At 41.8% G+C, this 288,358-nt stretch overlaps 3 protein-coding genes across 3 annotated transcripts in view; 2 read left to right on the top strand and 1 right to left on the bottom strand.

Annotated features, from left to right (window-relative positions):
- Positions 1–84,238: 84,238 nt before the first annotated feature.
- Positions 84,239–209,816, top strand: TMEFF2 (transmembrane protein with EGF like and two follistatin like domains 2; the record flags this gene model as incomplete). The annotated part of the gene is made up of 11 exons (XM_080347056.1): positions 84,239–84,416; positions 85,801–85,910; positions 91,399–91,528; positions 93,865–93,891; positions 156,998–157,094; positions 178,231–178,379; positions 180,021–180,080; positions 202,427–202,550; positions 203,550–203,708; positions 209,228–209,314; positions 209,720–209,816. The coding sequence occupies 11 exons, from the start codon at positions 84,239–84,241 to the stop codon at positions 209,814–209,816; spliced, it is 1,218 nt and encodes a 405-aa protein (XP_080203182.1).
- A 28,939-nt stretch (positions 209,817–238,755) lies between these two features.
- On the top strand, positions 238,756–247,279 carry CAVIN2 (caveolae associated protein 2; the record flags this gene model as incomplete). Its single annotated transcript, XM_080346703.1, has 2 exons — positions 238,756–239,201; positions 246,485–247,279. Exons 1-2 carry the CDS (start codon positions 238,809–238,811, stop codon positions 247,277–247,279), a joined length of 1,188 nt encoding a protein of 395 aa, XP_080202829.1. The 5' UTR covers positions 238,756–238,808.
- A 41,034-nt stretch (positions 247,280–288,313) lies between these two features.
- NABP1 (nucleic acid binding protein 1) overlaps positions 288,314–288,358 on the bottom strand; it is a 6,910-nt gene continuing 6,865 nt past the window's right edge. Inside the window, exon 6 of the mRNA XM_080346637.1 lies at positions 288,314–288,358. This exon is cut by the window's right edge and continues 380 nt beyond it. The gene's annotated coding sequence lies outside the window, so the exon portion shown is untranslated.

Below are 288,358 nucleotides of genomic sequence, written 5' to 3' on the forward strand. Positions count from 1 at the left end.
TGTGTGAATGCCGCGCTCCCTGACCTGACTCTGTGTGTGTGATGCGGGATGCTCTGTTGGCTTTGAGGTCTTGGCTTTCTATCTCTGTCAGAGCCATAGAAGAGAGTATAATTTGCATTATATGGTCAGTTATGTAGGGTGCAGCATATTGGAACATTATAGTATGTAGCCACTGTCTCCTCAAAAGACTCAAAATTCTCAGTTGATTTCGTTAGCCTCTCCTGACTATAAAATGATGGGCTAGGTAAAAATAACTGCTGGTAGCATGTATGTTCATTCAGGATGGCAAACAAGTTTTTGTTCCAGATTTGTGAAGTTCTCATTTTCTTTCAGCTCTATCACCCACATTAGGAATGGAAAAAAGGCTGCTTCTTTCTCCAATACCACTTTTCTTAGGAAATAAAAGGAAAAATCAGTATAGGGCTATATTCCATGAGTGTATTTTGTTTAAAAGGTAACTCTCATGTATAGAATTCCTACAAGGCATTTTTGTAATGATACAAATTTAGTGAAATAAAAAATTAGATAAATTGATCACACAATTCAGAATATTTTTGGTGGGGTATTAGTAGGATTGAAGGAAATGAAGAGACATAGGAGAAGAGGTTTTGAGGAAGACTAATAACTGCCGGTGAAGCAGAAATACTGGGAAGCTCCTTCAGAAATAGGATGAGAGAAGAGAGGGTGGATCCACCCATTCAAAAAGCATGAATCAACAGGGCAAGACAGAAGAAGCAGGCAGAAAGTTTAAGTTCATCAACTGATTAAGCTCATTAAGGTTCTCTTGTACGAAACAACCTCCTGCTTCTATATGCAGAGCTTGGACCTCAGTGGATTAGGTGCTGTTTTGTGGTCTTGCCATCTTAATTTTCTCCATAGTATTTGGTTATGGAGGCCTTTTGAATAAAACATTTATTGAGAAAGCAAGCTCTTGGTTCTAAATTACTGAAGGAGGGAGGATTGCTGTGTACAGGTAGTGGAACTCTATTGCTGGGAACAGCAGCAACGTACATGCACCCAATTATATAGCACATGTGCTGTATTTTTCTTTTCTCTTGGCAGCTCAGTTTATTGTCTAGTTTGTTGTTTGTTGTTTTTTTTTTTTTCTGTATTGCTTGTGCACTAAATATTTTATTAGGAAAAGTGCAAAATAACCTATTGATGTGTTGTATCAATATGTGTTAGAGAAATCCAGTGATCCAGTAGCTATATTCTGCCTTTGGTCATCGTGCATGCTTGTTATATTAGCAAGTTCTGCCACATTTCAAGGTTCTGTACTGGCTTTCAGGAAAAAGATTGGTCTGTGTGAAAGCAGTTGACATTTGAGCAGGATTTGGATTGATCGCTAGGACTGGGATGCTTTAGTTTTTATGAAGGAGTTTTTCAAGCTGCACTGAAACAAATTCTGCTGAATTTCTTTCATTCCTGGTGGAGGGATTCCTGGGGAAAATTCAGCCAGCTCTGTTACAGAAGAGGTAAGACTAGACCTACATATTGGTTCCTTCTGGCCTCAAAATGATAAAAATTTCAACTACTGGCAATAGAGGTTGTTCTGCTCAAGTTATGAGCGCTGTACTGATAGTAACACTAATAAGGAATTAGTCATGTATTTCAGGTTGTCGATTAATTTTGAGGTCAAATTTTAAAAGACTTTTGCTCAGGTATGTAGACCTACTATTTAGAATAGCTTGGCTTCTAGCCATGGATGTGTGTGGACATATCAGACCTGTAGCCTTGGGACTCATAGGCCTTTCTTTTAAGACATCTCTTGAGGAATAGAGAAGTTTGAAAGAATAATTTCCTATCTAAAACCCCAGCCACAGATGCCTCTATGAAACTTAATAGAGGAGATAAGGGGTTCCAATCCTCTTTTATGGTAAATAGAGGATATTCCATAATTAATATTTCAAAATATATTTTTTTCTCCTGAAAACAGGAGTCTATAAAAAAGCAGCTACCTGCTCTGTATGACTTCACAGAGGTTCTGTCCTTTCCCATCTGCTTGCCTGTCTGGGTAGTCGTTACAGCCCTTTCCTTTCTCTGCTCCAATTTTTTTAACATTGAGCTGCATTTAAGCAAGAACGGCGCTTCACCATGCAGAGCTACTGGAACGTTCTCCCTTTCACAACATCAGCTCTGACGTAAGACACTGGAACTTGTGTTGTTCTTGATGTCATGGGCATGCATGGCAAATGCTTGCACCTCATTCATGGGCCATGTATAAACTCAAGTCAATTCCAGTTATATTTTTCAGCTGGAACATAATAAGTGCAGCTTTTTTTTACTGGAAAGGGAGCACTAGTGGTGAGACACACCAAAGACTGTAGCATCACAAAATAGTTTGGGTTGAAGGGGCCTTCCAAGCTCATCCAGTCTCACCCCTGCCATGAGCAGGGACATCTTCATCCAGATCAGGTTGCTCAGAGCCCCGTCCAGCCTGGCCTGGGATGTCTCCAGGGATGGTTCATCCACCACCTCTCTGGGCAGTCTGGGCCATGGTTTCACCATTCTCAGCGTAAAAAATTTCTTCCTCCTGTGCAGCCTGAATCTCCCCTCCTTTAGTTTAAAACCTCTTGTCATGCTGCAACAGACCCTGCTAAAAAGTCTGTCTCCATCATTTTTACAGGCCTCTTTTAAGTAGAATTTGCTGTCTCAGCAAAGCTTCAAAACCAAGAGGTTTTTTGGCTGTGTTCAGTACACCAATGTCCCTGAGCTGTACCTTATAAACCCTATACATTGTGCAAGTTTGCACTGAAGCCTCTTCCTGAATGTTTGACCAAGAAGTTAAATGGATGACTGGTGTCTGCATCCCTACCAGCATAAATGTACTCCCTTCCTTCTAAGTAGCATGCTTATTATTTTCACCAATTAGCACATATTTGTGTTTCATTAATGTTTCTCAAGTATCTTGATGTGTGATGACAAATCACTGACAAGAAAACAGAACTGCGCAAATTAAAACCATCTGACTTGTAATGGGGAGAAAGCAGACAACCATTTATACACTTCAACTGGGAAAACAATAAAATACTGACTACAAAAATTTGCTGGTGCTGGTACCGTAGGCAAGGCTGCTAGCTGAGCTTGTGGCACCAGCAGCTTAGCAGGCCAGGATGCTGTGCTGAGTACTTGTCATTCCTGCTAGAAGGTGTCATTTTTGAGGCTGGTCTTTGCTTTTGTGGAAGGTTTTTCTTCTGGCCAGTATTTGTGTTCAATGGGAGAAATCATCCAGGCAAGAACATTACAAGTGACAGTGACTGCTGTGTTCAGGGAGCCCTGTTTCAGGAAGTCTTTACATTTTAGCAGAAAAAAAAAAAAAACTAAAGGGCACATATAATCCTGTCAGTGTGGCAACGGAAAAGCAGATCACAGGACGAGGCCCTCAAGAGAATGCCTATTACTTTTCAATAGGCGCTCGTGGTAAAATATTGAAGTCAGCAAATGCTTAAGTACGGAGCTTCCATGCATGCAAGCAGGACAAAAGGCGCTTCTAGCTCTGGTATAGGGTTTTTTTGGTGTGTGTTTTGGTTTTGTTTTAAAGAAATCAAAACATGTTAGAAACTGTAACTCCATATTTTTAGTTGTAGACGTGAATGTAAATGTGACTTTTGCTTCCATTTGGTTGTTTGACTAAGCAGTTCTGGAGTGTTAAGGGTAAATGATCCTTGCTTTAAGGACCTTTCTCTAAAACAACCTAAATCAATCAATTCTGAGCTAATGTATATTTCTGAAAATTACTCTCCACAGTATCAGATCCCCAAATGAGTAAGGACTTTACTTCAGGTTCGTACTTGTTTCTCACAGAACCGTGAAGCTTCCATAAATATTTGCAGGTTTTTTTTTTCTATTTTTATGTTGCTACAAGACAAAGCACGAGGGTCTTCAGTTTGCCTTTGTGTCATGAGATGAAAAACACAAGAGTTTTTTTGAGACCGTATTTAATCAGAGTCAGCACTAATTAGGTGTTGTCTGAATCAATACTGTCTGGAGAGAGTATGGTGAGAAAGAGCAGGACACACTGTTTAATGCAACAGGAGCTTGTCCCCTGGCTTTGTAAATCTGCAAATATTTAGGTTTAGAGTCTGAGCACCCATGAGTTGGTGCCTGCTGGAGATGATGTGCTCAGCTTCTCTTTGGAGACACTTATTTCTCTGGTTTCCTTATCTCCTCCATGAAGTTTATCAGACAGAGAGGAGCACAGAATTGGGAAAGGATGAATGAGTGGACCGCACACCCTCAGCCTGGTAAGCCCAAGACAATGGCTCCCCTGCATTCCCTTTCTCCTTATACACGGCTTGTTAAAGCATTTGTGAATTAAGACATTGGAGAACCTGCTTTTGTGGCTAATGAAAGTATTCAAACTGAAAAAGAGGAGGTCTGATGGTCAGGTATACAATACCTGTGGTCCACAATTTTGGGGTAGGGGAAGAAGTGGCACAAAATTAGAGGAATTGCATCTCAGCAAGGAGTCTTCCTTCTTTCTAGCCAGAAATGTTTCTGTTCCCTGGGTTTTTTCCTTTATGTGTTCAAGGCACTAGTGTTATCAGAAATGCTGTTGGTGGAAGAGGCTGAGGTTTGGTCTACATGAATTTGTGATTTTTTGGGCAGTCGTTTGTGCACACACAAACCAGTATGTCTGTCTGGCTGCCACCCTCCTTTAGCAGCCTGTCACTGTGATCACTCTTATGGCTTTCTTATATAGTAACTGTGGGCTCCTTAAGTCAATTTACAATTAAAAAAAAAAAAAAAAGGAGTGGAAACATGGAAACACTTTTTTTTTTTTTAAAGAACACTCTTCGGCTCATTTTGTTAAGGCATTGTTCTTTCTTTAGCTTTAATTTCATCATACTTCTTCCCTAATTAAAATCCACTTTATTTTCCCCAAGTTGCTCAAGATGAAAGATCACTTTTCTCACTCTCTAGCCTAAATTGGATTTTAAAAACAGAACTCCCTGACTTTTTTGTCTAATAGGATTTATTACACTATTTTGTATCATCATTGTACTTAGGAATTGCGTATCACTATTTTAACAAAGCTTCCACTCAGAAACACTGGAAATCTTACTATTCTTATTCATTATGAATGGATCCTACTCTGAGCCACTGTGTTTACTTAGACACAGCAAATCTTTCATGCTGCATTTTTTTTTCAGTGACATGCAAGCAATTTATTAGGCAGCCCCTACTAAAGGTAGATCTTATCACTCTTTATTATTATTTAAACAAAAGGTGTCAATCTCTTCATCCCACAGTCTTTACTGATGTTGGGGATTGTCTCCAGTGCAGGACCCAGGTGCAGAACCTTGCATTTGCCCAAGCTGAACTTCAGGAGGTTTGCACAGGCCTGCTCCTCAGGCCTGTCTAAGTCCATCTGGTTGATCATCACTTCCCTCTGGAGAATCTACTGCACCAATTGGCTTGACTGGGAGGATAGAGGAGACCACCACCAGTGCTCCTGATCCTTTTAACATTGTTCTGAGGAACACATGGTCTGTTTTGGTGGTTCTGAGTTGCCCTGTTGCAGTATCACTAGACACTACATGGCACAGCGGGAGCAGATGATGCTCTATAGTGTTCACTGGGCTCAGCAGCCTCTCGGTGATGCTGCAGATGAGAGCTCCTACCAGGCAGCAAACTTCTCTAGAAGTTTCTGACCTAAGCAGAAACAAGGGTTGGGACTCCTTCATTTCCTGAGTTCTTTGTGTCAGCCAGCTCCAGGCTGAACTCAGGCTTAGGTTCCCCTTGCGCAGCCTTAAGGCAAGGCTGGGACAGTGCACGGTACCATGTTATCAATCTCCTGCTCACATTCCAGATCTGGCACTGCCTGATGAGCTCCCCTCACAACATTGCCACTGGTTTGAAGAGTTGTTCCAGCTGGGCACACTTGCAGCTATGATATCCACCATGGTCTTTGAGTGCTAGAGGGACCTCCAGATGCTGGAGGTCTGTGGAGCCCAGGGTCTGAACAACCATTTCAGTCCATGGGAGGCCTGTTTGGGTGGAGGTGTCAGCACAGCAGGAGGTGAGGTGGAGGCTCAGTCCCTACACAAACCCAGACTTTTTGGTCTTTTGCCCTCTTCACGTAACGTGTAATCACCTCACGTTTCCAGTGTAAGCCGTGACACCAGTCCACGCGCAGTGCGTGCCGTGCTCAGGGTCTGAACACCAAAGCTGATGAGGAAATGCTCCCTGATTTTTAAAGCAACCAGAAGCATGACTAAAAATGTCAAGTTCCTCCGTAAAACTACTATGAAGCTTTTTATTGGATAGGCAGTTAAATGCGTTACAGTGAGCATACCAGCTTATTATCTGCTTTATGATGATAAGCTGTCCCTAGCTATGCGGAAATGCATAGCAGATACATGCTTTGGCTTTTTTTGAAACAAGAAAATACACAATTCAGTCTCAACTTTTTTTTTTTTTTTGTCCATCAAACTTTGAATGCAATCTGCATGCATACTATATAGATTTACAGACTCACCATGCTCCAGAACTTCCATAGCTGAAATGAGAGTCTAGACACCCTATTACTATCTGAAAAGACACTTACTCATGCAGGCCAAATTGATTCAAAGTGTCCACTTCTCATTTCAAAGGCATTATTTCTGAAGTGGTAGTTGGGGTTATTTTCGTGTGCTGTGTCATGACTGACTGTTGCATAGATGACTTTGGGTTTGCTGCTGCAAATCTTCCACTCGGTAGGGAAATCAGCACAGAATCCTCATCTCCTTTTCTCAGCAAGGACTAATGCTTTTGTTTAATTACCCAGCTTCTACTAATAATGGATGGTGAAACCTTTTCTAAAACCTTTATGAGTGATTGCAACTGGGGTTTTGTCATAGGACCTCAGCAGACATAGTTAGTAATTAGTATCTTTATATATAATCCTTAACAATTTCCATATACTGTTTGTAGAAGCTGTGTGTTGGAGGCTGGTGAATAATCCATGGTATTGAAGATATATATGTACTATAATTACAGTGTTCTTTCTAGTGCTGCAATCAGATAAACAGAGCAGGTAATGACATATGTGGAGCCTGGTTCCGTGTTGAAAATGAACAGTTAATCTGTTGTATATCCTGTCTGCGACAGGTTTTCCAAATTGTTAAGTGTGTTGGTGATTTCCTTCTTTCAAGGATCTAGTGCTGTATCTTTGTAAACTGTATCTTTTGAATACTGGACATTTTTGAGATTCTCACTCCTGCTGAGGAACACACTTGGGAAAGGTTATCTGAATGCTGGAAGTCAGAATTTCAGAGCTCTAAATGCCCAAGAAAAAGGCTCAAAGAAGTTGTCTTTGCTTCAGCTGTCCAAATCTCAACATATCCTTAAGGAGAAAAGATATTCTAATTAGTTTAATTTGTATAGTTTTAGAGGATGCAATGCATCAATAAGTGATGTTTCAAGGTCATGCTGCTTCTCTTACTGGCCTGATTTTTGGCTAAAAGTAGGAAGCTATCTAATTGAATTTGAAGCTTCTGTCATTTCATTAAGCAATAATATAAAGTGAAATCATCCTCCTTCTAAAATTTTGTTTTTCACGAGTTTAGCATTGCATATCAATACATAGATCAAGGTAAGAGTTTTTAAATAATTATAAGGTGCTGAGTCATAAGACCGAAGACCTGTTTCACCTTCTCACACTAATTTTAAGCTGCCTCTGAGATCACTTTGTTGCCTTGCAAACCAATTAGTAAAACATTATTAGAAAACAAAATTATGAGATGGCGGTTGTGGTAGGACCCACTCCGGTAAAAAGTTTATTCAATTCTGATAAAAATAAAAGAGTGTGCAACAGAGGTGTTGTTGCCCACAGGATCTTAACTCAAATCCAAAACAGATGCTTGGAATTGTGGAGAAGAACAGAATCAGTGATGAATTAGAGGCACAGAGTCCAAGTCTACCCTTGGTGTAAGCTGTGCAGTAGAAATGAATGCGTTAGAGCTTGTTCTGTGAATAAAATGTTAATGTATGTGACGTGAGGGAGAGTTGGTGGATGTTTTATCACTCTGCTAAGGAAATCCTCTTTATTATTCTCCTTATTCTCACACCAAAGGCTCTGAAGTCTCTGTCACCACTCGTGAGAGCACCTGGGTGACGTTTCAGACACTCTGGTGGTGTTTGTCCTTGTCATGGTGGGTTGTCTGAGGGAGCATGAGCTGCACTGACGTGAGTGGTGACCGCTGAGAGAGCTGATCCCGCTTCATAGAGTAGTGTTCTTGTAATGAGATAGATAAAAGTGCAAAATAAAATAGCTCCAACTTTTTAAATGAAGTGGGTGGATGTAAGAGTGGTCACCACAATTCATTTGGTTCTGGGAACATGTTCACCAGACAGCTGGCAATAAAAAAATGGAGACATCTCAGAGGAGAGCAACAGGAAAACAAACAAACAACAACCAAAAAAACCAACAAAAACAAAACAAACAAACAAAGCATCACCAAAGCGGAAGAAATGAAGGGGAAAAAAAAAAAATAAAAGGTAAAGTTTATATATCTAGCCAAATAGATGTCCCCTAGAGAGTGACAATTTTGGTTCTGATTCAAGAAAGCACTTAATCATTTACTTAAGTGCTGCTCTGAATAAGAATGCTTTCCTGAGCTGAAAAGCAAAGGAACTGGTAGCAGTTTATCTCACATCCTGTCTCTGATGTAGGGAAGGAACAACTGGGGAAGATGTAAATATTAAAAGGCTCCATTTCATCTGTTCAGAATAGGATTTTTGCTATTTCAAGTGAAACCTTTCTTGGAACATTCGAAGGTAACAAACTATGATAGCAGTAAGTATTTTCTTGGGAATAATTCGAACCTGGCAGGGAAATAAATTCATTGACCCTAGAGATTTTCTTCTATTGTTTCCTCCACTGGTACAATTAAAAAATAAAACTGGGGAAGCAAACTGGAATTTGCAGAAATGGGAACTCACTGCTATTTCAGTGTTAACTTTCCACTAATGATCTTTGAAGGCTGCTGAGTGAAACCCTCCCTCTTCTCTTCCCGCTTCCTATTACCCTTAATATATTATTATCCAATTTAGCTCCCCTGCCAAGGGAATCTTTTGCTCTCTGATCTCTGCTGTAAAAGGAATGAAAAAGCACAAGTAAGCTGACAAAGTCTGAAGGAGCAAACTACACCAGGTTCATGCATAATGTAGCCATCACATATTCTGTTCTTTTAATATTACAGAATTCATATGATATTCAGCACTCACAATCAGAAGAGATAGAGACATATCTGTTCCTTACTTATGGATATTATTTCTATATTCATGAATTATCTTTTAGTCAACAGATAAAAATGCAGGAGCCAGGGAATTCCTCTTCTCTCAGGTGAGAGAAGAGGAATTGCTTACAAAACATTTTACATAATTACCAATAAATTATAAGAATTTAGTTTTCTTAGAAAATAAACATACTGTATTGTAATGCTCTTTAATACTTCAGCTTCCAAATGCAAATATAAGCTAAGTAGCATTCTGGATTAACACTAAAAAAAAAAAAAAAAAGATGACTGAAAATGAAATTAATTACAAAGCAAATTCAATGGCATAAAAAAATTAATCTTATGTAACTTTAAAATGTATGTCTACTGCACCAAGTCCCAAGGCAGTACAGTATCGAAAAGTATGAAGTGGGCTTATTTCAGCCGTGAGGGAACAGCTCATACAAACTTCCGAGAGCACTTACTGCTAGAAGTAATACGAAATGTTTGCTGAAATATCACTGTGTTTCCTTCAGATAGATGCATTATAAACAGTTAATATCAGGGAGTCTGCAGGGAGAGTAATTCTGTTTCTTTAAAAGTGAAGAGTATCAAGCAGCCTGTTATAGATATCAATATATAATTTAAAAAAAAAAAAAACAACAAAGCAGAGCAATGAAGAGGAAAAATGCTTCTGTTTCTTACTTCTGTTAAAGTCCATTTTCCGACGAATGTAGCAACTCTTTGCCATTGCCAAGTGACATGGTATCAGATTGTGAATTCTTATTAATCAGTATCATTTAAAACTAAACAAACCGCCATGTATGATCTAATTCAGTTTGATGAGAAACCCAACATGTTACAGAATTTATTTCCGAACAATTAGGTTTAGTGCTCAAGGTAGCAAAATGCAGCCTGGTCATCAGCTGATGTGCTGCAAAGTGGGAAGGCTGAAAATATTACACAGAAATTTGTTTTTATAGAAAAATCAGTGGAAAGTGTCTGCAGCTTTGTTTTTAAATACCTGAATGAATGAGATGTGCAAATAATAACACAGTGTGTAGTGGCTGGAAAAGGTCTGGAGGGCTCCTTGCACAGGTATTAATGGTTTAGTGTGAGGGACAACCTATAAAATATATATATATATATATATATATTTAAGATTATACTTAATGCATAACTCTTGGCCAGTAACTCCTTGTTCTGAAAAGTGTAAATTAGCACTTTTTCTTCCCTCTATATTGGCTAGAAATTCCTAATTTGATGTATTGAAACTGTCAGAGAAATTATGAGGAAGCGTAGAATGGGGCGAAATCCTCCCACACAATGCAATACGCTCCAGGCTCAGCAGCGAATCTCTTGTGAGCCAGGAAAAAAAATCCTTCTGAGGGCTTGTATGTGTGAGGGGATTTACTCTGAAGGGGGATTATTTGCTGAAACTACTTCATACAGCCCAGTGTTGAGCTATGTAGCAGCCAAGTTTCCCAAACCGTCAGATCCTGCTTCTCAGCACATGGAAAAGACAGGTGGGAGCTGGGCACGGCTGCCCAACAAAAGAAACTGGACATGTTTCCATGTCCCAGGGATTATTGCTCTAAAAACAAGGTCTCAGGCACTTTGTCTTCGAAGGCTTTTGAGAACAGGTCAGACAAATGTGCCGCAGATGGTCCTTTGGAGATGGGGTAGATTAGATGACCTCTCAAATTTCTTTTCATCCTGTTTCCTGCAGCTCTGCCGTCTATCTTTTGAGGAATGGCTGCTGCTAATTTCAAATCCTAAATAACCTATGATGAATGAATCTTCATGATGAAATGTTATTCCCTCAGTCCTGCTCCACGTCTTCCAGCCTGTTTTGTGAACACAGCATATTCCCAGCTTGGCAGGCAAAGCACAGGGACCAGAGGGACAGCTGGTGAAGACAACTATGTGTAGCTTCTTATGGGAAGTGATATAGGGCAAAAAAGTGGATTTGGTGTGAGCCACTACAAAGTGAGGGGATTAACTCTTCCCTTCTCACCAGCTGCAATCCCTGTTTGCACACAAAAGAAGATTGGGAGTTGCAAGAAAGGGTGGCTAAATTTGGGAGGGTCTTTTCTCACATCCGCTCACCACAATGGTTATCTTGATCAGAGGAAAATGATCAGTCGTATGTGATATCACACAATCCTGTCATTACGACAGCAAATACAGCAGTTCTTATGAACTGCAATCTCTCTTGGCAGTCCAGAAGATGTTCTCAAAGGGAGATTCAAACTGCATTAATCCCCTCTGCTGGCAGGGACGATTTAGGCCTGGGATGTGCATAAATGCCTGTGCACATCTGGACCATGATGTATGTGTGCTGCCACTCCCCAGCTGGTGAGGGAGCCCAAGGCCTCAGCAGGGACCAGGTGGAGGTGTAAAGGCTAAATAAACCCTCCAGATGTGCTTGGTCAGCCTGCAGGTTCATGGAAGGGTGTGAGTGGAAAGAGACAGGACTGAGCTCTGCAACAACACTTCCAAGAGAAGGTGACACATAGTCACAGAGGCTGCAAGTCCAGCGAGAAGTGAAGGCACCAGCAGAGCAAAGCGGTGTGGGAAGATGGCAGGAGAACCAGCAAAGAGGTTCATATATGACCATGATGTAGCTAAATGTGGTCTGGAAATTATGCATTTGACTAGGAGAGGTGCAAAATGGAGATTTGACAGTTACATGGTTGTGACACGCTGCTTGTTGTGAATTCAGATCACTTTGTATCCAACAACTAGTTTACATTGCCCGTATATTTTCAGGCATTAAAAAAAAATATCTTCCATCTCCTGATCTAACTACAGAAACAGTTTCACATTATATCAATAGTGCATCCTGAATAAATATTACTCATTTCTAAACTGAGTCATATAGAGTTCCTGTCAGCTATCATGGAACATCAACCAGGGCACTCAACCCATCTCATCAAACAATCCATTATTGCTCTCTTTTTTATTCAGTTCCCCAGTATGTCTTGAGAGGTAGGATGTGCTTTTTGTACATCCACTTTGTGCATGTGAATTAGATATCAAAATCATGTGTCTTATTTCTCACTATAGTGAAAGGAGAGAGCCCATTTCACAGCAGAATGCAGAAGAGGGACCTCGTTATGGGGGGACTCCCCAGAGCAACTGCCCCGTCCCCTATTGCAAGCCGTGATTGACAGACAGAGTGAGTTGGCAATAAGTGATTGATTAGGGCTTAGGGAAAACTGCGGCCCTCTGGTTGGAAAAACAAGATTTCTACTTTGGGTGGAAGCGAATAGGGCAGCAGAAACAGACCAACTTCAGGGCTTGCCTAGAGAGGAGCAGGTGAATGCAAACAGCTCAAGTCAATGGGCATAAATAAAAGCCTTTAAACTAGAGTTGTTTGGGGTAAAGCACTCTTAGGTTAATGCAGTTTGAAAGTTGCCTTACTCCCAGAGGAGAAGCATGTACACGGTGGTTTAACAGGCCTCAATATATGCTCATTAACTTTATACTCATAGTTGGCTCTTCATAAATTTCTGATGTATTGACTCTTTTGGGAGTTCTGTTGGATTTATTTTAGTTCTTTGTTGTATTAAGAGTTTTACCAGAAAAATAACAATCTCAGTGATTTCTCAGCAAATAAACAACCCTCATTCCTATTCCAAAAAAAAATAGACATCATCAAAATAGATATTTTTTTTTTTAAAGGCAGAACAGTTAGAAATGGTAGCAAAGACAGCTGTTCACCGGGGACCCAGTGTACCTGTCATGAGAAATGCTGATAGCTCCAAAAAAGCAAGGCAGGGTCAGTGACTAGAATGTGATTTTGTATGAAAGTATGTTGTGTAGCTTAAAGGTCCAGTTTTGACAATCTTTATTATTACTTTATGCAGTTTTGTATAAAATGTTGAGCTTAGTATTGTGCTAGTAATATTTATTAAATGGTATTAGAAGATGTGATAAAAGTTTACAGGGAAGTTATTACTGTAACCATAAAGCAATGGCTCAGCCAACATATCACTGTCTGCATCTGATGGGCCTTCAGGGGACTGATGCCAATCCAGACACCCCACCCGGGAAAATGGGGCTCTGTGGGGCTGGGAGAAATAAATAAAATATAATAATAAAACAGTGGCTTAATGGGGATTCATTCAGAAACATCTTCTCCTGCCCTTGTCCCTGGTGGTCGCGGAACAGTTGATGCTGGAAAGAAAGGGGGATGCAGCGCCTGGGCCTGGGCAGGGGGGGCTCAGCCCGCCCTGAAGCCGGGTGTCAGTAATTATTAACTGCTAATGGCGAGAAAAACCATTATGGCACACAATAGCCTTTCCTTTCACACCGCTAATTGCGTGATGAACTTACTTTGGCAGTAAATTGTCACATCTGCTGTAGAGAGAGATTACACTTAGGGAAATAAAATAAATACAGTTGTCGTTTCTTTATCCCTGGATGATTGAGGCATTTAAAAAAAAAAAAAAAAAAAAGAGGACTTGGCAGATGGAACATATTATTTGTTAGACAAGCAGGGGGAGGTAAAAACTTTTTTTTTTTTTTTTTTTGACAAAAGATAAAGTAGAAATAACAGGCGATCTTTCACAAGCTCTCCTCAGTTTGTTCTTTTTGCTCTGGTGGCACTTTGGAGAGCACAACCCTAAGGGCCTCAGTGAAGGCCCATGGCTGGTGGCAGCTCTGGAGGGACTTTCCTCCTGTTCGTGTCCTTCCACTGGCTCCAGCTGGCTCTGGAATAGACTCAGTATGTGCAATAAGAAAATGGATACTAGTTTGGGGTGGGGTTTTTTGTTGTTTGTTTGTTTGTCCTCAGGGAGGGAGGTAGCTGTGGGACACTGAGGGTCACTAGAGCCTGGGCACAAAATGTGTCACTAAACTAATATCTTTGTGGGCCCTGTGACTTTTAGTTTCCATTTTGAGCATCTATTTGGTATTTCTGGAACAGCTGCAGGCTTTTTTATCCTGAAATGTTCTAGAATTTAACAGCTCTAGTCTTTTTATCAGTGAAACAACGTTTGGAAAGCAGAGCGATGCTTATTAGAGACATTGCAATATGATATTTTCTTTTCAGTTAAATCTGTCACTGGTCTTCAGCTCTTCTAAATACTAGTTCTTATTACTGTTTACTTCTACATACTAGTTCTAAATATCAATGTCCTAGCAGATATTCTGCAGGTTTTTTTCTGAGCTCCAGAAAATGTTGTCTATTTTTCTTCACTTTCAGAAGCTGATCTGTAATTATTTATTATTTACATTGCAAGATGGATGACACTTCAACAGACCAAAATCTGTTAAAAAGGCAGCAGAAATTTGCATTCCATGTGTACTTCAATGACTTAGGAATAAAAAAAAAGGAAAGAAGAAGAAAAATTTGCAGAGGGAAATGTAATTATCATTTCCTTGGGCTACAATAATCTGTACACAAGAATTGGATATTAATATCTTTATTTAGATATGGAAAGAAGATAATGTTATAATAGCAGCTGTTGTACCTTTGGAGATTGAGTTATATGGTATAGATGTATCATATCTTAAAGAAAAGAGACAACACACATAGAAATTACATTTTTATTTTTTATAAATAAATATGAAAGGGAAGGATGGTTGTGATCTATACAGCCATATTCAACAAAGTCTTACAGTCCTCAGTCCACCAGAATTTCAGTTAATGGAAAGAGAAATTTTGGCTGAAATGTGGGCAATAGTATTACCAAAACATTGTTCCTAATAGTCCTGAACAGTATTTCTAGAACTGTCAGTGCAGTGGCAGTATTTTCAGATATGCCTGCTGATAACTAGATGTCTCTATTTTAGAAAGATGAGACCTTAGCGTAACTTTTTTCTGATGCTTGGTGTGATGTTCTGTATAATATGAGCAAGCCGATTGTCAAAAAATCACAGTGATCTTTGAGATGTCTTAGCAATAATCTCAAATTGCTTGAGAGGAATGACAAATCTTTTATTTAAATGTCCTCTAGCGAGAGTCCTGCTTTCAAACATATGTCTATGTCACGTCAGTCCCACTTTTCAATGCCAACTGCCTTTTTAGATGTCAGGTCCGTAACATGGGGTTTGCGTTGCTCAAAGTCACATTTACAGGATCTTTTTGTCAGTTTGATTGAGACAAATGTGGAAAGTGACAGATGGGTTAATGGTCCTACCACAGTGTCATCACATCACTTCAGGGAATGGCATCAACACGCAATCATGGCCTGATGTACTATTACAGTTCATTTGTCTTTAGAACGGTTTTGGAGAATCAGTGGTTGTCCCGTAGTTCAAAGTCAGACATAAAACTGCACATCCTGCTCCTCCCAGTTACTGATACATTATTCTGTGCTTTAGTTCCTGTGATTGATTCTGAACCCCAACACCGCCTCTGCTTCTGCAGTTGAGACTAAAGTCAGAGGTTTAGTTTTGCAGAAAGCTTTTTGTTTCAGTTCGGGGCGGGGTGGGGAGGGGAATGTATATTCACCCTGAATCCCAAATAGGTTTTCTCCAGGAACTAGAAGCATCTTTGCAATTACCATTGCCAGTTGCTTATGGAAATAAATATTTTTGGAACTTTCTGTGCTCCCAGTGCCCAGGGGTTCAGTGAGCATCCACCAGCCTGCAAAGGAGGCTCCTGCAGACTTGCATTTTCTCGCAGGGCTTCATGACTTTGAAGTCTTTAGCAACAGTACTACACACCAGGCCAAACAGCCATGGTCCTGTAAGGCTCACCCGTTTATTTGCATTCTGAATTTTGCTAGTTATAAAGCAAACTCCTCATCTTCAAGACTTTTCACATCCTACACAGTGCTCTGCTGTCTCCCTGTACCATTTTTAGTGTTCTAATTACAGCCTTCCATCAGTCCAGCATTGTGTCCTCTTCCATTTCCAATCTATGTAGCGGCTCTTCTCCTCGCCTCACCTGGCTCTGCACATCTCTGCCCTTCCGCCTTCACTATTTTTTAGAAAAGTTGAGATTTCTCATGCTGTCTACAACAGGCAAGTTTCTCTTCATTGCCAACTCCCTACTTGACACCAGTACCCTCAATACTAATGCACAAACTTTTTTAGCTCAATTTTTCCTTTGCATTTACACCGTTTCCTTCTCATTGAAGCACTCCACAATAGGATGCTTCAGTATTATATAACTTCTGTGAGTAGCGAGGTATTTCTGTGAAAATGCATTATGAAATAAATTGTATTGCATTGTATAGGAGACATAATACGACATTCGCTGGAGGAAGCAATTATTTGCTCAATGATGTCTACCACATTCAGCTCTTCAGTTTATGGGACATTCTTCTAAGAGCAGAAGGGTATGTTTCTTGGGAAAATAATTGTGTTTTAATTTAGAATATCCTCTTTCACTAAACATGAACATTATATAAAACTCCATAAAAGCAGTCTTATCATGGTCATAAGAGAAGTGGACTTTCCTCATTTAATTTATTTGGAGAAAATAAGTTTTCTGCTTCTTTTCAAAATTGTTATTTCTAGATGTAGATGCCCATATAAATTAGACTTCTTCCTGTCTGAATCACAGATGTAATGCAGTGTTTGGAGAACACAAATTGCAGAAGGTATTTTTGTAGAAAGCTGTGACATGCCATTCTTTAAAAGGTTATTTTCAATTCTTTTTTTAGGTCTTTTATGGATTGACTTATAAACAAAAGTCTGAGTTTGCTTGTATTTTATGTAATCAAATTTAGTCATCTTTTTCTTCAACGGACAAGTGCTAGCAAAATGACAAGATTTAAATGGTACCCATTATGAGTTTTATGTTTCCCTGATAAGTTTGGTTAGCTGATCTCATTTAAAAAAAAAAAAAAAGCTGCAAAATATTAGAAGGTGTTCAATAAAAGGCTTATTGGTTTTGACCTCTTTGTTAATAGTCTTGAACTTTTCCTTAACGTTAATTTTGATCATTGACTGTGTGTAATCACCTGCCTATTTAGCAGAGGGCACAGCAGGGTCCCATCTTTGTGCAATGCGACTAGGTCCAGGTCAGCCAATAAATAAAAGCAAATTGAAACTGTATTGTGGTCTTCTATCAAAATGCATAGTTGTGTTTAGACTTTTAAGGATAAGGTGCACTACATGCCATCAAAAGAAGATTTATATAAATGTAAAGTCTCCATTAAGTGCCAACTATTTCCACTTAAAAAAACCCAAAACCCTTAGTGTCTTTACTTTGGCACATTCAGATGTACAATAATACCTTTTGTGTAGAACTGAGTAGGTTTGGGGTGGGGTTTTTTTTTTCCTTTCTTCCTTTTTTTAAGTCAGTTTGGACATCCAAAATGGGTCCTATCAAATCTGGTTGTGAGCAAACTCATGCAACTTTCCTCCTGCTTCTGTAGGATGGATTCAGGTAAACATGATTCAACTTGTGATTTTTCTTTTGTCAGAAGTGGAAGGAAGGTAAAGTCAGTTATAAAAATATTTCCCGCTCAGTAAAGTGATGACAATCTGACAGGGTCTATGTGGAGCTCTCCTTTGGCAGAGTCGGCTTGCCATTTGAAGAGTCCGTTGGATAATCTCTGGTTAACTCAGACAAAAAAAACCAATATTGATGTTAAGTAAGTTGTGGTGGGCAAGTAGATTGGAAAATGTCTGAAGTTTAATATAATTGACCTATATAACACATTAAAAAAAAAAATAAAACTTTTTTTAACAATAAACACACACACACACACAAAAAAAAGAACCTGTAAAATTTTTCAGGGTCTCAAAGTACAAGAAAGGAGTAGCTTGCTGCGGGCCATACAAACGTCTTTCTGAATATCTATCTCACCTTCCCTGATGAACTGTCTGGCCACTGTTTTGCATTTGTCAAATTCAAACTACATGAGTGCCCTCCACTTCAGCATCCAGTGCTTTTCACTTCCACATTAATGCATTGCCTATCACAGAAAAACATCTCTTTGAATTCCTTTTTTTACTTGAGATTATCTCAAGTACCCTCAGCAATGTACCTTTTCCATTCTCTCTTATAAAGAATTTTCATCTAGACTAATCTAGTCCAAAGCAGTAAATATGTATATATTTATGTATTTCATATGCATGTATTTGATCTATATCTTCTTATCCAGAACTGCCCTACAGTTAAGAGCCCTGATTTACAAAAATTGGTTACGTTAAAATTTTAGCTGTATGATTTTCCATACTTAAGAACGTTCATTGTTACTTGTTAACTGTGAGATGGGATAAAGTCTTTGTTTAGATATTTGTCATAGGCATCCCTAGCATAGAAATCACAAGAGATGCAGGAAGAATGATGTCAGGTTAAAAAGAGCAAAATTTTTACTGCAGATTTTTTAATTGATGTGTGTAAGAGTAAATGCTGGAGAACACCAAAGAATCACATTGCTGGAAGACTCAGCTCCATGACCTCCTCCTGCTTCTCAGGGATATATCCTCTGAAAAGAAGTATAACAAAATATTTAAAATCAAACTATTCAAAACCAAGGGTGGAAAATGGTTTGGTGACTGAAATTTCACTGGATGTGACCTTCTGCTAAGAGCACTCAAAGCCTATATACCACCAGATCTAAAAATAAATGATAGACAGAAAATTGGCAGGATGGTCCTCAAGGTCTAAACAGTGTAATGTAGTTTGTAACTGCATGGATATTTGTCACCACAATCCTGCATGAAGGCCATGTAGAGTGCAAACTCTTATTAACATCTTACATAGCTTTTTGGTTGTGCTTGGTGAGTCTGATATTCTCCCTTTTTCTTCCCTGAATTCATTGTGGGAAGCTATCTGATACTTCATGAATTGCATAATAGTGTCTGCTGTGAAGTGTGCGACTACCTGATTATAGCACACACCTGAACTTGACAGCTCCATTGACAAATTTGTTACAACTATTTTCTCTCTGTGTCTCCTCCAGGATATTATAAGCTGCTGATGCCGCAGGAGGTCACCCAGGAAGACCTGCGTGCTGAAGAGGATCACCTCGTTTGCTGGCTCATTCATACCTCTCAAGATTTTTAAGATGAATTATTTATCAAAGATGCTTCTGTCAGAAGTTTGGACAGCAGATGTCTTCTTTAATTATTCCTGACTTTTTTTTCTCCAGCACAGCACATAGTGAGTTTCTTGAAGAGAAAGTAAAGATGCTTCATCTTCAGGATGCTAAAGAATAGACTGAAGAAAAATGTTTCTGTACTGGCTTGCATGCCAGCAGTGACTAAAAGCAATATCATCCTCATATCCACACCACAGATCCTTGCCCAGATATTCAGCTCCCTTCATACAGGAGGCTCCCACTGGTGTCAGAGGAGCTGAAATGTGCTGGACTGACAATTTGGGATGCTCAAGGCCTTTTTGTCATGTAATGTGCATTTAATAGACCAGAAAAGCAGCTCTCCAGTATAATCGCAACCTTGGTAATGAGAAGGAAGATGTGTGAGAGGACATGAGAATTAATTACACCCACTGTTGAGATTAGGAGAGGGGAAGATGCTGGTGGGAAGGCTTCTTGTGCACCCAGGCTGCGGACTGAGCTTGCCTGTTTGAAAATCAGCCTCAGAATTTCCTGTTACTCCAGTATTCAAAAGAAGACTTCAGTGATGCAGGCTGGTCCTCTCCAGAGTAGTCAAACAGCCTGCATTTAAAAAGCAACAGCGTGCAGAAATACCAAAGCACAAGATATTTTTTTAATTTGAATTTACTTTACTTATGATTTTATGCGAACATTTGCATAAGAAATATATTGTTTACAAGGATGTTTCTTTTAGGACCTAAACATATGCGAAAACTCAAACACGTATCTGAAGAAGCCCTGGCATTTAAAGGCTCCCACAAACCTCATAAAATACCACCACTATGGTACATGCTCTTCTAACAGGTGAGAATACTACTAAATAGGGAAAGTCACACTAACAAGAAGAATTTCCCATCAGGTCCTAAGCAGATACTTATTTCAGTGACTGTTTTGTGAAAGGCAACTGCAAAAATACTCCCTGGTGGAACATCAACAGTTCCTGCATATGGGTTTTAATTTATCAGAATAAACTGTGCATTTTTCAGCAAGGTCAAAAATACGCCTTCAGGTTTTCATTTAAGCTTAATCCTTCTCAGGAAATTGAGGCTATATAAATGCTTGATGTAAAAAAAAGAAAAAAAAAAAAAACACGCAGGTGAAGAGGTGAAGGCAGCTAGAATGGGAGAACCATAAAGAAAGAAACAAGAGTGAGGTGGGAAGGAAAACAGATAAATAAAGAGAGAATTATTTTCCCCTCCCACCCTGAAATGAGCACTGAAGTTTTTGCCAGCAGTTTCCTTTCAGAACTGAGTTACCAATGCTGCCACCCCACTTGCCATTGGCTCTGTGCCATGGTCAAGGCTGTAATTAGCTGCAGGGGGCTAATGAGCCCCAGGTGGACTCTAAATGAGCCCCAGGTGGGCTAGGTGGCCCCTCCCAGGTGGAAGGCTTGGTTGCTCCTTTGTGCAAGAAGACAACAGTGAACAAGACCAAAGAAGAGCTCCTTCTTCTCCTCCTGTGGACAGGTAAGAAAGTTTTTCCTTTACGAAATGGCTGAAATAAGTCAATGATATTTCTGTTTTAGTGGGGAGTGTGTTTCCCCTCCTGGACTGAGCTGAGGTCCTGCTGCTTGTGCTCACTTGTGTTTGCAGCATCACACATTTAGACAATGGGAAGAAGAGCAAGTGAAGATCTTGTGCTGCCTGTGTGATAGGTTTTTGGTGAAGATGGTGCTTCTGGTGTAAGGAATGAGCTCTGTCAGGGTGGAATGGTTGGATCTACCTTTGAAGGTCCTGTTTGATGTGAGCTTTTGAGTGTAGCGTATGGTCTCGGGTAGCAGATCAGTGTTTGGTTATTTGTACAGTGTCTGGCTTGGGTATGTTAGTCAATGGGCCTGCATGAGCTACAGGTGAGGTGAGGATGTTGTGCTTTCTGTCTGCTATAAAGATAAATGTCTTTCCATACTCTTAGTTTATGGTGTTTGTAGTCTGTTGGTTTATCTTGTTTCTTCTGGTGGCCTGTGGTTATTAAAAAAATAGTTTGGGGAACAGGATTTTGTTCCCAACAGATTTTTTTCACTAGGAATCAAGTATTGATAAAGATGCTGTTATAAACATTGAAACTACCTTATTTTCGAGAATCCTGTTACTTGTGATGCAAAGCACAAGCACCGATTGCCCTTTAAAGGTTAGGATTTTTTGTTGTTGTTGTTGATTTTTAAGGTTTATTCTGTATTGCTCCTCACTTAGTGATACAAGTAGTCCCTCTTCTTTGATTTCTTCCTCTTCTCATGTTTCTGTGCTTGTGACTAACAGACTCCTTTAGTATGTATGTTTCCTTCTATATAGGTTGTGTCTATGTCACACCACATGTTTTCTTTTGAGCCTTCTTTAGTACTTTGTCACCTTTCTGATATCCTTATTTATTGTCTCCTGTTTCAGGGCACTGTTATGGCTTCTTGATGAGTTAAAAATTTGGAAACTACCAATATATGGATGTTTGAATGTGGTTTCAAAATCTCCTTCTTAATCTGTGTGAGCAGAAAAAGGAAACCTATTCCTTACAGACTTTTTAATATCAAATTACTGATAGAAAAAAACCTGTGTGGTATTCTGCTTCTACCAAAACTTGCTGAGATGTGAGATGGGGAAGCAAATATGCTTTAGTTATCCATTTTAATAGCAAACATCTGACCATTTGTTTTTCTTGTGGGTTTTGTGCCACTTCTGCATATGTGTTCTGCTTTTTTATGATCTTTCGGTGTTTCATGTACTGCTTTTTTTTGTATTGTATTTCTCTGCATAGAGTACCTGAATTCAAGTTTTATGCCAAGAGAACTCTGTTACCTACACCAATAGAGCCCCTTAACAGACATTTCCTGCTAAACTATATTTACTGTACATACTGGATTTTTCAGCAGCAAAATACTTATTTTGAGTAAAAAAAAAAAAAAAATAAAAAATACTTCATTCTATTAATTAACTTTTTATTGAGGGTTTAATGCATGTTCATTACAGAAATTGCAGCTCTCCTCTGAAAATTAATTGTAGAAAAACAAAAGCAAAACCAAAAATCTCTTCTTTCTGGGGTTCTGTATTTATTGTGCCATAGTGATTTTTCAGATCAAATACATGCCGTTTGGTAGTTAAAAGATGTTTTTATTTTTCTGCCTGGCAGCCTTATGCATTCAACTGGGGCTGTAGCTCCAGCTGGGTTTTTCACCTTCCCATGCATCAGCAACAGCAGGGCAAATTACAGCTTCTGTTTCCACCTGCCTTTGCAGGGGGGTTGTGCAGGTGTGACAAAATACAGCTTAGCAACCAGTTCCCCTTGTTAGAAAAGAAACCTCAAATCTGCTTTTCCTGCTGTTGTGTTGGCGCTGAAAAACAAACAGGACTTACAAGGGGAAAATGAACTTTTTGTCGTGGTCACAAGTACGTTTACACTTGAGGAATAGGTCTGGTAGACAGATAAACATGTGGTTGATGCCTTCACCTAGTCATATCCTGAAAAACAACTGTGCTTCCAGCCAGGAAAGGAAATCCTTTTAAATGAGACAGCCGGTTGTGTTCTTAGGAGCTTCTATAGGTAAAGTTGAGGATCTTTCCCTGTTTTGGAGAGGCTGTAGCGTTGAGTCGGTCCCTGATCCCCAAACAAAAGGAAGTTCTGCATTGCAGAATGTGGAGCATCTTCACAGACCGGGGCTGTTGTGTTTGCTGAGTATTGTGTAGATAGACATGGTGAACACATGCATTCCTGCAGTAGGGCAGGGGAAGAAATACTTTACCTAAAAATTCTGGTGGGTTCTAGTGTGAGATGCGTGTCATGGAGGCAAACAAGTCTGAGAAGATTTGCTCCCTGGAGGGCAATTGGTCATCTACGTGTCTGCAAACATTGTGGTAACTGGTCTTCTGGACATAGTTCCCTACTTCGTGGATTATAGTTGATCCAAAGTGGAGATGGGTAAAAGTAAGTCTATCTCAGGGTACAAACTTGAACCTGTTCACTAAAGTTTTGGTAGATCAAGCAGAGCTTCTCCTCTGCAGCCACCAAGACCTTCATGTACATGGCTCCAGAGCTGCCACTTGCACCAGCAGACCTCGCATCCTAAATCCATGTATTCAGAGGCTGCACCAGCTTCTGTCATGCTCAAGTGTCTGGAGATTTTTGCTGCTGCTTTGCCATCTACTATCTGGAAAGTAAAATCTGGTGGAAAATGGAGAGCAAAAAATTCTACCAGTTGCACTGTTCGTTTTTTAAGAAATCTTGATGGTTATTAAAGTAGTTCCATCTCCCTCCACTTCACTCCCTTGAAAATACTATTGACTCTAGCAGGAGCAGGGACAAGCGGATTACTTGTATTATTTCCATATAAAACTTGTAATTTTTTTTCTAATTACATTTTAGCTATGCTTAAATGGAAGACAAGTGTACTGATCATTTGATGATAAGATCCTACGTGGTCGCTGTATTTCAGGTTACTGTAGAATCCTAATGTGTGGCAACAACTATTTTGTTTCATCCCTGTGCTTTTCTTTTCCTACCACACACTTTTTGCTTAATTTCCTTCTTATAACATCTTTGTGTGTTTGTTCTACTTGAGCTTGCAACTTTATTAAACCCCATTATAGTCCATCTTGTCAGAACATCAGTGTATTGCCACTTTTAGTGAAAAGGCTTTGCATACATATTTTTTTTTAATTAAAGATGATGTATTTTATTCCTTGGAACTGTAAAACCGTACGTAGAAAGACCAGCATAAAAACACTGAGAAGTAATTAATTACAAATGGGCTTCTCGGCGTGTAACAAAAGGTTTTCATTTTAATGTTAATATACTGAGGATATGGTTAAAAGCCATCAGGGAAAAAAAGCTTATGCAGTTAATTTGAACTGTATTGGGTGTGAATAGCAGCTTCACACTTCGGTGGAAAATGTTTATCTGGAATTTAAAATGTGTGCAGCTTAACACATGGCTCTGAAGTGGTTTCTATAGGGCCCTCTGAAGTAAACATACAAAAGAGAGACATACAAAATAGATGGTCTGGTTTAAGAGCTCTGATATATTTGTTTTCAGTAGATGTCTAATTTGGAAATCCCTCTGTGTGTTTGAGCTTCATACCACTTTAGGGGTAACAGGTTCCTCAGGGCCCATTGTGTTTATGATCCCTGTTTCCCTCTTTATTCCTTTGAAACTTGGGGGAAGGGGAAAAACAGCTCTTTGCCTTTGTCCTCCAAGTTTTCCCTGGGCCCTGAGCCCTGCCTCTGTAGAGGCATTTGTAAGGGCAAGACCTCTATTGTGACTTAATGCTGACAACAGGGCAACAGTATCAGAAGCTTTTTTTATGGCTATTAACTGAGATGGTGTGTTCTGCCTTTCAGGGAGTAGATTAATAGTCATCTTGTTTTCCTTCTTTCATGTTGCCAAAGTACTGTTTTCATGGGCTAATTATCTGCATGTAGCAAGGAGCAAAGGTCAGGGTTCTGTGCCAGTATTCTGAATAAAAGTTGATTTTCTAAGTAATTGCTGAGCAAAGCCAAGAGTTAAGAAAACAAACTGGACTTTGGGCTCACACAGACCATAATCACTTATGTCTTGCCTTCTGAGATGCTATTTGTCTAAAGGTTGTAAAAAAGTAAGCTAATATTAATAAGCACAGCCTCCTTGATGTCAGGAGATGTGGAGAGGCCATAGGACATGAAGAACATCATGTTTCCCTTCCTTTTGCTTGAGCTGCATTTGTTGTGGCTATGAGTGAGCAGGTCTCAGAAAAATGGATGAGCTACTGTCTTGTTAAACATGGTAGAATTTAATGCAAATGTGTTCTTAATTTCTGGGACCCCATTTTTTTTATTTCCTCTCTAATACTTGTTAAGGAATTGTTTGTTAACTTGCTAGTTGCACAGGGATGGATCGTAGGAGTAGTGAGATGGCCAATGAAGGACACAAATCTAATATCCCCATGTTTATAATGGGGATTATTTTCCATGCCTAGTAACCTGTTTCATCATATTTGCTATGTAGAAGCAAGTATCCAACTTGTTTTAGTGTTTTACATTGTTGTGCACAACTCTGAGTGTCAGAGAACATGGATAAGAGTCTTCATAAAACTGGCTTGTTCACTAGCGATTAGAACTAGAAATTATAGTGCTTTTGCTCCATTTCAAGGTGGCACCTCTGAGAAGTGACTTTCCAAAGACTGTCTTAAACAGGTCAATCTTTTGATGAAAACTCTAAGGCTGAAAGCAGTATGTTAATTAGTATAGCAGCAAATCAATACATGTATCAGTGTTGCCTCATCTACTGTCCAAATAAATGAGTTCAGTATTTTACACAGACATTTTCTTTCTTTTACCCCTCCTTCCCCCAAGATAAAGAATTTAAGATTTTTGCTTCACTTGCTGCTGTACAGACAAATTAGAAAATGCTACTTTCTGTGAATACAACAGATTGATGTATTAAGAATTTATTTCTGAATATGGCTTTCATTGGTACAGGCAGATAAAGTAATTTATTTTAGATCCATCTTGCAAATAGGTCCTGTTGAAAAGGCTGACTGCTAAGACTGTTTGGCTCTCAGAATGAATCTTCCTTTTGAAAAGTGTTTAAAGATTTAAGCTTAGCCCTAGACATCAATTTCCAAAAGCTTTTGGACTTCAAACAATGAGCTTAACTAGCCTCTAGAATAACATGAAAGGTAGTACTATGTCCAGAACATCTATTGAAAAAGCTTCTAATATCTCTAAGTGCCAAATTTATCTCTGGATTTAACTTGAAAACTGATGGAATTTTCAAATGAGGAAAAAGTTCTCCTAAAATATAATCATAAGCTGCTCTAAAACACTGTCCTGAACTGACCAGGACAGGTTTAGTTCCTGACATACCTATATGCAGTAAGATATGCTGCTGAAGGGGATGATTTACTGTTTCTGTCAAAAGGAGCTGCAAAATAGTTAGAGGCTGAGTCTAAAGGGATTAGCAGATTTTAAATTTAAGCTCTTTAGTGTGTCATTTGGTTAATTTATGTTACCTCTTTCAACGGCTGTGGAAATGGTCTGCTTTCTAATATGGTACCACTGATAGAGAATTTTAATTGCTTTACAGTTCACATTTTTAGCTCTCTTCTGATTCTCTTTGTTGTTCTTTCCAGAAGTGAGGGCTCCAGCTTTCTGACTCTGGTATATCTATTTTCTCCTTCTGTTCTTCATTGTAACACACGTACATTTTAGATGTGGATAGGAACAAGCAGGTTTGTCAGAGTAATGACACGTCTTCCTCAAATGTCTCCAGTGCCATAACGATAAGGAGGCCACAGAGGATTTGCCAAGACATGGCTGTGTCCACACAGCCACAGCAGTTGTCAGGTTTCCATACCATTTTAATTTGCATTAAGAGAAAAAGGAAAGAAACAAGCTTTTCTTCATTTATCACTACTCTTCAATCAAATTTCCTCCTCTGTGATGACTGCTTAAGATTTGGTTTAAATGGTTTTCAGTTTCTGGGCGTCTTTTGAAATAGTTATTCCATGAAGGTGGTATAACCTGGCATGACACATGGGAGGATATAAAAATCCTAAATTGTCTTCCTTTCCCTGTAGTTTCTCCAAACGGGCACTGAGCTCTTCCTATAGGTAGTTCTGGATTTATAAACAGGGCCATATGTGTGAATGTCCTCACAGGGGCACAACGTCTGGAACTTCGTGTCTGTTGAGAGCCTGAGTTTAGGAGACCAAAACCTAAAGTTCCAGCATTGGTTTGTTTTCACCTTTCTCCTTTTCAACTTTTAAAGACAAGGGAGAGATGTATGTAGCCTTCCACTGGCTTTCATTCAGCTCTTGGCATAGGTGTGCTTTCTGGGACTTTTTAATTTTTCTTTTAACTCTACTAAGACATGGATGTTACATCTACATATAAATATTGAAAGAAAAAACTTCAGAAAATGAACAGATTTTTTTCAAGTAGGCAGTTTAAAATAGAATTTTTTTTTTCTCCGCACTTTTTCATCTGTCGTGATCTGCTTTGGTGGATAAAATCTGGATCTTTCACTTTCCCATGTCAGGCATCCACATACAAATGTATCTACCCACGATGTCTCTAAATGGCATTCTTCCAACAAGCGTTTGACCGTGTCCATCATAAATTTTGTTGCCAGCTGTGCATCAGTTGCTGAACAGAAATTGGAGCTGCCTCTTACAAGCCGCTTGTCCTTCCCAGGCCTTTGGGCTAGTGATCGTTGCCAGAGAGGTGATATTCTGAGGTGTTAATTTTGCACACTTGTAACATATTTCTTAGGCCTACCCTCTTCCAGGGATTAAAAAGATGGAGCTCTGAATCCCAGTTTTCTTCGGGAATGTTACAGAGTTTTTTCCAAGCCTGAGCTAGCACCAGATACGCGTGTCTCTCCTTATCACAGAAGGTTGTGGGTGAAATTAATTTCCTTCTTATAGTCTCCAATTAAAATATAATTTATCATGATATATTTTATTGTGACTGACATGAAAAGACTTCAATGCATTATTTTTCAGCAGTGAAAATACTTTGGGTAATTTCACATGGCATTGCTTATACATATGGGAGGAGAAAGAAAATTCTTGATCAGTTGACGGATTATTTCCAAATTGTCTTTGTCCTTAATGTTACAGTTGCTAATAATGATTTATAATGCTTGACCATTTTCCCTTCCTTTAGGAACAGATTTTTAAAATTGCTGTATTTAAATCTTTGTTCCTCGAACTTGTTTGGTTTTTTTGGTTTGGTTGGTTTTGGGTTTTTTTGTATATTTTGTTTTGTTGTTGTTGCTGTTTGGGGGGTTATTCTGTTTGTTTGTTTGTTTTTAGCATTTTTGTCTCGTTCTGTTCTACAGATAGACACAATATTGTAGTATGACGGATAACCTTGATTGCTCCATACTCACTGGTGACCATGAGTGTTATTTGTATAACCTGAAGAAACCTCAATGTAATTATTAGCTATCAGGGAATGTTACTCTGATACCCATAAGCATTTCATAAATAATAAAGTTTCAAAGGATAATAGGAGAAGTTTTCTATTGGGATTTTTAATCTGCTGAAACAACAAACAAGTTCACCTTTCCAGAGCACTTAAATGCATGATCAAACCCATTCATTCAAGAAAAATAGCTAAATAGCTAAATAACTTCCTATTTTTAAGAATATTCTGTAGTATTGTAAATATTGGATACCTAAGTTTTAATATTAGGAGCATCACCGAGGTTTTGAAGACTTTGGTGCTAGTTTGACAAAGGCACCTGATAATCCCAAATCAATTTCTGTTAGATTAGAATAATTTGACAGGTTTAGGTGTTGATGAGGGGGGTGGGACCATTTTGCTTCAGTTATTCTGCCCAGCTATTCTAATTAAACTCCACTTAATTTAAAGAAATTACTTACTGTATCTGATAATGAGTTAATTTGTAATTCAATTAGCAGTACCATTTGCAAGCCTTTAATGTGAACAAAAAAGCACCTGCTGAACTGCTCGGCCTGTGTTATACCTGAGAGAAGGGAAGATGAATCTCTGTCCTCCAGCACACCAGGACGGGCAAGGCTGGGTCATGCCACTGTCCACAAAGGGGGACTGGTACCACCTGTCTCAAATACCAGTAAAATTTTACTCCTTGTAAGTAGCTAGGATGGGCTTTTTCCTGTAGTGTTTTCTTATTTGGTTCATTATGTGAATATTGAGCTTTCAGTTGCTATATAAGTGAAAGAAGTAAACTCTATAGGTGAGGGTGGTGAGACCCTGTCCCAGGTTGCCCAGAGAGGTGGCAGATGCCCCATCCCTGGAGACATCCCAGGCCAGGCTGGACGGGGCTCTGAGCAACCTGGTCTGGGTGAAGATGTCCCTGCTCATGGCAGGAGTGGCACTGAATGTGCTTTGGAGGTCCCTTCCAACCCAAACTATATAATGATTCCATAGAACAACCTGTGCAGCCTCTTGCAAGCAAGCAGTGTCCTTGTGAATGGATTGTTTTGGCTCAGCTGTTAGCAAGGAGGTGCTCTCCTTCTCCTGCAATACTAAAATAACATGCTGTCATGTGTCCCATCCATACGTTGGGTCATCGTTTCCCTCCACCCCAGTTCTATGGAGATTTCTGGTAGTAGCCATTTAGCAAAAAAGTTAGGCTTAGGTTTAATTTTATTGTCAATAGTGCCACTGAAAAGGAAAGGATGCACCACAGGGTTTTGATTGTTAACAGCGGCCTGGAAGTTCTTTTTCTGGAAAAAAAAATAAATAAATAAGGTGAATTTGGACAAATATATCTTTTCAACTCTAATCTTGGCTAAAGTGGAAGAGAAATCGTGTTGTACTACGTGCTCTCCTTGATATATAACTTGTATGGTATATTTTACTAATATTTTTCTTACTTTAAACAGAAAATAAAGGTATTGTCTTGAAAAGTTTGTAATGACCATTACTGACAAAGAGCAGCTCCATCTTAAAACAACAAAACCTCAAAACAAACAAACAAAAAAAAAGCCCAAACAAAACAAACCCACACCAAGTTGCTTTTGTTATGGAGCACATATTCTGCAGATCAGTCACTTTCTAAAGCTTTTTTTACACCTGGTTACTTCAATTAATTGAAATTAGGAAACAAAATAGGAGGCATGCTCCTTAGCTGTGTTAAGCTACAATGGAGCAAAGAAGGTAGATGTAAACAAATCTATTCAAAATCCCTTTACAAAAGACAAGTCACTTGGTAAATATAGTTGGTTGTTTGGTTGGTTTTTTTTTTTTGTTCCGGTAGGTATGATAGTATGATTTAAAATTGGGATAATGACATAACTAGAGTAGAAAAAGCAGGACTGCATAAAAGTGGCACGACAGGAAGGGTGACATGGGGTATCACAACATTTAGTTCCCTGGAAAAAGAAAGGACAGAGATCGAGTGTCTGTATTTTCTACTAGACTGCGACTCAGATGGGTTTTAAGCCAAATGCCAGATTTAGCATTTCTAATAATTTTTTTCTTCTAAGGTTCTTTTTTTTTTTTTCCCCTCCATGACTAGCACCATTTAAAAAAAGACCTAACAGGCCAACGTTCATCTTAATTATTCTCTTTCATGTTTGTGCACGCTCACAATGCCAAGTATTCAAAGCAATCCAAATTTTTTCTGCCTTTGGCAAAAGGAATTAGATGCTTGCCCTGACGCTTTCATCCTGTGTGCTGTATGTCCAAAGTCCCATTGCAGTAACAGTGACAGTGTTAACCTGAGGTTAGAGCTTCTGAGGTTTTTGGATATTTAGCATCATGAATAGGTGACAGTAGAGGCTAGCAGGAGGAAGGTAGAGAAGAGCTCGACAGCCAGTCGAAGACTGGTAATATATTTATTGCATTAAATAGAAGAGTTGCTGGTTCATGTAGTAGTGGGTACACCACTGTAGTGAGTCCTACACACCTTTGGTATGTTTAGGAATTACACCAGTTGCCTCTTAGAAACTTATATTTGAATGAGCATCAATGTAAAATGACATGGTTTTTGATTGGTTTTGGAGCATTCTAGGGACTTGGATGTTTTTTTGTAATGTGGTTCCCAGGAACTGAAGCTGTTTAGCTGATATCTGGAAGGACATGGCTCTGTGTTTTGCTTTAAGAACTCTTTATTTGTGGCTTTTGGGAACAGCAAACGTAAACCCACTATAATTTTACCTCTAAAATTTACATTGGATTAATTGAATAGGCTGGGTAATGTAATTAGAATATCGGTCACATCTTTTTTTTTTTGCCACTGGCTTTTATGACTTTCCATATTGCTAAAAATATGGGTTCCTGAACTGGGATGCAATATTTAGAAATGTATTTCCCTTGGTATGCAACTCAGAATGACATTAGCTCTGCTAACTTAATGTTAACTAACAACTCCTCTTGAACAACTTTACTTTGATCCTTAGATACTCTGACTTTCCAAGATTTTCTGATTTTTATAGATACAACTAGTGTCTTTTTCCATTATGGCTGGATTAAACGCATAGTCTTGGCTTTCTGCCAGTTTACCAGGTCACTGAACTATCACCAGTTTACCTACTCACCTTTTCATCTTACTACTAAAATGATTTTTGTGCCCTCTCCACTTCCACAAGTTTTTCTTGCTATATGTGTTTTGTTATTGAATTACATCAAACCTGATCCCTTCAGGACACAGCATCTGGTTTGCTAATGTCAACTGTATCTGGTAGTAGCTGTACAACTCTAAGTCTTGAAATTTAGCAAGGAACTATTTAACTTGTTATGTAGTTCATTAATATCTGCATTATAAAGATTTTTAATTATATTGTGAGCATCTAAGTCGCAGTAATACTATGGCAAAATGCGAGCTTGTATCATCACTGTTGTCTGTATCAGTCAAGTCTTTGGCCTTCTGTGCTTGAAAAGCAGAGGGGGAATTTTCCAACTCAAATGCATTTGTTATCAAATACTTTGATAATCCAGTAGTAACTTCGAAGTTGTTTGGTTTAGCGTTTATGTTAGCTAATTATGTTCACAGGATTGTGGGATAATTCGGGTTCAAAGGGACCTCTCCTCTACTCCAGCCTCCTCCAAGCAGTGGTGGTTGTGAGACAAGGCTACTCAGGGCATTAACCAGTCGGATGTTGAAAATTTTTCAAGAGTGGAGACAGCACAGCCTGTGTGGGTCCTCATTCCTCTGCTGAACTGTCTTCATGGTAAAAAGATTTCTCCTCTCCCTTTCTCCTTCACACAGTTTATATGAATTTCTGTAGTGTTTGAAGTTAAGGGAGTCTTTTCATCCTCTCTATTGAGCTGGCCTAGCTTGTTATTTTATAAAAGTGAAGAAGTGATGGGACAACATAAAGTTATTAAAGCAATGCACGATACTATTGCAAACCTGAACTGGAAGGGTTTCATCTAAGCTTTCTGCTTTGACACCGAAAGTGGTGTTGTTAGTGGTTTTGTTGTGAGAAGAGTTTTAATACAAAACTGAAGAACTCTGACATTTCAGAACAGGGCAATGGAGCTGGTGAAGGGTCTGGAGCACAAGTGTGATGGGGAGCAACTGAGGGACCTGGGCAGGTTCAGCCTGGAGAAGAGGAGGCTGAGGGGAGACCTTCTTGCTACCTGCGACTATCTGAAAGGAGGTTGGAGCATGGAGGGGGTTGGTCTCCCAAGTAACAAGCAACAGGACAAGAGGCAACAGCCTGAAGTTGTGCCAGGGAAGGTTTAGATTGGATATCATGAACAGTTTCTTCCCGGGAAGAGTTGTCAGGCGTTGGAACAGGCTGCCCAAGGCAGTGGTGGAGTCATCATCCCTGGAGGGGTTTAAAAGACATGCAGATGAGGTTTTTAGGGACATGGTTTAGAGGTGGACTTGATAGCGTAAAGTTAACAGTTGGACATAATGATCTTAAAGGTCTTTTCCAATCAAAATGATTCTATGAATCTATAACATTTATTTTGTCTGAAAAGTCATAATACATTGTTCTATAACAATATAATGCTTTATATCTTCAGAACAGATATCTGAATGGCTGAAAGTTGCTACTGCTAAACATAGCTGTCACTGTGCAGTAAGTAGATGCTTGAAGTCTAGTTATCACAAAAAATACACTGCAGTAGATAGCATGGGTTTGTGCTTCAGTTGGCAGAAAAAATGTACTGTCCCTGGGGACCCTGGTCCCAGGCAGAAGGAAAGCTTTTCCAGAGCCAAGCTCCTTCCAGTAGAGGAAATGACATTTGCTTGTTTTGTTTTATACCTGTTCTGAGTGTCTCTGCTGGATAGTCTACTGCCTTGGGAATTGAGGGACACTGTGAGAATCACTGGGAAGGAAGATAGGAACCGCGTTGTTCTAGTGGAAGGACGTTAGGAGCAGATACTGAGTGTGGGAGATGATACCCACACTGATCATAACACCCACGCTGTTCTGAAATGTTGTCCCCTTGTCTCCCACCGCAGATTTAAGTGAGCGCTTTGGTTGTTAAACTTCATTTATTTCCCAGCTTTTTCTTCAGTTCTTCTCAATCTAGTGCTGAGGAAAACAGAAACCCACATGGGAAAATACTTGGTTGTTTTTTTACCCAGTGAATGTCCAACAATGTCGTTAAGAGAAGGGGACCCAAAATCACACCAGCATATGTGTTCATAATTATGGACTTCAAGCTGTCGTGATGACAAAATTACGACTGCTTTTCATTGCAACTTTAGAATACTGGTGTCCACATTTAAAGTATCAGCCCCAATCTAGAGTAGAAAAAAGGTATTTTAATGTTTAGGTTTTCAGTTTAGGCCTTTGTTAGGATATATGAAGTCATAGATAATGACTGAAATGGGTCTATAGGTTTGCTAGCTTGAACACTTTAAAAGTCTTGGTATAAAGCCCGAAGCCTATGTTCTAAAAAGTGTGATTAAAAGTACTGTTGTTGCATGAGGTCAGGTGAAATGTCCAGCCAACCTCTGTCTTGTTTCTAACAGTAGCCACTTGAGGATACTTAAGGAAAGAGCATTAAAAAAGATGTGAGGCAAAGGATGATCCTTCTTGCCTGTAATCTCCAATTTAAAGACTTCCTGGGGCAGTATACATTTTTCAGTGCTCTGAAAAGTGTCAAGATGGCATACTGATGTTGATAGGCTTGTTTTGATCACTAGTTAGATAAATATGGTGTTAAAATAGAACTAGTATTTGTCATCTCTTCTACCCTAATAATTTCTTTCAAAGTATATCTGATAAACTGTATTCAATCTTGGAAATTCAGGCTGATAGTTCAAGTGTAAAAATCTCAAGAATGGGAATGTTCAGCTAAGGCATTCACTAACCTAAACCCAGTCCTTGATGAACAGTACACATTAATTACAATTTAATTGTTTTGATACAGTCTTAGTTTGGATTAACTGCAAAAAATGCAGCTTCTTTTGGAAGACTCATCCAATTGTTCTTTTATTTATTATTTCCGTCACTGCGGGGCAGAGTTAAGGCTGTTTGGATGCCCTCAACTGTAATTATGCAATTGCAAGCAATTTATCCAGTGTTTACATGCATATAATACATTGCATATTAACTTCATTGACCCTAATGCGCTTTGGATCAGGTCCAACATACATGTGCTGCTGAATTCTTAAAATGCTTTGGGATACTTCAGATGAAAGGCACTGTGATAAAGTGGGAGTTAGTAATTACTGTAAGCACAAGGAAGTGGTTATACTTGACTCTAGCCATTGACCCATAACTCTTGGAAAGAAATTGAAAGCTAAATGATAGATACTGCGGAGTAGCATCCCATCAGAACAGCTATGCAATTTCATAGTCTCTAACTACACAGTTCTGAAGGCAGAAGGTGAGACATTTTTGTCTAGTTACAGTTAAACAAAAGCCAAGTATTTATTTTTCCATCTTGGTCTTAGCATGCTGAAGCATGAAAATTTATTCCCAGAAAGGGTTGTCAGGCATTGGAACTGACTGCCCAGGGAAGTGGTTGAATCGCCATCCCTGGAGGCATTTAAAAGACATAGAGATGAGATTCTTAGGGACGTGGTTTAGTGCTAGAGTTAGGTTATGGTTGGACTTGATGACCTTGAGGGTCTCTTCCAACCTAAATGATTCTATTGTAGCCTCCAAAGTGTCAATATGACCAGGTACGTGGTTTTAAAGACAATTCAATTATTCTGATGAATAACAGTCTTTGTCATCCTTCTAGTAATTTGGTATTGGTATTTATCTTTGTGAAACTACTCGGCTAAGTGTCAAGAAGGCTGCAGATTGACATGGTCAGATACCAAGCAGAAGAGGAATTTGCAATGCCTCAAATCTGGGCATCATCCATTTGGCTGCCAGTAATTAAATCTGATTAGCAAGAGACAAGCAGAATGTATCTGAGAAGTTGTAGCACACTGTGTCTCACTAAAACCAAATTAAGAGGAATGTGAGTGTTTTTCTAAGTGTGTGCTTGTGTGTCAGTGTTAGGAAGGTAAGTGCATTGCTTCTGCGGCAAGAAAGGAAGAGAAAACTTGTCAGTGTGGTTTGTATAGGCAGCAAACTATTAAGTACATCTTGTAATTTTCTTGGGATTTGTATTTCTTTTTTATAGTCTTTTTTGCCTGATTGTTCAACCCGTGTAGCTTTGTGTAGAAAACACTATTGAAGATGATCACAACGGTAACTCTCAGTAACTGCATGTCAGGGTAGCATAGCCAAGAGCTTTCTGTACAGTTGAACAAACATGAAAACACTTCCAGGGTCTTACATTAAATAAATAGCTTTAAAACAACTACTGACTCTTCTATCAAAACCAGATAGTGGTTAAAAGAACCTGAGGAACAGGGCATGTCTTCCAAAGACTTTGCATTTGGAAGAGCATCTGCTCCCGACAAAGTGAAGCAAGTGACTGAAATCAGCCTATCTTTCAAAATAAGGTCCTAAGTTGATGGATTAATTCCATATCTCTTGAAAGGATCATGAAGAAGAGCAGTGGCAGGTGCCCTTTGGATTGTTGTTTGGCTATGGGGTTGTGGAGGGGCCTGGAGGCATCACAGACCAAAGCACTTAACTTCTTCTCCATTTCCTGGTACTTAAGGACTTCACCATTGCATTGGAAATCTGAATTATTGTGTTTCTTATATTATAAAAGAAATAGTTGTCATGGTGAGTAGCTAGCATGTATGTCATAACAGAAGCTATGACAAATGTATCTTTAGAAAACAGATATAAACCATTTCTTTCCTGGAGTGCCAGTTTTTGTGTATAAAAGCTACTCCTCAGTGATACAGGGATACCAGTGGAAGTCGCTAAAATGCAAATATCCTTAATAAGAAGGTAGGTGTCAGAACCATCCACATCATTTACAGGGAAGCTCTGCTTCTGGACAGAAAACACGCTTGATGTATTTAAAAACAAAACAAAAAAAGCCCTTCACAGCAATGAGTTCAAATGTTTCTTTCCCAATGAGGAAGAAGTTAAGTGTGCTGTGTAGCAGTAAATATAATCTACTTACAAAGAGGGCATATTTTTGCCAGTGAAGCAATTTATTTAGAAAAACAGACATATCAATCTAAGGTAATTACAAATTGCAACAGGAAAATTAAAGTAAGTACCTCAGAGGCACTTGTTGTGGAAGGAATTTTCAAATAGAAACATACAGAGTGGAAAAATACAATACATATTGTTTCTGTCCACAGTCTAGATTAGTTGCTGCATTAATGTGCACTAATGTACATTTATGCACTTGTAATCATATCCAGAGTCCTTCTGAACTAAATAAAGACGCTCTGTGTTCCAGCTAGTCCTCTTACACAAAGCATAGCACTAATCAAGTGAGTTATCAGTGTAATTAGGGAATAGAAATCACTAGGGCCATCATGCATTGTGATTTGTCTGCTCTATTTTAAGATCCCAAAATGCAAATAGGTAATAAATTGTGTTAGTGATAAATTGTTTTTACTTTATGTTGAGATTAGGATGAGCCAGGCGCCCAAATGGCACATCTTGACAGAAACTGCTGGCTTCTTGCGTCCCTTCCCCCCGTCCTGTTGCCCATGCACGATGTGTTAGGGAAGCACCTAAATCCGATTTCCTTGCCAGAAAGACAAGAATGGAGCTTCTGTTGGTACCCAAGCTGTCCCCAAGGCAGATGCTTTTCTCTGCCTTGCAGTGCAGGGAAGGGAGGGGGAGAGGGGAGAAATGAGAGGGGGTCGGGAAAGCAGGTGCAGTGATCCATGCAAAACACCCTGCAATGCCCGCTCTGTTGGGGGACATCTCCAGGGTGGGAGGAAGGGATAGTGGCCTCAGGCTGGTACCAGGAAGTAAGAATTTCCTCATTTTACTTGACAAATTACCAGTAGGAAATGTCTGTCAGGAGCTGGAGCCTGAGCACCATCTTCCTTTTTGGAGATCCAGAAGTGGCGTAGAATAAAGTGTGTGATGGTGGAGGCTGTCAGCGCAAACTAAATAGCTATGTGCCTTGGCTTGGGTGGGCTTAGGAGAGTGACAGTGGCTAAACTTATTGATTTTAAAAGCAGGAAGGTCATTGCATATGGGCAACAATCATCTCTTCCAAGTCTGCTTTCCTAAGCCATTCATGTTTTAGCTAGAACACAGGATTAAATCCCCAAAATTACTTATTGTGGCTTCTTCTGTGTTTCCATTAATAATCTTAGAAAACTCTTTACAAAACCACTTCTATGTCATTTGGGAGGATGTAGAACCACATCTTCTGGCAATTGGTAACAAAAATGATCTGCACACGTAGGAACAGAGGAGATGTGGTCTGAACCAGGAGGAAAACTCATGTATCAGCTTGGGGAAAAAAAAAAAAAAATTAACTATTACTTAATGGAGAAATTTAATCAAATATCCTTAGTCCCTCAGACAAGTCTGTGCAAAGCCATGATGGAAACATGCCACACAAGAGAATAGGAGATCTCTTACCAGAGCCTTAGAGGAAGGTAGTTGTAAGAGCAAAGAAGGATCTGGCCTGTAGTACTTGTGATTTCAAATATTTATCATAACCTATCGGTTTTCCATAAAGTAATGAAAATGGTGATAGATGATGACTAATATTTTTTAATCCAAACGTTGGCATTGAGGGTGCAAAATGAACAGAGTGAACATCTTCATCCCTCTGGAGAGTGGGATTTCTTTTCAAAACACAAGTAATTTTGAAGACTGAATGCATCCCACATGCTTTTACAAGTAGGAAAATAACCTAAATATATTTGAATGCACTCCAGTTTCTCCAAATTGTTTGCTTATCTCCAAATGGTGTAAGGCAAACACATGTTGGGTTTTTCTAGGTGATGAAGAAAGGTTGGTGTTTCTGTGTCATAAATAGCCCTCCCCAAATATCCAGGCCTAACAGCTCTGAATAAAAAATAGTTGTTAAAGGGTACACAGGTGGATGTAGACAGCAGGATTTCCACATTTATCTCAGAAGAAAACTGTCCTTCCACGTGTGTATTGACCATAGCATCCCAGGAGTATCTGCTCTCAGGTAATCTATTGATTGCAGATTGTTGCAGGAAACAGGCGAAGTTATCAGTCAAAATATGGTGCTCTTAAGAAGATAACAGTGACCAGAGCTGATCAAAATTATTATCTGGTAGTACATTAGCTGACAAGTTTCATCATTTCCCTCCTCACTTTGTTCTGACAGCCCGATTCCTGAAAATATGTGGTGTTCAGACCTATTATTTTCAAAGTGCTTGAATGAAGTGGAATTGTGGGGTGGCATGTTTGGGGGGGCATTTTTTTTGTTTGGTTGGGGTTTTTTTTTAGCCTTTTAGCAGCAGATAAATCAATAATTGTCATCCTGAGGGAAAGGAGGTAACACTAGCCATGAGTCTTGAGCCACAGCTTGTGGGGATCACCTGCTGAGCTAAAGGGGATGCAGGTAGAAAATATTCAGACTGTGGTGAAAGTGAAATGTGAGCAAAGAAACTAAACTTTGCAAAGAAGTTAGTGGAAACCATAAAGGAGAAAGGGCTGTAGATGCCAGGCAGACCGTATGAGCCAAAGGGTGCTATCTATCTGCTGCTATCCCTCTGCATTTACTGTGTCTGCTGGTCTTTGGACATATGTATTTTTACAGAGGTTTTGCGTTCATTTTCTTTTAAAGCTATTTTCAGAAAGAAAAGCCTGGAATTTCTTAAAAAGAAGGAAATACAAATATTATTGGGCTTTTCAGTATTGCAGTGTTTTTTTCGCTAAATGAACACACACCTGAAAAAAAAACCATATGCTAAAATAATACCTCAAATGGGTATTTCTTGCAGTAAATACTCAGTTCCATATAACGTATTGATACTATTAATGTATGCAGAGGAAGGTTTTTATTCTAAACCAAGTCGTGATTTGTCAAGAACTGGGGAAACAACCCTGTTAGATCTGGTTAGCATAGTAGCCGTATTTCTGCTGCATCGCACTTCTGCCTCCACGCTTTGTCTCTATTCCACAAGGCTTGTTTTGGGGGCTTATTGGCGAAGTGCCTACCTAAATGCATTGCTGAATTGGAATTAAGATCTTGTAGGTGTCTTAAGACCCTGATTTAGCAGTTTCCACCAGCAGTACACCTTCAGCATCAATAACAAAGCACTTTAGAGCACTGATTAAGCAACTCGCACATCGAAGGCAAGATTAGCTTCAGCTGATTATATCTTTAGCAGCTTCTCTCTCCTTTATACCTTTCTCTGCTCCTTTAAACAGTAAACAAAAAGAATGTGTTTTTACACCTCTGAGAGAACTGGATTGGGTTTCTCTGGAAACATTACCCCCCCGTTTAGGTAGGAACCTGGAATAATCATCAGTGTATTCACATGTGCTATTCTAGTCATCAGTGCCAAAAGGTCATATACTTATTTCCCCTTCATTAAAAAGAAGGGGAGGTAGAATTATATGTCTTTAAAAAAACTCCTTGATTTAAAAAGAAACAAAACAAAAAAAAACCACACTACTTTATGAAACATGTACCAGTCGGTGCTTTATTCTACAATCTAGTATACCACTATAAAACTCCAGTGTCAAAGCAAAAAGTGAGACTAACTTCTCTCCACCTTTTGTCTTCTTCCCACATCCCCTTCCTTTAGTTATCAGGTGAAGAGCAAAGACCAGGCTACCAGGCTTGTGTAGCAGCCCTTTTCATGCTGGACTTCACTGGTTTCTGCAGATTGCAGCTTTAATGGGTGCAGGGATAAAGACCAGAGGCAGGATTCGGTGCCCACGTTTGCCCCAGGATCACCATCAGTCCATCATTTTCTCTCATGGTGTACTCATGGTGTTCTCTCATGGTGGGTAGCTGAGAGCAGCCTTTGACATGGTGAGTAGTTGTTCTTTTCCACTTGCATCCAAAGTATGTGGAGCTACATGGTCACAGGCTTGAAAAGCAGTTGCGGTTAATAGGTTAATATAACAGGTTAATACTTACACAATATCTTGGATGCAGAAGGACAGAAGTCTTTAGGATTTGGGACACTTAAAGGGAGACTCTTGTCCCTGTGGTCTGTGATGTTGTCTGCCTTATTTCTTGGATCCTCCCAGTGCAGTATTTCTGAGCAGATGCTGCAGGATTTGCAAGGCAATGCAAAATGACATTGGAGATACCAGTCCCAAACAGAGACAGGTGAATGTATGATAGATGATACCGAAAGGTCAGATTGTTCACTGACATTTACAAAGATGTCTCTGTAGGTCTTGATATTTTTTCTATTATCCCTATGCTTAAATTTTATATTCATGTTTTCTAGATCCTACAGTTCTTGCCTCTAAGCACACCTCTTATTTTAATAATCTCTTTATACCTGTTCTCTCCCAACGTGTGTCTATATATTAAAATAATTACTATGCACGCAGCTATACATTTATACAAGGTTATTTAAAGATGGTCAGTTGGAGCACCGCAAAAGCAAGAATATGTTTATAGGTTGTTGCAGAGCTTATTTTACTTAAATAAATAAATTTTACAGAGACAGATGTAATTTTGTAAGTCTCAAGTTATGGAGCTTTGTAGATACCATAGAGTTAAAAGAAGAGTTGTCCCATTTCCTACTGCTAACTAGTTAAAACTAAGATTATTAACTGCAAAATAACCAGAAGACCAAGGTTGTCCTTAAGCAAAGAATTTCTGAAGGCCAGGAAATAGTTGGTCTGAATTTTAAAGTCTCTGTGGTCTCACGTTGTCATCTTTAAGTTCTTCAAACATCACCTTCTGTGTTAGAAAGTCAAGGTCTAATTTATTTGGACATGCTAAAGGTCTGTGTACTCCTTCAGTTCGCTGCCTTTGTTCATGCTCTAAAATACACTGTTTTAACGTATCTATCTGATAACATGCATTAATGTGCTGCTTCTCTGTCTGCCTGAATTTGAATCCCTGCCCTGGGTTGTGAGAGGATTTTGCAAAGCAGGAGGAGTTTAAGACTTAGAACTTAGTGCTGGTTTAGGCTGTAGAGGGGCACTTGCCTTGTCACAGCTTCCTGATGGGCAAGTGCTTAACAGGGTCACTTCGCGTATCTTCCTTTAAGTGAAATCAGAGGGACGTCTATGGCTATTAGAATCTAACATCTAAAAAATGGTGTGAACTGCTAGTGAAGTTGCATGTGAAACAACTTCAGTTAAAGGTATTTCTGTGCTTTTTTTCTTCTATTGTAAGGCAGAACCTCCTTGCCCTCGACATGAATGTGATAGTAAATTAAAAGCATTCACAGGCACTGCAGGACAAGATAATGTACCTGAAGTGGGAATAATCCTGTCGTGATTGCAGTGCTCACATCAAGAAAATCAGATCTTCTTCCTTTTCTTTTCCACCCCTTTGTGGTTTAGTTGCTTTGTCAGCAAATCTGACTCACATGGAGTGTTAATTCGTTTTTCAAAACATTCTGGAGTTAACAGTGCCATAGAAACTCAAAGCATTCTTATTGTAGTAATATTGCTAATAATAAAGTGATATGTGATTAAATGCAGATTAAGTAGTAAAACTAAATAATTGAGTGAACAAAAAAAAAATAACTGAGCAGAAGGTGATATTAGGAACAACAACTGAGAAACAACTTTTGTGTCAGAGTAACAAATAGGGTCTCTAATCTGAGATCTGTATCTCATAGCTTGTACTCAAAAACCTTCTTCACTTGTAAGGGAAGCAGATCTTTAGAATCAGATCTTTAAATACTGACAATGTAGTAGCAAGTTTCTCTTCTTGTCTGTCTGTGCACAACGAACACAATTGGGAAAGAGATTACAGATAAATAAAGGGATATTGAAGTGTCAGTGATGACAAAGTATGATCCGATTCTGCTGTTGGGCTTTCTAAGTAGGATGGTAAAACTGAATTTGTATGTAAAGTGACTTTCCCTTTTTTGTTCCTCTCCCTTTTTAAAATACATATGGAAAATAACTTGCTCTGCTGGTGTTGTTTCCTTTCACAGGTGAGTTTTGCTCAGAACTAAGCTGTTGATGTCAGGTAACATTTATTCTATTTCATTCACGCAAATGACCACAGAAAGCTTCCCAAGTGTGGAAATAGCTACATGATTTTTGCCTTTGCTTACCTTAATCTGCAATGTTACTGTTAGAATTAGCCCCAGGTGTTCACGAATCAGATCTCTGAACTCTGGTGCATCCAGTGTGCAAATGCAAACCTTTGTGTATGTGGAGCAGTTCTGTAGTTTTTTATCTCTTACCTCACTGGATTATTTTTGCTATTCCCATGCTGCCCACCTTTTTTACTCTGGGGGATAACACAGCTAGCTTCACTTCTAACGTACTGGAGTTTGTGTGTTTGCTGCTGCATGAGAGATTTAGTATTTCACAGATTTTAGTTTTCCACACAAATAAATGACTCTAGGTCATTCTTAAATAAGACTTTATTTGGCATGACACTGCATTTACTGTAAAAGGAAGAATAGGACAGGTATCCTTTTTTTTACTTGAAATAACAAAGTATAATATAGAAAAGAAAAAAAGTTTGTGCTAATATTTCAATGAAGCCAGCAGTAGTCTAGTTAGCTACCTGAATTAGAGGAAACTTCTCCATGATAACATCAAATGTAGAAGTTATGGACCAATGTTTTACAGCAGGGATGTCAAACTCATTTTTACCAGGGGCCACATAAGCTTCATGGTTGCCTTTGAAGGGCTGAATGTAATTTTATGACTGTGTAAATGCAGGAGTAGTTTGAGAGGGTTTTGAGGAAAAAAAAATAATTTTAGATCTGAGGATTATGTTTGCAACAAAAAGATGCTATAGTCTTGATAATAAAAAACAAAACATTAGACGATTTTATAAAGCTCAAGCAGCTGTGCACAACTGCAAACCAGATGTTGATCTAGCTGCTAAGCCAATATCCACATTGGAGATGAACACCTCCTGAAAATAGTTTTCAGGAGGGGAATATGAGGTTCATCCATTCTCTCTGAATAAATACAGCTGTCTTTGCTTGTCTCTCCCTCATTGTTCTCATCCTCTGAACTAAAGTATGAGGGCCAGCTCTTTTTCTATGCAGAGAAGCAAGGCTTGCTGCTGGCCTCACTAGCTAAGACACGTCTGTCTGTAACAATTTCACCAGCACTGAGGATGTTTATTGAGTAGATACCCACTAGAGGTTGGGCATTTCAATTACAGAACATAGCTTCTTGCCAGAGCCTTCCCTAACAGATGTTTCATTTCCTAATACAGTAGTGAATTCTCCCTGACATCTGAATTTTCATCATGGAAACGCTCTTCTGCAGATATAAAGGCAATCTCAATTAATGTGCTGTTCTCTGAGTTGAAGAAAAAGGGTCTGAGCCTTTTATTTTTTTCTTTTTGTCATGTATAAAACATAGCAAATAGCAAAACTCTTGATGGCTTTGTTATGTCTGTTGTTTGTTTTTTTAAGTAGTAGAAAAGTATTCTGAAGACATATGGAAATGTAAAACAGGCGGCTAAGCCATGAGAACTATCTGATGGGATATGTGATAAAAAGCAGGTGTACTGTGTAGGAGGACAATGGAATAGCCTCCAGCACTCTATTTATGAGAATATCCTTTATCTCCATCTCTCTACAGCAGACATGTAGCAAAACTGTCTTTTCAAAAGTGGATCAAACAATGCTACCAACACATTCTTCTCATCTCCCACTTATCCTTCCATGTCCATCATACAATACATTTATTTTAGGCTCAGAGGAAAGTTGAGAAATTAAATTTCTTGATTTCAATGGTACCTTCTTTTGCTTCAGATGAGTTGTTGGGCAAAGTGTGATATTTTAAAATAAGCTGTTTTCTAATGCAGTGAGTGAAAGCAGTGGAGAGGTAAGTGATACTCTTTAGTGACATTACAGCTGCTGCCATACATGAATGCTATGGATTGTCAAATGTGACTTCTGGTCTTGTAGTTCTTTTCAGTCAAGATCAATTTGTGACAGTCCCAAGAGCAACTAGATTAAATAGATGTGGGTACAGGAACATAATGTGTCGCTGTACTAAAATACTCTGTCCAGAGTCATCAGAAAGACTAGTTTGGCAAGTACTACTTCAGTGCCCTGGACACCCATCAGGGTATTTTCTCATGTCATGGGCACGCTGAGATGCATCTAGAATCTGAGTTGAGACCTGGGTTGTCCTTTGCTGAAGACATTTAAACATCCTCCTACATTTTCCTTATCCAACCCTATTTTGAATAGAAGCATATTACAGAGAAGCATCAGCTTCTGTTTACTCAGTGATGAAGAGAAACAGCCATTAATTGGCTGTTTCCCCTCAAAAAAAGAACCAATCTCTTGTTTAAAATACCAATGAGACCAGCCTTGTTGTTATTATTATTATTATTAGCCTTTTGTCAAAGGCTCACTTATCATGTCTCTAGGAAGAAAAATCTGGGGGAGTAGGAGTGGACAAGGGGGCAAGTAATGAGGGGATAGCTGGAAATTAGAGTCCACAGAAATGTGGCAGCTTTGGTTCATCCAGGGTCCATCTCTGTTCTCACTGAAATCGGTGGCACAGCTCCCATGTCCTGCAAAAGGATGAGAACGAATTGCGAACCTACAGAGCTGGCTGTTTTCTGAGGATGCACGTTTTGGAGATGAAAGAGAAATGGAAAATCATCAAACATGCTGTCAGCAATTGTATAATTGACTATTTGACCACTGCTGCACGATAGCTGCGGGCAGAAGTGTTGGGCCTTCATCTTGCTCTAGGTCAAACGTTGCTCTTCTGCCAACAGCTTCGTGAAGATGTAGAACAGACTTTCCAAGACAAATGTGCGAAAAGGAACAGAGTAACACGGATCAGCTGTGGCCATGAATTTTATGAATGGTTTGTTGGAAAGAGCATCAAATGGTAATGTCAGTCCAAATATGAGGTCTGCATTGTTTCTGTTCCAAGCCTGCAGATGGGTAATTCACTATGCAAGAGGGTTTCATGGCCAACATTTCAAGCTGTCCTATTTGCCTTGGACCAGCTTTCTTTAAAAAGAGAACTTTATGTATCAGGAAGTTTTTTTGTTTCTGTTGGATATAGTGTCAAGAGAGGAACCAAGGAGAAAAGCTGCCTGAGGAATTTTTGTTGTTTTTTTTCCTCCTTTAGTGAGGTAACACAGGCATCTTTGGTTAAACAGAAAAGTGGCACCTAAAGGTTGAATGGGAATGCTTCTCTCTCAAAATATGCACTAAGCTATGGTAGTCAATGCCACAATATGTCAACCTAGCTAGAAATGTAGTAAGAGCAAGGAAAATGGCTGAAGTATTAGTAAATTTTGAAATATTTAAGAAAAAAGGCTTTGTGGCGTAAGCTCATTCCTAGATGATAGTGAGAGAACTTCTCCTTGTATCATCCTTGCTTTTCCCTTCCATCAGTGTCCATTGCCCAGCTCACATACTGAAAAACAAAACTAAATTAAAAGACTCCGATTTTTCCCCATTTCAGACAAACTGAGCCTGCTTGTCATGAACAACAGTCTCAAACACATTGCTCATGAGATGATGTTGAATTATTGATATTACTCCACATTTTCTATACAAGGAGGTATGAGTTTATGTTCTTAGGTGTCCGCCTTTCTATTTTCTTCCAATTTCTGTTTGTGTTTAGCAGACAATGAAAGTCGGTGAGGATCCTTTTGGCAAAATCCATCACACTGACTTAGAGCAGCTGTCTTGCTAGAAGTGTTCTACCTTGGTATTCTTGGCAATCCTTCCCTCATTTTATTCCGGCCTTTCTTGTAATTGGGCAAATGAGTCTTCCTAAAGAGGATGGTGCTTCACCTGATGCTTAAATGACTGTGAAGCTGATGAGGACTTCTCATGTGCATGTTCAACATGCATGCATACTGCTTTTTACATCCTAAAATGCTATCCCACTCTAGGGAATGTTTGCCTTTTTCCCAGAGGGAAGCTTTTAAATATCTGTATGTAAATAAATGTAAAAACCTCTGCTAATTAATTCATTATGAAAAAATGTATGTTAATTTTCTCACCCATGTCCACTTAACATTGTGGATAATGAAGATGGATGACATGAGCAGCACTAAAATTTCTGTCTAATCAACACCAAGTTGTATGCTTATAAGAGTGAGGTGACACAACTGTGTAACCATGCACATGATACCCCAAGGATTTTTGCCCCAAAACGGCAAATTTTTTTTCAACAAAAAGGTCAATATTTTTGCCTTCTCTTTTGTCCCACAAGCATCACTGGTAAAGTTTAGAGGTTGCTTGCCCCTTTCAACTGTAGCCTTGAAATGTGAAAATGCGACATTGCCATGGTAACAAGCTGCTTCTACCATCCATAAAAATAAAGGGCCAGCTATTTGTTTCCAATGATAACATCTTATGTTTAACTGCCTTGAGCAGTGCTGACAGGGTCAATCCTTGTTACAATAGTTGGTTCTCCTTGGTCAAACAAAGAAAAACACTACCTGGTAAAACTGACTGTGATGGACACAACCATAAATCCTTAACATTAGTAGATTTTTTTTTTTTTAATGTTGTAAATAATTAAATGGGTAAAGTACCCTCCTGTCCTAATCCCATGTGAGGTGCTGAGCACTCATGTTGGTTTCTTATTTTGAGAAAATATGATGGTGAATTTTATTATTATTTTTTTCTTCTTTTTAAAATGAAGCTTCACTCCGAAGTGCTTTACTGTCTAAGGTGGAAATGTCCCAGTGAGACAGGAGTCTGGTGAGAGATACCAGCGATTGCCATCTAAGGCACTTCATAGCAGCAGAAGCAAAACACTGTCATTACGAAAATATACACACCCTCTGGTCTAAAAGATCATTGTGTTGTGTCCTCTGCTTGGATTTCTGGCAGCCTTCTTGTTGATCTTCCTGCTGCTGTGCCCAAATGCCTCACACACTGAAGGACAACGCTGTTGTCCTTAATATACAGTTGAAAAATGAAACGAAACGCAGAATGATAAATGGAGGTATTTTCGCACAAATGTGTTTTCATGTATTTAGAGCAGATTGTGTCAGAAATTACAGGGAAATACCTACCGGGGTTGTGGACTTTAGTCAAACATGTGGAGCTGAAAATCCAAATGTGTCTCATCCTATCTCTAAGTACCTCAGTATCTCTTCAGAGTGATGATATTAAGATTTGCTTTCATAATAAAAGGATATCGACAGTTGAGAGGGCCTGAACAGCCTATGATCGTGATGTTGTTTTGAGGATGAACACCACCAGCTCGCTGTACTGCTGTCTGACTTTAGGATCGTTTCCATATGAGCTCGCTGGCGGTAAAACTGAATCTAGCTACCACATAAGGACTTGTCCTCCTAGAGTCAGTAAATGTAATCTTCTGGTTAGCACGAGGAATTATATCCAGGCATTATATTTTGCTAGTTTTAAATAATTATTATTTTCTGTTTGTTTTTAACTAATTTCAAGGCATCTTAGTGTTCAAGTTTTCCATATTCTGAAATGCTTGATAGCTATTCTGTCTGTAATTGAGGTGAACTTGGGTACATCAATCTTAAAACTTGGTCCTCCCCAGCATAGGCACTGTTTAGGATGTGGATGCTTTGGAAAGATTGTCTGGAATGACAATGCTTTAGGACTTCAGTGTACATCGATACCTGTTGGAATCTGTACGTATTGTTCTTAAAACATAAATAATGTACAGATATCTAAAGCTTGGGACAGACTCAATGAGTCAAAGCAATTGTATTTAATGCTGAATATTCATTACAGGACCTGGCGTTGTGGCAAAATGTAAAGAATCTGTACTTTTGAAGTGTACCAGATGTTCCAGTAATATTCCAAAATGTATGTGTTGCCAATATGTCCGTATTTCACAATGAAAGTTAAGCCTTGCTTAAGGTCTGAGGGGCGTGAAACCATGTTACTCGTTGGCTAATAGCAGGCTTCATCCTCTGGCAAGTCAGCCTACTGATACACAGCATGCAGCGATAGCTGTTACTGCAAATGGACAAAAAATATAGGTTTAAATAACTTATATGGCTTTCTGCGCTCTTGGCGTACGAGCATTATCTTGTGCAAAGGTTATTCAGGGCCATTCCATCCCTTTCTGTACTTTGCTTAATTGGACTCCAGAAGCATTTGATAGATAAAAAGATGCTTCTGCAGGCGCATTTGAATTGAAGTCTCTGAGATTTCAGAGAATTTTCTCCTCCCTTCACCAGTTTTTAATCGAAGTCACCTAAGGAGCACTTTTAATTCCTCTGGCCGTACCTTGTGGGCTTCATCGGTGGCAGGAGGAGAAGAAAGACAGCTTCATGTTTGCGAGGAGTTCCCTTGGAAGCAACGGTGCTGTGATGGGGAGCCCTTAGGAAACCCATCTTTTCAACAAACTGAATGAAATAAGTGGTTTGCAGTGGTTGCCGACAGTGCAAATGCCATGAGAGGGCTCTTGTGTGGTTCTCAGCTCAGTGATGACTCCATCAAACTACTTTGAATGATTCTGAATGCACCTGGGACAGCTTCATACTCCTTCACAGCACCTCCTCTGCATGTGCTCCATCCAAGCTAAGTTGGACTGTATCACTCCTAGAAAAAACATTATCTTTTCTTAAGCAGCACTGCAGATACATGATGTAGGTCCACACTTGTGCACCTGATCTGTACATCTCTTCTGCACTGACCAAAGGATTCTTAATTGATAATATTGTTGGATGTTTTCTTCAATGAGTGTTCAAATGGACAAGTCTGCCAACTATCACCTTTTCTCAAGGTGAATGTTTTAAATAATGGTAGTTAGCTTCTGCCTCCTTGCTTTCTTACCTTACAAAGTAAAAGTATGTCTTTTCCACAGTATTCAACATTGAAGTGACATACCAAGATATAATATTTACCTTTGAACCTAGCAGCTATTTAAAGAAAACTGCTCACTGCTGTGTATGCCACTTCCTAGGACTTTACCATCATTACCACGATGGAATATGTTTCTTTCTGTGGAGAAACGGAGAATAAGGCATGGAGAAGTTTGATCAAAAGTAGTGTAAGTTTTGAGTACTCTTTATTGGTGTCCTCAGTTTCATCTCTGCTCCGCAGTAACAGGACAAATGACTCCAACAATTATGCTCTCAGTTGATCAGCTTTCTGGTGGTGAAATACTTAGTGAGCTTACTTAGATAGCAGCATGTGTTACATACAAGGTTCTTTCCTGTGGCACTCAGACTTTGAGTCCTGCTTATTCCAAAAATCAAGTTTTTGCCTTGTAGAATTTGTCCTCCTCTGCCCCTTCCCATTTTTCTTCCCCTCTTTTCTTTTTTTTAAGGCAGTTGCAAAATTTGAAAAAGACTGAAGAGCAGAAACTACATGAAGCAAGCTGTTAATCTGTATGGATTAGTCCTGCAAATTTGAGACAGACTGAATCAGCCTTTAAATGAAAATTTTCTGCACTTTTGTGTGATTCCCACTTTTCTTTGAGATTTAGTATGAAACTCCAACTTTAATGGGCGAAGGTCAGGCTGGCTACAACAGATAGAGGGGTGGGTTTATTGTGGAACATTTTCCGCTGTGAAGAAGAAAAAGCAAAAGGGAGAATGACCTTTCTAATTGTATCTTGGCCTTTACTTCTTGGAGACAAAACACACCAGAAAAAAAAAAAAAAGAGAGATCTAGGTTTGCAAAAGAGCATTATTAGAATTAAAACAGGCAAAACTCAACAGACAAATTATCTTCATGTAACTAGTCAGCTACAGGTGTAAATGTAGATCACATCATGCTTTTCTCAGGGCAGCACCGTAATATGCGACCGTGTAAAATAATTTTGCTCTTGAGATAATTTTACTGAAAATAGAGAGGTTTTTGAGGTTATGATTAAGCAAAGCCTTTGGGGGGTGGGGGGGGCAGCATTTGTGCTTCTGAGGTGTGGTGGCTTTCTGCCTGGAGGTCCCATTCTTCTGCTTTAGAAGCCCAGAGCTATGCAGATTCCCCCTCCCTGCCTGGCATTGCTGCATTAAAACAAAAGGGGCAAAAAAGGTAATGAAATACACACACACACAGACACTCATAATTTTGTTTGATTTGGTTTTTTTGGGGGGATAAGGGTGGTGCTAAATGAAAAACAGGCTTTCTGTCCCTGTAAAATGAGTAATAATTTATGGACTTTTAACTGCGTTGGGCCTCATTACATAGTAGTAAATGTTGATGCTTGTGTCTTACAGTCGACATACGTTTTAAAGCCATGCACATTTAATTGTAGGGTGCCATTTAGAAGGGAAACTCTCTTCAAAGACCACACGTGCATTACTGGAAAGGATATTGTGGTGTGAGAGAGATCCAGTGGTAGGCATCCTATGGTTTGCTTCCACCTGAACTTAATGGATGATAATGTATCTTTTGTGTCGTGTATAATGATAAATTTACTATACTAATAGGTCCATATGCCATAACAATAGACCGCTGCTCCAGTAAGTTGTTCTTTTACATGAAAAATTGCTTGTGTATTGAGAAGAGGTTGACAGGTAAATTGCTGGTTGCTACCATCTTGAGTACAGTGAAGAACTACGTCTCCAACAAAAACTATTAAATCAGTCTGTTAATGAAAGCAGGAGGGAAAAACAAGAAATTAGGAAGAGAATCACTTCAGTTCTCTTAAAAGTAAATACAAAGAAAATAGGGACTGCTGTAAAGAATTGCTCTGCTGGACTGCTGATCTGCCAAAAAAAATTTAAAACTTTTTGCAAAATATAAATATTCATACATTTATTTCAAATAGCTTGTGTGCAGGTAATACACTTCCCAGGCATTCTGTCAGTAATAGGCAGCTGTGGATGCTTTAGTTCTTCTTAATACTTCAGCGTTCAAAATACATGTGCAACTATATATTCAAAATATATTGAACTATGATCAAACAAGTTATTCAAACTCTTATCCTTCCTCTTATTTCCATGCCCCATGTCCAGCGTGGCCCCAATCTGGTGTCAGCAGCAAAATATGTTCCGGAAGTAGCTAAAACCACCTCTTTACATACCAGCTGCAGATGGCCTTCCATGTTTTTTTAAAAGAAACTATTATTTTACAATAGAAATTTCATGATTCTGTTGTTTTACAGCATGTTAGAGATATTTTTTTTTCCATACATATTTAGAGGGGAGTATTTTATTTTTTAATCATAAAGATCACCTGTGCTATACCAGCAGAACTGAAAGCAATGCAATTTTCAGGGATGCTGAAAAAATAAACTCACTGAGTATTTGCATTGCATTTTGTCTGGGTAATTTGTCTGGCAAGCAGTGGAAATAGTAGATGGAAAGTGATGGTTGGATTCTTCAGTTGTGTTAAAAACAATTGGTAGAAGAATCCACCTTTATTTAAAACAAAACAAAACAGGCTTTTGTGTGTGTTTTGAAAGGAAAAATCTTTCTTCTCAGTGGGAGCAGAAATTGGTTTGGGTTCATTATGGCAAAGGAGGAGCTGAAATTAATTGTCAGATTCCTGCTACATCAGCCCCAGAGCGCTAATCCTGAGAAGAAATTTCCAAACTGGATTTTAAGTCAACTGATGAGGTCTTGATGTTTTCCCTGAGTCTAGCACTTAATCACACAAGTATATTTATTAGAAATGTAAATGTGACATCCACAGGACCATGTCAGTCAGAGATAATAGCATGTATTTATCTCAAAAGAAAAGAGTGTTTATGATGATAATCACTGCACATGATTTGAGAATATATTGTGAGAGCAAATTTTGTGAAACCTTCTGTTAGTGAAGGTAAAGTGACCACAGGTGGGCTATTGTGGGAGCAGGGGAATGAGCGTGGGGTAATATGGACCATTTTAAAATCCATATTTCTGAATATATATCCATTGCTTGGTTTTCTCCTGTGCCTGTAAATTATCACTGTAACCTATAACTAGATACTGCAGTTCATATATATAACGCATATATACATAGGTCTTCCAGAATTTTTTTTTTCCTTTGGTATTATAATGGTGTAAAATTCCTGGAACATTTTTGGGATAAGTGTCAGATTACTCGAAGCGGTGATAAGAAAATCATCTCCTTAAACTGATTTATTTTGTGTTCTTGAGTCAGGCATAAATAGTGGCCGTCTGCACTTTAAAAGAAGTTTAAAATAAAAAATAATTTAAGAATCCCCTTCTCTCACTGCTAAATATTTCCCATTGTCTTCTGAGATAAATTACTCACTGACACATTATCTGGTACATTCCTAAGTAACATTTCTAACCTACTTCATTGGTTACAATGAAATTCAGTTGCAAAACTTTCTGAAAATGAGGAGTTCACTGAATTTCTGTAGCAGGACACTGGCATATAGTGTTGGCATACACATATCCCCAGCCAGTTCTGGGGGTCCACTTTTCTTACTGTATATTTACAGAGGAGACAGCACACAAATCCTGATCTGAATGTCAGACTTTTCTTGAGTGAACCAGAGGGATTAAGTGATGTGATGAAAATTGATCCTCAATATTTTGAGCTTAAATCAATGTTTATTGAAAATAGACAACAAGTCGCTATTAGTGACCATTTGGGCAGAAGGACCTCACAAACCTTGACATAACTTCCCACATAGGGTTAATTATAGAAGAACAAAGCTTTTTGAAAGAGGATCATAAAGGGATGTTCATGTTTGCAAAATGCAAACTCTTACAAGTTACTATTGAAGCAAAACCATCTTCTAAACACACAACAGTTAAAGATAGAATCTGACTTCAGTAACAAGAATTGCATGGGGTATTCCCCTAAAATGGGGCAGTGGGGCTGCTGGAGGAGGGGAAGGTGCTGGCAAAAAAAAGGCGTGTTTAATTTTTGAAATGAATTCTCCATTGAATAGGTGAAGGAGCTCTGCAACAGACACAAAGTAAATCCTCTGCAACAGGAGGATCTTAAATGCATCATTAGCACGCATTATTTCAGCTGATCTTTAGCTGAAGTATTTTAACATAAATTAAAGGTAATGGTGTTCTTAGAGGAGGTCTATTCAGCAATGAGAAAAACAAGGAAAAAAAAAAAATTGCCATATTTCAGCAGATTGTTGTGAATCTGGGCTGGCTGATCCTTGTAGAGGCCGCAGTGCAGGCCCACTGCACAATGGGACTGGATGGAGAATGGGTGACATTTGTCCAGAAGCAAAAATAAACACAATGATTATCATCATTACAGTCTCTTTGTTTGCTGCACCAGAGAATGAATGTCACAACTGGTTTTTTTTGTACTGGCTATTATGAGAATTTGACCCTGAAAATGCATGCCAGAACTCAGCTAAAAAGAGCATTTTATTTGAAAGAAATTTGTTCTCTTTAAGCAAAATAAAAGCATGAATTTAAAACTCAGCTATTATCTTGGAAAAGGCGCAGGAGAATTTCGTTTCTGTGAATGACAAAGGAAATGGACTTGCAAGCCAACTTCTGCTCTGTGGGCTAGTGTAATGAAAAAAGTCTGATTAACATCAGTAAGTGCTGGGTCAGACCCATATTTTGTAGGGTATCTTACTCGTAGAGTCTGCCCCAATGCTTCTAAGCACATGGGGCAAAGTTTATTATACCTTATGAGTAACAGGGAAAAAGTTGCAGACAGAACTGTATGGATTGTGGTTTTGCTCTCAGAGCAACCTCAGATGATGCTATTGCACTGCATTAGGACTGATTTATTCATTTCTAGGGCCAAGGAATTGAAACCCTAAATCACCTCAAGGACTGCGAAACCAGTAACCCAAATATCTTCATTGACTGAAAACCCCTGTAAGCACAGAGACTAGATTTTTTTATTATTATTATTGCTATTGATATTACAGTAGTACCCCATTTCCCCCAAAATAAGACAGGGTCGGTATTAATTTTTACTCTAAAAGATGCTTACTTTTTTTACTTGTATAGCTGCCTGGACACTATTTAAATTGACTTTTTCTGTGAACTGTAGCTAGGGCTTATTTTTCGAGTAGGGCTTATATTTTGAATATCTTCAAAAATCCTGAAAAATCATGGTAGGGCTTATTTTTGGAGTAGGTCTTATTTTGGGGGAAACAGGATAATACGGCTACAATACATCAGATCCCATGCAAACATATGCTTGGAGGCAGAACCAGCTCACAGTGACGATGAGTAAAGGCTTTTTCTGTTGCAGAGCGTGCTGTAGCACTGAGATTCCTGAGTAAGCTCTAAGCTAGACAGCCTGGGTACCAAAAAAAAATGTTTTCGTGACTATGGTGTGGAGTCACCTGGTGTTTTCTGTGTGGGCTGGAAGGTTATTTTATTAGCTGGTTTTCTAGTGACTTTGACAGTAGAATAAACAAGTAAGGAAGAAAGCAAATACAAAAATGAATATAAGGCCTCATGAGACTGAGGTTGCACCAAGATTAGAAGCAGTTGAGACCTGCTGGAGGCTCCTGAATCACTTGGACATCTTCGGGGCCCACTTCTGATTTTATTAGCCAGTTCTTTTAGTGCTCGGGCTGTCTCAGTCATCACTACGTTTACTCTTTGCTTATTCCATCTATCGCCCCAACCTTGTGATGATCAAGATGGCTAGCACCCTGCCCTCTGTGATCTGGGTGAGTTTACCCATTTCACCTGTCACCTGGGTTCTCAGTCTGATATGGTATTTATTATTTGGGATAATAGAAAAGCCAGGCATTCATCTCTTGGTTTTACGCCGTGTTTGCATAACGGGGCCACAGTTTCCAAACGTAACTCATGTTTTAGGCTTACTGTGGCTACCCACCCTTACAGAGTGCTGGAGCAGTAGCCAATGCACATACTATTGAATGCACAGCCATTTTCCAGACATTTTTTGGCAAATCCTACTAAAACACTCTTGAGAATAAAAAGCTTAATTAATTACACTGAGTTTTTAGGCACTGGATCCAAAATACCACAATAGAGAATTTAAGGGAGGAAAAATATTTTAGAAGAAATCTTGTCACGTTCTTGTTTATGCCAAAAGCCATATAATTGTTCAGCTTTATTTGTGAATTTAAAAATGGAAGTTTTATTCCCATGATCATTTTTGCAAAGAAAATACAGATAATATTTGTCAACCGTAAACAACTAATTCTAGTGGGAAGTAAAGGCTCTAAATTGATGAAGACATGAGCACGAGATAGGAGTTTATCAAGGAATTGCAGGGGATTCTGCCTGGGACAACAATTAAAAATAATTAATTTCACAGAGTGTCGTTGCCAGCTAGAACAAACTGATGAGTTAAAGAAAGCTGTCTTGCTTTCAAACAAATGCTGCCCTCCTTTTGCTTGCACTCAGTTTCAGGACTTTTTCTTGTGACAGCCTCTCCAAGTTGTCTGGCTGTGGCCGGATGCTAATGGAGCTGGTGCTCAGCAATATTCAGAATGTCCTGACAAGTTCTGGAGTTCCGATGTCCATTATCTCTGCGATCCCTCCCTCTAAAAACCTGCTTTTCATGTGAGAAAATAAACATAATAAGAGTACAAAATGCAATCTTCTGTACTACTTTCCTATTTGTCCAGAAGAAGTTTTACAAGCTGCTTGGGGAACTTTATAGTCACTTAATAGCTGTTCGTTCAGATTCTATTTTAAAATATTTAAATATTATACCAGAATGGAAACTTATGTATCCATTGGTTTGCCTCTGGTATGAATAATATCAAGTTTCTAGTGTTTTCCATTGGTTTTCTTTGGAAAGAAATCAGGTTAGAGGCAGCTACTACAATGAGAGATACTACACTGCGTCTAGAACAGACATGGGGGCTACATCTAGTTGTGTGATCCAGGCGTTCAAACTTGGACATGTGGAGGAAAAAATACACTAAAACTTACTATTAAAAATAGACTGATTCTGTATTTCTTGCCCCTCGTTAGGGAACAGAGATGCTATGGAACCGCAGAATTGCAAGACAATTTTTACGTGAGTTGAAGTTCAAAACCATTCTTGAAAACAAACAGCTTCTAAGTTTAACATGCTTTGTCTACTCTTTTTCAAGCTCTCTCGTCACCACTTTTACCCATTAGGCTGTGACATCTATCATACCCTCAGCCCAAAGAAGCGAGAGGTGAGGAGGGAGAGCCTGACACCATCAATGGCTGCCCACCCAGGTAGAGGGCTCTGATCTCACGCCGCTTTGAAATATTCAATTAAAATAGGTGTAAAGGATTGACAAAGCCCACTGAAAGTGACTGAATATTTCAAAGAAAAGAACGCGTCATGCTGGGCTGCAAGGTGTGGGAATCTACATAGGAGGGCAAAGAGAAAAAGATTTTTAGGTATAAAATATTCAGGAATATCTTGGCTCAGCTAGGGAAGGAGGATAGGAATCTGCTGCTACTGAAAGAGAAAGCTCACAAGAAGAATATTTCAAATTTAAACATATCTGTATTATTCATCCTTGCTTGAAAGAGATCAAACAGTCCCTGTGCTTGGAGAAGCTGATATTTTTGTTTGTTTGTTTGTTTTTGAAAATCATGGGTTTAAATCGTGGCCCCTTTGAGCAGCTTGCCCCCAGGGGGTGGGCTGTTGTGAAGTGGGTGCAAAGCCTCATCAGTTAAAAAGGTTGAATTTGCGACCACAGGCCCAGAAACCACAACCAGCCTTTGCGCTGCTGGTTTGGGCTAGTGTCTGGCTTTTCAGCTATGTGTTTTTCCCACTATCTAGCTGGAGATTTGCTTTATTCAAGTTGCTTTTGAAGGCTGGTCTGCTAAGGCCAAAGGAGGAATATTTCCTCCTCCCTTCTGGTTGCTTTTTTCCTCCCCTGGCTCTTTCCACTAGGATGATAGCCAGTCTTTAGTCACAGAATTACGGTTTGTAGTTCCCTCCATGCCCACTAAAAAAGCATTGAAAGATTTTTGGGGATGTTTGAGTTTCATTTTCTCCACCCTTCTGTATTTCAGGCCCCACCTCAAATGCCAGCCCAGGGATGTGAAATGCTGTTTACTGATTAATTGCTCACAGCCAGCATGTACAAATGATTTGCAGGAATTTTTTGAAAGCGACTTGTACACATAAATCTTGAGATGATTCCTACTCATGCTGGTTTGCGGGTGCTTGTCTCTGTGAATTTATAGTTTACAGGAAACCTAATGTGCACCCCACTAGAAATTACTGGAAGAAAATGCTAGTCTGATTTAACTGGAATGAGGAAAGCAGTTTTTCTAGCACCTTTGCATATTTCCTAAAAAAAAAAAAAGGGGGGGGGGGGGGCGGAGCAGTAGAAAAAATTATTAATACTGTATTTCTCTTTTTCTCTCTCTGTAAGTGAAGCACACAGACTGCAGCCTCTATGTGGCTGGATGTCTGTCATTTCTGACTTCTCTTGTAACTGGTGCTGGTCATTTCCAGCTTGAGTTATCTTTCTCTAGGCTTGCATTTTAGGGTCTCCAGTCTTCTGCAACAGGGATTCAGGCAGCTTCCTCGCTCCTGTGGTGGGAATTGCCAGGAAATCCCACACCACACTGGGCATTCCCACCCCTTCTCAAGGTGGCTGTCCAGGGGCAGCTCTTGCAGGCATCTTCTCCTGAGATGCCCATCAGGTTCTGTATGTGGAGTGGAAAGCAGCATTGCTGAGAGGGACCTGGGAGTTCTGGTAGACAACAGGTTGACCATGAGTCAACAATGTGCCCATGTGGTCAAGAAGGCCAACGGTATCCTGTAGTGCATTAAGAAGAGTGTGACCAGCAGGTTGAGGGAGGTTGTCCTCCCCCTTTACTCTGCCCTGGTGAGGCTGTATCTGGAGTTCTGCGTCCAGTTCTGGGTTCCCCAGGAGGGCAAGGAATTACTGGAGGGAGTCCACCAGAAGGACACAGAGGTGCTGAGGGATCTGGAGCATCTTTCTGATGAGGAGAGGCTGAAAGAACTGGGTCTGTTCAGCCTGCAGAAAAGAAGGCTGAGAGGGGACCTTATTTGTGCTGATAGATATCTCAAGGGTGGCTGTCAAGAGGATGGACCAGACTCTTTTCAGTGGTGCCCAATGACAGGATAAAGGGCAAAGGAAACATAGGAGATTCCATGCGAATATGAAGAGAAACTACTTTGAGGGTACCATTGCCCTGGAACAGGCTGCTAAGAGAGGTTGTGGAGTCTCCTTCTCTGGAGACATTAAAAAACTGCCTGGATGCAATACTGTGTGATCTGCTCTGGTGAACCTCCTTTAGCAGGTGGGTTGGACTGGATGATCTCCAGAGGTCACTTCCAACCCCAGCCATTCTGAGATTTCGTGGTTGGACAGACAAGCTCCTGGCACCTGGTTATGTGCCAAGTGTGGCCTCCAGCCTCGTCAGTACAGCCTGGAAGAGGAAAGAGGTTTCTCTTACCCACTGCCTGCTCTGCTGGGTCAGAGCCTGTATGGTGGGGAGGAGTGCCACCAGTGAGCAGGGCTGAGCCCTACCTGTGGAGATGAGGTTCTTAGGAACATGATTTAGTGACAGTGGTAGATTTACAGTTGGACTTGATGACCTCGAGGGTATTTTCCAACCAAAATGATTCCATGCTAAGAGAACAGCTCATCCTTTCCCATGCCATGCCAGAGGCCTGGCAAGCAGGCAGGAGCTCCCACTGGGAGGTTGCATTATATAGCCCTGGCTGTAATTGTCGAAGCTTTGTGTAATTCTGAGATTTCTTAGTAAACTCTCATTAGTGGGGAAGAGCATGGTGATTCATTGTGTTACCGTACGCAGCAAGAGCAGTTTGCCAAAACCACACTGGCTGTGAGCCTGGCTGAGGTGGGCCTGTGCTGCTCCTGTATTTCCATTGATGTCTCCTGCTCCAGAAAGCATCTCGGGGCTGGGCAGTTCAAGCTTCAGTGTAGGAACAAGGGGAGGATCTGCTGGACACATTGTCTTTAGAGGACTATTAGGGATGCACTGGTCTGAGATTTCTCCTCATCTGGTTGTGCTGCATCTTAAGCTGAGCTTAACGGAGTTGTTTCTGGTAGCTCTCTAGTGCTCTCCTTCCCTTTATCCTGACATGAGGGTCACAAGTGGTTCTCTGCCCTGTATTGAGAAGAACTGGCTAAGAGTTCAGTTGGTAAAATCCTGCAGCCTCTTCAGCTCTGGGAACAGGTAACAGTGCATGGAAGGGTTGGGAGAAGAGCTGAGGGGACTGTAAGGTCAGACAAGTTCATGGATATTGTCTCTCTCTATTAATCTTAGCCTATGTTTGCATGTAAATCGCAAACCATCAACTGTGTCTTTCCTTCAAATAAGTTATTTTTTCCTTCAAAAATACATAGTGTTTTCCCATTGAAATACTTACTTTAAGAATGAGTTCCTGCGATTTTTACAGCATTTGGGTTTTGGCACCCCAATAGTCTTTAGAACTTTGCGGCCACTATGTTGACGTCCTCCCTCTGGTTCATTCATACAGCGGATACAAAGCAGATACAAAGCTCTTGTTTTCCATGATATTTCAGCATAACTTTATTGTTGACTATGCAGTGGAAGTTGCAAATACTGGTGTCATGTCCAGCTTTACAATCAAAACCTTCTGTACCTTCCAACATGGAGGGCTTTGTTTTGTTATTTAAACAACAAATGGGGTCTGGCATTCTGCTGAGTGACAACTGGAGTCATCCCCGACATGTTTCCTTGTGTTTCACAATGGAAAACAAGCAGCATGAATTGAACTGTGTGCTCATCCCCTCTCATGTACACGTGCAGTGCCAGTATAACCTTTTCCAGCATGGCAGTAGGGTTGCAGCTACCGCAGGGGTTCAGGCCTAGACCTTCAGGTCCAGGCCTTCGTAATTGTGAGGGAATGCAGATCCTGATATTCTGAAATGTTGGTAAAACTTGACATAATGGGAGAAGCAATTATGTCATGGCAGCTTCCTTGTAAATAATTAAGAGTGGGAGTTACACTCCTTGGCTTCTCCCTGTCTCCCAGCATGGACAGAGGATGACAGCTGGGCATGTTCCGAAGTTCAAGTTGGAATTTGTTAGAGACTGCTGTTATTAGCTCTGGTGTTTCTGTTGACAAACAAGTGTGGGAATGTGTCACCTCACTCTGTCACAGGAGAGCGTTAAGCATAATTAAGCCTTGGAGAAGATTGTCATTAAATACAGTTCTGCCATATCTCAGAAACTCCTGGTTACTCATCTGCCATGGAGCTGGTCTGTGACATGAACATGCTGCCTTGTTCCCTGAGCTGCTATATTCTATATGCTATATAAGACTATATTCTGAGCTGATATAGCTGCTTAGCTCCACCGAAGCATGTAGAATATGGTGATACACATCCAAACAAGTTGTGACTTTTAGACAGGTCATTATGAGTCTGCTTCCGAATTCACCAGCTTCAGTGGACTTTTGCTTAGGCCATATGTCTACAAGAACATGGTTCTGTAACACACAGTAATTTCTGTAACAGCAGATTCCTGGGGAGGAAACAAGTTGTTCTGTTTTCATTACATCTACTGTTGTGTTTCAGCAAACTAAAAAAGGGTTCTGAAATATTCCAGTCAATCTCATCACATCTTAAAATATCTCTCCCTAATTAAACAATATCCAGTTTGCTCCTTGGATAGAAATAGAATGAAGCAATTAATCTGTGTCATGGATTTGAGTCCACTCTAGACAGTGTTTTTTACTGTGTGGATTGAACAAAGACATTCTAAATAAATTATTTCAAATTCTTCAAGCTTAACCCTTGCCTGCCTCTCCAAATACAAAAGATGCCTTTGAAAAACAGTATCAAATATCGAAGAGTTGTCTAAAGTGTTGTATTTGCTATGGATGACAGTTTCTTTTGATAGCTTTTGATGTAATCCTGTGTAACTTTGTCAGAAATGTTAATATTGTCTTATATGTGATCTAACATCACCCAGCAGATACATATTCAACAACATAAATTCCACCAGGACAGTATCTTGGTACCAAATAGGGTTTGATGAATGTATTGCTACCAAATCTGAGGATGTTCTTGAGAATTAAATGAAGCTGACAACATGGAGTATTTGGCTGAAGTTACATGCAACTCCACAGAATATTCATGGTGTAACATTCTGTGTTGTAATATTAATTATTTAGCTTATTTCACAGTTGTTGGAAAGGATCATAAATGAGAAAACTGTGAGCAAAAGTAGTGGAATTCCACATAACTGCCCTTTCTTAACTTTTCTTTGAGATCTTTCTCCATCCTACTTGTTTCTGCAAGCAGTGTCTTAAAATGAGTTCAGATCACTACTAAACTCTCAGCGCTCCCCAGCTCTTATTGAGGCCCAGTTTATAATCTTATTTTTAAAATGTGTTCTGTAGTGTGCAATTACTTCAGGACAATGCTGTTAAATTAAGCAATACATAATATTTGGAAAGGTTTATTAGGTAGGTACAACCACTCAAAAAAATGCCAGGTGTGAAGATGCAGCCTGCAGAAGTTGCCATCTAAATTAAAATGTGATGTGAGCAGCAAAGGTCAGGAACAGAGTAGGGAAAAAGAACTAAAGTTCCAGTTACTCCATAAGTCTATGATCCTTCAAAACTTAAGCTTTCCAGCAACATTCAGTTGAGCAGTTGTTAAATATAGCGCTCTGCTTTCTCCTTGGATGGTGGAAAGAGCAGCTATTTTGCAGCCTGTTTCATAGCTTTGGGAAAGAGATCAGAGAATGAATGATAAGGGATGCTCTTTTTTTTTTTTTCTTTTCTTCATCTCAATGCATCCACCTCCTATTTTTTTTTTTAAATCTGCAGCAAGAGACTGGAAAAAAAAGAAGTTTTAAAACTATAACAATAACAGGTCTCCAAGAAAAGGGCAAGTCTGGCCTGCTTTCAGCTGAAGTAGCCTGTGAATTGAATTCTGCCAAATTCTTTGATCATCTCACTTGCCAGCAATGCCCTTGTCTGCCCTGAGCACGATCCTTGACTTCTTTTTCTTCTTTGACTATCCCCACATGTTGGAGGAATTCAGGTTCTTATTTAAAATGCTGGTATTGCTGGCTCTGACTTCTTATGTTTTCTCTTCTTCAGACACTTTCAATACTTGGATGTTTTTTTCTAGAATCCCAGGGTTGTATGAAAAGCTGGTTTTACTTAAAGACAGTATTTTTCTGGACTTCTTGAGTACGAAGAAAAGTTTGCAAAGTAATGTAAATTTTATCTACAGGCTCAAAACGCAGCAAGGATGCAATTCTTTGCTTATTAATATCTTGGGGGTTGACCAGCCTCGTGGTTTTAGGCAACGTGACACAGACTGTTTCAGAGCTGGAGGTTAGTAAAGCTGAGCATGGGGGCTGTTTTCTACATCTACAAAGAACAAAATCAAGACATCGCATCCCAACAACCTGAAGTTAGATGTGGATTCTCTTTTCTGGGCAGAGGCACCTTGGGACCTGTGTGATCTGAGGTACCACACTCATGGGAGGAACTTTTTGCCTGGAGTCTCATCAAGCCCAGGTGAACTGGGGGACAGCACGTGTTCACTTAAAACCCAGAAGCCAAAAAATGAAATATGCCCATTAACAATATTTCCTTCCCATAGCAATGCATTAAGGCTGTAGTAACAAGGACTGAGAGAAGGTAATCATACTAGTATAATAATTTTATTTCTCTGGTAACAAACAAAAGCTCTGCTCACCTAGAGCAACCTTTCTGCTGTCTAAGAGAGAAGCAGGAATGTGGTGGGTCAGGACACTTGTGCTGGGGAAACTTTGCAAAGAGCAAAGACAGTATTCTTATTTTTATTGCCCTGACAGTTCTCTGTCAGTGGACTACATCAGTGCATATTAAGCAGTGTTGTTATATACTCCAGCAGTTTCTCTCCAAAGAGACCTCACTGGTTGTGCTGTGCATATAGATTCTAACCCGTATTCCTTCAGAGGTCACGTAACATCATCCAAAGCCTTGGGTGTCTCTGCCTTGTTTGCAGTGGGTGAGAAATGGAAATATCTAGGCTGTTCTGTGCACCTATGCTCAGGGAAAAAAAAAAAAAAAAAAAAAATCTGGATTTACTTTCCCACTGCACCAACTGAGAGACTGAAGTCACCACGGCTCTGCCTGAGCAGTGACTGCTGTTGCACAGACAGTCTACTCATAGATAAAACACAGTTTGTTCCCAGATCATTCAGGTGGAGGGAATACACACAGTATTTTACCCTCACGTGCTCCTGCAGTTTCTTGCAGAATGGTAAAAGCACAATGTGCTAGACCTGCATGGGGATCTTCACCCTAGAAGTGAAGCTCAGCGACAATGCAGCCAGTACTGTGGAAAACAGCCTGTTTTATTCTGCTTTATATGGCTTATGCTGTTCTTGGACCCATAATACTGAGCACCTTCCACCAGCATATCGGGCAATCTAACCAACAATTGGGGTTGAAACAGTTACCCAATATTTTTGCCTGAAATCATAGGCTGTGTACATTTTTTTGCATAGTCCCTGGAAAATGGAGCCCAAATCCTTAGATGCACTAATTCAGTGAGTGACATGAATAGTTTCTTTTAAATTATGAGGACTCACATGGTGGTTTGATGTACTCAGACCTACGTTTATTAATAGCTTTCATTTTATATTTGCTTCCTTATCTTTTTAATAAAGTGAGCATATTACTGAATAAATGTGGTACGGTTTCTCTGATACCACCAGAAATGGCCATGATGACTGAATCATAGCCACAATTAAAATAGAACAGATAAGCCCAGAGACTCAACTGAGCAAATCGCAAGATTAATATGGCAGATAACTTGTCAAGGGTTATGCAAAAGGTATTTGCTTTGTGGTGCTTTGGCATGAGGGAAAGTTGAAGGAGAATTTTGTTTCAGTCCAGGGTTTGACCATGTAGGCAGCATGGTGCGGTGAGCCAGACAGCAAAGATAGACCAGTCCCTTCTGGTCTTAGACCCATCCCTTCTGGTCTTAGACCCTTGCCAAGTGAGGCTGCCCAAAGCAGATGGTAGCCCATCCTGTTAGTTAATTTGCCCTCATCAGCTCTATGTGAGTGCTCTCACCTTAAGTCTCACTCTTGTTACACGTTTCTAATTTATTGGGGGTTTTTTTGTTACTTCCCCCTTCCGCACAGTAAACACAGACTCTGTCAACACAAAGATGCTATTTAAATCCTACACATTGGCAGGTTTTAAATAACGTCCCTTGTGAACTGCAGACTATAGGCAGCTGATGGTGGCAGACGCAGAAAGGGAGGAAGGGATGGAGGGGCACACGTTTGGGAAAAGAGAACAGCTCAGAACTAACCAATATTGAAAGTTCCCTAAAATCCATGTGTTTGCATTCACTGCAGAGACATGAAGACATTTTTTCATAGTGATTAAAACAACAAAAGCCTTTGCATTTTCTTTACCTTTTTTAAAAATAAAGAAAGAAATATTTTTTGGCTCATTCTGCTATCACCAGGTGTTCTTCCAGAAGCGCAGATCACAGGGAGGTGGTGGGGCTGTGCCAGGAGGAGGAGTGTTAATGCCACCACTTAGGTTAATGGGCATTAGTTCTGCTGACTGTGGGTCTAATGATCTAATCTGCACAGTCACTGCCTTCTCCTTACAGTTGTTATTCCTCCATCTAAATTAGGAAACTAATAGTTGTAAGATCATAACTTGCTCTAATGACTTTTAACCTAGAATCAGAAGCTACTTTTTGCATATCTCAGAATAGATTGCTCTTCTTACTAAACAATTAAACATTTCCCAGCTCAGCTGGAAGCTGAGCCTGTCTCCCTCATGTGTGGTCTTAAACTGTATGTAATGATTTCTTTAATTTCTATTAGAATATGAAATGGCAGCTTAAGGTTCATCAAAGACAAGACAAACCCTGTAACCTTTACGGGAGTGGTGGTCGTTCAGGTTTTGTGTGATATCAGATTGTGGGCACAGTGACAATTTATACAAAAATTGTGGTCACAGTGGCAGTCTATTAAAAAATAACACCAGCTTCTGGTTTTCTCCTAAAATAATCCCTGTTTAAGAGAGCTGACACTTGGTGATGATGTAAAGAAAAAAACCCCTACCGTGGGGTTCCTGGTGGACAGCAGGATGACCATGAGCCAGCACTGTACCCTTGTGGCCAGGAAGGCCAATGGCTTCCTGGGCTGTATTAGAAAGGGGGTGGTTAGTAGATCAAGAGAGGTTCTCCTGCCCCTCTACTCTGCCCTAGTGAGACCACACCTGGAATATTGTGTCCAGTTCTGGGCCCCTCAGTTCCAGAAGGTCAGGGAACTGCTGGAGAGGGTCCAGCACAGGGCAACAAAGATGATGAAGGAAATGGAGCATCTCCCTTATGAGGAAAGGCTGAGGGAGCTGGGTCTCTTTAGCTTGGAGAAGTGGAGACTGAGGGGTGACCTTATTAATGTTCACAGATATATAAAGGGTGAGCGTCACAAGGATGGAGCCAGACTCTTCTTGGTGACAACCAATGACAAGACAAGTGGTAATGGGTACAAACTGGAACACAAAAGGTTCCACTTATATTTGAGAAGAAACTTCTCACTGAGGGCGACAGAACACGGGAACAGGCTGCCCAGGGAGGTTGTGGAGTCTCCTTCTCTGGAGACATTCAAACCCACCTGGACACGTTCCTGTGTAACCTCATCTGGGTGCTCCTGCTCCTGCAGGGGGATTGGACTGGATGAGCTTTTGAGGTCCCTTCCAATCCCTGACATTCTGTGATTCTGTCAGAGAGCAGAAATCAAACTCTCCTTCACAGAGGGGATTGTGGAATGGTACACATTGGCTTCTGTATTCAGCTTCTTATTGCAATTACGCATTTAAAATATCTTCTCAGCCTTTGGTACCATAAATATTTAGATCAATTATTGTGTTATTATATTTTTGCATGCATCTTATGCAGTAGGCTGACAAAGATTTTGAAAAGAAATCCATAATGTCAAGAAACTGAGGAGAACCAAAGAGGTCCATGGGGTCTTGTACACATATTTGTGTTGTGTGTAGCACACTATGGGGTTCACTATACAGCTAGACCATTTCAAAATTTTCTCTTGCCGCAACAATTACCTTACTAATTGTAATTTTTCATTATTTTTCATTATTTAGACTGCAGTAACCCACTTGTGCTATCTGCCTTCCAGAGACAGAAGCTTAGTCTCTGAGCCAGATAAAATCTAGAAAGGATGTAGAGACAGAAACACTGGGAGCATGTAGAATCAAATGATCACAGTAAAGGCTGGGACAAATATCATCATTTTAGATGTGTGTTTGTTTTTCTGTGTTAAATACTTTTATTTCCCTTTGTTCCATCATATAAAATCAAATCAGATAAATACACTGCTAATGTATATTATGCCAATTCATGTGGATTTATTAAACAGGCTTTCAACTAAACTAATGTGAGCAAAGAGACTTCTTCATCTGTCATAGGAAAAAAAAATCCTTCTAAAATTTTCATTTTAAAAATATTGATTTTTTTTTAATTTTTATTTTTTTAGTGAATAGTGAATGCTGTTGTAGGGCCAGGACCTAAGTCACCCCTTCAACTTCACAATAAGTCAGGAAAGGTAAATAGCATCCTTATTTTTCTTAAAAAATGTCCTTTATTAGTAAAAATTGATAGTGTATATTTTGTATATTTTTAAAAGATCATCCCAATAGCCCATGTTACGCTGTTTCAAGATGTTGGCCTTTGTTTTGTCCCAATTCTTCAGGGTAAATCTAGAGCCATTTGACTGAGGCCAGGGGAGTTTTGCTGATACTGGGACAGTCTAAATGACAGATGAATCAAACCACACAGCTAACTCAGATGAAGTTTCTGCATTGCTTGAGTTGGATATGGATTTTTTTCTGATCTCTCTGCACACAGATGAATTTCGTTTCCAACAGTCATCTGCTGGGAAAATAGAGATGCTGTATTTAGCACAATCTCGCTCAAAGTGCAATGAAGTGTGTAGAGACATTCCTGTTGATAACTGCGAGCTTTAGGTTGGACTCATACAGTTTTGAACAAAATTCACATTATATTGATTAATCAAACTCTCAAAAGCAGGAACACTGTGACACCCTCCAAAATCGCATGACAGCTGCTTGCAGAGGTGGCCTTCCAGCATATGGGAAAAGCAATATCTGCCCAGCAATCTCCTGCAAATTGAACCTGTATCACACAGCCAAAAATTGCCTCCAGTGAGCACCCTCTGACCAAGGCGAAGGTAGCGAAACAACAGCTGTTTTCCAGCTGACTCAGAGAAAACAGCTGCTACCAAAACAGTCGCATAGCGCTCAGCAGAAACACAGCCAGGTTTTTGAAGTGCCTTCTAGGTATAAAGCCAGAAACTTAGCAACACAGCATCTGCAATAGGTTTATGTGTAAGGAAACAGAGCCAGCAGGAAAGGAAAGGAGAAAAAAAAAAATCACCACCACCAAAAAAAAAGTCAAACTCTATTTGCACAGTAGGTGCAAAGAAGCGAGTCTATGTTCCAAGATGGGGGAGAAACAGAATGTCACTTCTCGCTTTTGGGTGACTATATATCTGACAGCTGTTGTGTCCGCAAAACTTGGTGGAAGATGTGGCTACCTTTCAGAAAGCAACTTAACACCAGATGTCCTCGAGGAATGAGCAATTTGGAGGTGTCATTGGAACCCAACTTTGTGAGCAGATGAATGGTAATTCAGTGGTCCATCTAGAGCTGGCAGATAGACCTTGTTTTGCTACCCAGATTTTTTTTTTTTGCTGGTTTGGGCGTCATTAGTTTGGCACTTTAGGAGACAATGTTACCCAGGTATAACACCAGGAGCATTCTGCTGTTTTCAGATCCACTTAGCTGTTAGCAGCCTGTGTAATCTGTTGATCTGCTTAGATACGAAAAATCAGGGATAGTTAAATCATTAAGTATGCATTTTAAGGGGAAGACAAGCGATCCCGCAATATGGGAGTGCCCTTGTTACTTTTCATTCTCCTCTGTACAACAGTAAGATGATCTATGACTAGATATAAAGGAATCTGTGGGGAGCCACTTAGTTTCTGTCTTTGTCCTGGGCTGCCTACTGTATATGAAATGGGTAATTCTTTCATTTCACCTAGATGAAATAAACAGAAATCACCTTACTTAAGCATTTGACATTTCAGATTTTTTTTTTTTTCAGAAAAGGATGTGGTTTGAGAATAGCAGAAGTTGAAGAGAAAATTAAAAAGATGATCCCACATAGAATTTCCACCAATTAACTATTTAATTTTAAAGAAAAGTTAATTAATTGGAAGAAGGAGAAAAGAAAAAACTGTATGCTATACATTTGAGGATATATTTGTAGTGCATATACCTGACCAGAGAAGCTACTTCTGTTCTCCTATTGCATCCCATTGCTGAAAACTTAGTACATTAATAGTGAGTGTAGCTATGAAAGGATACTGAGGCTTAGGAAGATCTGTGCTCATCTACATGTAATGACTTTTCTCCAGCTGTTGGAGATTAGTGGATTAGATGCCATGCCTGTGTCTATAGCTCTTAATAGGCGATTGCCACATATATGTATTTATTTTCCTTCTTGTGATGCTTTTGTTTAGAGACCTGTTCAAATTTTAAAATTTTGGGTAGTTAATTTTATGATTACTAAGTCTCAAGAGACTTTTATATCCATCAACAGTGGATATAAATCAAATTGTAGGCTGAGCAGTGGTTCTCTGAAATCCAGCTTGCCCCCACAAGTGTATCAGCCATCCTGGGATGCCACCTCTTTAGATGCTTTGGGCTCTTTCCTAATGTCTTATTCTGCAGCTACAAGCCTGTTCCTCTAGTGCTTCCCAGGCTTAATACGTGTATTGAATTATCTGGAAGGAAATAATTGGTGACAGAGATATTTGGTAAAAACAAAACAAACAAAACCCAAAACACACACAAAAAAAGTGAAAGGTAAAAAATAACGCAGCTAAAATCTGGAAGACAAAGTATGCAAAAGCAGGATAAAAAGAGGCCTGTATGATAATTTTCTGCTCAGCTTTTGAGGACTTTCTGTGTACGAGGAGCTCTAAGAGCATCAGTATTAGATTTGTGTCTACTGGTGTCTAATGGTCTTTGACAAAGGTCAAAGTTTTACATGGATTTTACCTGTAGCTGGGAGCATTCAGGGATCTCACGAGGTCTTTTGGTATCTATTAAAAATGAGCTTAGCTCAGAGCATGTCTAGGGTCTCTGTCCTTTTCCTGTTTGTCTACTTCAATGAAACATACAGGAATGTAATTATTTTTGAGAAATCTGTGATTCTCGAGAATGTAATGCCTATAGTTCCTTTGGAGTCCTGCATGAAGCTTTTTCCCCTGAAGTTTTCACAGTGTGCTGTTATGAAATTATTTAGCCCAAATGGGCACATATGCTCAAAGCAGCTTAAGGCTGCAGATACTGTGATAAGGTTAAATAATTTGTCATGGCAAGTTAGTTTTCTTGTGGTTAGTCCTCCAGTTAGACATCAGTTAACAATGCTTTTATTGTTTGCAGCTTTCTAGTACTAGTGGGAGTCCCGGTGTGACTTAGCTTTTCTAGCAATAGAGAGATGATCTCATTATCATTCAATGAGCCCAGCGACTTCTGCTGGTTTGAACTGCTCAAATTGATGGGACAATGATTGTCATCGGTTTGAGTGCTCCTGTGATTACTTCCTGAGAGTATTACCTGGGAAGACGCTCTCAACATCAAACACCAGTTACTATTTCGTCCACAGTTGCATGATAAATAACAACAAAGAAAAGTCTGTAATCTTGCTAATCTACCCTTTGCCAAGCTGCACATTTTATAAATAGGGCAGGGGGAAGACAAACCACTCCTTCCCATTTCTCAGCATAGATCAAGTGACACAGGGTGAAGTGATTTCCTCTGTATTCCTAAGGTTTCATTACTTTTTATAAAATACACTGTAGCCTGTTAAGAAGAATGATAAATTATTAAACCTACATTATAGTACTCTCAATCAATATACAATATATATTTCGATCACAGTATTTTTTCTTTCTTTCTTCAGTTAGTAATTAACAAAATTCTGTAACGTGCTATGGGTCTCCTAGGTATTACAAACAGAGAGAGTGTGTGGTAATTGCAATTGAAAACCCCAAGCTAGCTATTTACTTAATGCTGATGTATCTTCATGCTTTGTCACTATCTACAGCAGTGCTGTAATTTTGCTTTCATTTTATATGTTTTCCAGAAATGTTACTTCTGAGCTGTTTGATGGGCTTTAACAAACATTGCGTTTACAGAAAATGCAATAGAGCGTCTGCCTCTGGAGCACCATCTCTTACGAGTAGGGATGGTTTAGATATGTAGTCTTGGCTCTGTCTCTCTTCCATGGGCTCATACGTGCCCTTGATCACTGCTGAGCTGGTCAAACACAAAAATAGTTAGTTTTACTTCAGCAAAACAACCCAAATGTGCTCATAACAATAATAAAGAGGACCTGGCCAAGCAGTCCAGACCTCACGCCCTTCATTTTTGGGGCAAATTTATGTTCTCTGAATGATACATACAAAAGTCATGGATATATATGCAGAATAGATGAATATGACTTGGAGAAGGGATTGGATATTAGGAAAAATTTCTTCCCAGAAAGAGTTGTCGGGTATTGGAACAGGCTGCCCAGGGAAATAGTGGAGTCACCATCCTGGAGGGGTTTAAAAGACACAGAGATGAGGTTCTTAGTGATACGGTTTAGTGGTGACTGGGTAGTGTTGCATTAATGGTTGGACTTGATGATCTTGAGGGTCTTTTCCAACCAAAATGATTCTGTGATTCTATGGTTTCCCATTACTATTACAAAACAATACAATGTCATGGCAAAGCAAACTCTTCACAATGGTTAAGTCTAAAACAAATATAAACAAGTATTTTATTATCTTCACATAATCATTTACTTGAAATAAGCATTATTGGCACAACAGAGAAAAATAATAATTCTAAATAAAACTTGCTGTTTCAGGTGTAGAAAAGCCTCAACGCTGTCAGAGGCCTGTGGTACAACACCTAGTACACGAGGCATCTGTCCCTGCATAGGCTCAGTGTCCGTTACTGCAGGACTACAGAAAAAAATACTCCATCTGAGTTCAGGAGCTCTTGAGGATTTGCATTATGACACCGCATTTAACAATCGGTATAAGAGCAGAGCTGCGGCTACCAATAGCTCTGCCCTTCGTGCGCTGAAACCCTTGATTACCGTGATTATTTTGCTTCATTTGCTGAAGCCACTGGCACTAACCTCAGCTTTGATGACATGTGATGCTCTAGAATTGTGTATGCAATGTTCAGATCCAATCCATATTGTTTTAGCTTTCTTCTTGGATAGAAATTAGAAGGTGCTAATCACCTTTGTAATCTCCCAAACACGTTTCGTGACAGCACATAGTGTTAATGGGCCCCTGACGTTTGATTGTGCACAGTTGGAAACTGTGCACAGTTTTGGTATCAAAGAACATTTCAGGCAGTAAGTTATTAAGACAACTATCGTTTAAATTAAAAAATATGCTTTGGGTTAAGTGTGGGAAATAGGCACTGTTCCCAAAACAAGGAATATAGGTCCCTGATGCCACCCTGCAACGGAGGCTGAGATGTAAGCTGATACAAGGAGTGTTTCCTACAGTTTACATTTCCCTTGTGTAAATTTGGTGTCGGATGTAACTAGGATGCACTGACTTCAGGAGGGTCAGCAGACTGCAGATGGCAGGCACTAAACGATGTCAGGCAGATCAAACCACTCTGATCCCTAAACGTTGCTCGAATGATCTTTTTTAAGTAGTTTGGTGTGCAGAATTTCTGCCTTCTGGTCACTCAGAAAGTACTTTTATTTTTTGCTTGCCTTGTGGTCCCATGTCTGTTCAGAGATGAATTCAGGAAGTACCAAGATAAATGAAAGGGTTTTACTTGACTGCTAAGTAGGCTTTTCTAAATCTCCTATGCTGTACAGTTTGCATTAGTTTTAGATTAAGTTTATTTTATAGATTATCCACACTGGTTCAGCAATCCCTTCTAAAGCCCAAATGATGCAATAAATAATAGCTGAGGAAATCAGGAACCTTGTGGAAGAATCTTCTTCGTAAGGCACACCACGTGTTCAGAATGGGAGATTGAATCAGGGTGCATGGATCCATAAAGTGGGAAGCATACTAAGTGAGTTTCCTTTTTATCAAGTTTCTGTTCAAAAACTCCCATCATCCCTCACCACTGCCAGAACAGTTCTGTAGGAGAAGCCATTAATTCATTAGATAGCCCATATTTGCAGAACCACCCTCTTGTCTTCTACACTTCAAGGTGAGCTTTTCTTTAATAGTTTCTAGTGCTGTAATAAAAAGAAATGAGCATGAGATTCTCCAAAGTTCATTGGGAGATAATGGTATGTAAATCAAAGAGTAACTATATCAGTCATGAAAGCTGATGGAGAAAAAATTCCGGCTAACTAAAATAACTAACTTACATTTATTTCAGTGAGATCAGAATGTCATCCTGCTTTCTGCCAATGTTAATACCAGTCTCTGCCTCCTGTATGGGAGGAATTTTGGAAAAAAAAAAAAAAAAAGATAAATTATGACTTTGTGGAAGAATGGAAGCTTTTTTATATGATTCTCAAGGCTTATGGTACCCCTATTAATATGTTAAAAACTGCGGTTCAGGGTTGTAATTTACATTGTCGTAGTTTTAGTTCAACAGTTTGTTTTTAAACCTGAGAGGAGAGTTTCATACAAGGTTTTGTAGCATGTCATGGGTTGAGTGATACTCATCTTCTGTGAAAACATTGGATGGGGCTGGTACTTGCCCTGTGCCTTCACCCTTATTTTGCTTGTGGCTGTGTGTATGTCATTTTGGCACACTGCATATATCATACTATATTATTATATTATTCTGCTATATGCTATAATACTGTAATATTCTATGTAGTTCCACTATTACTTCATTGGGGGTTAAAATACTACAAGCCTGCATTTCTCCTTCCTATGATAATGGGAAGCAGCAGCTCTACAGCTTCACTTCTGTAGCTGTGTTTATCAGGCAAGACTGAGAGAAAAAGGTATCATTAGTCTAATAATGAGTATGTGAGCTTTTAGCAATTACATTTTCTCCCTACTTTGCTCCCAGAAAGTGCCAGGTACCTATAGGGAAAGAGATTATGAAAGTAAGTTACATTTTCTCACTAGCCTAATGAGTACAGATACATACAGAGAAAGTGTTCCCTTGGCTAATTATTTAGTCAGCAATCACTCCAGTTGTCCCTGCCATGAAACCAAGAAACAGAAGGAGTATAATAAATATAGACTGGGGTCGCTGACCAGGAAAATATACCACAGTTGGGTGGTGTAGGCCTCAGGACATGCTTTGTGGAAAAACTGCATTCAAAGCATAGATAGAAACAAATTTAATTAAAATTTGAATACATTTTCAAGTGGAATTTCTAGTTCATATGCTACATCACCAGCTGTCTGAATAAAGTTATGTTGTACAAATCCTCTCCCTTGCTTTAGGAGTGATTAAATAGCTGGAAGAATTTGATTGCTTTTGCTTTTGTTATCTGTCTTTGCTCAATTCACAAAATTTAGGCCTGGGATATAAATCACTGCCCAGATTGAGAATAAAAACTCCTCTCCTTTTCTTTAAAAGAAAGCAAAAATGGCAATTAAATGTTATCTACTGCACTCATACAGTACTAAAATTCATTTCAATCCTCTGTAGAATTGCTAACTGTGAGCTTCCCTCCTGGACCCCCTCCCCTTAGGGGTGTTAGTTCATATGCTTGCGAAAATCAACTCTAAATAGACATAGCTCAACTGTTTAGTTAAGAAAAATCTAACTTATTAACTACATAACCCTGCTGGGACTGGGGCACAGAAACAGGGGTACTGCAGAAGTATTCCCTCAGCTTTTTCCAGTCTGCTTAAACAGCCCTTAAATCTCACTGAAAAATTAAAGGGGAATTTCAAACCTGCTTTACTGAAAGGGGGTTGCATTTTTGCCTTGAATTATCAAAAATAACTGATATTTTGATATTTTGAGGCAGGTCTGGAGAGAAGATGCTGCAGTTTCATGCAAGTTCTGTCCTCTCACCTTCCCAAAATATAGTCAAGTGGTTCTTTTCTTCCCGGCATGCAGCAAAAGCAGCTATTACTCAATAACCAAGAAGTTGTCACAGTCCTATGAAAGCCATAGGCCTCATATCTTGAGAGCCATCTACTGGCACCTTATCTATTATCCACATATTCTATATCCACACACTCTTCTCAGTTACAGAGCTGACATGTAGCAGATTTTACATCTTCCTGCTATGATGGAAATAAGAACTATTTAGAGCAGTCTAAGCTCATAAATCATAATAAATCAGCCTGGAGAAGGTTCCAGGGATACCTTATTGTGGCTTTTCCCTACTCAAATGGGGTCTGTAAGAAAGATGGGGACGGAATTTTTAGCAGGGCCTGTTGTAACACAAGGGATAACAATTTTAAACTATTTCTATAAATTGAAGATATTAAACTTTCTATTTAAGGAAACAATGTTCTCTTTGTTATTACAGAGCTTTGCTTGATGTACTTTACAAGTATTTTTTTTTAAAGTTCCATTTATATTTATCATTTGACACCAATTTTTTATCTAGTGAAGCATCTTCATTTGCATATTTTACCGTTTTGAGTTGCTATGCCTTCAAATAATTTCTAAATAATAGTTACTTTTGCCTGACTGATCATAAAAATGTTTCTATCGCACACAAGCAATGACATTTTGAATAAAAAATTAATTACATGATAGGGAGTGATAATGTTTTCAGGTTTCAACTGTGCTTCTCTGTACTGCTGGTTTGTTTCATTTAAGGTAAAGTTAAATATATATGTGATAGCTTGCAAATCACATAGATTAGTGTGGCTTGACAAAATACCTGTCTAAGTATTGGTGCTATATGTTAAATGGGAAACAATATTAGTTTTCCTTGGAACATCATCTCTGTGCTAGCTGTTGGTTGTCTATTGTGTACCGTGTCAGTCTTGACAAAACGTCCCTTTCACATTCTTAGAAAGAAAATGCCAAATGACCTGTTTTTCACAACTATAGCTCCTCTGGGCCTTTCCCTTCTCAGATATGGAACCTGGTTTTATAGTGAATTTCTATACACGTATGTGAGTGTGTGTATAAAAAACTTCTAAGGATATTGACTTCTGATTCTTGTGAGAATCCTTCTTATGCAAATCCTTCAAGACTTTTAGCATGGACCTTGTTGGAGAGGGTCCAGAGGAGCCCACAAAAATGATCAGAGGGCTGGAATACCTCTCCTATGAGGACAGGCTGAGAGTTGGAGTTGTTCAGCCTGGAGAAGGCTCCGGGAAGACCTTATTGCAGCCTTTCCGTACTTAAAAGGGAACGATAACAGAAATGGGGACAGACTTTTTTACCAGGGCCTGTTGCAATAGGACAAGGCGTGATGGTTTTAAACTAAAAGAGGGGAGATCCAGGCTGCACGTGAGCATGAAGTTTTTTACCCTGAGGGTGGTGAGACGCTGTCCCAGAGAGGTGGTGGATGCCCCATCCCTGGAGACATCCCAGGCCAGCCTGGATGGGGCTCTGAGCAACCTGGTCTGGGTTAAGATGTCCCTGCTCATGGCAGGGTGTCAGACTAGATGAAAGTCCTTTCCAACCCAAACTATTCTATGATTCTGTGATTTTTTTTTTTTGTCTTTCCTGTTATACTTGTCACTGATGCCCCATTCCCAAAACTAGTCAAAACACTCCCTTGACCTCTCGTTCTCTGACCTGAGACAGGCCAGATGAAGGCTGTCCATCAGCCTTCCACTATGTAGTTCATGGGACTTCACCACCACTCTGACAAAGTCACTTGGGCATGATACCATGACAGAGTAGCTGAAGCGAAGTCCACATTCCTGCATATCTTGATATGCGCCTGAGGCTTACAAGTGCCCGTTGCTCTCAGAAGCCTCATGTGCGACAGGGAACAGTCTCTTTGGGTGCACGCTCTGGTACCCGTGCCATATGCTCGGTTACTGTGGCAAGGACACTCATGCTGGTAATGCACAAAATGGTCAGACATTGCCTATCGATGCTTCTCATAAGCAGGGCCATTGATGCTAGATCTCCATCCATATGCAAAAGGAAAGCGTGGACAGGCTGTTATCTGTTAGAATGATTTAGGAATATATCAGGAGACACGGAGCGGGGCTTACAGATATGGGCTGGCACAAGGTGCTGAATACAAAATGATTGTTTATTGTTTCATAATGCATGAAGGAGGAGTATCAAATGGTGTTAGCAGGTGCCAAGCTTAAGAAAGTTATCTTCTCGCACAGTACGTGAAGTTCGTGACCACAGGTCCTCCTGGCTGCCATATGTTTGCATGGTTCATGGGAAATTCATGGAAAGAAAATCTACCAGGAGCTATTAACCGCAGAGACAGTAGGTCTGTTCCCTGAGCAGTCCCAGCCCCCAGCTGCCTGTAAGAGCGCAAGGAAAACACTACGGTAATCCCACTCTGATCTCCTACTCTTAGCTACACATCAGAGGACCCATATGAGATATTTCAGGTAGTTTCTGTTGGCAGCATTGCCATGCAGAAACAGGACCAGTTAAGTCAGACTGCTTGGCATTTGTTCAGTTAAACTATAGTTCCCCTTGGTGGTTTGCAGGAATCCTATCTAGGTAGAAGGTCTATGTGGTCAGTTGAGGCGAGCTGAACATAACTTCTGCAAGATCCACCTTCGTAGAAGGTGAACCTAAAAGTTGACTGAGAAATGCCATTTGAAAATGCTGGTTTGTGTCACCAGGTTGTTTTTCTTTTTCATCGAAAAAATTCTATTGCCTGCTAGGAGAAAAAGCAACCACTATAATTCCAATGAGGTAGAGTAGCTAGATAAAACAGTGGTATGCTAAGCCTGCACTTAGTCTTTCACATTATAACACATTTGTGCTCTTTGTCTTAAAAACAACTCTGGGCAAAACAGCCCAAAGATAGAGAATGAAAATAATGGGAAATAAGAGATGAATGTCACACTGCATCAGACAGAAGAAATAGTTTGCGTGGCCAGGAAGCTGATATCACACAGAAATTATACAGGTGAAGAGCTGCTTTGGGTTTTCTCATTGCAGGCACCAGTCCTGCATCTCCATTCAGTACTGCACTGGGGAGAGAGCTGCAAAAATAAAATTCTAGTATCTCCACAATGATAAAGGTCCCCACCACCATCACCTCATTCTGTATCTGACTCTTTGAAGAGCTGTAAAGCCACTTAATCCATCGTTGTGCTGTCTGTCCTGGGAGATGGAGGTGATTGCTGCTGCTGGTAGCAAAATGTCCAGTGCTACAAAGGTGCTTGTAAGAGCAAAGCTCTTTGTAAATCAATCATGAAATAAGACTGTTAAGTTGGCTAACCCTGGTAGTAAACCAGAGTTATGAATTTCTTCTTCTCCCTTGAAGATGTTTTGTTGCTCTTCAGGAATAAACACTGCTGAATAACCATGACTTTATATATAAATAATACACTTCCTCCTACAAGCTGCATGAAATGTTAAAACTCCAGGATGGACTATAAACGGATGCATAAATCTTTAGGATTCATGCATTCCAATCCATCTATTTAAAACTGAAGGTAAAAGGCTCACAGTATTTATTTGCATTTTCCATGCCTTTTGTGCAGTTTTTTCTGACATCAATTTCATGTGTGGCGCAGCACAAAATAGCGTTCAAGTATATATGGCAATACTTTGTTCTGTTTCTTGGCATGTGCCAGCACGTTCAGTTGAAAGTAAAGTGTAACACAAGACAGCTTTTTTGGCATAACAGGTCACCAAAGTAGTGGAATGTTTCAGTCAAAACTCAAAGTGTGAGACACATTGCTGAAAGGCAAGTTGTCTCTCAGGAAAAGCTGAGACCTTTCTTCATCTTTATACATGAGAAGTCTTGCTCTGAAGCAGTTAATTACAATGAAAAATAGAGCACACTTTTCTCATAACTGGCCATGAATTGTACTTGGATTACACACTAGTTCAAGTGAAGAATAAGAGTCACATTTCTCTCACAAGTAAAGGGGGAAAAAAATCTGACAGTATGTAGATGAATGTAATCTACTTGTTGTTTATAGGCCCAAAGGATCCCTCAAAGCACTAAAAATCCATGTGATATCCAAGAGTGGTATACTTTGCATTGAGATATGTGATTTAGCTGAAAGCTGTATAAAAATCTGTAAAACTGCATGTAGGCAAGGAGTACCCTATTGCCTGTGCGTCTGAGTGAAGCCATGTGTACTTTTTCCTGCACACATGAAAAATAGATGATTGTAAAATCTGCTTGAGACTCTCAGACTTCTGGCAAATGTGTGTATGCTAAATATGCCAACTTTCGGTCAAATCAGGCCTGAAAATAGACCTGAAATAAGGATTTTTCTTCCATTAAGCTGGAGTTTCCCCACTCCATACACAGCAAGTCCATACAGGTTGTGTGGCCTTTGCTGGTCTTGTGCTGGGTTGGGTCTTCTCACTGCAACTGTGCTCCCAGGACATTTCTGGTGAGCTCTTTGGAATCAGACCTGTTCTTTTGTCAAGAGACCCCCTAGCTCTGTTCTTTTTAGTACTGGCTGGGACCTTATTTAGACAAGTCTCATGTGGATGAAGTAGATTTTTTCACTTTTTGCTCTAGAAACTAACACTGGTGGTGGTATCTCATGGTTGCTCACTCACATGGTGTGGATCTCATTCTTTCAAGAATTGTGCAGAGTGGTTGTTTTTTTTGTTGTTTGTTTGTTTTTTAATTCTGTATAGGTGTTTCATAAACTTGTTGCAACATAGCGTCAGTGGTGAAGAGGATAACTCAAATGTGCCTCGTGCATTTGGTGGGATATGTTCTTAGCAGTTGTAGAACCTTTTCCTGTACTTTTAGTGCTGACTTGTTGTCACAGTCCATTCGATGATAGACTCATGATGGTTCTTTCAACCTTGATCTCAGAGTACAAAATTAAGGTGACCAAAATGCCAAGGGGTTATAATTCAATCACGCAGTGTTACTTTATTAATTTGCCCATAAAACAGCACGCGATGGAGAGAGAGAGTAAGAAAGAGAAAAGGGAAAAGAAACGGGGAAAAGTAAAGGTAAAAGTGAGAAATGAGGTTGCGTTTATCACCAGTCCAGTTCCAGAAGCGTCCCTCTGGTCTCCGGTCCCATGGAGTTCTGCCAGTCCTCCGTCATGGTTCGGGATCCTCTGGTGGGAAGATCTTTAATGGTGTCCATTCTGGTCTTATATTTTATGCTTCTTCACCCCACCTTGCTCCCATTGTTTTAGGCCAGTCTCTGCGTTGATTTCACAACCAGGCTCATACTGTGCAGGCTCGAAAGGTTCCCGCTTTCTTTTGCCAATGCTTACGTGTCCAGCATTCAGGGGTCTTTCTCTGGTTCATTGGGTGACTTAGGAGCCTTGTCGAGCTTCTGAGCATGCTCCTTTTCATTGGCCATTCTTTGGGGGAGCAGTTGGGGGACACGTGTAACTGAGACTGCAGGTGAGAAAACATCTTCTGGACAGCAGCTATTGTCCCTGGGTCGAAGAGACCCTCATAACAATAGCCTTAGGACGCTGGAGTTGGTTTGGCTGGAGAAGCAGGCAAAGTCCACACAGCAGCCATTGTTAGCAGCAGCCCCCATATCGGAGAAAACATTGCAACACAATGCTTCTTCTCAGGCCTCTATCCAAATCATTGTCCATGTGTTCTTTCTGTCAGGGCCTCAGTTCTCTAAGTTCTTGATGGCAATGTTCAGGCAAATACAGCTTCATCTTCGGACCGACTCCCACACTTGTGGAAAACATTGTTGATAAATATTAGCAGGACTGTAAGAAGCCTTTTTTTATTGGTATTCTTGACCAAGGTAAACTTCCTAGGATCTTTAGAGACATCAGAAACAGGCCCAAAAGTGTTTTAAAGATAAGATAAGGATCCACAAACTCAGCTTTATAGTCTTTGGGTAGACAGTGCAGAATGAGAATGGTTATTGTGGACCTGTAGCTTGTATTGCTGAGGAGGTTTTGCTTGGCTCGTTTGTAGAACTTGGCTTCTCCTAAGTTCTGGGAAACTTTTTTGGAAAATGCAGGCTTCCAAGAGCAGCACAGCCAAGATATAATACAAGTGTGAATAACCAACATTGTATAATTCCTCACTAGTACACCATCTCCTAGCCAAGCACAGCAACAGAAGGCATTACTCACAGACGTGGCTATGTGGGCCTGGGACCAGGTGCAGCCTGGCTTCTGGCTATTGCTGCTTGGACATCTCCAGAGCACCTGAACCTCTCAACCAGCTGCTTTGCATCTGGGAGCTGATGTGGAACACTGGCATGGGTGGCAAGACCATCTGTATTGGATAAAACTCTACCAGTGTCAGCTGCCTTTGAGGTTTCTCATCTGCCTGTTTCTTGTAGTATAAGTATCTCAAAACTGCACAGGCCTCAGAAAAGCTCCACAAGTAGCAAGTTTAATATTCGTGATGTGGTCTTCCCTCATCATGTACTAGAAGAACCCTTCCAAGGAGGATTCAGATTGCTTTTGATGCTTCTCTGGCACTGAAGCCCAACAGGTAACCACAAGGAACTGCTGTTGGTCTTTGATACTCGGTTTGGACATAGGGTGCATGTGTTGTGACCTCCCTAAGAAGATGCTGGTGTCAATTTGTACGTCACACTAGTGTAACGCTGCCTGCATGGTAGCGAACCCATTGCCTGGTTTATGAGCAGTAGCTCTTGTGTAGCAGTGAGATGGGATGGGAACATTGGGGAGCACAAGAGTGCAGGTGTCAACTAGCCTAAGTGTTGAAGTATAGCTGGGAATAATGTGTTACCAAGAGACTGTGCTTGCAGCGTTGCATTAATAGGGCAGAAGAATGTATGCTTTGGAACTAGGAACTACGTGAAAAAATGATTGTATCTCAGTCTATGTAATTCAAAAGAAATTTCTAGAGAGTGTAATGGAGAAATGAGGCCCGTGGGTCTAGCTGTCCCTTTTGCAACACTGACAGAAGTATTTTTATCATATAAATGTTTTTATAAGTAAAGTTTTCGTATCAACAAGGAACATATTTTTAAATAAAACACCAGGGCTAGTCACAGCAAAAATTGTAATACTGTGCCATAACCAGATTGCCCTTCAGACAGTTTCAGGTTCATAGTTCAAACATCACGTTGTGACAATTACAGGATCTCTGGTGGAGCTTCCATATTGCGAAGTCAGAAAACAAGCACAAAAATCAAGGAGCTTCTTTGTCTTCTCAGGCAGTGGCTGTTATCTGGGTGGCTGAAAATAAAGTAGGAGAAATGTAAGTCAGAACCGTGTGCCTGAGACTCAGTCGCTGCGGTGTTATACGGCACTCTGGGGAGAACACAGGCCGTAGCCAGGTTTCTGCTGCTGTATTTAATGATACTCTGAGAATGCTGGATACACTTGCGGTATCATCTTGGGCGTGAGTTACAGCGACAGGAGAGACAGATCAGAAAAGGGCCTGGTTGCGAGACTGGGAAAGGCTTACCTAACAGTTTCATTCATATGGTCTGGTTAAACTGGTGTTTAAGTGAGGAGGCCAGCCGTGCCTTTGTGATCTGTAGCTGTGGAAAGGAAAGTGATTTGGGGTGGAAGAAGAGAGGAAGTGGAGAAAAAGTAGAAAAACAGAACAAGAATAGAAACTGTGGGTCATGGTCGTTGCAACCAGAGGAAAACAGAGCAGTGAGACCACATAGAGGAACCAGGGAAGTAGGAAGAAAATCAACAAGGAAGGGAGGAAGAAGAAGGGAGAGAAAGCAGGACATTCCCCTGGTGAGGCTGTTTGACTGTGGTACCTGGCCAGCCAAGACACTTTTTATTTTTAAGCACTTCAGTGATCAGTAAAGCAGACAGATGAGTTTCAGCAAGCAACAAACAATGAATATGAGAAAGAAGAAACAACCTAAAAAAAAAAAAAAAATGAAAGAGGAGAAATAGAATATGATCGTAAATGGAATAACGGAATGGCACAAAAAAAAAAAAAAAAGAGCTAAAGGGAAAGAAAAAGATTGATCTTGCACCAGGTGCTCAGCTGGCAGATACTCTGTAGTCCCATAGAAGACAAAGGATAAGATTCAGTGCAACCACTAGCAGGCAGTAAAAATTAGTGTTTCCTTTCTGCTAGGTGCTGCTTAGGGCTTGATTAGTCAGTAGGAAACGGTAGGCACAGAGATTTTTGTGGATCTTTATCAGAGGCTTTGTGCATATTAGAATGTGCAAATTGATACTCTTTTAATTGTAGCAAAGGCTTCTGGTGAGTAGATGAGGTCAGTACAAATAGCGGCTGGTGGGCAGAGCAGGGAGCAGACATAGATGTATGGAGCTGCAAGGTGACAGAAGAAACCTGTCGTATAGCTTATGGAGGAGCTAAATAGGAATTAAATGAGCTGAAAATATTTTTTGGCTTCAGTGTACCAGACCTCCATATGAACGGGATGCTAAGCAGTAGTAGTGTTGTTGTATGGATTTGGGTAGACCCCTCAAAGTATGATTGCATCAAATATGGCAGCTGGTATTTTTAAAGAGCAAGTCCTAAAATCTTTAACTTTGGGGTCGAAAGAGAAGTCATGCTTTTGGGAATAGTGAACTTCCAGCAGGGCCTCCATACACTCATTCGGGGGTTTCTGGTGTCGCTCCTGCCCCTTGGGAGTCCTGAGTTGGACTCCGCAGGGAGATGGGGGAGGAAGGATGGGGGGGACAGGGTCAGCCTGGCTCCTGGGCTGCCGCCCCTCCTGGGCCCCGCGGTCCTGTCCGGTGGGACGGGACGGGCCCCGGCGGCTCCCACCTCCCCGTGCACTGGCCGAGCATATGGCGAGGGAGCGCCTGTGTCTAGAAAGCGCTTCCCTGTTGCCGTCTGGACAAATTGATCCGTTTTTGTTTTGGTTTTCGTGGTTTTTGTTTTTTGTTTTTGTTTTAATTTTCCAGTATAACGCGTCCTTGCCGCCGGCAGGGCCGCACGTTAAGTGCCGGGAGGGGGACGAGGGAGTCCCATTCACCTGGCAGGTGTCTGTCGGCTTCGCTACGCCCGGGCACCGGCGGCGAGCGGGCGCGGAGGAGGAAGCGAAGCTGAGCCGCCTCCAGCCCTGCGGCGAGGCTAAGGCAGGGGCCGAGGCGATGGCTCCGAGCACGGAGCGGGAACGGTGCGGGGGGGACTCTGCTACTGTGCCCCCGCCGCCCCGGGAGGGTGGGCGAGTCCCCACCGTCCGTCCTGGCCGCCGCCTCCAAAAACTAAAACCCCGGAGAGGAGAAACGGAGATGGATGCGCGGCAAAGGGCGCATCGGAGAGAGGCGGAGAGAGGTTACTGCGGAGCTTCCGCGCTCTCCGAGCGTGGGTTAGGCGTTGGGGGGCAGAGCAGCCCTCCGTGCCGGCGTGATGGTGCAATTTTTGCTTCGGCTCCGTCGCGGGGATGGTGCTGCAGCCCGACAAGCCCTTGGCTGCTGCCTGCCGAGGCTGGGCAGAATCTCCCACCCTCTGTTCTCCCTGCTTACCCCCGCTGTGCTCGTTTCTTCCCCTCGGCGGCCGTGTGTCCGCTCCAGACCCCACTAGCCGTGAGAGTGTTTTATTTCCCTAACGTCGCATCCGCACGTGATTAAATACCGGCACTCGGCTGTGCGGCCAGCAACTTCAGCAGCGCCCGGGTTTGAGAAGCGGGGAGGGATCACGTCTGTACATGCCAGCGCACCCAGGTGAGCCTGCGGCTCTGTGCTGCCCGGGCTCCGGGGTGCGCACGGAGGACAGCGGCGCAACGCTGCCCGGTCCCCGCCCCGTCGAGGGTGCCCGCAGCCAGTGGCGCGGCATGGGGGTCGCCCCGGCCCTGGAGATGCCGAGCACGGGCGCAGCGCCCCTCGGTCCCCTGTCCGGCCCTGCCCCGGGCACTGCCGCGGGGCGCAGCAGCATCACCGGCGGCCCCGCCCGCCGGGCCCCGCATCCCGCTCGGCCAATGGGGGCGGTGCGGCGGCGGCACGTGACGCGGCGGGCCGGGACCTGCTGCTGCTTCCCCCGCGCAGAGGGATGCGGGCGGCAGAGCGGGGCAGGCGGCGGCGGCGGCTGCGCGGCGGCGGCCCCTCCGCGCCCTCCCCCCGCTCCTCGCCGCCCGGCCCCTATGGCAGCCGCTCCCCGCCCCGCCGCCGCCCGCACCCCCGCGCCGCCCCGCCGGCTTCCGCCGCTCCTCTCCCCAGCGTCGCGCCCGCATTCAGCCGCCGCTCGCTGACCCGCTGCCGCCGCCGCCGGCCGGGGCCACGGGATGCCCAGCGGCCCCGCCGCCCGTCCCTGCCGCCCGGGGGGCACGCCGCCGCCGGAGAGTTGAGTTAGGAAGTCATGGTGCCCTGGGAGCCCTCCCCGCCCCGGCAGTGCGGCGGCGGCTGGACGCTCTGCGACTGCTGCTGCTGGCTGCTGTTGCCCGCCGTGCTGCTCGTCCTCGCCCGCCCCGACAAGCTGGCGGCCTTCCCTACCTCCTTAAGCGACTGCCAGACGCCCACCGGCTGGAACTGCTCCGGTAAGCACCGGAGCACCCTGCGCCCGGCTCCTCCGTGCCCCGTCGGGTGCTCAAAGTTGCTCGGGCGAGCGCCGGAGGAGGCAACTTCAGCGGGCGATGCCGCGTCCCGCTGAATACACGGGAATAGAGAAGGGGAAAAGTCCCTGGCGTCGGGGCTCGCCCCTGTTCCTGGCGCGGCCGCAGCCCTCGGGCTCCCCGGTGCCCCTCGCTCCGCGGGTCCGGGCGCGGCAGCTGCGCCCTCCGCCGGTGCCCAGCGCCGCGGCTGCGGGCGGTTCCCCCCCGGTAAGGCTACCCCCGGTAGAGTTCCGCAGCTCCCCGCCTAAACGGGGCAACTCGGCGCGGGGATACGGGAGACGGGCCGCGTGTGCGCATCCTGCGGGCGGCTGTTTCCCTGCGCACCGAATGGAGGGCAAACCGAGGGATGGACGCCGCGACACCGGGAACCTGGTACCGGTTCCTTAAAGTCGGGCTGACCTTTATAATGAGTTTCCCATGTAGGTCAGCAGCCGGTCCGGCTCCACTATGTAAATTTTGAAATTAGACTGTAATAGTATTCTAAGGGATTGAGTGTTATTCACAATAATGTGTGCATCGCACATAACATTGGGGGGGGAATTTCTACTGTAAGCTCTTTATTTTAAACATGTAGCGATACGGTTAAGAGTGCTTGGATTTTTAAAAAAAAAAAAAAAATCGATGGATTTAAATCTTAATGGGTTTGGAGTCTGATATAGCTGTTTTGTTTAATACCTTGCTGCACGCTGTTGGAGTGGGAAGTCAGCTAGTGAAATCTGAAATTCATGCTTGTATTCGTGAACTGAATCTTCAGTTAGATCTGTTGGATTTTCCTGGAGAAAATGAAGGCAAAGAGCTATAGGTTCACTCAGTGGCTTGTGAGGAACCTGGCACTTCTGTTAACTTAGAGGTGATCAATCTTCATTGAGATCAGGCAGACCATCACAGAAAACACACAGCCTGTTTGTCTTTATTATTGGGGGCTTTGTTGCATCATGGACTGGAGAAATTCCAATTTGGACGTTTGTCCAACAGATTTGTGATCGGATGGGGCTAAGTTGATGATGTTTCCAACCCAGAGCCATGAAAGAGCGTAATTACTGGGGCACTTTTGAGGAAATAGGGTCTGTGAAATAGAAAAAAAGAAGAGAAAGTGTGTGTGTGGCTGTGGGGAATAAGGACTAATAGGAAGACCGAGGGAACAACTAGAGAGAAAGTGGAGAACTGAGGACAGGGAAGGACAAAAAATATCTGAACCGAATAATTTCATCAACAAGGTTATTGTGCTGCATGCATTCAAATGCAATCATCCTATATTGTTTGTCTTGCTGGACCAAACCTGACTTTTTTTTTTTCCTTTACATTTGAGGTTACGATGACAGAGAAAATGATCTCTTTCTCTGCGACACCAATACCTGTAAATTTGATGGGGAGTGTTTAAGGATTGGAGACAGTGTGACTTGTGTCTGTCAGTTCAAGGTAAGAAGATTGATATTTCATTCTGTAATTCACTAATGAGAATACAAATCAAGGATCTCCCTTTATAACCTATCACTAGGCAATTTATTTCTCTACATGCAGAGAAGTTAGAGGGAAAACCTGGCAGCACGTATAAAAGCTGGCAGGAGAACCAACTGGTGTCAAGAAGACATAAGTTTCTCTGGGAAAATGCAGATGCTGTGGCTTTAAACATCCCTTCGGGTCTGCAGTTTCAGGTTGCGCATTTCTGATTTTTTTGTCTCTGCCCTTTTAACAAGGATTTAGAGTCCTTTCTAAATTCATTTCTGATACAGATCATGGCTTATTGTATTCAGAGTTCTGATCTAGTTAAAGAAATGGATCTGTAATGTGCTTATGCAATATTTTCAGGAAGGGCTGCATAGTGACAATGCTTCTGCCTCTTTATCTGCTCAGCTGATCAGATTAAGGAGCAATCCCTCTGTTCCAAAATCATGAACTTCCGTTAGGTTTTATATAGTTTTAAGGGGGTTGCTACTGAGTAGTAGGGGTTTTTCCTTCTATTTCTTCTCTCTCCCTCTTGTAGATACATCTAAACCTCAGGCAGTCTTAAAGTCAGACGATTTCATTATGAAGGATTCCATTTAATATGTTTTAGCCAACTCACAAAACAGCTGTGCTTTACATAACGACCTGAATAAAACCTGAGCAAATTAAAGGAGTTTTAAGCATGTACCAGCACGTGTTGTATGTACGCTTATGCCCCTGTGGTTTTTCGCATTTTAATGTGGATCTGTGAAGTTGTGGAACTTGTAACGTTGATTTGAGTGTTTACAGTAGAGCAGGCCAAATAGTGCACAGTTCAAGATTGTGCACATCTGTAATGATTAATTTATTATTGAGCTTTGATAGACTATTCGCTTTGAAGCATGACAAGTATTGTTTATGTTTCTAGAGCCAAATGTGTCTTTGGAGAAAAAAAGCAAGTTATAAATTCCATCATTTAAAACAAGGAATTTTCTGTAATGAGAACAGGACAGCTGTTTGCTGAAGTGTTTGTGTTTCCCACATTGGGAGAGAATTCATATTGACCGTGGTTGGTTGTTGTAGTTTTGTTTGTTTGTTTGTTTTGTGGGGTTTTTTTTAAATTTCATTTCTAGTTTGCATGCAATCAAATATTCAATGTGAGAACTCTATTTTAAGTACTTGCCTTGGCTCAGCATGTGCAGCGATTTAAGGGCTGGTCTGCTTTCCCTTTCTAAGAAAATTCTGTAATGCAGTGAAATGACTGCGATTTGTCCGATTGCCTGGGGCAGATGTTGTGCCGTGATCATGGGGAGCTTAGAGTAGCCACAGAAAAAACTTGGGTCTTGTCTTTGGTCCCAGTTGGGTGTTGACATTTGGCATAAAGCAGTGGACTCATAGCCTAGAAGAAGCAAATCCAGATGCTGGGGAAGAAGGCACTGGGAGCACTGTTTTCCCAAGGCAGGGTGCTGGTCCCTGCTGATTTGGGGTAAATGAAACTCTCCAGGTTGTGTTGTCTCCTCTTTGAGAGGTGAATGCTATATATGTGCTGAGTTGAGCAGTTCTTTAGGGCGCCATTGAAACAGCTTTAAGGAAATTGGATAGTTGTATATGAATATGTAAATGAGATCAAAAGAACGAGTTGGGCCTTATCACTAGTAAATGGATTAAAATCGGCAGCAGTCTTTGGTTTCAGTGGCCTTGGATCGAGCCCTGTAAACATCTGGGAGCTCTTTGTCTTGCTTTGAATCCTCCGCATTGCCAGCTGTGACCTTGGGGGGCAAATTACCTGTGGCCGATCCTGGGAAGGGTGGTGCGGTGCCGGGGGCTGCTGGAGTCAAATGCATCGCCTTTGATACAGGCAGAGCTGGGGGGATGTCAGCTTCTCTTGTAGCATCAGTGGACAATGTGATAAGCCAAAAAGATATGCCACCAAAGTAGAAAATCAATTTCTAGTGTGGCATCTGAAGCTGGCTAAGTAAGGCAGAGCCAGCCAGGTAATTTATGTCATGAGTAAGGGGATTCTCCATCAGAATTCAGGTCCCCCATTTCAGTGACAGCTCTCTGGGGTGATAGTGAGCAAATCAATAGCAGACTCCTCATCACTATAATTACTTTTTATGTTTTCTCCAGAATTTGCCAGGGGCTTTAACTGCAGCTTGAGAGAACAGACAAGGACAGAAAGCTAATTTTGTTTCTGCACTGTTAAAAAGTCCTGCGCTGTCCAGCCCATGTCTTGAGGGGCTGGGAGAGGCAGAAGTGGGGAACAGGGCTGCTGCAATCTTGGTCTAGGATTTTTTCAAACCAGAATCACAGATGCATCATGTCTGTCCAGGTGGAGTTAATAAAATTAAGTTATTGTTATTTGAAAGGCTGAACATGATCAGAATGATCTGCAAAACCTGAGTTAGGCTTCCATTGCTGGAGAGCAGACACATGTGCTAAAGAAGGGATTCATATTGACTGTCTCTCTCTTAAATTTGATGAACATAACCAAAAATATTCCATCAACGCTGCAGGTCTTTTCACTTCAGCCACCAAGACTGGTCACATTCACTGGTTTTAATGTGAGGAAAGAGTCCCGTTTTCTGGCATATTGAATCCTTCATGTGCTTCAGTGTTTGGGGAACTGGAACATCACCTGGCCAGCTTGCAACTTTATATTTCTGGACCATTTGTGCTAGTTCATGACATAGGTGGCATTTTGTGAGTGTTTAATCCATGAGAGTGGAAGGAGGTCAATCTTTTAACAGTGTCATCTTTAGAAAACAAACCTTATGCTTTCAGTGCTCAGCACTGACCCCAACGTTTGCAGAACTGGTTTGTCTCTGGCTGTGACAGTGGGCACTTGTGGCTTGCTCTGCAGCTGTGTTTTAAAAATGTGCATGTATAAGAGAGAAGTGGACAGTATGGTATTGTGCTGCTGAGTTTAGTGGGAGTTTTGACATGGATTTCCCAGAGTGCTTGAACAGTTGAGGAATGGAGAATCATTCTTGCATCCAGGGCTTGGTCTGTTGAGCCCTAAACCAATGCCAAAAATGTGTCACTAGACTGAGGAAACTGGCAGTCAGTGTCTAATGTTCTGTAGTACCAGCAAGAAGTATTTTATAACGGTGAAGAGCTGAGCATACTGGATTCAGCATGGTCAAGGACAGGAGTCCAGCTCTACTGGATTAGGAGTAACCTGTGGGCTAACACCACAACCTTCTCATCGGTGGTCTTCTCTTTACTGGGTAACTTCCACTATGGTTTCCTGGTGGGTTTCAGAGCCATCCCAGCTCAAAGCCAAGGCAGAATCGGTCTGGAATATCTCGCTACTTTTTTGTTCCTTGTGACTCAGCAGCAGCTCCTATGTTCCTGCCTTTTCCATCCAAATACCGGTTGTCCAAAGGTGGTGCTGGGAAGAATGGGCAGCAGATGAAGAAATACATCTTTGACCAGCACAGTTTGAGAAAGAAAAGACCGGATCACCTGTGCTCATTGTGCCCTCTGACCAAAGCCATGTTTGAGTGTGGCTGGAGCCACAGGAGAGATGAGGAAGCTTCTGCCATGAGAGTTAATCTTTCTTGGAGCCCTGGTGTCTTTCAAACGTGTTTGAAAATTGCCAAGCTTTGGAAGAAGTTCCAGCCTAGCTCATAGCAGCTCTGTCACTTGTTTCTGTGGCTCAGGATGTCACCCTTGATGCTGGATGCTGTGCACGGAGTGCTGTCTGGCCTTTCAGATTTGCAGCTGAGTCAGTGTAAAAGATCGTCTCTTGCTCTGGGCAAAACCAACAGAGAGTTTGCCACTCTGGTGGGAACAGGATCTAGCGTTGTTTCTACATGTAACAGAGCCTGTTGAGATACTTTGGGCCAAATTCTGCACAGATTGCTCTGGCAAAAAGTCCCGGGGTGACAAGCATGTCTGAAGCAAGCATGATTTGATCCTTCATGCTTTAGAAAATTCACATGATTGTGTTATTGTCCTGGTTAAGTATTCCAGATCAGCCTCCAGCAATTGCTGTTGAGCTTCTGGACGAAGTTGGCATTTTCTGCTTGAAACGCTGCTCAGATTTGGAACATAATGGTGAAAATAGCAGAGAAACACTTTTAAATCGACTGTTTAAAATCTCTGTGTGGAGGAGCCCTTCGTTGGGAGGGGAAGGAGAGGATTTCTGCTGTTGTGGCTGCTGGTTTTCTTTCTTGTTCCAAGGGAAGAAAGCACTGGGGGTGGGCAGCAGCTTGGGAAGATTTAAGAAAATACAATGCACGAGGAAAATGTCATTTGATTTGGCCCAATCAAAATGTCACTCTGACCAACTATGCATAATTTCTTGGCAGCTGCTCTGTGTGGAGGCCTGCAATTAACGCAATCTATGCAATTGTTTGTGTTAATCACTTCTGTAGTCATTCACTTTGAAGCACATTTGATGTTTATATTCCTGGAATTTCAGTTCTGCGTTGCACATTGTGCCTCATGAACACACCTCAGGCACTTCGTGGCTTAATACAACTAAATAGGAAGTAAAATTTCTTTTTAATTTTTACTTGGATTTAAGAAGAGGTGAGCATTTGTAAATAATAATTGTGATCATTCCATTTGTTATAATTAAACAATGAGGCGTACCAGGAGTACGGTAATCATGAGATAATCATATCCCTGGTATAATTACCATGTACAGGGTACATCCAAGTATTTCTAAGCCTCAGAGTGTGATTATCTTATGATAACTGCACCCGGTAGGTTGTCCAATTTTCCATATAAAATGGAATTATTTTTATTGAAATGAGCAAGAGAGGGCAAAGCTGTCTTTTCTGATGTAGAGGGAACAAAGCAGGTAGTTTGCAGAGCCAAGCAGGAGTTTGGGGTGAAGGAGGGGTGCGCGGCATGGGGAACTTCTGCACTCTTCGGTGGCAAGGAGAGCTCGGAACTCTGCAGAGCATCCCGGGAACAGAACTGTCTTTGCAGAAGGAGGCTGGATTTTGATCGTAGGTCTCTCAGAAATCATTTCCCTCTGTGCAGTCAGTTCTGATAATAGCAGAAGTACTTAAGTAGAGAGTTATATGTACACAGGCAGATGCTTGTGTGTATGCAAGCGGCTGTCTCTGTGGCAGGCAGGTGTGTGTGCAGAAGGAGGGGAAAAACAAGCCTGTTCCTTAGGACTTGTCTGTAGCCACCCAATGGAAACACATGAGCTGCTACTGCAGATGCGAGGAGCCCTTTGCCTTGCCCATGTTTCTTCCCTGGGAATGCCCACCCCTGCCTCTTTGGGGCACTTATTAAACCCTTTGGCCACTCAGATTATCTTTTTCCTAACCTGTTTAAGACTGGTTTATGCTCCTCGGCCTTTTGTCTTTACAGAAATCCTCCTTGGTATCTGTAAAGATTAGGAGGAGGGTCAGTGTGTCCCTCACCCATGGTTTTAACACTGGTGGGGGGTACCCAAAAGGTTGTTGTGCCACCCCACATGTGACTGACACCTCTGCTCTCTGTCCCTTCCCCTCAGTGTAACAACGATTACGTGCCCGTCTGCGGCTCCAACGGGGACACGTACCAGAACGAATGCTACTTGAAACAGGCTGCCTGCAAGCAGCAGAGTGAAATTCTCCTGGTGTCCGAAGGATCGTGCGCCACCGGTACGTATGAATGCACCCCAGGCTGCCCACATACCTTGCCGTGCCCCTGGATAAAATAACCTGTGGATGGCAAAAGCCATTTGAATCCCTGTTTTGAATTAATTACGGGTTAATTCTTTGCAGTTTTAGACATGAGAAGATGCTGCCATCCTTCCTTTTTATGTAACTAATTAAGTGTAGGCTTGCAGTCTGTGATACATTATACCCTTGACTCTGTTTTGAAGAGCTCAGTACAGAGGTTTTCTTTTGTTTTTGTTGGGTTTTTTTTTTAATACGTATCTTGTGCTCCTGATCATCCTGTGCGCTGTGTACACTTCTGAGCTGTTACGAGAAGTAACTGGAAGTAGATTAAACAAGCAGATGTCTGATAAGTGGGCATCTGGATTACCACAAACCTCTCCGCAATCTGGAGAGAGAGAACTGGAGCGTTATTGCCTGTAATCCAGTTTCTTAGGTTTTTCCTTTTGCATGTAGGACTAGGTTCCCAGCTGGGGTGATTCAACAGACCACTGATTGTGATGAGCCAGTTTATACCAGCTGAAGATTTGGCCCAAAACACACTTAATGAACAAGTCTGTGCAACAGGTGGTTTTGCTTTTGTTTTTTTCTGGACTTGTTGGAAGAACTAATTAAATAGCATATATGTAAATTGATGGACATTTGGGACACCTTTGCTTAACTCTGGGCATCATGAGCTGTTTGTATCTCTGCTTTTTTGACACACAGAAAGGTGAATGAGTAAAATCAGGAAAACTGAGTTGCTTATGTGCAGGAGTTCTTCACATTCTTCTTTTGTGCTCAGTATCTGTTAGAGGTGGGCAGTGAAGTTAACTTGAAAAGAGCAGGAGAAGTCAGTCTTTGTCCTTGAGAGGGTTCTTTAGACTTAAAGCAGAACTTCTTTTTGGATGAGGATGGAGGAGTCAATAAAAAGTGCATTAGACAAACTTTTTGCAGTGCCGTAATTTTGTCTTACGTACACCTGAGAGAAAATAGATTTCTTCCTTGGAAATGTTGTTTTTCTCTGAAGCTGTTACCTGACAATTTTGAAGAGGAAAAAAACATACACTGCAATTTTTTGTGTATAAATTGGTATTAAATGGAGCTCAGGCTGACAAAATCTATTGTGGTGTAGGATTTGTTCAACTTAGTAAAGTCTCTCAACACAGCAACTGGTCTTTTTTGGCTTAAACTTTTTGATTAAAGGGGTCATTTTAGTGCATTGCTACATCTTTCCTTGAACTTGCTTGCTAAGGGGCAGTGATCATGCTGGAAGCATTCCCTCTGACACACATTGTGGGTTCCAGAAACAGAGAAGGAAAAAAACAGAGGGAGGGAGGTCCTGGAGTCTTGATCAATTTGGCTTCTTTTTCCCCATGGGATGGGGCAGAGCGTGGGTGTTAGGAGGTCTGGCAGCAATCAGGCTCCTGGCCATGACCATTCAGATTCACGAGACTTTGCTGTCAGAAAATTAGATCTAACAGTTCATAGCATAATTGGATCCCAAAGCAGCCTTTCCAAACTGTTTCTATTAATCCTGATGCAGATCACTGAATAACCCCTCCACTAAGGCGGAGGATGGGATGACAACCTCCTTCCTTGCCAAAGAAACTCCGCTTGCGGATTGTTTTTGGTAACCCTACATGTGTGTGCATTTCTGTGCTTTGCTTTGCTTAGGAAGTTTCGTAATGAAACACGAGGCTTGGCAGTTTGGTGATATTGCTCTTTCTAAATTTGTGACTCTCATCATTCCAGCCAACAAAACATTGAGCAGAGGAAAAACAAGGATAAAGCACTCCATTTTGAAACTCAGCAACAGCCTTGAGAAAAATGGCTTTTTGATCTTTTATCTGAAGACTTTGTATAATAATAATTTCAACAGTTTATTCCATCTAGTTATGATCTGATGAGATTTCACTGTTTTGTAAAGAAAGTGACACGAATTTCTAATTGGTCTGGCCTCAAAACAAATGGGTTTTAACAGTTGTCTTTGGCGGCGAGGGTTAGCAGTGGCCAAGTGAAGTAACTTTGCACAACTATTGGGAGCAAAGCTTTATCTGTCTCGGTACAACAAAACGAGGCAGAGGCTTATGAGGACATGACAGCACTCCAGGGCTTACGTTATTTTAGTCCGATATAGAGACTTTAAAGAAAAAGAGGTGGGATGTGAGAAAGATGTCTTGAGTGAACTACGTTCAGATTAGTTCTCTATCATTTATCTAGGGATGCCATAAAACATAAGGTATACTCTAATATGTTTAATGGGGCAGCCTTGCTTTGCATGCTTACAGGACATACCGGAGCACATGAATATGAATTTCTTTCTGTTCTTTTCTCAGATGCCGGCTCAGGATCTGGGGACGGAGGTAAGAGCCATCTTTTAATTTCTATCTGCTATGTGTACACATATTGTCTTTCATCATTTCAGATTGTAAATGGATATGCTCTGCGGTTTAGTTGTTACACTACATATTGTCTTTCGTTTAGCTTTTTGTCTGACAAAAATGACATTTTGCATTTTAGTCAAACTGGAACCTAATAATGACATGCTGTTTTCTAGGGAAATTTAGAAAGCTCCGCTATTTCTGCTAGAACTTGGAATTATTCATAGGTTGTGCTAGGAGCTCTATCTCCATCTACTGTTACAGTTGCACTTATTTGTTTTATGCTTAGGGTAATATTTCTTTTGTTTTAAAACATAAGCCAAACCCTTGGCTTCTCCTCACCGGAGGATTGAAGCCAAATATTTTGTGGTAATGGAGAGCACTCTTTCAAAGATATGAAGAAATGTCCTAGGGAAAAACAATGTGTGTTTGTAAGAACAGCAACAGCAAAAACGAATGCGAAAATAGCCCCAACCCTTTGCCGCATCCAGGGGATATTGGAAAATGTAGGCAGACTTGCATTTAAGTTTTGTTTTCTGGCTTTTTTTGATTGGTTGGGTTTTGGGGTGGTTTTTTGTTATTTATTAGGTGCAGTCGTTTGTGGGTTTGCTCATTTAACACTAGTCCCTAGGCTTTGTGACTGATCCATCTTGGAAGTTTAATGTTGGGTCTGGGTGACTTTTGGGTTCTACTTGTATGGTGGGGCTGGTGGGTCAGGCTTTCCTGGGGGCTGGTCTGGTTCCCAAAAAAACCCCACAACCTAAAACATTGCTATTTGTTATCAAAAATTTTGTCCAACTATTCCTATTTAATGTGCTTTTTAAATTGTGTTTTTAAACAGTTACACAAAGGAAATTCCTTATTCAGTGTTTAACATACATCTATAATTTAATTTATGTTTATGATAGCGTTTTCACGTATACGGTCAGTAAATCGGTTTTCGGATGAAGTTGCACAAAATTCGTCATGCAGGTACCAAAGCAAACGGATAAGATTTCCAGTTTGTTTTGTAACTGGGAAGGTGTGGAAACAAACTTGGCCACTTTCTGAAAGCAACAAATTCCATACTCAAAAAGCACAAGAATTTAAAAGTATGATTTTGAAACAGTTTCATTTTAAAAGCTAAGGTTGACAAAAGATGAGCAGAACAGGACCTTTGGGACTGACTGGGCAGACAGTGAGGAAGCAGATTTGTGAAGGAGACAGAACCAAGTCGGTGCGTGTCTTTAAAGGTCTACAAAGCTGCCGTGCATTGTTCAAGATTTAGTAGGCAGCTATGGCTGTTCTTAAAGTACAAAAGTATATTTATGTGCCCTAAGAAGCTAAATCCAGCTGAGTGAATGTTGTCACTACATCACTCTTTACTAGACACGGTCTGGTTGTAAAAGCTGCAATAAATTTGGGGTGTCATTACAGCAAGTCTTGTGAAAAACACTTCAACAATCATGAGTGGGATGTTTTTCTTTGAGAAGCCCGAGGTCTCAGGCAATCTTGTGTGTTTCTGTTTTTATGAAAATCTTCCTTTCTTGCGCATCCTCAGGCAGCCTTCGTTATCAAACTGCTAACCAACGCAGCAGCATTTTTTGCAAAACTACAGCCATAAGGGCCCTCCCAGCTGACCATACCTGTGCCTAAATCAGCAGAATGGGGCTGTGCTGCCTGCTGTCAGTATCAGAGGTGCTGGGCACATCTGCAGCAAGGTACCTGAGATGTCTCAGATGCAGGGAGCTCTTAGGAAAGAGTGTTGTGGCCAGCAGGACCAGGGCAGTGACCGCCCCCCTCCACTGGGCACTGGTGAGGCTCCACCTTGAATCCTGGGTTCAGTTTTGGGCCGCTCACAACACAAAAGACCTTGAGGTGCCGGAGAGAGTTCAGAGAAAGGAATGAAGCTGGTGAAGGGTCTGGAGCACAAGGGACCTGGGGGCTTCAGCCTGGAGGAGGCTGAGGGGAGACCTTCTCGCTCTCTGCAACGGCTGGAAAGGAGACTGGAGCATGGAGGGCTTGGCCTGTTCTCCCAGGTAACAAGTGACAGGGTGAGAGGAAACATCCTCAAGTCATACTGGGGAGGGTTCAGATTGGATACTGGGAAAAAATTCTTCCTGGAAAGGGCTGTCAGGCATTGGAACAGGCTGCCCAGGGAAGTGGTGGAGTCACCATCCCTGGAGGAGTTGAAAAGACACATAGATGAGGTTCTTAGGGACATGGGTTAATGGTGGACTTGGCAGTGCTGAGTTAATGGTTAGACTTGATGATCTTAAAGCTCTTTATGCTTACGTGACACAGGCTAGCGCAATACTTCGGCTTTGCTCTGCGTTGCTTCTACATGTTGTGTTTTTTGTAGCCGGCAGAGTTTCTAGAAAGGTTCAGGTTTGTGCAACTGTTGCAGTCTGGTTTTGGGAGGTCCCTTGCAGCCAGGGAGAGCCAGACCGGGAAGTGAACTCAAATTGTGAATTAGTAGAGGACATAATGTTTTTCTGTTATCTTGGAACACAGCAAGTTCCTTGCTTTGAGGTGGTTTACCCCATGACTGATGGCAGTTCAGCTCTTGGTGCTGTGTTTCCCTTCATGGAGCTCTTTTCAAGTGAAATTATAACTGGGTGATACTTCAGAAACTGCTGGAAAGGAGTTGGTGCAATGGTCAGACCTACACAAACACACCACGTGGTGACACAAACCTCCTTTTCTCAGGAAATCGAACAGAGCAGGAGCAGAATAGCCAGAGGTTGCGTTTTTCCTGCCACGTTTCCCTTCCACGTGTTTCTACCTGGGTTTGCAGAGAAGTCTTCTCCATTTATTATTTAGGATTTGGGGTTTTCTGCTTTCCTGTCAGGGATGCTGGGATCTGAGGGGTCTCAGCTTCTTAGCAATTTAATGATCTTGAGGGTTTTCCAGAGGTGATTTAATCCTTCTTTATGCAGCAATAGCATACAGAAGTCCTCTTATTTGTAAAGTGATGGGGGAGTCTTAATCTCATTTGATTACTGAGCCTTCAGCATGCACTTTTGGGGATACCCAGTAAATGGGTAAGAACAGTAGGTGTTCAAGTTTCTTACTGAAGCAGACATTTTTCCCTGTAAATGAAGACTAAAAATGCAGAATCAAGACCCGTTTCTGTGTTTTGATTGCAGAAGCTGGGAGTATGGTGTGGAATTATTTAAAAACCCATATCCCAGAAAGATACTAATCAATGGCAGAAAGAATGAATGTGAAAGAGTTTATACAGAGAGTAATTTAAAGAGATTCCATTCATTTTCATCTATGCCATTCTCTAGACAACTGGGTTTTTTTAGAACCCAATGATTCATGTTTTGGTCTCGAGCAGCTTCATAATGAATTCTCCCTCACTTCCTAGCTTCCTTCAAACAGCGACAACTCAAGATGCAGTATTTCATTATAGCTCTTAATGTGCTCAGAACATCTCTCTTTGATTTCTTTTTTACATTTAACACTTATTTCCCCCTCCCTGTGCTGTCTGTGTTTTGAGCTCTGTGGATTGGCTTGCGTTCACAGCCCGATGGATTTACGGTGGGTGCCTGTTGCGCAAGGTGTTTCTGTGATACGGCAGTGTATAAGCACCTACATTGAATTAGTTTCAGAGCCTCATTCAATTTACCTTCAAGTCCTACTGACTTCAGTGGGAATTGTATGGGGCCCTTGGGTACGCAGATCTTATCCTAGTTTGATTTTCATGTTAATTCTTTATGATCTAGACAAAAGCAGAATGAAAAAGCAAGTCATAATTCATCAATATCACCATCACCATTTATTTTGCAGTAGCATCTAGAGACACTAATTATAACATTAGAGCTCCAGCGTGGTGCACCCTGATACTGTGAGGCACTTCTTCACAGCAAGGGAGAGAATAAAATCTGTGAAGCAGGGTCTGGATATCCAAGTTGGGCAAAGGCTGGAAGTTGCATCAGAATCCAGTGACTGAATTGGGAATAACAAATGCCATTTCAGAGCCAAAACAGTGCTCTGTCTTTTGAACCATGCTGTTTGTCAGCAGACCCATATGTAATCCAGAAAGCATCTGCATTTATACCGTTCTTAAAGTTATTCTAATTTGTCATGGTACACATACCTGAAAATCGGCAACCTTACAAACCGTATTTTTTCCCCCATCTCTCTTTGCATGCTTATTTTACGGATGAGAATGGCTTGTTTGTTTGTTCTTTTGGTTTATCCCTTCAGTCTTATCCAGAAAAATTGAAGTCTTGCAGCTCTTTGTAGATGCCAGCACGTAGATTTAATGATAGATTTGGAATTCTACTCTGTCTTTCCTCTTGGCTTAGAGACGTGTGAGTAAACACATACATATTATAAATCGGTATGGAGCAGCAGTCGTCTTGAGATGCTAACCCAGAGAAAACAGGAAGGAAAAAATTAACACTCTGTAGCCTATATTATTTTTTAAGGCAAACTATAATGCAGCACGTGTATTTTTTTCCCCCGCTTTAATCAACAGGCAAACGACTACTTTGACCCAATTGCATTTGTACTTGTCTCCATAGGAGTTTTGTATGACTAACTTGAATTCAGCAGCTCTGCTGCTTTTCCACCAATTTCCCTTTCTGCTTTATTACGAGGTTGATTGATGGGCAGGGCTATGCAGAACACAATGAATATTGCTGTAAACACTGTCCTAGCAACAACACTTGAGGCAAAATACACCATAAAACTTGGAGTGTGAATTGGTTTGAATGAAACAACGTAAAAAATGCAATGTTGATAAGCACACATATTCTCAATATATGGGAAAATTCTGGGAGAGTTCTGGTTTAACCTCTGCAAGAAAGGGAATTCATATTTTGAGGTACAGATCCTGTCCTTTCTTTGCCTGCGTGTAATGGGTGATAACAGGCTTCTCTCATGTGAATTTAGAGTATCCGCTGACCCCATGTGCTATCATGAACTGCAATAAGGCAACAGGAAAGCTGACTCTACTCTAATTTCATTTGGGAGGTATAATTTAAAGCAGCATCCGAAGGTACAGGATCAACTATAAGCGACGTGCACTGACAGGGTAAATACCTCTGGAGGGAATGTTTAAATCTTCAGTGGTTGACCTGACTGGGTATGGTCAAATATACGTCTCCTTTGTTAAGCAGGTTTTTACCTTGTTGACCTCAGCATGGCACTGAGCCCAAACCAATAAGCTCTCTGAAAGGCTGGGTTTATTAGCTCAGGCTCTTCACTGTCCTAAGATGATTACATGACTTCTAGTTCAGGGCTGGTGCACATCTGACCTATTTAAGAGTTAGGTCGGGGAAAGGCAGTTTACGTCTCATTGTGGCCTTTAAAAATTAGGAAAGGATGAAGTTCCTATGTTTTCGTTGGCTAGATGAGAAGCACTTGGGCATTGGCACGTGCCCACCACAGGCATTTTGTGCAGGGTAGGAAGCATGAGGCATTTTGTGAATCCTAGGAAGGAATGGGAACGATGGAAATACCAGCTTTTGGAATCCTCCTAGGCTCTTATTTGAGCTAAGTACTTGAGCTAATTGACCCTGCCTGCCTGAGATGTTCCAGCAAATCCCCACAGCTCCTGTGGACCTGAAGCTCTCCAGGTTTATCTATAAAGTACCAGCCTGAGAGACTCATAGAATTATTTAGGTTGGAAGAGACCCTCTGGATCATCAAGTCCAACCATAACCTAACTGCAACATTAAACCATGTCCCTAAGAACCTCATCTAAACACCTTTTAAATCTCTTCAGGAATGGTGACTCCACCACTTCCCTGGGCAGCCTGTTCCAAAATTCTAGTTTTGGATTTAGCTGATTGGGTTCTGCCTGCATTTTGCTTACTCCTTCTGCTGCTTCTGAAATCAGAATGCAAAAATCATGTAAAAAGTGGTGTGTTTTATCCCTGCACTTGCTTTGTCATTAATGGGCCAAAGTCTTTGCTGTGTTCTTGGTGTAAATGCACAGCTCCTCTCAAGCAGGCTCTCAGCTCTGAGAATACCATGGGAAAGAGTTGACCATAGTGAATGATTTATGACCTATTTTCAGCCATTCATGCAAAACCCAAGAAAATGAACAGAAGATGCCATAAGGATCCACAGACTTTTGTAGGTGAGAAGTAGGAGTGACATCCATTCATACCCTCTTTCCTAAATTATCCAGTCTTTCATGGTTTTTAGCACTTATTTTAAGTAGTTCAGAGCTACACAAGGAGACGGTGAATGGAAGATGTTCACCTAAATCAAAAAATGCTGAGGATGCTCTGGTTTTGCTTCAAAGTCAAAATTGCCTGTCCCCATCAAAGCAGAGCAAAAAAATCTAAAATATGCTGTCTAATCATATGCAATCTGTAAATCCACAAAAAATTAAGTCATCAAAATCCTTTGATACTCTAGTGAACAGATTAAAAAGGGGGCATCTGATCATAAATACTCATTTATTGGTCTGTTATTGTAAACACAGCAAGAGAGGGATGTAGTGGACTAGATTTGTGTGCTGCTTCTCTGTTATCCTGGATTAATTTTCCCTGTGACAACTGCAGAGTCACTGGAGATTAGCTGTGATGACAGTGAGAGGTGAATCTAGCCCGTTTCGCTTTCCAATGCAGGGGGTTTTTCCATAGGGAAGAAAATTGCTACTTGAGCTTTCACATGGCTCCATCACGCTTAGTTCAGGCTGGACATGAAGAAGAAATGTTTTACACTGAGGGTGGTGAGACCCTGGCCCAGGTTGCCCAGGGAGGTGGTGGATGCCCCATCCCTGGAGACATCCCAGGCCAGGCTGGACGGGGCTCTGAGCAACCTGATCTGGGTGGAGATGTCCCTGCTCATGGCAGGGGTGGCACTGGATGAGCTCGGAAGGTCCTTCCAACCCAAACTGTTCTATAATTCTACTACGAACACCTTAATTCCTGGGATAAGCACACGTGTTCAAGCACATGCTTAATTCTTATCACATGCTTAAATGCTATGGACTTGAAGTATTTCTTCTGAATGTCTTGCACAAGTGGAACCTAAGGCAGCCTTGGAATGACCAGAACTACTTCAGCTCCTTGTGCATCTCTTGGTTATATATTCTGTGGTTTAGTGATTGAAGCATCTGATTCACTTTGTGCTTGCTTTGAACTGTTTTTGGCGTGACATAGGATTTTATTAGATGCTCTCATGAGATCTTAATAAGAACAAATAGGATGAAAACTGCCAAGTCTTTCTCAAGGTTCATGTACTCGCTTTTCTTTAACTCTTACACTTCAGACCTCAGCTGAATCTGGCAAATCTAATATATTCTGCACTGGATATTTAAATTCCCTTTTGTCTGAGAGGCTTTCTTCCCTTTCAGAGATTGAGAAATAAAACCAGATTTTTTTGCCTGCTCTTTGAAGTCAGTGGGAGTTTATCTTCAGGAAGGGCATGACTGATTTCCAGACACTTAGCAAACTGAACATTGCCACCTACTTTATGTAAATGCACATACAGGACAAGTTTAATGAGTGTGGTGCCAGCCCAAGAACAATTCATAATCAACTCCAGAGAAGTTAAAATTTTATGGTACAGTATCACCAGTCCTTAAGATGTTGCCCCAGGTCTTTCAGCTTGAGTTTTTTGAATAGTGTTATAGAAGGTGCTTAGTTTTCCATTTAAAACAAACACATAAAATGTGGTTTAGTACTCATTGCTCAAGAGAATACTTGAATAGAAGCCCAAACTGCTGATCAATAGGAAGAACTCCAAATTGTATTCTGAATATATGATTCGGGGAAGAAGAGGTAAAAACTTTTCCATGATATTTCACGTGATATTTTTTAATACTTTGCTCTTCTTGATCTCATTTGTTCTAGCTGCATGGGAGTTAGATTATGATGGTGCCTAGTTAAACCCATTAAGAAAGCAGCTACTGAAGCAGGACCCTTTTTACCTCAGCAGCCCCAAATATCTTTCTAGCAGGAGTTTAAAGAGAGCTAGTTAAGGGACTTTAGGGTTGTTTTTTTATAAGTTTGAGAACACGGGAAAGTTCTAAAGGTCTTAGAGGAGGTAGGTGTGTGAGTATTAAAAAGAGTAGAGGAAAAAAAAATCCAGATATTTGTAGGCCTGTCAATCTGATGTTGATTGAGGTAAAGCAGGACATGCAGACCTGGACCCGCTTAATAAAGAAATAAATGAGAACTTAATGCTGAGCAATATGGGCCAATGTAATAGATTTTGTCAACTAATTGAAATGTTATTTATGAAGCTGCACATTTGCTTGTTAAAGACAACAATATTGATATATTGTACGTGGATGTCAGTGAAGTATTTGGCATACCACTACATGACACTATGATTAAGGAACAAGAATCATGCAAAATTAACGTGGTACACAATTAGTGGAGTAAAAACTGCCTTTCACAGTGTCATTACAAGTGGATTTGTTATTGTTATATGGACAGCATGGGGGTCAGCCTCATGCTGTTTGTTTGTTTGTTTTACCAGTGACCTGGGTGGGCACATACTTTCTTCATAGATGAAGTTCTCAGCAGATATAACTGGGGAAGTAAGAAAGGAACAGTCCATTGACACAACACAATGTGATTTATCTGGTACAGTGGTGCAAGAGCAGGACTTCTGATGGGGCCAAACGTCAAACCACAACCAGAGGAGAGAGGTCAGGAAACCCTCCCTGGAAACAGTGATGCTACAAAGAAAGCTGTAGTCTTGGTAGAATCATAGAATAGTTTGGTTTAGAAAGGACCTTCAAAACTCACCTAGCCTGACCCCCTGCCATGAACAGGGACATCTTCACCCAGAACAGGTTGCTCAGAGCCCCGTCCAGCCTGGCCTGGGATGTCTCCAGGGATGGGGCATCCACCACCTCCCTGGGCAACCTGGGCCGGCGTCTCACCACCCTTGGTGTGAAAAGTTTCTTCTTTATGTCTCACTTGAATCTCCCTTTAGTGATTAAAAGTTATGTACAACTCTGCGTCACTTGAGGTTTTGACACTTGGATGTTTAGATTGCTTTGCTGAAACAAAGATGAATTTGAAAGTCTCTGGACACTGTTGTGTGGTAGGTGACAACAGATGCTTAGTGGATCCTTAATTCTAGGTACCATAAATTAGTTTACACAGGAAATAGGCTGAGTTTAGCCTATTTTGTTCAGCACAACTTCTGAGTGTTAAGCAGTCTGGAAAGGCATTGATTATGTGGGTATGTTTGTTCATTTCAAAATCCACACAAGTGTTTTTCTCTCTGCCCCCTTCCATCTCACTGTGTACATTTACATATGCAGGTAATGGAAAATATGTGGGCTTTAGCAGCAAGTGGAAAACCTCATGCATAATGCTCTGCTAATTGCTCTGTATTTAAAAATAGGCCACGCTACACTACATTTCATTCTAAGGCTTCTTTATATTGTCTAGCACTGGGTAACTGCAGCTACTCCCAATCTCATCCAAGTCATGGCAGGTCCCTTTGGGCTTCTGTCTGTCCCACAGTGCTGCTCTGGTTCCCAGTGTCATTACTGACCTGCACCCAGATAGTGCTTGGAGGGAGTCCTGAGGAGGGGGAGGATCACCAGCTCTTTCTGGAGGATCCATCCAGAATCGTTTTCCTTCCTATTTCTGCTGGTCTAAGGGCAAGAATTGCACCCAAATTGCTCTGAGGTTGGAACCCACCTTGATCATGATTAAATATAATTTGATCATCATCTGTTAATACAAAGAGCCTTCCCAGCTTTGATGTATTAGTGTATGTGATGGGGTTTGGGAGATGAGAGAGAAGGTACCCAGAGTAGGCTGTAATTGCTTTGGCTCATACACGTCGTCCACTAGATTCAGACAGAGAGGCATCTTCATCTTTGTTATAATAGAGCCTTGATAAACAAATAACTTATTGTCATGGTTTAACCCTGTCTAGCAACTAAGGACCATGATAGCCACTCTCTGATTCCCCCTGTCTCCCCAGGTAGGGAAAAAATCGAAAGGGAAGGGGGAAGCTTGTGGATTGAGATAAAAGCAGTATAAGAAGACAACAAAATATTAATAATATGCTAATAATAATATAAAAGGAAATAAATTCTACTCAGTGCAATCCCTCATGATACTCCAGTTGCCATGAACAGTGCTGGAAAGGAGAGCGCTCTGGTCCCGAACAGACAATCCCAGCAAGAGAGCAAAGTGAGGGGACAAAAGGCAGAAAAGGCAGAAAGGTCCAAAGACCAACTGCGAAATGGCAGAACGACAAAAGGTGAACTAACGCTGAACTCCCAATAGAACAGAACTAACTAGTGGGAAAAGCCGTAAATTATTTAATTGTATAGGTATATAGCTCCAGTTATATACAAAGCATCATGTTAATGGTAGGGAATATTTCATTTATCAGTCTGGGTGTCAGTCTAAGGTGCTGTCCCACCCGTGGCCCTCTCCTACCAATATGCACCTGTAGCTGGATGGCTGAAGTCATCTTTGGTCTCCCTGACAACAGCTAAAATATCACTAAGTTCTTAAATTCTTTTTGTACAGCCTCAAAAACACAGCTAGCTGCTGAAAGAAAACATTAACTCTAGTCCAGAGAAAAGCAACGTTATCTCGTACTAAATCCAAAACAAAAGACCGTGCTAGCTACGGGAAAGAAAAGTTTCTAACTGAACTCCATTTCAGTCAAACCAACACACTTATTCTTTTGTAAAGTGCCTGAGATTTTTCATGAAAAGAAGAGGGAGCCAGTTATATGCATCACAAGGCTAGTGCAGGACGAGTCTATGCTGTAATTCATTTAGACAAACGTTGAAGTGAATTGATGGACTCAGGTTTGTTTAGATTAGTGGCCTTTTGAAAAATGAGTTGTCCTGCGTGTACAATTTTTCAATCTGTTTACATCTAATTAGCTGTTCAGATTGGCTAAAATTAAGCGATGTCACTTGTAATGCATTCAGGGGTGAAGATATGATAAAACAGGCTTTTATATAATCTCTTCAGCAAGCGGCTTGGAGCACTGGCATAGTGTGAACTGAGGGCGTATGAAAGATCAATCTGTAATGCGGAATCAAATATAATCAAGCTGCAATCTCACAAATGTAGTGAATAGTCTATAGCATCTCTCATATACTGATTCAAAGAGGGAGCAAGTCTTTCTGTTGTCCTCTCCCACGACTCTTTTTCAGTGGATTTGCCTGGCTGGGGCACGGTGTTGGGGTGGCTGCCCCCGTTCACTGGCATCTTTACCTGTTTCGCTATCGATTCCTGCACACTAGATATTCCTCCCTGGAGACAAGTCATTTGAACAGCTTGAAATCTAAAAACTGACTGCTGCAATGTCAGGTTTCTAATTCTGCAGCTCAGCTGACAGCTCTGGAAAGTCCCTATCAAAGGCAGAAAATACAACACTCTTCAACAGACTTTGTTCTGCCACCATACGACCCCAATTCTCTTTTACTGCTCCAAAGCCTACAGGCTTTCACATGTTCCTGACTGAAAATTCTACTATTATAGGTAAGCTTCTCAGCAATTAAGCTGTGCTTATTGCTGCATCAGTGCTTTTAGACCGTGACCAGCAAGCAGCACCCTCTGTACAGCAGCAATTTAGTTCTGATGCTTAGTCATGGATACATGTCTAAGGAGATTTGGTGCAGGTTTTCTCAAAATTTTTAAAAGTTTTTGTTAGTCTTTTCTTTCTTCCTTGGCTCTCTGAAGGCTTTTGCTAGCAGTGTGCAGAGCACTCCCCTGCCCTTGTGTAACGACCCCAGGACTTAGGGATTTGAGTATTTGCCAAACTGTGAGCTTTCCCATGGTGAGTATGAGGTGCCATCAGGGGCGGTTGGACTAGAGGACCTTTGAAGGTCCCTTCTATCCCAAACTATTATATGATTCTATACATTTCCCAAAAGGAAGCGAAGGTGCTCAGCAAATTATGAAGTCAAACCATGAGATCTTGGGTGCAAAGCTTGGCTCCATCCTTGCTGTTGGAGCTCTTTCTGGTTTCTTCCCAAGGTTTTGCTCCTCCTGCCCTGCTGGCAGTGGCTGTTCCCTCACCATGGTGGTGGCTGGCGCAGGCAGGGTTGCCTGGTGTCAGCAGGGGGAGCTCACATCTTGCCTGTGCTGGGTCCTGGAAAAACGCACTTGGGTGTTTTCCTTTTCGTTATCATTTACTGTTCATACGGTATATACTCCATCAAGCTGTATCCTGTGGAGTGGATCAAATCTGGGGCCCTCAGTCTCAACACTTCAGCATTCTCCTAAAGGCGGGGGTGGCAAACGGCTAAGTAGTGTCTATAGACAACAACAATAATGGGGTTTTTATTCTTTTTTTTTTTTTTTTCCCAAAAAGAGAACATTTTACATGGAGAGAACCAGTAGAATAAATCTGTATCTGAACATATTAGTGTTACTTAAGGATTTGGGTTGGAAAGCTGCAGTGTGCTCTAGTTCCTCTGCTATAAAGTACTTTTTTTTTGGATGTCTTCAGCTGGGTGACAGGTGCTTTGGGGCTGAAATTCTCCTTATATTCTTCAGGAGGATTTTCCTGGATTTTTCTTTTTTATTTGAAAGCAATACCATGAGCCATTTTTTAATTGACAATAGTGTGTGTGAAGTGAAAGGTTTTGCTTTTTGGACATTTGTTCTTACTACTTGAAAACAACTGTTTTAACAGGCATGAACTAGTGCTGGGCAATCTCCCACAGGTATTTCGATGTTTTCTTTGTGCCTATCCATCTGCCTTCAGGTTTAAATATCTCCTCTCCATCTCAACTCCTGTGCTACATAATTTGCTGGTTAAGAGAGATCCTTTTGATTTCACCGGCAGTTGTGTGAAGCTAAGCCTGTTTTATAGAAGTCAACTAGATTGAGAATAATCTATTTTTTGTTACAGTCTCAAGCCAGTGCTAGGGTGGGCAAAAAAGTACACTTAATTTGGAAGTAACACTGAGAAAATCTGTTAGTGATTTATGTATGGGAAAGACTATCTGATGTAATCTTCTAGAGCACTATAGTTATTTGAAAACAATTATAAACATAGAACACAGGAAGGTTCAGAGTTGATAAACAATTGGGAAGAAACCTGTACATATAGTAACCTGGAAATTTGCCAGCTATTCCATCATATTTTCCTGTTTTTATCTTTACATCTTTCTGCTTCATTCCTTTTAACTTAATTAAGAGGAAGGAGGAATTTTGCTTTATCTTAACTAAGGAATTTAACAGCTGCTGGGGGCAGGAAAAATGGTGGTACAAACCATCTTTCGTTTTATTTCATGATTGAGACATTTCAGAAGTCTCTTCTTTCTTGAAGAGATTCCTTGTGCAATCCATGTAATTAAGAATATGCAGCCCCGTTTTAGGTGATATGTGGTGGTGAGACATATAATTTGCATTTTCTGCCTTCCTCTAAAAGTGCTGTGACTTCAGGATCAGGGCCTCAGAAAGTCATCTCTGCTGTTTCTGTATTTAATTGCCTTGTAATCCTAACTGGTGAAATGTGATTAAATTGAAGGGATGTAGAGGGGGAAAAAAGATCCTTAGCAGACTCTGATCTGACAGCAGGTGAACAGCATGGGGAACTGTCAGATGGCACAAGTTGCTAAGGTCAGGTTAAATTAATGCCCAGCTACTTGTAAAGTGGTAGTAGGTACTAGCGTGTATGATACAATCCCTGCAAATTCCAGTCTTAGTGGCATGGAGAAGTCACTTATGTCATTTGTCTAACAGCAGTGTCTTGGTATGGGGCAGGCAATAAAAATTCTTTGTGTTTTTTAGGACCTAGTGTCACTTTTAGTGTAAACTGTAAGGGGTTAGAGCAGTTCAGCTTGATGTCTCAGCTGAACTTACAAACATACTGAAAGTTCCAGCAACCCCCATGAGGGGGGAAAAAATGATGATGAAGGTGCCATCGTCCCTTGGAGACAAAAGTGCACACACTCTCATGATTGTGTCCGTACATAAAGCTGTGCTAGGGGAGGTTTAGGTTGGACATGAGGAAAAGGTTCTTCACCCAGAGGGTGCTGGAGCCCTGAACAGGCTCCCCAGGGAGGTGTCCCGGGCCCAAGCCTGACAGTGTTCAAGAAGAGACTGGACAACACCCTCAGACACATGGTGTGAACTGTGGGGTTGTCATATGCAGGGACAGAAGTTGGACTTGATGATCCTTTTGGGTCCCTTCCAATCTGGACATTCTTTGATAAAGAAGAGAGGGAGAAGATGTAGCAGAGCACCCTGGCCTGGTGATCAGCCTTTGGGAACGTCGCTCAGGGATGTGTGCTGGATATGAGTGACAGTGAAGTACAGAAGAAACAAACAAACAAACAAAAAACCCACAGTAGCAAGGGAGAGAAAGCTCTTCCATTAACTCTCATCCCCCTTGCTATGGTTGCATTGTCATTGACTGGAAAGATTTAGTGCCAGAGGGCTTCATAAAAGACATCAATCCCGGAAATGGAGGGGAGAAGGTTGCGTTACAGAACTTCTCTTCCTCTAAGGTGAGCTGTCGCACAAGGCAGCCGTAACGCAGCTCTCAGCAGTGGCAGCCAGTTATGCCATAAACACTGGCAAGACAAATGTAATGTTTTACCAGAGGCAGCCAGCAGACGCTTTGTGTAAACCTCAGTGTGCTGCTCAACAGGTTAATTTTTGGTATATTTTACACTGTGTTTTCTTTAAACCAATACATGTAGAATAACAATCCTCTGCTAGCTTGAGTTTCTTCAAAGTGCTCAACAAAGATTCCCCTCTGTTTGAAGGAAGGGTGAAATGTGTGCTTTTTAAAAGCTCCTCTTGTAATCACCAATTCACCATGTAGTTTACAGACATTGTAGAGGATTAGCTGCAGAGTACTCCAGAGGTGCTCTTCAGTTGTCATCCTACAGCTGACAATGTCAACTGAGGGAGAAGAGTGTAGGTAAGAAATGCAAATAAGCCAAAGCGAGTGAAAATGTTGTTTTCTCCTTTGGCTTGTCTTTCAAATACAGAAGATATAATTTCTGATCCTTTAAACCTACCCATGAATGAAAGCATGTCAGTGGGTGCTCCAAAACATTTGGCTGCTCTTGTCATCTATGCAGAACCTATTTGGCGTATGAAAAGCTGCACCTCTGCTTTTACCCTCAGAATAGTAATATTGTAGAAAATTCAAGCTTTCAGGCCAACCACAGTGTCCTCGTGATGAACAGAAAGGTCAGTGGAGCTTGTATTTGATGGGAAACAATCCCAACTGATGTTGAGAAAACTGAAATGGCAGACTAAGCCGTGCTCACGTGTGGCAAACACGATCAAGCTTCTCACTCATTCCAGCTGCTTCTGGACAATTCTTTTCAACTAGATCTAGTCTTCAGCTAGACTTAATTGAGAAGCCGGTCTTGCTAATAAATTTGTATGAGTTTACTGGCCCTGGCAGTTTTCACTGTAATGCACTCAGTATATTATATTAAAAATGTATATCACAACTGAAGCAGTTTTGTAAAACAGGCTTTAATGCAGCATCTGCTTATTTGTGCCTTGGGGATGTGAGACAGCAGCAAAGTGCTTACTGGCTGAGAAATCAGCACAGCACCGCGGGCGCTGCTCCGGTGTTAGAAGTCAGGGCAATGCCTTAATCGGGATGCGGATCAAATTGTTGTGTTGATAATTAGAAGACAATAAGCCCGCACAAAATTGAACCAAGATGTATTAAAATCAGGTAGTAATTCTCCTTAATGCTGACTAGAAGTAAGCCATGTCAGAAGGTAACCAGAATGCATTATTGTTTGCCATTATAAAAAGGTCCATTTAAATAGCTCTCTGTCACCTAGGGCTATTTAACCTTTTGTAGGTATGAGCATTACAAGGGAGCCTAATGCATATTTTGTGTGCATTATTGTGCATAAATGCATGCCCACAGTTTTTATGTTCCTACATGCATATTCATCATGAATCAGAGCAGGGTCAGTGTATTTCCAGATCGTGTCACCAGGAGCAGCTGTTCCCAGAGAAGGTGAGCGAAGCTTCATCCTTGAGCTGCCCTGATAGGAAATGGCTTGCTAAAACCTACCAACAAATGGTGGGAGCATAAACATGGACATGGATGGTCTCATATCAAAAAATGTGTTTGTATGTGACGATCAGCTGTGAATATACCTAAATGCTGGGGTCTGGTAATATGATCATTAGCTTAATAGTGATCCGTTACTGGAATGAAACCTAATTGTCCTCTTTTCCTGGGATTCTGGAAGCTGAACATGAGAACCTTCAGGAGGTTCTTCTTCAGAACTCTTCAGAGTTCTCTTCAGGACTCTTCCCTGTGCTGGCCCATAGTTTGTTGTTTGCTTCTGTCTGCGCCTTTCATCTTCATCCCCCATGTAAAAAATATGTGTCATTTTAGGGAAGCACATCTATGCTCGAGAACATTTTCTTTCCCAGCATTTCACCTTCTCCTTTTGCTCCCTGTGCTTTTTGTACACTATTTTCTGTGGTAATAGGACATTGCTAGTTTTATTCATAAGGTGTACTGGTACTAATTGTTAGGTGACTGACTGTGTTGAATTCCCATAACCTGCCATAACTGGCTGCAGTTTGGTGTAATTTTTAATAGCTTCCTTCAAAACAGATGAGCTCTGCTTGTGTTGATCAGTAACTAAAAAGGAAAAAAAATAAGGCAGCATTTGAAAGCTCACAGATAGAGTATGCCTATGAGCTCTCTCTTGGTCTGATGAACCTCATGGTGGGTTTAATTTGGAAATTGTTATTTGCACAAAACCAGGGCAGAGCTGAATCTCAGCTGGTCCTGAATAACTTCACAAACATCAGCTTTTCAGTGTCTGCGAGGCTCTGACAGCAGATGCACTGCTTATTTACAGACAGATGTCACCAGAATCTCTGGTCTACACTTAATTTTGCACTACCATAGTGAACAGTTTTAAAAAAAACACTGTCTGAGCGCCTTAGCATCCTGCAGGCAGCAGGACAGGAGCTCGGCCCCCCTCGACCAGTGATGCCAAAATAATGGAAAGAAAAGAAACTTCCCACTGACCTCTCTCTTGTTCTCAGCTCCAGCACCTGAAGTGGTCTTGGCAGGTTGGGCCAGAGCATTAAGAGAAAGTGTCATTTAGGACGGGAAGAAGGGGTCTCAAGTTGCACCAAGGAAGGTTCAGATTGGATATTAAGTACTGGATATGGGGAAAAATTTCTTCCTGGAAAGGGTTGTCAGGCATTGGAACAGGCTGCCCAGGGCAGTGGTGGAGTCACCATCCCTGGAGGGGTTTAGGGACACGGTTTAGTGCCAGAGTTAGGTTAATGGTTGGAATTGATGATCTTGAGAGTTTCTTCCAACCAAAATGATTCTGTGATCCATAATGTCTTGAAAAAAAACAAGTGTAAGGTAGCCTCATTAGATCCAATGGCTTGTGCCATTTCTCAGCAGGTTCTGGATTCAAACATGACTGATGCTCAGTGCCTTCTGTTTAAAGGCATTTAAGTGGCTGATCCTTTACCGGCTTTGTTCTTCTCAAAGCTCTCTTTCTTTAAATTTAAGGGTAGAGACTGAGGCACTTTGTGGCTATTGCTTAGACCAGTAACAGAGAGAGTGAAGATCTGTGGAGTGTCACTGATTGTATATGTAGCACATAATATATGGACATACAACATAGAAGATTTGGTTACTTAGATTTAAAAAAAAAATGTTTATTTTAAAGCCATGGAAAGTCAGATTGTTCTCTTTTCTTTTCTTGTCTTTCCTTTTTTTTTTTAAGGCCTGCAGTATGCACAGGCTGTGAAAACCTGCATTATTAAAATTGACAATCACAATAATGCTCTAAAATCCATGGGAAGAGGCTCTGATGATTGAAAAGCCAAGGAAATCATCAGCAGTCAAGGGCAGACAGGGATCCTAAAGGGATTCCAGCTTGTAGAGAAGAAATAATACACCAGGAAGGAACAAATGGAATTAATTGGTTCTTCAAGTAGAACAGTTACAGGAGGAAGGAGGATTATACATATGTATTATTATTTAAATAATACGAATGAATAGAGGACTCCAGACCTGCGGGTAGCACACAAACACTACCTAGAGACCTCGGGCTGCTGAAATAAATCTGCATTACAACGGGGCAAGGAAGGAAAAGAATAAGGTACAGCAGCTCCACTTGAACTTATTTCAGCTGCTGCTGAATTTGTTAAAACATTAGACCTTCAGGTTTAAAGTCACATTTTTGAACACTGAAAAGTTCCATTTGTTTTTTCATTTGTCTGTTCATTCAGAGGTCCTTGGCTGCTCGGAAAAAAGCAGCTTCAGAGTAGGAATTCTGCAAGCCTGACATTTAAATGGCAGTTTCAGTTCTTTGCAATTCTCGTCTCCAATTCTTTTGGGAGTATTTTAGTGTCCTATTACGCAGTGACTGTACTACAAACTCCAGTTGTCTGTGTACCGTGGATTGTGTGTCCTCCTGCCTTTCGTGCCTGGCTCCAGGCACGAGTTCTGTATGGGGAGCTTATGAGATTTGAGAGATGCTGTTGTTTGTAGTTTGGCTGTGTGGTCTTTAAGCATGAAGGTATTGGATAAACATAAAACACCGTTTTAATTGTGAAGTGGAAAATCTTCAGCAAATTTTAAATCAGATGTCGTAGCAGCTATACTATTTCCATTAGAGGAAATCCCTGTAATATCTTCCAAATAGACTCGGTGTGTTTCTCCTAAAAGGCATAAACCAACTTTTTGCTTTTCCTGGCTCTTATAATTAGCAGAGATAAAAATATTCAAGATTTCAACAAGCCTCTCTGCTGGAGTGCAGATGTGATTCTTGGTGACTCAAACATTTCCCAGAACTTAGTTACTCTCTATGTAATTATTCCAAAGAATTATCCTTCCAAAATTAGAAGAAAAAACCATGTAATTACAAGTGCAATATTAACATACTTAATGTCTGCCTAATGTCTGAGCATCAAGTCAGAGGCTGTATTTTCAAGCAATATACACACAGTAAGCAAAATGAATCGGGCCACGCAATTTCTTGAACAAAGATGCTAAATATGTGAGCTCCTCATAATTTGTGCCATGATTGGCTGTGGCACTTGAAGAGAAACTGAGCAAAGTAATGTTTCTTTGTGATTACTCTTTTTATACCCTCTTTCTCCTTTACATATTGATCTGGCTGTTTTGTCAAGCACAGCAAGCTCAGCTCATCTCACCGTGGGCTTGCCCAGGTCCTGCCCTGTGTTTTGCTGGCCTGGCTGTTTTCTTGGCCCCTCGCTGCGCGGTTTCAGGACATCACCCAGCAGAAAACAGCTCCTGCATCTGTGACTTCGTCCTCTGCTGACTCTTTTAGTGAAGCAGCTCAGCTTGGCGCCGAGAACGGGCCAGAAGTGCCTCGGGAAAGGGGCTGAGCGCAAAGCTGGAGACAACGGGTGAACCCGTGTCTGATGCGATGCTGCATGGCTAAGAAGTGATCTGCAGGCATTATGGTTGTCAGTCCCACTTTTCCTTGTGGAATGATTTGCTTTTTAATCAGAGCAAGTGTTGCAGCCAGCAGCCCTGAAATGTTGTGGAAAATGGGGAGCAGGAAATGGATCAGGCCAGAGGTGTATGTATTAGCAACAGTGGTGGAAGAAGAGATGCTGTGGAAAGCCCTAGAGATGTGTTTTGTTTAAGTGGTTAGTTAAACAGAAACACTAGAACCTTAAGTAAAGTCAGGTGGCATAAGTTGTGCATAATTTGTGAGTTTGTTTGGTTTGATTTGGGTTTGGTTTTTTTGTTTTGAAATGTAGCACCTGGTTCATCTGCCTCTTTTCTTTTTTCCAGAGAACTTTCTTTTGTGCTTTATACCTAATTTGACTCCACCTATTTAAAAAATGATTTTTCAGGTTCCTCAGCCTGATTAAATTCTGCTGTACTTTGGTTCGCAAGGAGCTGTGAGCTGAAGCAAGGTGAAAAGAAAAAAGGCGGCAGCACGTTCATATTCGTGATAGAAAATGGAACTTGCAGCACAGTGTTACGTTTATGTGACATGACATGCTCATGTGAATCAAATGTGCTATTTTTATGGCATGTATTAAATGTGAAATTGTGACTGGTGTTAGTCAGAGCAGTGCCAGAACTCCCGCCAGTGTGCCATGTAATTTTATTTTAAGAATGAAAGGTCTTGAATGAGAACCTTGTATTTCCAGCAAATTTATTCCATTTGTCTAGGGTCAGCTATGCCCATAGGTCATTGCCCCTTTTTGTTTGATTTCTTCCTTACATGACATTTGATTTCATCTCAGAATATGAGCAGAGTAACCTATATGACTTCTGGAGCTGTAAAATCACATACAGCTCAAGGGAATGTCCCTCTTGTACATCATGTGGTCCACATCTTCAACCAGAGTGGACTGAAGTCGCTGGAGCTGTGTTGTCCTACATACATGAAGGAAGAGCCCAACCCAAGAGATGTTTTTGCTCAGCAGCACCCTTGGCTATGAAATAATCATAGAATCACAGAGCAATTTTGGTTGGAAAAGACCCTCAAGATCATAGAGTCCAACCATAACTCTTGCACTAAACCATGTCCCTAAGAAGCTCATCTACGTGTCTTTTAAACCCCTCCAGGGATGATGACTCCATCACTGCCCTGGGCAGCCTGTTCCAATGCCTGACAATCGTATCAGTGAAGAAATGCTTCCAAATATCCAATCTGAACCTCCCCTGGTGCAACTTAAGGCTGTTTTCCTCTTGTCCTATTCCTTTTTACTTGGGAGAAGAGACCAACCCCCTCCATGCTCCAGCCTCCTTTCAGACAGTTGCAGACAGTGATAAGGTCTCCCCTCAGCCTCCTTTTCTCCAGGCTGAACCCCCTAGTTCCCTCAGCTGCTCCCATCAGATTTGTACTCCAGATCCTTCAGCAGCTTTGTTGCCCAAAGAAGGTGAATTGGGTAGGAATTCATGCCAAAAATCATAGTACTATCTGCACTGCAGACTCAGGTCAGAGGTGCATTATTAGTATAGCAATTAGTCCCAGAGTGTGGCAAGTGGGTACCCAACTCAAACCAGTGCGAAGGGACCTGTTTTGCCCAAAAAGCTTGAGATTTCAGAGGAATCCGCTCCTTAAAGTCATGTCATGCTGTGCTGAGGAAAATGCCTCTCTGTTTTTAAAACGTAGGCATGGCTTGAATCCTTCTTCATCAGGACGAGGGTGTTACTGCCAGGACAGACTGATACTTGAGGAGAGTCATGATGGCCATCAAAGTCCTGCAGGTCCCCACTAGCTGCCACCATGTGCTGTGGCTTGGGCCAGGTCAGGCGGCAGAGGAGCAGCAATTAATCACCATCTCGGCTGACTGGGGTCTGTCAGGTCCCAGTACAAGACAGGGTCACTGGGGCCAAAAGGAGGCAATAGGCAGACGAGCTCAGTGAAAATAAAAGTGAGGGAGTTTTAGTCTTTAACTCTGAAGTGTTTCTCGTCTCTCATATGTTCACCTGAAGTTCATATCTCTACAACTCAAAAAAAAAACCACCACCACAAATATAACTTATTATTTCAGGGAATTATTTTATTGTAATTACAGCTAATCCAATTAAAGGTGGTTTGTAATGACTGCAAATTAATTACAGGAATACTGGATTTAATGAGTGGATTGCTATTTGTTTTGATAAAAGAGAAAATGCGAATACCAAGCCAGAATATTTAGTTCACTTTGATCATGCTGAGCTCGATACTGCTGGATTTACAGAGCCATTTGTTTCCAAAACGGGATGGAGCGTAGTCCCAGCTGAACACGTGGAGACAAATATCAAGCTCTTTTCCTTTCCAAGAGTGTATCTGTATGACAGGGTCCGACTTTCTTGATTTTTCTTATAATAGAAATCAAATGTGATGTCTGAGGTCAGAACTGGGTGAGATGCATTGGGAAGCAGAGAAGTATCTCTCTCTTTTTTTTTTTTTTCTTAGTAGGTTTTTATCTGTTTTTCCAGTACAAGCTTGCAGTGTAGAGGTGTTTAAAAGACGTAGATGAGGTTCTTAGAGACGTGGTTTGGAGGTGGACTTGGCAGTGTGAGGTTAACAGTTGGACTCGATCTTGAGGGTCTCTTCCAACCAAAGTGATTCTGTGATTCTGTAAAGGCAGGTACAGGGTTAAGCTGTTCAGGGTTTGCTGGGTAGTGTTTTGTATAAAGGTGTTGGCTGGTGGACACAAAGCAGATACCACAGCTCTGTTTCTGCACCTTCCTGATCAGAAGTAATGCAGGGTTGCCCTGCTTTGCACAGGACCAAAACATGGGAGAAGAGGTTGGCACTGAGGGCTGCGTGTATGTGTTGAAGGTGAAAGAAATGCTTGTTGATGACATTCAAGTCTTGAGAAGTCACCAGGTTTATAAAGCCAAGAGGAGCCCCCAACATTAGCAAATACAAATGTCTTAAGGCTCTAATGGGGGAGTCTCCCAGTTTCTAAGTATTGCACAAGTAGAAATGGAGAGTTGCATTCCAGAGATGTGCGCAGATGTTGCCCAGGCGGTTTCCTTAGTGGTCATGCCATCTTCGTTGCTTTACATCCCTCTTTCCCTGCCTTTTGCTCCTCTCATCAAACTCATCACTTCATTTTGACTGTCCATCTGCTTCTTGACATAAGTGCCACCACCTCACTGTCCATGTGGCTCCGACTCACTTCATCCTCAAAGCCTTTGCTGCTCTGTTATCAACGGTGATTGACTAAGTAAATGGAAATGAGCTTCCTTCCCAGCAGCTCTTGCAGCAAATTAGGTACGGAACAAAGTCTGGTTCCCAAGGAAGTCAGAAACCACTGAGCAACCTGTAATCAAGGTTCTCCTAATGTTGTGCTTTAAGTAGACCCATTATCATAGCAATGTCTTCCTGAAAGCATTTAGACTTCATTACCCCATTAGAGAAATTAACATATTTTAGCTGATAAGCTTCTGGCACATTGAAAAATTTGCAATAATGCTGGGTGTTGAAGCTACTCTAAAACGTGCTTTCATTAAAGGGGTCTTGTGCCGTATAGGAAATACATAAATAGAAAAACCATAATTAAAATGCCACATTATCTTGTTCTAAGCTTGGTGTGTCTTGAAATTTAAATATACAGTTCTATCATTAGAACTTTCCAGCAGAATTTTTCCAATTTTATTAGCATAGCAAAAAAGAATCTGGGTGGGTTTTTTGGTGGTTTTGTGTATGTGGTTGGTTGGTTGGGGGTTGGTTTGTTTGTGGGGGTTGTTTGTGTGTGCTTTTTTGTTTGTTGTTTTGGGGTTTGTTTTGTTTTTAAAAAAGAATGATTTTTCAAGTGTGACTGTAATAACTGTCTTTTTAATTAAAGTTGGGATAAATCTTTTTAAACCACTCACTGATTCTAAGAGGTAGCTGATCATCGTTGCCGTGTTCAGAGCAGAGATTGCACAGGAGCAAGTCAGGAAGAAATGACAAGAAGGATCAGCAGGGTCAATGTGGAGCCAGCATAAGCGTTGTGTGTAATTACAAACTCAACAGAGAAGAGCCAGTTTATGCCAGAATTTCATCTCAGACAAAAATGAAAAATAACAAAGTCCATAAATACAGATGTAAGGAGACTGCCTTTTTTACTTTTTGCAAAAATAGCCAAAATTCAGATTTCAAAATGCTTTTGTGGTCAGAAGAATGTACAAAGCCAGTTCCTGTGGTTTGGATTCACAGTAGCTCCCTCTTCCAAAGCTCCTTCGTGTTTCAAGTACAGCCCAGTTTCTAGTCCAGCTTTTCCATCAGTGGGGGCTCCGGCTGGGGTATCTCATCTCAATGAAGCTGCTTATTCTCATGGGGCCTGTAAGGAATTAGTATCCTTTTAAAATTTGATCCAAAAGTTGTGGGAGTCATGCAGAGACCAACAAAGAGAAAAATGAAAAAGTTATTGTGCTTCTCTAGCAGCGATAGAAATGGCTTGTGGTCTATGAAGGGCGAATTTAACTTTAGAAGAACGAAAAGATTTTTGTGTTTGTAGGTATCTGTGGAATTTGTGGTGCAGGGCTGCCTCACTGTGTCCCAAATCAAATTCAGTTCCTTGGTGTAATGGAGCTGTGAAAGCTCAAGCTACAACCTGTACAGAGCGCAGCACACGGGCCTCGGGGTAAAAGGCAAAGTATCCAAGGAGAGGTGATCAATACGGTGACTTGATTAGCAAAAGGGTGATGCAGAGCGTAAGGCTGCATGGTTGGACAACTCAGATTGTAATTACTGTCACCTCTTCCAGGTCGTTTCATGCAAAGGGAGAGGTTTTTACAGGTTTTGCCTTTTGAAACATTCTGCAAGTGTTTAAAATTCAACAAACAAACCAACCAACCAACCACCCTGCCTCTTGGTTCATCCACAGACTCTTTATTCTTTGCACATTTCTGTAAGTTAAATATCGTTCTGCTTTTTAAGAGGGACTGTAACAGGCAGAGGGAGGCATCGCACACTCCTGCCTGCATGTGCCACTGAGGAATCTTACAGATGCAGACGGAGGTTTGAGTGCTTGTACTACTTAATGGACCCTGGGTAATTGGCTGCCTTATTAGTCAATAAATGACCTTCTGTATGCTTCTAGAAAATTATACCTTGATCGATTGTAGGCATATTGCATATTTTTTGTTTGTTTGTTTCTGCTGATATGGAAACACCCCAGAAACGTGGTCGGAGGCAATCAAGATGCCATTGCCTGGGCACAATTTTCTGATATATTGGCTGAGGTGAATGCCAAAGGAACAAGTTCCCATTCATCAGACTGAGATTCAAAAGCATGGCAGGGAGAGGGGGTTGTCTCTGTACTAATGATCTAATACACACTGTTTGTATCAAACCTGTCATAGCAAGGACACTGGTGGGAGTAAGAATGCAATCAGCTCAAAGCTGTGCTTCTGGCGTTATCTGGCACGTTTGCAAAATGCATCCTCAAAAATGTAATTATCCCAAATTCACAGAGGTCTTGTGAAAAATGTGTCAAGTCGGATGTTTATTCTGATAGTAAACCAACTCTGACATTCCTCTCTATGTTGAAATGTGATCATGCGTGGGTGTGTAATGAGATGTATACATACACACGTAGGTATCTCTGCATATTATGTACAGATAGAAAGTGTATTTCAGTGTCTGTGTATGTGTTTATATGTTTATCCTCTCATGGATGCAGTGAGGTGGTGATTAGATACCAAGGATGGTGAATTTTCACAATAATGTTATAAGGCAGGGGTGTCAAACTCATTTTCACCAGGGGGCCACATCAGCCTCACGGCTGCCTTCTAAGGGCCGAGTGTACTTTAGGACTATAAATGTAGGAGTAGTTACATTTATACAGTCCTAAAATTACATTCAGCCCTTTGAAGGCAACCGCTAGGCTGATGTGACCCTCGGTGAAAAGGAATTTGATGCCCCTGGTATAAGACCAATCTGTAATTATTTGATACTGCATCTTATAGAGAAGTTACCATGTGGCTTAGGTCTAAATCCTGCCTTCCTCCTCTGCTCTAAAAGTTCGTAAATTTCGTGCGGTTCGTGAGGTTTTGAGGTCATGGGAACGGCCTTGCAGATGCGTCACCACTGGCTTACCTGCGGTGGGCAGAGTGTCATCTGCTGGGTAGGAGATAGCCTGGGGACCCAATCCCAGGCTGGAGCAAAGACCCAGCTACAGGTAGTACAGGGAACAGGTAGTCTTCTAAATGCTGCCTTTGGCCTCTCCAGGCTTGACTTTTAGCACAGCATTTGACCTGCATGGCCTCTGCTAAATTTATAGATGTGGTTATGCCAGGAAACTCTCCAAAAATGCTTAGGGGTTCCATGGAGAAGACAAGTGAGTGGGCAAGCGGAAAGTAGTAGTAGCTCTCCTTCCGTTTTACAGCTAAAGAACTGAGATGCAAGAGATTAATGGGTGTGCCCAAGGTCATATTGGAAATCTGCAGCAGAGCCTGGTGCTGAATCCAGATATTCTGCATCCCAGCTCAGGGCTGTAGCCATATTTTTTTTCTGCTAGTATTTAAAAGAAATACTGTTCCTAGAGAGTGAAACAAATCAGAAAAATAAGCTGGTAGTGTGCGAATGAGAAGAGGTCATTTGTCCTGTTCCATCACTTTGTTGTCCAAAGATCTAATTACTTCTGGAATTATCTCAATGGCTTTCAATCAGTGCCTGTCTGTCTTGGGTCATTCCACACACATCACCTTGTCAGTTTAAGATGCTTTCCAAAGATTTTTTTTTTTCCCTCCTCTTAATTAAAAAATAATGCTCCTGGCCAAACCTGCACAGGTTTTTCAAACCTATGCATGAGGCTGAATACAGGTAGAACGAAGCACTTCTGACATCTGATGATTGCCGTGTAAGAAGCAAGGCGGTTTTACCTGTAATGTACCAGAGCTTTCCACAGATTGGAGATGACTTATAAATTGCACCGTGGAACTTCTTCACCTGCAATTGAAATGTAATTGCCGTGGTGCTGGGAGGTGCAGACCATTTGAGAACAGAGAATTTCTACACTGCACAGTCCTTCACAGAACATTTCAAAATCAGGAATGACTCTAAATCAGCTTGTTTTACAATAGTGTGTTTCAGTTCTTTTATTCCCTTTTGGTGTCAGGATCTTTAAAGGTGCATTTATACTTTCAAGTATGTTTTCCCTGCAGGCCTAGATTTGGACAGGACTCCTCCCCAGTCCTTCGCCCACCCACTCCACAAAATCCCTTGTGTGTTCTCTTGGTTCCAGCACCCAAACCCTGCACAAAACCAGCAGGTATCACACATATCACAGCAGAACCATGACAATAACTGGTTCTTTGTATACAGCAGGTTATGCGGGCAGCTGACCTGGAAGAAATAGAAAATCAAGAAGAATGTGCTCATTCTCAGCAAATAGCACTTTCAGCCTGAAAGACAGTTGGGATCATTCCCCAAGAGGTCTTCCCCACTCAACTTTGTAACTCTTCCAATTTTTTTTTTAATTTTAATTTTTTTTTACACTGACCCAGATTCTGGATGAGTGATTTTTGGGTAGGGCTATGTGTATATACCTCTGAGTTCTCAGGAAAAGCTTTGCCTCTCTTGGCTCCTGACTCATGCTGATCTCTGCACAGAGAGGATAGTACCTTATTATAATGCCAGATATACTGGGATTTTACGAAAGGATCGACTTATTATTAAACCGAAAAGTTTGATTCTTCCCACTATATCTCACAAATCTGAAACCACGTTTTGGCTTGCCAGCTGTTAACGCCAAGTGAGAGCTTCATAGGTCCTTGGGCATAGTGACGAGCCCAGGCTGGCTCACCTTTGTGGTGGCGTAATATGCTGGGATGGGTTATTAGACTGGTGTGGGTTAATCTACTGGGGTGGCTTAATATACCAGGGCCCAGGAACTCTGGTCGGGGACGTGGACCACCTTGTGCAAGGCGCACAAGTACGGAGAAGACCAAGTCTTTGCCCCCAGAAGTTTACAGTCTAAGTAGGGCAAATCTCAGTTAATGGCTTGAAAATGATTTTTACAAAGCCATAATTAGGTTAGATTGTACCTTACCCTCCTTTCTTTCCCCTTTCTGTGAATGGAGTCAGTGACCTAAAAGCTCTGCTAGATTCCATCCCTTTGTTTCTATTATGGGCACTGTTTATTTAGTATTTTTCTTGCTGCTGAGGGGGACAAAAGATATTTTTGTTCCCCTTAGATGCAATTTGTATGATACTGTATTTATTTAGAATTAAATGACAATAACCATGTCCATTCTAGGCCCTTTTGCAATTAATCAATCTCCCTCAAATTCTGCGTGCAATAATGAGCTCTACTTGGGTGACAGAGAAAACAGAAGACTAAAACAGCCTTGTTGCACAGCTTTCCACAAAAATGTACCCTTGTTTTCTCTTCTCTGCGTCCTTCTCTCTCTGCTCTGGTTTGCAGAGCAACTTCCTTTGCTCTTTGTCTGCACAGTCTGCTGAACTAAGCTTATTAGTGTATTGCAAACTGATCTTTATCTAGGAGCATAGTTGCAAATTTAACCCAGAATAAGCTTAAAATGCGTTCTGAAAGAAAAGTAGAGAGCAAGACACTTTTTCAGCTACACTGACAGCATTTGTTCTGTCAGGGACATACAGGAATACACTCTTCAAAGGAAAAAGTTTGGCTGTTTTCTCAGACTTCTTGCTTATTTGGTGTTAGGGTATTAGCTTTCATCTGAGATCTTAAAAGTGATGAACAAGCTGGTTTGGTGGAGACTCAGTAGAAAGGAGCAGCAGGTGAAGTCTAGCAATTCTGTAACAGCTTCTGTCAGTGTGAGAGGTTGTGGATCCTTACTGCTCTTATTGCAAAGAAAAGCACATGGGCTGGGTTTTGTGAGACAGGACCCAGCTCACCCAAGCAAAGGAAACACTGATAAAATATCAGCCAATGAAACAAAGATATGAGCTCTTAGCAGAGTCCTGCAAAGTGCCAGACACCAGTTGGCAGCCCAATGGGACTGACAGTGAAATGCTAAAAATGTTGAGGATGAAAGGTGTAAGTCAAGGATTACAGTAGTGTTCTGCTGAGGTGTACGCATCTGTGGGCAAGTCTGTATCAGATTTACATCAAGTCCTAAACTAGCAAGTCCCAGATTGTATAAAAGATGCGTTACTCTGCATTTCCTTTTTTCACATCAGCAGCTAATTCAAGTTACTGTTGACTAAAGGTCCTTTCGCAGTCACCTGGCAACTTATACTGTATCATGTAAATAATGCTCTTAAAGATGTGCAGAGGTGAAAGAGCTTTTAATGGCTTCAGACTCAAAGTGTATCTTGAAAGCACAAATGGAGTGATTTTACGGTGTTTAAAATACCACAGTACCCACGCTTCAGTCTGCACGTCCCTGGGTGAGTTTAGAATTGTCCTTGCAATAAGCACAGTTGATGGGTCTCTTTAATGTGCCTGTAACAGTCTGTTGCAATCCATACAGAGGATTGCTTTATTCCCCCCAACAGGACAAGAGCAGCAATCTCAGTTTTGAAACTTTTGGACTGATCTTTCAGTTTAATCCTTTACTCATCATGACCTTTATCATCCCATATCTCATTAGAGCCAGAGATTAGTGATTTGTCTCTTGAAAGATCAAAATCATCATTTTTAGATGCTGTTTCATATCTGTATATTTATATCGTACTCTTTTTCCTTGGCATTTTGGTACATCGTATGAAGCATTGGTTTTTAGCTCTAACAATTCTGAGAGGAAGAGCAAAACACTAGTAAAATGTCAGCATTATTATGGCTTAAAGAATATTACAGTATTAGCAGTCAGAGTGTACATCTTCTTGTGATGAAGTTAAGTTCCTGTATGAGAAGAGTACAGTTATTTTCATTTTACAAATAAGCAATTGAGATATACATAAGTATAAAAGTATTCCTGAATTCACAGGAGGAGCTTTGAGAGAGCCAGTTCACCCCTCTTAAATCTAACCCTGACTAAATGAGCTAATGGAAGGAGAAGATTTATGCAGAATAGAGAAAATGAAAATCACCAGATGTGTGTAAGAAAACATCCAGAACCCTGCCCCAGATGGGTGCTTTCAGAAGCATCCTTCTCTGTACCTGGAATTTGGTTTTGAAGCATTTCCTATAGTGGGGTAGAACGTGTTTTGGTTTGTTAATACTCTTCCTTGATCAAAATTATGTAGTAAGAAATATTACTGGTTCATTATCACCATAAACACTGGTATGCATGTACATTTTCACATAGGCATAGCAGCAGGATTATATTTTGCCTTTTGAAGTGATGGTGCATCGTTAACCAAAAAGCAGAATCACAGCTCCTTACCTGCTTCTCCCTTGGTAACGTGTTACTTTTGATACAATACTGATGCAGGGAAGATGACTTGTTAGGATCCCCGCTTCCTTTGCTGTAATCTGGGGCTTGCAGAAAGGATAGTTCGTCCTACAGTGGTCTGCCATATGATGTTGGGGATAAAGTTGCAGCCTTTTCGGTGCTGTTATCAGGAGGTCCACGTGGAAATAATGCTCAAGGTCTTTGTGGTGCATCTGGGTTTACCCACGGGATACAATGGGCAGAGAAATATGTGCTGATGTGAGTTAAAGTCAGTTTTCCGTAATCTGTAAGGATTACTGTGTATCAGTAGTATGCAGGGAAATTGAACCTAACTGCAAGAGCTAGAACATGCTAGAACTCTTTTTCTTGCAACTGTTCATAACTAACGACGGGCAGAAAAATAATGCAGTTCGTATATTAAGGATGGTATTTTATGAGTGTTCAGCACAGTAATTCTCATAGTATAGAGGGTTAATGTTTAGGCCAAGTGATAAGCCTAAATACTGATAGGAAACACCTTTTTTCCTTTTAGAAATTATGGGGTTTTAACAAGGCCAAACTTTGTATTATTTGTTGAACAAAATGCATGAAAATTTATTAGGCAAAATAAATAACAGAAAATCAAAATAGTTAATCACGCAATGAGAAAAGGAGGAATGAAATAACTTGGCAAATTCCATTTTCAGCACAGTAAAATGTGTACTGTATCTGCATAAATAGTAAATCAGCATTTTTATAGCAATACTACGTGAAGCCACAAACTAGGTATTTGTAAATATTACAAAGTACTGATATATTTGAATATAAGAAGGTAACTGCACCAAACCAAAGTCCAAAATTAGGCGATCACCTCCTAATAATTATTTGTAAACATCCTGTTAATCTTGGAACTCTTTATTTGATGTTTTAATACTCTGTTCGGTGATGATACATTGCACGTAAGGTTGCATTCAAATAATCATTAGTTTGAAACTTTCTGTTGTTAGCAGGATACCAAGAAGATAAATGATGAATTGTGGTTTTCTGATTCTGTCTTGTTTTTGCTCCCTGAAGGCTTCATACTGTCTCCTCTTGATTTATGCCAAAAGTCAGACTGGTCTAGTCCAAGTACAGGCTTATTTTTGGGTCCGTGTCAGGGAAATAGAGACTTGTGGGAGCTGCCACACGTCTTGCCCCGGAGTCTGTGAAAACCTCTATCTCAACAGTGTGGTTTTCTCTTCTGTGGCTCAGAGCCTGGCTGTCTCCAGAGACTGCTCCGGAGATCATTAAAAGCATTGGGAATGCTGATATCGGCTGAACGGGCTCAGGGGCGGGTATATATTGTCAAGAGAGACGTAAATAAATGCTTAGGGAAGGTGGCTTCTTTACTGACTGTGCGTAGCAAAGGTTCTGCCAGGTTCTGTGGTTTTATCATTGGCTCTGTGGTATTTTAAATTTATACAGAAGCTTAGAATCCCCTACATGTGATTTTTTCAAAGATCGGAGCTTTCTTTGATTGTTTTTAAGGAGATTCTCTTGCCCCTCTATGGTGGAAAGCAAGCTGGCAATGCAATCTCTAAACCCAGGGGGGGAAGGTGCGCCTCAGATTTATTAGTTTTGATAAAAGATATTTTCAAAGTCAGTCTCACAGTTCCTGGGTCCTCCCTCATCAGTCTTGAGTTCTTTTACTCAATTGCTGAACCTTTGCTGTGCAGACACGCTGCTTTGCTTTTCTCTCCTCTTAACAGTGCTGGATATTAATGTATTTTATCCTGCGTTCACCTAGTTTATGGTCATCCAAGGTAACTACAAATTGTGGAAACACAGTATGGCCTAAATGAAGCCCATGTTTAAAATGGAGAAAAGTAGCTCTGGAAAGGCAAGTTCAGGGATTCAGTCCAAACGTTCAGCTCAACAGAAATCTTTTAATTGCAGGTCAGACCCTGAATGCAGATGTCTTGTTCTCTTCCTTTGAGTCTGAACCTTGATAAAGTACTTTCACATGAATAAAATAAACAGCAGGTTCCTGGTACAAGGCAGTTTTTCCAGGAGCGGTGGAGGGGTTGTTGTTTATCGCTCATGGACTCTGCTGAGGCTTTGACTAGGAGAGTACTAAGAAGATGAAGAGCCAAAGGAGGGTGGAACCTGACCAGGAACTTGCTCCAATTAGCAGAAGGCATCTCATCAGGCTGAGCCAAGCATGGAGCACACACGGGGTGAGCTCCAGCCTCACCTTTCCCATCAAACAGTTACATAAGTATTTGGAAAAATAACTTTGCTTGGCAGAACATGCTGTATGGAAAATGAACTCATTTCTCATGATGATTTAGATGCCACAGAGATTATGATGTTAAGGCTCTTGTTTAAAGGGCTGCAGACTTTTAACAGAGATCACAAGGAACATCTTGCTTTGGGATTTAACATTTATTCATTCAGTTCATCAAGTACTGATACGCACACAGTACTTTGTTGCAGGCATCACAGTGCTGATAGTAGCCTGAGGTTATGAACAAGGGATCTCTAGACAGTATAGAAAAGGTTGGCCTCATGTTAGTTCCAACCCAGTCGTTGTGTAATATTTCCTTAGATCTGACTGGCACGTTTTGTACTTTGAACAAATAGATGTAGCGCTTTTGCTCACCTCCCCTCCTTTCTGTTTATAAAGGACTCTACCAATTGATTCTTGAAACAGCTGTGAGATGGGTGATTTTTCTTTCCAGTGAGTTTCAGCCTTACTGGGACTGTGATAAAATCACCAGAGCCCATCTGTTCTGAACACCAAAGCAATCAAAATGAATATACTACTAATTTTAGCAGCAGTCTTTGAGTTATAATTATTAAACACCTTCCATTCTTTTGAAAACATTAACCCAGCCTGGATCTCATTATTGCAGAGGCCATGTAGTAGCCGGAGCAGGGTTTCAACTGAGTATCAAAAACTATATCTGTTGATTTCAGCAAGGAATAATAATTCCATGTGTGTTTCCTTTTCTTTTGAGTTCTCTTTTTTCCTCACTTTGGAAGACTCTCTAGCATGTTTTAAAACCTTCCATAACTGCTGTTAATTTTTCCAGCAGGATGAAAAATTTAATGTAAAAATTCAAACAGGAAAAGTTGAATCTCGTGGCAATTCCTGGGTGTGGATCTTCTATCGGGAAGGAAGTTGGCCAAGGTCACCCTTCAGATCTCCTACGATGAGAGCCAGCTGAGTAGCTACATAGAGAGGTGGCAGAGACCAAGTGGTTCATCAATCCTAGTTTTTTCCACTTCCTGACACATCTCTTGTCTCTCCACACCCACAGTATCCCACAGTAGCCATCACACTTCTTCTCAACCTATTTCTTAGGTCAAATAGGCTACAGTCACACATAATTGCTCTGTTTCCCTGTATCTATAGTCAGTTAGCTTCAGAAATGATGATTCTTTGAGCATGACTAAGTAGAGTTTAACACAGAACTCCAGTAACAGCGTTAATATTTCTCTTTTTCTCCTGGTGGTGAAAATATGTGATCTCAGAAATCCTGAGGTTTTGTCACCTTGATCACACAGGCATCGCAGCCAGACGTCTTGTGGTCTGTCTGTCACTGTCTAATTACCTCATGATGTTGCTATAGCCAGAGTGTTTCTCATGACTAGGGGAGTTGTGGTCATTGCTGCCACTGTCTAAATTTGACTCTAAAGATGCTTGGGTATCACTGGAAGTTACTTGTTGCTGGAAGTAACTTTCCCGTTGGCGTTGGTTTGGTGCTGGACAGTGTGTATTACAGTAAATTTGTTAGTGTCCACCTACCACTTTGGCTGGCGGCAAGTTGTTCTCCTGTGTCACTTATCTCCAAGGAGGGAAGAAATGCATATCAGGCATAGGATTGCACATGGGGGTGTCTTAATTTTGTCACAGATAGTTCCTGATGGATGACACAGGCACTGGGCTGTGCATTGACACGTGCTGTGGCTGTTGCTCATAGAAGCTTTTTCAGCATTTTGGTGAGTTGAGGTAGAAGGGTGGAGATAATGTTGGTTTTTAAAGTCAAGAAACTGATGATGGTTGATGAGCTGGATGGCATCAGGCTTGTTTTCCACTAACGCTCTTTGAAACTGTGCTGCACAGTACCAGAATCTGCTCTATGCAATGTGTTTTCATTTGTGCTAAGCTATTTGTTTTGTTTTTTCTTAGAACTGAGCTCTCTATATATTCACAATAACTATTATCCTAAATATCTTCATGAAAGGTTATTGCAGTTGTAAGTTAATTTGATGAAATGGCACTCTTAATGCAATTATTCATGGTAGTGATGATCATAGAAATGAAGAAAATATATGTTGAAAAAATTTATTATAAAACTGGTAAAAGCAATATTGCTGGTATTGTTGCTTAACAACATTCAATTGCTTTGTGTTGCTTGTTGCATTGAAATCAATGGTCTTGTTGACTTTTTTTTTCTATTTGTGTAAATACAATTTATGTTAATGAATATGATATTTGAGTACATCCAAACTAGTTTGTCTTGGAGTCTATGAGTAACAGTGTATTTATAAACTCATCGGAAGCAGATCAACATCCAGGCCAAGCTTTTTTTCTCTCTGTCTATTAAGAGAATGGAATAACTTTCATACAGTAATATTTATGTTGCTAGAATAGAAATTATGTAGTGCTGGGAAGCTCATAGCACTGGATTATTTGCCATGTAACTAATGTTTTCAGCAGTGCTGCAAGCTAACCCTTTAGGAATCAGTCAGTGCTTTTACTGAATGGTAACATTTAATTTTTGAGTGCTTTTACAAAATCCACATGGTTGATGAAAGCAGATTAAAGGAGCATGAAATTAGTGGGGCTTACATCTCTTTATGGTTTGCGAGCTGAACCCTTATTGGTCTCCAGACCTGATTCTGCATCCCAACAAATGAAGGCCAGAGTTTCTTATATTTAGATTTTCTAAATAAAAGAGCTTTAAAATTACCTTCTTCACACCAGATGGACACCAAATCTCCTGTACATTTGCGTATGAAATTACCCTCTGTCCTTTTGTTTAAGCTGTAACAAAAAGTCTTGAATGAACTAACACTTTGGCAGGAAATTTCAGGGCCAATAGCAATCACTAGGGCCTGGGGGGAAGCGTTCCCCGGGGCCGCGTTATTGCCATGATGTCTAATGATGGGCTGGCGCTGACTGCGTTTGGAAATCAAATAATGCATCAGACTGTTAAACTCCCATTAAAACCACACTGTCTAACACGTCTGTGGATCAGTGCTTGCATTACTGTATAAATTCCAGTTCAGAGTTAAAGAAGAAATGCTCAGTAGGAGCTCCGAGAAAAGATCCGTGCTTGTCTACTGATCAAGATGACTATATTATATGGCTGGTTTATTATTTATTATTATAATATCCATACTGTGTTAAGCTCCTTTCAGCTGAAAAAGAAGTCCCAGACAGTTCTTAAAGCAGAAAGGGGAGTAAGTGGAGATTGTCATTACAGAAAGGCTGCAGGATGTCAACAAAGCTGTAAAAATTGGTGGTAGTCACGCTGTAGTGTAGTAACATCACTCTTATCGCATTGCTGATTTTGTTTCTCTTCTCAACTCTGATTCACGTCAGAAAATGCCGTTCAGGAGAGTGTCAGGAAGGTTTAATGACTTTATAGGTCTTCTTGGAAAGGAACAAAGCAATGGATGAATGGGTTTGTGATGTTTGTAGGAGCTGGAGGGATGGGAAGGGAGTGGGATGGACACCAGATGACCAGTGATTCAAAGGCATGGAGTGGAGCCAAGGAAAAGTGTCCTGCTGCTGAACGAGGTGTCACATAAAAGCGAGATTGCACCTGGAAAAGGGGAGGGTTGGTCAGAACTCTGTTTTGATAATGTTTTCACTGGCAGAGAGTCTTGTGTGTGCAATCTTGGCTGTTAGAGTTCTTCTAGAAGCAGGAAAAGGTGGGTGGAGGAAGATCCTCACTGTGTGATGCAAAAAAGCGAGAGCTCAAAAAAGTTCTGATCAGTGGCAGGTTTGGGCAGGTGGTTTCTTTTCTACTGGGAAGTGAGAGGTCTCTGGGATTCATTACATTCTCTGGAGTATTATTCTTTTCCTAAAGTTGGTGTTTAAAGAACTGTGTAGCAGACTGACATATCTTTTTTTTGCATTGGTCTTCATATACATGGAAGCTCTGTTGACATTTTGATATGTTGCTCCCACTTTATACAGCAGAATATATGGTGCACACACTTCAGAGGTGTGAAGGGAAAGGACCACATTAATTCCAGTCACATCTGAAAGGAGGTGCAGTGACAAAAAATGTGTTGTTTGCTATGAGGTTTAAAACTGATGCTGCCAAAACTTCAGTGTTTAGATCAGCTGCTTTCATGCCAAAATTAAAAATAAAAAAAAAAAAATAAAAAAACCCGTTTCCAATGCAATCAGAAGCAGAACAATCTGTGATTCCTAGAAAGCTCAGCTAAGCAAGGTTTCCACAAACAGTAGAGGCTATTGTTTAGGAAACAAAGGGGGAGCAGGGAGAAAAATAATTTCCAGATGTGAAGTTACACTTAGATTTTGGCTTCTGTTATTGTTTTCGTTTTTTAGAAATTCTTCCAATGGCTTGATCACAAAAAAAGATGGTTTTAAGTTTGAGGCTCTTGATGAACGTGGATTCTCAGCCACTCTTAGATAGTTTTAGGTTTTGAATATAAAGACCTTTATTCTTCTGCCTTGCTCTAGTTACAGTTCTGTAATTACTACATTTGAAGAGAATAAATACTTTCTCATCTTCATTGTCTGTACAGGTACACAAGTGCAGGTCCAACCGGCATCACCACACTAAGAAAATACGTAGCACAAAATTGGATCCCAGATACTTCTAATATAAGAAAAATGCCAACTGAATTGCTGCTTATGCCTGTTCATTGGCTCTTAGCACAGCAGTAGAATAACTATTTTGTCATGGCAGGGAGTGTTATCATTAAGAAGGAACCCTGAAAACACCAGTGATTTGCAATGAGCCTGACACCATTGCAGAAATGTATGGTTAGAGTCATCTAAATTAAAAAATAAGCTTAAGTTCTTGCACACAAAAAAATCGGAAAGTTTTCATTTGAGGCAGAAACTTTTGCATTGAAAGCATCCCTCTGTGGGAACTTCACTTTCATGAACCATTTTTGATTAATATTAACCTTAGGTTTTAAATTCTCAGTTCAGCTGACAGAAGAGACCTTTGAATAAAGCTTGGCTGCATTGCCTGCATACTTAAACATCTTCATATATTTCAAGACCATGACCAAAATCAGCCCACAGAGGTACTTTTGAGGTGGGGGCTCGGAGTAGGACCAAGAAGTAACCCCTGAAGAGATCTCACGGAACAGACAGGGCACCGTGATATTATGCAATATCACAGGGAAATAAATCTGAATGAATCCTTTTAATCAAATGAAGATCAGAGTATTAGGACCAGAAGGTGACTTTTTTCATCTACAGGAAATTATTTCCCAGATGAAGAATTCCTGACATATATTCACAAATGTGTGCTCACTCCCAGCTAATGTAAGAGCAAAGATCACATTTACCATTTCACCTGTAAACAATTAAACAAGTGAGAACTCAAAGAATCAACTACTGGTGACCTTAAAATGTGTCAAAACCTGAAATTCCTGGGAAACTTGATGTGAATCTCAGCTCCATAAAGTTCTCATTAGGGCTGCAAGTTTGATGTTGGCACCAAGAAGTAGTAACTTGGTGAATGATGGTATAATGTACTGAGTGTTAAAATAACAGTGAAGCTATTGTACAGTTTGCTTAGAATTTAATGAATTAACACAAAATAGAACCTACAGGCTAGGTTCTTGGTTTATTGATGGCCATTGAGATCTTAATGGCTGGCAGAGGAGCTCTCTGAGAAACTGCCCTGACTTCTCTGAGCCTGATTTATTTTGCCTTTGTTTGTTTTAGAATACTAGATATTTTGAGGCCAGGCTACCATGATTGTTGTGCTTTCTTTATCTAATATCCTGCACAAGAAAAGCACAAACCAAAACTTTTTAAAAGGTCAGTTATAGTATCTCATTTACCTAATCGGATCAATACTCAACAAAGGGACATGGGACAATGAACTGTGCAAATGCCGTTCTGCATATGATAAAGCTGTTATAAGCTGGTACTTGAGGGTCAAAGCATGCAGAGATCAACATAAAAACCTCTGTTGATGAAACCCTTGGTTTCTAAGGCTTAGTGGCACATGCAGTTTTTCTATTTGGTAGCAAAGAATGTTATATATGTTCACCAGCATATAATAACTGATGGTTTGGTCTGCATGAGCAATACTCAGGGTCTGAATGGAAGATTAAAAAGGCTATTGAGATTTCTACTTTTTCCATTCCTCTTTCTTAAAGTAGCATTTGTTATCAAAATTAAATTCTTTGTTTTATTTTTAATCATTTGTCTAGCAAACAATTGAAAACACAGGTCACCACTTGTCTGAGTGAATGGTCTAGAAGCCCTTTTAAAAGAAAGGGATTGTCCAACATAAATTCAACAGTATATGTGGCAAAATAAAAATTTTGCATTATTTATTTGTATTTTTTCCAGCTGGAGGTTTGTACTTCAATATTAATATCTGAAGATAGGAAAATTGGTGCAAAGAACATACAGTATCTATTGTGTTAATCACAAAGTTGGCTCGCCATGGACTATTTTCTAATAGTCTTGTTTGATTTGCAGGAGATTTTTTGATTGTGTCACAAACGGTTATGTTCTTACTGATTATTAGTAGTATCTCTGATTTGATGGATTAATACAGAATAGGTTGCCAGAGTCCCTTTATTCCTTTAGTAATCTGTGTAACTTTTCCTGCTATAGTCCATGGTAGTCCAATGTGGTAACTGTGTATTTAGTCTTAGATTCTTCTATCACATAGCCCAAGAATATTAGTATTGCAAGTTACCAGAAATTTCATGATACATTTTTAAGTATTGAAGGATGTTACTAAGCTGAATTGATCATGGGTCGGTGTAGCTGCTTTTGTGAAAGGTACTAAGTTTATTTTATTTTATTTTAAGTCAGTCTGGAAGAAGGTGTATCAAACTTTCTGGACTCAATACCGATGATGTGATTATGTGTGTTATATCTCTTGTGATTCTGGAGAACTGGACCTACTGACTCACTTGATCCCTTCTGAACTCATGTTTCTAAGAGAAGCAAATTTCTGACGTGGTGGGAATGGGAATGGTGATTTGGGATTTTCTCATTGGATCTGGTACCAGGCCGTTGCTTCAAATGATTGTAAAGGCCACTGTAAGGGGAGAGGTGTTGACTTTCAGACACAACATCATTAACTTGTGGTCATTAGAAAAATCCCATGATACTTTTTGAAAAAGTAGAGTAGTTAACCTTGGTGGCTTGGCCAGACTCCAGCTTTTGTAATTGCATCCTGCCTAACTAAAATTGCATTGCACACATTCAATTGGATGGGTATTCTTCACCTTTTACCCTGAGCTGCTGAGTAGTTCTGTTCAACATTTTCTGTATTTCAACCCAGAAATGTCTTCATTCAGCATTATTTGTTTTGAATGATAGTTCACAAAGTGCTTTGAAATCCTCCTGGCTGAAAGTTGCTGTCTACTACAAATGTAAGTTTTCTTTGTTGCCAACTGTAAAATCATACAGGATTTGACATCAAAAGATCTATGCCTTGCACCATTACAATTTGGCTTGAAGAGCTCCTGAAAATCCAGGCAGAGCGTGCATTAAACACAGACATTTTCTGCAGGGGTGCCAGCGAGACAGCGCATATCTCCCAAAGCCAAGCAGCTCAGATAATCTCCCTATGGATCAATAGTACGTCCTTCAGGGACACCGATACTCTGAGGCAGTCTGGGAATTAGCTACGCGGTGTGCGAATACTGTGCTGGTAATGGTGGTGGGAGCACCAAGAGACCATGGCCATGCTTGAAATACTGCCAGAGGTTAAAATTCATCACCGCGGCAGGTGACTGGTTTGTCTGAAATGTAACTTTTGTAGTCAGCCAAGGGAAGCCTTTGCTTGTTTGCACTGAAACCTGTCAGGGGACTGTGGAGTGGACTGTGATCTAAATATAGTGGTGATTGTTTTCTTAGCAAATCTTAGATTTTTTTGACAGAAGTCTTCCATCCGTGCATCAAAGCAAGTGCACTTCAAGGGGCTTTATCTGTGTAGATAAGGCTATGTGATACAGGAATTAGGAAAGGAATAAAGCAGGAATTAGTGCTAAATCCACAGTAATATTCTGCTGTGAGATACTTCGACCTGCAGTTCTTTTCAAGTTGTACTGTGGGCGCTGCAGGCTAGCTGTATGTGCTTGTAATGAAACAACAAGGAAAGTTTAAGGTTTCTCCGGAGGCGAAAATCACCTGTTTATTGTTCTCCCAGTAATATCTACCCCAAGAGTCAAAACCTGCCCATGACCCTAAAAAAGAAAATTCAAGGGTGAATATGAAAGGAGAAAGAAAAGATCAGCTTAGGGAGAAGGGAAATAAAGACAAAGCTTTGTGCTTTGCCCAAGTGTAAATTAAGAATTATTTTCCTTTTAGATAATTCTCTGTGCTTCTCTTTGATGTTTTTTCTGGTGAGACGTGGGCAGACTGCACCAGCACAAGCAATGTTACTCTTGGGATGGCTTTTTGGCATCTGTGGCTTGATGCAAGGCTGACCAAAGGCAGTGAGCTCCCCGTGGTCTTCAGGGAGTCTGAGAGTAGAAAGCTCAAGCACTCTGATGGTGTTTTTGTTCTGCCCATCTCTTCAGAGGAGTGATGTTTAAGAACACCTTTCATCCAAAAAAGTCTGAGAGTTTTCAGACTTCCATGTGCTCAGATCAGGGAAGTTTTCTCCTGCGAGCCTGTGGCCCCTCTTCATAGACATGTCACCTGTTTGGTGGTTGATGTGTCCAAGCAGCGTGTCTTTCTGAAGGATTTATGTGGAGCTCAGCAGGTCTGCTGCCTGGAGAAGGGATGCCAGCATTTTCCAGGCAGTGCCCTCTCCTGTCTTGCAGAGTGTTGCCCATTGCCACTCAACAGGCAGCATTATATTATCTAAGGCACAGCTTATAAACATATTTAGAGAACTGTCAAGTGTAACAACCACAGCCCAAGGAGCAAGGATAACGATGGCTTTACAGGGAATGTGGGGCTAATCAGGGACCCTTGGCACAGAGGGTATTTTTGGAGTGCCTTGCCCTGGCAGCCTGCCTGCAGCCTCCATTACAGCAGTTTTTGGGAGCAGGGAGACCTTATTCCATCCATCATGCTGCTTTCTGGTTAGAGTGGAGCAGGCGGGGAGAGGGAAATACATCAGCAGTTGAAAAAACAAACAGCCGACCTCTTCAGTCTTCTGCCAGCACGGCTGCAAATCTGATTTTGGATCATGTTCCAATCTATGCAGTGGCAGCCGGCTTTCATTCACCCATAGCCAAACCCCCTTCCTGAAGGCAATAACTTTCCTTCTCTACCCAAGGAAACACGGTACCCACCTTTCTTCACTTCTACAAATAGTTCAAATTGAGCTTACAAGGTTTATTTACTCAGCTACATGCCTAGATTCGTGAAATGCTGAGTCTACAAAATGAATCATAGGCAGAGGTGAAGATTTTTGGTTTGGTTTTGTTTTTTCGTTCTTGTTTGTTTGGGCTTTTGTTTCATGTTTTGTTTGTTTGCTTGCTTATCTTTGGTTTTGATATCATAATTAACTCTTGCTCTTGGACCTCTTAATAGCTACTTGTATTCAGAGGGTGCAAAATCGCTACCCAGACAGCGTAGCTACAGTAGGCTTGGTTGTGTTTTCTGTAATTTTATCAAATTGGTGGAAGTTTCCTGGATTGTCTTAGAGATGCAGAATTCCTAGAAGTATGAACTTTATAGTTGTACTTAGTAAGTTAGTAGTTTTAACAAGTGAACATCTATGGTCCTGTTGAGTGGGGCAACACACAAATCTTGGTGTAGCTAGCATTGTTCATCCAAAACCTAATGATGGAGGCTCTGGTATGTTGTCCTTTCTTATACACTGCTTTCTGTGTGCTCTGGCAGCATAGGCCAATTTTCTAGTAATCTACACACCCACCTATTTTTCTCCAACTATACCTGTGAAGACAAGTTTGCATTGGGCCTTACAGAACATGCCGCTCTCCTGAAAAGAGCTCTTCCATCCCTAATGAAATTGTGTGGTGTTGCCATAGTGATTTCTTCCTGCCGGTCTGTAAAACATCTACCGAGTTTCATCACTACAAGCCCGATCTTCTGCAGAGCCTTCTGCTTCACACTGTGATGCTGATCTTCAAGAGGAACGGTGGTGAGAGCGTTAGCCTGGACTTTTGCAAAGTTGAGTTTGAAGTCTTACTTCCAAAGGCTGTGTTGAGTGTGGCCGTGTCCTGTCACTGTATAAAGATGGTAGATGGTGCTTAATCTGAGCCCCTACTCTTAATATGTGCGAAGTGAGAAAATCCAGGCATCTGGCCCCAGGAAGAAGACAAGTGCCCTCAGGCTGGGTGGTGGGAGCACAAAGCACGGCAGTGCCCATGCAGCGGGCAACCTCACATCGCCTCCCTGTTTCGGTCCCTTCATGTGAAATGTGGACAGTGATTCTCTTCTCTCCAGGAGATGTTGCATGTGGGTAGATACAAATATTTAAGATGTCCAGTGGAACCGTACAGCTACAAGATGTGATGCGATAGAAAGCTAGGCAGTAAAAACACAACTAAGAGCGAGTGGGACACCATGAACAGCCATCAAAACCATCCTCTGTCCCTTTGCCGTGCCTTCAGCATTCAGCTGCCACTGTTCTCCTGTGCAAAGCCACCTCTTTCCTCTAGGACTCACCTGGCTGCCTCTGGTGGTTATTGTGTACATCAGACTAGGTGTTTCCATGATGCTATTGCTGAGTTCTCCTCTGACACTCAACAGCTTTGAGGGCAGATGACAGGTGAATGAGAATGTGGTGGCTATGTTTTGATTACCATAGCCATCCTGCCAGAATAAATGTCCTTGAGCTCGAGGGACACCTCCAGTGTCACCACTTGAGTGGATGAGCTCTTAGTGTGGGTCCATGGCACTTAGCCTTCGTGTGGTAATAGTGGGATCTGCTACCACAGATCAACAGGTGACATCTTTATTTCTATTTTGAGCTTTTCTAGCAGATTCTTCATCTGGTACCAGAGGGGTACTTTTAAAGCTTACAAATAGCTGACTAGTCCTAGGAACGATAATTTCAGCACCTAAAATTCCAAACCAAATTAAAGCGTGGGGATGGGTGCTAGAATACGTAGACAAGAAAAATATATTAGCAATAGCATGAAAGCATTTTCTGCGCCCCTTATCCTGTTCTGTGAAGACAGGGTACAAAATTGCTATGAGTTACAAGTGTACTTAAGAGGTCTGAAAAAATAGATCTGCAACAAATACTGTGTTCTGAGTAATTTGTGGAGCTTGCAGTTCGCTCCTTCCATCTAACGAAGAGGCAAGAGTGATGTTTAAAATTTGAGGAAGCAATGAGGGAGGGAGCTGTAGTGTCATGAGGCCCATTCAGGATTGCGGCACTGGTTTGTGATGGGCTTGCTGGAGAGCGTGGGCGGACGGGGAGGCTGGCGGCTGCTCAGCCACAGCGGCACGGAAAATGGAAATATCCAGTGAACAGCACACTGAAGCGTTATATAGGTGCTGGGGAATGTCTACTGCTGTCCGGCCAGTTGTAAAAGATAAATAAGAAATGGAACAATGTGACCAAAGGCACCCTGGGAATAAATCACTGAACTCTGGTCATATTTCTGGGGTCTCAAGCCAAACTAGTGCAAAGAAAGAATGTGGATAGGCTGCAAGAAATTAAATGTCTCATAGAGGGGCCTTTATAATTTTTTCTATTTGTTAATGTTACCTTTGATGTGATTTAGAGCTCGGCTGGTTGAAATATTTAGATCCGTCCATTTGGGTGCTGGTAACAAGAGGGAAAATTAGCTCCCAAGGACACGGTGTTCATGGCCTAGCAAGGATATTTGCAGCTGACACCTTGTTTCCCTGAAAACAAGACAGGATCTTATTTAATTTTTGCTCCAAAAGGTGCTTGCTTTTTTACATGTATAGCTGCGTGGACGCTATTTAAATTGACCTTTTTTTATGAACTGTAACTAGGGCTTATTTTTGGATTAGGACTTATATTTTAAGCATCCTCAAAAATCCTGAAAAAAATCATGCTATGGCTTATTTTTGGGGTAGGTCTTTTTTTTTTGGAGGAAACAGGATATAATAGCATTTTTCAGCTGCTTAATTCTGAACCAAATGTTAGAGAAGTAAGGATAAAGCAGGTGCGCTGTTTTACCTTGGCAATGGTGAAAGAAAATAAATTATTCAGGATGGCATTTACTCAGATGCTTAGTTTGCCACTGTTTTACAAGGATCAGAAATAACATTATTCAAAGCAAAAGTTATAGTACTACTGGGTAAGTAGTAATATATTTCAGCATCAGATCCTGCATTCGAATAGAGGTTGATTCAGAGCAAGAATAACTTATTTTGAACCTGTCAGAGGGGCAGGGACGATCAGTAGCTATAGATGGGGCTGTACAAAATGGGGAAAAGATGGGTATTTGTCCCACAGGCACGCGTGATCCAAAGCTGAGATTAAGCTTTCTGATACTGCATAATTCTGTTAATCTATTTACATTGTAAAGAAAAGTAACCATTAAAAAACCTTATGTTTCCAGAGGGAAAATAGATGCTCTGTAAAGGTTAATATCCTGAATCAAGTCTAAATGTGGACTTTTGTTTGTAAATATATTTTGTAAAAAGGGCAAGAAGAAAATGAGTAAGAGGAAAAAATTAGAAGCTGATAGAAAAAAATAATGCTGTTTTTTTAATTTGTTCTAAATAATGTTAGTGTGGTAGAATAGCTTTATGGATGTTTTTCCTTTGATCAGATGCAAATCCAAGAGCAAAATGGAATCCACTTAAGTAGGATAGGCATATATGTCTTGCAGGTCACATACTGCAGGGGGTGTTTTAGTGAACCTGACCACAAGACCCTAGACACTACTTCCGATAGCAGAGAGTGTCTAATGCACACTGTTCTGGAGGGTAATTACCAGGAAATGCAGAGAAATCAATCATGCTTGATGCACTGAGCAATTATATTTTAACCCCTGAAAAGTCTTTTACTGTTCAGGGTATGCAAAGTGTGTGAATTACATTTTAGCACAGAAACATTGTTAGGAAAACACCAGCGTTAACAAAGCAGAGAGGCACAGTGTAAGACCATGCAGCTGCTTAGGTGTTAGGGAGATGCTCCCCATAAAATAAACCAATTTTTTGGAGCTATGAAATAAGAAAGAAATAGCACTATGGAAATTTGCAAGTTGGGAGGAGGTCTCTGAGAAGAACCATTCCCTACATGCAGACCCAAACCCTACAGGGACAGGCATTTTGTTTCTGTTAGCCTGGACCCTGAGGTGGGAAATGGCAAAGAAGTGAGGACATCCAGGCGAGAAGGTGGGATGTGATGAAAATAGGCTGTGGTTCATTTGGGAGTAATAAATACTGTGAGAAAAGAGAGAACCATGTTTTGTGCTCCACTACAGGGTTTTGGATATGCTGGTGGGGACTTGGAGCTCCTTGTCGGCTTAGCTCCTGAAAAGGGCCCATCTTGTTGGCAGAGTTGGGTCGCCCGTTCTGCAGCCAGCTTATCCACCAAGTGTCAGGGTGCTAGAGGTTCCTATTCCTCTGAAGTACTTGTATTGAAACTAGCACAATGCATGGCTGTGTTTGCCGTGCTTGCTTTGTTAGCTCTTTGATTAAACTACCTGTGATGATAGGGCTGAAAGAGAAAATTTCTGTTTTCATTAATAAAGCAGTAACACAGAGCTGAGCAGAGTGTCAGGTAGACAGTGTTTGTGTGGTACAGCCGAGGTCTTCTCAGGTGGCCTCCTGCTGCCCACCAGCCTTCTCCTGTCTTCTGCAGCCGTCCATGGCATGCTGTTGATGCTTTCTCCAAAACGTTGGAGAGCAGGGGAAGAGTTCTGCTTTACTATCTGAAAATTTCATGCATCCACGGTTATCTTAGATAGTCAGCTTTGCTTTGGGAGGCCAGGAGTTTGTGGCCTGTCTGGCTCCCAAGCAGCGATGCAAAAACCTGTGCTGTCCTCCCTGAATGGGTCCCCCCATGGGCGTTCAGACTGAAAAGAAACTTGAAAGCATAAATCAGAAATGGTAGTTGTTCCTGTTTTGTTTGGCCAACGTGATCGGAGTATCAGAGCCGATGGCAGGCAGGGACTGACAGCACCCCCAGGGTTTTATCTGAAAACCCGGGAGGAGCGATCTGATACAGATGACAAGTTTTGTTAAGCTGAAAGAAGCTTTTTCAGAGGGTGGGTGGGAGATTTGGGTGGGTTTCATTAATCACCTCTGTGTGGAAGGCCACAGCTGGGGAGGGAGACACATTCCCTGCTGCTCTAAACAAAGCTGGAATGAGCTAACTGTGCCTGTTCACGGATATCCCCTCGTCACTTTTTACTATCTGCACCTCAAACAGTGGTATTTAACCAACATTCCACATTCCATTTTTTCCCTTCTTGTTATTTTTCTTCTATTCTTGCTCTTTGAAGTTTGTTTTTCTGAGGTTTGTGATGAGGTATCCCAAAAGTTCTTCCTCCTGCTCAGCCAGCCAAGGCCAGGGGGAGCTCATTTAGCCCCACCGATACAAAATTAGGAGAGAATTCACAACTCCCATGGCAAGAACTCACTGCAAGTACGTCTGCAAAGCTGAGAAATGAGGCAGGCACAGAGCCCATGCAAGTTCTGTTAAGGGAAGAGTTGAGCCTGGTGTGGCTGTGTAAACCAGATCATATACACCAGACAGTGTCTGAGCCTGTGTTTGCACTTCACCCCATCAGTCCATTAATGTGATTCCACTCACATCTAAAATGGAAAAGCAGCATAAAAAAAAAGATTGGAAAATAAAGCAGGCAAATAATCAGGCTACAGAGAAGATGCTTCTTTTTTTTTTAAGTGTATTCACAAGTTAATTCAGGTAGGAAATTATTCTGACAGGTAGAGAGTAAAGTGTACTCCTGTGGGCTATTTGTGCTTTATTTAGGGCTTAAATGAAGCGCAAAAGCTCAGAAAAGACAGAAAATCCTTCAACGTGGAGGACAATCCTCTGGAGGTGAAATACAGCTAATCCAACACCACCTTCCCCCTCGACTTTCGCAATCACTGCCCAAGAGCCGTGTGAGGGGTCGGTAGCCCCTGTTAATCCCAGCACAGGGTCAGAAAGCCAGTTTCTCCAGCACCTCTCTCCTGGTGTAAATGGGGACTTTTAAGCTTTGGGGATGCCAGGCTCCCAGAGAGTATAAACACCCTTTGGAGACACACACAGTTGTTTTTAAAACTATGCGTTGGGTTCTAAGCAAAGGCAGGCACCCAGCCGAAATTGTGACAGCCCTGGAGCGCTGGCAGAGAGCTTTTTAATGTGTGGTTTTTCCCCTCAAATGAGTAGTCCTGTGTTCTTCCTATGGTTAAAACACAGACACGAGCTATGCACCTTGCACTTACATTTTAATGTGGAAATATTATTGCAGAGTCTGAGGTAATTACCCAGTTGTTCCTTTTACGGCATGTAATTACAACAAAATACTACGGGGATGGTTTATAGCAACTCAGTGTAAAATAAGGTATGTGAAAGCAGTGGTTAGATGACGTTTACACTTCTTCTCCTCTTAATAGGCTTTTGCTAAGAAATGTACCCACATCTACCTTCCATTTCTTTGCCTAAGAAATTTTCATGGTGAAAAATTTTCATACTGAAACCGAATTTACACAGTGCTTTGAGCAAGAACAACATTGCACCTTCTATTGCAAATACTTAAGATGTGATAACGTTAAGGCTTTTCCCCACCACACTGGGTCTACGTCCTGTTTTTTATGTCTCTGTGTATGTAGACGTGGGGTTGCATTGCTTAGCTATGTTTACATTGCTTGGTTACACTTACAGGATCTGGCTGCCTTCTGTGTGATTTTGTTGTGGTTTTTTTTGTTCACATTTCCTCTTTGCATGTTTAGGGGTAAGACACAAGGGGTTTGCTCTCTGCTGAAATAGCATCCATACCATCTGTATGCATTCTATATACGTTCGTGCATACGGATTTCCTGCATCAGGGTGAGTTCAGGTAGTTCACCTGATGCTTCACTGCTTTTTCAGGGATTAGACTTTCTTGTTTCTTATCTCTGCTCTATGTACTCAAGCAGACATAAAGGGTTTAATGTGATTGTTAGTAGAGGTAATGGAGAGAGTCCCATTGATTAGAACAGGACCTGAATCAGATCCTTCATTATTCTTGGCTGTCACATGGCACACATTTATTATTCTGGCCTTTCTTTCTTTCTTTTTTTTTCTTCTTTTTTTTTTTTTCAGCAGAATTCTCTGCAGACATTTTTTCCATCCGTTTCTAAGAGTTTTTGGAAGGAAAAGTTGCGTTTTAAAAAGAGCCTTGCTGCAGTTTATTCAGCTCACTGTTACCTGACACCAGTTGTGCCCTCTTCCTCTAAGAGGGTTAAAGAGGTTGAGTTCCCCCGATGCTAAGTAGAGAGAAAACCTCAAGGTGATCAGGAGCTGTGCATGTAATATTCTTAATCGTTCCGTGCATCATTAAAATGTTCATGCATTTCATGCACTTCTGGCTGAAAATTGCCCATTCAGCTTTAACAGCTAATTACAAGAGTGACCGGGCATTCACATGGCACACGTGTGCTTATTGGACATGACAGATGGATCTGTCCGGACCTCTGATTCATCACTTTATGTTTCCTTTCTGAAAGGCTACGTTATCCCTGTGCAAATGAACTGTAATTCTGAGCAGGAGCAACCCCCCAGGTTCTATCTACATAGAGATGGGCTGAGTGATAACACTGGAAACGCAGCGCTGGCCACACGGGGAAATGCAGTGCATTACTCGTATTTCTGTATTAACGTACATTTTGCAACCCATTGAACAATTATTTTGGAAAATGTTTTCCCTTTAAAGAGACCTATGCCTTTTCTCTAAAAGGTATTTTATTGTAATGGGACAAAAAGCTTGATCAACTGGAACAGATATTTTCAAACCACCATGTCTGAAAAAACCCTTCTCTCCTGAGGGAGGAAGAAGACACGGTTGGCTCCTCTACCTCTTCAGGATCAGAAGAAAAGCTGAAATCTTGTCCACAAGGTGTAACCAAATCCCCCAAATTTGCAGGAGTCAGGAGCTTTTAGAGATTATGCAAAAATATATACTGGCCCCATGCGTGGGTAGACACCACACATCCAGCTGACGTGAAAATGTTTTAACTACATTACCAAAAATGCCCCATGATTTCACTGGGAATTTATACAAGTAAAGACCGAGTCTGCATAGTGTAGAGCCCAGCCATTGCCTAACCTGCAGAAAAAGGGATGATGCATGATTCTGTGATACAGTCAGAGACATATTATTCTAGAAGTAGCTTCAAGTGATCATCTCATCCATTCTTCTCAAGTCAGATGGGAACAACTATAGTTAGACGGTCCCTTCTGGAGATTTGCATGAACTGGTCTCAGAAGCCACTTCTGGGCACATCAGCTTCATTCGGGTGCAGCCTGTTCCAGTGCATGGTAATTCTTAGAAGTTGGGGAAAAAAAAAATCCTAATAGCTAACTTAAATCTCCTTTGCTGTAAATTATATCAATTATTTCTTGTCTCAGAAATAGTGGATGTGGAGAACGATTCATTATCCTTCTTTTTATAGAAGCCTTTTTAACACTCCTTTCACTATCAAATGACCGGTCTTCTCTTTTCTCAAGCAAAAAAATTCCATTCCCCTAAGTTCACCATGGAAGTTGTGTTTTCTGAACCATGTCATCCTCGTCGCTCTCCCTTGGACTCTGCCAAGGTGCCTGCCCCTTCTTAAATGCTCTGCTGGAGCATTTCTCTGTGTGATACCAGGGCAGTATCAAGCAGAGTGGGTTAAGAATGTCTTACAAACATGTCAAAATGGGGCAGGGGAAAAGAATAGATAACAGACTAGCCAAAATGATTTATTTTTTTTTAGGCCCAGAATAAAATTGGGAGTGAAGTTTCTTCTACATTACACGTATTTTTCTGCCAGTTGTCCTGTTTCAACCTTTCCTGTCCCCAGGAGGCTTGTACTGACAACTTCTATTGTATTAAAACAGTCTGATCCTAGTTAATCAATGAGCAAGGCTCTTGGTCTCTAGTAGGCTACATGTCTGCATTTCCTCCTACAAATCCTTCGCACTTTTTCTGTGTTGATGTTCAGCAACTCAATTAATAAAACTTCTGAGAAAATTGCTTACCCTCTCTGTCAAAGGATAGCATCTTGCATCTTCCAGTATCTTGTGGGTCTGAGTTTCTCCTAGATAATTGTTCTTTCTATGGCTTGGATTTCAATCTAAAAAAGTGTTAACCCGATATTTATTCAGCATTGGCAGCAATAGACCATTCATAGGATTTTATGTCCTGAGGGTAAATAGCTCGTTCCCTTCATTGTTCATTAAAAATAAATACAGTCTGCGCCCTTTGTCTGTTTCCTTAAAATGAAAAAACAAACAACCCTTTGCTATATTACCCACCAGCGCAAACATTTCATTATTTATTGCTTAATTGCTCTTTCATACTTGACATAAAAGATGTAAAAATAGGATGTGACTACTAGAGGAGTAATTATTAGTGGGGAACAGGACAAAAAGACCCAAAACATCAGCAGTTGCAGAAATGCTATTTCTCACCCGTCGGCGTTGGGTATCATTAGCCGCTATAGCAAAGCCTCTCAGCTGGCGTGGTGAACCCTCGCACCACGAAACACTTGTAATCGCTCCTCTGTGGCACCACGCCATGGAGAGATACCATTTTCTCACTCATTTCTATTGTTCTGAAATGAGATCTACGGTTGGCAGACATGACCTCTTGAAAGGAGCTCCATGCTCGATCATCCTCATTGTATTTAACTGGGGTTTATAGTGTCCACTTGAGTCTACTGACACAGTAGGGGAGGAAATGGAGAATTAATCTTCTATCACATTCCCTTCTGTAGAGAAATTTCCTAATTAAACATAGCAGAAAATTACTTTAAAAGTAACAGGAGGAGGGGGGAAAAAAATCCTTCCTCTATTGTAGGCATGGACAATATTAATTGGAAAATTTTAATTTATTCATGCAAATCTTCTAACTGCATCTCATGTCCGCAGTGATTTCCCTAAGTTGGAACTAGCTTTGCCCCCAACAAGGACTTGTGTTAGGAAAACAGAAGAACGCACTATAATTACTGTTTTGCTTCTGCTTGGTTTGCTTCAGCTTTTCCGTTTGTATTTCCAAAGTTGAGAAAAATCCCTTGATAATTGCCTCTTCTCTAAGATCTTTTCACTGTGGCAGTTGTCACACACACTGAGAATTTTCCATTTTAATATTCTGGTCTATTAGCTGCTAAGAGCACAGATAAGATAACGAGAAATGAAAGTCCTCTTTTTAAGCATTTTTGTTTTGAAAATGACAACTTTAAATGTATTACTCTATTTAGGAAGAAAAATCTGAGTGGATGGCATGATGGGTAATGATATGTAAATGACCATTCATGTGTGAAAATCAGGGCCACAGTTGAATGTATTAAGCAATGACTGATATAATCATTATTTTGGATTTTGCATCTGAAGAGGGGGGGATTGCATACATTGAGTGAATTGCATATTTAAATAAAACATTCATGTGTGTGCAGAATAAAGAATGTTTTCAACATTTTTGTGTTAAGTATCCTAGTGGTATGCTGTTTGGACTTAAATAAGGTCAATGTGTTGGGTTTATGTTTTTCGTATTATCTCTGGCTCTCGCTTTGGCCGCTCCTCCCTCTCCCTGTTTGTGCAGGGGTGCCAGGTTTGTAATGTCAACTCTTTTCCGCTCTCTGTAATGCTTTTATCTACAGCTGCCTACAGCTCGCATTGCAGGGAGCGCAGGGAAAGCCAGTCACTGGCATTTTAAATAATATGTAAAAGTTCATCATTGCTGTGATCCCTTTGTCACTCTTTACACTTAAACGCACAGGGAAGTTAATGCTGCAGGTCTGGTGGAGCCCATCGTGGGATGGCACTGGTCCCTGTCACCTCCCATCACAGCTGTGACCAGGGTCATCCCTTAACCAGCAGTTTATTTTCGAAGGGTCGGAGTGGCGGCCGCGGAGTTTGGGTCTGTGGTGCTGGCATCGCAGGTGGGGAAGGTGATGGGCAGCATGAAGGCATCAAAACCTCATACAGATGCTCCATCATCCCCCAGCCCACGCATTGGGGTGCTTGTGCCAAGAAAGGTTGGACCAGACAGAATCACAGAACAGTTTGGGTTGAAAGGGACCTTCAAAGCTCATCCAGTCCAACCCTTGCCACGAACAGCGACATCTTCACCCAGACCAGGTTGCTCAGAGCTCAGCCTGACCTTGGATGATGATCTTTGGTGTTCCCTTCCAACCTTGTAGTGATTCTATGATTCTGCTGTTTGGAGTAGTGCCACCTAAGCATAAACTACAGATGCTTTATTCTGGGGACCAGGGGAAGGCTGGCTGAAGCTGAACCCAAAAAATGAGGACAGTGTCCCTGGGGGTTGTTGTCCGGGAGGTGACACTATAACTCACTTCTTTGCTTCCCAGCCAGCACACTGCAGCTGTTCGGCTTGTAAGCAGAACTGGTAGTTAAGGCTGAAATAAGAAAAGGACATGGTATCAGTAGACATGTGAGATGGTGATGTTTTCTTGTCTCATTTTGTGTTATGAATTTTAAAGAAAATGCCATTTTGGAATAGGAGAAAAATAAGCTGCTGTTATACAGTACCTACATTAATGAATTCCTTCTATCAAAGGCAGAAAATAGCTGTGTTAGTAAATATAATTAATGCATCTTGAGTTTGGAGATTATGCTAAATGTCCATGATACATTCTCTGTCCCCTTTGGCAGTAGCATATGATCAATTTTGCTACTTTGTCCTTACCTAATTATTGCTGTCGCTAATGAAGGGAAGTCGAGAAAAACATGTCTTAGTAGGTTAATAAGCCATTCAGAAAATTATATTAGCATGATCAATCCTTAATGATTATGGTTTCTCTTAATATTACATCACCTGAGAGATGTTTTTTGTGGGAAATGGGAGGGGAAGAAGATATCATTTTGCAGCTATTCTCCCAGGTGTGCTTAGTTGGTTTTTGGAGAGAAAAGCAGTCAAACTTTGGCTCAGGAGTTCTGAGTGCTCTTGCAAATGTTGATTTACCTAGCAGCGCTGGTTTATTTTATTGTCCAAGCGTCTGGAAGAGCAGCAAGTACGGGAGGTTTTCTACCTTCCCTCTTTCCATGGATATATTTAATATTGACTTTCACTTGAGCTGATCGTGTGCAGGTTCTGTGTTGCTTTTTGCAAGTTTTTGTGAATAAACTGGCAGTCTTGGATCAATCTGAGCAGCTTCAAACTGGCTTTTCCCCCTTCCTCTCTCTATGGTGATGCACCTTCATTTACAATTTCATATCTGCTTTAGCACCTGTCAGGATTTCTTTTGTTTGGTTGGTTTTTTGTCTCATTGAGGCTTCTTCAGGTACCTGTGTATGGCAGTACTGTGGCATACCCAGGACATGTTCGTTTTGATGAAAGCATTTATCTTAGAGCCTGTCCAAGACATAAAACTGAATAGCAGAGGGCAATGATCCTCAAACACCAGACTTTTTTTAATTATTATTATTTTTATTTAAAGATTTTCCCCAAATTAGACTGAATCACAATCCTCCCTTTTAATTTGTTAATTACACTTCTGCAATGGTAATGCAATCAGTGAATATAGCTAAAGTGTTTGTGTGTGGGAATCAATATTAATGAGAAGGAGCATATTTATTTGCAAAGCATAATATGTATTAGCTATTTCCTTTGCATCCATCTACCCGTGTAAGGCAGCTCTAAACTGGACCCACCTAAGCCATGCCTGGGACTCCAGGTTATTTGCTCCCTGTATTCCCTTCTACACTTTCCATACGTGGCAGCTGTGGTACCTTGGCCAGAGCAAACAGCCAAGGCTGTCACAGCCTGCCTGCCCTGAATGACTTCGCAGGTGACAAAACTCTTGAGCGAGCTCATAAAGGTTAATCACGACTAAGTGAGAATGAAATCTGGCATTTTCCTGCTGGGCTTCCAATTTTCTGTATATGCAGTGTATTGAAGCTAAGTGAGATTAAATGTTTAAACCTTTCATGCCATATGGCTCCCCCTATATCATAAACACATCTGTAAAATTATACTCAGAGGGGCAACATTGTGCTGGTGTAAATGGATTGAAATCCACTCTTCTCTGCTGCTCGTCTCAAGGCCGAGTTTGATGGATCACGCTCAACCTGTTTGTCTTGTTAGTGGAGGTCTGGGAGGTTTTTCCCTACACAATCACATAAATTCTGGGTGATAGCACAAAAATAGATTCCTGGTTTATCCACAGACCTGGCCCATGGAGGCTCCTTCTCCTAAATCTTTGCCACCTTTCCAGGAGCGACTGTGCTACTCCTGAACTCCCTTGCCTTTCTGCTCAGGCTGTCAGCAGTGCCATCAGGATTTGTCATGGGTTTTGTACTGTGGACACAACTATTCTACTGCATAAACCAAAGTGTACAATAAGCCAGTAATGATGCTGTTCATGCAGTATCTCAACTTCCCACTAATAATGGATATTAAAAAAAAAAAAAACAAACCTTTTTTTTTTTTTCCCCATTTGTCTTGAAAGGTCATCTTATTACTGGAATTTCCATGCAATTAAGTGATGCAGTGTTTTTTGTTGCTTACTGAAGAAGAGGGTTAGATAAAAGATAGGATCTATGGTGTGTAAATATTTTATCTCCTCCTGCAGGACTTTAAAACTTTGTAGTCTCCCTCATCTTAGCTTCTAGCAAGTTCCTGAGGTGCCCGCACCTCCTGTGCACCCTAAGCATCCATGTCTCAGTTACACATGTGTGTAACCTAAATTAGCACCACGGAAAGGAGTATAACCTGCGAGGGGAGGGTGGAAAGCAGAGTGAGAGAAGAAAACTGCACTCCTCTTGTTGAATTCAGTGAAAGGTAGATAAGAGTAATTTTTACAGTAGAGTCACTTTACACCACCCTGATTATGTAAATGGGACATAAAGCAAATTGGACTTTTACTGGCTCTGACACTCCCTTCCATTGCCGGAGTGATTTACAGAAGCCTTAGTGTAAATTAGAACTGGGACCAGTGTCTGTGCTCTGCACTTTAGGATTTAAAACCAGTCATTTCCCAAGATAATTGTGGTGCAGTCAAGACTAGGAGAAGCTTCCTAAAATTGGTTAATACCCAGATTTGGGTTTCTTCAGTGGCTTAAATGGAGTGGTGTATTATCTTCTCTATAGTCTGCCTAAAAGATAGATTTGATGTCTGCGAGCAAAGACATGAAATTGCTATAGGCTTCCACTCTTATAGCCTGCCACCTATTTGATTTATGTGATAAGTGATCTCAGATGACCCTCCAAGGCACTGAACCATTAGAGAGTTATGCTGCACAGAGATAAGAAATCTTCAGAGATACCTAAATCTTCTTTTACCACTGGGAGTTTCATCTGTTCTGGAATAAAGAACATTTTTATGTATGATGTTGCTATCTTGCTAGCCATACTAATATTCAAAAGGATACACAGACTTAAATCAATAGCAAAGTGACAAAGACCTTAAAACTGAAGTAGTCACCAAGTGGATGCTAGACAGCTCTTTTAGGTTTTATCTTTGTTCCTTTCATTCTGTTCCTTGAAAGATGAGTAGCTGTAAGCGTTCACATTCGAGTTGTCTGTTAATCTTTCCACCAGGTAGGAAGCTGGCAAAAACACCCTTTCAGTGCAGAAAGCCCTGGAAAGTTGCATAGCCCATTTGGGACTTCCCTACTGTATGCCTTGTAAAACCACGGATTGGATCCTTACTTATTTTTGTCACTGAATTTGGTGATCCAAGTTCCTCTCTGCCTAGAGTGAATAAAAGCACTAGGACCTCAGGTGGGATGTTAATTCTTGATAGAGGTCAGGGAAAGCACAGATGGGTAATTTATGTGGTTTACATCCAAGTGTAGCATCTTCCCCTGCAAAGGAAGGTGCTGCTAACTCGTATTCCTCCATCTGAACCTCTGACAATAAGAAAAATTTTACGATACTGGGTACTTTCCTGGAGTGCAGCTGTGGCCAGGCAAGCCAGCCTGAGGGAGGAATCAGCCACCATTGGTTTTTTCTTTCTCCTTGATCCTGAAAAATCTCTGGTCCTTGCAATTAGGACTACAGTAATCTTCTTCCAGGCCCTTTAATAATCACCTTGATTGGTGACCCGTCAGGTTGCATCCATCGGGCTGTGGGCATGTCCACTTGGTGGTTTTGTTTGTACTGTTGGGCATATTGAAATACAAGAGAGGAGGGACTGATGCCACAAAAGCTTTGGCAGCATCACAGGCATGTTTTTGCAACAAGCTGTATCTATTCCTTGAAAAATCCTCCTGCAAGGAAGTGATTTCTCTTTAAAATTAAATTAACGCAAGGCAGAGACGAATAGTCCCCATGTGCTATTTGGCTTTTTACTCAAAGCTGTTTATGAGGGGAAGCTCTTGGCAAAATTAAATGAACCTCCTTTTCCTCAAGCTGGCAAATACTGTCGGTGCTGGTCATCGTACACCTTCATAAATCTGCGATGTTGGCATCCCACACACACCAGGCAAGCATCAAATTTTGTAGGGGGACTGCACAAGGGTGCAATAATCACAGCTGTTTCATGTCAGCATTCGCAAAGCTTACAATGGAGTTTTATTCAATGAGCCGTTCCTTTTGAAATGCCATTAGAGATATTTGCTGGGAGAAACTGGCCTCGACTAATCGTATTTAATTTTTTATCTAATGCACTGTGGGAGCACCAGGGATATGCGTGAGACGGAAGCAAGCAAATGGTGTTTATTTAGAGCAAATGAACTTTGAGTAAGAACTGAATCTGTTCCCTTCTGGCCATGGTTGGAGAACTACAGGCAAGTCCCTATAGAGGTCTGTGGGGTGTCATGTCCTGACTTTAGAGCTGGGTGCTCTTGGAGACCTTCAGGAGAGAAGTGCCATCTGATAGATGCAGAGGAGCATGTTCCAGTGAAACCAAAGCCATCCCATCCCATCCACTTTTAGCCACGATAAATGAGGTTCAGAGGGCGTGAAGGCTCCCCAGCTCACCAGGGGAGGCCTCCAAGCCTGGATGACAGCTCGAGAAGGCTTTGAAGACTTGTAAGGTGTTAAGCTGTGCAAAGTGAGAAGCCCATATCCTTCCTCATGGCAGTAGAACCTCATCTGCAAGGCTGCCGGAGCTTCCCCAGGTGAAAAATTATGGGCGGTGGGAAAAGGGAAGAAGCCACAAGAGAATAGGAAGGAAAGTGTTACAGAAAGCAAGACAGGAGGTAAAAAATAAAGCCAGACCTAGAGAGAGCAGCCACGCTTAGTAATAATGTGAAATGATTTTCATAGTAGTTATTTACTGAACTCAGGGCACTTCCCAGATGCTGTTTTCTTGCGCTCATTAGCCTGTATCCAGGGCAGAATCGGAGCCTTCCGCACAAGGGTCTTGCATAAGAGTGAGCTGTTTCAGAAGCACTTCTTTCCTGTCCAGCATAAACTCAGCATTGCACAGGACTGAAAAATTACATGTCAGCCCTACAAAAATAATTAGTTTTTAAAAATTATAAACTTGATAGTTTCTGGTATTTATTATACCCACAAGCTTTTTCTCCACAGCCCTAAGGCTTAGACATACCTTTTAAAGCAAATATATATGGAAACTAAGATCCTTTTGCATTGAAATAATCCACCAGCTGTGATTTAAAGAAAAAAAATGTAACCTGAGAGTCACAGTAGAAATATGAGAGCTGGAAAACACTGCAAATTGAGTCTGGCATCAAAGCAGTGCCAGGCTGTATCTACATGGTCTTTAGCGAGAAGATAAGAGCACATTTTATCAGCAATCTGAGCTGGCTGGGTACATCTAGTTCCTCTCTGAAAACCCTGTTAGGTATTTGCATCATGCTGAAGTCATCCCGTTAACCTTTTCCAGGACAGGCTGGCAATGCAGAGGTACCTGAGATAGGACATGTAGTGATATAAGTACTGAGAAAGGTTGTTTTGGTTCCTGGGCTCGGGTATGGCACAACCCTGACACTGTTGAAATAACCTGCCCATCAATAGACAAGTGGTGGCTTCAAGGACTTGATCTTGGAGAAAGTTAGTATGAAGAAGCATATTTCATGTCTCCTTAAGAAGTTCTGAGTGGTATCCTAAGCTGGGTAGAGACACTGTTTTCTTGTGCAATAAGTAATTTCCCCAATGTGTTTGCATGTGTGAGGGAGAGTAATTCTGTATTTATTGAGATGGAGCCACAGCAGGAGTAAAGCAGAAAAAGGCATGTCAGAGTTGGGATTTATTACCAATACAGTAGTGCCATTTTCTTTTCATTTTGACCATAATGCTGTCCTGAGCCTCTGCCAGACTTCAAGAGCAGAGTCATTCATGAGTCGACCCCCTGCTTTGCACCCTTCATTTTTCTCACTTTGCAGGTTTTGACTGAGCTAGTGCTTTCAGGGAAAAAAAATTTAAAAAGGCATTGATTAGTATGAAGTGGCTTGCAGCATCTGGGCTTTTATTCGTTGAGTTTGTGAGGTGTTTTTAGCCATTTGGTAGAGGTGGAGGTAGTGTTTGTTCTAACACATTTAGTAAATTCTGCTGGCTTCTCTGCCCGGGTTTCTCAGTGCCTTCTGGCTTTGTCTGATCCCCTTGTTATTGGCCCAGAGCAGTCCTGGTAGGACTGAAGCATCTGGCCAGGTCACCTCAGCTGCTCTGAAGAGTATTCTCCACATTTTAATTTGCACCTTGTCTTTCACTCAAAAAAAAAAAAAAAAATAGCCATCAACCCTTATCTCCACATGATTTTTGTTATTACCTCGATTTTATAGCTAAAAACAAGTGGATATCCTGTTAGGATGAACTAGGGCAAGCTTTGTTTCATCTTCTTCAAAGATGTCCCACCACAAGAAGTCAGAATTGGGGATAGCGATGAGCATGCATCCAATGACAACAATCAAAGGAAAGCTTCAGAATACAAAAAAAAAAAAATCAGAAGAAATCTTTATAATCATATTTCTGTACACTCAAGTCTGTGGTGATGATGCTTTATGCTGTTTCTTTGTTGTATTCTGTGGTGTAGTTAAAATATATCGAATGAGGATTATGAGGATAGTGTTAGTGATGCTACAAAGCCACATGAAAACTGAACTGAGGCTCTCTGGAGTTTTTCCTGTTGCCTTCAGAGGCGTGTTAGCGAAGAGAGGTTGAGAGATGTGTGTTTAGCTGATGCTGCCACCTAATTCTTTCTCCCTCATGGCTCACCAGCTCCTCTTTCCACTTCTATTTACACCTCACAGTATGGTCCATCAGGTGAGGTATGTGCAAGTCACTTGGGAGATAGGTGACACTTTATACCTACAGAAGAGTCTTGACACAGAGATTGAAGTGCAAAGAGAAAGTAGAGCTGTCTACATCCAGGAGCACAGTTTGGGGCTTTTAGATTTCTTCTAATATTACAGGAGATAAGCACAGAATCAGACCAATCTGATGATACTTTCAGTCTGTTTTTTCAGCTATGGAAACAAAGTGAAATATCTCCAAAATGGTTTCTCTCTTGTGGGACTTGCAAGCAATACAGATATTCTTGAAATCACAACTATCTGATCTGAGTGCAGTGAGAACACCAGAAAAGGACCAAATGATTAAAACAGAAGCTGTTGTGGTTACCACAGTCCATTGATTCTGTAAATTGTGTGTGTGGTGCCTTCCCAGCTGAAGAATTTGTATTGCCTAGGAGATTGAGATAGTCTCCAAAGTGACTTTCGGATAATGTTAGTGACCTTCTAACTCGTGTTAGCACATTTCCTTCAACTCTGGAAGTTGCTAATCTTGCTAATACAAATAGCAACCTGCAGCTTAACATTTCTCGGTTGTGTGAGTCATAAGCGGTGGGTTTCAGCAATTAGCCTCCCTGGAGCCCTACAATGTTCATACAGGGTCTTGGTGTTAAACATCAATAGTATGAGAACTACATAACGTACATGAGGAAAAGATAATCCTACTCCTTTTATTTTTAGAAGAGGAATCTGGAAACTAGATTGTTTTTACTAATATTTTTTTTCAGTTGAGATACGAAAGCAAGTGCAAATCAGCAAGCGCAGCGAGATTAAAAAAAAAGTCACCTTAGAAAATGAGCATCCACTAGTCCTCAAGCTAAAAGGCAGCCGGAAATATTGGGAAAATAACTCTTTCTAGGATGCCCAGATTTATCAAAGCACTTATCTACACAGCATGGAGAAAGCAAGCCCCTGCATGTGTCAGTCTGGGGTATGTAGGTTTGTGTAAGGGAGAAAAAACACATCTTAAGGAAATGTAAGGAATAATTTGTCTGTGGTTACTGACAACAGAAGAAGAGAGAGATAAACAGCTGTCTTTTTTTAATCAAAGCCGCTGCGTGCTCAGACATTTAATGACAATGTGCACATTGATTATGGAGTGCTGGGTGCAGAGCTTCTTCGGAAAAATATGAAGGAGTGAACTATTATTTTCTAGTAAAAATTAAGAACTGCTTTGTGCCTTAATGTGGATGTTCCTCTCTAAATGACTTAGTTCTCTTCAGAATGCTTGATCTTGCAAATGCCTCCATTTAATGAGTTAAGTAGTTGTTTTATTCAGCTTGTGATGTGGAACTGTGTGTAGTCCCTGGTCAAACCACACATGCTGGACAGTTATAAATAGAAATATTACAAGGAGAAAAAACAATAGGGTGTATGGTTTTAATTAAAAGGAAATATAGGGAAAGTGATTTGCAGAATAAGGAAAAAGATATAGCTCTTTTCCATAAAATTATGTTTTCACTTTCCTGAACTAGGGCAATTGTTAAATTCCTGGTGAGGAGTGTTCAGCTGTCATAAGTAGTCTTCTGCCCAGAGGTCCCATTGTACTTTATATACAGTCATTCATTACAGCTCCCAAAGTATCTGTTCAATATTCTGTTTCCCCTTCACAGATGGTGAAACTGTGGCACAGCAAAGCAGCATGACTCGATAAATCCAGATCATGTGCCCTGTCTAACATCTTAAACACTGGAAATTCCCAGCCAAGATTTGCTGACAAAGTTATCTCCTTGGGAAAAAAGATTTCTGGATTTAAAATATAGATGAAACCCAGTGAAAGAGCCAGGCCTGGGTGCAGCTGCAGAGAGTTTGGGAGGAGCTGTATGGCAACCTGAGCCTCCCAGTGCTGTTTGGTCAGGATCACACACACACGGCACATGGCAATGCTAATGGTGTGAGGATGTGGCCCTTGAACACCCTGTCCAGCTTTGTATGGTCGCTTTTATAAAATAAGTGCCTAAAGAGTTCCTCAGTCATTTAAGGAAACAGAAATACCACAGCTCAGACTCTCCCCACAAGACCTGACAATGCAGTAGAACAGAAATCCAGACAATGATTTCTGAGTTTCCCCTTTGGATTTTTTTTGTGCATAAACTTTGTGGATATTAAGGTAAACAAAGTTCCGCAAATAGGGTGAATGCCTCAGAATGCTCATCATAGTTGTTTTGGTTTTGTTTGTTTTGTTTTCATTTTAATATAGTCTAAATTCAAGCCAGACTGAGATAAGAAATTGCTTTGGCATAGCTCATACCTGAACATTACAACTCTGACTATATTAGGCCTCAGGAAAAAGCTTCTGAGACAAACCATCTACCTTAGATATTTCTGTGGTCCATATCACTGTGGTATGTAACCATATCATGATCTTTAATAAACTCATCTCCATATTCTTTGTTGATAGAAAGTCATATTACTCCCATGTTACACAGTGGGAAGCAGGACAGAGGTTAAATAACTTGTCTAGAGTAAGAAAGCAGGCATTGGGTCACACTTTTAGGGGCAAAAGCCCTTTCTCCTCCAACAGCGTTGTGAAAGCTTGAGACTCTTCTTTCTGGTGTAAATAACAAAAGCAGCATCTTTAAAGTCGGAGCACTCCAACCCAAGAACCTTCAGTAACAGCCAGGTTCACGGGGTCTTGTGCAGCAGATGCACGACATCAGGGTGAGGCCGTGTCCCATCAGGGTGTCACTGGGGCTCCCCACATGCTTCAGCATGTCCACCAGCCTTTGTAGGCCAGACCCAACTGTGCAGTAAAGCCTACACCAAAGTCCTGACTCCGGATGAAAGGATGACACTGCAGAGGCTGGTTAGGCAGATGACATTGGGTTGGCTTAATTATTCTGTATCCAGCAGAAGGGATATCTTTAGGTACTGTGTCTTGCTAGAAAGCAGCACCTTTTGAAAGATATGAAAAGATGCTTATATACTTTAGTATAAATGTAGATGGTGTTACTTTTAGATATTTTAACAAACCCTCTTCTTGATGCCTACCTTAGCAGTCTCTTCCTGTACTCAGCCATCAACATTTTTTCACAGTCCTCTTACACCTGTATTTTTATTTTCCCCCCAGTCCCCTCATGTTTTTGACTTAAGGGCCACTTACAAACCTCACACAACTGCAGACAAGGGTGTTGACTTTCCCGGGTTTCAAATTTAACCTATACTGGAGATCATCCCCTCCTCTGGACAGCACTAAATCTTTCCTGCCAGAGATAACTAGTCCTTGGAGCCCATAGCTGTACATCTGAAAAGAAAAATGTTTTGCCTCTGGAATGGATTAGATTGCACCACACGGCAGGTAATTTCAAAACATTTTCGAGGAAAACATCCCTTTGGGTCTGTCACAAGGTCAGCACTGGCAAAGGACACAAGGCAGAGTGTGATGCTGTCGATGCACCTCCAGGATTTCCAAGTAGTGAGGCTGGGGGACACACAACCTGCCTGGGCTGCAGCTTGAAGGGCTCATTGTTTAATTGGAAAAGGAAGAGGAAGGGTCTTTCTCCCTTTTAACTCCATAATTCAGGGGATTTATCACACAACATGGAAAACTAAAGAAGGGGAGATTCAGGCAAGACACGAGCAAGAAATTTTTGCCCCTGAGGGTGGTGAGACCCTGGCCCAGGTTGCCCAGAGAGGTGGTGGATGAACCATCCCTGGAGACATCCCAGGCCAGGCTGGACGGGGCTCTGAGCAACCTGAGCTGGCTGAAGTTGTCCCTGCTCATGGCAGGGGTTGGACTGGATGAGCTTGGAAGGTCCCTTCAACCCAATCTGTTTGATAATTCTCTGTGTTGGCCCATGCAGAAGTCCCGTCTGTTGGCCGGGCATCAGCTTGGTGAGCAGCGTGTTCAGCAGACGTGGTGAATCGATTTTTCTAGAGAGAGAGAGAAGTGCTTTGCTACGGTGCTGTCTTTACTAATGTATATTCTTCTGCTTTCCATCAAACAGTCAATGAAGGCTCAGGTGAAACCAATCAAAAAGAGACATCGACCTGTGACATTTGCCAGTTTGGGGCAGAGTGTGATGAAGATGCAGAGGATGTTTGGTATGGTAATTTGGTCTACTCTTCTATTTTAATGAATGTTTTATTATTTAAAGTACCGTGGTATAGAAAGCATTAAAAATATTAGATATTAAATTTTCTGCACCCAGAGATTCATCACATAGTGATTGAGGTGATTATTGCTCTGAAAAAAAATGTATGAAACAGTCTGGTTTATAATTTTGGAACATGCACAATTTAGGCAAAGTCTAGAAACACAGTTACCCATTTTGTTGCTGTTATAACTTATGTTATTCCATCTGGGGTTTTATAGCTTTGTACTTTGTTAAAAATGGAGTTGGGAAAAACAATTGACCTAAAGCTTTTCCGGTTAAAAAGTATCATTAGTATTATCATCATGCTAAATCATGTGTGACATTAGAAATGCTGGGAAAGCTGTCTTGGTTTTTCCTAGTTGCTGGAGTTGAAGGGCCTAACTCGCAAGTGAAATAATGAAATAATTAGTGTACATTTAGACATTTTCTCAATTGAAATAGTTTCATTTTTAAAAAGAAATTTTGAAAGTATTCATTATTATTATTATTATTATTATTATTATTATTATTATTATTATTATTATTATTGTAAACCTTGACCACATAAGCTGAAGTGAAATAATTCTGTCTACTCAGATTTTTTTTTGTCATTGTGCCTAGAAACTACGTGAACATATATTAAGTCAATTTTAAGCTAATTTTGTTTCGATTTTGGAACAACCAATAGATAAAATAGCTGCTATTTAGAGCTGTATTTCTAGCACTGCCTTAATGCCAAGCCTCATATTTCTATCTAAGTAATTAATACAAATTTAGAGAAACAACAAAATATGGCGCAAACATTAGAGCTGTTATCTGGATGATGCTCCAGAAGCTATGGGCTGTTGGTAGGTAAAGGATGGACACAGAGACTGGGCAGTGAAGTGTCATTACAGCAATATTGCCCAAACTTGAACTTGGATGGTAGGAATGGAGCAAAAAAATAAGACAATGGATGAAGGAAGGAAGGAATGAATGAACATGATAATTGATCCCAATATTGGGCAGCTGTCCTCATCCAGGAAAGGCATCCATGCACTGGTCAAGTATGAAATTACAAATATTTCTTTTGTTCAGTGAAGCAGCTTAGGAATATGGTCATGTATTTGTGGTTGTTTTGGTCTTGCCAGGCTTTTAATAACCTGTGGTCCTTGTCTTTAAAAACCACCAAGTAAACAAACCACAGAGGCCTTGCTCTGGCTCCAGTCATCAAAAGAACTTGTGATTTTGAAAAACAGGAGCAAGATGCATCATGGTCATAGGTTTGTAATAACATAATGAGATTTGTGTGGAAGAAATTGCTTGATTTTGATTTTGCTTAAGGAAATTAGCCTAGGTGCCAAGATTTTCATTGTCTCCTTGACCAGTTGTCCTTGAGAGTTTTGGTGGTGCAGTATAGCAACAAAACCATGGTAAAATTAATATATCAAAATTCACAGTCTAGTGCTTGTGTTTTCATAATTAAGTGCACTTCCAAATTGGAAGGCAGGAGAAGAGAGGGGCAAGGAATAAAATTAGCTACAAGATAACATTATTAATCATAAGCACTGAGTAGCGGTGTTGATTTTTTTTTTCCAGAAATAGCTCGATAAAATTGCCTGATCCAACTTACCCCAGTAATGTTCCCACTGCAGCTTTTTCACTATCTAATTCCTCCCCTTTGAAACAACTTGACTTACCCAAAGCAGCATACAGACTGCGGGAGCTGAAGGTCTCAATCGTTATTGACAGGCAGTCTTTCTGCCGGGGAAGATGCAGGGAAGGGCATTTACTGAGAAGATGCCACCAGCCAAACTGTTAAAAGGCAGGAAAGCAGATTTCCAACCACAAGTACAAAACCCGTGTAAAGCCTGTTAAAGGTCTGCTTTGAAGTACACAACTTCACATGCCATAACAGAGCCCTGTTTTCCTGTCCCTACTCCCTGATTAGTCTTGGTTAAATGTCTTTCTAAAAAATGAGCCTTCTGGGTGTTAGCTCTTTGTTATTCTGATTTCTAGAATAAAAGAGGACTATGTATGGGGCGCATAGATCCTTCTTTCAAATGTACATTAATTGAATTTCCATGTTTGGCACCAGATAGACATATTCCCCCACTCTCCCTGCCAAGATCTGGTGTGCTGAAAATGTCCTTAGATTAAGTGGGAAAAGAAATTTCAGCTTATTATTTGATTGCTGGTTTTTTTCTGAGGATCAAATTTCGGATGTAAGTAGGGCTCCTTTAGCTACCTCACCTGACTGATGAGCTTTGTAAAATCTAAATGGGGTCAGTGGGTCCTCGCAGCCCTGGGACCTGTGGTCACAGGGTGACACTGGCATTGTCCCCTATCAGTCAGCAACGGTTTGAGGCTGTGGGGTCGGTGCCTGATCCATCCCAGGTAAGAGGGATGCGAGCTGGTAGCAGAGCCAGAGCACAGAGAGCTGGAGATACAAGGCTGGCTGCTTGCCTAATATTTCTAGGGTGCCAGAGCAGATCAGAGAAGAGAGCACAGGTGTGATGGCAGATGTGGTTGGGCTGCTGATGATTTAAAGCGACAATTAACATTATTCTGCATTGCCACAGTTTTATTCTGCAATCCCTTATCTCTGGTTTAAGTCTTTTTTTTTTTTTTTTTTTGGTCATTCATTGCCAGTTGTCACTCAGCTAAATTGTGCTATTGTACAGTATTACCATTATTTTTAAATCTCTTTTATTTGCGTAAAACCAATCTATTAATGGCTGGCCTCCTAGGGTTCTGATGGGGGTTTGGCACATAGAAAACTACTTGAAGGGGTAAGATATGTGTTTGAACATTCTCTGGAAAGTGCAAAGTAAAAGCAGAAAAGAACACACTGTAATAACAGGTTTTCTGCAACATGGTAAAGCACATATGTATTATTATCCTATTCTGTAGTCTAATATCACAAGAGTGAATGCAGTTTGGCATTCCATTAGTGAATCTCTTTCTCTAGGTTAAAAACAAAGACTGTTCCGTTGAAAGTCTTTAACATCTTGCTTCTTTAATATGTGAAAGCTTCTTGTCACTAAGAGGATCGTGCATTACTGGCATTATTCCCACCTTTAATGCATTTTGCACCAGTGGGCTTCATGAATATTTAAAGCAGGGCAGTGGCTATGCTCTTTAGCACTGGATTGCAATCTATTGGTAAATCAGACATTTGGTGTTGCTTACTTTGGGTTTTATTTTCTGAGCTGGCTAAGGAATAATTGATTTTGCAAGGCAGGGCTACTCAACATAGCACTCCGAGAGATAGACTTAAAAGGAAATGAAGAATGAAGCGTAACATTCTGAACCGTGGTGTATTTCTAAGATCTTCCAAAAAGCATCTATGAAATACTCACTGTATATAAATAGTACTCAATAAATTGAGTGCCTACTGATCTGCTAAAGTGGCTTAGTGTCAGTGCAGAACAATGTCAGAAACCTGGGTTCCCATATTAATCTCCTACTTATGGACCACTGAGGAAATAAGAGCACTCTCTACACTGGGCAAGCCATGATTTGAATGGATGCTGGGCAATGATTTCAGAGGCCCGTGATGAGTCCAGATAAGTGGAAGGAGATAAATAATAGGAAAAACCCTTCTGTTGAATTTCCTGTTGGAAAATTCTGGGAAGAGAGGACAGGAGTATTTTCTTAATACAAGATTAAAGCCTGCAAACCTCTGACTCGTAGAGTTAATCAAAATCAAAATGATGAATTGGAGTTAAATATGCATGCTTTGCCTTTGAATTTTAGTATCAGCAGGTCAGCCAGCAGCAGTCTCAAAGTGCAGGATTGCCCAGAACAAGATGAGGAGGCCATCTCCTCAGATCGTTCCTCTGCCTTCCTCTTCCTTCCTCCTGGAGGCTGCAGGTGGAGGAGAGAGGCAGGAGGTGCCTGACCTGGAATGGGCCACTCAAGAGTTTGCACCAGTGATAAAAAGGGGCATAAATATCCCTGTTGCATCCCACAACAGGGTCCCACACACCCCAAGGACTCCTTCTTGGTTTGGGCGTAGGGGTTTGTGCTGTGGTGTAGTTACCATGCTTGTGGGTAGGCAACTTTCCTCCCTCCTTGTGAACCTGATTCACGCTGGAGTGACCTTTTCCATTTCTCTCAAGTGGACATGGATCCCAGGTGGGCAGGTTCAGCTCAGGAGAAGATCCTGAAGCCATTCTATGGGGGCACTGTGTCCCTGATATGATTATGAGGAGAAGCCTCTTAATTGTGAGGGTCCCAGAGCCCTGGAACAGGCTGCCCAGAGAGGTTGTGGAGTCTCCTCCTCTGGAGACATTCAAGACCTGCCTGGACACCTTCCTATGTGATCTGCTTTGGTTAACCTGCTTTAGCAGGTGGGTTGGACTGGATGATCTCCAGAGGTCACTTCCAACCTCAACCATTCTGTGATGGTCCAAAGCTGGGAGCTTGGAAGAAGACATCTGGGTTGGAATGAAGGATCTCAACATATTCAGTGTGTAGGTCAGTGGGTGAAGGAATGAGCACCGGGCTCTGTTGTTGTGGAGCTGGGTGGTGTTCCCAGGTGAAGTGGTGACATTGAGCCATAAATACAGCAGGTCCCTTGTGTCCTGCACTTCTTTCCACATGACTGGGACAATAAACTCCACATCCCCAGAGCAGACAGTCACACAGACACATAAAACATGTTAAGATGATGAACAGTTTCTGTCCTTTATTTCATATATTCCTGCTAATCACTGATATGTCTGCTTGGGGTAAATGTTCCTATAAGGCAAGTGAACAGTCTGCAACACTTTCGGATGGCGAAACTGCATTCTCATGCAAATAAGTGGCACTGTACATGGGAGATATTTGTGCAAATCATGCAGCTGCCATCAGCAGCAACCCCTGCAATCAGTATTGCTCTTGCAATCAATATTTATCTTTATTATGGTATAGAAAGAAAACATATAAAAGAAAGTAATGATTTTGCAGGCTTCTCAATCCACACAGCAATTAGGTCAGTCAGCTTTGGGTCCCTTCCCCCTTCAATCAGTTGCTTTCAAACAGAGCATCTGCAAACAAGATGCTCTACTACGATGAAGTACTAAAAGGTAGTTTGAAAGCTCACACACGTTGCATGGGTATTGGCTGCTTCGTGTTCAGCCATGTATATAATAACTATGTGTGACCTACTTGTTCCAGATGCAGAAACAATGAGCTGTTTTAACATCTGAAATGTCCTGTGCATTATACGGTAGATATATTGCTGTTTCCTTTTAGAGAAAAAGTAGATTTTCCTTCATGGCTACATATAACACATGGACTTGTGGTTCAAATAAACACAGTAATGGAATCATACAGTTTAAAAACGCAACCCTGCAAAGACTTAAATTTCTGCTTAACTTGAGATCATACCTAAGGCACAAAGTGAAGCTGCTGCTGCATAAATCTTCACGTGGAACTTAGTAGTCACGTCTAATAACAGTTCAGGCATGGGATTGCAGAGGAAAGTCAAGGAACTGCAGGGCCAAATCTCTGCCTTGCATAACAGTGGACAAGTGGCTTACACCCTCCTACAGCCGTGCTGCTTATCTTAGTCACAGCCTAATAACAGAACACTTTCCAGTGCCTGCCCAGAAATTAGCCCAGTTAACTGTAAACATTTCATTTGGTGCATGTTCTGTGGTTAAAAGATTTTGAAATGAAAGCAGCTGACTTCTAGTGCAACCATTGAGCCACCTTATTGAGATAACTGTAGGGATTCTATGCAGTGGGCTAAGAGTCAGCAACACTGTAAAAAATGTGGCCCAAGCAACAAGATTTGAACTGGAAATTGGTCAGGGAAGGATTTGCAATGAAAGGCAAACCATCAGGAACATTAGAAAAAGTGAGATGACACCTACCTGTTCATACATGACATTTTAGTTATTAAACCTGTTCAGAGGAAAGGCCAGGTTGGTGACCTTCACAGGAGGCTGGTCAGCCAGATCTGCTGTCTGGGGCATGAGAGCTGAATAGAAAACCTGGACATGGCCCTTCATTTGGGCTCTGGAAAGAAATGCCATGTGAACTGGCACCAAAGCAGGAAAAGGAGCAAAGTTTTGTTGTTCACAGGACAAACAAGAAAGCTTAAGCAGTTCCAGCTTAGGTCAGAGCTTCAGGCTTACTTGCAACCACTGTCTAGACATCATCTAAGAGTTGGAAAACAAGGTCTCCAGGTGAGCACTGCATGAACACCACAATTCCCATCGGGTTTCTCACTGATGAGCTACTAAGCTATTATAGGACTCAACTTAAAACTGGTCCAGATGAAGAACTGACTTTATGCCCAACCATGGCCAGAGAAAGATCCCCACTGGCTTCTAAAAGACATTAAATTGAGACAAAAATATGTGTTTTTTCTCTTTCTCAGCAACGAGTCTGCAGAAAGAGCAAGGAAAGAGATAGGAACAAGGAGTTAGCTTTATGTTCAGAGGATGTTTCTGCATGAGCGACTTATAATCCAGACTTTTTGAGGAGTATGAAGCAGGAATGAGCACATATTGTATTTCTAAACTGAATGTGCTACTAGAAAGTGCTTGGCTAGAAAGTTAATGCTTGGAAAAATGATGGCTTGTTTGGCCATCTGGTGAAATTGTTGTGCTCTACATATATTTTATTTGGTTTTAGTTAAAAACAGCCATTTTTCCCAGTCAGGTAGGTTTCAAAAAATGGCCTTACCATCTTTGCATCCTTCATCCTGTGCCAAAATAGCCTATTTAATGTTAAAGTGAGACTGATTCTCAACTCCCTTCGGATGGTGGTTTGGAGAATTTGACCTTTTCATCCATTGAGTCAGCTCAATCCTTCAGAGGCTTATGTTCATTTGACAAACTCTTGCCTTTCCGTATTTGCAGGATTTATTTTATTAATAACATTCTAAAAAAAAAATGTTTTAACGTAAGCCAAGATTGTGTGGACTTACTTATACTTCATCGTGTTTTATTACCAATACACTTTGGAACACTCTGGTAAATAATTCAGCCTACACAAAGAAATTGGCTATATTTTCTCTATACATCGAGGAAATCTGTCATGTAAACTGTATTTCACATCTCTAAATGTTCTCAGACAAATGCAGCTGCACATTGTGTTCCATTTGTATCACTCACCCAAGGAGGTCTTTGAGGGACCCCATGTGACACATACATCTCTTATCCAAAACCTGCAATCCCTAATGTTTGGGTTTGTAATAAAAAAAAGATCTTTTGCAATTACAGCAAAACTCGCCGTGTGTCCAGGGGATAATACCCTACACAGTCGTAAAGCCTACAGGCTTTTTTCCTCGTGATCCTCTTTTCAGATGCTGAGCAAAATTTTCTTTTCAGTTTCAGAAGGTGAACTTCCAGCTTATGGAAGTCAGTGAAACTTATTCCACTGACTTCAAGGAAACAAAAGTTCTCTCCTGCTATCATAACCGTGGAGTAGCTTCTCGGTAGCCAGTGGAGCTTTTTGCTGGCAAACGAGAGAACAGGCTCTGTCAGATTGTAAATGCACCGTCATTTACAGAGTGCAAAGGAATAACTTCAAAATTGTGATGATAAAAGCAGAATTTGGCTTACGGACTGCTTCAGTTGCTTCAGAGGAAATATTAATTTGTGAAACGCCAAAAATAACTTCTGAGATTTTGGGGGGCTTTTCTTTTCTTGGTGCTGTGCTTCTGTAGGAGCAAGACACAAATTATTCTGAAATCTAAGGGGAGGAAGGCTTGTCAGACATGTAGAGCTGTCACTTGTCTTAACATTAGTCTGTCAGCACTGGAGTTGGGGAAAAACAAAACAAAACAATAATTTTAAAAGGCGTGATGCAAAATAGCCAAATTTTCCTGTTAGGTTTCCATGGCCAAGATGCCAACCCCTATGTCTGGCATGTGGTGTGTGGCCAGGAGGCATAGAGAGATGGGTGTGCATGGCAGAGAAGGCTGGAGGGATGGACCAGGAAAGGAAGGAGGGGAGGGGGTTTTGGAGACAGACCTGAGGAGTTTTGTGGACAGCCTGTGCCTGGTTCGGAGGCTGAAATGTTCCTCCCAGTGCAGAGCAGATGAATTCAGTATTTATAAGGCGGGAGCCAGCTGGAGGACGTGTTGGGGTGGCAGCTAGGCTGGCATTGAGGTGACGTGGCCGTGGACGGTGCTAACACCAATCTGTGCATGTTCCGAGAGCACACGTGCATGGCTGGGCATTGTGTGAGACACCAGCAGCATCCCTCTCTATTTCCAGCAATTTTCCATGCACAGATCAATGTATGCACATGACATCATGGTAGAGAGCAACCATTTTATGCATCCAGTTTTGCAGTTTTCAGTCCTAGGTAGGAAAATGTAGCAGCCTTCCGAGCGCACACACCTTTATTTGCATTTGAAGGGATGGCTTTGGCAGTCTGATTTGTGCTCTTGCTGTAACATGAGGTGTTGTAAAGATCATTCCTGGCTCCTGATGTGCCATGGGAGGAACACAAAAGGATCCTTTTTGGTTTTGCAAGGTGGCAAAGCCACTGCTGGGCTGTGTATCCCCATGGCTGGGAGAGCCTGGGCTCTCCAGGCTGTATGAGTGCACGTAAGGGATAATATGACAACGCACATCAAATATTAATGTGCATTGACACATAATCGTCTGCGTATATCAGGGCATTACAGCATGAAAGAGCGAGTGCAGAGACCTTGGAGGGCAAAACGCTTTTGGACCTTTTCTTTCAGTTTTCTTTCCTCTTTTCCGTTATTTAAAAATAAGCTTTCCTCCCTCCATGGCCCCCCGTTTAGCCAAAGTCATACCTTAGCAGTAAACCAAGCAGTGCCTTCATGACGGCCTATTTAGTCGCAATAAAAAGACGATTGGCCTAATGCGCAATCAAGAAAGGAGTGACATTTATTGCTTGGGTTTTATGATGCTGTGAACCGAGCAAGATTTGGAGCCTTACAGTGCCTTCAGGGGGCAGGAGATCACCAGCAATGAATTGTATTTATACCTTTTCCAATTTCCTACTAGCATTTTAGCAATAAATAGGCTGTGTTGTTACTGAATTTTATGTAAGTATGTTTATGAAAGCAGGAATGCAACTTTGTAGCTCAGAATTACATGTGTTGGCTAAGTAGATCAGCAGAGAGAATAACTATGTAAAGCACTGGGAGAGCACTTTCCAATTTATTATCAAATGTCTTAATAGAATGCTTCATCTCTTCCATCCCACTTTATGTTAACTATTAAATTAAAACTGCATCCATTGCCGAAGGTCGGAGGCTCCTTCACACAACCATGTTGGAACATCAAGGACACAATTTGTTCACATACCAAATCCATTAAAAATATATCCCACGCATTAAATACAAACCCGAGAAAAACACAGTAGGAATTGAGGCGCAGGGCTGACCTCGGCTGTCTCAGCCCCTGCGAGGTTGCAGGTGTCCTCTCCCCACGGTGTCCCCCTTTCTTGCTCTGGTCCTTTCCCACCTGCAAGTCACAGCTGAAAGCCCGTGTGAAATGTGCCCAGGCATACAGACTTAATTGCAGCCCATTTTGTAATGAAGCTCTCCCCTGTGGAGGAGCAGGGGTGCTCTTGGGCACGCCTGTCCCCAGGGTGCAGTGCTTGTGGCACGTCCCTTTGGGGAGCTGCATCCACTGATCCCTGCCCCAGATCTGTAGAATCACAGAATCACAGAACAGTTTGAGTTGGAAGGACCTTCAGAGCTCATCCAGTGCCACCTCTGCCATGAGCAGGGACATCTTCACCCAGATCAGGTTGCTCAGAGCCCCGTCCAGCCTGACCTGGGATGTCTCCAGGGATGGGGCAGCCACCACCTCTCTGGGCAGCCTGGACCAGTGGTTTATGACCATCTTGTTAGCTTGCTGGCAAGGATGTGTCCTTGAGATTACACATTTCATTCATCTGTTCATCTTCCTTTCCCTGGCAGCAGTACTTTCCCTCGGGGCTTGCTCCCAAAAGCCACTGTGGTCAGCATGAGGCAGCATCCTCAGCCAGTAAAAATACCTAGTTTTGTACAGGAACTTTCATCTACAGACCTGAGTGCTCTGAGGAAAAAAAGGGTCCCTACTGCTCTCTCCTTCTTGCACATGCAGCAGTTTGCTCAGGTCCCAGGCTCATACTCACGGGCTAAGATCTCATCTCACCACTGTGCAAGATGATGTGACGTTATCTCGCCTTATTTCTGTCTGTGCAGGAGGTGGAAGCAATGCCTGAAGGAAAGCCTGGAAGAGTATCCTCCTCAAATTTCGTTAAACAGCTAGCCTAGATTTAGTTTTGTAATTTATGGCATCTTACTGAGCAGGGCAGCCTGGCACACACAGCCCATTCAGATGGTGCTGCCTCAGGCGTGTCTCCTCAGAAGCGGAGGGAGATGGAGGTGTTTGAGGACATAGAGCATCTTCTAGTGAGAAGGAGTCTGATTTTGTATGAGTGGAGGGAGTCTTTACAAGGAAGAATTATTTTACCATGGTTTTCTTCTCACTGGTTTAAGGAAAGTCACTCCTAAGCCTTGCCTTCCCCACTGACAATAGATATCTCACATGCTGCATGGTTTTAGACTGGATATGAGGAAAGATTTCTTCCCAGAAAGGGTTGTCAGGCATTGGAACAGGCTGCCCAGGGGAGTGGTGGAGTCACCATCCCTGGAGGGGTTTAAAAGACTTATAAATGATGTTCTTAGGGACATGGTTTAGTGTTAACATTTGGACTCGATCTTGAGGATGTCTTCCAACCGAAGTGATTCCATGATTCTAGTGTTGGTAACAAAGGCATTACCAGACATTTGTCATTCGTCCCAGTCACTGCCACAATTCTTTGTGAGCAGACTGAGCCTTCCTGGGTGGGAAGGTCTGCACTTGGACCTGCACCTAGATGGTGTCCTGTGGTTCCGACCAACTGCAATATTCCCACTGGTGAAATGCTGGGATGCAGGGGAACAATTCTCCTTATTCTGCTGCCTTCAAGATAGGAGTGAACAGTATCAGCAGGCTGAGGCACACAGTGATAAAGTGTTCGTGAAGGACAGCCTGAAATGTTTACAGAAGGAAACAGTCAGCAAAGCTTTGTTTTAGCACAGACTACAGAGACGTGAAGGACACCGAGTGTAGGCAAACCATAAAAAGGCATTTATTTTATTCTATGTGCTTTAAATAAACTTCACACATTAGATACCTGCAGACACTTGAATTGGCTTGTGAACAGAATTAGAATTTTCTTCTGTAAGTCACACAGGTAGCACGAGGATTTTTCCATCGCTCCTCAAACCCTGTCATCAGCCTTGTGATCCTCTAGTTTCTCTGTTTGGGTTTAAAGCATCCAGTCTAGTAAAGACTGCTTTACACAGTTTAGTTCCTTTTAAATAGGAATTATATTTTTTAAAAAATGAGATGTGTGTTTTGCCCTAAAGGTGTTAGCATCCAGTTCAATGTGTGGTTGAGGGCACTAGAGGCATCAGGAAGCCAGATGAAGGTTGTATTATAATTGGTGCTTTGAATTATAAGAAGGAAGCAAAGGTGAAGTTTGTGATGTTTTTGGTCAGAAACTTAGTAAAGAAATTTTGAGGGAAAAAAAAAAAAAAAAGAAAAAGAAGGCAAAGCCTTGAAAACTGGTGGAGCATGGGACCAGCACCTCACCGCACTGCTCCAGCTCTGGGAAGGATCCAGTGCCTGGGCAGCTCTCCTCACAGCTGCAAACGCTTTTGACATAACCTCCATGAGCCATCCTAACAAATGTGCTCTGAAAAATCTGAAAAATCCGTATTTTTAAGCCTTGGTGCCCAGCAATTGCCCTAGCTGTTGGCTCTGCGCTCTAGCTAGTCTCCCAGATTGTTGCATTTGGTATGCGAGGAAGGGCAGTAATAAATATATTCACCACTTTAGTGCATTTTAACTTGACATATGTCCAGTAAACAGTATTTTGGTCTCTTGTAGTCCAAAAAAAAAAAAAAAAAGTCACTTGATTATTCAGCGCTTCCTTCTGTTATGATGCTTTGGGGTCCTTCAAATCATTTTCATTATGCACTACATAATAATAAATATCTCTATGCAGCATGCAGATAATTCTGTGCATGGTCTCTGTGATTTCTAATTGTTTGAATAACAGGATGCTATTGAAATGCCAGGCAGAAACGTTGCGTCACCCTGAGGGTATCAAGCTTTTATTCTCCTTTTACTCCTGGTGAAGATAAACATTTGCACAGTTGAAATAGGTAAAATATCCCAGGGAAGCCACTGTGAAAAGTAGATGTGCTAAAGCCCTTAATGCAGAAGTTGGGCTGCAAAGGACAAAAAGGAAAAATAAATTAGATAAATAAATAAATAAAAATGAATGGGAGGCACTCAGAATAAGCTATGCTTTTTCTTCTCTTGTGATCTTAAAGCAGAAGAGAAGCACTAGCAGACCCAGCAAAGAAATATCGCATGCTATTTTTGCGCTGCCATTATAAAATATGTATTGTGTATTGTTCTGCACTGCAGCTGAAGTTCTGCATCAGCCTCAAAACTACAGGAAAGTTTGTTTTGAAGGAGACACACAGCGTCTCTATTCTTTAAGCCTCTTAATGATGTTTTTAAGAGTGCGGTGATAGGATTTCAATCTCCTGGCAAGCACAGGCAGGTCGCGGGGTATGTTTCATAGAAAGCGTAAAATACTGTGTGCCTGTGTGCACTGTGAATATATTTTGTATATACTATTAAATGCATATGTTGTTCAGCTGTATGCAAAACCACGCAGTGAAGCCAGGCAGTTGTGTCTCCTGGCTGGAGGCATCTTTCGGTGCTGTGCTCAAGAGACCAACACAGGGTGCCTGGGCTTGGCCAAGCTACAGAAAAATCTGTGGTGGATCTTTATTGAGGGTGGCAGGACTTTGCACTTAAATTTACCTCTGTAAAATGCGTATCATAGCACCAGGTTATTGCTGCTATAGGGCTGATTGAGATGATTGTAAAGCTTCACGGTGTATTTATAAGTAGGCTGAGGACCGGGGAAGTAAGTTGGTTTTTATGTGGTCTTGTTAAGACTGATGTCAAAACAGGGATGCGTGCAAGCCCCTTGCAGCAACCAGTGTATTTTATTTAATGCAAGGCGATAAAGCAGCACACAAACGGAATCACTGAGCTCCTGGAGGTGTACGAGTACAGGTCTGCCCAGTCTGCTTAACCTTGCCAGTCCCAGCTTAGAGCTAGTTCAAGTGTCTCTGCATGGCCTTGTGTTGAGACATCTTAAACATTCCCAAAGCTGCTGGGGTAAATGAACGCCTCCCGACACGCAGCTGAACCATGCTATGATTTCAAATGCTGAGATGCAATGTTAAGCCTGGCTTTATTTCCACTCACCTGCTGGTAATGTCAACAAAGAAGCCCTGTGCACCAGAAAGAAAAACCTTGCAGGAATCCAAATGATACAGAAGGCACTTGGGACCAATTGCCGGGCTCTTTATGCAGGCAGATACTGCCAGGTTAGCTTAAAATGGGCATTTATTGGCCTACCGAGAGGGGCAGAGGGCTTGGAGAGGACCATACCGACATACAACCAGAAATTCTGAGTTTCTGATAATTGTTGCCTAGTCAGAACAGAGGAAGATGAGACATGTCTCTGGTGGAAATATCATAAATGTACAACAACCATATTTTTATTTTTATGCTGTTTCATGGCAAAAGAGAAGGCTTTGGGCTTTTTTTTTTTAATGCTGCAAAATGTTGTTTCGTTTTTTCCTTGCTTTTTTTATTTCTGCCTGGAGAAAATATACAATGTGTTTAAAATGATTGCAGAATGGAGCATTGCTTTTCTGTAAAATAGTGCTCACTGAGACATGGTGGGATCTTACACTTGACCAAATTACCATATGTGCTCAAATATCGGAGCTCTGACTAGTAAAAATAACACTAGATTTGCATTTTCACATTTTTAGCTCTCGCTTCCCTGTCTGTTTGGTTTTATGCCCTTTTTTCTTGACTGACAATTCTCTTTGTGGCAGATTTATTGCTGTTCTGCTGTTTGGACCCTGTAATCAACTAGACACTTGGCTGAAGACGTTAGTCATTTCATTAAGTATTTTTTTGCAGATATCTCAGACGCAATTTTCTGTTGCTCTGGTTCCAAAAAGCAAATGACCCATGGCCGGCAAAGTCTGAATATGAATCTTTAATAAACAGAGGTAGTACCAACAATGCTCTCAGGTTTCCAAACTGCAGAAGGCTAATTAAAAGATGTTAAATAGGGAAGAACTGCCATTGCCATCCCGCTCTGACAAAAATGTGCCAGCATCTGTTCCCAGTAAAACCGCTCTTTTAGAAGCCTTGTCTCATTTATCCTCTTTCTTTCCCAACACAACTACATATGAAACCTCGCTAAACGCAGATATTGCATAGTCTTTTTTTAAAAATTGTTTTTCAGTAGTACATTGCTAAAAACAAAGACTGTATAGTTATCTTAGGAGTAGAGATAAAGCATGGAATAGGGTTCTTTTTATCATCGCTGTGTCACTAATGATTATACTTTATTCATGAACTAAGGAAATATAATTATAGTATTTCCCTACACTTCATGGGCAAAGAACCATTTCCTCATTTTATTGAGATACCTCCTTAAAATGCTGTTCCTCCCTCCAGCGACAGTCCTTCATGGCTATGGATCCTCTTTGGCGTCATACTCTCTTCAGGCAAAGAAACTCTCTGTGCCCGGAAAATAATACCATATGTTATTTGCAGAAGAGTGGGGAGTTAGGAGCCTGTGTGCTCACCGATGTACTCACCCGTGCCTGGTTTATTGACCCCGTTAATTTTTACAGAGTCTGATTGAACAGAAAGCCAAGTTGGCTGCTCCAGCTTGGCCAAGCAGCCTGGTGCAACACATTTCCATCGCTGCTGGGGCGCAGACCTCGCTGAGGTCTGGGCAGTGGTTTTTTTCCATAGTGAAGATCTGTGTGGGAAATAACCACTGGTCTTCTTCTACGCTCTTAGCCCTTTTCCCTGGGAAGAGGAGAAACACGTTATGTGGATGGAATAGTGACAACCACTCCCAAAATTCACATGTGTTCCCCTGTGCTTGTTTAGGAACATTTATCACAGTTACTACCTTGACAGAAGCTCCGAGGCAGAAGTGCTGCGACTTGCACCCCACAAGTCAGGACTAAGTGCCCATCAGCATCTTACCTGCTCCAGGCTAAGTTCAGCTCTGCCAGCCCTCACTCTCTTGTCTTCTCCAGCGTGAGAAAGAATTTTTTTACCGTGAGGGTGGTAAAACATTAGCTGAGGTTGCCCAGAGAGGTGGCGGATGCCTCATCCCTGGAGACATCCCAGGCCAGGCTGGACGGGGCTCTGAGCAACCTGAGCTGGGTGCAGATGTCCCTGCTTATGGCAGGGGTGGCACTGGATGAGCTTTGAAGGTCCCTTCTGACCCAAATTATTCCATGATTCTGTGATCCCCTCTGTCTTCAGAGACCTTCCCGTTCTGCCTTGACATCAGAGGGTCCAGCAATGCCACCAAGCTATGCTACAGGATGCAGTTGGGGGAGATAGCCCAAAATCCCCCAAGGAGGTGCCCAGGTTTGCCTGTTGTCTTTGTAGTTTGTTTGGACTTTTTTTTTTTTTTTTTTTTACTTTTGTGATCACCAAAATGACTAAGTGGATTGCTCAATGTTTAGCTCCTCCAAGATTTTCATCCTATGAAATCAAATGGAATAAAATAAAGCATATAAAAGAAGTGGAATTCATCAGAGACCTGGAAGAACAGACATAAGAAAGTGAGCCTTGTTTAACGATTGTTTACAGTGACAGCACAAATTTTAGTCATTTAATATATAAGCCCGTTGCTTGAAAGATGTGATGGGCCTGTGGGATAGCATTCAGTATTTCTTACTTTCTCAGGGGACTTGTGGGGTATTGGCTGACATCTTAGGAGCACTCCTTCCTCACAGATGCTTTTAAAGCTGATTTTCTGACTGCAAGAGTCACATGTATTTTGTGTATAGTCTTGGGTCCAGTTTCATCCTGTGACCCCCTAGGAGACCTCATTGACCTTCTCAAAGCTTCTTGAGCCTAAGGAAAGCTCAGTCAGCCTTTCTATTGCCAAGCTTTCTTCAGCGCTACACTTAGGCACACAGAAACCAAATAGATTTATTGATATAACTATAATCAGAAGTCATAGCCAGGGTGATAAAATTGTCAAAGGATCTAATTGCTTAAAATTAGAATCATAGAATCATTTCAGTTGGAAGAGACCTTCAGGATCATTGAGTCCAACCATAACCTAACCTAACTCTAGCACTAAACCCTTTCTCTAAGAACCTCGGCTAAATGCCTTTTAAACACCTCCAGGGATGGTGACTCCACCACTGCCCTGGGCAGCCTGTTCCAGTGCTTCACAACCCCCTCTCTGAAGAATTTTTTCCTGATATCCAATCTGAACCTTTCCTGATGCAACTTGAGGCCGTTTCCTCTTGTCCTGTCACTTGCTACTTGGGAGAAGAGACCAGCCCTCTCCATGCTACAACCTCCTTTCAGGTAGTTGTAGGCAGCGATAAGGTCTCCTCTCAGACTCCTCTTCTCCAGGCTGAACCCCCAGTACCCTCAGCTGCTCCCCATCACACTTGTGCTCCAGGCCCCTCACCAGCTTTGTCACCTCCTCTGCACTCTCTCCAGTATTTCAATGCCCTTCTTATGATGAGGGGCCCAAAACTGAACACAGGATTCAAGGTGGGACCTCACCAGTGCCAAGTACAGTGGCACGATCACTTCTCTATTCCTGCTGGCCACACTATTCCTGATACAAGCCAGGATGCTGTTGGCCTTTTTGGCCACCTGGGCACACTGCTGGCTCATATTCAGCCGCTGTCAATCCACACCCGCAGATCCCCCTCTGCCCAGCAGCTTTCCAGCCACTCTTCCCTGAGCCCATAGGGCTGCCTGGGATTATTGTGACCCAAGGACCTGGCACTTGGCCTTGTTAAACCTCATACAATTGGCCTCAGCCCAATGATCCAGCTGGTGTAGATCCCTCTGTATGACCATCCTACCCTCCAGCAGATCAACACTCCCACCCAATTCTGTGTCATCTGCAAACTTACTGAAGGTGCACTCAATCCCCTCATCGAGATCATTGATAAAGAGATTAAACAGAACTGGCTCCAATACTGAGCCCAAGGGAACACCACTTGTGATCAGTTGCCAACTCTGGATTTGGCTCTGTTCACCACAACTCTTTGGGCCTGGCCCTCCAGCCAGTTCTTATCCATCACAGAGTGCACCCATCCAGGCCATGAGCTGCAGCTTCTCCAGGAGAATGCTTTGGGATACGGTGCCAAAAGTTTTACTGAAGTCTAAGTACACAACATCCACAGCCTTTCCTGCTTCTACTGGTTGGGTCACCTTGTCACAGAAGATCAGGTTGGTCAAACAGGATCTGTCTTTCATAAACCCATGTTGATGGGGCCTTAGAGGCGTGCTGAAGTGGCTGAGGGGCTGGAAAGCTTCAGGTTGGCAGCAGGATGTATGTTTACAGCCCCATGCAGGCAGGGGAGGACGTGGGGGGCCCTGGGACTGGTACAGTCACCAATCAAAGAGATGAGGCAGCTCTGATTTTGTCACATGTGAAAGAAGGACAAGGTGCCAGGTTGCAGGTTGAACGGGAGAGGGGAAGTGTGGGTGCTTGCTGGGAGCAGGACAGGATTTCTGGGGATGAAAAGTATTGAGACAGGGCTTTCTTTGGGATAGAGGATTCCTGTGTCCCACAGGATCTGAAATCTTGAACACCATCAGGACTCTCTCCTAATGTCTGTCCCGAGGGAGAGGTGGGGACATCACACTTTGGTTCCGTTTGTTTAACAGGACACAGTCCTGCTTCTGTGTTTTATAATGCTACAAGAAGTGAAGGCGCCTTTGCCTATGGCTACGGGATTTGATTCAATCAAATGGGCTAAGTGCCATTCATTTTTTTGTATTTATTACATCGCTGGTGGATGCTGTGTAAAGATGATGTGTGCTCTGTGGCCGTGTGAGCCTGGACATGCATGTTTAGAGTAAATGCCCCACCTCTTTCTCTGTATTTTACTCTTCTGGACTTTGGGGGCTTGTCTGAAATGGCAGTCTGCGTGTTCCTCTAATTTAAAAAAAAATGTTTGAATATACTGTCGTTTTCTCTGATAAGACGAATGCTGTAAGTTAAACAGAGTCAGCAACACAGGCACATTAATCTTCCTGATGCAATCCCACCTTTCGCATTTCCTGGCATATATTTGATGTGGACTTAATTGTGCAGCCTTAAAGCAGAATTTAAGTATAGAAATGCAAGAATGGTAAGAAACTGCAGATGCAAGCTAGAAGCTCTCAGCCAAAAACTGAGTGAGGGATGGATGATGCACAGATCCTTGCAGCAAGGAGATTGGGGTGGCAAGTTTTGTGTTGTGTTTTTCCACCATCTATTTAGTCAGCCCTGGAAATCAGTCTTCACATGCAAGATCCTGTAAGACTTGAGCATATATAGTGTCATCTCCAGGTTGTCCCTTTCTGCTCTCCCTCGTACATCAAACATCTAAGATCAGCACAAGTAGCGCATGGTTCATGGTGCATCCTCTTAATCTCTGAAAACAGAGATCTTCCCTGGAAAGAAAGGCTGGTCTCACAATTAAGGTTTTAGTTGGTAAAAAAATCTTGGTTCTCTCCTTACTTTTACTGAAGGAGGTCAGAAAAGTAATTTTGGAACTTTGTTTTTTTGGAAGATATCAAAAGATGCAAATAAATGCCTAATGGGCTCTGAAATGGTCTTTGAAATCAGTGGGAGACAGGTCTCTGAGATTTCAGAAATCCCACACAAAGTGTTTGCATGCATCTTTAAACATCTAAACACCTTTAAAAATATGTCTCTTAAGTGCCTAACTCTGAGCATAGGTTCCTTCATCCCCTAGGCATTTTTGAGATTGCATCCAAAGTTGCCTAGATTTCCCCTAAAGAGCACCCTTTGCTTTTGATTTTCTTATTGACTTAATTTTCTCTCGACTTGAGACATAATGTGTATTAACCTACACTCATTTTTTGTAGCAAAATGTAGAGAAGTGAAGCTGTTTCTGAGCTGGTTTATTACCAAAAAAAAAAGGAGCATATGGCTGATTGTGTCCCATCTGAAATGCAAATGGTGGAGCTACGTGGAAAGAATTGCTATTACTTGAGCAGTAAATGTTTCTTGATGAAGTGAGTTTGACTAAGGTGGGAAGCTGGAAATGGCTGTGGGAAGAAATGACGATGGTTAATATTTCGGTGGAGCAGAACATTCTTATTCCGCTGATAAGGAGGTTCTTAGGAAATTGCCTGGATTTTTTTTTCTTATATTCTGTATGTTCATCAGTGTGAGGAAATTGTTACACAGGGAGCCAGACTCTTTTCTTCCACTAGTTATGAAATCATGTAATTTAATTTATAACCACAGCTTTTCACTGCTGGCCTCTTCTTCAGCTGAAGTTTTCTGTATTTTGTGAGCATTTGGGGAAAATAGACCTATCCAGTGTAAAGAAAGTCTAAAAGAAGATGAGTACTGTTTCCAATGATTTTCATGACCATGGGCATGTTGTGGAGGCCAGAGGCCAAAGGGCATGATGGAGAAATCTGACCCCCCTTGTTCTCCCTCTTTTCACCAACAATTTTCTCTTGCATGGATCCCTCCACACTTCTAGTACTCGAAGGTGTCCAGATTTCTGCTGTGAATGGGAGGTGAACTGATTTTTAAGCACTTTCCTAAATCAAGCAGCGAGGCTGGAGCCTGACATTTCCATTCCTTGACTTTCCAATGGGGAGGGCTGCAGGGTTGGCGCTGGGAGGTTCAGCACAACCAATGGGCTGGAGATAGAGCATCACTCGCGTTGCTTCGCCTTAAATGTCAGGAGGAGCCAGAAACAGTTTAGAAAACAGCATGGGCACAATTACGTGCTCGGAAGAGCTGAAGCAGCTGCCAGGTTAGACCTCTGGCTTTGTCCCCGAGCAGAATCACATCGGTGTTGATGTGAACATTGCTGTCAGATGGCACAGTCAGGGGGACGGAAGATTAGCCTGCCTTTCCCTTGCCAATGCTCAAGGCTGTTTGACATCACTGATGATCATAAAATAGGAGAAACCTGAAGAAAGAAAGGCTGCAGCCTGCTGTTGGTGAAAGTAATTAGGTTTCTCCATCTTCTAAGCAATGGTGAGGCTTTTTGGGATCAAGATGTGTCCACATTAGAGTGTTAATTCAGATTCAGACCAGACTTTGGAAGTGAATCTCCCACTGTGCTTCAGTTCATGTCTCAGGGCAGCCCAGGAGCTCTTGAGCCCAGTCGTTGTGGCTCTGGAGGTGCCCAGGAGTTCCCCAGGTACAGGACCACTGCCGCCCCGCTCATGCTCAGCTCCTGGCCATGAGACCCTTGTCCCCCGATGTCACTGGGTCAGGTGTGGGCACTCATCTTCCTGGGTGACACCTGAGTCAGGTTTTTTGGTTCAAATGTTGCAAAAAGTGTTTGTGCTCAAAGGCACTCCTAAAATGAGCGTTCCCCTGGTTTCAATACTGAGTTGTCCCATGGTGTCCAGGAGCTGGGGGAGATGCCACCACCCTGGCACAGTCACATTGCTGGTGCCAGCCTCAGTCTTGGCAGGTGGTTTTATCTCAGTAGGGTGAGGTGAGGCTTCAGCATCATGTCTTCTGTTATGATCAGAGTGCCTATAGATGCCATAATTATAGTCAGAATTAAATCATAAATCAATAAAAAACCACAGTTTTGTGGTGTTACATACAATAGGCAACGCCTCAACAGAGGTGAATATTGTGGCTTCTTTAATTGCAAGGGAGCACAGCAGCTTGAATTATCTGCATATCTGCTTGAGTCTTCCTTGATTTACAAGAAATTGCAAGTGGTAATGCTGTGGCATAGTTTTCTGTGCATAACAGTCTTTTTTATCTTTCCTTTTGCTTTCGCTTTTCTGCATCTCTTCTCTCTCCCAGCATTTCATTTCCATCCAGAAACACAAATGACCTCTTGACAGAACGTTCCACTTTCATTCTGTTGATTTGCATTGTGCAGTCAGAAAAATACAAACACTTTTATTTCTGAGATGTATTTATGATGTCATGAGAAAACTTTCTCATATTAGACTCTTCTTTTTCCTCTTTCTTTATCATTTCAGGTGTGTGTGCAACATTGACTGTTCTCAAACCAACTTCAATCCTCTTTGTGCTTCCGATGGGAAATCTTATGATAATGCATGTCAAATCAAAGAGGCATCATGCCAGAAACAGGAGAAAATTGAAGTCATGTCTTTGGGTCGATGTCAAGGTAACTCTCATAACAAAACTCATTTCAAAGAATGTTTTCAATTTTTGCTCGTGAGAAAAAAAAAAAAAGAACCAGGACTGGCTTCTTATTTGGCACTTCTTACATTTCCATTAGACTTCTGCAATTTATATTGTAGAGCAGAGGTTGCAGGAGGGGCAGAGACCTCTATGGTACCGATGCCAAGCAAGGCGTGATGGATGGTGTGTGTAACCCTTCCCACACCCTGCAGGACATGGGGACTGTCCAACCCTTCACCAGTGCCAAAATCAGGCACCCAGTTTCACAGGATGACAGAATGATATGGGTTGGAGTGACCTCTGGAGATCATCCAGTCCAACCCACCTGCTAAAGCAGCTTCACCAGAGCAGATTGCACAGGAATGTGTCCAGGTGGGTTTGAATGTCTCCAGAGAAGGAGACTCCACAGCCTCTCTGGGCAGCCTGTTCCAGGGCTCTGGCACCCTCAAGGTAAAGAAATTTCTCCTCATATTCAGATGGAACCTCCTGTGCTTCAGTCTGTGCCCGTTCGCATTATCCTATCGTTGGGCACCACTGAAAAGAGTCTGGTCCCATCCCATTGACATCCACCACTGAGATATTTAGCAGCATAAATAAGATCCCCTCTCAGCCTTCTCCTCTCCAGGCCGAACAGACCCAGCTCTCTCAGTCTTTCCTCATAAGAAGGGTGCTCCAGATGCCTCATCATCTTTGTAGCTCTCCACGGGACTTTCTCCAGTAATTCCTTGTCCTTACCTGGAAAGCCCAAAACTGGACACAGTTTTTGCCCGGAGCTCTGGAGGAGGACAGTAGGAGAGAGCCCCTCAGATACCTTTTGCCACCCAGGATGGATCCTCTGTTGCTCCCTTAACTGAAGCAGCACAAAGCAATCTCAGGAGGCCACAGACATGTTCCCAAAGATGTGCTGCTGCTTGTTTCTCCTGTGACCTGTGCTGGGCCCACGAGCCACCAAAGGTGCCTGGAAGGACACATTGCCAGTAGCAGTTCGAGATTCTCTGTGTTTCTTCACAATACCTTCCTTCTCTGTGCCCAGCTCATGGGCTGCTACATCGCTGATAACCTTTAAGTTGACTTTAAAAACTCTATTTTCTTCTAAAATAAAAATTAAGAAAATTTGCCTTTAAATAGCTCCCGTAAATAAAGTCTCTGCTGAGGCTCAGACTCTTAATAGCTTTTTTCCCCCTTAGCTTCTGACCTATAAATTCTCAGTACATTCATTTACAAGGCCATACTATACAGGTGTGTTAAGCACATTCTAGTTTCTTCCTATATTTTTTAAAGTTAACTACCCTACGTGGCAGTTCATTTCAGGGTACATATTAAAACTCCCCAATTACTCCAAATAGAGCAGAAATGACAACTCCTGCTTCATACTGATATATTTATCCCAGCTGCAATCTGTTATCACATATTGTTAGGGGAAAAAAAAAATGTGTTCTCTTAATGGAAGATGTTTCATGTTCTGTTCCAAAAAGCCAGATCCTGCTGTTTTCACCTGGCAGGCCCAGGGGAGTGTTGCAGCCAGCAGCGATGCCGGGCGTGCAAGCAAAGCTCCGTTTGCCTGGGCACAGTCTGTATCAAGTACAGGCTTCCTAAATAATTCTGCCTATTTCTTTTCACACAGATAACACTACAACCACTACAAAATCGGAAGATGGGCATTACGCACGGACAGATTATGCAGGTACGGCTCCTATTCTGTGAGAATCTCAATTCGCAGGAACTGCGTAAGTCTCTTTTCTCCTCCATTCGCTAAGGTGAGGTGTCCTCATCTTCTAGTATGGTTCTCTCAGTTTACTTTGAGAAAATGCTGTCTTCTCATTACTCTTTCTTTTGCTAAAAACTCTTTCTTCTTAATAGATGGTCTTCTTCCATTTTTGTCAATGTATAGACATTCTGACCATAAAACACCTGTTCTGACAGTGAAAATTAGCAGACATGATTGAAAACTCTTGAATCAGTGCAGTGGATTATGCATACCTTTGTCACAACATACAGGTTCAAGAAAGTGAAAATCCAGAGCATAGCACAGAACATGAAATGTTGCCGTAATAGATAATATCATCTGTCGGTGTTTAACTATGAAGTTAATATGGTTCTTAAAATATTTTTTTAAAGTGATAAATGGTTTTAGTTTATTTAGAAGCTACAGTAAAATATAATGGCTGAATAGCCTTATATGGCATTTGAAATTAAAAACATGTAAATACTAGTGAGGTTTGGGAGTTATTTTTTACACCCTTTGCCTGGGAGAATTGATTTAGAAATTGAATGTGTGTGCGTGCGTGCACGTGCATGCAAATATTCACAGCTTGCACTGAGAATTCCAACCTTTGGGAAGGTATTGTGAAAATGAGTGGGGTGATGCATTCACTGCTTCAGTTTGTGATTGTTTTTGTGTGTTTTGAAAGTGTTTAGAGATAGTAGGTGCAAATAGCTGGGTTTACCTGCTCACTGAATGATTTAGGTGAAATCCAGCTGATGGTTTCACAGGTCTTAACATTTATTACGGGGAGAGTCCTCTGACATCAGTTAATTCAGCGGGTCATCTCTTGTGAGGGCGCTTTGTGCCTGACGGCCCTGTGTTAATAGAGTCCCCCAGGCATTAGAAGTGATTGTTCTGTTCCTACTTAAAAATAGTGCGTGGTGATTAAAACTCAGAGCTATGAATAAGTGATGCCTCGGTGAGACAGAGGAGTTGCGAGGTGTTGGTGGTGGCTGTGGCACGAAGCAGCGAGGTTAGAAATTTCAATGGAAAGTAAACACTGGAATTAATTTCCAAAAGATCAAAGGTGAGCCATGGTCCAGATATTTCCTACTGCCAAAGAGCCCTTCCACGGGTGAAGTCTCTTTGCCCCAAATCCTTGATTACTCTTAGCTTTTTTCTGGGAGGCAGCAGTTTTCTTAAAAGGCTGGAAAGGTTGAGGTTGTATCATGTGGCAGGCTGCAAAAAGCACCAGGTAGGCCAAAATTATTTATTTTAAGGATGCCTGGGCATCCTCAAAGCAAGATGAAGGCCTACAGCCCCTTTTATATTAATGTGGTGCAACCTGTCCTGCTCTGCTGCTGGCTGGTGCTATAGCTTTAGGATGGCAGTGACCCGCATCAGCTCGAGAGGAGACAGCGCATTTAAGCATGAAGCAACTGAGTTGTGACAAGAAGGGAGGAAAGGCAGGTTGAGGATTAGGGAGGAGGAGATCGGAGCGATGACAAGAGAAAACCAAGTCATGGGTCATGGAGGAAAAAGGGCATGGAAAGCACCTTCAGCTCAAGTGGGAAGCAGGAAGAAAACAGCTCTTGCTTAGGAGAGAGATGATAGTTCAGTACACACTTGACAGGAGAGATTGTGGGTAGAAGATAATTGATTGCAGCAAAGTATGCTCATAGTATCATAGAATAGTTGGGGTTGGAAGGGACCTTCAGAGCTCATCCAGTGCCACCTCTGCCATGAGCAGGGACATCTTCATCCAGACCAGGTTGCTCAGAGCCCCATCCAGCCTGGCCTGGGATGTCTGCAGGGATGGGACAGGACTTGGCAGTCAGGAACGGAACACAGGAGGAAACTGGGTTACTGGGCAGATTTGGGCAGAGCTACCATACAGAAGAAGAGTTCATAATAGAGACGGGTCTCTGAGAGGTTAGAAGAAGTGGGGGAAGGGATGGTCCAGCAAGACGTAACTGAGGCCTGTGTAGAGGAGAGAGGGCCCCTACTCCTACATTTATACAGTCCTAAAATTACATTTGACCCTTTGAAGGGAACTGCAAGGCTGATGTGACCCCCAGTGAAAATGAGTTTGACACCCCTGCCCTAGGGGAAAGGGATGGCTGTATCAAAAAGCTGTAACAGCTCTAGTCTTTTGGAAATAGTTGGTGAAAAGACAGAAGTACAAAACTGAGCCTCAACGAATGTTGGGGCTTCAGCGTTTGCCAGGCAGGAAGCTCCCTGCCACTCTCACGTTCTTTCAAGTGCAGAAACATTTGATGGTGGCTATTATAGGAATGTGGTATGTGCTACTTTTTTCCCCACCTTCCTATCTCCTGAGAAGGGAAATGCTGCCCTGACCATGGGAAGCCTTGTGTGAATAAGCTGCAGTTCCTCGACCGTTGTTCCTCTGAAGCAATTTCCCTGAGCCTGTGCCTTTCCAGAGAATACCTTTGTTCTCTACCATTTAACAGCACTAAAAATCGCCGAGACCACGAGCACTACAGGCTTTTTAAAACACTTACTTGTAAGGACTGACTTTCCCAGGGGAGAAAATAGTAGTGGGCATAATTGATGTTGTCAATTATGCTAACGCGGCAGTGCCAAATGCTGTTTGCAGAGACTGAGGTAGCTGAGCGGTGTGGGATTTTCCATAAACACCCCCACATGCTCCATGTGGGATCCCAGGAAGGCAGCAGCTTTGCCAACAACCACGAGTCTCAACACCCAGCTGATTTTTTTCATATCGAGCTATTCAAACCGTCTGTTCAATCAGTGTCTTTGCTCCCTCCTGTTCTTTCAAGCCCGTTGATCCTTGCAAATAACACACAGAAATCTTTCCCTTTGCAAAACTGAGAGTGCTCGTTCCTTTGGAGCATAAATCCTTGCATTAAGTTTACATTGGCTTGTTTTTTTAAGGGCTCTTACTTTACTCTGACTAATGTTAGAGACACCCAAAAAGCGGCATCCCATTTTTCAGCAAAGCAAACATGGGGAGAACAAGCAGTAGGTGGCCCTTCTCTGATGGTGTCCACCTCTCCAGGTTCACCAGTCTTCTCTTGCAATAGTTGCATCTACAGGCGTTTGTGTCTCTCTGCAATTCTGGCCTCTCATTTTGCTGAAGCCCCAAAGTATTTATCAGACTTGGGGAGGGTGATTTTCACTCTGTTGAACAAATGGCAAATTGTTGACGTTGATCAAGTTTGTGAAATAAGATTTGGTTTTGGTCAATAAATGAATGGGTGGGATTTTTCCCTCAAATCCAATAGAAATACACTTTGTCTTGCAATTGCCATGAGAGAGCATTTTAGGCCTTTTTAAGTGTAATGTATGTTTTGGAATGTAGTGTCTGAGCTGAAAGTCCTGTGATTGATGTTTTCTTGAATTTCCCCATTATATGCATAAAGAAGTTGGCTGTTTCAGTGGCTTTTTTGCATTTAGAGTCTAGGCAATCAAGGAGTTTTCATCCTTTTTATTCATTTGCCTATTTATTTTTATTCTTCAATATTTATATTCCCTTCTTAAGATCTGGATATTAGCAATTATCCTCCTAACTGATTTTATCCTTTCTCATTATCGAATTACAGAGATTTTTTTTCAAACCATTTTGAGCACTATAAAGAATAAGTCCGTATGGATGAGCCATATTTCAATGTTATGTATTCATGAAAATTGTCAGCGAAGACACTGACAAATTTCATAGACCTATTCAATAAGATCATTTTCCAGGCCAGACAAACCTCCCTATATGAGCATTGATTAGATCAAGTCCCAGCAGTGAAGCTGATGGAGAGGGGAAGGTGGCATTTTCAACCCAAATAGTCTCTTTTGGTGAAAAACGCACATCTGTAAATGGTCAGTTTGAGATGTATTTTTGGGTTCCTCAATGGCAGTAAACCCTCCCTTGGGTTGGGTGGTGGCTTCTGTGGTCTTGACTAGTCCAGGGACCCTCTTGCTGATGCTCTTACTGTGCTCGGGAAACACTAACGAGCACAAAATGCTGCACGTCTGCTCATGGCTGCTCTGTTCCCTGCTCTTCCCGCTGGCTTCCCGTGGGATTTCAAATCTACGTGACAGTCTTGGATCTTTTTCAGATCGCATTCTGGCACCGGGGCCTTGCTGGCACTACCGGAGGTGCTCGGGCGAGTAATCCAGCAGATGGTTGCGCTGCCCAAGCAAACGGAATGCTCCACCAAAAAAGGGCAAAATCCATCTGTGTCAACACATCATCTTCCCTTGTCTGGGCCAGGGCTGTGGGATGAGGGCCAGGGGAGCCACTGCAGATTCCTCGCTCCAAGGATAAAGAAGAGTCTTGGACTCTTCAAAGAGTCTCTCAAAAGCCTGAGAGTCTTTGACTCCAAAATAAATACAACATAATGTTTATGTTTGAGAAAACTATCCTAAAACTTTACCAAAACCTGCCACTCTGCATCATTAGTTTCTAATCCCTTTGAGCGGGATAACAAGCTGTGCCTATCAAAGCAAACATGGAGAACTGGCTGCGGTGCCGTGACCCAGCCCAGGGGAGAAGCACCAGGGTGTGATGCATCCTGTTCTTCATGGGCTCAATACAAAGCCCACCAAATTCAGTCACAGTTGTCTTCAGTGTCTGTAATGGGCCTGGAGAGCAGCCAGGAATCAGAACAGCAGCACTGGATTCCTATAGACAGTGAGTGGTTGGGGGTTTTTTCTCCCAGGAATAAAATATGAGAACTTCAGGCTAGATTCCTTCTCTGGATTATGGATGGGGTTACATTAGATGACCTCTGAAGGTCCCTTCCAACCCGAACTATTCTATGATTATAACATTTTAAAAATAGGTTAAGTTTTGAGTGTAAACCACTTGCCATTGTCCCTTTAAATTAAATTTTATGTCTACTACCATGTCAGCCATTTCCTAAACTGGTGCAAATAATAAAGCCCCAGAGCTTAGCTACGGGATATAAACTATCATGCAGTTTTGCTCTGCCTTTGTGAACCAGGCTTTCCTTTCTTCTTAATGGAATTTGCAAGTGAGGCACAGAGCTGAGCACCGTGCATCCATTACAGCTAGAGAGAAACCATCTCTCATCTGCAGCTTTTGTAATAATGCTGGAAAAATTGCATCCCTGCACATGCAGATTTGCTTGGCTTTCAATCTCGCAGACTCCAAGTCAGAGGTTGTCACACTACACAAATAGATTACTTAGGAAGTGTTCCTGCTTTTCCATCAAATCACTTAAAAATGGAAAATAACCCCACATTTTAATATTTTGACAGCTCTGTGGCAGCATGAATGCTGCCTAGCTGGGGCCTCCGCCTGGGATCACACACACTCCTGGTGTTTGGGAGTGTGAGAATAATACCATTGATGCATTTCTTAAAAATTGTGAAGCTTTTAAATGTTACTGCAATTGTTAGTCGCATTTACAATAGCAAGATTTTATGAAAATACTTTTTAGTTTTACACACAGTAAAAGTCCACAAAAAATGGCAGATGAGCTCTAAAAAACAAAGAAGAAAAAAGTGTAGATTGTATTTCAGGCCATACAATCTATGTTATTTTGGCTTGTGACTCGAGGAAAGCAATGAGGGCATCTCCCTTCAGGACATGTGACCATATGGTGCCTCAAATGCCTGGATGTCCTTTAAGATGTCTGATTGTTCGGAAACATAGATGACAACAAATGGCTGAGGTCTGGAGCACATAAATTCAAGATCATGTAAGAAGAGAGTTGGTCTCCACTTGTAAAATAATTTCCTCATAAAGACAGGTGGAGAAGGCATTTTGGTCTTGTTTTGCCTACCTAACCTGGGCACTCCTGACAGAAATGTTTTCAAAACATAAAATACAGGAAATGTCTCAGCTCATTGCGTGGGACCTGGAGGTTTCCAGAATCAAGCTCAAATATACCATCATGGCAAATAGTATAGTGTTTACTCATGAATAGTAGTTATGTGTAGCTTAGTTTAATTAGTGGAGTACTATAAAACACAAATTAAAAAAACTATTCTTATTCTGGGATTCTTCTGAGTGATTTCCAAAGGTGAGAAATCCATCACCAAATTCTGATAGCGCGCTGTTCTCCAGCCCTTCTGCTGCCTTGCAGCTCCTCCACTGTTACAATCATACAATCATTTTGGTTGGAAAACACCCTCAAGATCATTGAGTCCAACAGTTAACTTTACGCTGCCAAGTCCACCTCTAACCCATGTCCCTAAGAACCTCATCTGCATGTCTTTTAAACCCCTCCAGGGATGGTGACTCCACCACTGCCCTGGGCAGCCTGTTCCAATGCCCGGCAATCCTTACTGGCAATAAATTTTTCTGGATGGCCAGAAGAAAATGTAAAAAAATAGAGATAGAGGCCAGCTGGTAGGTTAATAAGTTTTACTGTCAGCTACTTCTGAACTAAAATCTGAGTAGCCAGCAGTGTCAGCCCCAAATACTCACTTGGCCCCCAAACTTTTACTTGTCCCAGATGCTTTTTTAAATGCAAAATTGCAGCAGCTTCTTTTTTGAAATTTAAATTCTGGTTTTAGAAAGATGGAGTGCAGCAGTCCCACTGCAGCATTTTTCCGTGTCATCAGGAGGACCAGACATTTTATTTCTAAAATATGAAAAACAGGGGCATTAATGCAGCGTAGTCTACCCTCAATGTTTTTCTTCTACAGAACATTCTGAAATGTATCTTAGGATCCTGATAGGCTCCATCTTCCTAAAATATATGTAATTTTCTTTGGTAGAGGAGATGGACACTGAGACAGAGGTCCCATAGGAGCCTCACAAACAGGAGCCAGGAAGGATGCTGTAGCACTCCAGAGCGCCACGCCATGTGATTTAACAGCACTTTCTCCTAACAGCCTTTTCCTGAGGAGCATGCAAAATGAAAACAGGCTTATGAAGATGTTAAAAACAAGCAATAAGGGGAGAGAAATATTGCTCATTTAATCTGCCAGCCTCAAGAGAATACCTCACTTTTTATGAGAGTTCTCCTTTAACTTGGAATCGCATATGGTAGGGTTGGTAAAAATGTGCCTTGTTTTGGGGATTTCTGTTTCCTTGTGGTTTTATAATGAGGGAAATTGTGCCTTTTCATTACTTACCATTTCCCAGTGTCATGCTCATGGAACCTGTAATTGTTAGCATTAAAACTTAAATTAGGTCTCAGGTGAACTGCTAGGCATCTCTTTACCTAGAATGATGCAGCTCAAGGAAAAAGAGCATTTTGATTTGTTGCCTTTAAAGCTTAGCCCTTAATTTAGTCACTAATGAATGGGAATCAAAAGTTGCAGAATTCATTTGTGCTTTCTTCCCATAGTAAGCAGATTCAGTAATGTTGTGAGTAGACATTATAAAGAATGCTATTTGATTTGCCCAGAAATATTGACATGGGCAGCCTAGCATATACAAAAATCGGACCAGGCTGTGTTACTCTTGGCAGCACCCCTCAAGTATTTAAGTCCTAGAAATGAATTCAGGTGTCAAGATTTGGGGTAAGGGTGGAGTTTGCAGTGCAAGGATATTTTTCGATCTGGGGTTTACATCAGAACTGTGCTCCAAACACTGGCTCCCACTTCTTCTGCCTTCCCCAAGACTGTGTACCTTACTGGTTGTTTTTTCCTTTATAGCATCATGTAAGCAGTATTCTGTAACATTTTGTTCTCATAAAGGTTATGGATAAAAACAGAAATTGTATGTGAAATAGAGATGAGCAGACCTAAGTTCATGTAGGCGTTCCTACAGATTCTTCCATTTTGTGTCCCAGTCCATGAACACATGTATCATTTACACGTTTTGTCTTATTTGGAGCACGGAAATCCATCTTCCTGAGCAAATCTGAGCCTTTCAGTACCCACTGATCTTTTTGTCCTCCACTCAGTGTCTGTGTTTTGATCAGAAGAATGAATAAGCTCAAAGGGAGGCAGAGCTTGCAGAAAAAAGAAGACACTTTCCTTCTCACAGCTAAAAACGTGATCCCTAAAACTCAACACAACTTCAATTGTCTCCGATTTCTCAAGTTGTCTTTAATCAGATACCTTCTTTCTAAACTGGACCTCTAATGGCAAGGGGTACCCAGGAAAAAATGAATGCAGGAAGGGACCCTCAGCAAAATACACTTTTGTGGTTTGCGGTCATGCTAGTTGTTATGCTCTAGTTAAAGGGACTCAGAGAATTTGTTTCTCCCAGCCTTTGTTTTCAGAAGTTTACGGAAATGAAGATCCAGCAACATGATCTACAACCACTGTTTGGCTACCTTGAGCATTTGCACCGTAACACTTGGCCCCGAAGAGCATAGGTGAAAGGACTTGCAGTTATCAAAAAAAGGTCGTTTTATATCTGACCGAATCACACTGTGACACCTCTGTCTTTGCCATTACTTAGATGAGATACCCTCCACTTGCAGGCCCCTCCTTTGAGATATATCAGCCTTAAATAACAGGGCTCTATATTAACCCCATCTGGCAATGCAGGAAGAGTCCGGCCACAAAGTGGCTTTCAGGGGTCTGTACTTAAATTTACTGCAGACAGCCCCAAACCCACTTCACATCAGAAGTCACGGAGAGGCTTCAATTCTTCTCCCTTCAGGGTCTAGAAAAAACCTGCAGCCTAATTCTTCTGTAGGACACGTGCCAGGAAGATGGTAGATACCAACTGTCTTTCATGTTTTAACATCTTGGCGAAGTCATTTCCCTTTTGATAACTTCTTCTTTCCCTTCTTAATCCACCTGCAAGAAAGGACAGTGAAAAAAGTATTTGAGACTAGAGTCTGTCAATCTTCCTTAAGGAACAGGGTGGGAAAATGAACCCTGTTGTCTGGATTTGGGGAGGAGGTTCCACTGTTCTTCGGGCTCCAGGCGCTTTGATTAGCTCAAGAGCCATCCTTGAAGGCTGCTGTTCAAGATGGTGCACAGCAGCTGTTTGCCATCTACAGCACTAGATTGAATTAGTTAATGGATATTATGGAGTACTACAGTGTATTTTTATGCCTGACAGCTCTATTTTAGGACTAGTTTCTGTAAATTTGCTGTTAGGAATTGGAGAGCCTTCCCAATGATTTGAGAGTTAAAGTTATAATGACATGCTAGACTCTCCATTTTCAGGAAACATCAACATTTAAATATTTGTGTTTGATCTAGTCTGAAATGTAAAAAAAAAAAAACTATTTTGAAATATTCATAGAACTGAATTTCTTAAGAATTTTGTTTCGTGGGATGTTTTGGCATTCTCTATGAAACGTTAGATATCTAAATATCATGAGATGAAAGCATATGACAGTTATAATAAATAAGTTGTATGGTAAGGAAAGTTGCTGCTTAGAACTGACTAAAACATCATCTTTTCTAGAAGGAGTATCATCATGTCAAATTACAATACAAACACAAGATAATTTGATCATTTAGACATGTGAAATGGTAACCTGAGCCTTAAGATAACAAAGGCTTTCCCCTAGACTTGGGAAGTATAAATGCATCTGGTAGAATGAAAAGAAATACAGTTGGGGAAGAAAAGAAGGAGCTGGTATATTAATTTTTAATAGACCTTCAGAACTGGACCACATGCAGCCAAGTAGCAATTTTTGCCTAGTTTAATAAATTTGAGTAAAGACAGCTAAATATCTTGCCACATCAGTTTCACTTTGCTGATGGTTCCACTTCTTTTCATTCAACACATCTGCTAAAACCCACATCTCGCACTGATTGTTCGAGCAATACAATATAACTGTTCTTTTTATATTTCTTAAAATTTAGTGTATTGAGATATTGAAACCACAAGTGACAGAAGTTTGTTACTTAGGCAAAAAATGGAAATGGTTTATAGGAGATAGGAAATGCTGTGGAAGGTGCAGCAGTTTGAATATCAGCTACATGTTCTCCCATACCTCTGTCCATAGGAGCATTTCTCTGCACTGGGGAGAACCCAGCCAGGCACACATCGGTACCACTGAGTAAGCAGAAGGGTTTTAATTATTCAAGTTTGAACCACAGCATTTCCCTCCTTAGTGCGGTGACTTTTTACATACTTGGACTGTCATCTTACCATGTATCCACGAGCGTTAAGTTAGTGTGAAACTCTCTTCCCGTAAGTACAACAGCTGTAGATGAAATGTGCTGTTGCAGAACCAGTGGCAGCGTGTTTCAGAGTGTTATCAGCATTACATAATGGCAAAATACTTTTCAGGAGGAAAAAAAACCACCACCACCACAAAAGACCAACTCCCTATGGTTTTAATCTCCCTCTTTTATTTTTTCAGTGGTTTAAAGCTCTGTCAGGTGTACGTCAAAAACATCCCCTCCCTGGGGTATTTAATTTACAATTTCATTTAGTAATGGAAGTGTACTTTCATCTAGCTAGGATGGGAAAGGATTAAATAAAAAGCCTGTTCTAAAATCAAATAGCAGAAGCCTAGCCTGTGCTCTGCAAATCAAGTAGCCATGGAAGGGCTCGTTATTAGTCTATAATATCAAAACTGATAAACTATTAGTGTTTTGTCAGGCGTAATGTATGCTAAACATTTTCCTCTGCCGATTGCCTCAACAAGAACTGTGACTGTTTTTAGACACATCTGGCACTGCGGATTTTTTCCATCCTGCATTTCAGTGATTTAAAGGGCCTTGGCTGGGCAGAAGGATGTCAGCTGTTTGGTTTAAAATACTGTTATAAGAGTGAGTAAGATTTAAAGAGGCAGTAGGTAAAATTCTGGCCTCGCTGATGGCTTAGTGATTTCTCTGTACAGCTTTTTCATCCATTTTTATTCTTAGTAAATTTTCCATTTCCAAAAGTTGCCCTTTTCCATTCAGCTTCTCCATATCAGCTCTAGGAGTGAGCGCTGGGATACAACACCAAACCCTGTATTTACACAAATGCCATCTCTACAGCTCATTTGTGTGGTGCTTCTAGAAGACAATAATGGGTGAGACCAGATATTGCCTGATAGACCTTTGGCATTTAAGCAATATACAAAAAAATTGAATTTGTATGGCAAGATTGGACCCTTTTGTTGCAAAACCAAGAGCATGCAGAGGTTTTGGCTCTGTCCTGCTGTCACACAGTTTCATGACAGATGGGAATCAAAGCATATCTTTGGTAATTAGGTAAAAGAATACAGCAGGTTTTGCTGCAGTGGCATTTTATATGGCTTTTACCATTTTTTCCAATACTTAAAACTGGGAATAGTAAGAGATGTCCTTCCAGCTTCAGGCATGGGAAGGGAAACATACTGAGCTCCTCATTACTGAGTAGGAATTTCTAGTGTATAGTCTGCTAAAAACTGATCCTCTGAGCAACCACAAAAGGTTTTAACAATAGAACTGGGCATATACAGAAAGCAAAGTTGTAGACTGTGTGGACCCATTACCATCACAATTTTACAGTGCAGCACTCAGGGGAGCCAGGTGAGTAAAAATAGAGGCAAACTGAGCAGGATTCATCCGTCAGAAGCTGTAGTGCTTTGCTTTGTACAGATGAGTGATCATAGTTTTGCAACATGCCAATAAAATGTATTTACTTTTCTGAATAACCCAAACAAAAGCAGTGAAAAGCATGGCTGAAAATGTGCTTTTAGCCAAAAACAGGCATATCTCTTGAGCAGTCACAGGCCATTCAGGGTCATGTTCTGGCAACTAAAATAACTAAGATTTGCACAAGGGATTTGCCAGGCATGGGATTCAGGAAGCATTCAAAATACCATATATAGCAGTTAGGTATTTTTATTTCAGTCTCCTGTTTTCTTACACATGCCTCCCCCAAATCCTGCAGCTCTTTCTTCAGTTTCCTGGATGAGTTCTCTCAGGCAGTGTGTTCTTACAAGCACAGATGCCACTTGGGAAAAAAGAAAGGAGGGAAGAGAGCCAAATAGGTGTCACACTCCAGCTTGGCAGCACCTTACTGACGTGCACTGCCCCCCCCTAAAAAAAGAGACTGCTTTTAGTAATCAAAACTGAATATAAAATTAGTGCAAAACTAGGGCTGTGAAACCTTCAGTTTGTCAGAAGGGCTGAAGGAAACGCCTTGTGGCCAAAATGCCGTCCCTGCCATGCTTGTCCGCGCTGTCATGTACCGGGGTAACCTTTCTGTCTCTGTACCTCCCGTCAAACTGCTTTGACAATTTTGTGATTTATACTCGCTTTCACTTGTAGTTTTTTGAGTTTGTTTGAAATGTGCAAACAAAAAGTAAATTCTCGTAATGTCGTGCTGGCAGGCATAAAAATAAATCGGAGACCTTTCCAAATACTACTTCTTGCGATCCATTGATCTCTGCGGAAAACAATCCATTCAGACCCAGAGTTCCGATTGGAAATTAGGGGGTAGCCTGTAATTGGTTTAGGGTGCACTTTTACTTGCAGCAATTTCTCAAACGAAGCTCCTGTTTTGTCTCATTGATCTCCTGCTCAATCTTTCTGCCAGTAAAAGCCACTCACATCACTGAAGAGACAGGGCGAGGATTGATGGAAAACGCAGCTTCGTGTTACAGAAGATGTGTGTGTTCCTCTGAATACAGTCAGTTGAATACCAATGATAAGTGCATCTCCCTACAAACATGGAAGCATGCTTTCTTAATCCACAGTTAAATTGCTTAAAAGTGATTTTTATCAATGTAGTCCTTAGAAATTGGAAGGGCCACTAGTAGCATCAGTACTTAAATTCCTGCCAGCCAGCTGTGTAGGTGCCAAAGAGGAAGTCGCTTCAGGACACCGGGACTGCATGTGTGGAGACCTTTGGAATCTACATTATTGCAGGAATTGGAGGGGAGAGGGGAAAAAAAAAAGAGTTTGACTCCCCCATTTTCGAAGTTTGGAAATCCTAAATTAAATTTACAGAGTGTACCCCAGAAGCACCCCAGGCTTGAGCGTGAGTTAGCCTGGCGGCAATTGCGAGGCCGCAACTTAGGGCACTACAGTGCCCTGTTTTGCTAGGTCTCCAGAACAAATCTGTATCAAAATTGTTGTCTGTAACTCTTACCGGGTCTATCATTTTCTTCCATCAGCCTGTGGCCAGGAGACGGGAGACATCGTTAGTCATGAGACTGTCCCCCCGGGCCATGCGAGCAATGCGCTCTTGCTTCCTCCACAACATTAATATTCTTGACACCTGTCTTAAAACTTAGGTCATGCATATCCATCTACTCTCAGAAAAGCATCAGAAGGGTACAAATTTCCCTATTTTTAGGGCCATATCAAAAGTATTTATCAGCTTTCTGGCACCTCATCCCATTTGTCATATTTGATGCTATCTACAAGGAGATGGGGGAGGAGATTGAAGTCCTTTAGAAATGCAGAGGCAGATGGGTGAAGCTCCATAAGCTAAGACCACAGTGATGGTTAAAGGTGACCCCTGGCAATTGTTGCACCTGTTGTCACCATCGGGAAGTGCGTGTTTCAGTCCCCAACAGCAGGCGGAGATGGGGCCGAAAGACTGCTGCCTTCACCTTACCCCTGTGACTGCGCATCCCAGCACAAATGTGTATGAAGACAGGGCTCAATCTGTGTTTTATATGTAACTTATAATACGTATGTGAGAGGTGTTGAGATTGTTTTTCCATACACACGTTGCCAACAGGAAGTTCTTCCAGCTCCTCCGTGACAGGTTCCTTGAGGCTCCGCGTTGGGCGGCTCTTTGATGTGCAGGTAACATGTTTGTCTGCCTCGTGCCACAAAATTGGGATGTTTTCCTTAGCACTGTTGGTTTTTAGAAGGCAATGTATTCAGGTTGAAACTTTGCCCACATACCATCTGCTTCAGCCTTATCTTTCTTTGACAAGAAAGCTGAATATATAATGTCCATTTGGCTCTCCCAGCATTACATAAGGTTGTGGTTTTGTGTTAGGTTTGCAGTTTTGGAGCTCCCCAGCAGCTCTTGTTTTCAAGTGAAAGAGCAGTGACAAAAATCAATACCATCTTCATAACTATAATGAATGTGACCCACAGCCTTTTTTAGGATGACCACAGGCTTCCGTCATACGTCTGAGGCCCATTTGCAAATATTGATTTTTATTGCAGATTATCTGTAGCCATTTCATATGAAATCTTAAGGTCTTGCAGTTTTGCTCTCTGTGCTTGTTTTGGTATCAAAGGTACAGCTATAAATTAAAAGACCTACCCATAGACACCATTGATAGCTAAGGTTGCCAAGTCATGAAAATGAGGTGTTTCAGGGTTTTTTAAGCTTCTTAAGGAATATGGTTGTCAGAAAGCTCCAACTGAGTGAAAGCACTGCTTTGGAGGCACAGCAGACTCTGTTTACTCGAAGAAGTGGAAAAAAAGAAGTGGAACCTTCATATGCAAATGTATGGCATTTGGAAATGTCATATAGCTGCATCTACATATAAATAAGCCACTCTCGGAGTGCTGCACTAGCAAGGCTGCTTTGCCATAGAAATTGCATAGTAGCACACAAAGCAGAAACAGCAGGACACCACTCAGTCAAGTTCAGGGAGTTTTGTTCCTTAATCACCACTTAACTAACTTAACTAACATTGTGTGTGGCTGGGTGGAAGTTGTGATCAGCTGCTGTTTGGTTGTGTGTGTGTACACGCTGGGTGGGGCTGGGCAGTGGGGATGATGTGCCCCAAACGTAGATATGCGTCCGATGTCAGCATGCCTTTTAGCCTCGTTTCGTCCATCCCTGCCTGCTTGCTCTGAAGACACGATTTGGTCACATAAAGGAACATCTGCTGCTGCCAGCATCCACATACTGGGACGGTATTTCCATCGCTGTTTAATCTGGTATTAAAGAGTAAATTGCAACTCTCAAAACTACTTTTTCAGAGGGGAGGACACAGAAAGGAGCATTGGTCTGGTGCCCACTCTCCACTTTTGGCCACGTCTAGCATTGGCACTAAGAAATAGCTCAAGAAGAGATGGATGGGAGGGACGTCGAGCCAGTGGGAGGAATTTCCCGTGGAGGGATGCCACCCGCTCTGCTCTTGCCGTGGGTGATGGATACAGCATCGCCCCTCTGCCTTCGGGCGCACAGCCTTACTGCCAGAAACCTCACTAATCTCTAAACTGACACCAATATTTTTTTTTCAACGCAGAATTACAATAATAATAAGGTTAACTCATTCTCTAAGGGCCCTGTCATGAGCTGCCTAAGGAAACATATGCAAGGAGAAAAAAACTGTGACTTTACTGCTTCACATGGCTGGTTTCTGAAGGGGAAGGAACTGCTCCGATGGGGCCAGTGGCGAATCTCTTAGACAGGGAGATCTGAGTGAAGGGAACGTCAGCGGCATGCCGAAAACAAAGACTAGCTGAGTTAGCACAAAGAGGGTTTTAATCTATTCTAGGAATGGGGTTAACGCAGATTTATTCAATCCTGGCACAAAAGGAGGAAGCACACACTCTAAGGGCCCCTTTACCCAGGGCTTTAATAAATCCATGATAGGGCCCTGCATCATTAAATCACATCCATAGCAATGATTACAGGCCTGGAGACCAGCCCCTGCTGCAGTGGTCTGAAAGAGCTCCATCTGGGAGGTTTATCCACAAAAATGATAGAATTATTGAAACATTTTGCTTGGAAGACATGCTCAAAATTGAGTCCAACCATAACCTAACTCTAGCACTAAACCATGTCCCTAAGAACCTCATCCCTGCATCTGTTAAACCCCTCCAAGAATGGTGACTCCACCACTGCCCTGGAGAGCCTGTTCCAGTGCCCAACAACCCTTTCCAGGAAGAAATTTTTCCTCATATCCAGTGACTTGGTGAGAGCTAACACAGAGATGACATGGGGAAGCAGGCAGGTGCCATTTACAGGCAGCCATGAACCGCCTCGTGAAGCTGCTGAAGGAAGACGTTGGTGTGTCACCTCTTGATGTCCCCAATTCAAGTGTGAAGGCACTTGAGCAGCATCTGCTTTGAGCAGCAGCAACCACTACTTTTACCAACAGCCTGGGTAGGGGTCAGTGGATGCAATTCTCCTGTCAGCACTTGAACACTGAGAAAACGCTGGTTTGAAGCAAGACTTTAGCCCACATGGCATTTATTTTCTTTTTCAGCCTGGCTAATATTGCCGGGCTTTCGTGTTCAGACGCATGAGCAATTGGTGCTGGTGTGTACTTGTATCTCCGTGCTATTTTGGGGTTGTATTTTACTTTGTAGTGCAGCAGCTACCTGGTAGCATCTGTGCCAGTGAATACAGGTGGAATATGGCCAATGGAAAAACAAATGATGGTCAAAAAAAAAATTACATTTAGTTTTGTGTAGATAAATGGTCTTGTTATGTGCAGGAAAATGATTACCAAGTTGTCTAATTTCAAGCAGTTTTCTCAAATAAGGAAGATATGTCCACAGATGTTGTAAACAAAAGCACGTCTGTATTTCAAAAGTTCAGAGATAGTTTTAACATATATAGCATAGCCCACATATATATGCTGACAAGCTGAAAGTATTTTTTTCTCCATTTGAACATCTGGGGATTATTAGTGTCTTAATTCATTGGTTTCTATTATTAATAATGGCAGCAGGCTGAATAATTACGATACATTGCTGCAAAAGACAGAGCACAATATTTTTTTTCCAAATGCACAAGGACATCTTGCCATCATCTCAAACATGAAAAGCACTAGATTATTTTTAAAAAAGGGAAAGTGGGTGTTATCTTATTCCAGGGAACTCATTTGCATAGGGACATTTGAAATTAATAAATTACTGTGTTGAGCAAGCCTATTTTGCGCCTGAGAAAAGAAGTGAATGTAATTTAATTCACAAAGTTCTGTTTCATTTTTTTTTTCTCTTGGTGAAGTAGCTAATATGGGGATGGTATTTTTTTAGTGCAGTTTATATAGAAAGACGAGCTTGAAGTTTGTACTTGGTGTGGCCGTGGGATGAATTTAGCCTGGGGCTGCAGGATGGTGGTGCCAGACGTTTTCAGCTGACATTTGGTGTCTCACTTTCCACTCGCTCGTGGGGCTGGTTGGGCTGGTGGGCTCCAAGCTCTTCCTGCTGAATTCCCACTCCAACACCCACCCCAACAGGGATGTTCAGGCAAATTGCCTTTTGCACATTTTCTTCATTGGAAAGAGACACTCTATATTCGTAAGATCAAGAGCAAGGTTTTAAAGGTTTTCAAAGAGAACATGCTGTGTCAATATAATTAATAGGACATATCTGAGCAGCTGTTAATGGTGAGGTATGGCTGTGGTGGTAGACAGCAGCTTTGTCAAGGGTGTCTGGAGCATTTGAGCAAAGACTTGGGAGAAATCTCTTTTCTCTCATCAGAGCTTGGATTTATCAGCACGGTTCTTCATTATGAGTAAGCAGAACACCTGCCGAAGGGCTTCATCCTCATAAGTTGCTGTGGCACCTCAATTCTTGTTAGATGCTATTAGAGAAGAGTAAGTACCGGAAAACCTGCTGAAGCAATTCTGCACTTTCAGGGGGAGCAACAGTCTGACCACCCCATTCCTCCTGACTTTGCAAAGGGACTTTCAAACCTCTGCAGATGTTGCAAACATTGCTGTGCTGAGGAAGCTCTCTTTTCCCCAAAAGAGCAGCAGTTGCTGACCCTGTGAAGACCACAGATGAGGAAAGCAGACTCTCCCTAGGGTCATCCACAGGACTCAGATTTCCACCCCTGGTCATCCACAAAACTTCAGGGCATCCTCTACCTTTGCTGCACAGGTTGATACCTTCTGGACCTTTATTTTGATTTCAGATGAGAATTGCTGCACCAAGAGTCTATCACCCAGAAGAGCTTTTTTAAGTTCCCAATGCAATGCTCTGCAGCAGCTCTTTGGGACAACTGCCAAGGAGGTACAAGGAGTGAGGAGGACACACTTCCAAAAGGGGTTGAGAAGGTTAAGGAAATACATTTGAACCAAGAACGCCTTTCCCCCTTCAGAAATCCTCGGAAAATGTGATGTGTAAGGAGTCACTACCTCAATATTAGTGAGAGCTTTCAGCTGCAAAGTTGACTGACCTCAGTGGTATAAAAGATTAAATTATGATCCAAGTCAATTCTCCTTCACCACTGTTTCCAATGAGACAGGTGTCAAAATAGCTTTTGCTGCGCATCGCTCACCATCCCATCCCTTATTTGATTAAATATATGTGTATATATATGTATTTGCAGGACCTCCCTCAGTCCATCATGACGTACACAAGGTATTAACAGTGTACATCAGCCAATATTTTCTCATATGGGCAGTTATTACTTCCATAAGCTCCAACACTGCACACTGTACAACAGTGAAAATGCAAACATGCAAATTTACAGGTTGTGACTCTCTGCTTTGCTTGCCTGAAAGCACCTACAAAGTCTCACTGCTTCAAACATAAAGAACAACAGAATTATCAGCCCAGCAGAACTAATGGTTAAGTGCCTGGCAGTCAATTCTTCGGACATAAGAATCCTATTTTTGCCTAGATTTTCATGTAATTTCTCCAAAGGGGACTGCAGGAACTTATGTCTGGAAAGAATTTTCTGGGCACTCCAGGCAGTACTTCATATAATCCTCATCAAGGGCACTAATGAATTTACTTGTTTGTCAGCAGAGCTACTCCACATGTTCAGTTGTGTTCCAGAAGCTCCGCACTCGCTCTGATGGGAGCTGGGGACCGGTGAGGGCTGCCCAGAGAAGAATCTGTTTGCATCGCTTGCAGAGTCAGGTCCTGTTTCGGCTTTGGAATTTCAGCCTTCACTGAGATATTTACCTGAGATTTCTAATGGTGCACATTCAGCACCCAAAAACTGAAGGAAAGACATGTCACTAAACCAGAAATTACAAGAATACAAAATATACTTCTTCCACTGCTTCTTAAGGGAGGATAGGAACAGCCGTAGATATTAAGGAATTTAGACAAGATAGCTTTAAATAATTGATTTAACATGTCAGAAGATAGTGCATCAGGAAAAGCACGATCCCTGAGTGGGTGGTCAGTCACACTGGATGATTTTCAGTATCCAGTTTCTTACTCCAGCGAAATAGCTCATCATCTCAGCATCTCACTGAAAGGCTGGAGAGCAAGTGTTCAACTCTGAGTCTTCTAGTAAGCAAGACGATAAGCTGTTTCAGTCTACACAAAGTAGCATCTGGCCTCAATGCATTTAAAAATAATCTGTTTTGACTAGTGTATCTTATACGATAGGCTATCATGTCATGTTCTGGCACTAACAAAAGACGTGAACAGTATGAAATGTCATGTTAGGCTAAAGATGCAAAAAATCTTGCAGAAATGCAAAAGATGTCGGCTTCGTCAAAGTGACGTTTTTCTATCAGAAAAATGCTTCAAGATAAAAGGATACAGTTGATCTGAAGGGTGAGGGTGTATTTCTTTTTACAATAAAAAGGAGAAGCATTTTGAGAAATGCAGCAGGAATTGCATTTGTCCAGAGATAGGAGAGACTGACCCAGTTAGTCTAATTTTAATCTTTAGTTTTTACAGCTTCTGTCTCAAATTCTAGCCACCACAAAAAGGTACAAACCTTTCTTTTTGGTGCAAATAAAACTCTCACGCATAGTTGCCAATAACAATGCAGCAAGTCTAATGAGCTACTGAAGAGGAGCTACTGAATTTAACTTAACCGAAACCTGTCTTGGAATTTGGTCTGTATTTTTGCTCTATGAATACGAGTCTGCTGTGCTTGTAAAAAAGTTAGTAACTTTGTATTTAAGCTTTGTTTTGTTTATATATAAAGTTGGTGTGGTAGAGGGGCTCCCTAGTTTGGTGTTACTATAAATCAATTAGTGACAATTGCCTCCAGTATTGAATTTATAAATAATCAAAAAACACAATAAGGGGGAAGTCTTAATTTCATTTGGTTTTACTTTGTTGAACTTTGTACAGTTCTTATTTCATTCATAATTTAAACGTGGTTTTTTATTCATATCCTCTCTTTTTAGAAAAGATTTATAGTTCTTGTTTCAGAGTGATGTAAACCCTGGGATGCATTCATGACTGTATCTCACCCATGGCTGGATTACTGAAAAGTGCTCAGATCCTTCAGGAATGAGAGCAGTCAGTTTTAACTTGAGGAACTTTTAAAGCATATCTTGGTATTTGGGTTTCTGTTTTGAATCTGAAAAGATGTTTTGTGCAGTGAGAAAACTAATCTGTTTCGAGGCAGCGGAATTCTTTTGGGTGAATTCAAAATGTGCCTGAAGTAAGTGATGCTTTCATTGTGGTCTGTCTTTAAAACGACAGATTGAACTAAACACAAGTTTTTTTCCCCCTTTCTGCCTTTATGTTCAATTCCTGACTCTTTTAGAGGAGTCATCAGTCAGAGTGACTACAGACAATTCCCTGTCTAAGTTCTGTGGTTTCTTCCAAGCCAGATGATGTTGCCCCTATGAAGTGCTTGCAAAGGTTGGGCCATCTCATTTTTGATTCAGTAACGCATTTTTCATCATAACATCGCACTTAGAAGTGTAATTACAAGTTCTGCAGGATCCTTTAAAGTATGCTGGAGACCTTTTTGAAGCAAACATGGTTTCTACCCACACGATTGCAGGAGGAGGAAAAAATCATTCCTCTTTTTACCAGCCCTACAGCCTACACACAGCAAGAGCATCTGCAAGTCTGGGAGAGGTCCTTGTCCCCCTTGCAAGTCCTGGTGGATTAGTCTGTCCAGAAAGTAACAATTTTCCTCACCATCTTGAAGCACGCCTTTATAAAAAAGACACCAAATGGTATCTTACCATTTTAGAAACACTGATGGCTCATCTGAGAGGAGGGATTCTCATGCTGGGGGGTGGTGGTGCACAGACATCGCAGAGATGTCTTGATACCTGAGAAGAAGATACACACACCAAGAAAACTTCCTCTTGGTAAGGGAAGTTTTGGAGGAAATGGCAGAGTATTTTCCACCATAGGAAAAAAAGAATGCATATTAATAAGGATCCCATATTTCTTGCTGCAGTTTCTTGGGCCATAGCAGAGGTCCAGCATGCCCAGGAGCCACTGGGCATGGTGCACAGATGACCACTACGCGTGTACGCAGTCCAGCAAGTCCCAAGCACATCAGGATCTCCCTGGGTGCCCTGGGCAAGCCCACTGGTAGCTGGCAGACGTCACACACATTTTTTCTGTTCTGGGAAGAATTCCTGGTGGAAAAAAGGAACATACTTGAAGACCTGGTGGGATAGTAACTCTTGTGTATATGTAGTTAGAGGTTGTCCTGTCATTCTCATTTGCTGGGAGCTTGTCTTTGTCTGTTTTAACCTAAAGACAATATAACCAACATTATCAGTGCAAGTTGTTGGAGACTCTTGAAACTCTCCTTGGACAGCAGTGATAGGAAGGAAATTCATTATGAAAATTTGAATCTTGGAGCTGCTGCACACACACTTTTTCCCAAAGGTGGGATAATACCTAAGCGTACCTGCTGCCGGCACGACTGGCTTGGAGGCAGAACACAAACTGCAGTTGTTTCATAATGCTCAGGGACTTCCTTTGGAAGGTACAAATGCTTCAACTTATTTGTGTGCAAACTACATTTCCTCAGCCATCTATCATGAGATTTTTGTCTTCTGTTTTTAATTAATTGTGCCTTGATAATGCTATCACAGGAAAAGGATTTTTATAATTTGAGATATCATAAGTATTGGTTAAATGGAAGAACTCGCCAAAATTACGAAGATGAATTAACACATTGGTGGCCTACAAAATTTGTGTGAGTTTATTACAAGTAATGTTCTGCATTTCAGCCTGTGATATAAAAGTCGAGCACATACCTGTTTCAAAACCTAACAAAACCCTCGTTTTCCTGGCCACATGGAAGGAAGTATTTTCCAGGATTCAGGTCTCAGTGACTGTTTAACAGCTACAGAAGTAGCACCGAAAGTCAAATTATAATAGTCTGAAGGTACCCGTGCTGTGGGATGGGGAGGAGGCCAGCAGGCACTGGGACACAGGCGTTCAGCACTGCTGCTGATCTTCAGCTCTGGACTCCTGCTCCTCTGCTTCAGCCATAAAATTGTCTTTCTGAACATGTTGTATTGAATAACCACATATAATTGTGATGGTAGATTACATGCAAATGCCTAGGTTCTTTGTCCTAGTCTTGCCTGGGAGTGAGGAGACCATCCGAGAAGGATAGCGGAAATGATCAGGCATTTTTATGTGCTATTCTCTGATCAGTTTTGAACAGACAAGTTCTTTTTTTGGTGCCTCATTTGCTGTTACTTGCCAGGAATGAGATATGTAACAGGCCAACAGAAAACCTTGCAAGGCTTTGAATCTACATTGACCTACCTGTTTCAAGGTGCAAAACCACTCTTATAAACAACATCTTCTACATCTTTTTTCTTCTGATTTTCCTTTCTTTTATAAAATGTGTTCTTTCCATCATTTCACCTTATCCTGTGTTGCCGGTTTAATGATCCCTTCACCTGTGTTCACAGAGAACGCAAATAAACTGGAAGAAAGCGCAAGAGGGATCTACATCCCTTGTCCAGAGCATTACAATGGCTTCTGCATGCACGGCAAGTGCGAGCACTCCACTAACATGCTGGAACCGTCTTGCAGGTAACCCTTCTCTTGCCAAGGAGGAAAGGCTACACACAGGACGATGTGGACTTACAAAAACACTTGATCTGGATAAACTGCAGAAAATAATTATAACCGTGCCTCTTTGTGCTATAAAACCCATTAGACTTAAATTATTCTACAAGTTCTCCCCGCCTTTTATGTGGCAAAAGTGTGTTGAGTTACACACAAAGTGAATTGATTGTAAAAACATGCAGTAACCTTCAGTTCTATTTAGATATATTTTACAAGCACACACTTCGGAGAGGAGCCCAAGCAATCTGGCTCAGTCTCTTATGGTTGCTCCTGCAATCGACCTGGATTTTCACATCTCCTTGCTCTGGCTTTTTGAGGGAAATGGGGCAAGAGTTAAAATGGGAAGACCATGTTTGTTCCCCAGAATCGCAGAGGGGAGACATCAGGCTGCAGGATGGGAACGGGTGGATGGTTGCAGCATCAACAGAGGGTTTTTTATAGCAACCAGACAAAATGTAAATGATGCATCCACTTGCAGGAACATCTAATCACATTTCATACAGAGCTCAGATGATTGCTTATCACCTCCTTAGGGGTAATCTGCATAAGGAGCCACAATGAGATGGCTTTTCACCCTCCCCCACCTCCCCAGAGAAAGGGAGAAATCGAAAATATGTTGTGCAAGGAACTAAATGGATTCTCACCACAACGTGCAAATAGTTCCACTTGATGCTGTAATAGATAAGTCCCAGTCCCCCTGGCACCTCCTGGCACTTCCACAGTGTCGTTCACTCTCGCAGACCTTGGTGATGCTGAGGACCTGAAATTTTCCCTCTGAGAAGTCAAGGAGGCACCAGTGCTCTTTCTGGGGGGCCAATTCTGAAAACAAAAAAAACACACAAAACAAAACAAACCCAACATATAAGTTTATGCTTAAGCTACTGATTTTTTTTTAAGATCCATTTTTTTTTTCATTCTTTGAAAGCAGCAGGTATAACCGGAAAAAATATTTTGTTGTTTCAGATGTGATGCCGGCTATACTGGACAACACTGTGAAAAAAAGGACTACAGCGTTTTATATGTGGTTCCAGGTCCAGTACGATTTCAGTATGTCTTAATAGCAGCGGTGATTGGAACCATCCAGATTGCTATCATCTGTGTTGTAGTCCTCTGTATTACAAGGTCAGTAGCTCTGGTACTTTGCAATAGGAAAAAAACATAAACAAAAAAACAACTTATTTTTCCTTACTTTGTGCACTGATTATACAGATTCCTGCTGATAACCAATGCTGTTTAATTCACCAACAAGCCAAAGATATTGTCTGGTCCAGCCAGCCACTGTTGCTTCATTATTATGACTAAATTTTTACCTCCATCTTAATCAAACTTAGGTAGCAACGATACCTACAGCAAATGGAGTTCCTATTTTGTATTCAGATCCTTGGACAAATATTGTTCATATAAATAAGGGGAATATAAACACAGCAGCTGGATCAACACTTAATAAAACTAATCATATCTCCATCTGGTTTCCTCAAGGGGCCATTCCCTTAGTCCTAATCAGGCAAAGCACACAAACTTTTAAGCCTGTTTGCAATCCTATTGATTAAATGATTTCATTAGGCTTATATACATGTTCAAAGGTACGTACATGGTCTTCACTAGATGGTGGCACTCCAAGCCATATCGTATTTATTTCTTTTTTTCTTTAACTGAGGGAGAAAGGCTTGTTTGCATGGAAGGGACAGCCCCAAGGTAGTTCAGAACCAAAGGGATTAAATGCAGTCCTTCCCCTCCTACACCTGCTGCTCTGCTTCCTCCTCTCTGGGAGGGCTTGGGGTAAGTTCTGAATTCAGATGTCTGCAGTCTTCCCTCAGAAATCACAAGGTTAAATTTATTCAGTTAGCAACACTGATAAATCACTCTTTTATAAATGAATTTCTTTTTAAAATACTAAAAAAATAGAAGCCAGGCATCATAGCACTGTAGAAATAAAATCTCTGCTATATTTCAGTCCCTGTGTTGCACTACCTGGCTGGAGGACAAGTGTAGCATTTGTTCCTGGAAAAGACAAAAAGAAACAAAAAAAAAAATCATAAATCCTTCTCTGGCCTAAAGGCATAAAACAAAACCCTCTGATGAAAGGTAGCTGCTTTTCTGGCCAAGCTGAGTCCATCAACGCAATGGTAAATGCCGAATGAGGCAGTAGATTATGGCTGTATTCACAGAAGTAATTCAAACAACAAAAATGTAGCGTGTAGTAAGAAAAAGAAGATGGTGCAGTAACCGATAATGGAACAAATGCTGTGCATCATTTTGTCAAGTGACTCGTTTTGTCACTTTGCCGCAGTAACACAAGTACTTTATACTGAAGAATGAAGACAGCATGCTCTGAGTGTCCCGGTACTGTGCTGCAAATTACCCGTCACGCTGTTTTCATACAGAGATGGTACCTTTCCCCGCATGCTTTGTAACCAAGTTAATTTATGATCTTTTGACTTTTTTTTTTCTGTAATGCATGTAATTACTGCAGAGCATCCTCCATCCCAGCATAATGACTCAAGATACATTTGCAAAAGTGTACCCTTAAGTGGCCTGAGAGACATCCACATGACAAGCGAGCATTGTGGGATTGTATGCATAAGTAATTGAGTTTTTGAAGTCATCTGCTTTGGGAAACCAGGTTTGAACTCGACACCCTGGACTCTGGAAAGTGATAAAAAACCCCCTGCCAGGTTCCTGGGAGAAAGAAGGGAAACTTAGCTCCAAATTCTTTGCTGCTCATTTCAGTGCAGCTTCACCTAATTAATTTGTCGAATTAGTTCGGTGTGCTGGGTTCAAACCCTGCCTTTGAGCCACGTAAGACTATCACTGTAAATCCTTTAGCTACCGTTATTGCTGTTGCTCTTAAAATCATACCTCTAACAGGAGTGCAAATATTCAGGGTGTCCTCCATTGCTGGAGGGCTCTGAGCAACTCCTGGACACTTTTAGGTGCTTTAATCTGAATAAACGAGCTGTGCTGCTGACAGGGGCCCTTGCCCCTTCCTCTGGCTCCCAGGCACTTGGTCCTGCCAACACTCTTGAGCCATCTTGGCATTTCTGTAGCCACACAGTGAACCCAGTTGGGGAACGGATTCAGCTGAAAATTCAACCAACAAAACCGATTATTTGTTTTTAAAGTGGCTTGATTCCTTGATGAGGTTGGCCACCTGGCTACTCATCGTTAGTGCCAGCAATGGCAATTAGCAGCTGGGATGGAGGAGCAGGGGACCAGAGGCCAAGAGATACAGAGGGAAGGAGGTGAAGCAGTGGTGTACAGTCCCTATGCCAAGGACTTAGAGGTAAGGCAAAAGAGAAGCAATGATAAAAGTGAAGGAGGATGGTGAATAATATAGGTATGGCCTAGCGTCATAATGATTCTCAGCAGTTTTCTGTACAGCTTTGCATTTTTAGTGCTTCCCTAATGTTTAGTCACAGCAGCTTATTTATGTGAAGAAATAACTTGATTAAAAATGAATGCATAATGTGTTTTACCTGCTATGAATCACATTGTGAGTAACTCAAGCTCGCGAGCAAGCTTCAATGGAGGGAGGGCAGGCAGCCTGTGCTGCGCTACCTAGTTTACATTGATATAACTGCTGCGTTCATAAATGAATGCATCCCACACACGAAGCACTATAAAGAATTTTTGATTAAAGAGTTAAGGACCAAGGAAAAGCTGTCACTCAGTTTCAGCAGATGATTAAGTCTAAAAAGCTGGTTAAATGCCAAACCCAGACGCACTTCAGACACAAGCTAACTGTAAATGCAATAGTATTGCTTTTAAGCAGTCACGGTGTCAGTACTTGGCCCTAGGACTTTCCCAGGCTTCCATCAGTTGGAAGCATTGTGTATTAGGCAATTAGAACACGAGTGGTTTTGGTTAAAAGAAGTTTTTTCTCCCTGTACTCAGCACTGGTGAGGCCGCACCTCAAACACTGTGTTCAAAAGCCTTGAGGTACTAGAGAAAGTTCAGAGAAGGGCAACAAAGCTGGTGAAGGGTCTGGAGCACAAGTGTGATGGGAAGCGACTGAGGGACCTGGGGAGTTCAGCCTGGAGAACAGGAGGCTGAGGGGAGACCTTATCGCTGTCTGCAGCTGTTTGAAAGGAGGTTTGAGCATGAAGGGGATTGGTCTCTTCTCCCAAGTAACAAGTGACAGGACAAGAGGAAACAGCCTGAAGCTTTGCCAGGGGAGGTTTAAATTGGATATCACGAAGAGTTTCTTCCTGGAGAGGGTTGTCGGGCATTGGAACAAGCTGCCCAGGGCAGTGGTGGAGTCACCATCCCTTGAGGGGTTAGTGCCAGTTGGCTTGATGGTTTGACTTGATGATCTTAAAGGCCTTTTCCAAACAAAATTATTCTACAATTCTGTGATTTTTTTCATCATCCTAATTGGGGTAATCACTTCATTTGAATCAATTTTTCTTGACTATGTACTAAGTGACCGGATAGATACTGTCAGTGTGCTTTTGGGACAGTGCCTGTGAGATGTTCACCTCCTTGCTCCCGGCTGGAGCAGTCAGTGTCGCCTGTTCTCTGGGAATGCACGGCTGCATCCCCTGGGATTGCTGACCATCCTGGTCATCCCCCAGCTACCTCCTACCTCCGTGTTTCTTACAAAACCAATCTGTTTGTGCCCACTGTGTTTTCCCACAGTTGTTCCCCAGCCCTGCTCGGCGTGGCTGAGCGCTGGTTCTTCTGCTGTAAATCCCCATCCCAGGGGACTCAGGAGGAACCCTCGGTGTCAGCACTGTCTTGCTGCGAGGTCCTGCTGTGCCATCCCCGGTGGCATGGGCAGGAGAGGACGCCTGGGGACACTCAGGCGGGGAGGCTGTCAGCACATGACGTGCAGCTCGGTGAATCAGCCCTGTGTTTGCTAACAACAGCTCCCTCGGAAAGTTTGATCGCCTTTTTAGGAACAGGCAGTGAATAATGAGTTTGTCACAAAACGGCAAAGCAGCTCAAGTCTGCATGAGTTTCATAATGAACGCTCTGCCGTGACCTCCGAGAGCGCTGGAGATGCAGGCTGATTTTTCCCGGAGTAATGATAGCAGCCTACTTTGCTGCTTCCCAGAAAGGAACAAGGCAAAATATAGCACACAGCCATACAGTTTCTCATGAGGGGGTGGTCCCGTTGGCTTAAAAAGTGAGGCAAGTCAGGACAATCTGACCCATATTTTGTTAGACACTTATATAATTGTATTTCAGCATTTTGAAATATCCTTATGCTCTTGTTTAGCTTTACAGTTGGCGTCACAGAGCTATAGCATTAACAGGGGAAAAAAAAATGGCCTTTTTGATTTTAAGGGGGTCAATAAAAAGTTCTTTCACTCTGTTTTGCTGTTAGCTATTTGACCTGGAACATTGAGCCTCCCACTGCATGGAGAGGGTGGGCTCTCCCTGGTGCATAACCCATAGGGTTTCACAAGGAGCTGCTGAAAGCCTCCTTGTAATGGAAAAACAAAGTAGGGATTTTTTTTTTCCATGTAAACGTGGTCTGGGGTATCATAGAGCTTTGTGTCATGCCACTGCAAGCAGGTGTTTCAGTCCTTCTCGTGTAGCTGCCCATGCAGAGGGCAGAAAGAGGCGCAACCAGGCTAAAAGCTCACACTGGGCTTAGGCTAAAGGAAGAGGACAAACGTGGCCAAATCAGGAATAGCTTCTTCCTCCTCCTGTGTAAGAAGTTAACCAGGTCACCCTGGGAAAAGGACCATTTTTATTGCTAGTTGGTATTCTGTAGCTCACCATTTTCCTGAAGTGTGAGCGTTTTTGGTGGGTGCTGGTGAATCTGTTGGTTTGGTTCTGCTTGCCTGACCATTTCTGCCATAACCTCCTTGGCTTTCAGCTGCTTAGAGCTCTCTGGAGCCTCCGGGGGCTAAATTCCTCCATCATTTCTGTCCAAGGGTGCTTCTCCATAGGAGAAAACCAGAAACATTCTTATTATCTTTCCATTATTGGGGAAACACTTCGTAGCAACGTGATAGCCAATAATATAGTGAAATGTGCCCTTGCTGAGGAGCACCATGAGGTTCCGAGGTAGATTTGTTTTTGCCACCATCCAAAGGAAAAGTAAGATTGATTTTGTCTTTCCTGTGTGATGGTTTTCCACACGAAGCCCAGCAGCCGTGCAGGGTGTAGGCGCCTCTAAGTAAAGTAGCTGCTCGCTAATGACCTGAGCACAGAGCATTTCCATGGAGACTCATAGGGATTGCAGGTGCTTTAGCCCCCACATCCACTTTGTAAATACTGCACGGGCCCAGGACACTGAGCAGGTAAGCATGAGACCATCCTAAATCTTCCACCCAAAAATAAATGAAAATAAAGCTGTTATTTCAACATGAGCCGAACAGCAACCAAGAGATGTTTTGCAGTAGGAGCTGTCGCAACGCAGCTCACCAGTAAAGAACAGGAATCTTAACATTTCCTTTGCCGTATTTGTGGTTTGTTTTTTGTGTTGTTTTCTGTTTGGGCTTTTGGGGTTTTTTTGGTTTGTTTGTTTGGGGTTTTTTTTTGGTGGTACCATTGCCCTGAGCCAACCCATTTCATGTCATTGAAGAGGGAACGCGCCGAAGGCCAGAGGATGCTCTTCTTGCCCACCACCGCCTCTTGAGCAGATGCATTATTAAGAGCCCTGCATTCTCACAAGTCTCTTTTTTCAGGAAATGTCCCAGGAGCAACAGAATCCACAGACAGAAGCAAAACACAGGGCACTACAGTTCAGACAACACGACAAGAGCATCGACAAGGTTAATTTAAAGAGCGCATGTTTCCACAATGGCAAAACTAACTGCAGAGAGCTTGGACTACAAAATACAGTATTATAGACAAAAGATTAAGACAAGATCTACACATGTTGCCTTGCATTTGTGGTAATCTACACCAATGAGAACATGTACTACAGCTATATTTGATTATGTATGGATATATTTGAAATAGTATACATTGTCTTGATGTTTTTCTGTAATGTAAATAAACTATTTATATCACACAATATAGTTTTTTCTTTTTCATGTATTTGTTATATATAATAAATACTCAGTGATGAGAAAAAAAGTGCCTTTCTTAAATTTGCTGTATCTCATAGCTGTGTATAGTCTTGGGATATTGTATATGGACACTAACAAATCTCTTCTTTCTTTTTCTTTTTCCAGTTCTAGTGGCAATTTTGAGTCTACTGAACTCAGTAGTAGGGTTTTGAGTTGGTCCAAGATCAGCGACAATTATGGATGTGGGAAAGGTGAAGAATAATTTAACCTACATTGAGGAGGGATAAAATATTTCAGATCCGGAGTCAACAACATTTCATCAGCCGCCTTCTCCCATACCATCTATCTTTACTCTCCCATAGCTTAGGAAGTCTTTACCTTCTAAATTAAATCCTAACCGAAGGGGAAATGGAAATTCTCGGTAACTGCCGTGGGAGTGTTGGGGGTGACATTTTGATTTGGGAGGGAATTAGGTGTCTGTCAAGGTGAACCCTACAAGACCACTTTGCAGAATCTCCATCTCTGGTCACTGGAGAGAGTGAAAATTGCTTCTTACTGTTGATTGAAAATTATAGGTTAAAAAAGTTAATAACATAATAACAACTGAAATGCCAGCACCATTTGTACCTCGTGAACATGCTGATATAATTTATTTTTTCAAAGAGAAGGTGAAAACTACTCAGAAAATACCTTTATGGGTGACCTTACTCCATTAAATGTAATGAACTCAAATGTTGGCTATACCTCAGGAAAATAAGGGCATGTGTTTTGTCACATCCACATGATGGACAAGATGCAAAGTTATTTCCACGGTAGCTGAAACTCTCCAAAACACATTCTTTTGAGAAGCTAATATTACTCTAGTTTGTGCTATGAATTTTGAAGACCACAGAGTGAGGCTGAAGGGCAGAGCGTGGTAACTTCACTGAGTGACCGATGGAGTACTAGTCACACAAAACAACAGAACTGAATTAAAAAATAACCCCTTGTAATGCTATTGACAGTGCTGCTCCTTTCAAAAGAGCTGTTGCCCAGGGAGAATGTACCCATGAGAAGAGTTAGAAGCATTTCCCACTGTCATCACCAAACTCGGCTTTTGGTTGTCCTCCCCCCGCACCCCAGCCTGCTTTAAAGTGAATCCATTGCATGATGTTCACACGCTCTCAAGGCTTTTTTTTGTCTTGTTCTGGGTTTCTTGGCTTTTTAAAGGTAATAAAAAGGCGATTGGCAAGAGACGCTTCCAGGCAGCTGGTCTGTGCTGATTGATGGGAGTGGGAGTGTGGTGTTTTGGCAGGTGATGGCACATGGAGCCGTGGGCTGGGGTTGGACCACAGGGATATTTCCATGCTCAGACCCACCGTAAAATACTCATTTTTTTAATCCCTATGCCTGCTGGTTTTGTCTCCCACACACAGGGGTGGAACCTAGGCACGGCTGTGATGGGCTGTACAGGTTTGGTGGCACAAAAATCACTTGTGGGGTGACTTTGCAAGGTCTGTTAATTAAACTGATACCTAAGTGATACCTCTGTTGGCTACACACAACACAGCAATGGCAGTGAGCACCTCCGAGGAGCACTTAGTGTCAGGTTGATGCTCAGGTTGGAGGTGGCAAATGCAGCTCTACCCTGCAGCCCCTGGTGCTTTGACCGAGGTGTTGGAGTCTAACAGGAGTCAAAAGCAGAGATTTTGAGCCGAATCCAAATGTCAGTCTCCCCCACTGGGACTATCAGGTCTGGATTGTTTACTTCAGCCAGTTAGATTAGCTACAAAAATCAAATGTTAACACATACACACTGCCATGTAGCTATAGCAATAAACCTAATTAAAAAAAGAAAAAAAAAAAGAAAAAGAAAGGCAAGGCTTGGCCTGGCCTAAAATAGCATAGCACCCGCTTAGGAGTGAAAATAGGTGTCCAACACATTATCTTTAAACTTGCCAAAGTTATTTGCCTTGCTTTTACTGTGTAATGCCACATTTAATCCCTAAGCAGCCTGCATTTGTGAGGTGTTATCAGCTGTGTCCCCAGCCACAACACCTGTCATGAAGCCTTCACACCTCCAAAAATAAGGCCAGGTTTTAAGTAGAGTGGAGGGCAGAGAGGGGAATGTGATTTTGGTTTTTATGCACAGGGGGCAGGTCTCACAAAGCTTTAAACCTACTTAGGGCTTTCAAAATTAACCTTTCACATGCTGGTATGGGCACACAGTCTGAAAAGAATAGTCTTGGGCTTGTACATACAGGAATGGAGATTTCAAACAGAAAACACTTGTAGAACTTGCACTAAGTGCAGCAGGATTTGTTTTGTTTGGGTTTTTTCTTTGTCGTGGCACTGGGGCATCTGTAAATAACTTCGAATACCAGCACACACTTACTTACTTTACAAACCGCTAAAGAGAAGACCTAGTGTACAAAGCCACTGACAAGACCAATAACGCAAGTTCAGCGCTATCACTTATGCACACCACAAACCACTGATGTCCCAACACCCTGTGGGCACTTGCCAGCCTGGCTGTTCTTTTACCGAGGCCAAAGCCCTTCAGAAAAATACGTTTTAAAAACAAAAAAAAACACTGTTGGCCTACCCATTGCCCAAGGCTTTTCCCCTCAGACTGTAACATTTTTGGAACAATAAGCGTGTTTTGTACACAATGCATTTAACACAACAGCATACTAACCTTGGTCCTCAAAGCCATTGGCATATACTCGGTGCTGATGTCCAGGTGATGTTCAACCCCTCAGAGTCTTCAGATGCAGATGAACAAGTCCACTGTGCCCAATCATAGCCCACACTTTCCTTAAAATAAAGGTTGATCAAATATTCATTATTGTTCTTTTTCATCCAATAATAGTAAGACATGATTTACAGAACATTTATCATTACAAAAATATTATAGTTAATAGACACTGGACATCCTGTTTTAGCTACTGGACATCCTATTCCCCTGTGCACTGAAGAACCATGATTACTTCAAATGAAAAGACACTGTGGCAGTTTTGCCCTTGCTGCTGGAGCCATTGGGCATCTCAGCTGCCTGGGCAGCACAAGATAAGCTCAGCTTTGCCAACATCAGGTGCCAGTCTAGAGGGACATGTGTGTATGTCCCACGCACGGGTTAACCAAGGGGGTGGACGGACATGGGCAGAAGGTGGGTACCGGGTATCACTGCCGCCTATTTTCCAGAAGCAGCTCTCAAAAAAATAAAAAAAAAAGTGAAAAGGAAAAAAAAAAACCCTCATCTTCAAAGAGTTCTCTCAAGTTTCTTTGAAAACAAAATGATTAAAGGCTATCTTCGCTCTCATCCAACATCAGACGCATCTCGCGCCACATTCTTGCTCTCACCCCTTATTATGCATGCAGCTGCTCCCGGTTTTGCTGGGCTGGAAGTTACACGCCCGAATTAAAAGCAAAGTTCATTACCGCACTTCGAAGTTGGCACCGTGCCTCGGCCAGGCCTGCCCATCTATTTTTTTTAATAGGTATATGGCTGTTTGCAAGGTGTTGACAGAGGTCAGTGTCTGCAGTTTTGATAGCCAGCAAAGAGTTTGGCCGGATTGTCCACCTGTCTGCACTTTTCCTTGGAGTCAAAAAGGTTTTGAATCCTCTGCAGTCTAAAACTTGCAGAGTCGTTTCCCCTTTTGAGAAAAATCACAGGGGTGAGAGAATTGCATATAACTAATGGGAATACAGACATAATAACAGCTAGTTTTATAGTGGGTTTACTTACTTGGCTTGTGAAGCTGTAGGCCTTAAGGCTGTAATGAAGAGACTGTAATCTGCCCTGTGGAAAGGTGCAAAAAGAGAAAAGTTTAAAAAAAAGGGTCATCTGTAAATAAGCGTCTCCTGAACTGCTCGATGTACACAGATGTCGGCCACAGCTTTTGCTGAGTCTGTTATTCAAGAGCTGCAAAACAGGGGTGCAGCCACATTCCCCTTTTCTCTCTGAAAATGCTGTTGCCAAATGAAGCCTCTGCCCTTTCAGAGTGGCCTAAAGAAACCATATTTAATTATTCAGTAGCTGGAAATTCGCCTTAAATATCCTCTGGGATATATCTAATGTTCAAAAGAGACCTGAATGTGTGCTGGATACTGATTATCCCTGATCTCTCATATGATCCAGGATATACCATTTGGCTTTAGAAATGAGCCATTTCTTAAAGAATTCTGAGTATCTACTTGAGCATCTGTGGCCAGACATGTATTTAGCTTATTTCAGGTGTTTTTATTTCATTTACTGCAGATTGTGTCAGTGGTAATTATGGTAGTTCAGTAGATGTAGTAAAAAGAAAAAAAATCTATCTTGAGTTATGATACCCTTTGTACTAACGTGTGTTAGGGACACAACACAGGTTTCAGGACTCATGTTTCTTATTAAGCCAGGATAAAGCAAAGAGTGTAAAATATAGCAATAGGCTGCTAATTCACATTTTATGAAGAGTGAGAATAGAAAATTGCCCCAGAATAAGGATGGATAATGAGAGATTTTCTTTCGCACAGATCTGAAACAAGGGGGAAATGGAGTGCTGGAAGGCCAGGGGAAAACTCTGGATACTTGTGGTTCGTTTCTTATAGAGGACAAGGCAGCCTCACGAGGACACTTAATATTATCTGTGTATGTAAGTGCTACCAAATATCACCAGCTGTTACAGATGGATATTCTTTTTTGCAGGAATCTAAGCATCGAACGGGTATGAAGAGCGCGTCTGAGAAGCAGGAACCATCAACCCTTCTGAAGCGCAGCGGTAGGACATTGGAAGCAAAGCTACACTGTTTTTGTTCCTGTGCTGAAAATTCTCTTTGGATGAAATGGAGAATATTAAACTCTGAGGTAGAAAATTTTGTATTTTCATGCCAGTGCGATGTCTGTCTTACAATAATTTTAATGTGTAAAGTTGAAATGGATACTTCATTAAATGTTTGCAGTCATTGTACCGTCATGCAACTTTCTGTTCTGGGTGTGTTGTTGATAAATAGTGTTGGCTTGATGGTAACTCCTTTCCTTATGAAAACTTGAATTTACTTTTTATTTAGATTTGGAGCAAAAGGAAGTTTTACTTTTTTTTTTTTCTTCATTAATTGAGAAAGAATGCAATAACCATGTCCCGGAGCAGCAAGCTGAGTCATGAGCAAAGCACTCAGCCGAATGGAGAATGGGAGGGAGGGGTCACGGTGCCCCCGTGCTCAGGAATGGTTCTTACAGACCACTCCAAACCCGAATTCTCTTCCTGAGAACACCTGCGGCGGAACTGGCGCTGCTTCCTTACAACCCAGCTTAGACCAAGCTGCAGTTTTTCAGTGGCAAAGATATTTTGTTGAAACAGTTTTGACGACTTCTGATGAAAGCAGTCGCTGTTTTACTGATATATAAATACTGAAGGGCAAAACAAATTTTAGGAGCCAAGCATCTGCTCAGAGTATCTACAGATAATAAAACAGTGATGAGTCTATGCATTTGTAGGGCTGTAGAGTTCTGTTTTCTAGAATTCATTAAAAGCTGTCTCTAATATTTATATAGTTACAGATTTGCAAATTTGTGTGAGAATGCAGTATCTTTCTATATGCAGAAGGGCTAGTAAGGAATAGTATACGTAACTAAAAATACAGTATTGACTTTGAAATAACGGGAGTGTTTTAATGAGAAGGGCTTTTAAAATGCGTTTTGCACCTTTACTGTGTGGTTCTGATCATTCTGAATCTGGTGCTGTAAGCTGGATTTCTGTCCCATATGAAGAGTTTTGCTTGTGTGCCTGGAATTCAGGTCCTCTTCACTGTTATCTGTCAAATACAGGGTTCGCTTGTAGCCGAACTGAAGCTTATGGCTCTTTAAAAACAACATTGCTTGGAAACAGGGCAACGGTTCAGCCCTTTTCATCTCTCTCAGGAGCAAGTGGAGTGTGTAGGTATAAAGAGCAGAGAAAAAGCCAGATTTACCTTTCACTCCTTTTACATCAGTGTTACTGCAAACTTGCAGTGGTTTTGTTTGTTTGTGTTTTTTTTTTTCTTTTTTAAAATACAGTAGTTCTTTTTGTGTGTAATTTGGTCAGTTTAAAAAGCCTACTCACAATCATGAAAAAAATAACAAAAAGATCATGTGGTAATTGCTTTCTTAGGAAAAAGTACATGCGGTGAAATTTTTCACGGGGGTATTTTGCCAGGAAGTGCGTGAGTGTAATATATAGACCTAAATACTGCCCTGTCTCATCTGTGCCTTGGGGAATTTTTATGGGGGTGGGGAGAGATGTCTGCTTATTTTCCCCCAGACCCACTTTCAGGGCTTTTAACATTTTTTCCTTTCTATTTTTTTTTTCCCTCTTTTCACAGAATGGGGAGTCACCCTGCATTGTTGATGGCTGATGGTGCTTATCAGGGGTAGAGTTGGGCAGATAAGATATGTCAAAGCTTGCTGTAAATACTTTGGGTGCTTACATTTAAAATGTTGGCATGTTTTGAGGAGGTGATGAAAACATGATTGCAGAAATGTAGTTGGGGATATTGCATTTCACACTAAAATAGGTCAGTCTTTTTGTTTAGTTTTTGGAGGCTAAAGGTGAACAGTACACAAAACCCCCCAATTAATGCCAGGGTAGAGCTGGGGAACTTCAGATGATTACAGGTGTGAGTCGTACAGCAGACGGGATGGGTGTGCACCCCCTTCCTTGCAGGACGTGGGGCAGATCGGGGGAGGACCTGTGGGGTGGGTCCAGAGGAGGCCAGAAAAATGGTCAGAGATGTGGAACAGCTCAGCTATGGGCAAAAGCTGAGAGCTGGGGTTGTTCAGCCTGGAGAAGGCTCCAGGGAGACCTTATTGCAGCCTTTCAGTACTTAAAAAAGGGCCTGTCAGAAAGATGGGGACAGACTTTTAGCTGGGCCTGTTGTGACAGAACAAGGGATGATGGTTTTAAACTAAATGAGGGCAATTCAAGCTTGACAGGAGGAAGAAATTTTTGCCCCCGAGGGCAGTGAGAGCCTGGCCCACGTTGCCCCAGAGAGGTGGTGGATGCCCCAGCCCTGCAGACATCCCTGGCCAGGCTGGATGGGGCTCTGAGCAACCTGAGCTGGTGAAGATGTCCCTGCTCACGGCAGGGGTGGCACTGGATGAGCTTGGAAGAATGAAATAATCAATCTATAAAAAGGCAACTAGCTAAATTGTGACAGGAAATTAATGTAAAATGGATAGATGTATGGCTAATTATTTTACTGAGAATTCACATTACTTAAAGAATAAAAGTAAGCCCTTTTGAAACACTGTATGGGAGACCCTATGGCATCAGATGCGCCTGTACCTCCCTTTTGCCTTTGAGATCAAGTCTGTCTTTGGCCCTAGAAGGACAGACCACTGAAAGAGTGGTGGAGAGGACCCTGTACAGTACTGTTGGTAACTAACATAGCTGTGTAGCTTAAGGGAGTCAGTTCCTGGATTCACCACACTAGATTGAAGAAAAGTACAGAAACATGGCAGAAATCAGAAGAGATTGCTTCTTTAACCCTAAACTTACAAATACATAACGAGCTGCACTGAAATTGAATCTTATACAGAATTTGACTGTATTCAAGGAGGTTTGTTAATATTAATTGTGTCATGAATATAAGCCTGTTTTCTTTGTACGTATTTGTTTAAACATGTATTACAGTTACGTATTTGCCTGTTATACGCCACAGCAAGTTCACTGTTAAATCAGGAGAATCCATGGACCCAAAATGTGCATTTTATGATGATCCGGAAACCATGCAGATAGCTGACAGGACCAACTTGCTGACTATGCGTATATTACCTAAAGAATTCAAATAAAGGGGTTCCTATATTAGGAATACCCTTCCCTATTAATATATCTTGGGAAAACACCTCATTCGAATGTTGATCAATCTAAAGAAATCAAGACTGAGTTAGAGGAAATTTGGAAACATACTGCCATCTTGCATGAGGTACAGGAAAACAATGACTCCTACAGATTTCAAGAAGTGTGGATATGATTCCTGTTCTGGATTCCTTATTTACAGATATAGATTAAGAAATTGATTGTAATGGTTGTATTAGCAATGGTTATATTTGTATGTTCATACGTTGTGTTGCAATGTCTGATTAAGTGTTGTGCTGCAGTCACTAAAAGAATTTTAAAAAGTGAGACTTATTTTATATATATATGTGTGTGTGTATGTATGTATGAATTATTGTCATCACTTGAAAGAATGAGTGAATCCTGTCTGTGGTTTCTAACATAAAGATACATAAATCCTTTCGGTTTTAGTGCTCACACCACAAAGATAAGAAAGAGCAGCTTGCAAAACTCTTAATCACAAACTATGGACGCTACCGACCATGCAGCTTAGAGATTTTGAGGCCTTCACAATTAGCTGAGTCTTGCTTTAACATGCATCTCAAAGACTGCTAACTGCATACGCTGCACTCTAGAACAGATACGCGATAGACAATTTTGAACGACCAATTAACGTCTTAGCCAACGCAACGATTAAATAGACAAATTCAAGCTAATACGGATGTTACCTAACAAAATACATTGGCCTTAGATTTGTTACTATTAGAGGAAGAGAAGCTCGGCTTTCCGTGCTGAGGTATTTGATGGCAATGGTTGTGATTCACTTACATTCTCTAAAGTTGCCACAGTGTATCCAGATGGTTGTTCTCTACTCAGAGCAAAGAGAATCCACTCCGGATCTTCCAGGGGAATATTCTTCAAATCTGGCCTGCTGGGAAAGAGTCATTCCATAGTTAGTATACAATCATACTCCAAATCTTCATCATTAGATACAGGCAATGTAGTAGAGGATTCAAAGAGGTGGTTGATTTATATACTCTTAGGTTAGCAATTGCAGACAGGACTCATTCTTTTAAGCGATGACAAGTTTCACTACTTTTACCCTGTCTAAAAGTCTGGCAAAGCTCACCAGCATCTTAACAGCGCAATCTGCTTTGTGGATGCTCTATGTACTTTAACATATGCAGTTGTTTACCATGACGCTTGCAAACATGGTCTTAATACATTTTGGTTAGTAATACTTACATTTCCATATTTCTGAGAATGTAATTCAGTTTAAAACACTGTTTATTTAAAATATTCTATATGTGATAAGAATGTAATTTAGGATTTGGATTTTCTGGTCTGACAGTATTTTTTGTTATGATTTGAATTAACTCCAGGAAAAAAAACAAAGGTGAAAATGTTTACTACAAAGGAGAATTATTAGAGGAGTGTCTGAATCCAGAACAAAATGTAAAACGGGGTAAACAAATGTTAAAAAAGCTCTAGCAAAGTTTTAATGGATCCTTTCAAATGTGGAATGGCATTTTAACATGATGTTAATTTTTTTATTCCTTTCTCTTTTTAACTTTCAGGCAGACCATTAATCTGAGGGGCTCGTTCTGCCTGCAGAGGCGGAACGTTTCAAAGCACCAACCAGATGTTGGTGGGCAAAGCACAGCTGGGGCTGAACAAGTCAAGGGCTGTGGGGCAACTCTTGCCAGAAGCGTCTCCCATCCTTTTCTGAGGACCTACTTTCAGGGTTTGACTCCAGCCTATACATTTCTGACACATTAAAAGATTTCCAATACTCTGTATTTGAGATGGCTTGACCTCAGCCAGCAGCCAAGCAGCATGCAGCTGCTTGCTTACTCACATATGCACCCCTCATCAGGATGTGGAGAAAATGGGAAGTGCAAAAGCGGGAAAAGTCATGGCTTGAGGTAATGACAATTTAATAAGTGAAGGAAGGACGGGAAGAAAAAAGAGTGAAACAAGTCACTCACCTCCCCACAAGCAAACCAATACCCAGCCAGACTCCAAACAGTCACCTTGGAAGCCAACCCTCACTCATACCCCGCCTTTTTCTTCCTTTGCCTCAGTTGTGTTTGATGAGCATGGCGTTCTGTGGTAAAGAACATCTTTTTGGCCAGTTTGGGTCAACTGTCCTGGCTGTGTCCCCTCCCAGTCTCTTGCTCACTTCCAGCCTACCCAAAGGGTGAAGGGTGGGGACCCAAAGTGGAAAAGAAAAAAAAGGAGAGGATCGAAAGGGCCAAGACATCACTGACAAACATTTTCTGGGCTCACCCCATCAGTACAACATCCTTCTGCTTCCAACTGGAGAACACTGTGATGACGGCTGCAGTAATGGGTAATCTGGGTCCAAACCCTGTCAATAGAGGAGAAAAAGGCTGAACTTGCACATAACATTAAAAAAAAAAAAGCCCAGGGAAATTAAATACACAAACCCCTGCATTAAAAGAGCATTAGTTAGGTTTTATAGTCAAGGACTCCAAGATTAGAAAATGCCAGACTGCTGGGAGTCTGAAAAAAAAATAGAAAAAATAAAGTACAAAAGCTGGGTTCCATTCTCAGCTGTGCAGCCCCCTAAGTACACAATTGTATATCAATACTATATTTCCCCTGGAAACCTGCTTCTTTTGGACAACAGCATATAGGGACAGAGTGAAGTTTGGGCTTGGCAGCTCTCAATTTAGCATCTGCAGTTGGGGTGCTCAACCATGCAACTGAAATACACTCTATTAATGCTGCTTCTGAGCAAATATTGTTTGAAATTGCGGACCATATGTGAGCGAAGATATAAGGGCTGACAGTAAATACCCCTGTTTGGTGGCAGGGAAGGAGCCAGCACCCACCTGGTGCTCCTGGCCACAGTGGAGGAGATGCCACCACCATCCCCTGGCACTGCCGGGGCTGAGCACTCTCCGCCCATCACGCCAAGCTTCACATGGGGAATAAAGCCCATCACAGAGGAATTTTCCACTTAATCAATATCCTGGGAAGAATATGAATGCTTATAGGTTAAAGGAACCTGGCAGCTCCCACTTGTCTGTCATGTCTTTCAGGATTGCCATTAAGTCATAAACGTGACAAAGATTAAAGAGTTTATTAATGTTATTAGAGTGTTGAGATAAAATGCTCTGCCTTGCAGGGTCTCTTTTCCTCTCTCACTATTTAATGAAAACATTTTCATCACTTTCTCAATCTATTATACCAAATATTCATTTCAGGCATCCTAAGATGATTTTATTTTAATTAGAAAAGACGGAGCAACAACCTGAAAGTAATACAGTTAAAATACCTTGCCACGGTTGTTCCCCTTCTCTCCGCTGTGGGCAGAGGAGTGTTTCTCCAGCCGTGCTGCGGAGCGAGCCCAGGGAGGCACACTGGCAAGTTTTGCGGCATAGAATTATAGAATCATGGATTGGAAGGGACCTTCAAAGCTCATCTAGTCCAACCCCCCTGCAAAACCCAGTCTTTGATGGTAAAGACTGAAAAATCAGTCACTTCTAAGCAGAGCCCAAACAGTTACACTTTTATATGTGAGCCTTTCTTTCCACCTCAAGACCTTCTAACTGTGTTTGCAATGCAGGCAGCTCACAGATAGATAACTCTTTCTTTTAAACTTTCCAACTAACCCAATTTAATTTGTTAATTTATTCTGTAACCCGATTTACTGTTAATTTATTTTGGTGAGTAAGATATCATAGCCTTAAGTTAATTAAAGGGGAGGGCTTAATGTTTTTGCTACGCAATATCTTCATGCCACATTGTGTTCCATTTCAACACCGCAATGAAGCATTTCCAAAGTTTATTGCCATTATCTAATATAAATCCATACATCTGCAAATTAATTTCATGCACACAAAAGATTACACTTTGCAAATGTACCTTTAAGAGGGGAATATTGGCCATAGCAATCATCACTTGTTGCTTAGCAACAGCCATGGCATCACTTACGGCACGTTTGTCCTAAACAGCACTGTAAAACTCAGGGATCATAGAATCACAGAACAGTTTGGGTTGGAAGGGACCCCCAAAGCTCATCCAGTACCACTCCTGCCATGAGCAGGGACATCTTCACCCAGACCAGGTTGCTCAGAGCCCCAACCAGCCTGGCCTGGGATGTCTGCAGGGATGGGGCATCCATCACCTTTCTGGGCAACCTGGGCCAGGATCTCAGCACCCTCAGGGTAAAAATTTTCTTCCTTCTGTCCAGCCTGAATCTCCCCTCCTTTAGTTTAAAACCATCACCCCTTGTCCTGTCGTGGATGTGGCTGTCCACCCTGTGTCATCCATCTCTGCAAGTATCACTCAGTACTGGGTTAGTAAGTGTGAGACTTTGCTGATTTTACTCTATTTTTGGGAGAAGGGAGTGGGGGTTGTCCAGTTTTAGAGATCTTAAAAACAATACAATAATCCTCAACCATTAAACTAATTTCAAGCAGTAATCCAAAGCTCGGTGCCCCATCCTGACCACGATGGCAATGCCAGCACAAGCCAACACGAGCACGAATACCTATTTAGTCTATAACTACAGTACTACCAACTCAGCATTTTGCATCGAAGACTTTTAAAAAATTTACACATAGTTTGTTACAATCAACTCAAGATTAAAAAGGGGAAAATCCGATTATATTAAGACCATCCTGAGGGTATCCTGAGGCTGTTCTAGTCTTCCTGCAGCCCGGGAAGGTCCCTCCAGCCAGCAGCTGTCAGGTCTCATCTCTATCCTTGCAACCAGCTGGCATTGCAACAAATGACCTCTGCGACAGTGCATTGTCTGTCTGTCCATCCATCCATCCACATCTCCGTGCCTCCCACAGCTCCTCCCCTGGGCACGCTGCCTGCCAAACCACTCTCCAACGTGATGCTCCATTCTGCCAGCCGTGGGTGCCAGCCAGCTGCTCCCCGTGGCCAAAAAAAAACCCAACCAACCAAAACCCAAAAATGGGGCAAGTAAATATTCTAATAGCATCCATTAGCCCTGCCTTTGGCAGCCTGTGGAGAGGGGCCCACCGGCTCAGGCCCAGGTTTTAAAGCCGTGATGCCATATCTGTAGGCACAGCTAATTCACAAAAGAGGAACGCAGGGTTTGCAATCAAGGAAAAATTAGCATCTCGGCCAGCAGAGGAGGGTGAATGTGCGAGCCAGCCAGCGCTGCCAGCAACCTTGATTCTGTTTTTTGGCAAAGCTGGCTGGCTTGGCAAACACAATGGTAATGAGATAAACTGAAATACCAGGCAACAGGGCTGCTCTTTCAAGTAATTATCCTCCAGGGCAACAAGGAACAGGATGAAAAGGTTTTTTTTAAGAGACACGGTGTGGATGCACAGCGAACATTATTTGCATTCCTGAAGCTGCACGGTTCAGGTTTGCCCATGCCGAGCAGTTAGAGAAGGGGCAGGAAAAATTCCCAAAAATCTCCTATCCAGGCAGTCACGCCATGCCCAGTGTACTGACCCACAGACAGAGGCTTCACTGCCAACATTTAACTTTCAAAAATACACATCAATTTAAAGAGTAGAGCAAGAGACTAGAGACAAGGGGAAGGATGAAATAATGGGGAAAGACGAAATAACACACTGTCGAATCTCACCTTGGGGAAACACAAATGAGCACCAAGTGAGATTTCAACCAACAGCCTCTCCAGTTTCATGCATGCACAAGGAGAAGGAAAAGGCAAGGCAAAAAAGTAGTAATACATGGCACAACACGCGGCTTTGGGTCGCTGTGATTAACCGGGGAAGCTGCTGGCATTTCCCTATTAGGACACTGGATTCTAGTCTAAATTTGAGGTCTTTCTTAAACCTGCTGGAGGAGATGGACTGAGAGGGATGCAGGACACATCCCACCCCTCTCAGGCTTCCACCACAGGCGGCAGGGCTTCATGTGATACTCTTCCAGTACTTTGGAGATAAAAATCTTTTAAAAAAACAACAAAAAAAAACCCCACATACACAGAAAACCCACAAACAAACAAATAAATTAAAATAAAAAATTAAATGGCTGAAAGGTCTTTTTTTTTTTTTTTTAAAGTGGAAAGGAACACCTCTGAACAGAGCAATGCAAACCCAGGCCTAGCCCAAGCAGCACATGTGCAGCCCTTACTCTGCATTAATTCATCCAACTTCAGACACTTGCTCAAGCCGCTGCTTGGTGACCCTGTTCCTGCCCACGGTCCAGAGGAAGAGGGAGAAACTGCCCAATTCCTTCTCAACCTTAGAAGCTTTTCCTTCTCTCACCCACAGCAGACTTTACAATTCAGTTTTCGGGTTTTTTAACAGAATTTTTTTAATGCGGAGAACCAGAGCATGAAGCCTGGATGAGAAGTGTTTCCAAGTCCCTCAAAACCCCATAAATTCTCTCAGGAGGATGGTTTGGGATCACCTCCCCAGGAGAGCCCACTCCCACCTAGGCTGGATGGCTGTGAATGGTGTTGTTTGGAAAGAAAAGCTCTATTCTAGGCAAAAGCCCCACCTTTCCATCTGCACAGTAAATAGTCCCTGTTAACGCAGAGCCAAACCAAGGCAAAAATGTTTATTATGAAGGAGAATTATAAGAGAAGGTGTGCCTGAATCCAGAACAAAATGTAAAACAGGGGAAACAAATGTAAAAAAAAGCTCTAGAAAAGTTTTAATGGATCCTTTCAAATGTGGAATGGCATTTTAATGTGACATTTAAATTTCTTATTTTTTTTTTTTCTCTTTTTAGCTTTTAGGCGGACAATTAATCTGAGGGGCTCGTTCTGCCTGCAGAGGAGAAACGTTTTAAAGCACCTACCAGATGTTTGCTGTGGGCAAAGCACAGCTGGGGCTGAACAAGTCAAGGGCTGTGGGGCAGCTCTTGCTAGAAGCTTCTCCCATCCTTTTCTAAGGACCTACTTTCAGGGTTTGACTCCAGCATTTCTGACACATTTAAAAAAGTCTCAAACTGTGTGCTATAAAAAAACTCTTTGGCCTATTGTTGACCTTTCTGAATCCCAAGAAGAGCCATTTCCTTCTTGCTGATGTAGATGCAGGAAATTCTGAACCAAATCCTAACTGAAAGCCAGAAAATGAGATAAGCAGGTTAATCCTCCTCAGACCGCAGGTCGGGTCCTTGCTCTTCAGAGCAGCTCAGAAGCTTGCTCATCCCTATCTTGACTGTGTTTCTCTGCAACTGGGGAGGAAAGCACCCCCACTTTCCAAAAAGTGAAATATTTTGCTGCTGTTCATTCACCACTGACATTTGCGGTGCATGAAGCCGGTCTCTGGCTGCTGCTCCCTTCATAAAAAACCTTGCAGAAGTCTGTGGAAAATGCACTCCAAGAAATATGCGTGGTTGGGCTGGTGGGTTTTGTGTGTGTTTGCCAGGTTTTGGTAACATAAAGCCCACTCCTCCTCAAAATCTCCCTGGTAATATGTGATGCTACTCAGCCAGGAATAGCAGTGTCTTTTAGGGAAATGTCTATGTTAGTTAATAAGGGCAAATAGTTTCAAATGCAATAGTACTGTATATGCAAAAATTATCAATTCTGATGCCTTCAGAGACTCTCCTCTGGTTTAAAGGAAATTAAAAAGAAAAAAAAAATTGAAGTAATTTTATCTGGAATAATGTAGTATCACTTTCATCTGAATTTGGTCTGCTTTCTCGAGAAGAGGTCTGGGAAACCAGTGGGGGGGGGGAGGGGGGGGGGGGGAAGGGGGAGGGGGTGTTAAATCCCAGCCACTCACTCATTAACAAAACAGCAACAAACTCATTAAGAGCAGCGATTGCTGCTGAGGGTGCCCCGGCTGCACCAGCTGCTCCGCACAGCAGAGCCTTGCCGGAAGCCCCAATTAGGCTGATGGAGCTCACCGTACCAGAGGGGGACCAGCACTTTGGAGGGGCTGGGGCCATGTGGGACTGTGACAATGACAGAGACCCCACCTTTATTAGAAAACAACACTAGCATCATTGCAAAAGCTGCCATGGAAGAAACCCGTGCGCAGAAGAACAGCGTGGTCAGGAGGGCAAGTGTGCACAACACTTACCTGGGAAAGCTTTCCATTTGGATTTGTCTACAGCTTATGCCCAAAAAGCTGACAAATCTTGATGTGCCAGAGGTGGAAGTCCAAAGGTCAAAAACCAAGGATGGAGAGCAAAGAAGTCATTTGGGAAGAGGGTGATGGGGGTTTAAGATATGCTGTTCAGAGAGGTACATGGAGCTGGGGTCATCCCCACATATAAGAAAGACCAGGAGGTGGTGGAATGAGTTAAGAGAAAGGAACAGAGCTGGTGAAGGGTTTGGAGCACAAGTGTGATGGGGAGCAGCTGAGGGGCCTGGAGGGTTCAGCCTGGAGAACAGGAGGCTGAGGGGAGACCTTATCACTCTCTGCAACTGCCTGAAAGGAGGTTTGAGCATGGAGAGGGTTGCACCAGGGAAGGGTCGGATTGGACACTGGAAACAATCTCTTCCTGGAAAGTGTTGTCAGGCATTGGAACAGGCTGCCCAGGACAGTGGTGGAGTCACCATCCCTGAAGGGGTTTAAAAGACATGTAGTGAGGTTCTTAGGGATGTGGTTTACTGCCAGACTTAGATTAACAGTAGGACTCAATGATTTTTCCAACCAAAATAATTCTCTGATTCTGTGCCTGCAGGACAGCCTGATGAGCTGGCCCTGCTCTCCTCAAATCTGGGAGAAAGGCGATCCTCAGAGGGCAAGAATACAACATACAGAGCTCTCTTGTTTCAACAATGTTATTTTCTAAATGCATTTGCTTTACCAAATGGCACTTAAAAGCCTGGCTACAAATCACCACTGTCATTTCTCCCCCAGGGAACTGAATTGCTGCAGCCCGCCACATGTCACCTGCTGAGGCTGTCACAGCTGCTGTGCCAGAGGCTACATGGAGAACACAGGACCTCCCCTACCAGGACATCCCAAAGGTCCACCCAGCCCCGTGCCTGGCCTCTGACTGGGGTCAATAGCGGAGGGTGAGAATGTTGGGTCCCTTGCCAGGGCTCCTCAACCAACACTTACTCCTGTTAGCTTCTAGAAGGCGCTTGCAGGCTCTCTTATAAAATCGCAGAACAGTTTGGGTTGAAGGGATCTTCCAAGCTCATCCAGTCTGACCCCTGCCATGAGCAGGGACATTTTCACCCAGATTACGTTGCTCAGAGCACCATCCAGCCTGGCCTGGGATGTCTCCAGGGATGGAGCATCCACCACCTCTCTGGGCAACCTGGGCCAGGGTCTCACCACCCTCAGGGGCAAAAAATTCTTGCTCTTCCATCAACACTACTGGGTTCATGCTGGAGAAAAGCAGCCTGGTGCCTTCGGCCTGGATAGATGCTGCAGTGAAGGACCCACTGCTGCTTTGAGCAGTAACAACAAGTGCAGAGACCTTGTCTTACCCCTCTCCTTCTCCCACGTCCTCCTGACTTCTGCTCACCTGTAACCACAGATTCACTAGAGCAGGAACTTCACCCTTCTGCTCCTGCCACTCCGGCCAGTAGTTCTCTTGCTTCTCTCTGTGTAATTAGTTCAAATTTCAGACTCAAGCTTTTCCCTATAGTCTTTTCCCATCCTTCTACTTGTACACCCCCATCCTGTTCTCTCACAAGGATGGCTGTGAAGTCACTTGGCACTATGTCTTCACAAATGTTGGTGCATGCTATTTCAGTATTAAAATTGATCCCTACTAACGTTGCCATAATCAGTACTTATAAAAAAGTAAGTAAAAAACAGAATACTACAAAATACTAAGATGTCTCAAAACCAGGAATTCAGCAGCACACCTGAAGTACTTCCAACTCTCTCCTCTCAAAAATAGAAAGACAGTGAAGGAACCTCTTGACCAAGTCCTTATCTTATCTTCGTGAGATCTCCAGGGACTAGAAAGCGTATGTGCTTTACACACCAGCTTGTGGGAATACTGAAGGTCAGTTCCACAGATGCAGGATGTATTTGTACTTCACCTATGGGACAGGTATCCTACATTACATTGCCAGAGCTTCACTAATATTCATCCATACCAATGAAAACATCATCGCCTTCTTGTGAGATTCTAGAACCCATAAAGCCACAAGAGGTCCTCTCACTGGCTTGACCTGCCCTTTCACATCTCTGTACCTTTTGCTGCTCTATCTACTTACTTAGAGCTTCTAGATGAGATTTTTTTTCTGGTGCACACTGGCATTCTCTGATGACAAAACATGTAAATCGTAGCATGGTGGAGCAGCAATACCAACAATGTCACACAACACTATCACCAAACTCAGACACACCTTCCTGTGCTACATCTCTGATCCCATCAGAAGAGTCTCAGACAGGGATTATCCCTGCACCTTTACCACTTTTTGCAGCCATTGCCTGAGGGTAACAGCAGAAAGGCATCAGCTCACTGAGCAGCCATCACAAAGAGCAAATATCCCACATCAAGAGATCTTTCCTGAGAGTAAGCTGCAATGATGCATTGGCCACGAGCCAGGATTTGGTGGCTTGCCCCTTAATGATGGCACCACATCGCTCCATGGTGCTCCTGGCACACAAAAAATTGAAGTTCTGTAGGGCGAGAATCACTAAAAGAACAACACATCATGGCTCCTGATTTTGCTGAACACACCCAGCAGGATTTGGGGACACTGAATAACCTTTGATGACAATCTGGTCAACCATGGAAGCCATGCTGAATTTGGTTAATAATTTTGATGAGAAAACAAAAACCCTGAATCCAGAAATAAACAAATACTTTTTGAAAAAGGTTTTGCCATTTTCTAAAACTACTCTTTTTTTTAACCTTGAATTTTCCTAGAAGGGTACACACAATAGATTTTAGACATCCATCCTTACCTGGGTAGTCTCTCTTTGTAACCAAAGGAGAGATTTCTTTAAAATGCTCTTAAAATGGAGCTCTGAAAAGCCTCTGCAGACAATCGTCACCCTCCACAAAGGAAGTGTCAAGGGACACCAGGCAGCTCTTCTAGATGCTGTGCACTGCTGATGGTGAAACCTCTCCTCCCGCTGCATTTGGAAATCCCCATGCATTTTAACGCACCCAGAAAGACTGCCGAAAGGGGTTGCTTGCCCTTTAAAAGCAAAAAACCTTTCAAACCTCAAAAAATAATTACATGGATTTCCCATGAAGTGACACTGGTAATATGCTTTTAAATAGAGACGTATAAGGCAAGAGAAAAATACCAAGATCAGAAAACCGACTAATCCTCAAAAGCTATTTTTACAGGAGAGCCAGAAGAAAGAGGGCGACAGGGAAAGATAACCATGGTCTGAATAATATTGGAGAGAAGGTACTGGAAAGTGCAGAATTAACCTTTTCCTAATTAATTACGAGTTGTAAGGCAAAGGAAATCAGCCAGTCTAGAGCAATTTCAGCGAGACAGGGATTTCAGGAGTTGAAACGCTTTGGCTGCCCTTTAAAAGCAGGAGAGGAAGGGACAAGGCCGGTTGGGAAAAGGGGAGTGAGATGGAGCTGCAATACCCCCCACAACAGCCACGGCTGAGCCCCCCAGCTTCAGAAGGACCACACTGCAGAACGACGGCGGGGAAGATCTCGTTACAGGATGTAAACCCACAAGATAACGATCTGTAAGTGCACTGGAAACAGGGTTGTTCGAAAGGCAATCAAATTTTTGCAAGAGGACAATTATTCTGGAAGTCAGGCTTCAAAAGACTTCTGTAACCTCTCATAACCTGACATTTCATACGCTCTTACATTCAGCTCTTAATTCTTTAAATATTATAATCTTTAGTAACTGGAGAAGATGTGGAAATATTTGCTGAAGGTATTCGGTGGAGAAAATGTGTTTATTTTCTTTTTAGTCTGGATCATAACTCCTCAAATCACTGAACAACCCACCACAAACCTCCTGCATCATCCCTATGGCAAATACCTTGAGTGCAACTTGGCCAGAGGCTTTTTTTTCTTTTTTATATAACCGCCACTTCATTTTTATTAACACCCACACTCTTACATCTCAAGATGGAGAGCTCTCATGGCTGCAGAATTCTCATGAATGCAGATATGGCAAATGACAGAGAGAGGATTCAGGTGGAAAGCAACACTCTGCTCTCTGCCTTGTCCTCTTGAACCTCATTAAAGCTGCAGAGGGTGCAGACCTGCTGTCTGGCCCAATAATGTTGAATCTGGGAAAATATACAGCTTTAAAGCATGCTGCTTCTTTAGATTGTGCTACTTCAAATTATGTGCTGCTGCACCACACAAGACTGTGGACCGATGTGATGATAAACAGGGGAAAAATGCTTATCAGCATTAAAAAAAAAGACAGAATGGAAAGAGTGCTATGTTCTAATGCAGAATTCTGCTTGCTTTTTTTTCCTCCTTACACTTTCCATTCAGCTGGGTGTTATCCAAAAGCAGAAGATATTTTTCTGAGTCCTATGAATGGTATTTTTCATCCCAAGTCAGGTAAAGAAGCCAGTATTTCTATTCATATGAGTTCTTAGAGATACATGTAGCTAATTGACAACAGTCAGCTTTTCTGCTTTCTGTGCATGAGGGTTAAAAGCTAAATAGCACTGAGAATAACACTACAGCACCTTGCTTGCCTTACCTGACTGGGGTATCCTCAGATGCCTAGAGATCATTCAGAAACAAATAAACAAACTCGCCGTAGCACTGTAAAGCAATACACTGCAGAATAGTTGCTGTGAAAATGTAGTAGTTATTAATGCAGCTCTGAGGTTGGGCTAATATGCAGTCAGGAACCAGGCTTTTCTTTTGTTCTTTTAAATGGACAACTTTTTAGGACATATTTCTAAAGCACAACACCCATTGACCCATTGATTTTTTTTATTTTTTTTTTTCCCCCTATAGGTTTTATAGAATCATAGAATCATTTCAGTTGGGAGACACCCTCAGGATCATTGAGTCCAACCATAACCTAACTCTGGTACTAAACCATATCTCTAAGAACCTTGGCTAAATGCCTTTTAAACCCCTCCAGGGACGATGACTCCATCACTGCGCTGGGCAGTCTGTTCCAATGCCCAACAACACTTTTCGTGAAGAAAAAATGGAGTTTATCTGGAAAAAAAAAATTCTGAGGCTCCATGTCTTCAATCACAACTTTCCCCTTCCATAGTCTTCCTTTCTCCCATTTACTATTGGATTTGTGGCTGCTCCTTCTGGCAAGCAATGAAGAAGCTGGGAAGTGAGATTCTGTGGAGAAGGCGAGCTAGGAGAAAAAGCCCTCCCCAGATGAAGATTAGTTTTCTCAACCCTTCTTTCAGCAAGCTGCAATGCTGTCAGAAGATTCAGAGGGGAAAATGCTTTGGTTTTGATTTCTTTGGAGGGATGATGTCCCTTTTGCAATAGGTCTGCACCACCAAAAGATCCTTTGCTGAGGAAAACTCTAAGCTAGACAAGATACCCACATATTCCTCTTGTGCCCTAAATCCCTGAGCTCCCCCCGTCCTCCCCTTCTAAGCGATGAGGAGCAGAAGAGATGAAGCTCTGCTCCCAGGGGACAGCGTGGCACCTGGGGACCTGCCTGCAGCTGGCACTGCGCAGATGGGGACAGGTACACTTGCCACTGATTTATACACCACTTAGGAGAAATTTTTACGAAATTATTCATGCAGCACCATGTAGGTATGCAATCACAGCGAGAGGCAGTGGAAAAGCAATGGCATAGCAGCTGGTTGGTTTGGAGGACTAATGGTGGAACGGAGACTTACACATCTGGGTCATCGCTTCACATCCATCTCAGGTGCCTACTAGCGACAAGGTCATTACTCTCTTATAGTTCCTTGGTGACAAACACAAAATGACTCTGCAGGTCCAGACCAGTTTGTGGTGCACTGGTCTCCTCCTTAGAGTAGCCTGTGTGACAGGGACTAATTGATCTCTTTGTTGGGAGTGTAAATAGAGGGCTCAGGACTGACCTGCTCAGGAATGGCACCCAGATTTGACACAGAGGAAGAGGCCAGCTTGGAAGAAGGCCACCCCACCAGCTTCCCTGCCACATCACTTCTGCAGCCACCCAGAGAATAGAAAATCCTGCTGTGATCTTAGAATCACAGAACAGTTTGGGTTGTAAGGGACCTTCCAAGCTCATCCAGTGCCACCCCTACCATGAGCAGGGACATCTTCACCCAGCTCAGGTTGCTCAGAGGCCTGTCCAGCCTGGCCTGGGATGTCTTCCTCATGTCCAGCCTGAATCTCCCCTCTTCTGGTTTAAAACCATCACCTCTTGTCCTATCATGACTAACTGTTAAAAAGTCTGTCCCCATCTTTCTTACAGGCTTTTTTTTAAGTACTGAAAGGCCACAATAAGGTCTCCTCATGCGAGTTCAAACACGTTCAAGATGGCAAAACAAGATGGGCTTCAGCAAAGGATGATTAGAGGCAGAGGGCACCCAGTGCAACTGCTTTACTGTCCTTTCTCACAGATAGAGTAACCTTGATGTGGCTGCAACCCTAAACTGCAGAAAAGCAATTGCAGAAAGCCTGGCAACACAGCCTGGAGCCTGTGCATGGAGTCAGGCCTGAGTGGTCAAAGATCCACAACTCAAAATACAAATAAGATCTTTGCAGGGAAGGACAGACACCCGCTCTTGAGCTGCAGCAGGCGATGGGAAAGTGTGTCCTCGGCAGCCAGAGGAGGAAGGCGGCAGCGGGGCGGGTTCCAGGCTGCTGCAGGGCATGAGCAAGCTGTCATCTGAAACACCAAACGGCAGCACGGGTTCAGTTCTGCAGCCGATACATGTAAATAACTCCTGGTGAACTGTGCTCGGGTTAAAAACCAAGTTCACCCCGCTCATAGCTTTGATTTGAGCGCAGGTTCAGCGCCTGTAACCTAGAGCATGACAGCACGCGAGAGAGCGGGTCTAAAATCCTTGGTTCTCAAAGCATAAACAAACTAATTTGCAGCCTGACATTTTAGCCATGTCTGCTTATTCAGTACTTCTGAATAAAAACACTTAATAGCTGTGCAATAATAAATAAGGTACTAATACTATGCACCGCAGATGCTCAGTACCTGATTTAACCTTCTTTTTAGTTTCTAACCTCAACAAAGGCTCTGAAAAACATGCAACTTTTATATATGACTAAGTTAATAAGTGTTTTCAATCACTGAAAATAATTACCATCAAGAAGAGACACAGGGCAATTTACATAGGGCATATATAAGACAGCAAGGGGAGAGTGCAGGAAAGAGAGAGAGGGAGAGAAGATACGGTGAAATACCCAAGATCCTTCCTGCCTAGATTTCTGGTTTTCATGTACAAGAATAAAGAGTTTTTAAAATATGTCTCTATGATGAGGGAGTGTCTCTGGCGGCAGGGATGCACCCCCACTTTTTGGAGGCTCTCCCGGGGCGGCTGAGAGGCTGGATGCTCCTGCAGCTCTGCCAGCTCAGCTCAGATGCAGTTTTCATGACAAACTGGCTGGTCAAGGTTCAAGTCCCAGTTTGCTTTTTTAATAATTTCATTTCAACGGTTCCTCATTTACCCAGTTCACACAACTTACCATACGCTTGAAATCTGGGGTTTGTGTTTAGGTCTTTTTCTCCTTCTTCTTCCCCTGCCTTAACACGGGCATGCTAGTGGTGACTTGAGGATAAAAAGGAGCGAGAAAAATTAAGAGTGCTACAGCAGGCAAAGGCTATTGCTGATTTCTCACATCATTATCATGCTCAGCCCCACGAACGTGGTCTTGACCAGAGTACTGCAAAGGGTACTGTGCACTCAGTCCGGAGTTCTTTCATCCTTTACTTACCATCTTGTCCCATCATTGCCATTCATGAGAAACAGTAACTCAGGTTGACATCATTCCTACCACAGACAGGAGCTATTAAATTATCTAAGGACAAACCTAAATACTAGCTTTTAAAGGATAACTGATCTACTAAAAGCAAGTATTGTTTTGGGCATGCCATGTCATATTTATCACACTTGGCTTTGCATTGCTCCGTTATCTCCTGCAATGTCATTTGAGCTACATGTAGCTGCATGGCACAACATGACAGATGCCTCAGCAATGAGGAAAGACACTCTGTAGAATCCAGATCCATTATAGCTCATCCCAAATAAAAGATTCAAGGGTTACAAATGCCAGTGTGTCTGCAGACTGAAAGCAACTCAAGTCTCCCCAATTATCTGCAGAAAACAGATCTCCTCAATTCACCTGCTTTTCACATAATCAATGTTCTTTTTTGCTTCCATTAAATGTGATTTCATTATCTTCTTCTTCCAAACAACCTGATTACAAAGTACGAAAGGCTCCTCTTTCAGCTTTTTACCAATAATAACAATCTCAAGGAACGAGCCAGATAGAGGTAGACTCAAATTTAGCACAATATCAATCATAATCCCCAATTTACTGCTAGCAAGTCTACCCTCAGGAAAAGGCCTCACCTCAAGCAGTCTCCATGGAGCAACCTGAGAATACTCTGCCAGTCTTTGCAGACCATCCTCATCCTTTCCAAGAAAGCTGCTCTCTTAAACTTTCCCTGAAAAACTGCAAAAGACAGTAAACCATTAAAAAGTATCCTAGAAGAAAAAGCATCCACGTGTATACAGCTTCAAAATCTTACAAGCTTTCTAATTTTTACTCTCTTTTAGTGGAGGAGGAAAGAGCAAACAGATGGGTTATCTCTGCCTTTCACTGAAAACTAACTCCTCTTTTTCCAGAAATATCCAAAAACAAAAGGGAAAAGTAGCTGTTGCCATATTTAGCATCTGATATGAAATTGGAGAAAAAAACCAACATTTTCTTCCAAATAACCTGGTGCCTTTGGAGGAAACTTTAAACATTGGTGAGCATTTTAATCACACTTCCTAAAAGCCCGTCTTCCCGTTGGAAAGGACTTTCACCAAAACCAGCAACAAAACAACCTCCCTCAAGCTCTGGTTCCCCAGTCCCCGTGACCTTGTGGATCCTCACACCCACCACAAAGGCTTGGCCACAGGAGCAGTTTTCAAGCATGAAGCTGGTTCTCTGCTCCAAAAGTTCCCGGTAGGTAATCACAGCCCATCCTGCAGATTCTGCCATTTTTCATGTCCTTTTAATGTCACCTCCATATCTTTTCTTACTTCTGATATTAATGGACTTCCTTATCGTGCTCTGTGCCCCACATATTCGCTAGATGAATGCAATAAATTGGCAAGTCTGGTCTGACTGGCCATATGCTGTTCAATTTGTATCTGCTGGTGTCCTGACCTCACTTTTTTCCGAGCTGCTAAAAGGTCCAACTGAAATATTTTCCTTTATCTGAAGCTAAGGAAACTATTCCTTCCCATTTCACACAAACTTAATTTGCTTTTCAAAGAAAAAAAAATAAATAGTTTATTATTGTGCTCCGCAACTGTCTGAGGAAATACACAGAAAATGCCTGGCACATATGGTATTTTTATGTGGCTTATTTTTTTTCCTTGTCTACAAGTCTGCACAGAATTATTACTATTTGGCACACAGCAAAAGGAAGTCTCCTGTGCACAACATGATTTAGTCTGGCCGATAAAGTAAAAGTGGATTTCTTTGTTGCATATTAAGTTTCGCTGGATACCATTTGCACAAGAGAGCAAAATTGCAGTTTCATGTTATTTTATGATGACACGTTTCCCATCAGACAGCCTCATCCCGCTTCTTTCCCCAAATATTAACATTTCTCACAGCAGTGACTCTCCATGTTTCCCACTCTGTGGAATATTGGTTGCACAAGTCCAAACTGGTCGCTTAGTGCCAAAGACAATGCAGCAAAGCAGTTGCTGTTTCTCTAAGCTGTTAATGTTTCTTCTCTGATGCTTTTAGAGCACAACACAAACCAGGTGCTGCTGGTGAGACTGGCTCACAACAGACACACGATTTTATTTAAAAAAAAAAAATAAAGAAAGAAAATCAAAAGGCAACATTAAGGATTGATGGACTACTTTCTCTGTGCTGTGCCACGGGAAGGAGCCAAGGAGGGGAACTGCCTTCTGCTGGGACAAACCCCATCAGCATTTTTAGCCCCACTGCCTAATAACACAAAACTCCACCACCATGCGTGTTTAACGAACTGGCCAGCCTGGCCTCCGTTTCCCCAGAAGCTTTTGGCCACTATCAACCAACCCTGGCTGCAAGGCAGGGGCTCCGATGGTGAGACAAACACCACCATGACAGAGGGAGCAGATCAATGGGAGGGAAATGTTTCTGTGACCCAGCACCAGCCCTTGGAGAAACCATCCAATAAGAGGCGACCAAATTTCCTGTCTTCAGTCACTTGCTGGCTGAAAATGCCACAGGTCCTTGTGCCAGAAGATGCAGCGTCACTTCTCCCCATCCCACGAGTGTTCTCTTTTTGCCCTACCTCCCCCAGAGCAGATGTCAGCCCCCTCAAGACACCCATCCTCCCCTGCTGGGATCTCATCCCACAGCTCTTCTCTTTACCCAGCTCTTTGCTACCTGTGTCCACACACTTGGGTGGCCTCAGCCATACCTTCAAATGCAGTGGCAGCTTAGACATGAAATTCAATAAACTGAGGATGACCTGTATGATCCCTGCTGTTCTTCCTTCCCCTATTAATTCCCCTCTCCTTCCTTTCCTGTCATATTGTTTTACCTATTACTCCGTGCCTAATAAATTATCAGTAATGGTCCAGCATCAAACATTTATTATCCTGTGCATCAGGTGACTAATGAGTGAGTTAACCTCCAATTTCTGTCCGTATAATTCACGCATATTGATTTTACATGAAAAGAACATCGGATGACCCTGATAAATTTGATTTCTTTAATGCTGCTTCTTACTAAATAAATATAAAGTGTTTTCCTTTAGAAAGTTTCTCACTGGTAAAACCTGCATTGCAACTTAGCAAAAAATCTCCTCCACTGCCCTGCTGAATTAATCGATAAAACTAAAAAAAAAACAACGAAACCAACAAACAAAAAAAACCCTTAAACCTGCATTAAAAAGTCTCAGATTCCTCCAAGCATTGGCAGCTCAGCCAGCACAACTGCATTGTTACAAACACAACAAGTAACCAGAGCTGACAGATGGTGTCAAACCCCCAGCTGGAATTAGGAGCTGGCTGGAAGAGGGACCATTTTGGATCCATCATATTCCTGGTCTCATCAACACCCTTTCCCTACAGCATCACCGCAGGGTCAGTGACGTGAGTGACAATACTGGGCAGGGAACACAGGGGCAACACGGCACCTCCCAAGCCACTGAGACCCCGAGGAATCCCCAGTGGTGGGTGCTGGTAGGAAACCATCCTTTGGATTTCGTGCTGGCTACCATGAGACTTTCCAGCTCTTCCCTATGATACACACAGTGCTGGAAGGTTTAAACACTCAAAAACTTGCAGAACCTTTGCAGAAGGCCCACAAGAGGAGTCAGGAGAGTGATTATGTAGATCTTCTCCATTGTGCAAATGTGCCACACGTAGTAGAAGGCTGATGCAGAAAGGTTCAGGAAGACAGGCTCCAAAGTGCAAACCAGAGAGGCTGGAAAGCCAGCTTGTTCAGCAGCCAGGACCATGACCAGACCAGGGCTTTGCAATCAAAACTCATCAGAACTGAAGAAAAATTAATCTGGGGCGAAAATAATAACTTGGGAAAAAATTAATTCCGGGGAAAAAACCACAAATATCCCAGGAAGGGTGTATCAGGTAGTGCTGCCAGGGAGAGCCAGCAGAAACAGAAAGGGGTTTGTTTAGGTTGCTCCCTTTAAAATATGTCCACTCCCCTCTGAGCCTGCATATTTTAGCCTCTCGGCATACTTTCCTTGTTAACAACTCTGGCAGACTCAATGATTTTTTTTTTCCTAAGTGAACTCACCAAACACATTTTTCAAGCTCTTGCAACTTGAGGAAGAGAAGTTGCAGCCTGAAAAAAAACAAGGACAAAAAAAAACAGGTACTAACAGTAACAGCGCTGAACATTCAGGGGCTCAAACATGCAGTGACTGAAAGGGCTCACTCATTTGCATTATTGTTAAGTCATTAATTTTCACAGTAAAATGATTAAAATATTTTGGTTTCTGTGCATACAACAAAAAAAACACATGAGGATCACAGCCATCTAGACTCCAAATATATGTTTTTAATCCATAGAATGCAGGAAAATAATAGAGGAATTATATATACCCAAGTACTAGAAAATATTATATTTCAGCTACCCAAATATTAGAATTCTATATACTCAAGTATTGGAAATATCTGCGTTGCAGCAAGAAGTCCCGTTACCAGGCAAAAGTCAAGAACAGAAGATAAAAAGAAATTGTGCACATGGATGAGCAACCCAAGTCTGTAAAACTCTGTAATATTTTCCCTGACGATAACAGCTCTGAATCAGGCCGGGGAACAGTCATGTGTTCATATTATACTAAATAAACAGCTTGGTATTTCTTCATGCCAAATAGCTCCTTTTGGTGCTTTGCAAAAGCTTGAAAACACTGTCCCTCTACCGCCACACCCAGTTAATTGCTATTCCCCCAAAACAGCCATTCTAACCCTATGAATTTTTACTGAACAAATACCAGATAATCCAGTCAGGACAACCAGAGTGACCAGCTCATCTCCACATTGCAGGCAGTGACTCAAATCTCCCGGCAACTCCTTTCACCAAGGAAGAACCCCCTGCAACACCAGACTGGGTTGTTTTACTTTTTTAAAATAACAGGAACAATAAGAAGGATGGAATGGAATAGAATGGAATGTTCATAATATAAATTAGTATTAAAAAACAACAACAATAATAATGAGCAGGAGAAGGATTTAAATTATTAATTTAAAAAAAACCAACAGGCTGCTGTTGCATGTGCTGTTTGCACCATGGAAGGAGAACTGGGAGATTTGATTAACCACATGTGAATGTATTAGAAGTATGTTAAGTATTATAACAACTATTATACATAATTATTGATACATTAATATAAGAATAATTATACCTAATATGCAATACGCAATTATTATATCTTGTCATACCACCTCAATATTAAGACATTGTTTTAATAATTGTTACATTGATTATAATATTAATTTATAATTGGGGGGAGTGTCTTACCAGTTTAACCCCTTCAGATTCAGCCCTTAACGCTCATCTACACCCACAAACTCTCCCAGACCATCATCTCCCCTTCTTCCCCCATCTTTTCTGCAACTTCAACAACCGCTGGGATTTTTTTCCCCATCCCATCCCATCCCCAGCCTCATTCTGCGGTATCTCCTGCCACCTACTGATGCTTGCGAGGAGAGGCCAATTCTGCATTTTGCTAAGCGTAGGGTGAGAATACACCCTTTAGTTTGAAAAAGAAAGGGAGGGCGATGTGGGATGGGGAGGAGGCACCGAGAGCCCGGCCCCGGTCCCGGCTCGGCCCTGGGCGGCTTCCAGCCACCCGGGGCGGGCCGGGACCGGGGCCGAGCTCAGCTCAAAACCTCCCCCGGGGGAGGAGGAAAGCTCAGCTTAAAACCTCCCCTAGGGAAGGGGAAGGCTTAGCCCTTAAGAGCGGCCCCGGCATCCACCGTCCCCATCCCGGCGCAGCCATGGGGGAGGCGGCGGGAGGCAGCGCGGTCCCTCCGCTCCCACCGTCGGAGGCGGTCGGGGGGCAAGTGAACGCCTTGACCGTTTTGGCTTTACTGGAGAAACTGGTCTCGATGTTGGAAGCGGTGGAAGGGCAGCAGAGACAGATGGAGCAAAGGCAACGGGGTTTAGAAGGGGCGGTGCGGGGTATTCAGGGGGATTTGGGGAAACTGTGCAGAAGTCATGGGGCGACGGGGGAAGCGGTGGAGAAGCTGCTGGAGAAGTCACGGAAGGTTTGCGCTCACACCCGCGCCGTCCGGGAGCGGCTGGAGAGGCAATGCGACCAGGTGCGACGCCTGGAGCAGCATCACGCCCAGCTGCTCCGGCGGGACCGCTTCAAGGTGCTCATCTTCCAGGTGAGAGGCCCCAACACCACCCTTGCACCCCACAGCCCCTCTACCCAGGCTCCCACACCCCCCGAGCTTACTCCTAAACTTGAGGGAAGAACCCACTTCTAACTCCTGGCAAATATTATTCTTAGCAAAGAGCCTTTTACTAACTTTTAGCAAACTTGGAAACAGAGCTTTCTACCAACTCTTAGCAAACTTGGAAAAAGAGCTTTCTACCAACTCTTAGCAAACTTGGAAAAAGAGCTTTTTACTAACTTCTAGCAAACTGTGAAAAAGAGATGTCTTTTTAGCAACTTAGCAAACTTCAGAGAAGAACTTTCTTCAAAACGTTTTTGAGAAAGGAGCCCTCTTTTACTCTTGGCAAACTTGGAGAAAGAGCTGTCTTTTACTAACTCTCAGCAAGCCTGAGAACAGAGACCTTGTTTTGCTAACTCGTAGTAACTTGGGGAAAGAGCCTCCTTCTAATTCTCGGCAAACGTGGGAAAAGAACAACCTTTTATTCTCCGCAAGAGCCACCTTTTACTAACCCTTAGCACATGTGAGGAAAGAGTTGTTTTGCTGATTTGTTTGGTTTTGTTTTTAAGCAAACTTGAAGAAATGTCCCTCTTTAAGCAAACTCGAGGAAAGAACCCATATTTCTAACTCTTAGCAGTGCCCCTAAAACCACCCTGGCACCACCCTCAGAAGCTGGAGAAGGGCAGCGATGCCGCTCCCTGTCGCACTAAGCCTCACATCCCGCTTTGCTCTGCAGGCTGTTCTGGCCCATTCAAGGGATAAGCTAAAAATTCAGCTCAAGCTAAAAACTCATCTTCCTGGGAGTCTGCCCAGTGATAGCAGCAGTTTGCATATTTTCCCCTTTTTAAGCAATGGTCTGGACAGAACACAGAGTGAGCTTTAACTAAACACAGTACGTGACTTTTTCATCTTTAAAAGACAGATATATAGATACACATAGATATAAAAAAAAAAAAGACCTCCACAATGTACTGAGGAAAGAAAGGAGAGAGAACAGGTTGGGCACATCACCAGCTCCTGAGGCTAAACTACTCTGCTGGATGTTACAGCTGTCAGGCATTAACTCTGCTCCTTGGGTTGCTGGGGTTTTTTCTATTTAAACAAACCCCAAACAACAGATCAGTACTTGATTTTTAAAAAGCGGCATGCCTCTTTAGTGCACAGACGCTTCCTCCAGAAAGGAAGCCCCCACCTTTCTGCTTATTGTTCTCCCAAAATTACTGTCCAAGCCAGAAGAGGAGGAGACACAGTGTGTACTGAGCTTGGTGGTTTCCACCCCAGAAAGAATGTGGAAATTAGTCCAAGGACTGGGTAAATTAAAAGACACATGTTCTCTGCACTTCTAATTTAAGATCTGTTACTGTAAGTCCAATTATTGCTAACAATTGTCTCCAGGTTCAGACCTAGACCTTGAACATCTCCCATGGGGGAGGCTGCACTAGCTTGGCTTGGGGGAAAACAACTTTGTGGCATCTCTGCTACCTGTGAGTGTGAGAATTAAGGCCTTGCTGCTGTAAATGTAGTGGTTTTCTACTAAGAACCCAAATTTTAGCATTTCAAAATGTAATGTAGAGGAAAGACGCTGGGCAGTTAATGTTATGTTTTCTAGGGATCCCTATTACTGCTGCCTAGTGGCAGTGATTTGAAGGCATTGGGTCAAAGTAACAGTAAAACCCACCAAGAAGGGTGCTTTATCTTTCATAAAGCAGCATCCCAACAGTGAAAGGTTGTCTCTGCTTGTTTCCCAACACTCAGCAGTATTGCAAACTTAAGGCCTATTTAAACCTCTCAGCCTTTCCTTAATACCAGGTCCTGAAGTATACAAACCCCAAGCAAATGCCATAGAACAAGTGCTAAAGAAAATCCACTGCTTGTCACCAAGCTGGTACCTTTGGGCAGCAGGTCTGTTCTTCATTGCTTTTAGAAGGATTTAATTGATCGTATTCCCATCTCTCACTGGAAGACACGTTGCCGTGGTGGGAGGGTTGGAGATCAACTTAAGCAATCCCAAGCCAATGCAGATCAGGAACACAAGCCTTAGGAAAGAAAATGCTGTGATTAAATTCGGTAAAAACAAAATATTCAGCTATCGACTGGGGTGTTTCTCCTGGCACTGGCCTGTTACTAAAAGGCAGCAGAGCTGTCTGGAAAACCAGGGCAGGTGAAACATCCCCACAGGGTCTCTTGACAAGCTGGAGGTGGGACAACCCATGGGGCCACTGCCTTGCTGGGGTAATTGTACAGGAGGGAATGCAAGAGGCTGGCTGGCTTTCTGTCCTGCCCCAAGCTGGAATCCATGGAAAAAACAATTGCAGGAAGGAGAAGTCACAGCAATGAAGTCATATTTATGCCAGATTTCCGTAAAAACGGAAATCTGGATATATGAGGCTTCAGTTGGGGGATTCTTCTTTTCCACTGGAAAAAAAAAAAATCCCAAACTTCACACAGCATGTTTCTCATTAGGACTTGCTTTTCCAGCTTAGGATGACAGCTCAGTATGAAAATAAAAATGCATGTTCTGCATTCACCATGTACCTCAAAGTCCCTGAGAGTTGGTGGGGGCACAGAGCTCTAGCTCTGCATTTTATGAAATTGTGTTGCCACTTGCCAGTATCAGATTTCCCTCAGTGTACACGCTGAGAATGAACTGTGTTTAGAGAAGTTCATTTATTTACATATTTTCCATTAAAATGCTCTTAGTTTTTCTCTCCCTAGACTGTCTGCATTGTTCCTAGTTTGCATATGTTTCTTTAATTGGCAACATATTTTAATGGAGCTCCGTTCTAAGCATTTGAGGTTGCAGAAGTTATTACAAATGCCACAAGTGACACAGCATTTTAGCAAAACACTGAAGTGACTGTTTTAAAAATCCTCGTTAAGCTTTGGCATTGTTCCCCTCTATTTTTTTCTTGCCACATGACCAGCTTTTTGCTTCTGTTTTTGTGGGGGGTTTGTTTGCTATTTTAGCTGCAGAAGCAAAACGCAAGATAAAAAAAGGCTCATGTTTAATTTTTCAATTAAATGTCATGTTTACTTGAGAATAGGACAGATAAGTCAAAATTACAGCTTGGGGTCAAGCACACTGATATTCAAGCCCCTTTCAGATGCTGCTCTTCATCCTGAAATGAAACAAGAGGAGGGCACAGGAAATTACCCATTTGGTTGCATTCACCATAATAATCTTTTGAAAAAGCAACTTCAAACTCAAAAATGAACAAGTGAGGGAAAACAGAAGAATTACAAACCGATAATGTTATTATCTAACTACTCAATTTCCCACTGGAGCCTTGCAGGGAGACTACTCTCGTATTGATTACTGTCAATAAATGTCTCCTGTGGCTCTTCGGGCTTGATCTGGGGGAAGCTGCACCCCAAAACACCCCAGCCTGCCCAGGACCTACAAATGGTTGGCAATTCTCTCCTCCTCTCCCCTGGTCCCAGACTGTTCCTTGTCCTCCTCCCTGAAGAGCATAAGGAGGTAGAGCTAGAGCTGTTTTTAGAAGGATTTGTCATCTTTCAACCTATTTTGTGTAGCAAAACAAGTTTTAGACTAGTAATCATTTAGGCATATAACAGCATCTACAAAGTGCAGAGGAGCCTGGACTGCCATAAGGATGGGAAAATGCCATCTCCCATTCTCAAAGGCGATGGCCTCTGACCACAAATCCAACAGAGATCCAAACCAAGGCACACTGATTTCCCTTATGGGGCATCAGAGATTCGGCACTCCTGAGTATGTTAACTCAGGCCGCCCAGTTTTGTAGTATGCAGTTATGGACCATAGCTTCCTTTCTAGTAAAAAATAGGGTTGAGATTAAGACCTACAGAAAGTTCCCAAGAATGGCTGATGAAAGCCACAGGGAAGGGACTGATTTTAACTTTGCAAGTATTACTAGTGTTAGTGAGAGCTCTTTTACACAGAGAACTTGCACAAGTCTATTTGGCTCCTACATGGAAAAATAAAATTGAGAGGAGCTGGCTACCTTCAGTCAAGCTCATCTGAGAAAATGCAGATGCTCTTTCTGAACTCAGATGTGGAAAATAAGATGTATTGCTTTCTCAGAATTTTAGATGAATTCAAGATGAAAATACCAGAGTTCTGTTTGGTTGGTTGGTTTTTTTCCTGGAAAATAGTTACATGCTTTGTAACAGTTGGAATTTTTCAGTGTATTGTTTTTGTCCTCCTAAATCAAGTACTAAACTGCTTGAAAATTGTGTCAAAACAAAATATAGGTGGTGTATAAACAGGTGACCAAAAAGTTACCAATAGCCCACTTGCGACATGTTATCAGTAACTATAGTTGAAATAGAAGCACCTGTTCCACCACAGAGCTTCCTATTACACCACCTTTGTATTTCCAGAGCATTTTACTTAATTTATTTTCATTTGCATTTTAATAGCTCCTGTGATCCTAAGGCCTTGTAGAAACGTGAGATAGAAAACATGTCATTCCCGTTTTACAAGCAGAGTAACAGACACCCAGAGGCTGATGTTTTCCAGGGCCATGCAGCAGCTTAGACAGAGAGGTGATCTCTTGAATGCCAGTACTATGTGATAGCCAAAGACCACCTAGGACCTGCTTTTAATTGCATCATTAGCTCATTATTATGCAGTATATTTTTTATTGCCTTTTTTTTTCTTTATAAATATGGGTAGTATGACAGCCTCCCTTCTACTCAGTTGCAAATTTGATAAAAATTGAAATAAAATCTATGTCCATATTCTTCTAGAGACTGCACACAGTACATCTGTTTAATGGAAATACTGTAGACACCAAGTTAAACTGAGCTTGAGATGAGCCACACCAGCCCATCTATGGCTCAGACTGCACCATGATCTCTCTCATACACTACCACTTTCCTAGACTGAATACTTAAAAGCTACAACCTGTCTTTGCTCATTAAAATTGGAGTTTTCTATGCCATTCAGGCACTCAGACCTGAATGCCGAGATGCTTAAAACTGTATGAGGTTACCTAGGTTTGGAAAGAATGCACAAGATGCATAAATTGTGCTTTATACTGAGCTCTCATGCTCTGGGGAATAATTTAACGCTGTACCTACTCACGTAACCCACGTTTTATTAACTGCAGTGGAGAGAAAATATAAATATTTGTACTGCAGTTACAGCTGTTTTCACTTAAAGCTGGTGCAGGTTTTCTTTGTTTTGTTATCCTGGTCACCGTTGCCGATAGCTGCAACAACATTATAGGTGTCAGGAGAAGAACGTTGGATTTATGAGATGTTCTACTGCAGCAAAAGTGTTGGAAAGCTTTCGCTGTGCCAGTGTATTCAACTGAGGCTCCTGATGCTGAAAGGTGTGGGGAGACCGTAGAAGCAAAGCACATACAAACTGTCAAACAGCCATGAATTCATCAAAAATTTTCATTTTTGTATCCCCAAGAGATAATCATCATACTTGAATCACAATATATATGATTATATACTGTGCATATGCAGTATAAAATGATTCTGCCTGTCCACGTGTATATTCTTACATCCCAGACACACTACAGAGTATTCAGAAGTGGGTTTTTTTTTTTGTTTTGTTTGCGTTTTTTTGTTTTGGTTTGGGTTTTGTGTTTGGTTTGGTTTCTTTGTGGTTTTGTTTTGGCTTTGTTGGTTTTTGTTGTTTCTTTTTTAACCATAGTGTACTGTAGTATATTGATAAAGACATCCTTACACAGCCTTGACAGCAAATTTAACTCAAGACACTATTCTCTCCAGTGATCACAACTGTGTGCTCAGACCTGAAATAATGAGCACAAACTTCCAAGTGTACGTGGCCTTTTTCCCCATTTAACTGTGCACTGGGCCCACTGGGGACAGATCTGAGTCTATTACAGCCAATTCACTCAGCACTTACTGCTTTTCCGATCTCAAGATAAATATAGGGGGTTGGTGGGTTTTAAAAAAGAAATCCTTTCAATCCATACACTTGATGATGTTGCATGCGCTCTGAAGGCGATAAAAAAAAAAAACAAACAGTAATAAATAGAGAACATGCAGATCTAAGGCATAATGATTCTGAATGAAAAGGAAGCGTGTGAGGAGCCTTGTTGGCTTTGCAGGGGCAGATGCCTGCAAAACCCACAGCAAAACAGAGCACTCATTGTGCTGCCTCTGCTCCGTGCTCTCTGAGGTCCTTCCTTACCACTCGCAGCTTCTGCCCTCTTTCAGCTGTTTTGTTTCCAGATACCTTCTTTCTCTCCACACCCTGTTTTGGGTTTTGTCTCTAAAAAAAGCAATCATTTTCTTCTTAGCTAGCAGTGACTATCAGTGTTTCCTGTGTGGTATAATGTCTGTTTATTTTTATATGCCAAACTTTTTTTAAAAATTATTTTTCAAGGAGTTGTCCTGGCCACATTTTTTTTTACCATTTTACCAACCAAATTTACCCTTTTTTTTTTATTTTGAGTGCTGTAAAAAGATGGAAATTAGCCCAGACTCTAAACATCACAGACCACACAGCTTCTCAGTAATAACAATCCAGTTTTAACAGCAACATCCATTTCTCTGAAATACAGTGGGAGCACTAGCTACATTTGCCATCTAAGATACCCTGTTTCCCTGAAAATAAGACCTACCCCAAAAATAAGCCCTAGCATGATTTTTCAGGATTTTCTAGCATGCTTGAAATATAAGCCCTACTCCAAAAATAAGCCCCAGTTACAGTTAATTTAAAAAGTCAATTTAAATAGTGTCCAGGCAGCTATACATGTAGAAGAGTAAGCATCTTTTGGAGCACAAATTATATTAGACCCTGTATTTTTTTCTGGGAAACAGGGTAACTCTCAGATGCACCCCAACATCTTTGCAGAGATATTCCAAATTTTTGGCTAGAGAAACCAAAAGCTCTGGGAGTTATGTGACTTCTGAAGGTCTAGGCAGGAGTCTGTAGTAGAACCTCCTCAGCCACCATTCCATCCCTTCTCCCCAGGGATAGGTGTACAACTTCTGCAGCTAATCTCTTCAGTAAGAGTATCTAATTTAAATGACAAAGAATGGGATTTCCATTCTTTATACAGTCCAAGTGTCTCTGAAAGAGAAATCTTATTGCTGACAGCTCATTAGTCTTAAACTGTACCAGATAATGGTTCAATGGGCTTTGAGTGGCTTGTTACTGGTTAAATATACTGAAACAACAAGAAATGTTCAGAATCCTTCATCTCATCATGGAGGGGAAAAAAAAAAGTAACTGTTCAGGGTTGTGATTTGTTTATTACATTTGTGTCTTGTGAACTATGAAACTCAAATATTGTCAATTCTTCCAGGAGGAAAATGAGATCCCTGCCAGTGTTTTTGCAAAAGAGCCTATTCCCAGCATTACAGAAGGAAAAGAGGAGCCTGTGGATGAGAACAAGACACTGGAAGAAACCTTGCACACAGTGGAGTTGGGTTCAGATGATGAAATGTTTCACGAGGAAGATGATCTGGATGACAGCGGAGAGGAGAAAACAGAAGAATCAAGAGCTGAGAAACTGAAGAGAACCAGCCTCAAGAAGGTCGACAGCCTCAAGAAGGCATTTTCCCGCCAAAATATCGAGAAGAAGATGAACAAGATCAGCACGAAGATTGTCTCACCTGAACGGAGAGAAAAGATCAAGAAATCACTTACTGTACATCATCAGAAATCCTCCTCTTCAAAGAGCTCACCTTTCAAAGTGTCTCCCCTCACGTTCAACCTAAAGAAAACTCGTGAAGGAGAAAGCCCTGCTGACGCTGAGGACACAGCAACAGAAACCACAAGCAAGGACCAAGCTGAGAATGAGGATGAAATGTCATTCGGTGACGCACAGTCGGATGTGACACCTACTGCCTCGCTGAGCGAGGAGGGCAAAGCCGCAGCCGACTCCCTGGAGAAGGAAGCTCGAATGGAAGGGAACACCATGGTGAACAACAACATCGAGCTGTCCATCGTGGAAGACGATGAAGAGTACGGGGTGCCTCTAGAAGTTCCTAGCCAGAAACTGTATGATGAGAGAAACAACCCGGTCAGCAGGGAAATGGAACAAACTGATGAAGAAAAGACCCAAGCGGCTGTCCTGCAGATAGACCAAACGGTGTAACCAGCCTGAGCCCACCTTCGCCTTCCCGATACACACGGTTCTACTTCGGCGAGTAACTGGTTTCGGCTACACTGGCAGTAGCGGCGATTATGTTTCTTCCATCCTCTTCTCTGCAGCGGTAATTTATTGCTTCATGTTGGAACACAGAGTGAAGAAGGTCCATGCCACAGGCTGCAACACGCTCTGGTTTAGGCCAATTCACTGGTGTTTATTAATTTAGAGATGCTGTCAGCTGGTATAAGAGACTAGGAGGAAAAGAGTACGTCTAGTAGAAGCAAGCTGGTCAAGTGGCTTTCTTATAGTTAGCTCAGAGGAATGCATGGAGCGTAGTCAAAAACCAAACATTTCTGTGTTCTTCTCCGTCAGTATTTCACAGCACTGTGAGTAGTTTTTATGTCAATGTAGAAATACCAAGAACATTTTATTTTGGTTTCCATGCTGCACTCTGTGAATACTAACAGCCTCGGTAATGTGCACACACATAGTTTGTTTGGGGCTTTGCTTCATGATGCTGCAACCCCAGAAGAGCCAAGTACTTTAAGGGCAAAGCTGAAAAACTGGTTTCATTAATTTCAGTGGGGAAAAAAGATTTTTGCCAGAAGCCTCTTGCTATTCACTTAGAAGAAATGACTGTGTTTGGGTGGAAATGAAAAGATTATAGAGAGTTATAGAAATACATTAGTGACAAGGATGAATGTGTGATCAGCTACTGTATCTTTAAGGGATCAGAAACTGGGAAAAAAAAAAGGAATTTGACAGAAACACGGAGATAGTCTGAAGAAAGTAAGAAACACTATGAAATGTAAAAAAAAAAAGCAAAAATAAATCTATATTCTCAGCTTAAAGAATATATACTCAGAAAACACTAATTAATTCTTAGTCTTTATAGCATATACTATCAAACTTGCACCTGGCACAACATTGTATATCAGAGTATTTTGAAAATAGCATAATTTATCTTTTTACAAATTATTTCATATATAGAGCTATATCTACACAGATGAACTAGATAATTACAGGGATGTAAGGGCAATTTTTCCAAAAAAGGTGAAATACTCTTTAGGCACATCTAAAGGGAACAATGTGTTACAGACTGAACTTCATGGCAGGGACGAGTTTACGTAAGGATGAGTCTGCAAAGCCACAGGATTTGATTCTCTGCTAATAACTTTGATCAAAGCCACCTACCTGCTCTCAAAATTACAAGTCTGTAATTTTTCAAAATTCACTGCAAATGGGAGGCTACAGGGCAGTTTGTCCACCGTGAATGTTTATTCCTGTCACATAACAAAGGTAAGGGGGAGGTGAGGAAAGGGAAGCACAATACCCACAACAGTTGCCTTACATCCTTGTTTGTTTATGCAGTGGGTTTATTTTTATTATATATACATATATATATTTTATATATATATATATGTAAAATTCTACTGATACTTAACATTGCACTAAAAGGTTGCTTCCTTCAACTTGCATTTAGAATCACAAACTACAGGGGACATAAAAATTGTAGCAAAACTGCCATTATGAAATGATTAACAGATATTACTCCACAAGGGGAATACCTGTAACCAGTAAATCACACTGGAAATTAGTCAATAAGAACTTAGTGTAAGCAAGTGCTGTTAAGAGTTAAACTCTTAAGTGTATGGTATCATATAGGAGATACTGTTTGTTAGAAAAAAATCATGGTATAACCTGTGCAGCTATATTTTTATTTTGTATTAACTACAATGGATTTAAACCATTTTTACTTGTAACTAACTCCAAATATGGCAAATAAAAGCATAACATAAAACACAGTCATGTCAGCCTTTGGGAGAAGCGGTCCGAGAAGCTGGCAAAGATGAAATTCAAAGGCCAAGCATTTATTATAATACTTCAGTTCATATCCCTGCTGTACCTATACTGCTCTCCTCATCCTCTGCTGTTATTTAGCAACGCAAACTCAAGTGCTCAGACTTTGCTTTCCAGACACTCATCAGATCTCTAGCATGTCTGAATGTTGTCAGGCATTTCCCAAAACCTGCCAGCTCCATCTGCATTCTTTATTGGACTGCAGCATCCTTCTAATACTTCAAATAGTCCTGAAAGCATATTTATATTGAAGTGTATATTCTGGTTACGCACACAGATAAATTCCTGTCTTCTAGAGTGCCACTTAGTCTTTAGGAGGCTTAATTTTACTGACAGAGCGAAGAACGCGTGTTTAACCTTTGTGTAACAGCTGTCAAGTCCCCACAGCCACTGAGCGCTAACCAGGGGCCCCAGCATCATGTTTGCATTTCGCTTTCAGATGTGCCGGGTTTGTTTGTCCTGCTAAGCTGTAATTCAAACAATACCCCTTGGCCACGCTTTATCCAGTTTTAGAGATGCTGAAATGAATCCCCTGTGCAGTGTTTTAAGAGCATGACAACACTATCCAGTAAAACTGCTGGAAATGCAGATACTGAGCATCTGTGAGAATTAATTCAAATACCCACTTCAGGATATGCTACATGCACAGCCAGCCATTGCAGGGCTAGAATTAGACGTTTTCCATGTCACAATCGCACATTTACAAGGACAAGCGAGCCTGTAATCCTAACAAACGTAAGAAAACATGCTTTGCAAAAGCAAAAAATATTTATGCAAGTCGCCAACATCAGCTTCGGTACTATCTTACAAACCAGAGAAAGAAACTAAGAATCCCAGGATGTCCCCCAAGCTATTTGTTTCCCTCTCCTTTCACTCTCGAGTCCTGACTAAGAACATTATCCTGCAAAACTCAGTGTTTCAAGGAGGAGACAGACCACAGCACCAACGGCGCCGGATCTTTTCAAGCATCTGAAGTATGTGCCTGGATCTTGTCAGGCTGGCAGACATCAAGCGTACGCACGGGTATTCCACACTCGTGCGGACAGGTTTGTCTACATAATTACTTGTTAAAAAAACCCAAAACTGCTTGTTTACCCTTCTTGACACAATACCACAGGTACAGCACTCGCCTGGGAGCTCCATTCCTACCCCTATTTTTGGGACAACCTGAGCTGTTGGAAGCTGCATGGATTCAGAGTTTGACCTCTGCTGAGAGCGGTGGGAGCTTTGCACAAAGAAAGAGGGTGTGATAAAGCCCTTAGGGTATAAATATTTAAACTAGCAGCACTCAGCGGCTGCTGATACTTCCATTTTCAGTGCCAGAAAACACCAGCTGACATTTCTGTCCTCTGTTAGGGGAAAAGGCAGAGAGCATCCTGGTGACCCCCACGTGCTAATCTCTGAGCTGGTTCCTTTGTGAAAAGGCACAGATAGGGGCTTTCTGGACCACTGCACTGTTAAATAAGAGAGTGTAGTGAAAGCCTGATATGGGCCTGACTGCAGTGTGTTTGATGATTAAAGAGACATAAGAAAGGGAAAAGAAGAAAAAGCTCAGAAGGTAAAATATACCTGTGTGCCCTTTACGCTGATGCAATGAAAACCAATTGTAGTTACAGGCTGTAATGCTAAACAGTTACGTGACTGATGACTGATAACACACTTAAAAAAAAGAGATGAACTCAGATGAATTACTGAAGTAATGGCAATTTGTTAGAGAGCAAACTGACCACCAAGGGATCAGTCTGACCCTGAAAGTCAGTGAAAAGGCTTAAAGGACTCCCTGAGCCATACAAAGTTTTTGTGCCACACATACAACTCCTGCGACCATCAGCAAGAGCTGTGCACAGAGATGCAGGACGTGAGGTCTCTGTATCTCACCAATCCAATCTGCTTAGCTCATCAACAGAATTAAAGTTTTACTCCCATCAGCACAGCAGATGCTATAGCCTTGCTTTGCAGGGTGCATCGTGAGCAAAATTTCAAGCTTAATTCTGACTGCAAGGTCTTTGCTGTCAGCAACTGCACAAAACGGAGCAAGTGTAGCTTCAACTCCTGAAATCAAAGCCAAGTACACAGCTAGAGAAATTTTACTGGGACCCTCTAAGACACACATGCTCACTCCAGGTGCCAAGAGGAAGGTGTCAGATAGTTTTCCTGCATGCAAAGACAGAGATTCACCACCCAGAAAAGCAAACACACAGTTGTTTGGCCCCAGTCCTGATTCGGGTTTTGCCCAGGCAACTAAACAACGGGCACGGAACAGCTGCCAGAGCAGCCCGAAGGGTGCTGACTCAGCACCTAAGTATCCGCCACTCTCTGACTCACAGCCTCCCTTTCCCAAATAAATGGAAAAAGGCCGACAGCCGCTTTCCACCACTCTAAACTGCCCTGTTGCCACGGTTTTGTTTCAGGATTTGCATTTGAAACAGCACCGACCCCAGGCTGAGTCTAACTGCATGCAGAAAGAAGTTGTAATCAGCACACTTGCAGCTGTCGGTGGTGGCTGAGCTTTCCTGCCCTCCTTTTGATCAAAATGCCTTTTTTCCCCTTCCTCTCCCTCTGCCGAGTCGTTTGCCAGAGTCTGAAGTGTACACCAAGTCAAATAAGGAACTCTGTCTAACTGCATGTTAAGAACTGATAATCAACGTCATCTTTAATTTTTCTTACATGGTTATCCCCTTTAATGGAGTGTGCTGCAGTAACTGAGAATAAATCTGCTTTGGGTTAAGCCAGAGATCGTTATTTATTTTTCTTTCAGATCAGAGATTAATATTGCTGCATGACCATCGGCACTAACCTCCTTTTCCATAGCAACACTAAAGAGAACATAAACTATGAGTCATAATTTCTCTCTGGAGGACTTTTTTTGTAATTATGATCATTCCACAGTTCCTAAAATATATTAGCTGATATATAGCTCTGGTACAACAGCTTTGATTTTCCTTCATTTGAACACACAGGCAGAAAGAAGAGACTTCCATTATTTTCTCTTTCTCGGACTGAGATAAACACTACACAAAGTACTACACATTCGTTATTCATTATAACCGTCTGGCTCCTAAAAACTCCATGGAAATGTTTGCCTCGTAAAGGTGGATCAGGTTTCTTTGCTTTCAATGACTTTAAACGATACTGACCTTCTGAAAGAAAACTTGTGTCCTTCCCACCATGGTTAGTAAATTGGGGTCTGACAGCTGGAACTGATCCAAGCCAGAAATCACATTATACTGGGTGGCAGCGAGGTTGCAAACCAGCACTGCTCTTCTGCCTGCTAAGAGATTCAAACTCGCCAGCATTTCCTCTCCTAGAGAGCACAGCTGCAATATACAGCCCCAATTCCATAATTCTGTGATTCTCTTCACTCCTTTCAGAGAAAACCTGGCCTTGGAACAACTTACCCGTACAGTTCCTTTTGGAATATCTAAACAGATGATCACACCACATCATCACAAGAGATTCTAAGACCTTTTTTTTTTTCCCCATGTGACTGTCTCCTACATTTCCCTTACAACACAGTCTGCTGCGTAGCACTCTGAAAACCCATAGTGTTTATCGCAGGAGCAGAATTAGGTAAAATGATGAGCAAAACGAAGGACACCCACATTCAGTCAACAGCCATAATCCAAAGCCTGTGCTTCTCCACCACTCTACAATGTGATCCCCAACAGCCCAACCAAACCCAGGTTGCAGCAACACAAAAGGGTACGCGGTTTTCTTGCCAGGATGAAGCAGCAGGGACAGGCTCAGGCTTGTGCAGGCACAGCCACTAAAAACCAAAACACCGACTAATATAGTATCAATCACTCTACAGATTCGTGCACTTCTCCCTAAAGGTTTGGGGGGAAAAAAAAAAAAGGAAAAAAAAGAGAGAAACACCACAAACAAACACAACCCTTCCAATTCCTGAGCACAGGGAGCAGAAGGTCATTGTAACACCCTATGCCATTAACTCCAGGGAGGAGGTTCTGGCTCTGTCATCTTTACTCCCTCCCACCAGGCTTAAGCTGTATAGAAGTGCGGGTGATGTGAACTGTGCTGGGTACCGAAAATGTGCAAGACAGTGCTCGGAACAAATAGGACACAGGGGAGATGTCTGCACTGTACACCGCGTACACATACCTCATTTAGATCAAGTACCAGGCGCAGACTAACTACAGATACACAGCGCTCCATTCCAGCAAATTTATCTTATTTCTCAGCTACTTAGCTCCTGATGCCCTACGCTATTCGTTTAAAGCAAGCTTCAGCATCTTTTCAGTACACTGCCAACTGCAGTTATATATGCCCTTATATTACTTGTTCCTTCTGACATGCCTGTAGGCAAATGAGCCCCAGGAGGGTGACAACATGAGCTGCATTAACCAGCCACTTGGTCCCTGAATCATTACAGCTCAACACAGCACTGTGAGAGATGTGGGAAAAAAAGGGACAGGGAGAAGGTCTGACCAGCAAGTAAACAAATTATGAAGATGCAGAAGTTGTCTGCATTTGCAGAGTCAATTGTCACTTCCACACCATCGCAGTGAAAGCTATGTGTGCTGTGACTTCTTTTAAACAGCCTTCCTTTTCCTACAAGGTTTACCATTTTTGAACATTGGTGAGCACGTTATAACTGAGAACATTAAGAGGTTTACACATTGTGTAAAACCTATGTAAACAGGTCCTACATAAATTTGAAAAGAAGGGGTTTTCTGTTTTCATGTCCAGGCATAAGCTCTTCAGAAGAATGGCTGCATCCTCTGCATGCCACTGCCCACCTCTCCAAATAAAAGAATGGCTACAGTCCATGAAAATATGCAGGTCTGGGTTTAGGTTTAATAGCACGGAGATCTCAATTAAAACAAGATCATATTGTGCAGTAGCTCTAAAACATTATGCACAACATATATATGTAATATACACAACAACCAATATCAAATAAGGTAAGAACCTGGAAAAGTTTTTATGGCTTTCAGAATGATTTTAAATTCTTTCACTAAAAAGCAAACAGACTGACAGGATTCCATAAATCCAGTTCTAAAAACCAATCCATCAGATTGTTGGGTTTTTTTAATCAGCTCCCAATACTTCTTAAGGATACAATGGCTGACATTCAGCTGGGAGGAGAGGGAGGAATTAAGCCAGGGAGAAGTGTGTGGGAAGAGAAAACAAATAGGAAAATGTGGGTAAGAAATGGAACGGTGTGATATTCACGAGAGAGGGAACATGTGAGGGGTGGAGCTGGTGGGAAGGGTGGAGAAGGGGGAGTAAGGAGCAGAAAGGCCACTGAGAAAGAACCACCAGCAGCGTGCCCAGAATGGAGGCAAAGGTCTCAAAGCGAAGGAGGGGACAGAACCAAGAGGCACCAACAAAACAGGGAAAACAAAGGAAAACAAGAACCAATAAGGTCTAGGTTTCAAAAGGATGAAAACAAGAGTACGGAATCCGAAAAGCCTGTGGGATAGCTCCTGTGTAAAAGACACCAACAGTGGGGAAAGAGCACAAATATTTATTTTATCATCTCCCTACCTGCCTATCTGGAGTAGAGAGGGAAACGCCCAGGTCTAGAAATTATTTTTACTGTGCAATATTGTCAATGCCTTTTGTTTTGCTTGAAATATTGTATTTTGCTTGGAATTTTTTGCTTGTTTGAGGGAGAGAAGTTAGTCAGGAACAGGCAAAAGCAACATCTTACACACATCAAACCAGATCAGCCTGAGCCTGCAGGAAACAGCCCCTGCCCAGGTCTGCAGGCCTCATGGAGAAAATAATTTTGGGCTAGCATCAATTTTTCATGCTTACTTGCTTCCCAAAAGGCTTGAGGAGGTTAGGGGAGAAAAGGATAGACACTAACAGCAGGATGGGGTCTCCTCTCGTCCAGCCATTTAGCTAATCCCCCACTGAGTCAGGACTATAAGAGGGTGGGCAGTACCTGCTGGAAGCCCTGAGGAGCGCCCCTCCAGCAGCTGGATTTCACTGCCAGATCACCGAACCCTCAGGGTTTGCTGCAACAAAGCCAGTGGGATTTTCTTTGCAATTGCAAACAGGTTTTTGGGAAAGAAAACCCAGCTCTCCTCCCCGCCGGGCCTCACCCTTTGGCTTTGCCAAGAAATCTGCTATATTAAGGCAGGAGGCAACCATGCTGGCAGGAACACTTCTCCTCCATGCTCAGCCTCCCCGGGGGAGTTGCTTCATTTTCACATATCTGCTGAGAAACAGCTTGTTCTTCCTGGCTTTCCTCAGTTTCTGTTTTTAGCGGTGCCTTTCTGCCGCTTTGCACAGCAGAGGCCAGGTTCATAGGAGATGAGGTTCATAGGGACATGATTTAGTTACAACGTTGGGTTAATGGTTGGACTCTGCGATCTTGAGGATCTTTTCCAATCAAAATGATTCAAAGATTTTATATCTCGTTCTTACCATGTGCCCCTCAGATCAGAAGATTTCTCCTGCTCCACTCCCAACATCTTGAAGGTTGTTTGCTGGTGTTTTCTTGTACTTTTGCTCTCCAGTTCACTATATAACTCTTTCATAAAATGAAAGGCTCTAGTATGAATTCCTGTTGACGTCTCACAGGATGGTTAATGGATCCCATACTGGGATCATTTTCTACGCAGGAGATAGAACCATAAGGACAAAATAATGAAGAGCTGTGGAGCCAATGGAAGGAAAATCTGGGTTAGGACTCTCCAAAAGGGAAATGTCTTCTCACCTACTCATCTGCTGCTGTCAAACTGCAGTGCTTGAAAATAAAGTCTGCTTCTACAGAGAGAGAAAGGGGAAGATGTATTGAGAGATAAAAATGACAGCGGAAACTCAGGAGCTGTATATCCTCTTTGGTGCACAACTCTACAGTGACATATATGTATCTCATACATGGGAAAATACAGATGCATGTGCATATATACACATGTGAGACATATGTATCTCTAAATGCACACTTGTATATCCACCTTTACTATTTAGCTCAAGGATTAATGTGCTAAATCCTAAAAAAATATTTGGCATCCAAATCCCATTAATTTTGAAGACATCTGCACACCCATACCATTCTATAAACTAATAAAGACAGAGTTTCGCTCCTGACATTTCTTACAGTGCCTACACTATCACAGTATTCAGCACCCATCCTGAAAAACTAAGCAAATTCAGGAAATCCCCTTTCACATCACAAAATCTGTGGGAGACTAACAAAAGCCGAAGGTCTTTAGGGAAAATTAAGGACAAGAGAACTTGAATTGGTGGTTCTTGATCACGTATCAGAGTTACTCAAGCTGCAGCTCTACCAGGAATAATTTAATATTACATAGTGTTTCACAAAATCACTTTCACAAAGAGCTTTGCGCAATATTTTTCCAGCAGTGTTCACACCAAGACAGACGCAAGCTCGCTCTGCCCATGCTTCAAGCCAACTGGAAGACATATTAAATGTCAGATGTTGCCCCGAGCTAAAGTGCCACGTCTCTTACTAGCTCAAAGCAGGCATGGCACTAACTGTATCCATATGATGCTTGGTCAGTTTAAAATGCAAACAGGGTGAGATCATCTCTGATCTCTGTTATAGGCAACGCAGGCAGAGGGTTTTGCCTGCACAAACAATGCAGTTGCAGGGGTATTACTCCACTGTTGCTCCTTTAATGCCTAACCTACCCCAAGTAATAGAAAAGAATTAGATCTTCAGACTACACTTCACAACAAAACAAAACAAAACTGGTAAATGGTTTACTTGTAGCATGTACTGAAGTTGGAGAAAAAAAAATGTCTACTCAGAACTCGTCTGATTTGCCTGTTATAGCAGAAAGCATGGCAAAATTTCCTCTTTGATGCCATCCTGCTGGAGCAATCTGAAAGAGTATTTTGGCTCTATAAATCGTAATCATCATGCTACAACACAGTGCATGGTGTCTGCTCTCATTTTCTTTGTACAAGGCTCCAATACGGAAGTAAAGAAAGGATCAGCTGAACCCTGCAGTAGTTTTCTTCTGGTCTAAATCGTCTGAGGGAAGTGGCATGAAAAAAGGGTCTGTTGTTCAGATGACCACAGGGATCTGAGATATGGAAAGATGCTCTTCTAACATTCCAGAGATCCACGGAATCTAAGAAGGTGACACAGAATAATTAGTTTGTGTAGGTAAGGATGAGGCTTTATCCTTCTTCCATAGCCCCGCTGTGATGGAGATATTTTATTCTTTAAGTTTATATATTGTTCAGTGAGTTCTGCCATCTTTCTCCAAATATTATTGAGTTCTGCCATATTTCTCCAAATAGTATTTTCACTCAACAATGCAGCTGGCCAAATACCATAAAAAAAGCACTAGCTGAAAAAATTATTTGTCAGGAAACAGGGTTTCCTCTTCTCCACCTAACACATTCCAGCAAGTTCTAGCCACATTGCTTCCTCCTAGCATTTAATTTGCGAAAGCATGCAGTGATCCTGGCAAGAATCTGAAGTCAAATGTTCATTATTATCAACATTAACAGTTGTTATTGTTCTTATATCAATAGGTAAAGCTTGTCCTTAGTAATAAATTGTTCTTTTTTCCTGACTACTTGTTGTGGTTTAACCCCAATCAGCAACTCAGCCCCACAAAGCCACTTGCTCACTCCGACCCCTGCGGTGGCATGAGGGGGAAAAGGGAGAAACATTGTGGGTTGAGAGAAAGACAGTCTAATGAGTAAAGCAAAAGCCATACACAAGCCAAGCTAAAAATAGTCCTCTTTACGTAGCATCATGATATTTTCAGATTTTCATGTTCAGCTTTGAATGCTATATGCATATTGCCTGGTGAGAAAAAGCCTTCTACATTTAATAATATTATACTTTCATTCTTAACTGGATTTAGTACAGTGATCATTTCTTGTTCCTCCTTTCCCAAGTTGCACTGCTGTGGCTGCTGCCTTCTAAGTTTCTTGCTTGTTCTCCATCCATATTTCACTACCATTTATTTACAGTTGTCCTGACCATATAGCAAGAGTCCTTACGTTGCTCCTTGCCTTCAAATTGGACTGAGTTTGCACAGCTTTGACACTCCTTTGCACAGCTACACTAGGATTGCAGAATTCTTGTTTGTAGGAATACAGAAGCCCTATTCGAGATTCTCCAAAAGACAGTCTCTTTACTACCTTCGGAACTAAAAGCCTGACCTAAGAGCCAACCGATGGATTCAAATCAACTCCAGTGTGCTTTGCATTTGATTAAAACCAAGATCCCCCACTCTGCCATGAATACTTTTGCTTTGTAAACTAGCTTTTAAGACAACTTTCTCTGAACACAGATTGAACACACATCTGCAAGAACATTTCTTTGAATTCAAGGTAAAGTACCCAGACACAGTTCTGAGGAGTACGATACGCAGTATCTTAATTCTCACGCAAACAGTTCCTGTTTATCTTCACGGAGGACTGACTCAAATATTAGCTTTGGGATTTGATAAGGGACACATTAAACAAACACTGATGCCTGTATCATAAAAAAGCTGGCTCTCAGCCAGATAAGAGGAACACTGCCTACAAGTTAAGTATTACCATGCTCAGGGTTTGCTTGCAGTGGTATTTTCTTCTACAGCCTGGATTTTTTTCAGGAGTGCATGGGCATATCTAATAGAGCAGCTTACAGGGAGATTTCAGTCACCCACAGCACACGACAAATAAGACATTTTTTTATCCCACTCAGTACTCTTCTCCCTCCTGAGAACTCTGGTAGGAACTTCAGGTCTGAGACACCATTTTATTACTTCATTATCACGCACTGATGAAAGAAACAACACTTTAATTGTTTTCTATCCGCGAGATAATGAATTACTCCTCTCTCTAAAATACAGAGGTGGCAAAACAAGGAATATGAATACTCACTTCCTTTTCCAGTCAACAATTAAAACACTTGTCAAAAAATGTGACAATCAGCAAAAATCAATGTAAAATTTGGTAATAGCTTGACACTTTCAGTATTGCAACAACTTTCACCTCATACTCTCAACTAATCAGCCTTACAAAAGCTGAGTGGTTCCTTGAAATTAATGGTGCTTCCTGTGGACTACACTGCTTCTCAGCATGAATTAGGCAAAAAATCCCAGTGTTTTACAAAGAGATTTTGAAGTAGATCTACAATAACTCCAAAGGAGCTGCCTCTGATTGGAAAAAAAAAGGCAACCAACTAAATAACATGGAAAAAGAGGGGTAAGAAAAGGTCACACTTAACAGAAAACAATGAAAGTTTCCACAGGCACTTACCAACTTCCTTACCCTGAACCACACAAATGTGATTAGATCTTACTAGATCTTGCAACAGATAGCTAATATTTTGCTCCTGGAAGATGACTTTCACATCTTCTCAAACCTACATTTTACCTCAATATTTTCTGAAACCACAGGCATAGGGTAAAGATATCAGAATCTGCCACTGAAATGTGCTGCCTGAATTTGCTAAACGCTTTCGGAGCTTGTACGAGCTCCTTTTCCCAGGACCCAGCCTTCCGCTGATCACATCCTGCAGTAAAGTGCTGGAAGAAGTTATATCACTCACATTGGCTGTAAACACCAACAGCTCTGTCGCTCATTTAGAAGCTAAAGTATTTGTCCATAAAACTTGAGGAAAAAGCCACGAAACTTCAGCCTTGCCCCTGAGGAACTGTCCCCTTTCATCCCAGTCTCAGGTACTACCACAATAAAGAGCAAACAGTGGGAAAAAACCCAACAGGTCCAACAGCACTGGTTGCACCAGAACACCACCATGTATGCAGGGACTGTTGTTGAAACGGGTCATTGCTGGTGAGGGTCACCTCTCAGGGAAAAGCAGCACTCTATTTCAGAAAAAACTAGTTTAGAGCCTAAGGTAGTGAGAAAGAAAGGATGAGTACTCTCTTTTCCCCAGGCAGGCAAGTATCCATTAGAAAGCTATTTCCAAAGGTGTAGGATAGACTGTGATACCTGCCAGGAGAAATAAAGCCCCGAGCATCCTCTGCAGAGCTTGTTCCACAAGCAGGTAAATAAGCTTCCCGCAGCAGAAGCAGCACGACACCCGGCTTTTGGCTCCTGTCTCGTAGAATCACCCAGGAAGCAAGATCTATTTTGCTTAAGGGTAAAGAAGGTCTGTTCCCACGGGAGAGCTTGGCTTCCTGCTTTGGGAAAACTAAAATAGGTTGATTATGTCTGCTACAGCCTCATAAATCCACATCAGCTGCCACCTCAGGGAGAGCCATTGCTCCTCTGGGTGATTTTCTTCCCCACTTAGAGAAGATGAACAGCTGGTTATGTATATCACAGCTCTGGCAAAACACTTACCCGTAGCCTCATGCCACTGAAGGAGCAGATTTCTGTCACTGAGACCCCAGGAAAACAGGAGACAAAGCAGAGGCAGCTTGTTTTCTTTTGCACCAGCTTTTTCAGGTTAGAAGACAAAATGGTGGTCAGACCAGGGTTTGGTAGTTTTCTTCCCAAACAGAGCTAGAAGGAAACAAATGAAGCCAAATTTTAAACCTGTAATCACATATATTATATAACTGTATATGTGCTATAATTGAATAACAGCGATGGGCAGGCAGTGGTGACTTTGGCAGTGTAGCAAGTTGCCAGCTGTGCTCAGACATCTGGATCCCACCTCGTCCAACACAGTTTCTGACTCCAGGGTTTTGTCTCCAGGGTCAGCCTGAGCCTCAGGGAACCCAGGCTCAGCCCTCACCATACAGACAAAAATATTAATAATCACAAGCAGGCTTAGTAAAACCAGGTGACTGCAAAGCTGCAGAAACTACACAGCTTTGAGGTTTTCTCTGACAACACATATAGCTCCACTGATACCAATACAGATATATCAGCTCATACCTACTAAAAATGAGGTGCAAAATACATTAAGGTAACACTGGCATTTAATAACTCTATGCTTATAAGAATTTTTTAAGGCACGCAGTTTTGCATGCGTATAGCAGATTTCCAAGGAACATAAATTTCCTTTATACTGAGGCAGAAGTATTATCCCATGAGCTCTTGTCTGTTTTTTCTTTCATAGCTGGACGTGTCAAACAGACCACAACCAGCAGATAAGAAATGCCTACAGAATCAAAGCGCAGATTAGAGACGCAGCAACGGCAGCCGAGAGAACCATCCGCCACAGCTGTGAGACTGATCAAGGGAGCTGAGAAAAAGCTAAGTGCAATTTCAAACTTTACATGACATCCAATCCATTACATAAATAAACAGGGTATTACAAGGCTGTGAAAACACAGATTTTCTTCCCTGCCTGTTAGCCATGGACTCTGTGACACCAGTTGTGGCTAATGCTGCCAATCGCGATGCTGAAAGACAAATAAATAAAAAAATAAATTAGCCTCTTCTCTCAGCTTAGATGGGAATGGTCATGTCTTGGTACTTGAGAGGATGTATAGATCTGTTTTTCAGCAAACTGCCACAGCAATATTAAAACCTAGAACTATTAATACGGGACCGCTCTGTGATTCAAAGACACGCCTGACATGTAAATCTTTTCCTCCAATATATGCGTTCCCTAGTACAAGTACAACTACAGCAGAGTTTGCGTATCCAGGAACAGATTTACATCATGCAATATCAATGTAAGGAATGCAATAAACAATGCACGGAAGAGGCCTGCCGGGTTTTCCAACGCTTTAGAGGTTACAAGGCAGCTCTTGCCAGGGATACTGGCCAAACGCTTTGTGTAAATGAAGGTATGCAATATGGAAGTGGTCCCTAGTAGGGAGACCCAAAAAGAAAGGTTGTGAGATCGTTAATTTTCCCTGAATTTCCAGGTGGGAACTCAAACTGGGGTTTAACTAGCAATCCTTTTCAGTTTGTGCTGGGTCCATGCAGCTGCATGCCTGCCGAATTCTGGGAAAGGCTTATCACATCACCTGAGAACCCTTGTCCTGTAACAGCAACTAATATTGCAGAATCTTATAACAGCCATTGAGGTTTCTTAGCTGCTCCCCAGAAGGCAGGACACAGCCACCCTCTTTTAGCTTTATTCTAGTTGGACACAAGAGTATCCTGAATACATGTGGCAGAAATCAGACTATGCAATTTCTGAATTCAGTGTCAAAATGGTTATGCAAATACTAAAAACTTAAAGCCCATCCTCCTCCTCTTCACCATTGCGGTCCTTCGATCTATAAAAATACACCCATCTGAAATTGACCATTTCCAAAATGCATCTTTCTTCCTGTTATGGAAACAGCAACTCAAAATGAAAATATCAAGTGAATGTAACTGTCCCTGATGTCAAAGCAGGGACAGAATCTAAGAGTAAACAAGTAACATTTACATGTCATTTATCCTTCTCCACAAAAGAGAGGTTTGATGCACTCCATAATGCTCCTTAGAGCACAGCTCCTTTTTGTACGGCTTGAAACACTGCACTTTCAAGGACTGTGTTTTCCCCCATTCACAATAAACTGAATAAAATGGGTTGTAATGAAATTGCCAAATGTAAAAAAAAAAAACTTGCAGGGCCATCGTCGTGCCTTCAAACCTCCATCCCGCTCCCTGCTTCACCTCAATGCAGCTGAAGACACATTTATGCTGCAATGATAAAACTACTACAATGCACACACGGCACAAGAGCTAAGAAAAACATCCAGGGTGTTATTAAGTGTCAGTAGAAAAATCTTACAGCGCTTACAGTATGCAGTTATTTTTACCTGGGGTTCTGGTGATTAACAAGCTGTGAATGTCAGATCCATCTAACTCACCCTGAAAGTACAGGAGAGGGAACCAAGGAACAGGTCCTTAGCACCACTTACTGAAACAATACAAAAGTAAGAATTATTGTTATTGCTAGTTCCACTATTGCACTTCAATTCAACTGAAAATCTGCCATCTGATAGCACAAAGGTGAGTCAAGTGCCTCAGGAGATGAAACAACTAGCATCACTCTCCAGCTTAGCTTATATTACACTTTGCAAGATGAAACTATTAGAAAACAACATTCTCTGTATTCCTGATGTACACAGGTGCTTTTAATTCACAGCTCTGCCTTCTCCTCCTCTTCCCATGAAAGAGGCAGAGAATTATGAATAGCAAGTAAGTCAAAAACATAGTGCAAATTGCCTCACTACGTACTATCAACGGACTGCATGCCTGCACAGCATCAGGCCAAAGCAGGAGACAGCGCCTGCTTCCGGAAAACGCGTGTAGTCAGGAATTACCTTTCAGTGGAAAATATTTAACCAGATGGGAATGTTATTTACATGAGATGCTTCCCGTTAGTGGCGATTAACAGTCGTGGTATGAAACCTCTTCTTTTTACAACACTAGAGTTATCCCATGCTTTTAATAATTAGTAGCACTATTATTTTTTAGCTTGCCCAGCCCATACTTTCAAGTTATCTGTGCAAGAAACACTGAACTATTATGGTCTGGCGACCTGCTTAGCACGATGCACAGCGGCAGCCAGCAGATAAGCACGGGAAGAGGGGCAGTTGCGGGGACTGGAATTTGTCACCGTGTTGTGATTCACCACTAATTTATGTGGGATGCCACGTAGCAGAGGCAAAACCCAAGGACGCATTTAAGTTCACCCTCCGTATGTTCTTTTCTGCTTATAGGTGGGGCTCCGTTCACAGGATTTCCCCTTCCTCTGCCATTACAGATCACCAAGGTCGTTTATGCAACAGGGACCACAGGTTGGAAATGCTTCGAGAAAACCCAAGTTTTCACCCCAGCTGAGGGCAGGTCAGTGTTATACCCTCAGGACAGCATTTTTTTGACCTGCAGAATTTAGCAGGAGTTGATACATGTTTACGTAAAGGCCATACTTTCCTTCCACGGGGCTTGTGCTTAAAACTACAGTATGTCCAGCACACACATCTTGTCTGACAGTAACATTTATTGCGTGGCCGGTAGCACAAAGTCCCATTACAGCCCCTTTGCAGACAAGCAGGGTCTGGAAAAGCCTGGCCTGAGCGCCACCACCCCACGGACACCCCCCGCCTCACCCCCCCGGGCAGCGCCCGCCGCCACGGGACTGCAGCGCCCCCTGGCGGCCGGCGGCGCGCGGCACTCAGCCCCAGCGGCGGCTGCGAACGGGCGTGTCCGGCCCCTGGGTCCCCCGGTTCGCGTCCCGCCAGATGCTAGATCACAGTCGTTCGCGTTGGAAGAGACTCTTGAGTCCAAACATAACCTAGTTCTAGCACTAAACCATGTCCCTAAGAACCTCAACGACGCATCTTTTAAACCACTTCAGGGATGGTGACTCCACCACTGCCCTGGGCAGCCTCTTCCAATACCTGACAGCCCTTGCCATGAAAAGGTTTTTCCTCATATCCAATCTAAACCTCCCCTGGCACAACTTGACGCCATTTCCTCTCATCCTATCACTTGTTACTTGGGAAAAGAGACCAACACCCTCCATGCTACAACCTCCTTTCAGGCAATTGCAGAGAACGAGAAGGTTTCCCCTCAGCCTTCTTTTCTCCAGGCTAAACCACACCAGCTCCTCAGCCACTTCCCATCAGACTTGTGCTCCAGACCCTTCACCAGCTTCATTGTCCTTCTCTGAACTTGGTCCAGCATCTCAAGTTCTTTCTTGTCCATGAAGGTGCACTAACGTCTCTCTTGGAAGCAGCAAGATCTTTCCTCCAGCCTCCTCCCTCTGAGGCCAAGCCAGAGCTCCCTCTGCGGGAATGAGAGCCCAAACAAGGCCCCTCCATGCCACCTGTTCACTGGCTCCCATCACCCAAGCCCTCTCTGATGGAGGTCATCTTGCATCCTGGAGCAACCCTGAGGAGGCAATGGGGCAGAAAACTCAGCTGCCCTCCAGCCCACATCATCTTCTTCAGAGCTCCCTGTGTCTCCACAAAGCGCAGGCTGTCCGGGGCAAAGCCTCTTCTTACTGTGGGGTGCACCAGCAGCAAAAAGAGCTAAAAACAACCAGTGCTCTGGCAGCAGATCTTTGTTGGCTTTCCATCCACTGGCAGCAGCATTCCCCTCATTAAATCCTCTTTTAATACAGCCCTGCTGAGACAGCAGCTTTCAGAGGTGGCGTGTTTTCTGGCCACATTTCAAGCCCTGGTTGAAAGCAATTAAAACCACTAGCATGGTGCTGAGCTCCCAAGGCCTTTTTTAGTAGGCTGAGGCTGGCAAGGTGACACCAGAGTATATCCAGTCAATGTGATGGTGCCTGTGGTTTGCGCAAAGTCAGCCTGGTCAGGACATGGTACAGGGTTACACCTATGGAGCCAACAGAAACAGATTCACCTACTCATCTACATGCTGGCTAACATGAGAACGTATTCTTCTGTCTTAGCCTTGCTCATCCAAACCCAATAGGATGTAAAGGAAAAGAAATGTGGAAAGGAAAAATCCGCTGTGCACATCCCTTCCACCTTGCCCCAGCGGTCAAGTTTGTCCCTGGCTTACTGGGATCCAATAGTAGGACAGCACAAAACTTTCATGACCACCCATGGTGGTCTTGTGCTACCCTTCTTATTAAAAAGGAGGGATGATACATATTTTGCCTTCAGCAAGGCTTTCTTTGCAGATATAATCTTTAAAAAAGGAAAGATGACCTAAATTGCAGAAGATACTCTGTCCTCAGAGAGCAGTATCAATGGTTTGCTGTCAAATCGAAAGGATATTTTTCCATTATGATCTGTCTTGGATGACTTGAACACTTTCATAAATAATTTGGATGATGGAAAAGAACATGCTTACGAATTCTGCAGATGACAAAGCTTTAAGAAAGTTTGAAGACAGAGCTAGAATGAACATGATCTTGGCAAATCAGAAGAGCAAACGGTCTTAAAAATGTAACCCAGTAAAGAAAAATGCAGTGGCCTATGCTTAGTCAGAATTAGCACCTGTACAAAAGAGGGAAGGGCAAGGCAGTGGTGCAGGAACACTTCTAGGATATTCATAGGGATTCATAAAATGCGTATCAGTCGAGTGGCACTGTTGTAAAAAGACTTACATCATAAAATGTGGTATCTGTAAGTAATCCCCGTGGAGTAACAACAAGCAGCAAACCCAGCAGTCCTTAGGTATCAGCTGAAATACTGCATTTGGAAACCTATGAGCCAAATGGAGAGAGCCAAGAGTGTCAAAGGAATTATTTTGATCTTCCTGCACGAAGATCGGAGGAGAAATTACTAGCAGTCAGTTACAAGAAGGACTTTACAAAACTGGGAAGCGATCATCTAGTTATTAACTCCTTAAAGGAAGGGGGAAAAGTAATGATCTGTGATGTCAGCAAATGGAGTTTTTTGCTCCCCTTAGCCTGAAGGAGCAGAAACACCCAGCAAGTTTTAAGAGGTTGAGGAGTCCTTCAGCATAACACTGCCTAAAATACCTCCCCCTTCCTCTCAGCCCTGTAAACAACCTCTGCAAAGGAAATGCAAAACTGCAGTTAAGTCTCCGGCTGGCCACAGGAAATACGAAATGATACACTCCGACTTGAAGGGTTTATGTGAATCCAGTCAAAACTTTCTGAAGTGGATGCCTCAGATCAGTCCATTAAGTCCCCACACAAGCCAAAATCAGTGGCCCCATTTTCAAACACACAGAGATCTCAGCAGCTCCTGGAGAGTCCGAGAGGAGCCAGTGACTGCTTGTCACATCTGAGAACCTGTGCCACTTTGGCTCTGAAATGTGCACCTGAAATCAATTTTCTACGCAATTTTTCACAGTCCTAATCCTGGTGTTTTGTGAGCACTTTCCCTAGGTTTTTTGGGTTTTGGGTTTGTTTTTTGTTTTTTTATTCCTAGGCCATTATCTCCTTTGTAATGCAAAAATAAATATTTCACATTAAAGGAATTCTAAAGCTCCAACTTCAGAAATCTTCAATGGGTGCAGAACTTCAGGCTGAGAACTACAGCACGCCGAAGACTTTACCATATCAAACACAGTTTTGCACTCCCACATTCCCTCCTGCATTCATAATTACGTTCTGACTCACTTTATAATCACATTCGGGTCCCAGTCCTGCTTTGGAAATCTCATGGCTACAGGCAGGGATGTATCTTCCCATGAACAGCACCCATCTTCAGTTAAGCCGTGTGCAATCATTATTGCCACAGCCAAGAAACTGCTTCTTCACCATTTGAATGCACCAGTTACCGCATCTGGACTTCTTGGCTGAAAAAGCCATATGGTGCAGAATCCCCAGCATTCTCTCTATGGAAGAGCGTTAAATGGAGAGATTTTTTGTTACTGTCACTCTCAAAGAAGTTATAATGCCAGTTTTTTTCAGAGCTGAATAATAGAACAAGTACGTTGTATCTGTAGGAGGGACAAGAAGTGATTACCTAAAATGATAGTAGAATAGGAAAAATAGCTTTTACCCCCAAATTCTGAGTGCTTCACACAAAATACATCGAACACCTGATTTTGGGTAAGCTTTGAACAGAAATTCCCAACTTTTCTCAGAATTCATCCCCAGCAAACTGCAAGAACACATTTTGTCAGAAGGATGCATCACCAATAGCAGATGCTTGCAACAGTAATTAGAGCTCAGAAATAGGAGAAAAGGATCCACTAAAAATCTTACCCTAATACTACAGAGCATATGACATATGTGGTGGGATTACTCTCACCTAACTTCAGATCTCTACAAAGCAGACTTCTGCCTGGAGAACAGTCACCCTTGGCTGGCACCGCAGCCAGAGAAACGAGCAGGTGGCACCAAATTAAATCAGCTTACCCAGGGTAGCAGCGTTTGCACAGCAGGGAAAGGAAGAGCTCCTACTTGCTTTAATAACTGCTTTTCCTCGCATTACCAGTTGGCTTTCTTTAGTCTATTGCATTTATCTTAAGTGGTTGCTTTCATTTATTTTAAAGTGTTGCAATTCATACAGCTTGAAGTTTGCTCTCCTTTATTCTTAACTTTTTTCTCTCCACAAACCCTACAGTTAAGAGATTTATAGGGAACTACAGGCATACCAGAGGATAAGAACCCTTACCTGACCTAAGCTGTTTAGTTTTCATCTTAAACGAAATAACAGTTAATTACTAATCCATTTACAGTATTATAAAACAACATTTCTTAAGAAAGGTTTATTTTATGTGTGTTCATGCTGCCCTCTCGTTCCCCCACCTAGAAATCAAAATATCCCAATGATATGCTTGAACCAAGCTGAAACTGGAGACACAGCCAACAAGTACCTGCTGAGCCCAGTTGGGTCAAATGCAAAGATCATCAGCTTGCCTTATTTCAGTAATTTTCACTTCATCACCATTAAACCATGAGATTTTACTTATCTTCACATTAAAAATCCTACCTGCTGACACAACTCATCTCTGTAGCATCCAAGAAGGCAACAGCTCACTGAGCAATTTTCCAGTCTTAACCCTGTTAATATATTTTATTACCTACTGAAAACAAACTGGCAACTGAATCAACATCAACAGGTGTCTGAAGTAGACACAGGTCTGAAGAGCTAAGGATGCAACAGTTCTTCAGGAGGTTAACAATATTATTTTAGGGTAGAATTATACACATTTCAAGAAGTGACTTTGAATGCTTCATCTCTTACCAAGGAAGCTTTTGTTATTGTGAATTCTTCTGTCTGAAGTTACAGTCATTTGGGCTCAGAGAAAGAAGAACTGGCAGTGGGTTTCTCTTCAGAAGAATTTGTTTGTATTTCAGGGTGAGTAAACAAATCCTAAACCAATTATATCTATTAGCTACTCCAGTTTGATATGTTGGCAATTCCAATCATGACTCTACAGCTCTTCATTAAATGATAAGACACTGGTGTTTACCCTTAAAAGTACTGAATACTGAGCACAACCATCAAGGAGCTGTTTTGAGTAGAAGAGAGATATTAATATAATTATTAATATAACTGTGGGTGACTCCAGCCTCAGAAGACACAGATGACAGGGATCCATCAGACCTCTTGAACATCTGCCATCAGCCACAGGAGGGCAAAGTGAACCCACCAGAAACTATCACACCTGGGGAAGGGGAGAAGCTCAAGGAAATATAGAACATTTACAGACATCCTCCAGACCACAGGGATTTGCTCCACAGTTCACAACCAGCAGCACTCTACACCCCAGAAAAATGAAGCCCAAAAAATCTCAAATAATGGTCGAGCGGTTTGCCAATCCAAGCAACAATTTCAGAATAAACTTATTTGGCCATGGCAGGCACTGCAGCTATTCGTAATTCCCCCCTCAATCAAAACCAATTTTGTGATTTGAAAGAATACTCCTTTTTTTCATAAAGGTTGGCGTCTCCCCAGCAATTGGTGAGCTCCCTGGCAGCTGGCCAGACGCAGCCTAATTCCTGTTCATTATAATGTTTATATCTGCATAAATCTGAGCCAGGTGAAGTCACAATATGCACTAGAATGACAAATGTATCACACACAGCAAAGGGTCGAGAAGGTGACTCTGGAGATTTTTCATCACTGGATGACAGCATGATCCAAATATACAGTTCTCAAGGTTTTCCAGTTCCCAAACTCATTGCCAAGTTTCTGCTAGACCTTGGCCTTTTACTTTGTCCACAGATTTGCTTTAGTTTTCATTAAACAGGTGATCAAGGTAACCTGTATGTTATGTTTTTTGTAACTCAATTCAAATTCTTTTTTTAACAAAAAAAAATTCTTCAGTGTTTCAGTAAATCTTGGTTTTTTCCTTAGAAAGGTAAGGCTTTGCTGCAAGACCTCTGGGAAATAAAGAGTGCTTATATTATGCATTTTTCATCCTAGCATTGAGCTGTTATAGACAGAGCTGGTTTGTTTTCTTGCCCACTTTCATGCATTCTCTTTTCTTGTCACTATGAAAAAAAAACAAGCCTGGGAAGGAACGCAACAAAGAAGGGAGGATGCTCAAGATTTTAATTTGTGAGTTGTGTGTTCACATCATCCAAATGGAAAGTTACTTCATCACATACAAGTTGGAGATATGACCAGAAAAATACAAAAGGCTCATTGCACCTTCACTGGTAGCGAGGGATCTTTAACCAAGGTGCACTCTCCCCAAAGTGCCCATGTCAACAGCCATGTTCAAAACAGCTTGGCTAAAAATACACCTTTCCACTCTGAAATGTATCCCAAAGAGGTAAAAACAGGTGTCAGGTGCCACCTTAAAAATAAAAGCCAGCTTTGAGTAGTCACCAATAGCACACCAAAATTATCACCCTGGTTTCCTACAGAGAAATTGCGGCCTCTCAAGCCAAAAAGCTTTAAAATGGGGGGTTATGTATCTTTGTCTTGTGGTTTTCCAGCCAGTTGTGTCACCTGGTTAAGTGCCCTTATGCTTTCAGGCCAATTTTATTTAATGAAAGCAGCATGATCATGAGACTGGAAGCTTGAGCCCTAAGGAAAAACACTATGATGAGACTGCCTATAAAAAAAATTCAGGAGTGAACTGTGAAGTGCAGAGGTCTTTAAACACCAAGGCTATTTCGTATCTGTGCCATTTGCCTGTTTGTGCAGGGAGCTCATGCCTGTGCTCTTCCCAGGGGCGAGCAGGCAGTCAAACTGAGCACCCAATTTGCAATTTCCAGGTGTATTTCAAAAGGAATTTGAAAGAACCTCCGCTTGTCTGTGGGTATTTTAATCCCATTACTCTGGCAGAAACTGAACAGCTGCTACATTAAAGGGAAAGCCCATGCGTCAGAAGCAAAAAAGATGTTACAAGCAGACCTGAGCAAAAGGCAGCTTATGATTAAGTCATGAGAATGTAATTAGGGGTGTAAGAGCACTGGAATACCCTAGGCAGATTCTTTTGAGGCCTCCACCTTGGAAAGGCAAGAGGCTCTGCTGTAAATGAGTGCAGGATCTCTATCAGCTTTTCTTCATCTCAGATCCCTGCAAACTCCTACAAGAAAGAGGGGTGAATCATAGAATATCTCAAGTTGGAAGGGACCGCTAAGAATCATCAAGTCCAACTCCCTGCTTGTCACAGACTACCTAAAAACTAAACCATATGACTAAGAGCATCATCCAGATATTTGAGATCCCTTTGTAAATTTTTATACTAATACTACAGAGTTGTTTGGCCTCTGCTGGATAAAAAAATTTATTTATATATTGTTAACCACTGCATGTCCTGAAATTATTTTCAATATTTGAAACTACCTCTAAAACGCCTATTTTGTTCACCTCCGACATGTCAGGATGCAGGCTTCCATAGGAAGGAAACCCTCCACAAGGTCTTGGAAAATGTATTTTGCTTTTGGAAGTAGGCCAACACACTCATTTCTAACTGAAAGTGAACTAACTGAAGCAGGTAACATTGCAAAACAGCTGGATGCATTTACCACTCGAACAAGAAAAAAACATGAGTTTACCTAGATTGGAAAAAAAAAAAAAAAGTAGTATTTTACCTGCCACCCACAAGCAAGTAGGATTTGACTGGACTACAATGGAAACTGCAGAATTTAGGGAAATAAGTGAAATATTAAAAAAATCTCATCCTGGCTCTTCAATTTAAGTTATTATGCATGAGAAAAATCTTCTGTGTTGAAGAGCACTGGATAGATAGGTAATTCTCTGTCTTTAATTGCAGGACACAGACTCTCTAGACCCCTGAAGTTACAGCTACCTTTTTTTTAAATGAAGTGGGACGTCATGAAGGAAATTGGTGCCGCCATGTTTGTATCAAATTAAATCTGAAGAACGGCTATTAATAGGGAAGACTGACTTCTTCAGCAAGCACTTGGGAAAAGGTAGAATCATAGAATTGTTCGGGTTGGAAGGGACCTTCAAAGCTCATCCAGTCCAATCCCTGCCGTGAATTGGGGGACACTGCCATTGAACAGTTTAAGTGACAAAGAGTGATGCTGGGGGTCAGCAAATACAGAAAAGACGGGAGACTCAGAGACTCTCTCTATGGGGCTGTTCTGAGGAAGGTCACGGTTTGCTTCTTGCATTGGCGGGGGGAAGGGGATAAGAAATATTTTTTTTAAATCCTTGAGCTGCTTTGATGTCTTTTGAGTTAACTCCAGTTGAATTAATTCATTATTTGCATATAATTAGTTTTTGCTGCTAGGCAGTCATATTTGCTATTTTGAGTCTAATTAATCATTAAGTTACCTGAAGTCTTTGTACCAACATTTAAGAAATTCCACACATAAAGGCAGGTTTGCTTGGGTTTGTGTATTCGCTGAAAACAGACTTGCTAGCCAGAGCTGACACTACCCTAACGCTGCACACCTATAACCTGCAAACATGGACCACCAGGTATCTTTATAAGCATTTCTTGTGTGTACTTCTAAGTCTACTCAGAGTATCTTTCACTGCAACAACCAACGCATTTGGTGCAGAAATAGAGAGACCTCACAATGCCATTCCTAAACTTCAGGCAAGTCATGAAATATTTTGAATAAACTCATATTGGTCATCTGGGCAGCCAACAGGAATTAAAAGGGTAAAATTTCAAACAGAAAGGTCTCTGAATATCACAACTCACAATAAGAACATAAATTCTTCCTGAGCGAATCAGACAGAGGAAATGAGGCACATTTCTCCCTAACACTGATTTACTAGAGCTGTACTTTGCATTCTTGCCACTACCATTAAAGTAACAATTTTGATTGACATGAGCTCATTTTTAATTAGCCAGATCAACCAAGGCACAACATCAGCATTTCTGAAAGCACCTGAAAAAAAGCAGCCTACTTCTGCAAGAAAAGCTTATTTCCATTTGAAGATTAAAGGTTCCAGACAGCAGCAATATGTTTCTATCCCCCATTTCAAAAGGAAGACTTGAAAACATCAGGCTCTACCACATAAGAGATTAAAAGATACAGGGAGATAACTCACAACCAATCCCGCTTCTCAGAGGCCTTTCTTCCTTAATCCTGTCCAGCAACAGCCTTTAACAACAACAGTATAACCTCATTAATTAAGGATTATTAGCAAGAAATCTTAGGGCAGCATTTTCACCCACCCATCTTGGATGCACTGCATTGAGAACGCACCTATTTTCACACCCAAACCAGATGTTTCCATTTTGATGAAAACAGTCAAAAAACTAAAAAACTTTGTTGTTTTGTTTTGTTTCAGTATGAAACAGAGACAGTTAGAAACCTTGAAAGCCACAGCAAAGAGAAATCATCGCTCACTGGACAGCTGTGAGCAAGATGAGAGAAAAGCATTTAAAATAATAATAAATTTGTGACACAGACCAGTTAGAGGAAATCAAATCTTTTCTGACCCATGATGAAAATTAGACTTAATATTTTACTGTATGGTATATGTGTATATATAGATATATACACACCTGTACAGATTGGGATTTTACATACCACACTTTGTTGTGTTAACAGGTGATGTTCTTCCAACTAAAATGATTCTATGATTCTGTGATGACTGCCAGCTACAGGGCATGGAAACCAACCCTTGTAGAAAATACTCCTGCAGACAGACTGTACCACTTATGTTTCTCTCTCCTCGACTTCACAGTCCCTTTACATTATACCTGAGCATTAATTTATTCTGCTGTTGGCTGGACCCACAAACAGCAACCCATAGGCATCTATTCTGAAGAAAAAGCTGAACGAAATATTTCCATGTAATAAGTTTAGACTCCACAACCCCACAGTTAACCATTGGAAACATCAGCACAGAGCTCCACTGGCAGTGGAATTCCTGATGGCCTCCCACTCCTGCAAACCTCTGCCTTGCTGCTTTATACCAGATTTCCAAGATCTGCAACACAACCATTTGCAAACCTTGCAGGACATGTTTACAGTCTGATCAGCAAACTATGCAATTGCACATTCAGTGTGCAACGACTTGTTATACACCCAGCTTTGGTTTAGGTATTTTTACGTATTTTTTAGCAGTCATAGCTCCTTTAGCTGACACCAAAGGCTTTGTCACTTCTGCTCAGCATCACCAAGGTTTTCACTTTCTGTCATAACCACTTAATGCCAGGCAGAACACAGAGACTAACAGCCTAATTGCTTCACTGTCCTCCCTGCTGCAGCTTGTGTTCTCCAGGAGTGAATTTTGCGTTAGAAGGCTCACCCATCACAGCAGCTGGGCTGGGGGGGCCCTGGCAGCAGACTTGGGGCTCCTGCCCACCTGGTCATCACCCTCAGGGCCTCATCACTGTCTGCCCTCTCCCTCTGCTGTTTTGGTATTTGCCCAGACTGTTTATTGTGGTTATATTTAAGATTCAGCTTTTATTAACAGCTGGCATAGCGTTTTGCCTTTCTTTCTCCCGTCCCACTACTAGCTTAACACGCACACTTTGAAAAAATGCTCCAGCTTTCCAGAAGCCGCAGCAAACTTGCACCACCTATCGACACTACAGAGCCTGGGTTTCCAGCAATGCAGCAGTGCTCCCCACTTTGGAAACTCATCCTTGTACTTCCAGCATCTTACATTCTAACATACCTCAAAAAAATCAACCAACCAACCAAACCAAAACAAACAAACAAACAAAAAAACCCAAAACAAACAACAAAGACAAAAAAACCCACACAAAAAAAGTGCGTTGGATCTTACCAGCTGTTTGGCTGGTGACTTCTTTGAGTAGCAGCTACAGCAAAAAGCGCTGGACACAATGGAGTGTCAGCACAACGCCTGTCAATGACCAAAACATGCTGTTTCTTCCTCACTTTTGACCAGTGCTCAAGGCCATGGTCTTTGTGGAGGAAACACAGAAATAGTGTATTAATTCTACCATAATGCACTGAGCTTCCTGCGGTGGTTATTGTGGATTTATTTCATATTATTACAATTTTGACTTGTGGGCTGCAGCATTACCAGCACACATTGCACTCCTTTTCCTCCAGAGCTACGTACTTGCTGGGCAAACTGGTTTTATTCCCACTTTCCCCTTTCTGTCTGGCCCATGCTCCACTTTCTATCCACCCTGAATTTTTTCCAATAATCAATTCAAGGCTTAAAAAGAATAAAGTTCTGGCCATAGGTACCACATCTGGAGCCAGCCCAAAAGCAATGGGAAGGGGAAAGGCTGGACAACTCTTTTGTCTCAGCCCTTGTCACGGAGGTACCCCGAGGTTAGTTTAAGGGACAACAGGGTCCAAAACAACTTTTATTAAACCGGTGAGAAGCAGTGTTTTAGCACTCCAAAGTGACTTAAATAACGGTTCGGATATCAGTTGAGGAAAACTATGACGGGGCAGCAACTACAACAACAGGCGGTTCACAGCTGCATGCACGTGCCTTCACCCGAACAACGGCGGAGCCGCCCTGAGCCCCAGACGGACACACACACACCCGAGCACGGTGCGGGGTTGTTTTTAAAGAGATACACGTACTCGTAGTGAGTACGGGAAGTGTACACTCGCGATTCCGCGAGGGTAAATTTATAATACACTCGCAGTCCTGCGAGGGTTAATTCACTTACACGTGCGAATGTGCACGGAATACTACACGTGCTTATGTGGAAGCACGGGAGGAAAATACACCCGCGATTCTGCGAGGATTAATTTTACACGTGCTCGTATTGAGCACGCAAAGTTACACGTGCAAACGTGCACGGAAAGTATAAATACAGTCGCCCTCCCGCGAGCAGTCTCACTCACCCCCGCGGGGCAGCGCCGTCTCCATCCCGGGGGCTCTGCGGCAGCATCTCGCTCGTGCTCCCAGAGACCCGCGAATGGGCGGAGTCTCGACGAGAATCGTTTTCTATTGGCTGATCAGATCTGACTGGCATTCTAGAAGCTTCTCTGCACCCCCACACTGGCTGGGGGTGCCCCTGACGCCTCCAAACATCCCCCACACTGGCCGCACTCCCTTCTCCTAATGGCCCTGCCCAGGGTGCTCTGGCGCCAAACAAAAGAAGCTGTTGGCCTCAAGTAGCGGAGAGAGAGGGAGATGTGCCCACTCCTTCCATACCGAAGGAGGGAGGGGGAGAGAGGGGGGTTGCATTCTGCCACAGCCCTATACCAGAATCTTCGTGTCTCTGAGTGACAAAAGACAAACACAACAAACCTTGGAGACAACCAGAAGAGAGCCCGAAGGTGGGCTCACAGGTGGGATGTGATGGTGTCATTTCAGAAATGCTTCAGTGGCTTCAGCTGAGTTGCCTCAAGCTCAGAAATTCCATTTTTTAGGGCATTTTGATCCTTAGCAATTAGGTGGAGCTTCTTTCCCTAATTGAAATAATACATGAGTCCTTCCAGGGCCTGGTAAAAAAACAAAACAAAACAAAACCAAATGAACACCAAACTAAAAAACATTGATTTGGGAAAAATTGGGAGCTTGGGGATTGCAAAGTTTAGTTTTGAATTGTATTAAGGTGTAAAGCTGCTTCGAACCTGTATCAGTTAGGAGACAGCTTGCCAGAGGAAGCCAAAAGTACAGTTCAGTTCTATCCAGTGCAATGTCCAGTTGCCCCTAATGACTCTTAATAAAACAGACACTATTTCAGTGTTCACTTTCTATTGATTCACCACGTGCAACTATGATACAAGGGATTCAAAACTTGGAAACTACTTTTTCTGGCAGTTTTCAAAGACGGAGAAAAGCCCACTTTCACAACAGAGCTTGTTCAAATAAATGATAAATGAATGAATAATAAAAATCTATTTCAACCTTACTGGCCTGATCTACTGTGATAGGAATCCATCAAATCCTTGAGAGAGCGCCAGCAGCTCACTTGTATGTTGTGTGCTTACACACAGGCTACACTACTCAGCACTTGGAAGAGAAATTGGTGGCATCCAGAGGCCATTTTATTTCTTTTTGCAAAGGATTCAGCTTCCTACCAGCTTTGACACTCCCTTTTACATAGCACAGCATCTGCCAAATGACAGCAATCTCCCAGCACAGGTAAGAATCCTGTGTCAGGAAGATACAGCAGTTGCTTCTTCAAGAATTTTTAACAAATGTCTTAGCTTTTCAGCATATCTATTAATATTATGCAGTCCGTTATTCTGCATGAGCTCTACAACTTGAAAGGTCTGTCAGATTTAAAGTATTTTAATCATTTTTTTCCAGCTCCTTTTGATACTTATAAAAAAATAACCTGATGTCTGTCTGTCTGTCTTTATTATAAATCAGCTGTTAATTGCAGAATAAGCTACTGCAGCCTAGAAAACAATATTATTATCATTGACTGTTTCTCAAACGTTCCTTGCCCAGGACATTCCCCTGACTGCGATATAAAGCAAGCACCAAAGAAACTGCAGCAATCCAGAAAGTGCTTCCCCACTCACATTAGGCCCAGATCCTCATCTTTATTATAACATTATTTCTTTCCAAAAATCACGTTTGAGACAAGTCTTTTGATATTCAATAACCTATTTACAGGAAATGACTTTACACAAAACATCAAATGAGTTGACAGCAAATGGAATTTAAAATATGATTTTTTTAAAAGGCTCATGAAATTCATATTGCTTTAAATATAAATTAGCAGCAGTGCCAGAAGGGATGAATGTATTTCACTACTTGACTGCAGATAATTTAAATGTACAGTTTTACCTACGTCCGTTGCATTCTTTGTACTTTGCTAGGAAGAGGTGAAGGAGCACCCTTAGCTGCTCTGCTCTGGTTCAAACACATTTCCTGGGACTCCATCTTTAGATCCTCTGATCAAGGTTCACACTACAGTATTTTCCCTCATTTAAAGCGGTATCATGCATCCTGGTCAAATTCCAAACCTAATAATTACATTCTTCCTACATCAATTCTCTTCCTACGTAAATTCTTCCCACACCTTCAAATGGAGTCAATATTCTTTATATTCTGCCCAGGATTACTCTGCACTTTTACAGATTTGATGCCTGCTACCCCAAAGTGTAGCTGAAGTGACACATGCAAATTATTTTGAAAAGTCTCTATGCTCCCAAGAGGAAATATGCTCAACTTCAGGATCATACCATCATTAATAAATTCATACAGGAAATAATAACACACATTTGATGGTTCGTACTACTCTGATAGTCACCTTAATAATCACACTCCCACAGACGAATGGGCTTGCATAAAATTATGTCCAGAAATCTTACTTAAAATTTGAATTCAACCTATTAAATGAGTGATAACTTTCCCCTTGCTTGCTTGCATGCAGACAACCAAACACCTCTGGACTTCGTATTTTTGCAGTGGAAGAAAATATTTAAAGACATGGTAAAACATCACCGATGTGCAAAGTTTAAGAGTGCTTCAACAGAGAGCGACAACTAAAATAAACCTCTCTGCATAAAAATCAGCTCTGGGTATTTTTTTCCACCCTCTGTCAAACTACAGGATCTCCAAATTATGTTCAGAAAAGCCCTGTCTAAAATGTGAGCTGCTGCATTTCATCAGCTATCAAAGATGACTCAGGATTACAAGGACTGAAATAAAATGAACATCCTGTTCCAGTTTCTTTAACTAAATTCTCTCCCTCAAATAGCATCAACAAGTGACTCAGTACAGTGTCATAACAAACAGTCCTTTTGCTACAGCAATGTACTTGGCAAACAGCAATTCTCACAATAAATCAGCCGCATTTTGCCATAGCTGCTAATCAAAAGATCCTCATTTTATCTTGGGGAGGGAAGGAAATAATATCTAATAACCAGATGGCAAGTAAACAATGTTATTTACATAATAAGTGGGAAAACTATTCATCTGCATTTTGATGAACCAATAAATAACGTTTAGGCATATATTTAGCTTCAAGTATTTCTCTTCAACCTCACTGAGACCAGGAACACCCTTTTCTCTGTCAGATTTGGTTAAAACATCCCAAATACTAATGCCAGCCAGGTGAGATCTGAACCACCTGTGGGGTGAATTAACATAATTTAGTGGCTGCTCACAAGCTGTACCTTTATTTTAGGGTTTTTTCAGTGTACTAAATAGATATAGGGCATCCTTTCCAGATGCCCACTTCCAAGCGGTGACTTTACTGCTACCCTTGGTCACATCAGTGCTACTAAAGCAGAAATATCTCTGCGCTATTGTCTGCACTCCCAGTTTCTTGCATTTGGGAAGCCTAACAAAATGCAAGCCATCCCTCAAAGCCTTTTCTCAAATTGCACTCTTTGCTCCTGAGCAGGTAACCAAGTTACCACACGTTACATTTTACATTCTATCTGATTAAAACAAACAAACAAAAAAAACCACACCAAAACCAACACACACCCCACACACAACCTATGTCACTATGATATCCAATTCTTGGCAAATAATTCTGGAAGAAAAGACACTTGGAGAATCTGTTCATTTCCAGCAAACAAAAATCTCATTAAAAATAAGCTCCTTCTCACCTGTAGCTAACACAATAATTAGGTCTAGCTACATTAATTAGCTATAATCCTGAGATTACATGGGATAATAGCGTGCTCTAAAACAGAAAAATGAGGTTCAGCTTTTGAACATGTGGGTTTGTGGCAATTTCCTCAGAGGGGAGCATGCTTTACAAAAACTAGAGATTCAAACAAAATACCAATTTTAATACTTCACTGTGTGAAGCAAATATGAAAACAGTTCTCAGAAGCTCAGGAACCCAACCTTGCTGTTCCTTTGCTCACTCTCTTCCAGGTGTTGTACTAGCAATAAAAAACAAGCACACAAGGGTTTTGGGAGGATGATGCCAGGTTTGAAGGTTTTGGTGAACTGTTTCGTGTGGCAGGAACAGAACAGCAAAACGACCCATGAAGAGGGTACCCCACAGTTCTTAGTCCTGCACGCCACCTCCTGTGCAAGGCATGACAATGACATTCAAAGACATCCACTTCCACACAGGGCCCACCTGCCAGATGTCAGAGACGCAGAGCTACCCCAGCAAGTCTGCAGAGCATTTACAAAGCAGTTTGCTAAATTATACAGAGGGAATCATTTGCAATGTAATGGTGTGTTTGCATTCTGAATATCTGATTTCCTGTTCAACAAATAACCTAAACATTTGCGACCAAATGAAATGTAGACAAGACTTAAAACGTTTGAAGAAAAGCGCTCATCCAGAAAATTAAGGTCAACACGGAACAGATGGTGCCTCTGAAAAATGTGGCTTCAACATTTATCCTTATGTAAAATAAAAATATTTTAAAAACCTCCGGCTGTTTGGTGACAGTCCTACTTGAAATATTGAATCTCACACTCCATGGATAATAAAGAAGCACTAAAAAATTACTTCAAAATACTAAATCTAAATAAAGTTCTCTCGACTACTGTGCAATAAGATTTTTGTGGGCATGTAAATACATATCAATAAAAGATTCAATCGCTTTTGTAACTGCTATAAATATTGCAAGTACTCTCCCCATTTCCATAAATACGGCCCACGACTCCCAAGTGAAAAGCTTTTTCATTTGCAGCAGTCAGGAAAAAAAAAATGATCCTTTCTTCTTTATCAAAGTCTTTTGAAAGGCTGAATTTGAAGCCCAGTGCACGGGGAGTTGTGAACAACGTGTTACGATGATGCATTAAATGTCTTCTCCAGCCTCGGAGGACTTGATCGGTGGGATTTTGCAGGAGGATCACTGGTATCTTGGAGGCCAAACATCCTCATCCCCCCCTAGGAGGGTTACAGCTGCCCTAATTGGACAGAGCTGGGAATTACAGGGTGTTTCAAAAAGATGGACCCAGTTTGAAACCACTACATCTTTGAAATTGTGTCCATCTTTTTGAAACACCCTGTACTTTTGTAATACAGAAATGAGACGAAACAAGCAGAAATAATAAGAGACGTGGCTGCCAAACACCCAATGAGTAATAACATGTCGGAGACAAATCAGAATTATATTAAAGAAGCTGAGTATTGGCAAAAGCCGCAGCGCAAGGTAAGCCCCCTCTGCGGCTGCCATCAAAGACTTTCTCAGAACAGGTAAAAGAGAGGGCGCTCAGGGCAAACACAGAGCTGTACAGCAGGGATCTTTCCAATTTGCAAATAAAATAAAAACAACAACCTAAAGTCCACACATCCTGGGCCAGAGCAAACCAAACATTTTTGCAGGAAGAGGAAACACCTGCAGTACCTGAATATCCAGTCCCAGGGAGATTGTCCTCCCGTGCATCACCAACAGCACCCCAACAGGGTGTTCCTTCTCACCACAGGTGACACACGTCACCCAAATTGCTCCACGTGTCACCTGAGTTCCCTAAATTAATTCCTAAGGGGCCATCTCGATATCTGGACTGAAGAAGAAGGAGCCTGCGGTAACAACTGCAGCTCACCAGCTTTAGACATCAAAGCAGCAACAGCCAGATGAGGAGCTTTCTGTTCCTACCATCCCACCCAAAAAACCAAAACAAACCCCAAAACAGCTCAGTGATAAAGGGCTGCTGAAGCATGTTCACAAACCCACAAAGTAACTACAGATCTACTACTCGTTTTTGTTTGACAGTCACCAGACATCCAACAGAGCAACCATCATCAATGAGCCTTTTTTTTTCCCTATGTGGCATCTACTAGAAAGACACAGATTTTTGCAACTCATGCCTTCAGCTACAACACCAGCACAGTTGCAGGGGTGGCTTCTGCAAATCCCCTTGGCTCAAAAAGCTATGGGAAGTTTATTGTAGTAATTTGCCCGAGTTGACACATCCTTCATATTGGCTTCATGGTGCCAACTTACTGATGCTTTAGGTCCTGCTTCCTCTGGAAATTACCTCTGATTCCCTGCACTACTTGGGAAAATCAGCTCAGCAAGAACATTTAGACTCACTGTCCCTAGCGATGGGCCTTGCCGTCAGAAAAAATACAGCCAAAATGAAACTAGATTGCACATACCAGGGAAAAAAGGCTTTCAAGAAAGGGTTTTGCACAGGGGTTTCTTGCTCCAAGGTCATCCCAACCACATCACAGACCACTCCGATAAGCAACAACACAATAACAGCTCACCTGAGTCTTACAAATAACAGAGAGAGCAGATCAAGTTCTCTTTCCCTCACTACCTACTGCTGTTTTAAACTAAATTAGATCTTTTATTTTTCTTTTAAGAGATGGTTGTGTTGATTTTCTCAGTCCTATTGCATAGCCAAGCACTGCTGCTGCTGCACACAGAAATGTCTATCCGCATCACTATTTCTAAAAATAAAATACGTCATATTAATTTGTTCCTCCAGCATCTGCTGTTTAAAGTTATTTGTTGGCAACTACTTTTCTTGGCATTTAAATATTTTTCATATTCAGCTGAAGTCTGACAGCACTATTGGTTATCCTTCTCTGCCTTGCTAATAATTTGGTTGATGGCACACAGGTGGGATGCTCATAATTAAAAAACACATTTACAAAGTTTGCACTAGGTGATCTGAAAAAAAACAGGGCACTCCATTCAAAGGTTAAATATAAGTAGGCTGCAAAGCTCCATGAAAATATTGCATAATTTAGAGATAAAAATAGTTTTGCTTTATTCAAGCTAGATAGGATAGGTAATTTTTACCGCAATCAGCCTAAACCTCATCTCTCCAAGTTACATGCTCAAGTTGATTACAGAAAATTAAATTTAGTATTAATCAACCTAGGAAGGAGGAAATTATAAAAATCAAGCTAATGCATAAATCATAGAAAATAATGGTGGAAACGGCTACAGGAGATCATTTAATGCATCTTCACAGATGTCCCATATCAGAATCAGCTCCCTCCTCCTCAGGCTACTCCTAGCAGATATATATCCAACAGTTTTTAAAACTTACCTGTGACAAAGGTATTAGAAGCCACCAGGCAGAGCCCTACAGGGCCCTTCTGCTACACATCATGCCCTGGCACCCTCCAGGTACCCCGAGATTTGGGGTGTCCCCCATCCCTGCCCTGGTGGGAATACATGGCAGGACCTGACTGGAGCAAAAGCACCAGCTCTAACGGATATGTTGCTAATGCCTGCACTTCCCACCTTATTTTTTTTAGGGAAAAAAAAAGCAAGCATCACTGACAGGTCCTGCACAGCAGTTTCTATCCTGCTGGATGCTGTGTTCAGAGCCACAGTTTTCCACCCAAGCACCTGCAATTTTGGGCACAGAACTGCAGCATTTGGCACTTCCGGAAAAAGAGCAAACCCGTAACTATAAAGAAACTGAGCTTAGGAATGTATATTCTATATATACATACTTAAATGTTTCTTTATTTAGAAAGAAAACTCTATGCTGTTGGCTGTGGCTTTCAGCTTTTCCACAACATTCAGTGTCTTCATAAACTATAAATTTAGCACCTGACAGATGTGCGCTGCCCCCTTACCCTGGCTTTGCAGCTGAGAAGGTACTGCCGCCATGGGTGGATCCAAATCCTGCTTGCAGCTGGTGGGACCTCCCGGCCACCCCAACGGGACACAAGGCAAAACTAGTTCCAAACTTTCCAAATAGTTGTCCAGTACTTTGCAAGACCATTTCGCTCTCCAGCCATGAAGCTGAAGAAAGGTTGGCAGAGGGCTCTGCTGATACACTACAACATACAACTATACTCCCGGGGAGTCTCAGTTAATGTCATAGTAAGCTGATTTTGCCTTTTATACGCCCATTTATCTAACCCCCAGCAGCTAGTCAGCCCTGCAGTGACTGCGCTGCTTCAGCTTCTCCACTCTGACACCATGCCATTCAACCTTGTATAGGAAGGAAGCATTTAGCTCTGAAGGCACATTTACAGCACAAGAATTTTGTTTTCTGAGAAAAACTCTGGTGTTTTACTCCTTCTCTATTATTGCTCCCAGGGAAACAAACAAATTCAGACAGTCTTTATCAGCTGCAGGGGTGGGAAGGCAGTTTTAGGTGAAGCTCTTAAAACTGCATGGCTTTCTTCCTGAGAAAAAAATGAACAATTTAGAGAAATTAAGAAGCTAAATGAAGTCCTTAAGTGTTTCCCTTAGTCACGTCCAGAGTTTTTTTCTAATCCCTTTGAACTCCATCCTTTGTAGTTTAGTCAACAGCTTGTTTAGGATTAATTTTTTCCATCGCAATTACAAGAGAGTGTGTATGTTTATAAATGTTCTATACACACACACACGCAAATGCCCATCACAGAGTAGATTAAAAAACATAATCCCTATAAAAAGCAATAACCATTTCAAATTCTGTGGAATCAAGAATGAAGGAATTAGTAGCACGATTAAGGCTGAAGTCATAAAATGCATTTCTGAGTGAATTCCTAAGGGGCTTTGCTGAAAACGTGAATCTGCCTTTTCATGCAATTGCCCCTGTTTTTGTGTCTTCCAGTGGGAACACAAAAGGGGCCGGTCAGAAAGATGAGGACAGATTTTTTAGCAGGGCCTGTTGCAACAGGACAAGGGGTGATGGTTTTAAACTAAAGGAGAGATTCAGGCTAAACATGAGGAAGTAAGTTTTGACACTGAAAATGATGAGACCCTGGCCCAGGCTGCCCAGAGAGGTGGTGGATGCCCCATCCCTGGAGACATCCCAGGCCAGGCTGGACGGGGCTCTGAGCAACCTGGTCTGGATGAAGATGTCTCTGCTCATGGCAGGGGTGGCACTGGATGAGCTTTGGAGGTTCCTTCTAACCCAAACTATTCTGTGATTCTATGCCACTGAGGCTGGTAGCGTCCCACTGAGCTCCACAAACACAAAGCTGCTCTGGAAGGGGCTACAGGCCCCTGCAAATGGCCAAGTGAATGGAGTGATTTGGAGCACAGGCCTGGCAGGGACTAGCCCAGCACCAGATCCCAGAATGGTTGGGGTTGGACCTCCCCGCTGTGACATGCAACCTCTGCAGCAGTGTGTGCTTGACTAAGGGGAAAGTCTCCAAATCCACCAATTCTAGCTCAAAAGCCAGGTGCCAGCAAGTGCTGCAGGGAGGAAGCAGTGCACCTCCCTTGGCCTGCCACAAAAGCACTGCCAGAGGCAGCACTAGGAGCGCAAAGAATGCATAGTATGTCTGAAAGGGTAGATCTACAGACATTTGGGAAAAGGAGGGGAACAACCTGGCAGCTGAGAATGCACAGGCCATGAAGCACCTTAGGAAATCTCTGCAGAAACACTCAAAACCCCATTGCTTGTACTAATTCTCAGTTCTAACAAAGCACTTAGAGAGCTGCTGATGAAACCTGCCTTTTAGAACAGGAAAGGGTCCTTTGTTTTGAGGGTATGGACATGAGTTGCAGAGGATGACCATAGCACAGCCAGGTCATTAGCAAAACTCAAGTATTAACATCTAAGTAGAATTTTAAGGCCCAAACAGGCTACAGTGAAGAGTATTTTTATGCTGAAACATTCCCCTGGGTCCAGAGACATGCAGAGAGGAAAAGAACATGGCTGACATCCCCACACTGCTGCTGAGGGTGTCATCTGTATGGACTGCACCTCCATGGGAAGGACATTCAACCAGAATTTGTGCAATGCCAGGGAGCAGCATTACTGTAGCACACAGGACTGCAACCTGCCAGCTTCCAGTTAAGGCCGAAGCTCATTAAATGAGCTGGGAAAGCAGTGATTATCTATCACATGGCTCAGTCCAGCACTGGTATCTGTTTTTACAGCACCTTCCCATTTTCACTGTGGGTGTGGAGTGCATGACATGACTACAAATCAAAGGTCAGGACAGTGTTTCACGGTACAGGACTGCTTTTCCACTTGGGGGAGCACAGGGATTTGTGCTGAGGACAGACAGCAGGAACACACAGAGGGCTGCAGCAGACATACAGGGCAACTCTTGATGCCATCAGCCCTTTTCTTAGGGTGATTAGACAACCTGTTTTGAGGTGGCAAAAGCTGGACATCTCGTGACTGTGTCAGGATTACTCCACTGCACTTCAGCACACCACAGTTCGTGTGTGGACATGTGAGCACCTTCTATTCATTTTTTTTTCTCTCCTTTGGCAAACTGTGTTATCCACAATGAGCCTACCCTAAGTGCAGCCTTATGTTTAATATCTTGGGAACACATCTGCAAAAGAGACTCCCTAATGGCCTGACCTCTAGGTGCCCATGAACTGCCTTATAGTGTCACAGTAATTCATGACAGCTGCTTGTTTACACAGAGAAATGTCTGTCTGTCTGTCCACCGAGGTGGTGCAATGCAAACAGATGTGAGGCAGGTTCCCAGCTTCCTTGGCCAGCTGAGAACTCGCTACCTGGACACTGATACCTCCAAGGGAAACACCTTTGAGGTTCACTGGAACATCAGAAGACCTTGAAAAATTACTACGTTTACTTTAAGTCCATGCAACTTTTCAGGGCACAGATTTCCCCTGCAAAGAAGTAAAAATTTATTAATAAACTGAAATAGTCTTGCATAAGAAACAAGGAAGCAGGAATGTTACTAACCTTGAAAACACGAAGACCAGCCTCTTGCTCTTTTTCCAACAGCAAATCGATCATCCACTTGACAGCAAGCTTTTAATCTTATGCCACTTGTCAGCAGTAATCATCTCACTTTTTATTCAGAATTTGTGAACAAGTATTCTGTTTATTAGCTTAATAAAACCTCAAACGCATAGAGCTACAAACATCAGGCACCTCAGCACACACTAACACAGGGTTTCCCCCCTATTTCAACCTTCTTTATGCTGGAGAGAAGCCAAGACCACCAGGATTTGAGCTCAATGGTGAAGATACAGAATAGAACCATAGAATCAGTCAGATACCATGAGCATGAAATCTCCACCATGCCATCACTTGCACCATTCTCTTGCTACTTGTACAGCTACTCCTGGCACACACAGCTCTCACGCCATACTTACATCTCCTTTACCTCTGGAACATGTCACATATCCTTCACAGGTTGAGAAGTCCTCTTGGCTTCCTTCTCACACACATATCAAATGCCTTAATGCAACACTGCAGAAGAGGTTGTCCATGCATCTAGACTATACATGACTTATTTAAATATGCAGTTTAAAGTCCCTGAGTTAAACACCTCCTTATACCATTTCCCCTGAAGTCATTGCATTCTTTCTGTTACAGCTCAGCAGTTAGCACAGTTCTTCTGTAATGGCACCCATGGGTGATGTCACAAGACAAGCCACCTTGTCATGTGTAAGACAAATTTTGCTAATTCCATCTGGACACAGGTATCAGGACAGCACTTTACACCAGATCAGAGGCAAACAGGCCTCTTTCTAAACCTCCCTGCAGAAGTTTGTTGTTGCTGCTGCTTGCATTTAAAAGAAAGTTCAGTATTTCAGGCTAAGACAGGAGCTTTTGCCAATTAGAAGCAATTTTCAACAAATCACAGAGTACCAACAGCAGAAGGATCAAATGTAAATAATTTGTAAACATTAGTGACACAGTAGTAGATTCAATTAACATGAATGACCACAGATAGAACTCGCAATTCAGAAATAGCATTTTGTCATGAAGTCTTTATGGCTTGACAGAAAGAAAGTTAGATTTGTTTTTGAAAAGCTTAGTGCAATTCTTTTTTATTTGAGAGGTCAGCTGTAAGAAGATTTAAACAGATGAATCCAGTATGACACCTCAGCTTCCAAGTTGTTTTGAACCTGATCTGAAATATGGCACTGGACTCTGATCTAGAACCAAGGCATTTGTGATCTCAGAAATAAAACCACAGCTATCTTCCCCTGGGAGATGGTGGGGGGTTAAGTTCTTTAAGGGATAATTTGTATTTCATATGAAACAGAGCAAAGAAAGCATAGCAGCTTAACAGCTTCAGAAGTGCAGCTGTGTGTTTGGCCAGTACCTCTGTAATCCACGCGCGTGGCTTCATCTAATACATAATTCATTTGGAAAAGTGAATGAAAGGAGAAGTAGGCAGCCTCATTGAAGAGATGGGTAATGCAGCATTTGAAAACAGTTCTCCTGGAAATTCAGACTCCTGCAAGATAACCCTGGGCTTTCACACAAGGTGTGGCTACAAGCATCCTATTCCGCAATGATGTCTGAATTTACATCCTCCTCTCCTGCTATTTCATGCACAGCAAGAATGAACAGCCAAGCTTCTATCCAAAGGAAAAAAAAAAAAAACCACCAACAATCAGTGTCACTTTCCTTGACAGTGATAATGGTGTTTATGGAGAATTTTTAAGTAGTGTACACTTTTTTTTGAATCAGAAGTCAAGCTTCAAGATGCTTGCCACATCTTCAACTTTCACCTGAGCTATCCATTCTCTGATCCAGGAGACACCACTGGGTGCTGACACTGCTATTTCTTTACAGTTATTGCTTTCACAAGCTATAGTAATTCCAAGGACACCTAGCTCACAAGAGCATCTTTGCCATTCCCCTTCATTTCTCTTCCAATATGAAAAACTCCCACTAATCCTAATGGAAGTCAACGTATGCACGCACAGGATGCAATAGACCTTTTAAGGCTATATGGCTGACCAACAGAAACAGAAAAATACATACATACATGTAACTGAAATTTTCTTGCATTTAGCAAAGGGTACCAAGTTTTCACTGAGACTCTTCAACCCATTACCCTTATTTTCTTATATCCACCTTCACCCCCTTAATTTATGGGGAAGACTCA

Source organism: Nesoenas mayeri (assembly GCF_963082525.1).
Source record: "Nesoenas mayeri genome assembly, chromosome: 6".
Classification (NCBI taxonomy): domain Eukaryota; kingdom Metazoa; phylum Chordata; class Aves; order Columbiformes; family Columbidae; genus Nesoenas; species Nesoenas mayeri.